Source organism: Aplidium turbinatum, chromosome 2 (genome assembly GCF_918807975.1).
Source record: "Aplidium turbinatum chromosome 2, kaAplTurb1.1, whole genome shotgun sequence".
Lineage (NCBI taxonomy): Eukaryota > Metazoa > Chordata > Ascidiacea > Aplousobranchia > Polyclinidae > Aplidium > Aplidium turbinatum.
In genome coordinates, this window is record NC_137473.1 from 7,813,183 (window position 1) to 8,101,540 (window position 288,358).

General features: G+C 37.8%; 10 protein-coding genes and 1 long non-coding RNA gene across 13 annotated transcripts; 7 read left to right on the forward strand and 4 right to left on the reverse strand.

Moving 5' to 3' along the window:
• Nucleotides 1-9,230: 9,230 nt before the first annotated feature.
• Nucleotides 9,231-19,445, forward strand: LOC145785900 (hippocalcin-like protein 4). Its single transcript, XM_082597600.1, has 3 exons — nt 9,231-9,439; nt 10,866-11,034; nt 19,098-19,445. Exons 1-3 carry the CDS (start codon nt 9,231-9,233, stop codon nt 19,317-19,319), a joined length of 600 nt encoding a protein of 199 aa, XP_082453726.1. The 3' UTR covers nt 19,320-19,445.
• A 4,190-nt stretch (nt 19,446-23,635) lies between these two features.
• On the reverse strand, nt 23,636-25,919 carry LOC145788285 (zinc finger MYM-type protein 1-like). The gene is made up of 3 exons (XM_082600066.1): nt 25,697-25,919; nt 24,513-25,238; nt 23,636-23,808 (listed from the first exon to the last, which is right to left on the reverse strand). The coding sequence occupies exons 1-3, from the start codon at nt 25,917-25,919 to the stop codon at nt 23,636-23,638; spliced, it is 1,122 nt and encodes a 373-aa protein (XP_082456192.1).
• A 2,215-nt stretch (nt 25,920-28,134) lies between these two features.
• LOC145785936 (uncharacterized) lies at nt 28,135-31,318 on the reverse strand. The gene is made up of 3 exons (XM_082597633.1): nt 30,985-31,318; nt 30,531-30,718; nt 28,135-28,730 (listed from the first exon to the last, which is right to left on the reverse strand). Exons 1-3 carry the CDS (start codon nt 31,101-31,103, stop codon nt 28,549-28,551), a joined length of 489 nt encoding a protein of 162 aa, XP_082453759.1. The 5' UTR covers nt 31,104-31,318; the 3' UTR covers nt 28,135-28,548.
• Nucleotides 31,319-52,219: 20,901 nt separating this feature from the next.
• Nucleotides 52,220-53,701, forward strand: LOC145765478 (uncharacterized). The gene has a single exon (XM_082577305.1). It carries the CDS (start codon nt 52,220-52,222, stop codon nt 53,699-53,701), a length of 1,482 nt encoding a protein of 493 aa, XP_082433431.1.
• Nucleotides 53,702-61,635: 7,934 nt separating this feature from the next.
• On the forward strand, nt 61,636-99,876 carry LOC145788286 (phosphatidylinositol 4-kinase alpha-like). The gene is given in 44 exon segments (XM_082600067.1): nt 61,636-61,713; nt 61,996-62,112; nt 63,914-64,001; nt 67,626-67,787; nt 68,222-68,431; nt 69,672-69,826; nt 70,550-70,733; nt 71,504-71,631; nt 71,857-72,018; nt 72,341-72,500; nt 72,920-73,022; nt 73,369-73,464; nt 74,280-74,370; nt 74,754-74,849; nt 75,580-75,686; nt 75,852-75,937; nt 76,601-76,863; nt 77,092-77,200; nt 77,399-77,547; nt 78,141-78,271; nt 78,489-78,639; nt 78,960-79,060; nt 80,073-80,178; nt 80,773-80,946; nt 81,701-81,841; nt 82,083-82,190; nt 83,646-83,746; nt 84,282-84,519; nt 84,775-84,896; nt 88,264-88,404; nt 88,823-89,061; nt 89,544-89,719; nt 90,229-90,387; nt 90,637-90,780; nt 91,155-91,288; nt 91,723-91,830; nt 92,046-92,172; nt 92,890-93,084; nt 93,739-93,900; nt 95,567-95,698; nt 96,231-96,355; nt 96,755-96,875; nt 97,200-97,373; nt 97,560-99,876. Coding segments are annotated over 44 exon segments (6,324 nt in total). The 3' UTR covers nt 97,830-99,876.
• Nucleotides 99,877-111,555: 11,679 nt separating this feature from the next.
• On the forward strand, nt 111,556-127,123 carry LOC145764697 (uncharacterized). Of its 3 annotated transcripts, XR_014288507.1 has the most exons (13): nt 111,556-111,713; nt 114,412-114,668; nt 115,028-115,120; nt 118,992-119,119; nt 119,577-119,662; nt 120,449-120,561; nt 120,859-120,971; nt 121,386-121,450; nt 121,688-121,814; nt 123,943-123,973; nt 124,727-124,808; nt 125,587-125,675; nt 126,472-127,123. XR_014288507.1 is itself a non-coding variant. In XM_082576349.1 (9 exons), the coding sequence occupies exons 1-9, from the start codon at nt 111,605-111,607 to the stop codon at nt 121,804-121,806; spliced, it is 1,083 nt and encodes a 360-aa protein (XP_082432475.1). In that variant the 5' UTR covers nt 111,556-111,604; the 3' UTR covers nt 121,807-122,589. The 3 variants fall into 3 exon arrangements, 1 of the variants encoding a protein (XP_082432475.1); XR_014288508.1 differs by lacking the exons at nt 125,587-125,675; nt 126,472-127,123 and adding an exon at nt 125,271-125,288; XM_082576349.1 differs by lacking the exons at nt 123,943-123,973; nt 124,727-124,808; nt 125,587-125,675; nt 126,472-127,123 and having other exon boundaries at nt 121,688-122,589.
• Nucleotides 127,124-135,049: 7,926 nt separating this feature from the next.
• On the forward strand, nt 135,050-165,040 carry LOC145788287 (cubilin-like). Its single transcript, XM_082600068.1, has 29 exons — nt 135,050-135,077; nt 135,612-135,805; nt 137,113-137,275; nt 138,001-138,179; nt 138,853-138,979; nt 139,722-139,921; nt 140,249-140,411; nt 141,001-141,179; nt 141,756-141,891; nt 142,128-142,306; nt 143,034-143,172; nt 143,715-143,911; nt 144,687-144,852; nt 145,519-145,697; nt 146,601-146,739; nt 146,914-147,110; nt 147,592-147,757; nt 148,469-148,647; nt 151,213-151,351; nt 151,781-151,977; nt 153,264-153,429; nt 154,281-154,459; nt 158,735-158,873; nt 159,356-159,552; nt 160,268-160,433; nt 160,957-161,135; nt 162,953-163,091; nt 164,652-164,844; nt 165,016-165,040. The coding sequence occupies exons 1-29, from the start codon at nt 135,050-135,052 to the stop codon at nt 165,038-165,040; spliced, it is 4,629 nt and encodes a 1,542-aa protein (XP_082456194.1).
• A 974-nt stretch (nt 165,041-166,014) lies between these two features.
• Nucleotides 166,015-195,094, forward strand: LOC145788289 (uncharacterized). The gene is made up of 33 exons (XM_082600071.1): nt 166,015-166,039; nt 166,375-166,571; nt 166,822-166,987; nt 167,445-167,626; nt 168,354-168,492; nt 168,872-169,068; nt 170,219-170,384; nt 170,777-170,958; nt 171,889-172,027; nt 172,435-172,631; nt 173,394-173,559; nt 175,437-175,615; nt 175,970-176,108; nt 176,238-176,434; nt 177,504-177,666; nt 178,216-178,391; nt 178,625-178,760; nt 179,076-179,269; nt 179,959-180,124; nt 180,750-180,941; nt 181,675-181,863; nt 182,185-182,373; nt 183,021-183,209; nt 183,604-183,789; nt 184,060-184,245; nt 184,577-184,765; nt 185,198-185,380; nt 185,992-186,180; nt 186,710-186,901; nt 187,394-187,579; nt 189,966-190,139; nt 190,403-190,600; nt 194,432-195,094. The coding sequence occupies exons 1-33, from the start codon at nt 166,015-166,017 to the stop codon at nt 194,707-194,709; spliced, it is 5,826 nt and encodes a 1,941-aa protein (XP_082456197.1). The 3' UTR covers nt 194,710-195,094.
• Nucleotides 195,095-195,852: 758 nt separating this feature from the next.
• LOC145765451 (uncharacterized) lies at nt 195,853-197,355 on the reverse strand. Its single transcript, XR_014288568.1, has 3 exons — nt 197,228-197,355; nt 196,879-196,997; nt 195,853-195,905 (listed from the first exon to the last, which is right to left on the reverse strand). It is a non-coding gene; the product is annotated as an uncharacterized LOC145765451 (long non-coding RNA).
• Nucleotides 197,356-220,516: 23,161 nt separating this feature from the next.
• LOC145788290 (general transcription factor II-I repeat domain-containing protein 2-like) lies at nt 220,517-221,401 on the reverse strand. The gene has a single exon (XM_082600072.1). The coding sequence runs from the start codon at nt 221,399-221,401 to the stop codon at nt 220,517-220,519; it is 885 nt and encodes a 294-aa protein (XP_082456198.1).
• Nucleotides 221,402-236,072: 14,671 nt separating this feature from the next.
• LOC145788291 (uncharacterized) lies at nt 236,073-275,039 on the forward strand. The gene is made up of 21 exons (XM_082600073.1): nt 236,073-236,172; nt 240,429-240,583; nt 241,686-241,785; nt 241,976-242,153; nt 243,343-243,464; nt 244,583-244,873; nt 248,992-249,198; nt 249,930-250,121; nt 255,885-256,127; nt 257,092-257,261; nt 257,797-257,917; nt 260,130-261,899; nt 262,005-262,090; nt 263,062-263,218; nt 263,744-263,901; nt 264,982-265,123; nt 265,686-266,201; nt 269,320-269,691; nt 271,835-272,074; nt 272,801-272,886; nt 273,695-275,039. Exons 1-21 carry the CDS (start codon nt 236,073-236,075, stop codon nt 273,776-273,778), a joined length of 5,490 nt encoding a protein of 1,829 aa, XP_082456199.1. The 3' UTR covers nt 273,779-275,039.
• The last annotated feature ends 13,319 nt before the right edge of the window (nt 275,040-288,358 follow it).

Genomic DNA, 288,358 nt, shown 5'->3' on the forward strand with positions numbered 1-288,358 from the left:
CAATGACAATAAAAAGTTCTTCAGGGGTTTTAAAAATGGATTTCCATGAGTTCAAGTCGCCTCTGTTCCATTTACCACGACATGGATGCATTAAGTTCAAAGTGAGCAGTGACAACTTTTTGAGCAGATCCGACAAACTTCAACTTTGGGCAGCAAAGAACGGCAATCATTCAGACGCCATTTTGATCTGGACTCGTTATGGGGGAATTGGTCATACAGGGCGTGAGTATTCTATCGACCTAATGCCTGGAACGCAGAAGCTTATTTTTAATGGATCTTGTTACGTAGTACCTGGAACCGGATTTTCGAGAATCTTATTTCCATACGAACTGGATGATATAGATCTCTCTGTGAATGCTTGTAAAGCTTTTGATTTTTGGAAGCGGAAAAGCACCAGCCAATTACAAAGTTTTGGTTCTTATTCTGTTGGAAAGTCACCTCATTCAAACACCAAATGCCGTTGGGTTCGTTATTCGTTTCATAAAGCTCCTTTTGTTACGGCATCTTTGGATAATGCAGGTTCACTAAAAGGATTCCGAATAGCACTTACTTACGTTGCAAAAAATGGATTCAATTGCTGTGTGAAGAAAACAAAAAATAGAAAAATCGGCTGGTTAGAAAACGGTATGCAAGTAAAATGGGTGGCATCCATTGTAAAAAACTCAACAAAGGCAAAATTTGACTTTCTCTCCCCTTCCACAAGATCAAAATACGTCACAGCCAATCTACCAGTTCATTTAATTGCCCGGCCTCCAATAAAAAACAGCACCATCGTTTCAAAGTGCCCCTCCACCCATTTCACGTGCTCTTCCGGCCAGTGCGTGCCCGAAATCCGTGTTTGTGACGCTATCATCGATTGTGTGGATCGTGATGACGAAAGAAACTGTTCTGGATATGGTTCAATGGTTTTTCTTATCTGTTTCGCAGTGGCAGCTCTCTGCTTCGTGTCATTAGCCGTTTACTATTGCGTGTCCACCCGCAAGCGGCGTTGTCGTGGCAACAACGATAACATCCACCTCATTCCGAAGATCGTGTCAATTCCTGTCGAACAAGAAATCGAACTTCAAGATATGATTACGGTTCACAACCCGTTTGCTGTTGAGAACGATGCTGTTACGTAATTATAACGAATGTCATTAAACCTAGTTGCCTTTCTCTCTCTTCCTCTTTGTGTTTTATCAAGCCTGCTGGAGTTACAAATAGTTTAGATCAAATTCTGCATTAAAGTAAAAAAAAAAAAACTTTAAAACAGAAACTTTGTTTTGAAAAAAAAGCTGTGTTGTCACCAATAGAGGTCTGGAAATAAACACTGCTCACATGAACAAGTTAGATGTAATAACTTTGACTGCTCTCCATGTTTGCATGTAACATTATTTTAGTCAAAAGTGTGGCATTTTGTAACGATTTCATCTTATCAATGCTTGCCTTCTTGATAGAAGCTTCTTGATACTAGATAGGTTTCTGAAAAGTCTTTCTTCATGAGCTTGTCCGGCGTCGCAAAATTAAAAATTAAATTATAGTAGTATCCAGCACCGACGCATTCGTCAAGAGCACAGACTCCTAGGACCCACTGGACCCAGCCTTCAGGGGGCCACAAAACGTGCTTTTTAATTTACAGTACTTTTGCTTATCTTGTACTTTGCTTATTCTTGTTCTGTTTTTTTTTTTTTGCTAAAGTTATGCAAACGTTCCTAACATAATTCTTTTGTTGCATTTTGAACTTTAATGTTTTTCTTGAGTTTAAATTAATTATTCATTTGAAGATTGCCTGAGGTTATGAAGTTGAGGCAGAGTACCAGTTTTTCTTTAGTTGCATAAAGGTTATGTAACAATATCTCCAGCGAGATGTGCCCAGTGGTATCATTAACAAGCCTTTAACTAATACAAGTTGAGGGTTTGTAACCGTTAAAAATGCAACTTTGCAAAGATATTCTTTGATGTTTTGAATATTCAATTGTTTTTAAAACTTGGATTCCGGGATGTAAGTGTTCAAAATGAAATAAATTTAAAAATAGATTTAATTTGATTTCTACAGATTACTACAGGTTAATAAAGTAAACAATATCACACCAATTCAAAAAACTCAATTTATTAATATATAGAGCTTTCGCCACACAAGTGTGCGGCTTCTTCAGTAAGTCTATAGTATAGTCTTATTCAAATAAAACCTACTTTACTACTGGATACCTTATCTTTATTGCATTTTGCTTCTTTGTGACGTCACAGGTGTTGGTATCAATCTGTTTGGATGTCTTAATTGAGGCATTTGTGGTAACCGATGGAGGTGGGCCTATAGCCCTTTGTAATTCTGATGTGTTTTTTTTACTGATTACATTAAGGTTAAAATGTTTGATACCTTTTCAGGTAGGCCTATACCGATTATTGCTTTTGCATATTTTTCAGGATCTTTTGGTGATCTCCCTTTTAGTGTGAAACAGGCTGTAGTGTAGAGGTCTTAGAGAGTAATAACTATGATTGATGAAATTTACTTGTTCAATTTCTCATATAGCAGTTGTATACAATTGGCGATGGTTGGAAAAATTCTTTAAGTTAGTCTAATGATAAACCTTTTTTAGGGTGTTGCAACAACAAAACATAAGCAAATGCTGCATTCGCATCCGATAAGACACCAAATCCCAAGATGCATGAACTCGTCCAAGAAAATTTAATCATTCTGTCATACAGCAGCTGGCTCAACATTCAATCAAACAGCAGTTTATGCAGCACTAAAGTAATCTGCTATATCCCTAACGATTTTCTGCCGGGTTTTAAAAGAAACGCCAAACTACGATCAATAAGCGACATTAAGGCTACGTTGCTTTTATCGACTGAAATGACTAAACGATTTTACTGTGGGGTAGCCTAACCTTGAGTAAAAATGCCAGTAGCATTTTTAGGAGGGTCGAGTAGGTAGGCTTACTTTGGGGCCCTGTCCTAAGACCATTTCAAGGGCACCGGAACGAAGGCGTCCGCCCCGATAGCTCAGTTGGATAGCGCGTAACTTTGCAGGCGAAAAAGTTTCAAGATCAAGCGGCGTTGGTTTCTCTCGGTGTGTGCGCTTGAACAACGCATTCTAAAGACTGCTCTCCATTCAGCGGCACCTAATAGATGGAATAATTCCCGGCAATAACATTTCAACAGTAGGAAAACTTCACTCTGACAATCTCGGTAACCGGCCCTGCGTCAAAAGCTTCTACAAGTATGCGAAACTACCAGGAATAACCTATCAAGGCTTTGTCAGTCCGAAAGAGGGTAAAGATTCAAAAACCAAGCAAATAAGATAATCTGCAGTATTTTTTAAAATCCTAATGGTTATTTACAAGTAGGCTATCTTGTGTATGAGAAGCTCGAGCTTCTAAGTATTAATGCTTGTCCTAAATTATTTTCCTAATGACCTTGAAAGAATCCCACCAAAAGAACGTGAATTGGCATGACCCCAAAATTCACATTGTAGCCTACATACAGATGTAGAATTTTACACACACAAAATGTGGGACAAAGAAAATGCCAAGTTTTTGACTTTGTCTTCCAAAGGAAGATTTCCTTTTCTGTCCTACTATTAATTACACCCTTACTAAAATCGACCGATAGAAGAGAATACCTATACCAGAAGTGCAGCTTTACTGAAAGTGCAACAGTAATTCAATTGCTATTGACATTCAATGTGTTCATGGTGCTTTGTGTACGCCTATTCAATGTTCATTTTTTCACCCATTTTTTTAAATTGTAAATACCGCAAAAGCTAAACCTTCAACCACTTAAAGACTTTCCTCCAATCAAGTTGATGTATTGATTTAAAAGGTTTTAAAAAGCTTCTTTTTTTTAATCAAACTTGACAAAAATTTCAAATTACTTTTAATATATCTTAATTAAATTTAACTAGATGTACACATATGGCCAGAACTTACAAGTACGGTAGTATAACTTACTTAACACAAATTAAGAGCACAAACTTTCAGATAAGTATTTTTCACTAAGGGATAGGCTACAATACGTTGTAAAGCATTGGCCTATTGTTCTTCTTTCTTCATCTATGTTTCTCCCAACTTCTCTTGGGGTGAAATTGGATGCAAGTTGACCCACAAGCAATAGCCTATATACAAAGACCTAAAACAAACATTTGCATGCAATGCAAGGCCGGATTTAGCTGATGGGGGGCCGGGGCACTTTTTGATGTGGGGGCCCCCGTGCAAAAAAAAATTTTGCGCCTACGCCGCGAAAAACACCTCTACGTCTATAGTAGCATTAATCCAGCACTGCACTGCACAGCATTTAGCAGAAAATTTAAAATGCTGAAAGAAAAAAAAAATAATAACACAAAATCACATTTTTCCACGTAGGGGGGCCCGGAGCACCTGCACCCTCTGCTCCCCCCCCTAAATCCGGGTCTGATGCAATGGATTTTTGAGGTGCCTATAGCCAGAACTACCTGAGAGAAAAAACCACCTACCTTTTGCATGAGTCTGGCGCTCATTTACAACGGCGGGGAATATGCAACTCTGGACTGCGATGTCTTAGCAAACATATCAACAAGTTAGACATTTGCAGGAGACAATGCGCATTGTTGCTAGGACTAACACAACAGCAATAGGCTATCTACTAACGCTCTCAGGCATCCCACCTGTTCATCCAATGTGCTGATCTAATTCTAATCTAATTGAATGTCACAACAATAAGCCTACCCTTTTTTTAAGGCATACTGCAAACCTACCGCTTATTCATTCTATCTGGCATCTCTCCAGCCTCTTCTCTCACATTTGAATCTAAGTTTTGAGAGATGGGATTGAGCATCACAGAACTGATTAAGAACGAGAAATGCCTGTGTTAATGCTTGCTTGATACTTTTTGACATGGGCGCCGCTGCTGCGTGCTAGTACGGTGAGAAGGAACTGTCAAAAAATCACACCATTGTTGGATGCCCAATCTATCCCCCTCCCAACGAAATAGCTAGCCTCCATACTTGATGGCTTAACAAGCAAAATTGTTTCAGATCCTTCCATTCCACTGACCACAAACTTTCTGCCCCGTTCGAATAACAACCATTCATTCAAGTATTAATACTTTTAATAAACTTTGTATATTTATATAAGTTAAGAAAAAAAACAAATACATCTACATATTTTTGTTTGGTAAGAAAGAGTAAATTTGTCTAAGGATAGTGTTTAAATGAAACTTATACTCTTTTTTCATGTAGACTATGATTATGGCGATCTTGATAGATAAGCCATGACAATGCGCAGCTTCAAATTTGGCTGAAAGCCGATCTGCTAGATAGCCAAAACCGCTAGGATAAGTTGATAGTTTGAGTATTAGTTAATGCATATAGGCCTACTCTTTGGTGTATTTTGTATAATTTTGAGTTACTTTTGTGTTTTAGTTATCGTCACAAATAGTGGACTTAATTTTTGCACTTATGCTGGAAATCCAAAAAGCGTCTGGTAACAATGTTAATGAAAAGAAAATGTCATTTCTACAATGTAAAATTAGAAGTTTTGCAGTAATTTTAGATTCAATGATCACACTTTGTTAATTTGAATTCTCAAAACTATCCTTTTAAAAGGATATGAAGTAAATCTAGCTTAGAATTAAAAATTGAAATTACATCGGCCTTCAGTCAAGCCTCCAGTTCGCATGCTGTCAAGACCTGTGGCTATAGTTTAACTATATTGCGCCAGTTCTTGTAATTAATAGGGACTACTTGCATAAGTACGAAAAACATATTTTTACATTTCACGATTTTTATAACTGAAGTAACGTAGCCTACTAATGTTTTTTGAAATTGAATTCATACTTGACGATAATCTTTTCATGGTTGTCAAATTCTGAGATCACAAATGCCAATCTTTAAGGAAAACAATAATAGCATGATATCGATTTTGCCCTTCGAGTTATTTGATGTCTTGTCTTAGTGATGAAGTGAGCGCCAATATCTTACATTCAAGTTGTGTAGGCCTTGTGTTTCTTGCCCAATCAAGCGACCAGAGAGCACACAGCTACAAGAACAGTACAGATAAACACTTTAGCATCGATTTTCGATCAGTTGAGCTCACAAACTATTCTTTGCTGTGCGTCGTAGACTTATTTAAGTAAATGCATTGAAACAGTCAAGGCAGACAGAAGATAACTATGCTATAAAATACAATCGCCTAATTTACAAGCATATACAGTATATGATGCAATTAAACAGTACGCTACGGTGTGATTGTTACGTCAAAGATATCATAAACATCGGCTCAAGTGCGATTCCAACAATTAGCCTTCAACAAAACAAGACAATAGCTACATTATTCCGACACTTCGGTGTTTCAGGGAAGCAATTGCCCCTACCTTGGATACGCAACTGCGTCGGCTAATAATGCGGTTAGTAGACTATGAACTGTAGAGATTGAATTAGTTCAAAATGATATATATCGTATTTATTAACTTAACTTATATTAACATATTTCATCGAGTAGCCTACCTGAATAGTAGTCCTGTATCGCTAAGAAATTTAGGAACAGAAGTTTCTACATCTTGTGGTAGCTCAGCCTGCAGTTACGAGAATAGCACGATAAAATATTTCCTAATTAAATGCTTGCAGAGCAGTCTCATTTTGTAGCCTACTGTACTGTATAATAAGCCTATACAACTATTAGCCTATACTTTTTGAAGTCAATACCATTTAATCATTTTCTTATCATTATTACAGTATGTTGAGCATCTAGAGTAGTGATCCCAAACATCAATCAATCAATCAATTATCGTAGGCTTAGTTACCCACCACTTTCAAATAATTTTTAAGCTCTTGGACTCCTCAACTTGTAAACTGTAAACCTAAGCAAGTAAAACTTTATGAAATAATATCAAACAGATAACTTTCCGTGCTTAAATTTTTGGTGATTGTTTCTGGCATCAAGGCATTCTCGGACCCACTTAACTGTTCAACTATCCCTTGGGGGTTCGGAGATCTCATCTTGTAGACCAGGGGTCACCAACCTTTTTGCATGCGGGCCACTTTGGCACTTAGGAGAGCTGTGGTGGGCCGCACTAATAAAATTTTAGGTAGGTTGACTCTTGTGCTAGAAAAGAACGCATTTCGTACCCAGTATCCAGCGTTAGGCTACATGTTGTTAATATTTATCTCAGAATACCACAGCAACAAAATTAGTCGAACAAGGCTACTGCCAGGCCAAGCTCCTTTGACAACACTTTTGACTTCTGTAACATTGCCTAATAAACGAGGCCACTTGTTTTGCGCACTTATAGCGAGGCGAGCGGTTTCATCAGAATATTCATCGCCAAGCAAGAGTGGTGTTGTCACTTCGCTTCACAAAATATGTTTTGCCATTACCAGTTTCAATAAACATGGAAATGTTTGACAGATCGCAATACAGGCAACAATAGTGACCTGCAAAGATATCAGCGAAAAATAAGCTCCAATAACAGGGAGAAAGAAACCAGGCACCATGAAACAAACGCTTGTGAAAATCATCGAAAAAACATTTCTATCGTAACTCATGAACAGTGTTCCCTCCAAAAAAGCAATGAGTTAGTTTTTCATCCTTTTTGTGAGAGTCCATAAAACCGTCTTTCCTTGATTATTAGACAAATGTCACTTGCGATGCTTATCAGCATGGCAAGAATAATTGTTGATTAACAACATTTTTGCAGTAGGCTACTAAGCTAAATATTTTCATAATACCAGAAAAAGTCTTTAAATTTATATATAATATTTTTCCAATTATTATAAATTGAGTTGGCACACCGGCCTATTTTGCCAACAAAAACTTGCATAATAGGAACACAGCTCGTGAAACACAATAACGGTGAAACGCACACTAGTGTTTACAGGACATTTACAAACTTAAAATAAGCAACCCCTTGCTCTCAGACATTTTCGAAATTCGAAAACAGACGTTTTAATCAACCACTGGGACAGTGTGGCTGGACATCACGTTGGAATAACTTCAAACGACCCCCCACCTAGAACTACAATGTGATTGGTCGGTCGGTGGAATCGTATGCAAAGCGAAAATATGCTTCCCGGAAAGTATTTTTTGCCTTTATGCTGTTTCACTCCTCAAGAAAAGTATTTTTGGTTATACTCGTGCGCTGATACCTTCCGCGGGCCGCACATAACAGCGTGGCGGGCCGCATGCGGCCCGTGGGCCGCCATTTGGTGACCCCTGTTGTAGACCAACCAGCTTAGTGGCCGAATGGTATCGTCTTCGACTCTAGTGCTGGTTGATCTAGCATCGATTCCAGGTCGGGTCAAACCGAAGACTTTTAAAAGAATAGGTTACCGATTGGGTTCTTTTAATGCAGTGAGCTTAAGTAGGGTAATTATAAGATGACATCGTAAACTTGATTTAAAAAATGAGCCCTGTCGCTAAAAAACCTTTGATATTGTAGAGTAGAGCGACAATACATAAAATCATGATATTATCGTACTGTTATTACTATTATTAACTTTGAAATCATTGCTTTAAAGATTTCAGACTATGTAGCGTTACATTAAGTTTTTTTTTCAACTATAAAAAGTTGTAAAGTCTTGTGATTTTTACTGTGTTTGGAGCTACATGTGCTTGAAAAGTTGCTTGATTTTTGTTCCTGAGGCTCTTTTGCCTTTTGCGCAGAGTGAGGACTATTTGTCGGCTCTTGGCATCAGTGATTCTGCTCATGCATCGCTAATTTTTTATTAGCGCTTTTATGTGTGGGAAAGGCGCCTTCTCTTAGGCAAGGCAACGCTCTTTGTTTCTCGATCAGTTTATTGCGCTGCTTGATGCCGTCCGGACGGCTGTGGCTTTTGTTTAATATATTTGTATTCAAGAACTTTGACGTAAAACTCTATTATTAACTTCGGTTAGGTGGAAAAAAGAAAACAAAAAATCAGACAGCACCAAGATTGATATTCAATCTGATTCTGTATTTACTGTAACTTAGATATCAAGCACTGATTCTCTAAATCTGCTTAGACCTACAAGTAACATAATTCTGTAAAACTGCGAAATATTATGCCAAGCCAATGACAAACCTTGCAATCCTTGTAATACTTTAGACAACAGTTATAAGTAAACATTTTTTTTAATCTTAGTTTTACGGTACAATGGCACAGAGCATTTCACGGACGCCCAAAAAGGTGTCAGACAGCGTTAGGCTTATTTATTGTCTACTGCAATTACATAGTCCACAATTTATATAAGATAGGCAATATTGCTGACTTTTTAGCAGAATTGACAAAAATGTTTTAGATGGGTTCTCACAAGTCTAAGCTAAGTCCAAAAGAACTAACTGAAATTGTAAATAGCACTTTGTTTTCTGAGGATGAGATAAGAACGTGGTACAAATCCTTCCTCAGAGATTGCCCATCTGGTGTTTTGACATTGGACGAATTCAAACGCTACTGTACTGGGTTTTTTCGTACTGACCAAACCAATGATTATGCTGAAAGAGCGTTTAAGTAAGTATATGATACTAAATTTACAGTAGCTTATTCGATAATAGAGTCATGTTAATGATAATTTTCAAGCCGGGCCCTAACTAAATCAGCTTTGTGATTGTGCTTAGTGCTTCCTGCTCTAATGATGGTAGGTCTAAGTTCAATTTCAGATTAGGTCAAAAAGACCGAAAACTTTGTGTAAGAAATGGTTTGTAGCCCAACAGTAAATCAGGGATATTTAAAAAGCAGTAAACTCATGGCTCAAAATGTTTGTTGAATATTAGGCTACTTTGAAGCCGCCGATACCTGCTTCTAGCAAGACAAGTGCTTATCAGTAGCTGGTATTGAAAAGCACTCCTTTCAAGTCTGAACTTTGTTCGAAGAAAATCAATTGTGGCATGGTGCTAATAATGTTCTTATAGCTGACCTTTTACCTGTCATTTTTTTATCGTTTGCTAGGAAGTTCAGTTCAGTATATTTAGGAAATTTACTAAGCCATTCTCCCAGACAGTAATTTTGTCTGATGTAGATCTTTACTAAGTCAGGTCATATGGCTACCGCGTGGCGATCTGATTTACAGTAAGATCTGTGAAGGCGCAGCGGATAAGGCGTTCTTTTTCCAATCATGCAATTAATCCTGGTTCGAGTCCCGGCTCAAGCTGGTTGCTGAAAAACACTACTAAAAACAATCATCTCTACCCAGGGCGTAATAAATTGAGTGGGCATAAATTGCTAAAGGAAAGGCCACCGAGAGAAAAAACTGGCCACCCTACTCATCAGTGCCGATGGCTTAGTAGGCTACTGTATATAGTGAGAACCTTGTCTTGTCCCCAGATGCTTGGATCAAGGATAGAACTCACTTTCACTTTACCAGACAAAATGGTCATTTTGATTGTGTCTGCTTGCTATAAAAATAATTCTTGCATACGATAACTCAAACTGTGTCTATTTATCATTTATTTTGATCTTGCACTTGCAGCGTTCTTGCTTCTGATAAATGAAATTGATTTAATTGATTAGCGGTTTTTGAAACGGAAGCAATCGGCTTTTAAATTAATTTGTCTGGATCAATAAAGTAATTAGCTCGCACTCACCTTAGGTAACATTTTGATCTGTCATTTTGAAAACTTGGAATTCAAGAACTTCACAACTGAATCATTTAATTGCTCCAACACTTTCTACCAAAGCAGCAGGGGTAACTGATAGATAACAAGACCCGAATCTAACTGACTACAAAAGTTAAAATGTGAACTTGGTCCCATCTTAAGTTTTTGTGCATTAACAAAAAGGATCATGGAAACCCTCAGCTTCGAGGTAGGCCATGTGCAATATTCTACTCGCAATTAACGTGTTTAGGATTGGTGTCGAGGTTGTACGAAGTGGCAGCTTAATTTTTGCAGTGGATATTCCCTTGTTTATTGGCTACTATGTGAATGCTGTTTCACAGGAGCTTTGACGACAATCAAAACGGAAGCATCGACTTTCGGGAATTCATGTGCGCGCTTTCAGTGACATCTCGGGGTAGCTTTGATGAAAAGCTTCGATGGGCGTTTCGGATGTACGACACAGACAACGATGGATCGGTTTCACGTGAGGAAATGAAGCTTATGATCCAGGTTGGTCCACAAGAGTAGTTACTATTTGTATCACAAAGGCGAAAGGTGGCAAACTAAAAGTAGTTGTTCCCGACAATTATTCACCAAATCAAACGTCATATAAAACCGTTATGGTCTACTTAACCTAGCTGGCATCTTACGTCATGAAAATTGCTAGAAAATGTCCAAATATTGCACCATCGGTCGTAAGACCTGATGAAATATTGCATCACTACCTTTGAACACCGGTTTGAATTGCGTGACAATGTCTTTCGTTATGACGTCACAGTACTGCGTACGTGAGTTTGAGATATTGAAAATTATTTTCGTCATTCGTAAAATTGTTGCTTGAAAGTGAGTCGCAAATTTAACTGTTTTGCTTATTGCTTGCTAGCTGGACAAATTTTCCGTCTTTTATCTAAGTAGTTTGTTCTGTAGTGACAGGTTTTAGTGGCGTACCGTGTTGCGTCCCATTTTCGATAGCCGCGGGCTAATTTTACAGAAATACAATTTTGAATAGACGTTTCAGAAGAGTGTTTCTCTTTCGGTCATTACATACAGACGAACGGATTCGGGAATCTTATGTTACAATTTTCCCACGAAGAGATTATGGTTTACCGCTGTGACCAGTAGTATATAATTAGAATTGCGTATTGAGCTGACAAATCAGTTGCTGGACAGGGGAAGTCTTTGGTTCATTTTTGACGTTGAACTTCTCTTTATAAACGGTAGAGCCAAAATCCTGAACTCCAAACAAAAATATTGAAATGTTGGTCTACACCAGGGAAAATCAAGAACATATCGTGAAGCGCAACTTACGCCATCTTGGATCTCAGAGTAGGGTGTATTAAGCAAAAGCGTTGCCAGATGTTCTGCAAATTTTCACACAAAAATATATTTTTAATCAAGTAGCTAAAAATCAGCCAATGATTTTTATAGTCAACCCTCGACTAAAATTTGCAGCAACTGTTGTACGCGTATTATCTCAATTTCTAAAGAGAATCCATCGTCAACTTACCAATCAGGTGGAAGCCAGGATATTAAAAATATACCCAGTCAAAGTATTGGTGTTTATGAATTTAAAACAATTATCCCTGTAGAAATAACAATTAAAAAAAAATCATAAATGTGATCAACATTGCTCACTACTTGAATCATCCAATAATGCTATCTTTAGATAAACTGAGAATGGTGAACAACAGTTACGTAGCTTATTTGATAAAATTAAAACTTCTCATGTTGTAGCCTAGTTGCTTTAAACATCTTAAAAATAATTTTCAGCTCTTTTTTCAATGTTAATGATAAATTAAAATTGTAATCTTTGTTGGAATCTTGTGTTTGCAAATTTTAATTTAGGCTACTGGTGATCAAATAAAGAATGGCCTTTATGCTGAAACAAAAACTGACTACACCAGTGGTTCCCAACCTTTTTGTTGTCACGGACACCTTTAGACAAATTATTAATTCTGCGGACCCCTACCTAAATTTTGCCTGAAACTAAATTAACATATTATTGACTATTGTAATATGCTACTCAATTACTGTACTGTGTCATATTGCATTGCCACTATGACTCCTGTGGCAAATATCAGGTTAAACAGTTGCTCAAATAAGAAAATGAATGAATTGTTGAAGAAATGTCAGCAGTATTTGAATATTAAGGTGACTCAAAGTGCCATGCCGAAACTTTTTCAACGTAAGCAAATTTAATGAGAGGGTTGTTGTTGCCTTTCCTGAACTAAACGACTGAACTGTGGTTGAGTTTTTGACAATGCAACACGCATGTCATCTTCAACGTCCAGGCGATTTTGATGTTTAGTTTTTATTGTAACAAGAGCTGAGAATCCTGCCTCGCAAAGGTAAGTGGTTATGAATGGTAACAAAACAATAATCGCTTGCTTTGCCAAGAATGGGTAGGTTTGCAGTTGTGAGCACCAAAATTCTTCCACAGTTTTTGAATGAAATTCAATAAGTAATAACTCTTTTGATCTCAAATCAGTTAGGTCATCTTTACTGAGATCGTCATCGCTAATGTTGTTCAAATCAAAAAGAAAAAAGATTTCGAATCCATGTTTGAACTTCGTTCGGCAGGTGTTCTAAATTAAAATAACGTTGAAATGAGATTTGCAGGGTTTCCAAGTGAGCGCAGAATTTTTCTCTTATAGAGATCAAAAGAGTACATTCTCATTGAGTTTCATCCATCAAGATAAGATCTTCTAACATTGGAAAGTTAGCGTAATTACCTGCTATCAATCTGCGTTTCCAAACCGGCAACTTGGCTAAAAAACGCTTTCAGTTTTACAGCTGCATCAATTATTGTCACACCTGGTCCTTGAATGTCACGATTAACATTGTTAACATGACCGAAAATATCGGCTAAGTAGGCCATGCCGTATAGAAAACTTTTATTCTCAAACAATTTTGAGAGGGGACTTCCTTTTGCTTTCAAAAGAGTTGATACCTCATTTTTTTATTTAAAGAGATAAATGAAAGTAAAAAGATCGCTTTTCGTTTTTTTTTTCCAAAATTTATCAAGGTCACGGACCCCCAAATGCTTTCTCACGGACCCACAAGGGGTCCACGGATCCCAGGTTAGGAACCACTGGACTACACTATCATTTATTGCATCCTACTCTGAGAAGGTAGTTTCTTATCCTGTAGGCCAGGGGTGGGCAAAGTGCGGCCCTTTTCCATTTTTTGTGCGGCCCTTCATCTTCTTCCAGCTATTTTTACCCAAATAAGGCTATTTGAATTAAGGCTATTTTCATCTCGATTTACACAATTTCGAAGCTTAAGAAGTGATATGACCGTCTTTTCACTCCCCTGTACCTGTGAAATAAGTTTTGCGCCTGTAGAAATCCAGCTTGAATTGAATTCACTGCAGGAGAATGGCATTCTTGTACAAAATTTCAATAAGATAGGCTAAACTCCATTGCTGAAAATATGAATTAGTGTTTATTTGATGTGCAGCCCTCCTGTAAGCATTACATTTTCCTAACTGGCCCTTGTGTTAAAAAAGTTGCCCACCCCTGCTGTAGGCCTACTTGTAGAAGTCCCTGGTTTACATTAATTTTCAATTGCCATCATAGGATGCCTAATGATGTCTAAATAATTTAATAGCCGTGTCAAGCACGAAGAGGAAAACCATCAATCAGTGCAAATGAAAAATTAAGTCTTGGTGCTAAATTATAAGCCTTATTTAATCAAACTTAGCCTACGTGAAAAAAAGTATCGATTTTTTCATAATTCTAAATTCAAATCCACATGTTTAATCGGTTCATTGACAAATCATTGTGGATCTAAAAATCCACATCACTAGAAATAGTCACAATCTAATCGCGGCTTTGTTTCCGAATTGTTCCAATCTTGACAAATTTTCTTGACATTATTTTTTAATTTTCTTGACAGAGCGTTTTACAAATACATATCCAATGGTGCTTGAGACTGCAATCTGAAATATTACGCAGGAATTATAAAGCACAGTGTAGGGTAGGCTCAGGCCCGGATTTACCAATAGGCTAGGCAGGCTGAAGCCTAGGGCCTCAACGTCCAGGGGCCTCAAAATTCGGTTTCAAAGTTTGTAATTCTTTAAAAAACTTGACAAGTTTAAACCCTATCTAATGTATATATACGAGTATATCAAGCTTTTCAGAGTAGAAAATTCTATACACAACTGGTTTCAACCACCTTGTAAAGAGTCATTATTACGTCGTTTGCATCATAATAAAGGCAATTATTATACGCATTGTGCTGGAAGCTTCTATGTTAAAGTACCATAGTCTTCTCTGCAAAAATCAGTATCTGTAGTTGACATCAGGGCTGCCACTCCTAGTGGTTTTCCACTAGATCTAGTGGTTTTCTTGGAGAATCTAGTGTTTTTTTTAATTTTGAGAGTGGAAGCATCAAACTTCCTTCTGTTGTTAACGAAGAAGATTTAGATGATTTGCAAGAAGAATAGGGAGCTTTGCCTCAAGCGTGCAATGTTCTCCATGATAGTGATGACCTTAGCCCACCACACCAGAGTTTTGGCTAAAACTGAAAATAGACAACCAACGTTTAAAACTTTTAAAGGAAGCGTATCCGGAAGATGTTAACCCGAAACTTACTAATGAACTTCTACATTTTCATTTGTACGTGAGAAAAACACAAAACCAAGGGCTTACCGGTACAGTAGAGAAGAGCAATCTATTTCCTTGTCTCATGGAGACCTTTATGAAATTTATGTGCAAGGAAAAAATTAACACTGCCTTTCCTAATGTGGAAGCAATAGTAAGACTGTTTCTAAGCTTAATTGTCACTAACTGCTCAAGGGAGAGATCTTTTTCAAGGCTCGAAAGCATCAAAAATAAATTGAGATCGACATTTGACAATGTATCAAGAAAGGTTGTCCGCACTGAGCATTCTGTGCATTGAGAGTGACAAACATAAACAGATAAATTTTAATTAACTTTTGCATAATTTTGCTTTGACGAAAGCTAGAAAATAAAATTGGTAGCCTAGTCTTACTCTGTTTGATGGCTGTAATTATTTCTTATGTCCTGGTAAATAAACTTTACAATTATTGTAAACGGGTGTTTGATTAAAGAAATTAAAATTAAAAGCAAAACTGCCTTAACTAAATTTTTATTCTTTTAATTAAAAATTTGCATTCATGAATGTGGAAAATGAAAAGAACGAAGAGTTTATTGCACTCATATTTTTAACATTAAGCAATGACATGTGATGTTGTTTAGAGAGAAATTCTGAGCTCAAAAATAGGAAGGGGCCTCACAAATGGAATAGCCTAGGGCCTCTCATGGTCTAAATCCGGCCCTGGGTAGGCTATAGGCACATGTATGCAGGCACACACCGCATAAAATGAACAGAACATTACTGGATGTATCCAATTCACTGCAAACTTTTGAAAATTGGCGGCTGTTTAGTGTTTAAAGCACTAGCTTTTACAAAATTCATGACACTTACAACGCTTTTCATTGTATCTTGGAATTCTTGTGGCAAAGTTTCTAAACTAATGAAATTCTAAACTTTTCAGAAGGCCTCAGGTGACCCCAGGCAAATTGTCAGGCGACCCCAGTTGGGGTCGCGACCCACAGGTTGGGAACCACTGCACTAGGTTAATGGCCTTGTTGTAAATTAGGCCCTGGGGTACCGTACAGGTTATCAAAACTTAATAGGCTACTGTAATTCTAAATAAATACAATAAACCATAAAATCAACATTACTTCATTAACTTGGCGTCTTCTATAAGCTGGTCGCCAGGAAGAAGTCAAATGTGATCTTTCAGCTGTTGCACTTAGTTTCTGGTGGAGAAGGAAAGATTGATGGACATGCACCAGGTTTCAAGTCAAGTCTTTTGGCAAGTCTCATTTGGAATTGAAAAAAATTTTTGAAGTCTGCTTCTTGAAAATGCAGGCTACAAATTCTGTGGTCTGGTTTTGGTCCACTCCAATGACAAGTTGTGGTGTTGACAAATTTATTCCATTTCCTTTTTTGCGTTACTGTGTTTGGCCACAGCCAAGCACAACACAAAAGTCAGGCATAGTATTTGCTATGATGCAATATTATTTCTACAATAGTCAAACTATGATGCAATATTGATTTTATGGACGTTTAATTTTTAGCAATGCTACTACATTTATACTACCGTACGGTACCTCACCTTTCTCGTAACATTGCTACTATTGCTCAACGAGATATCCTAGAAACTTAAAAAACGTGTAAAACTATAACTTACTGCAAAACTTCTTGAAACGCAACGCGTCCGAACTTTTGAAGTTTTGATATTGCTGGAACTGGAGCTCTCGTCTTTTGTAACGTTTTCTCGAGCAGTGTTTCCACTTTTTGGTCATTTTGAAAAAAATAAAAAATAAAGGAAACATTGGACTTTGGGCCTTGCCAGCGCCATTGAAAACCTTTTTTTTTTTCGGTAATTTTATTAAAAATGTATTGAGTGTTCAGTTTACGCATTTTAATGCTTAATTTCCGTTTGAAAATTTCCTTTAGTAGGCCTTTAATACTTATCATCAATAAAACCTTTTACAAAAGGAAAGCAAAAAGTGGATTGAATTACTCACAGATAACAACAGTTCAACAATACGAAACTTCACTCTGTCAACCTCGTTAACCGCGATTACGTCAGTGGTTTAAAGCAGGGGTCACCAAACTACGGCCCGCGGGCCGGTACCGGCCCGCGAACTGATTTATCAGGCCCGCCACGTACTGTGGAGATAACAGCTGCACTACAAACTGTTAAGGAAAAAAGTTATCAAACTTTTGTAAAGGACTGACGTTACTGTTTATCATTAGGCCACCACAAATGGTGACAGCCTAGGCTAAATTTGGAAAGATGTAATGTTTTTTCAAGAGCACGATGCCCTGTAGTGTATCACAGCAGGGGATAACTTTTCCAGCAACCTATTGATTTTTATCACAACTTTGTTATTCCACCGCTGACTTTGTTATTTATTGTGCTCAATTCAAGTCAATGGAGATTTTAAATAGTTGTATATCTTTTCGCAATTTTCATCCGGCCCGCAGCTGTTAATCTCGCAGCAATCCGGCCCTCAGAGAAAAAAGTTTGGCGACCCCTGGTTTAAAGCCTTTAGTCTACAAGTATGCGCAACTGCCAGGAATAAGCTCAACGAAGCTTTCTCAGGTCAAGGACAATTTTTTTTCCATCAATTTGTTAAATCAAAATCAAAAGTTCAGGAGTTGTGTTCCCCTATAGCAGTGTTTCCCAAACTTTTTTTTAATAGCGCCCCCAAGGACAACGAACAGAGTATCAAACGCCCCCTTCGACAAAAAAAAGTAAAACCAAAGTTATTTTACATTCTTCACAACTTAAAGTCCAACTCTAATGAGATTGGTGCAATGCCATCAGCCTCTTGATATCGGGTTCAAGTTTGGATAGGTGCAATCTTAAGTCTCATCGTCTAACTATGTCAAGACGTTGTCACGGCACTGAAAACACGCTCCGCCAAGTAAGAGCTGTGAAAGGCAATGATAAAAACTTTGACCCGATTCCACACGTGAGGGTATTTCTATTTGATTTGGTTCTGTAGCTAGAACGATTGATATGAGATATTGAACTTCGGTTTGAGTGCAAAATCGCTTTGCAATGTTATCAGTTCCTCCTCAAGAATTTTATGTTCGGAAATATCACAAAATGGGTCGATTACCCTGTCAGGGATTTCTAACTGGACTACGTCTTGGAATCGAACTCCCATGTCTTTGTGTACTTCTTGAAGATGATTGTTGTACGTCTCTAAATCAACATCAGATATGCCTTTGTCACTGGTATCAAGTTGTTGCAAGCTTGAGAATTGGAAAAATTCTCGTCTAGCTAAATTTCGCTGATACAAAACGAGCTTATTTCGTTACCCTAAAGGGATAATTTCAATTCATTAAAATATGTCTGACAAGTAGGCGATATCATTTCTCACAACCAGGACGTCATTCGCGAGGCCAGTGTCACGACTCTGAAGAAATTCCACGATAGTTTCAAACTGTGAATAAACTCCTGCAACGCCATTTCTCTGGGAAAGTCATCGTACTTTGCTGTGGACTAGTAGCCTAAGCGCTCAAAAGCTTCATCATTCTCATTGCACAATCGTTTGAATAAGCGTGTATTTAGAGCTTGCGCTTTAATTTTATTCACTGCTTTGATGACAGTGTTCAAAGATAGATTAAGACGAACGCTAGATCAAAATACTCTCGGATTGTAAGATCGGATTTGCGTCATCGGCCATCGCAGTGCTTCAAATTGTCATGCGTTACGACCTCAACTAACTTGTAAGGCGCTCCGAAGCGACGTTGCCAGCATAAATGCCACAATATCTGCCACAGAGCTCTTATAGTCACCGTCTTCTTTTGTATTACTTTGAAGCGAAACATGACAAACAATGCTTTGCAATCCTCTTCTTGTAACTGCCCGATTTACCCTCAGCGCCCCCCAATCGCCCACTTTATAGCCAGCGCCCCCTTCATGGTCGCAAACGCCCCCAGGGGGGCGCTGGCGCCCACTTTGGGAACCACTGCCCTATAGTTTCGATCTGGCTGCAAATTAAAGCACAACTTTCTCTCAGGCCATTTACAACCTTGTCGGAGAAGAAACCGTTTTGCTGGCCATGCCCGACAACCTTACCGTGTCCCAAAGAGCGAAGCGAATTTTCGATGTGATGGACAAAGACGGAGATGAGCACATAACTGTGGAAGAATTCACCATGGCAACAAAAAGAGACCCAAGTCTGATCATGATTCTTCAACTTGGAGAAGGCAACCCAAAAGAACCTTTTGTTGCAACATAATGGCATGGCGTTTGATAACGTTCATCGAATTTGCATTGTCAATAGGCGTACGTTTTGTGTCATTGACATAATGATATAGGCTATTTTTTAAATAGCGACAGGTTACAAAATATTTGTAATGAGAAATCGAGTACAATTTAGAGTAAAAATATTGTGTAGCCTAAGTACCACTGATGTAACAAAAAGTTGTAAATAAAATTTATTCGTTAGGTCTACGCTCAATGTTGTACGCGTCAATAAAATAAATTGACGGCGTCAGCGTCAGCGCAAATTGCCTAAAAAAATCACGTCGTAAAGTATTGCGTCAGCTCTTAAAGAAATTGACGGCGTCAGCGCGAATTTCTAGCGCTATTTTAGCCAGGGTCTCACAAAACAGAAGTATTTCAACCAAGTTTAGACTGACAATAGCTATAAAATAAAGAGCAGGTATTACGTTTTGAGACTGTATTGAAATTGGCTGCTTAGCCTATTAGTTAACTTATTACCTTGTAGAAACGCAAGGATTTCAAAATGTTTGTCCGACAATCTTCTGCGTTTGGGACGTATAATGTCCTTTCGAAGTCAGGGGCGGCGCCAGCCAAAAATAAGTGGGGTGGAAAAAATATTTCGAGGTAATACTAGTACCGTAAAGTATGGTCACTAATATTACTGATTACGATGTGATTCATTGCAGCTCGGTTGTGAAATTTATTGAAAAATGAACAAAAGAAATGGCAAGGGGGCGAAAGCTCGTTTTCCATTGAAAGCACTCTGAATTATGAACAATGGAATAGATAAAACGGAAATGATCAGTTTTATAAAGTACGAAGGTATCAAAAATTACCAAAATCTTGGTGACATATCAAAATTCAGTTTTCGCTGGTTATAACCAGTGTTTTAAGGCGTTTTATGAGGCCAAACGCTCCCATACATTTCCTCTGCGGTCCATAGAACTGCCGACTATACGATCTTGATGTTAGCAAGCATGTCGTTATTTCATGTGATGGAGCTGCTGCAATGATAGGCGGCCTCAAAAAAAATTATTGGGTGGCCCCTTAAACAGAATTTCAAAAAGCCTCGCTATTACCCAATAATAGCCTACCTATAGCCATAGGTTAAGAATCACTTCATTAGAGTTTTATTTTGCGCTCGCAGGTCAGTTTAAAAGCTTCCACCAATTTTTGAAGATCAGTGTTATCGGCAATGTCTCGCTCACTGCTGATCTGCACCAGATGTTCAAGTCTTTGTGATGACATGGCAGCTCGCAGATAATTGTTTATTATCTTAACTTTGCTGTGGATACGTTCACAAGATGCCACAGTCACGGGCAAAGTAGCAACAATAGCAATAATTTGAAACAAATCGCTGTACAAATGATTGAGATCGTTTTGTTCAAACAATTTCAAAAGTGAAGGCAAACACAACCACGGGGTCTTGGTCGATCCATTTTGGTGCTTTTCAAATTCTAGTTTCCACTTTTGACAATTAGCTGACCTCAAAAAAAGAAGATATTGCTGCCCAACCTGATTTTCATCGAAATTATAGAATTTGGCTAAATATTCAACTTTAGGCAAATTTGATGGAGACATGTGCGTGGGATAAAATGCAGCTGCATTTGACATTAATTCACAGGCTTGATCTGAGTAACGCTTTTTAAGTTCATTTTGCATTCTGTCAAGAAAAGGATAAAAAAAATCTCTTCTTAACTTTTCTGTAATGGATTCAGATTCACTCCATGGAAGACTGTTGCAACCTGTCAATAATGTTTGACCATCTCGGAAATGGCTTGGTAGGTAGCGGCATCGCTTAGCCGGCGTGGTGGTTTCACTGGTAATTTGATTTCGATCCGCAAACAGCGATGAGTTGAAAACCAACTTGTTAAATTCTTCCTCTGAACGCAGTGAGTCAAATGCTCTTGTCAAGTCGTTGATAGCAGCGACTCCAGTGGTGAGATCCATTTCTTCACTTTGCAAATAATCTGAAGCATGTTTACTTAACGAAAAGCATTTCTGAAGAATAAGACTAGCAGTAACGAATTCAATCTGCTTAATGCGGAACAACAAACCAGTAGCTACACCATTACCTTCGTTTGACATTTGTTGAAACATTGACAGCAGTGCTGGATATACATTAATAATAACATCCAGATTATCTGAACGTGCAGACCATCTAGTATCAGATAGCGAGTGCAATGCAATTTTTCCAGACGTGATTCCTTCCTTTTTCAAATGCTCTTTAGCCTATACAAAAAATGTCTCTTGGGAGAACAGTCCATAAAGCGGTAGATGTCACCAATTGTTTCAAAAATTGTTTTGACTGTCGCCACGTTTTCAACACTGTGCTCAAGCACAAGATTTAAAGTGCAACTGCACGATCGAATTAACATAGGCTAGAATCCATTGCCAAGACATCCGGAACCTGTTGAAAAACTCACTTCCTTACAATTGAGGCCCACTGCCGAGAAACCGACCCTTTTCCCACGCTCTGTAGCGCTTCTCTCTCACGCTACCTGGAAGTAGTAAACTCGTCAACGCCACCTAGCGATATGACGTCAGTTGGAGTCGAGCTTAGTGGAAACCAAACTAGCTGAGATAGGCTTGGTTGCTAGTGAATGCGCAAATTTATAAGGCATTTATAGTGAAAGCGCATCTTTCAGCCAGCATTATACAAATTTAGTTGTTCATGCCTGCCTGCCAGGAGTGGTTTGCGAAGCCTATCTCCGAAGGCTAGTTTCGTAAATTACAACAGCCAAACTTGGTTATATCGAAAATATTTTGTATTGTACGGTATTGTAGGACATAGTACAGTCGACTATCATGCGATAATGCTTTAGCATTCATTGGGACTGTCTTCGGCGGTGTTGACATCTATGTTCTTTAAAAATAATCTAGATGAAGCTAAAAAAAACACCAGAATAAACCAAATTGAAGCAGAAATGAACTAAAAAATAAACCAACATATTGCACAATACTAATGACAAATCGCATTACAAACACATGAAGCTAAACAAAAAAGACCAGAATAAACCAAATTGAAGCAGAAATAAACTAAAAGAATAAACCAACATACAATACTGATGACAAATCGCATTACGACACACAAATCGAAAACAAACCAAACCAAAAAAACACCAAATCGAAAAATAAAAATAAACCAACAAACGGTTGCAAATAAACCGGATTTCGTTTTAAAAAGACTAAAATGTTAACACTGGTCTTCGGAAACCAGCATAGTCTCCATCGTCGCTGGGATACTTTCTGCGGATAAAAGAGACAATGCACGATGGCAGCACGACTCTGTTGGACTTGCCCAGAACTTCTCCATCCAACAGCCACTCCAGCACGTGCCTATAGGCGACCAGCCTGAATTGCCTGGGAGAGGTAACAGCAAGTCGTTTAATAATGAATGGAACAATTACGCAACCAGTTGAAACGCTGTTGAACAGTAAAGAAGTTCAAGTAAACTCACTCATTTGACAACTTTCCATCGCGTCCTCTGGGCTTGCCATCTTTTTCCCAATTCTTCCTGTCAACCCTGAAGAAGGTTTGTAGGACTGCTGGATTCACCATTGCGTGGAAGTCGTCCAACACAGTGATGCAAGAGGTGCTCTCCGCCATGCATCCTCCGTTAAGCATCCTTACACACTGCTCGATTTCGTGGCAGCAAACACATTCCTCCGCACCTAACACAACACAACGGGTACAACGACACCACTCCATCGTTAGGCGGTTTTCCGTAGAGTCTCGTCTTCCAGCATCAACCTGAACAATGTATAAAAAAACATCAATAGGGCCTACTGGTATTTCAAAAATTGGTTAATCTTGCTTGTATACGATGCACTGTATGTTGACATTATTATAGCTTCTTTAATGAGGCTGCTGACTTGATGACCCAGGTCACTTCTTGGGACGCGTGTAGTTCATATACGATATTAATTATATATAGCTCATTGGCATGCACGAGCATTATCGAGTTCACGGTAGCCTACCAGTAAATAATCATTTTCTTACCGCCAATTGTGTTCTTTCAAGTTCTTTTCGTTGTGCAAGCTCACTGTCGGAGTACTCCGGCTCAAAAAGATACGGAGCAGTTTCGCCATCGAAACATTCATCAAAATCCAGAAAGCCATCACTGTCCATTTTAATCACTAAACTATGTACTTAAAACTTAATCCTAACCTGCAGAATAATTAAGAGAGTCTAGCGAAATGGCCGAATAAAAGTGGTGGCAAATTTAATATTCTGCAGTTTGCAGCCACATCCATGCGGTAATCTTTCTCCGGTAACATTCCTAAAACCGGTGCAGCTTGCAGGAACTCTATCACAACATGTGAAAATTCACACATTGAAGCGACGATTAGAGGCACTGCGCTGAATTGAACTCCTTTCAGGTTGGTGAAAATCCGATGTTATGTCAGGGGGGGTGTTAATAGTCCGGAAAGCAGTGCGAAAAACTTCCATTTCCTCATCAGTTGTCAACAACAGTTTGTGTAGGATTTTTTTAACGCATCCTAAATAAACAAGAAATCATGTAACTTTAATGGCACCATTTTAAATGTTTGACTCAGAACTACAATAATCTAAGAAACGAAGTTGCAAGAGAAATGTTTTGTTTTAAAAGTTTTATATATTTGAAAGAAAGACTTGAAGCTTACAAGAATGTCACATAAGATTGGTTAAGATGTACCGTACCTCGCATGGCCTATGACAGCTTTGGTCTGTCCCTTAATCAACAATTTCAATGGATAAGTCAACAGACCTGGCTTATTTTTTTCAAACTCGAGATTGCAAACAGCCTATACTACCTGCCTTGACATAAAAAGCACGTGTAACAAGATCGAAGCAGCGAAAAAACCCTCTTTCCTCTAAGTCAAACACAACTAAAAGACTTGCAAAACCAATTGTCGCTTCGATCTGACTGACTCCAACTGACGTCATAATCCGCGTGTTGCGCAATGCAATCCGCCATTGCAGGAGCGTGGTCAAAAATACAAGCGCGTGGAAAACCATACTTTTGATAATTTTTATTGAGATAAATATAGCCTTAAAAAGTAAGGGCGAGGTTGGTATTTATAGATTGAAACATGCTCTTTCAGATAAAGTGCGGTCAATGTCATCGTGCAGTTGCACTTTAATCGGTGTGCAAAGCAATGAAAATATACCGATAGTTTGGCACCCGCTGCAACTAGGTGTTGCTGTACACCTTCATCCTTGCCTGACATGTTGGCGGCCCCATCAAAACCTTTGCCTATTAGGTCTTTTAAAGGAAGTTTAACATCACTCAAAACTTTTACAATGACATCCGCTAAAGATTTTCCAGTCAAACTGGATATCTGTACAAGCTTCAAACATCGTTCTTGTATTTGAAAATCTGCCACATAACGTATTATAATAGACATGTAGGCATTTTTATGTGATGTCACCTCATCGCATTCAATTGAAAAGTACTTGGCAGCACGCACTTGATTGCAGATAACATCAGTTACAATATTGCTACAAATACTGAGCATTTCATTTTGGCTGACATGAGAAAAGTATGACACATTTTGAGGGTGCTTTTCTATCCATTCTTTTAGAGGCATGTGGTATTTCGACAGAAACTGAAGTTCTTCAAGAAAGTTTCCCTTGTTTTTAGATGAGTTTGATTCGTCATGTCCACGAAAGGCGACATTCTGCTTCGCTAGATGGCGTATAACGTCGAATATTATCTCCACGATATGACGATTTTCGTACCTTTCTCGTTCTTGTCTCCCCCTCAATTCGCGAGCTGCTTCATTTAACTGGATATCAACAGGCGTCACTGACTTAAAGTTTTGCATTCGTTCCAAAGATAGCAAATGCATTCGTGATTTTGCATGTTTTGCAAATTTTCCAGTTCCACCGGAGGCATTTTTCCAGTTTTTGAAACCCGTCTTTGTAAATGTGTCTTCTGAACAGCCAACTGCCAATACAAGAGTGTTAGTTTTGCTTAACTGATGGCAATCCAGGATCTTATGCTTAACTAATGGCAAATTGTTTTTAACTTCTATTTTTTTTTACTTGGGAATTCGCACTTAGGTCTACTACTACTTTATATGTGAATAATAACAGCAACATTAAACCATATTAGGCTAACATGTACAAGGTTTAAATTTTTTCGACGATTAAAATAAAACTTTTCAGCTTCGCTTTCATGACTTTTAAAATGCTAAATGCATTTATACGCTATTCCGATATTATAATGCTTTACAGTTTCCTATCATTAGTTTATTCTATTAAATGTCAGGTAGGAAGGTTGGCCTAGCGATAAATTGAAACTCAAGCAAAAGAATGCTGCTACATAAACTGTAACATTACTGTAAGTGTAGCCTATAACTGTGATAACTCAATGGCATATCGATCAGAAAGCGATAAACTTACCAAGCGTGCCAAAGCATCGGCAAATAAAACAAAATGCAGCATCTTTCGAAGTCGAGTACTCCACCCACCCAAACTCTGAATACCATTTCTTTTGAAATCGGTAATTCTTTTTGCACTGCTCCGACTGCGGAAAAACTATCAGGGGCTGAATCGGGCCAGATTTAACAACAAATTCGCGATTATCGCTGTGTATCACTTCAGACGCCGGATCCCTTTCAGACATTTCGATAAATAACAAGACAGCAATATTCCAAATACCTCTTCGAGCGAAATAAAATTGACCTTCACTTAAACTTCACTCATGAATGATTACTGATTTAAGATTTTGGCTTCTGAGGGTGGTCATCGACTCTTTCCATTAATTCTATATTTTGATTGTTACGTCACAATTACGGAACAAACAAAAAAACGTGGTAAACTAGCAAACACCACAAAAGCTTGTGTCTCAGCTGTGACGTGACAAAAGCCATCACTTCAAAATGGTAAAATTAAACTACAGTCATCAATCAATACAACAGAGCGATAACAATGAAGATTCTTCATTTTTTCGTATAAGTCAATGCTGCAAAGCTAATAGTAATTCATACGTAAGAAGTTGAATTTAATTTATGACGCTGTCACTATAGGCTCCCCTAACCCCCGCATACACCCCCCCAAGTTTTCTCATCGGATCTCGATGAATTACAAAATCGACTCTAAATAGGAGTGGGGTGGACATGTCCACCCCAGTCCACCCCGTGGCGCCGCTACTGTTCGAAGTGAAAACATGCGTTCCACAGCAGCGCTGGATGGTATTGGTGTGTTGTATTTCAAAAACAAGCAATGAAAACGTTTACTCGGAAAGGTATCACTGTTCCAAGCGTGCTGTGATGGTTTAGCATATATAAATCTTTTAACAAGGTCCACTGAACCAACATCGCTCTTTTCAGGGGCGTAGAGCTCTTGAAATAAAGTATCTTCAACCTCCGACATTCATTGATTTTTCGCTTTCTCTCTCTGATCCTTCGTTCTTGATACTGCTCACAATATGAGTGATCACCATTTGGCGAACTTCTTCCGCTTGTATTCCAGGTAGCCATTCCAACCAATGCGAAAGCGGGTAATTCGGATGAGTCTCATACATTTTGAAACTCTCATTGTGAAACGAGATTTTCCATAAAAACAAAAAATGACGCATAGCGCGTGACGCTCAAAATCGGCAAAATAGTTGACGGCGCTATCACTTCCGTCAACTAAAAAATAAATTGACGGCGCTAGCCTCAGCGTCAACAAAAAGTTGACGCCGTCATTTGACTGCGTCAACGTAGGCTACAACACTGCCTACGTTAGACCTATAGTCTACCACCCAGCTAACACAAGTATGCAGGCCCTGTACAGGTAGAGTGTGGGCTGCATTGCAGGCCCTTTGCGGGCGGCCCTTATAGTACCCGTACGGTTTTGGCCGCCGGGGAAACAGTGGTCCCGAGCGGGCTAAACGCAGTTTGAACGCGAGAAAACTGCGGTTTGTGCACGGGCTGAGCGAGGGGGAAGCAGTGGTCTCGAGCGGGCTAAACGCAGTTTGAACGCGAGATACCTGCGGTTAGTGCACGGGCTGAGCGAGGGGGAAGCAGTGGTCCCGAGCGGGCTAAACGCAGTTTGAACGCGAGAAAACTGCGGTTTGTGCACGGGCTGAGCGAGGGGGAAGCAGTGGTCTCGAGCGGGCTAAACGCAGGCTAGATGCAATATGTGTGCAGGCTAAATGCGGTTTATGAAATGCTAACCACTGCGGGTTGGACGTGGTTACGAAAGGGCATGCCACTGTTGACTATAGTATCTGAAGTACAAACTGCTGATTAACTGTACACTGCAACAGCACACAAAGTCAACAAAAATTAGTGAATTTTTTTTTAATTTTACAAATACAATTTAGTGTAACGAGTATCTAAAAGACCAAAAAACAGAACACACACACGGTGATCAGTATTTATCGTTACAACTTTGAAAGGTTATAGTAAGGAAATGAAGCAAATTTTTTGAGTGAAAAAAGTGTAATATTAAAGGAAAAAACATTAAAAAACTAATGTCAAAATTATCATTCAATATGTCCGCCCTTGGCGTCGATCACCAACTGAAAACGTTTAGAAAACGCCTTATACACGAGTCACGAATTACGCTCTCCGGAATTTTGGTCCATTCCTTTCGAAGCTTCATCTTCAGAGCCTTCAAACTTCGGTGACATGACGACGAGACCTTGCTCTCAAGGTAAGACCAGATCACGAAGTGAAGAGGATTCAGATCGGGGGGGGGGGGCACTCCTCCTTGGAAATGAAGTGTGGCACATTGGCTGAAAGCCACTCCTGCGTATCTTTAGCTCCATGAGACGGAGCTGAGTCCTGCTGTAAAGACTAAGCACGCTTCTTGAAATGCTTTTTAGCCCAGGGCAACAATAAACCATCGAGAATATCCTTGCAGTAGTTTTCCTGGTTCAGTTTCACTCCCTGACCCACGTAAAACAAACTACCCGAGTCCGTCACGGCAGGACTTTGCGTCCGAGACGCGACACGAGGTGTTTCGTCCCCCTGACGTGACCAAACACGATCGTTTTGAGGGTTAAAATGATGTTAAACATCGAATTTATTTTCGTCGCTGGAAGCGATATTCGGTAACGTGCCTCCTTGGATGCGAGATTGAATAATTCGAGCTCTCGGAGAGCTCGAATTGATCGATGCCAAGGGCGGACATATTGAATAATATTGACATTAGTTTTTTAATGTTTTTCCTTTAATATTACACGTTTTTTACTCAAAAATTTTGCTTCATTTCCTTACTATAACCTTTCAAAGTTGTAACGATAAATGTTGATGACCCTGAAATCAACAATAATCCACAGGCCCCGAGAGCAACGGATAAGGATCACATATAGATAGAGCAAGAGCTTTTGATCGTTTGGCTCTTCTTCCCCCACGATCCCTGGTTCCTCGCAGCCATTTACTGACACTTCTCTCTGCATCACTTCTTGATGCATGACTTGTTGAAGTGTTTCTTTTGAGTGCTCCTACAAAATAAAAATGATGTAAACTGATTGTCTTTTACTTACCAACTACGTACTGTTGATTACCTGAACAAACATAGCCTAATATTAACATATAGGAATGAAAGAATGGTATTAGTATCATTTTATAGGCTCCTATCAATCCCCTGGCACACATTTTTTACCGAATTTTCTTCATTGCTTGAAATTATTTCAACAAGATGTGATTTGACATTGATTGGTGGTGATGTGAATATTCATTTGGATGCTGTTGATATTAACAAAGTAACTTTCAATGCTCTGCTGGAGTCATGCTCTGCTTGACCCAAATTATCTCTGAACCCACTCATAAATTGGGTCACTTCCTGGATGTTTTACTTAATAATGAACCACAGAAAATATCAGAAATATGTGTGAAAAATGTCTCGCTAAGCGATCATTTTTGATGATGATGGCTTTGACAGCAGAGCACTCCGAGCCATTGCGGGTATCAAATGGCAACAGCATGTCACCAACACTGAGCTTCGCAGGCAAACCCAGCAGCTTCCAGCCTCATGCCTTGCTGCCCGCCACCGCTGGCTCGGACATATGCTTCGTCTCCCTGCCGATCACCCAACACTCGCCTTACTTCATTTTGATCCGAAGGAGGCTGGATGGAAACGCCCACGGTGTCCAGGGACCTCACAGAGATAAACCTGTCATTGGAAGAGGCCTCACTTTTTGCAGAATACCCCAGTAAATGGAGGACCATAACCCACTTGATTGGTTCTACGCATGATGTCAACCCGGACATCGAGCAAGAGGACTGATTGATTGACTTGAACCAGTATGGATATAAAAAAGGTCACAGTAGTGAAACTCTTTTATTAACAATCGTAAATGACATACTTCTGGCATGTGATGAAAAATCTGCGAGTGTACTGTTCTTTTTTAGCTTGTTTTATTTTGCTGTAAATTTTCACTCGCAGGTGGACAGTTGTTGCTAAATCAGCGATTTTGCAAGCCACATGACAACCTCATAAAATTGATCCAGGTTTTCCAGGGTGCCGCAAGGTCAAAAACGTTGCGAATCACTGCCTTAATGGCTTAACCCATTGATTGCACACAACACATGCCAAACATCAACTGAAGTAGGCTACAGTGTTTTGTTTAGTACGCAGTCAAATACTTGGTTTTCATAAAGTTTGAAAACTACAGCGAAATATGTTTTAAATTGTTCTGATTTTTTCTTACAGCAATGTATTAAAACGGTATCTGAAAACAAAGATCGCACCAAATCTCAAGTTAAATAACTAGTGCTCTGTATAAATGCTACATGTACTTACAACGCCATTCATAAAAGTTTCTTTTTTTAGTTTCTCTTCCATCGCCTCCAATTTGTTGCGAGATTTAATGGGAAACGAAGCTCCGTCTGGCAAAATATCTGGTGAAATATTTTTCATCCCTGTCTTCCTCAAAATTGATGACAAGATGCCAGCATGCACCTTTTAGGCTTTAGCGTGTCTTTTATCACTTCTTGGTTTCTTAGAACTTGTATCAACAAATTTTTGTCCGACTCATCAATACTGCGTCTAAATACAAAGTTTTTATAAGCCTCACTATAATGTAACATTGCATACACTTTTCACTTACTTTGAACCCAATATTAGTTTGTAACAACACTTTTTCTGACATGTATGCATTTCAACATGTTTAAGGATTAATTCCGCTCAAAAGCAAAAACGCTCACTACAGGTAACTCTCAAGTAATCAGCTTTGCAAACGAAAAGGATGACTGCTATTTTAAGCAGAGAGTGATAAGGCATTTTCATTGCATTAACGCACCATTCCTGTTTGTGTTGCTGCTCGTTTCTGGATCAATTGGCACTTCATGCTGAGGTTCAGCAACATGCAACCTCTCATCATCACGGGATGACATGAGGCTTGGCGGTACACGCGGCATAACACTTTCGCTTTCGTCATTTGAAGAACTGTCATACCTTTTGAAGTGCTCTTCATACTTTTCAATTTTCCTGAATCATCATGAAATGGTTAAGCTACATGACGTTAAATTTCTCTCAAAACTGAGTTGCTGACAAGTGGAATGGAATATTGTAATCTTGAATTATTATATCAGTACATATTGCACTACTAGCTTCTTAGCTAGGCACCAAACGAAAACAACATAACATGTAAACATTTCTTCCCTTGGTGCTATGCATGACAATCTGAACATATATGCCAGAAGCAATTGTGAAAAACTCCAGCAGTTAATTCCTCTAGTCAACTATAAGCATACCTTCTTTTCCTTCTAGGGAGGGATGCCACTACTCCATTATCAGTGGCAAGATCAGATGTATCCAGTGACAACTGTTGTTTCCTCAACGCTTTTTCATATGTCCCTGAAAGAAATTGCATTTACGTACGGTAGTTAAATATATTAAGCATAAGTTAACGTCATCCAATCATCATAAAAATTAGAGTTTGGAAGAAAAACTACTCCAAGAACATCAAACTGCTTCGAAAACTGAATCAGTACTTTTCCTATCAGTTCCTATTATTTGAACATTAATGCTGCTGCATTGACAGACATCAAAGCAGTTATTCAACTGGGAAAATTAACTTATTTCTGCTATTACATTCAGCACTTGACTAAAAGAAAAGTGAGAGCATGTTAGCAGATACTGTAGTACAAAATACATGCAATCTGCATTATACTGAGTATAATATAATAAATAATGCATAGTTATGGAAGTACAATAATTAGAATATTTGTGTTATTTATTGACAGTTTTTATAAACACCAAGCAATTCTATACTTAAGAGAAAGATAACTCAATAGTTCAGCATTTTAAACAACTTTTGTTTAAGTGCTTCAAACGTTTAGTATTTTCACACCTGCTTTTCCGAGAACATGGATATCATAAACAAACCAGGATGCGCAATAGTCACACTTGTCAATAACAGACTTTTCTCGTTTGGAAGCACTCCATGATCCTGGGGGCCAGTAACATGCAGCTTCTTCATCTCCATGAAACCATCGTAGATGGTATAATTGCTACAGTTGTGGACAAAACAAATTCAACTATTGCATATTGAGCCATTACAGTTTTAGGGTAAATATTAATATACCTACACTGAAAAGACAGGTTTAAGATTAATACACACTGAAAAGTATATTAACGGATATATTTATGAACATGTTTGCCAACAAAGTTGGTAATTAAGCATTGAGGTTACATACACATAGAGGCACATACAGAACATACATAATCTAAAAAATTCATATTATGCATAGTTACATACACATATCACAATGCATTATAGTGTAAATACTGAACACTTACTTGACTATAAAAACTTTCCATGATCATTATGCACAAACGGAATTGCTACAAAATCATCATTAAATGGTAATAAGACAATTTTTTTGGTTAATGCACTTATTGGTACAACCAAAAGATCACAGGCAAGTCTTGATACAACGTATATTCCAAGACTTTTAGAGTTCAATGGGGTGTCAAAAAAACATTGCAAGGTTAAGAAGTGTTGAATTACAACATTAACTTCTCCATTAGGTGCAACAAGTATATTTTTCACCAAAACTATCTGGTTATTAACTTCAAAGCAATTATTACGTTGCGACGTAGATACTAAAAAATCTCCAATGTACTTCTTGTACTGACTACAGTGTCTGTGAGAAAGTGGTATTGGTCCAGCTAAGTGTTGTTGCTTATAACACTTGGTTGTGTCATCTTTAGGGGGCAACAACTTGAGCAACAGGATTCTGAGGCCTACGCACCATAGCTTTTAGCTGTCCTAAAAAGCTTTCAAATGGAAAACAGGAAATATTATTCAAACTTCCATACTTCTTGGCACCTTGTGCTAGATGTATTAAACTATGCATATTATAGTCTAAAGCAGGGGTGGGGAACTTTTTTAGTATTGCGGGCCACATAAAATGAGAAATAACACACGCGGGCCACTAAAAACTTCGAAATTTTGTCCGATCTTTCTGGAACATTCTGCCTTCATCACCAATCTTTCTTTTCTTTCCAGAAGTCATTATACAACGTAAAATTTTGCGAATTTGAGAAAAAGGCTACTCTGCAAAACACTTTTCACGAATGGCATAACTGACCGATTAACAATAACTGGTCACATTGTGACATACACATTGTTGTTACAAATGGCCTTCTATGATGGATTAACTAGTCATAGAAGGCCATTAGCAATATACCGAGAATGCAGACTGCCGAGCCTACTCTTTTTTGAGGTTGAGTTGTTGTTTCAATATATTTTGGGTAAAGAAATTTTGACGCGGGCCACATGGAACAGTCACGCGGGCCGCATTCGGCCCGCGGGCCGCAGGTTCCCCACCCCTGGACTAAAGCTTGGCGACCATATTGCTCAGGAACTTTCTTAAATAGTTTTAACAATTTGCATGCATGCAAATTGTGACTAAGGGGCGAAAGGGGTTATGGCCCCCCCAAATTTTCAAAGTTGGATTCCGAAGTTGAGCCCTTTGTTGAAAATGTAATAAAATTTATAGAAATTTATAATGTTTTCCAAGACATCTGGCTATTAACACCTCCCAGGACTTGTTTTAGACACACAGAAAGACACCAATAAATTTTGCAAATTGTAAAACGCGCAAAGTTTACGAGATTTACGTTTCTTTGAACTAATTTGTAGAAGCAATTTCAGAATGGCTTACTCATCATCATAATCCATTGTCGGTTTGTTCCCCACTAGTGGGGGTGGCAGATTGTTTCCTCTCAGCAATTGTTTTAATTCCTTTTCTCCATTCTCCTCTGTCCCTTATTGTGTTGGATTTTTGTGTACAGTAGTTATTGAGTTTATGTGTAGCTGAGTGACTTGTAGAAAAAAAAAGCAGATACAATATAATTGAGCGCAATAATGTATAAGGTGATTAGTGAAGATTAGCTTATCTGTAATTGATGTAGGCCTACTTTTCATTCAGACAAACTTTAATCATATAATTTCAGTTTAAAACAGTGGTATTAAAACAAGTGAATTAGGTTAAAATGCTACGCAATTAAACATATGCAGCTTTGAAAATAAAAAGTGGTCTGTTGCAGTTAATGGATCAAGTAGCCTAATTAAGACATCAATTACTGTAACATGGGGAAACAAAAATAGAAACAACAACAAAAAAACAAGAGAAGGAACAGCTCGAAAGGTCAAATTTTCAAAAATATTATTGTTGCGTCATAAAATATGAAAATTAGGCAAAAATTATAAAATCAGTCAGACTGAGTTGATTACATTTACATTTTTATAAATTCAAAATTGTGCAGAACTACAAACTATTGGCCAACAAAAAAAAATTAAACAAAAACGGAGTTGTAACATACAGTACCGTACAATCAACAGTCCAGATTCAATTCTTTACAAATTTGATTGGGTAATCATAAACAACATTCTTTAGAGTCGATGATTACAGCACCAAGCCTGGGTAGTGTTTGAACTTGGTTGACTACGGTTAGGTGGAATATAAAAAAGGCCAAAACCATTTCTTGTGACTTCTCTTTACTTTGTCTTCAAAATTCAATAATAAAAGTGGCTATCTACGAGCGACCCAACTCAGAAAATGCAAATAACAAAATGGCTGCCGAATTCACTGGACTGGTAGGCCTAGCTAGTCTGGCTAGGCTAAATCAAGGTTTCTTTGAATTGTCCCTTCTCTGCGAGTTCTTCATCGATTTTGAAAATTTTGCAACTAAAATGACCACAATTACATTCCTTTCTCAATTGGTCTAAATCTAGCTATTCTCCAGGCCTAAATTTTTCTTGATTCCAATTGATATATTTAGACCTGGAGAGCAAAAACTTTGCTGTTCACTTTAAAAAAGCGCGGGAAAACTGATGTAGCTTCAGTGCTTCACACAAGTAAAACAATTCTTTTTGTTTTCGTGGCTACAGCTTACAAACACGCGGGAATTGTTTATTTGGCTATACATAATAATTATAAAGTCAGTTGAGAAGACTTAATACTTGAAAATGACAGAATGAGCAAAATTAATTACAGCTTTACGTTGTAAACCGCGCTGTTCCCTCAAAGTACCGGCATTGGCATCGAAACCTAACAAGCCCGCATAGTAGGCTATAATTCATTCTTATTTATATATCAAGGCAGTTGCTAAAACCAACTCAAAACTGCCAATTTTTAAACATTTATTATGTAAACCAAAAATGAACGAATTTTAATGGCAGCTAAACTCACAGCGACCTGCCTGCACAGTTACTGTACCGCTCCACAACAGTTTATAAAGAGTATTGGAGTTTTCTGCTGAAACTACGCTGACAAGATTATTCGACAGTTAGATAAATTTTAAGGCTACCTAAAGATTTTAATAGTCTCTCAAAATCATTTCCGACAGTTTAAAAAGAAGTTAACGATGTTACACCGCATATAGTTCCTGCAACGGTCCACTACAGTTTATAGCATCATAAAAGTAAAATGATAATTTTTGTTTTCGTGGCTACAAACACGCTGGGATTGCTTATTACATAACACAATAATCATAAAGTCAGTTCTGGAGAATTACAATGCTTTAAAAAAGCAATCAGAGAAAATTTAAATATGTCTACGTCAGCGAAACTGCATGGTGACCGTGCAGTACCCGCACTGGCATCGCAGCCCGCACGGGCCTGCAGAGCCCCTCCCTAAACTCGCACGGGACCTGCATGGCTGTGTTAGCTGGGAAAAAATAAATTGACGGCGCTAGCCTCAGCGTCAACAAAAAGTTGACGCCGTCATTTGACTGCGTCAACGTAGGCTACAACACTGCCTACGTTAGACCTATAGTCTACCAGCAGTCCCAAAAGCTTCGATTTTGTAAATACTGGCTAATAAGCAAGCTATTGGTTAGCGATAGCTAGCTCAATTGGTTAGCGGGTCACTTCTGGAACGAAGAAGCTTCAAGATCAAGCGGCGCTGGTTCGACTCTCGGGTTGTGCGCTTGAGCAACGCACGTTGGACTGCTCTCCATTCAGCGGCATCTAATGGATGGAATAGTTCCCAGGCAACAAGACTTCAACAATCGGAAACTTCAATCTCGGTGACCGGGCCTGCGTCATTGATTCAAAGCCTCTACAAGTATGCGAAACTGCCAGGATTAAGCTCTGCAAGAAGCTTTCCCAGTCCGAGGATAAAGATTCAATCAATCAATCTGATATTGGCAGATACTCTCTGTCAACCAATAAAGCATCAACTAAAAACGATTCCTGTTTTATTTGTTATTGTCGAGCTTCAAGCAAACAGCCTACAGTAGGCTACTAGCCTACATGAAGAAAACACCTGCTGGCTGCTGCTATGTTTGTTATCTCAGCGGGATTTTAAGGTTTGATGGTACAAGAACACCTAATGATGCAGCCACAAGTGGATTGGATACATATTTACTGTAAATATCATTAACACAAAAATCGACTAACACGAACAATTGCCAAGAAATTGTAATGAGAAATGATGATTTTGAATAGTTGGCGCATTACCGGTACAAAAAATAATAATTAAATTAGTTTGTCTGCGTGATAAACTGGTATGATACACAATTAGTTACGAACATAGCCTACGTCCTGAAGCACAGCCTAACAGGCCTAGCTTATGAGCAAGCCAGCCTATAGGGCCTGTGCGTGTTTTGTAAAAACAAATGTTATGCATTTCAGAAAATTTGATTTGTCAAATTTAGGATTGGGTTAGCCTAAATGATTTTGAATACAAAAATATTCAATAGCCTGCGTTACTTTAGACAAGCTTACTGAAATTTTTATCGAATTGAAAACGTATATAAAAATAAAAAAAAACATTATCCAAATAACCAGTAGCCTAAGTCATATTGTCTAAGATTAGCCTAGTCCAGTGGCGTAGCAACGCAATATGCCGACCTTGGATTTTTGCACGAAACGCCGCCCCTACCCCCTCTTGACACCGTCGTTGACACCGTCGACAAAGCTGTTTAAAACTCCACACAACAGAAGAATTAAAGCAATTTTGTTTAATTTTATTGAAAGTTCAAAGTAAACCGCCTCTTGCTCAGACAGCTGAAGGATTCTTTGTCTCCTTTAATTACTCTAATCGCTGGCTTGAATGGCCCTTCCTTACTCTGAAATTTTTCGGGCCCTAGTTTGATCATCTCAACTCTCATGTTATGAGTTAATGTTTCTGGCCAAGCAGCCACATCGTTATGAGAATACTAGATAGCATCTGTTTATTTTTATTTGACAGTGTTTCATTCACAGGCTGACTTCTTTCAATGATCACTTTGTTATTGTTTTACTCGAGGTAGCCTATAGCCTACTTCTTCTTCCATCTCAACGAGGTAGAGATTTACTGTAGCCTACTAATCTCTTCTGGTTTTTTAGCAGAGGTAATTTTTACGAACTTCAAATTGACTCCTTCATTCTTTTTAGTTCCTCTTCTCTAGCTTTTTTTTTTCTTTCTAAAAAAATGTTCATTTCTTTTACTCTCGTTTAGGCAAAAATTAACTTTAAAAAATTGCAGCTTAAATCTTGTTCTGGAATCTGCAGCACATTAGTTAAAAACAATAACCATAATTGCAAATTTGCTGAGTTAAGCTTAATGATCTATTTGAGACCTGAAAATTTAAACCTTTCAGTAACCTAACCCATCTTCAGGGGCGCCGGAAGCGGGGGGGCAGGGGAGGCGGATGCCCCCTGCCCTCAATTTTTTTGCAGATTGAGGGGTAGGGGGGGCAATGGTGCCCTTTTAAAGTCATGTAAGTTACTGCACATTTTGCAATATATAACAATTTCTGCTATTCGCTTTTAGCCTAATTATAATCTTTCATTTTTGCCTCAAAATAATATTTACGGCACAAAATTTTGCAACAAAGGTAACAGGCCTTCAAACTCGTTTTTTTTGGCAGCCATCGTGGCCTACCGGGAGCTCCTTCTTGGCGGCCAAATCTGCGTGCTTGGAGGCCAAAATACAAAATAACGATAGCACAAGTAAATAGAATTAAACTTGCAACAATGCTAAAATGATCACTTAGCGTTGTTGAAGTCTGGGCCTGGGCGACGTCCTACAATAGAATCGTTGCACCACGCAATAGGCCTAACTGCTTTATCGGGGGATTGTAATCCAGTACTCGGGACCATCTAACGACACTCGCACAAGTGTCTCCAATGTGGCTGATTTTAAAGAAGTTCACCACTCCCCTAGAATTCTGTTTAGCAACGAAAAACAACGTTCGACATGTGTTGACGATGACGGCAAGGTAATAAAATAAGTATTTCAATGATGTGAAGGACGTTACCGGTACTAAAAGAAGCATAATTTTTGCAAAATATGATCAAAAAATGTTTTTCCCTCGGATGTCAACTAACCTAGTTCTCCTTTTTAACAACGATTCAATGTCCGACAACATCGAATCGACATAAAAACGACAATATTGCCAGCCGATGTAAATTAGCACTTCGGATTAAGACTTTGTTAAAATAAACGTCGGGAATTACAAACAAGACTTACAGCGCTGGTGACCGCAGATGGATATATTCCATCAATAACAAATATTCCCGCACAATGTAACTGTGGCGATTATGACACGCTGACCTAATTTTGCGTCACTCTTTGATACTACATATTTTCGACAGTTAATCCACGATCGTTCTACTGCGAAATTAAATAATTGGCTAGTAGAAGAGACCGGCGGCCAAACTTGGCCGATTGAGGAGGTAACACCGGCGGTCATTCAAGCACTACTTAGCGACCATGGCCGCCGGCTGCTTTAATGCTTGGCAGTAGGTTACATCATTATAACATGGCATGATGCCCTTCTTTGTATACCGGACACTTGTAGGCTATCATTACTCAATACATAGTGAGCTGATAGATTAGCATTATCGCTATATCTTATAACTTGAAAAAAAAATTGGCCTTTTAGTAAACAAAAGTGCCCTTTTTTCGTAACCTTGACCCCCCAGTCAAAAATCGTTCCAGCGCCCCTGCCCATCTTCACTCATGATGATGGAGGAATCCCGTTTATCTACCACAGACAGATGGTAACGGTGACAGCTTGACTCGATGACCTCACGGACTCACGGTCCATACCCAGGGCCGTTGAGAGGATTTCTCGGGCCCGGTATCAATTTATTTTCGGACCCCCTTCATCGACAAAGTTATGAATATACAAGTTGTGAACAAACTTTCATTGATGTCGTTTAAGCATGGTCATTTAACAAATCTCGCGCAATCTTAAACTTTCTTAAACCGCCAAACTTACTATCTCTACCTAGCGGTTGCTTTTTTGAACTTTTATTTGTCACATGGCGCTATTGTATTACTTCCCGATTCCATTGATATTTCACTGGTCATTCTAGGCTCAACAGAAGAGAATTTACAGCACTGCAGACAGTCAGAAAGGTTTCAATTTGATTTAGGAAAGTTGTTTGGGCCTAGGTCAAACATTTGCTGATTGCTGCAATCTGAAAAGCGATTTTGGTCTAATTTTTAGTGCAGAAATAGGGATAGCAATCTTCTTTCCTGTGCCATTTCAGTTTTTGAGTTTGAACAAATATTAGCCTGTTTATTTTGAAATTTGTGTTTCGGATAATATTCGTGGTTAGGGAAATCACCATAGCCTACTAGACTAAATTCTTATTTTACTGTTTGGTGGCTGAAGTGGCTATTTTACCACCAGAAAGCTGAAGTAGGCCCAGTACCCAGAAGGGGGCCCGGTACTTGACGGCTGAAATGGCTGTTTTAACCTTTGATGGCATTTCTTTTAGATCTGATTATATTAAGATCTTGATAATGTTTGAAAACGCGGTGAATTTTTAAAATCCGGGCCCCTTAAATATTCCGAGCCCCGGTCCAAAAGTACCACCTAGTCCATACCAGTCTCCTCCGGAATTGAAATAAAATAAAAACTAATCTGAACTTAACTACCAAAGCTAAATTGACTGAACGATGCTATAGCTTACAAGTTACAACCGTCATTCTATCATTACTTCATCGGCATGAGTATAGGCCTATCATTAAACCGTCACAAATAGTGCCACATGGTGAGGCACAATCTAAAAAAGTTGCAAACTAGTGTATAGGTATAGGCTAACTTGTTTAATTTTTTGGCTTTACTTAGATCAGTGTTAACTTAGGTCGTTTAAGTCTGAGTCTCTCCGAGAATAAATTAATGTGACTGTCTTTGTTCGTTTAAACTTTAAAACGTTATCACATTTTGCCGCCCTCTAGCAACGTGCCGCCCCTGGGTTTATCTACAAGATCCAATGGGTAGTTACGCCACTGAGCCTACCAAAGCTTGCATTGACGATAACTTTTTAGTTTGTAGCAACTAGTTTACTTAATTGGACAGACTTTGTATTGAAAGCAAAACATGTGACATAACACTCTTGACGTCGCATATAATGCTTTGCGTAGTCGACGTAGTGAGCTTACTCAACCCAATAGGCTAAACCAGGGGTGTGCAACGTGCGGCCCGCGGGCCAAATGCGACCCGCGAAGAAAAACTGTGCGGCCCGCGCAGATGTGCCAACTTTGAATTGTGTCCGGCCCGCGAAACGTGTTTATAATTTAGTTTAGTCTGGTACGTGTAAATAATTCATTGTGGAGCGGATTATTGTAAATTTTGCACCTTTTGTTAACCGTTATGGAAATCTCCTACCGTCAACCGCTAATCCATTGTATTTAATTATTTGAAACGTAAAAATGTATGGTCAGATAAAAGGCATTATGAACATTTTACGACTTTGGAAAGCTCACGTACAGACAGGAAATCTTTTTCACTTTCCAACTTTGAGAGACTATGGAATGCATCCTGAGAAGAAAACTGAATTTGCAAACCAACTTGAAAAATTGTTGAATTTTTGGCTTGTTTCAAGGACTTCAAACCTCATGGACATTTTTTTGGTAGCCTACGTTCTCTTCGCCATTCAATAGAGATTGACAAAGCACCACCAGATAGCCTATAACTTGAGCTCATTGACCTTCAAGAGAAAAACGGATTTGAAAACGAAGTACAGTATTTAAAAATGAATCTTGGCGATTTTTACCGAAAGCATTTCAACTAAGATGACTTTCCACATTTGAAAAAATCCATGGCTTCAAAAATGGCTCGTTTTGGCTCAAAGTATTTGTGCGAACAATTTGGGCGGCATGGCATCTCCCTATCGATCGGTTTTGACAGACGAATACTTGAAAAATGGACTTCGAATTGCGAGCACTTCCATTGCAGTAAATTTGGAAAAAAGCCGTTGGGAAAAGAAGCCAGCTGCAAACTTTTCACTGAACTTGTTTAAAGACAATAAATTTGAATAGGGTAGCAATTTTCTTCAGAAATTTATGCGTCCCCAGCCAGCAAGCCCATATGGGCCCCATATACTATTTTAATGGGCTTGTGGGCATGTGGGTTCTATGCGGGTTTTTGTGTTTTTGCCATATGTGCCCTATGTGTTTTTGCCATATGTTGCGCAAATAAAAAAAACAAAAAAAAAACATATGTGCCCAATATGGGCTTTCTTGCAGAATGTGTTGCTAAATGACAAGGTGGAATATAAAACTTCCAGTCTTCAAATGCGTGATCACATAAATGCATTTTAATAAATTTAGCCACATAAAATTATTGATCATGGGCTAAGCATGAAATATTGATGGGCTTCCAACTTTGTTTATGGGCAGACCATGGGCTTCCCACTTTGTTTATGGGCAGACCATGGGCTGCCCACATTTTTTATGGGCAGAACATGGGCTGCCCACATTTTTTATGGGCAGAACATGGGCTGCCCACATTTTTTATGGGCAGACCATGGGCTGCCCACATTTTTTATGGGCAGACCATGGGCTACCCACATTTTTCATGGGCAGGCCATGGGTTGCCCACATTTTTTATGGGCAGACCATGAACTGCCCACATTTTTTATGGGCAGACCATGGGCTGCCCACATTTTTTATGGGCAGACCATGGGCTACCCACAGAGTGATTCAATAGTTTGTGGGCAACCCATACTAATATGATATACACCTCGATCAGCATTTGTCTAGACTTTGAGATCTTTTAAACAAACACAAAATGAAATTGAACAAGCAAAATTACTGGGGGCACCTTGCTATGCATTGCGCAAAACTCACTGCTTGCAGTTGGAGCACTTTGGCAAAGTTGCCAGTAGTACTATTTTTAGTGCTTACGTACCACAAATAGGAAAATGTCACATGGAGGTATATACCTTCATGGCCATTCCACTGTATAAGTACTAAACGGTGGTCACTGTCTGTTGACGCTCTTGGTTTACGCCGATTGAGCACTTTACTGGGGCACCTTGCTATGCATTGCGCAAAGTTCACTGCTTGCAGTTTGAGCGCTTTAGCATCTGTCTGCAGTTATATATATACCTGATATACATATGGGCAGCCCATATTAGCTTTGTGGGTTGAGTGTGAGCAACCCATAAATGAATATGGGGGCAATGTGATGCCCGCGGACACAATGTGTATGGGTTCCATATGGGCAGCTCACATGGGGCCCGTACATCAGCCCATATGGGACCAATGGAAATGAAGCTCAGCGAAAGTAAATCTGTTACGGCAGCCTTCCATCTCAACAACAAGGAGGCAAAACGTGACCTGAAAGTGACCGTTAACAGCAAAATTTTGCCGCCCTGCCCAGAACCTACATACCTTGGGGTTACACTTGACAGGTCACTCACATACCGTCACCATTTACAGTCACTAGGCTACGCAAAAAGCTGACATCTCGCGTCGCCCTGCTGAGACGTTTGGCAGGCACAACTTGGGGTGCAGGTGCTGACACCTTGCGCACTGCAACCCTGGCGTTGGTCCACTCCACTGCTGAATACTGCGCCCCTGCCTGGTGCCGCAGTGCCCACACCCGTCTCATCGACAGCCCAATCAACGACGCATTGCGAACTGTAACTGGATGCCTGTGCCCAACTCCAACAGAGTATTTACCAATCCTCGCAGGCATCCAACCTGCTGAGCTTCGCCGAAAGGGAGCCCTTATACACCTGGCTCGCCGGGCGGGGGATCCTAAACACTTTGTAATTCCCTGAAACTCATCAAATATTTACCCCCCCCCAAATATTTTTCCGGTTACGCAACTGTAATAATAGTTCGAGTAACAGGCAGTGGCATTTTCCTGAGTTAAAAATATAAATCGAACCTCTTTGTGAAAGTTCAAATATCGAATGCAGTTTATTACGGTACTTTAAAGGAATGCTAAAGGAAAAACCTGATTTGGCGATTGTACACGTTTTTTGTGTTTAACATGCTACCGTAAAACGATTTTCAATAAAATTTTGCCCCATTGCGGTCTGATCAGCATTCCGCGCCTGCTTTTGTCAGAGCTTTCAAAACGGGAATGGGCGTTAGCAGCGAAGCGTGCGACTGTAGCCTACAGTCTACGTCACTAAATCAGCTGATCGAGCAATAGTTGTTGGCTACTGCGAGCGATTTAACTGTAGGCTATGTATGTATGTACCGGTACATCAAAACATCAGACAGTTGGCTCAAAACATCAGATCTGATGTTAAAACATCAGATGTGGTAACGTGGCTTTTGTTATTGCTGTCGATAGTGACGTATTCTCGAGCAGTGTTTCCACTTTTTTGTCATTTTGAAATAAAAATAAATGAAACATTGGACTTTGGGCCTTGCTAGTGCCATTGAAAACAATTTTTTTTCGGTAATTTTGTTTAAAATGTGTTCTTGAATGTTCAGTTTACGCATTTCAATGCTTAATTCCCGATTGAAAGTTTTATTTAGTATGCCTTTAAACAAAAATTATCACACTCTAAATAGGCTATATATATAGGCTATAATGAAAAAGAAGGTCTACTCTTTGTATGGGCGGACACAGAAATCAGCAGCGTCCGCTGCACTCTACATGGCTGTGTGAGCACCATCTTACCCTCTTTCCCCTCACCCTAAAATTCACTAATGGGCGTCTACTTCTGAGTGAAGGTGCCTAAAATGTTTTTCAAACAATCAGTTATGATTGATGAATTCGGATCAAAAACATCAGACGGACTCCATCACTCCATAAATCTGTTGGGACTCCATCTTTGACTACATTACAATGCAAAAGGCTATGGAGTTAAACTAAAAGATTTTACAGGGTTGTTATCAGAGGATATTTGGCAATGAAAAGCCAAGTCTTGTAAATATAGCCTCTGCGATTTGTTTGAAGAGTTGAGCTGTAGGCTACCGCTGTCTAGCGTAGTTGCAGATTTGATTCAGTTATTCAGCAGTTGTTTAAGCTTAACAATATATTCAGCTGTTGTATTTAAGGGGCGTCTTTGAATACCGCAAACCTTGTAGGCTATAGTTGAATTGATAGCTATGAGTTTTTTTTAGAATACAATTATAGAATAAGTGATTGTAAAAGGCTCTTATTGTGGTACCATTATTATTGTGGCACCAAGGCTCTTATTCTGACATGTCTGACAGCTTTTAGGATCTAATTTTTTTTGTTTTTTTTTTGTATTTTTTGTGTTTTGTTTGATTTCTCTGTTTTTGTTTTTTATGTTATGTTCATATACAATCTTCTCATGTTTTGGCTTGCATTTAGGCTACTAACTCCCACATTGCGATTGTAACCTTATTCAACGTTTCATTATTTTCTCTAAGTGTTTTTCAGTATAATTTTCATTGGTAGTATTTATTTGTAAAATACGGTACTGCCGCCGGGGTGGAAGCTGACTTGGTGACCTCATAAGGTCTTTCGCTTCCTTCCTCTCTCACTTCTATATAATGTACCAGTGTATTTGTCGTGATAATTTGAGAAAAAAATAAACCAGTGATAAACCATTGAAGTTTTCTATAGATTGTTATAGGTAATAAAGCTAAGGTTATACGGTACTTGAAAAAACTCGTATTGCTAGGCCTGTATAGGTTTATTAGTCCTGCATAGGATATGCAAGGCTGCAGTTATGATTGTAAAAGGCTCCTATTGGGGCAGATACAATTTTCTATGAATTATTATAAGTAGGCTAATAAAGCGGGTGCAACCTAGTTCGTACCCTGAACAGTTCGTACCATGAAAAGATCGAAAAAAAAATTCAAAAAAGCCGAAGTCGCTGTTTGGAGTTTCCGCAAACAAACAAACTGAAAAGATCAATAGAAAAAAATAGAACAAAGCCGAAGTCGCTGATTGCAGTTTTCGCAAACATTTTAAAATTTCTGGTAATGATCCTAAGAGTTTGCTGAAGTCGCTGATCGCAGTTTCCGCAAACATTTTAAAAGGGTTAGGGATAGGAAAAGATCGAGAGAAAAAATTTAGAAAAGCCGAAGTCGCTGATCTAATAAAGCTAAGGTTATACTTGAAAAAACTTGTAGCTATTTAACTGTATGTACAAGGTTTACTAGGATTGCAAGGTTTGCGACATTTAAAGACATCCCATTTTAAATAAGCATGTGAAGAGGGCTGCATTTTAACGAACTAGCTATTTTTACCCACTTGTTGCCAATCAGGTGTTGCCCCGATAGCTCAATTGGTTAGCGCGTCACTTCTGGAACGAAGAAGCTTCAAGATCAAGGGCCGCTGGTTCGACTCTCGGGGTGTGCGCTTGAGCAACGCACGTTAAGGACTGCTCTCCATTCAGCGGCATCTAATGGATGGAATAATTCCCTGGCAACAAGACTTCAACAATCGGAAACTTCACTCTGTCAATCTCGGTGACCGGGCCTGCGTCAGTGATTCAAAGCCTCTACAAGTATGCGAAACTGCCAGGATTAAGCTCTGCAAGAAGCTTTCCCAGTCCGAGGATAAAGATTCAATCAATCAAAAAGTTAGGAAGGGTTAGAGTTAGAAATAAGGTTTTGATCTTTGCCCAGAACTAAAAAAAATTTTCAAAATACAAGTTTTTGTTTTTAACAGCTTTAAGCTTTTCCCAAATTAGGGCAAAATTCCTTATCTGGCAACGCTATTGGGCTATATTTACACAATATGGTTAGGCTGTGGCTATTTTTCCATAGAAGTACAGTAGCCTATTGCCAAAGAAGGAATTCTGCTCTTATTGGAGAAAAGTGTAAAGTCGTTGAAGACAAAAACTTTTAATTTGGAAAATGTTGCAGTTGTGGGTAGAGAAAAAACTTCTAAGCTTAATCCTAGCCCCAATCTTTACCGTCACCCAAACTTCTACCGTAGCCCTAACTGAAGCAACACATGCCACGAAACTTTTTGATTGCAACCATGGCAACAAGCGGGGAAAAACAGCTATATACTTTGTTCTGATAATGTTCGCTTAACCTATCCAATAGGCCTATGTTTAAATTCCCTTCTTACTGTGCCATGCCATAGCGCTTTTGTATTATATATAGCAGTGCTACTCAAACTTTTTTATGCCGTGTACCGGCTGAGCACCTTCCATCACTTGGCGTCCCGGTCAATTTGCGAAAAAAATACAAGAGCAAACTCATTACTGTATTACTTTTGTATCAAATACACAAAAAAAAAAGTAAAAAAGCACTTTTATTAATTAATAATTGCCTTATTCTCAATGCCTTAATTGCCTTATTCTCATGACACTACCAGGGCGGTAGTTTGTAGTGCTTTAAACATGTGGTTCTTTTTAAAATCGTAGAAAGTTTTGTAGTGCAGCTGGTACAATGAGCTACAGAAGACAGTTTGCAAATGTTACATAGAGCATATTTAAAGAATACATGTTTACAAAGACAGTTGAAATGTTTCCAGTAAGACGTTTTTTTTAACAAAGCCTTTGCAGTAGGCTAGATGTAAAGCAACTATATGGGTAGTTGAATTAACAAGTAACCATGTGCATGCAGTGAGCATCCAGGCCTGATGCTAATAGCGCAATGCAAGTTATCATAACAAGATTTATTAAACTACTATCAGTGCCAATTGTCGTTTTACGATAAACACAGATTATTTACGATAAACAAAAGCCCTTCTATTGTAAGACGTAATAAAAGCCTTTTTTCTTTAGATATCCCTGGCTGCAGGTATAGTCAAGCACGTGGACACAGCACAAACACACAAAAAGGATGATCATTGATCATCTCGCATCGAACATTGCGATAGTTTGTTGAGATAATGGATAACAATTACGAAATAACATTTCTTTGTAACGTAACTGGAAGTCGTCGTAGTAGCGGGCCACCAAACAGTCTATAGCTGGGAAAGCAGATTGAACATTATTGTTGCCTAAAAATTATTATATAGACGTTCTGATCAACATAAAACAAATTATTCAATTTACAATTTCTCCTAACTGACCGCGTACCAGCAGCCAAGTGCTCGCGTACCGGTACGCGTACCGGCGTTTGAGTAGCACTGATATATATATAGGATATCAAACTAAACTTCAACCACTACAATTACTTACATTGAAAAAAGAATAAGCACTTATTCAAATATGCTACCGTACCGGTAATCCGGTATGCTTTAACCGTATCCGGAATGGCCCGATTCGGTGAGTTCCCTATTCAGTGAGAGCCTTTTTCGGTGAGAGCCCTATTCGGTGAGTTTTTTTTTTAATTATTGCACGCCGTAGCCTAATTATCATTGCCGTTATAGGGTTAGGGGTTTGAGAGTTTTGGGCTTTGAGGGGTTTTTGTTTTTGGGTTTTTTGGTGGTTTCTGTGTTTTTTTGGGTTTTTTTTGGGAGTTTTGGGGGTTTGGGGTTTTAGGGTTTGGGGTTAGGGGTTTTAATTAGGCTACAGTACCCGATAATTTTCAAAGAAAAATTTAAAAAAATCACCGAATAGGGCTCTCACCGAAAAAAGGTCTCACCGAAAAAGGCTCTCACCGAATCAGACTCACCGAATAGTAGCAGACCCAACCGTATCTGTCACTGGCGTAGACCTTATGGTCTCGCCCTAGACCTTATGGTCTCGCCCTCTGCTAATTCAGCAATTTCACATAGAAGCAGTGACGCTAGAAACCTGAGATTTCTTGACTTTTACTTTTTTTTCTTGCCCCAAGTTTTAATCCCGAATATGTTGGTATCGGATAATTGTGAAGTTCACAATAGCCTAAACCTTTTGTCACAGCCAGTTATGAAATGCAGGAAAATTTCGGGTTTATTCAATAGCTTGATTGACAGTTTACTATTAGCGTGCGGTTTCATTTTGTGCTTGTCAGTCAAACGCAAAGGCGCTAAAATTCCAAGCAGCAAAATCCGTCTTTTTACATTGATTCAACGTCGATTTTGCTGTCTGAGTAGGGAGTCGGTCTCTGACGCAATATGAGTCATTCTTTGCTGGCAGACAATAATTAGGAAGGTAATTCGTTATTTGCGCAAATTGCTTTGTAGTGCAAAAAGTGCATGGAATACTGTTTGCACAGAAACGGAAAAACAAAATTGATGAAATTCTGTGTTCAATACAAGAAGACTTTCAAAATGAAATGTCAACTGAAAATTTTGACCAAGAAATGGCGAAAATAGGTCTAAAACCGAGTCTTGATCACCTTTTCTACCTAAAATACACAATCACAACTATATTTTGCAAAATAAATTGATTGAAGTGATAGATAAGGCTTTTGACCAACGGCATACTTTTTCCCGTTGGGTAATTCCATGTCAGATCATCCAGAAAATTTTGTAAAGTTTGCTTTGATCATTAATTTTCGTGATTTTTTGTAGTTTTGTAGAGATTTACACACTGATTCTAGAGATTTTTTTGTTTTTTAAATTGGACCACATTTGACGAAGTTATGAGCGTTTGAAACATGGTCTATTTTGTGATCACTCAACCGTGAAATTTCATAAAATATTGCCTTGTCAACTTTAAATCCTGGTATCTCAGTCTTGGTTTAACAAATATCATTTATTTTTGGCAGTTTTATACTTTGACCTGTACTTGACAAGTTAGTATAGTCAAAAATATATTGAACAACATTAAATCACTTAACCGGAACAAAACATAATGAATGTCGTTGAAAATTACTGAAGCGGAACGGTGTGGTTTTTTGCTAATATCACTTTGCTGCCAACCCCGATTTTGACAAATGAGGTGTCATATGAAAGATCTTGGTGAGAGGAATCTGAATCCAAAAGATCTTCTTGTTTATTAATGTTTATCTTACAATTATGCCACCTGGAAAAAATATACACTAAAAAGTAAAAATTGTACTAAAATTATCATTTTTACAATTAACATTGTATAAAAAACACAGTTAATATTATGATGTTACTATTAAATGTAGTAAAATGCAAATCTAAAGCTCAAGAAATTGGTTAGTAGTCTTAACCCTACTCCAGGTTTTATTGAACCCAACCAAAGGCGGGGGGAGGGATTTTTTGCCCTCCCCTTAAGAAAAAACTTAATATCTCGATTTCTACTTAACTTATGGTCATGAAACTTTGTAGAATATTCTCTAGGATATTGTTTCCTTGGAAGAAACTTATCTAGAACCTTATTTCAATACAATAAAGAACATAGGCTTATACAATAAAAAAAAAAATATATATATATACATGTTTTTTGTGCATTTTCAAGAGTAGGCTAGTGACTATTTTTGATGACGTCATTTGATCCCAAGTACAAAATTTAACCCCATTTGAGCCCTAGTACAAGCAATTTTGTTCACAAAAAGTTTCCCAAGTAAAAGTTGGGAAGCTACACGGAGAATCAGACAGAAATATGGACATAAAAGTGCCAAAAAATTGGTTTGTGTACAGGGGGGGGGAGAGGGGCGAAAAGCTTCTCTGCCTGGACTAGGGCTTAAATAATGGTGTTGTATTGTATTATTGATATGCATAACAAACCTGACAAAGTACATGACACAATATATAGCTCAAAAATGAAAATAAGAACAGTAGTACGCCATAAATAAATAAAACATTGAAATGATATTGAATCAGGCCAGACACAGGTAGGCTAATCATTTACACTTCTGTATTAAATTCAAGCCAACTACTTCTTATGTTTTCCATTGATCTTTCACTTGCATGATACTGGCCACGTGATGTTGATAATATTGGTGCATCAGTTACATTCAAAATGTGAGCAAAGGGAACCCATGCTCTGTCAGCAGATTGAGGCCAGTGGAATGAGCGAGATGGGCCATTGAGGGCCATAAAATTAACAAATGCATCCTCCTGATTCTCGTCCATATCTTCAACCATTCCAATATACCATTTATCATCGTATGTTGCTGCAATATATTTTCCAATTGTTACTTTGATTTTTGTTGTTGCTTTTTCTGATATTGTGTGATCAATGTTGAGTCCAACAATTAAGGCATAGCTGTTGTCACTGCTTATTCGCTTCATTCCGATCTTGGAGTCTTCCAGTGGATGGAAACAGTGAAATCCACGGGTACCTTTTATTGTGGTTGATTTTATGTACCTCTCTTCCATTTAATCACGTAAATTATTCATTTCTGTTTCATCTAAGTTCTTGAACAAGACTGAAGGTATCTTTTCATGACAATGTTTAAGCATATCATCGACATTTAATATTTGGTTGACATAAGGTCGTCTAATACTTTCTAATGCAGTTGATCTCTTAACAGATCCGCCAACCCCATCACATGGTGACTTGCCGTGACTGGTTGCGAAGAAAGACCATTTGGCATTAACATTGAAGTCTTTCTTATGGCAGCACAAGTTATAAAAACTCTTTCTGTTCTTATACTGGCCAGCGCAGCCATCCGAAAAGTATTCCACTTGTTTCAAATCTGGGACAAGCTCCTTCAGATAGTTGACAGTTTCCTTCTGAATTGCATAAACCATTGTGACATCGTGAACAAGATCTTCGGATAAAAAACAAAGACTTTTATGGCATAGGGCACCATCATAATTTTTATAATAGCACACAACAGGATGTACCGTGCAGCATAAATGCGTCCAATGGTAGCCCTGTGCTTCATCTTGTATCTTAAAACTGTAATTTTCACTGAAGTCCATAAGAATAATTACAGTCCCAAGTGCCAGTTCCAATTTCCGTTGCTTTAAATAACTTGATTGAGCATGTGCAATAAAGTGGTGTGACACAAGATCAGAAACTTTGTTTGTAAGCAACGAAATAAAAGAGTGGACTGGGAGGCATTGTGTGATCATCATTGTACGATCAACAGATAGCCTACCCACTGTTTAAATTCTATCTGTTCATTCAGGTCTTCAAACTTTTCTTGTAACATCTCGGCAATAGCATTAACACCTGGGCAAATTTTGCATTTGTAGCATGCAGTCACAATTGTCGCTGCTGCATACAGCCATTTCAATCAATTCACGACAATTTTCTTCAATCTGTGCAGCATGACACATTAGCTTTACATTTTGGTGGATAGTGCAAACGCAAACAGAATGAGTTTCTGAAGCTCCAGCACTGACGCACCATTTAGGTCGCAGACTGCAAAATTTCGAAAAGCCAACTTTCATGTCTGGGTAATCTTCTTTGAAACTTCTTTGAAACATGTATAATATATTTTATTGTATAAGCCTATGTTCTTTATTGTATTGAAATAAGGTTCTAGATAAGTTTCTTCCAAGGAAACAATATCCTAGAGAATATTCTACAAAGTTTCATGACCATAAGTTAAGTAGAAATCGAGATATTAAGCTTTTTCTTAAGGGGAGGGCAAAAAATCCCTCCCCCGCCTTTGGTTGGGTTCAATAAAACCTGGAGTAGGGTTAAGACTACTAACCAATTTCTTGAGCTTTAGATTTGCATTTTACTACATTTAATAGTAACATCATAATATTAACTGTGTTTTTTATACAATGTTAATAGTAAAAATGATAATTTTAGTACAATTTTAGCTTTTTAGTGTATATTTTTTCCAGGTGGCATAATTGTAAGATAAACATTAATAAACAAGAAGATCTTTTGGATTCAGATTCCTCTCACCAAGATCTTTCATATGACACCTCATTTGTCAAAATCGGAGTTGGCAGCAAAGTGATATTAGCAAAAAACCACACCGTTCCGCTTCAGTAATTTTCAACGACATTCATTATGTTTTGTTCCGGTTAAGTGATTTAATGTTGTTCAATATATTTTTGACTATACTAACTTGTCAAGTACAGGTCAAAGTATAAAACTGCCAAAAATAAATGATATTTGTTGAATCAAATCTGAGTTACAAAGGCTTAAAGTTAGTTGTGGAATATTTTTATGAAATTTCACGGTTGAGCGAACACCAAATTAGCCATAATTCGAACACCTATAACTTGGTTATATGTGGTCCGATTTCAAAAAAAATTTTACCCTTGAAATCAGAGTGAAGATTTCTTTAAACACACAAAGTAGCAACTTATTTGGCGGCTATGCCAAACTGGCCTGGATGATTTGACATGGAATTACCCCGTTGTTATTTGATATAAGCCGACGGAGTAATTAGCAATAAGAGAGACGTAGACCTGATGGTCTCGGCCAGTAACTCTTGCCGCCAAAAGGAAGCAGTGACAGATACGGTTAACAATATTATATTATATACGGTATATATATAAATTTTACTAAAAAATTACCTTGTTTCAAGTGTCAGATTGTTGTGTAAAACAAAGTAAGATTGGTTTATTGAGTGGTGTCTAATTTGATCCATGGTAGTAACAATGACAAACTGTGAAGATGACATAAAGGATATATTATCAAAGTTTACTCATCTGGATAAGAACAATCAAGATTTTGTTCTGAAACACCTTTTGCTGAAATGCAAACCGAAACAACTTCAGATGTTGTATAGTGACACTCGTCAGTTGTTAGCTGTCGATTTTGTACCATTTATTCCTCGTGAGATTGTTGACAGAATATTTTCCTACCTTACCCCTCAAGAACTATCACGAGCTGCATGTTGCAGCATTGAGTGGCGAGAAAGAACAAATTCAAGTAGTCTTTGGAAAGCTTTATGCCGTAGGCGACAATGGTTGCATTTTGGAGAAGGCTCATCTCAACCTCAAGAACTCTTTACTTCAACACCTCCGACATTAACTCCTCAAACTAACCTTACATCTCCTACATTTTATCCAGCTGTTCATACTTGCAAAGATCTTCCTCCCATTTGTAAGTGGAAAGATATCTTTATACGTGCTTCTCATCTTTATGATAATTGGGCAAAAGGAAGGTATGTAGTTTTGCCTCCCATGCGTGGTCACAAAGATCGAATCACATGTTTAGATTGTTCTGGCAATATCCTTGCATCAGGCAGTGATGACAGATTGGTCGTACTTTGGGATGTTTCAACAGGAAAATTACTCCATGTGTTCAATCATCATTCTGATGCCGTCACTTGCCTCAAAATAAAAAATAACCTTCTTCTTACTGGATGCGCAGATGGGATTATTCGTATCTTTAACATCAGTACTGGAAAATGTTTGGGACAGCTTACTGTAACTGAAGGCGAAGCAACACCTGTGCGATTTCTGCACTTTGACGGCAATAAAGCTGTGTCTGGATATGACAACAAAACATTACGAATTTGGAATGTTATGAACGGAAAGTGCCTGTATGTGCTAATAGGTCACACTGATGAATTAGTAAGTCTTTACTGTCATGGAAAGTATGCGGTTACGACAGCATGGGACGAATCTATTCGGGTATGGGACACCGAACGGGGAATATCAGTTTACACGTTATTGGGTCATACAGAAGTGGTGCACTGCTGTAAAATGAATGATCAGTATGTAGTGAGCGGTGGCGGAGACAAAGTTATCAAAATTTGGCAGATGTCATCTGGTGAATGTACTCAAACTTTAGTGGGCCACAACGATGATGTGTACTGCATTGATTTTAATGAAGAGTTTATTGTATCTGGATCTGCTGACAGTTGTATATGTGTGTGGAACTGGCTCGGAAAATGCATTCATAATCTGCATGAGCATATTGGAGTGGTAAGATGCATTAAGCTGCGCAGAGACATCATGATATCGAGTGGTGACCAGAAAAAGGTGATAGTTTGGGATGTTCAAACTGGAAATTTGTTAAACGCTGTTCATAGAAATCCAAGCTTAGTGAATCTTATGTGGGTTGATGACACACGGCTTGTTGTAGTTTCCCCCGAAGCTCCTGGTCTTGTTACAGTCTTAAGTTATTGGTAAATCATGTGCATTTTGGGTCAAGTAACTTTCATAATTTTTGTACCGTAGTCTAACTGTAAGATGATGTGTGTTTACACACATGTTAAAGTTTTAAGAGAGCTCAGTTGTTTGTCTCACAATTCTAACCGAATCTATTTTATTTTCACAGCAATTGCAACTGCCTGATAATTTCTTCGGGTTAAATAACATGATGCGTTCTACTTGTGCAAATTAAGCTAAACTATCACTAGATTTATATAGTGACAATCTACTTTAGGTAGTGTTTAGTTGATTTCAGCAACATGGTCCTGTGTTTTGCCGTGCTAGACAGGTAACCATTACCTGGTCTAGCCCCCTGAAGAAGTCAGTTGTGTCTGATTGACAAAACGTGGGAATAAAAGTACTTAGATTTATATAATACATCTTGTATGATAATAGTTCAGCTTAATTTGCTCCAGTAGAACGCATCAGTCGCATCATGTTATGTAACTAAATGCCTGGTGAACACTGAACAGCTTGATTCAATTTTCAGCAATGTCTTTAGACTTGCAACAATATTTGGATTGAGGTTTTATTTGGAAATTAGACAGCCATTTTCTATTTAACTTTGCAGTTATCACAACTTGAGTCAAACAAGTTACATGACTTGGTGTAGTTTTCAAGCTATATGAAATTAATTACTAATCCAAAGTCATTTTCTGGCAGTTATATGTCTACACACTCATGATTTTGCCAGTGTATTACTATTCGGAGAATCCAATTCGGAGACAGCATTTTTTCGAGAATACCTTTTTCGGAAATTTGTAAAATCTTACAGCGGCATCTGTTTATTCAATTTCTAAGGAATTTGCTTTTGGTTGGTTGTATTTGAATATTTATCCTGGTTCTGACAAAGCCTTGATAGGTTATTCCTAGTAGTATCACATACTTGCAGAAGCTTTTGACACAGGGCCGGTTACCAAGATTAACATCAGTGAAATTTTTGATTGTTGAAGTGTTGTTGTCGGGGAATTATTCCATCTATTAGGTGCCGCTAAACGAAGAGCAGTACTTAGAGTATGTTGCTCAAGCACACACTCCGAGAGTCGAATCAGTGCCGCTTGATCTTGAAGTTTCTTCAGTTATGGTCACGCTCTAACCCAATGAGCTATCGAGGCGGACAAGGTATTAGAGGTTAAAAAAAATTACGTCTCAGCGAAAAAAATAAAACAGTTGTCAAACATTGTTTTGTGATGATAGTACCGTAAGTGAAAATGTCTCAAGTTCTTAGGATGCTAGATATTGCTATAGTCTATGCGAGCCAGAGATCAGCTAATATACATCTACCTCACTGAAACAATAACTTTCTTGTTTTTATCAGTATATATATACTATAGGAAGGTAAACACAAAAATCATCTACCCAAAAGATCCCTAGAAATTTTGTAAATAAACAGAAGCCGTCAGTGGATTTAAGAAATCATCGAATCGGTTTTCTCTGAAAAAAGCTGTCTCCGAATAGAGATTTCTCCCAATCAGCCTCTTCGAAACAGGTCATTTTGTGATTTAACCAATTGTTTCTGTGTGATTGGTGATATCTTTTAGGACTTTTTCATTAGTTGTATGGATTAGGGATGTTGATTGTTACATCACTTTCATTTTAAACTTCTGTTCAAATTGATTTAAACTCAGCCCATTTAATGCATATTATTTCTACTGTATTTGGATATTAATTAGTGTTTGTGTTGTCCCTTAATATAATCAGTAAAAACATTGAAATTTGGTCTGTTTTTGAAAAAGTTTTTTTTGTTAAACCAACATGGTTTCAGTCATAGTCAATAACAGACTTTGGCTGAAGCATGTAAATATTTGATGCTTATGCTCTATCTACTTCAATTTTCTTGTGTACAGAAAAAATAGGTACAATATCAAAAAAAGCTTTTTGTTATTTTTTTGACCCTGCTACACATTCAATACAAGGGCAATCATGTCAAAAACATATGTACCGATAGCTATTTATGCTGGTTTATAAAACCACCTCATTTTCTATTTTAAGGTTTTTGCAGTTATTTCATTATATGAATCCCTATCCCCTATACTTTTATGATGTGTTGTGTTGGTACCATAGGCGCCTAACCCGTGGGGGCGTGGGGGCCAGGCCCCCACGCATATTTATGCGTGGGAGCAACTTTTTATGCTGCATTGATACATAAAACAATAGATGAACTAGCGATCGGCAGCAGGAAAACATTTTTAAATGCAAACCGCAACAGCTTCGCGCTAAATTATCACTAGAAGGAGTAGCGATGCTACAATCCCACACCAGACAAAAAAATCTGTCATTTTTACATTGATTTAACGTCTGCAGACGTTGAATCAATGTAAAATGACTGATTTTGCTGCCTGAGATATAGCAAAAATCTACCATATTGCGTCGATTCAATGTCATAAGATGTTGAATGCACCCAAAAACAACATAATTTGCTACGTTGACGCAGCGTGCGTTTAGCTTTATGCGCATGCAAACAGACTCGATGTCGCTTTCGAAAGTCGAAACCTCTGCAGAGAATTGTCGCGGCAGTGAATCGCTTGCTGTGAATATGAACTTGAAGTCTCGGCCCGAGGTAACCACTAACCAACGTAACAAGGGCTGGTGCAAACCGCATTGCGCACACGTGGCATAATCAACGCAACAATGGACTCGCGCAAACTGCATGGCGCACACACGACCGTTGCCATAGAAACCTGATCAAAGGCGTGGAATATGCGCATCTTTTGTTTCATCTGCAACACGAAAACGGGCGTATTACAGCGAATTGGAACTTGAAAGCTGGTCAGCCATAAGTTGCGATATTGTAGTGAAAAGGGAGCAATGTCAAGTCGAAAACTTAATCAAACGTCTCTCCGTAACTATTTTTCAAGGGCTGTTTACGGATGTCAGCAACTTTTAAATTTATTCAACGTGACGTGCTGTTGAATTGATGTAAACATGAATGATTTTGCTTGCAACAGGTATATTTTCAAGCGTATGATCAAGTTAGTATTTTCATTCCATTTACAGACAATACCTTTTAGTAAACCTTTTCGTCTCTTGTTTCATGCTAATAAATCTAGTTCGTTGCTAAACTTTATGTTGTGCTTAGCTTAAAGAATCGCAGTCCATCAACCGCTAGCCAACGCAGACGCATGTGTTTTGGTCGAGTTTTGTTTATAATAATTAACAGTAGGTCGAACGTAGCGATAACTCCGAGTGTGGCAATAAAAGCAATTCTAGTGTGACGACATAATTACGTCATCCATCTGCATGACATTTCGCTGAATTTACGTTGCTGCTGGTGAAACACGCTTTCGCCCCCACGGCCAAAAAAATAGTTAGGCGCCTATGGTTGGTACTGTTATGGTATATGTATACTGGATCTACTACTATTCGGTGAGTCCGATTCGGTGAGTTCCTAACCTCTAACCCAGTGGTTCCCAACCTTTTTGGCTTTGCGGCACCTTATCAAAGAGATAAATAGTTTGTGGCAAAACTGGATCAATTTTATGAGGTTTTTGTATTTCAAATAACTGCATAAAACAACACAGAATGAGTTGTACAGTATAATATCTTTAACAAATTGAACATGTTTGATCAGCTGTGATCTCCCATATGAACTGCCTCCATTTTGTTCTGTCTTTTGTTTTTATTAGTGCTTCCAGCATGCTTTTTATTCCCGTAATTTGCTTGATATTGTCAAAATATTTCATTTTTTACCGTCCTTTCGCCTTGCACCATTCCAGTCAAATTTGAATTTTCCAACGAGTTGCTTCGTGCTATGTGTCCGAAATATTTCTGAGGTTAATGTTGTTAATCAGACTCCATTTATCGTATTTTTGTTGGGAAAAAAATTCATTTGTTTTTCTTTCCATCAAGCTGATGCGTAGGCCTAATAGTCTTCTATGACACCACATTTCAAAACTTTTTAACTTTTTATGTCACGTTTTTTTGCATGTCCAAATTTCACATTCATATGTGGCAATTAGGAAAACGAGAGTTCGCAGCAATGGCAACAAAATTAAGAGTTCGCAGCAATCTTAATTTTGTTTATTTACCAATTGACCTCTGTTTCCACACCGTTGTAAGTGATGTCACAGCTGTTTTTGCCATAGCAATTCGCCTTCTAACTGTGCAGTAGGCTAAAGCGCGCGTAAATAAATGTATAATATATATTTATTCAAAAGTCAGTGTGAAATTTGGGCTTGACTTCTTGCACAAAGTCCCCTAATATCTGGGGGCACTATTCGATAAAGCCACCCGCATTTCTTTCTCGACTATAAGCATTCGTTCTCGTTTGTATGTTCGATAATTGGGAAAATCCACTTTCACATAGGTATGACGTGGAAAACTGCAGCAAAAGCACAATTAGCTTTCTTTCTAACGCAAGGATATTCATTTTCAATTTTTATCCAGAACTCGTCGAGAGGCATCTGCTTGTGCATAAGCTTAAAATTTCCATCGTTACGAATGTCAATTAATTCTTCTTTAAGATTCAAAACAATATGAGAGTCCAGAGAAATGGATTTCTCGATTTCTTCGCAAAATAAAATCATGAAACCTGCAATAATGATGAGTTTCAAACGTTTTTATGGAAAGAACAGCAACGCGTTAAAATATCTTTCGCGCTGTTTTTCCTCGGCGAGAAAACAAAGGCATACCGCGGATTATCTACTTACCGCCAGCGACTTTCCCACTAAACGACTCCCCAGAAGGGAGCCGGGAATGACTGGGAGACGCAAAACTTAATACGCACTGAAACTCGGTTAGAAATAAATAAATTACGCACGTAACGGGTTAAAATTAAGATAAAGAATAGGCCGCAGTATTGCAATATCTCAATATCTCGCGGCACCCTTGAGCATTGCAAATGGCACCCCAAGGTGCCGCGGCACCCCGGTTGGGAACCACAGCTCTAACCCCTAACCCTAAAACGGCAATGATAATTAGGCTGCGGTACCCGATAATTTAAAAAAAAATTTTAAAAATCCCCCGTTAAGGGATCGGACTCACCGAAACGGGCCATTCCGATGTACATTATACTACATATAAGATTTGAAGAATGTCTGATTGATGGCTTGTTCTTTTCTAACACAGGCAGATTTGATTAAATGCAAAATTGTTTTGCCATGTTTTTTCTTTTCATGCATTCAAACATTTTTGCCAAATTCATCTGACAAATGAAACCTAACATAACAACCAGACAGCATTTAACATAATAACATGAAAATAAACTAAAAATTACAAAAAAATTTTGGCCATACTCATGTTAGGCCTTTTTAAGTAAACAACTGACTGATGCTTTTCATAAATTGAAATTACGGCACTGCTTTACATACTCAAAAATCAAAAAAAAGAAGCGCATAAGAATGAAACGGCAAGGCAGAGGAAAGGTATAATCACATGACGCTTAATTGCCTAGGAAAAAACACTAGGTTTATTTTTTCGATTTTTGTGTATATAGATCAGTTCTGTAATTTCAATTTATGAAGAACATTGTCAATCAGTTGGTTACTTTAAAAGGGCTAACATGAGTATGGCCGAAAACGTTTTTAATTTTTAGTTTATTTTCATGTTGCTATGTTAAATGCTGTCTGGTTGTTAGGTTTTATTTGTCCATGGTTTAAAAAATCACCTCTCTACCAAAATTGTATTATAAATTCATCTAAGTTGAAAATAAATTGACTTATGCAGATTTTACCATCATTTACCATGCATTTAGCGTGCAGCATTTTAATTCAACGTTTCTAAAATCTCGCAATAAAAATTCGGATTTAGTGTCAACCGTCTAATTGTAACACGATTAAGGAACTATTCACAGTTGCCAAATTGTTTACTAATGTTAATTAATATAAGTTTTGTGAAATAATGTAACGTTTCAGTTACGGTACCTTTACATCAAAAGATCATATTATATAATTCGTCTTATTGCCTGTGGCAAAGTACAGGCTACTCTTAATGTTTTTAGTGAAAGTGAAACAATGTCCGGTTGTTTAACTAAGATAGAAAATCCAGTACCTTCTATATATACAATTTCATTATTAATTGTTGAATAATTTTTCTCTGCTCTTTTGGCTTAGTTAAGGGTGTATACTACCTTCCATAGAAATTGTTTTAAAAAATTTACAGGTTTAATAACTATTGGATTATAGCACTGGCAACAAATGGTTTGATTAAGCAGAATAAACTATGGTTGAATTTGAAGAAATAATTTTTGGCAGGAATTAAATGGTTGTCTTGATTGTTTATTTTATCAATATAGTATCTGATACAATATCTTAAAAATAAAATGTGTTTACTATCTGTTTCATTTATTATTTAATGCCTGTTGTGCAGGATATGATTTTGCTCAGCTTGACCTTGTAGTGGTTTTTAAGACAGCAACAGCTGGCTTATGTATGAAAAGCTTTTTACTCATTTTTTACATTATAACTGTTTGTATAGTCAATCAGTGAAACCATGATGCTTAAATTGCAAACATTCTCTTGTATACAAATTGCAAGCAGCAGCACTACATGTAAGTGTAGACACGTCGGCAGTCGGCACCCTCACTGTGGCACTGGGTATTTATACGCTAATCCGAGTTAGTGTATTTTATTTATGGTTGCTTGGTCAGTGATTGCAATACATTGCTACACGTATAATTTTGTTATAAAGGTTTATTAATTCTAAGCTTATAACAATGGTTATCTCTAAAACTATTATCATGAATTTTTTGTTTTTTAGCTTTGTAGGTCAATACTTTTCATTCGGAAGTGTGTGTTAAACAATTTAAATAAAAAGTTTTTATATGATACAGTATATAATATATACAAATATACATGTATTTAAAATGTACCAATATGCTAGTTGCCAGTAAAAAAAGTACAAGCAAATAAAATTATAAACGTCAGCAATGCTAAGTTAATGTCCCATTTTAAAATTGTGGTTTACTCTGTTAGCAGACTCCCGTTTGGTTTGACTGAAACCACCACCTTGGTCGATGAAACAATTTGGCATTTGCCCAAGTTGACAATAATTTAAAGTACTACCAACTGTATGGTACTATAGATTAGATCCAGTGACATATATACACTAATTAATTATGTTTTCTTGTTGTCACCAAGCAAGTAATCAGTAAAATGCATTTTACTCGAAAAACACTAAAAGTAATATTATACATATATACAATAAATCACCGGTGCCCCGGTGTTGACGTACGTGTCTGTACTTACGAGATGTGGACCCAATAGGCATGCCAAGATAATAAACAATGCTAGTGTCAATGTGCCACTTTACTGCATGGTGGGATTGATTTGTAATACAGTATGAATTTTGTTTTCGGACAACAAAAGCCTCCTTTGAAACTTAATCCTTGTGGTTCTAAGGTACTCACAGAGGCTTGACAGTTAAGGATTTTCCTTGCCGTTGAAATTATGACATTTTGCATATAATTATACGCATTCTCGAAGCATGCAACCCAAATCAGCGCATGAAGTGTTGAGCTATTATAGCTTCATCTTCAACTAAGTTGTTTTGAATACTGAATAGTTTGAGTGTTTATCAGTATAATTAGCGTTTCTAGCACTAGTTTCATCAGAAAAAAATGTTGCAACTGGTGCTAGAAATGATAAGTTGTCTTGGTTGCCAATACAATGAATGGTTGTCTGTAGCTAGTTGTTTAAGTTACTCAAATTGTATTCTAAACTGTAAACTTGTTTTACAATATATGTATATTAGGATGTCAACCTTTCGTCTGATTATGTACTTTTTCAAGAAAAAAATAGTCATTTTTTTAGCAACCAAAATAAACTAGGTCAACATGAGATTAGGGATTATTACAATCTTGTTAGCTTTATAGCTAAAGACTTTTGGAAATATGAAATGTTTTTTTCTTGCTTCAAAATTGTTTCACTGTGTGTTTTGTTTATTGCTGTTTTTAGAAAGTGTTGCCATAAACCAAGATGGATGATTTTTATTTTAAAACAGTGATTAAATTAGCCAGAAATTTGGCCAAGAAGAAAGAAGGAAAAGCCAAAGATGTAGGATTTAAATTAATTCATTATATATATTTACTAATTTGTAATTGTAAGAATGCATATATATATATGTGTTTAAACTGTTTTTTGTTAAAGCTGATAAACCGTTATGTTTCAGTTTTTTACGTAGGGCCATGGGCCAACCAATATTTAATACTTTGGATGCTCGCTTGCAATTAGGGAATTTCTTTGTGTTGATGATAAGGATTAGCGTTGTGTGGATAAACTTATTTTCCGGAATTTCTGCTTGAATCTCAAAACTGATTTGAACTGAAAATTTTCCAGGTCAAGAAGCTTCTGGCAATGGGACCACAAATAGAAGGAACTACTTACTCTTTAAATCCCAGACGATATTATGCAACCATTGCCATAGGAATTTATTTATTAGAGTCGGATATGGAAGTAAGTAAACTAATGATACAGCGGAGGCAATATTATGGCCAGAGGCAGGATGTTCCGGCCAGAGAATCGAAACTCTGGTCTTTAATGATATCTACTTCAAATAATTGACGTTCAAACTGAGTGGTTGTATACCACTCTCACTACGTGACGATGCCTCTTGCCTCAATCCTCATGGTAGTGTTTAGGATTTTTTGAAAGGATCCATTCAGGAATAAACTTTTAGGTATATAGGTTTCAAATTTGGTAATGTTTTCTATCCACCTGGCAAAGTGAAGATTTTTTTATTGACTTCCTTGTTCCCGTTTTCAATCTTACATTCCCCGTAGCTCACTATGCTGCAAGTATATGCAATAAAGATTTTTCGGAAGGACATGACTTTGAGAGAGTAGAATGAATATTTGTGAAGAAAATGAAACAAAAAAATACTTTCAAGTGACCCTTCATAACTCAATGTTGCAAATTTACAACCTGTTGTACTGCTAAATATCTTGTGTTGGTTATGCTTGGTTGCACCTTTTTTTTAAAAAAAAAACAGACAATTGGATTATTTTCTTAGGCGGTACGGGTTGACCAATGGTACAGGCAACATGTGAATGTGTAACCTATTCTTGTATTGCTGCAGTACCGCAATGAACAAAAAAAAATTATCCTCGGTTATAATAGTGACTTCAGCTACACGGCACACACACAGCTTGCACATACACCTCTGACCCGGAGCCGGAGTTAAAAATAGTGGCCAAGGTTTGGCCAGGCCCGGAGGTCGTTCCATCTCTTAAAGTAAACATGCATTGATTGTGTTTGAACATAAAGGAACTGGAACAGAAGTTGAGAGACATCAACGCCCACTTCATCACTTATAATTGAAGAATTAGTTGAGTTCCAAAAGAGGGTTTCTCAAACGTTTTTCTACCAACTACATTTTATTTATGTCCGTTTTTGGAACTCAACCTGTTCACTCTTAACATTTTTTCGACTACGATGCATTCGGCTGGTAACTGACAGTCTATGTTGCTTGAGTATTGGTGCATCGGCAACATGCTCCTTTTGACAAAGCGACCTATAGATTTTAACCGCTCATAAACTAAAACTTCTTATTTTTAATCCTCCAAAAATACTAATTCACGTTCCACAGCTTCTGCGAATCAAGATTTAAATTATAATTACAGTACATTTCAAAACGACATGCCAAACGGTGTATTCACACAGGAATTATAAGTTACTACGAACGAGATCTCATCTCACGGCATGTTGTCAACCTGTGCATGAACAACACTGAACAAGTGATGCAAATAATAATTCTGCGACAGAGTAGAAAGTTTTGACGTATATGATACATTACAACTGAATCCTTAATCTGGAACAGGTTTCTTTGTCTGCAAGGTGTAGTTTCAACAAGAATAAGTGATGCGTCATGTTTTCTGCTTTTTTGTTGTATCCGGGTTACGCCCGGTAGTTGAAGATTTATATTAAGTAGACGGGATGGCAAGGAAGCCAATTTACATGTTCACCTTCAGGGATGCCTTCAAGTGTCTTGTCAAAGACATGGCTATTGGCTACATGCTCCTGAGCGGTGTCGAACCAACGCTTTTTCAAATGTCGAACCAAAGCTCTCACTATTCGTCTATGCAGCCGAATATATCCTGCTACTGTACATTGAACCGAATGTTACGTGGTCCAATGGAATCTTGTTGTGAAGATCATATTTTATGCTAATTTTGTTAGACTCTTGTTTTGCACTGTTAGAGTACACTTGTTCATGCCGAAGGTTTCTTTTCGTAAATGTTTGCATTCGTTTTTTTAGGATCAAAATCTGGTGATTTCATATTTGATCGACTTACTAAAGTTTCTACCAGCGGCCACCTGGCTGAACAGTGGCAGTACAAATAAAGGTAATTTTGCTTTGTTTCTCCGCACATTGCAGTAGAAGTCAACTTTGTAGAGTAAATTAATGAGCCATCATGCGCTTCTCTTCAAAATTTTAATATTTTTGTTTGTGTAAAAAATTGAAATTGCTACACTAGCAGTTTCAATTTTTATTTTTTAGGCAAACAAAAATATAAACAAGAATGTTTTTTTTCAATACGGTAGCCTAGTAATTTCATTTTCCACTGTGGCACTTTTTCGATTTTTACACACACAAAAATATTAAACAAACAAAAATATTAAACATGGCACACCCCTTCATTTTCTTTGAAAAATATTAAAATTGTTTTTTTGCACTTAACAAAATAAAGCTAAGGCTTGGTTAATGGTTATATCTCACTAAAATTAATCACCAAGTGAAAACAATAAGAAATAACTAAGCGGCATCCGGGCCTTGCATCATTCGTATCTTGTGGTCTAGGAATGGCGTCATTCGTGTTTGCGTCGTTCAGACCGCGGCATTGAGTTGTGTACCGAAATAGGGTCTGCTACTATTCGGTGAGTCCGATTCGGTGAGTCCGATTCGGTGAGTCCGATTCGGTGAGTCTGATTCGGTGAGTTCCTAACTTCTAACCCCTAACCTTAACTCCTAACCCCTAACCCTAAAACGGCAATGATAATTAGGCTATGGTACCCCATAATTAAAAAAAAAAATTGAAAAAATCCCCCGTTAAGGGATCGGACTCACCGAATCGGACTAACCGAATCGGACTCACCGAATCGGACTCACCGAAACGGGCCATTCCGACCGAAATAATAGACCCTCAGCCTCAAATCGGAATGGCCCGTTTCGGTGAGTCCGATCCCTATTCAGGGATTTTTTTAATTTTTTTTTTAAGTTATCTGGTACCGTAGCCTAATTATCATTGCCGTTTTAGGGTTAGGGGTTAGAGGTTAGGAACTCACCGAATCGGACTAACCAAATCGGACTCACCGAATAGTAGCAGACTCGTCCCAAACAGCTCAAATAAAAGCGATCAACTCTCGTTTACATCACTCCAACATACCTCATCTGAGAGTTAAAATACACTTAATTATATAATATTTATGGGATACACCAAAAGATTAATATTTTTACTGTGATACTGTGTGATTCTTAGTGGTATTTCTTTTAATATAATTTCTTATAGGTTTGAAAAGAGCTGTATGATTAGCCGAAAACGTTCGTTTTTTGTTTTTATAATGTTAAATGTAGTGTTATTGCTGAGTTATGTCTATTTGCATCAAAAGATTGTTCCATGACATTATGACGAAATGGCCCGTTTCGGTGAGTCCGATTCGGTGAGTCCGATCCCTTAACGGGGGATTTTTTCAATTTTTTTTTTAAATTATTGGGTACCGTAGCCTAATTATCATTGCCGTTTTAGGGTTAGGTTAGGGGTTAGAGGTTAGGAACTCACCGAATCAGACTCACCGAATCGGACTCACCGAATAGTAGCAGACCCCATTATGATGCCATCTTGAAAACGCAATCTGTATGCCGCTGTGGCGTGATGACTTCCACCTAAATGACGCGAGACTTGGTTGTTTGTTTTGTCCGTTGTTGAGGTTGTGCTGTGCAAAGAAATTGCTTACAGTGCTAGTGTAGTTAAATTAAACCTAACTCTTACCGAAGCATAGTTAAATAGATGCCAATATTTGATTGTTTGTTGCTCACCTCTGTGAACACTTGTCTAAAATAACATCTTACTAATAATTAGAACACGTGAAATTTGGACATGCAAAAAACGTGACATGAAAAAGTTAAAAAGTTTTGAAACGTGGTATCACAGAAGACTATTACGCATCAGCTGGATGGAAAGAAAAACAAATGAATTTGTTTCCCAACAAATAAACGATAAATGGAGTCTGATTAATAACATTAACCTCAGAAAATTGAGATATTTCGGACACATAGCAAGAAGCAACTCGTTAGAAAATTCAATGTTGACTGGGATGGTGCAAGGCAAACGAACAAAAGGACGACAAAAAATGAAATATTTTGACAATATCAAGCAAATTACAGGAATAAAAAGCATACCGGAAACACTAATAAAAACAAAGGACAGAACAAAATGGAGGCAGTTCATAAGGGAGATCACAGCTGATCAAACATGATCAATCTGTTGAAGAAGAAGAAGATACTGCACTCCAATGAGTTCTCGCAATTAATGAAAAACACAACAGGCTGTTACATTTGCAACAAGTAAAATAGCGCGTGGGCATAGTCGGTAGTCGCGTATGATGGAACGCGTATCCAATTGTAATAACAGTGTCTAATACTTTTTACAAATCTTAAATAAATATTAGACAATGCTAATTCAATGTCACAGCTGGTGGGGAAACCGATTTATGTCTTCTACTTCTGGACTTAGAGTCAAATGCTTAAAATTTTGTGGAAGCGAAATGTCGCCAATTGTGAAATATTTTCCAAATTCACCTGAAAAGAATCTGTTTCAAATAGTCAAAAAAATAATTGAATTATTTCGCGCACACATTACGGCAAAATGCGCTAGCCTACAAAAGTTATAAAAAGAGAAAAGAAATGAAAAGAGAAGAAAGGCAGACCAGGATATGACTTGTGCATCAAATATTACCTAATAAATGACATTAAATTATAAAAATACTGTAAGAAGTGAGTGAAGGGATGGGCAACATAGAATTTCGAATAGTTGCAATCCGAATATCTAATTATTCGAATTAAAATGACGTTTCGAATCGAATTTTCCAAACCGAAGTTAAAAAATCTCCTTTTCCGACTACCAAAATTTTTTATCGATTTTTCGCTGATCAATTACATTCGGCTCAGCGATAGCTCTTCGCTTTAGCGAAAACGGCTAGCCAGCTCTCTACCAGTGCGGTTTGTGGACGTCGGAAGACCGTTGTGCTGTGGATTTGCATCTATTTTTATCGTACTAAACATGGAACGCAATTCAACTCTGGGTGAGGCTACCGCTACACCTAGCGTCGGAAGTTCCACAACAATGCAGCAATCCACTGAAACGGATGATGCTCCGGTGTTGAAGCGACAAATACTTTAGCATCAAGTAACGACGACAACGAACAGTCAGCTGCCGAGGAAATCCGATCGTACCTTAAGGCAAAAGTGCCAAACAGCGATGCAAGTGAATGGTGGAACAAAAATATAGAAAAGTTCCTGCTGTGGTTTGATCTTGTCAGGAAGTATTCAGCCACTCCCGCATCGCAACAAAGACTTGCTCTTCTAGGCAGTTACTGTTGTTTTTCGTTTTGTCGCCGCTTTTCAATTATGTGTCTTCAATAAAACCACAATAAAAACAAAGCTTTTTGACATTTTCTGAAATTAAAAAAGATTATTCTAGAATAGGTATTCGAAATTCTAAATTCGACAAATTATTCTAGAATAGCTTATTCTTCTATTTTGCCAATCCCTCAAGTGACTGTGAATTTGGGTAAGAAGTCATTACCGCGTCGCAGTGTATGTACCGCGCATTCTGGTTGAAGTTAATCAAGTTTATCGTACCTCGTCATAAACACATTCTCTGGTAAGGTCACCCAATTTTGAGATTGCCGCACATCTATAGTAACTACTATGTTTGTGAATCTTCAAGCACTAATCTGTATGTTTTCAGATCTGCTACCCATTGAAGAACGAAATAGCTTCTGTCTTGCCATTCTCCTTAGTGATGTTGCTTGTCTCTGTGATGAAAGATACCAACAGTTGATCATATCTACCTATCTTGAAACTCTACAGGCTTATACTAAAGCTTGTGCTTCTTCGTCTTTATCAAAAGGTAACTGTTCAGCTTTTTTAACCATACCACATAAATCATTGTATATTTTTTGTTAGATTTGTAGAGTGTAGACGTGCCAACTACTCAGACCTGCGCAGTACCATGCGAGCCGGTAGCTAGTAGATATTCTGCTTTAACTCCGAATGCTTTCTTTTTATGTTGCAGCTAGTAGGCCTATGTTTTTTTTTATGTTAAACATATTAATGACTAAAATGACATGATAAGATATTTGAAAATGTACTTTTAGTGATATACATAAAGCTTTTCTGTATAAGCTTAACTCCTGACAAAAAGCGTATTAATGCCATTTTAAAAGCGTTGAACATCAACCAAGGTGGATCCGAACCTGGACTGCCGAGTGCCGAGCTGCTTTGAGTTTCAGTTCGTTGTTCTCCATTTTGTAATTCCATTTTTATCTTGAGTATTCCTTGCAGCGACTTTCTGTGGGACAGTCGTGCCTACTTTATTTGGGTTGCTACGAGGGTTTGGACGCACGGAGCCTGGAGAACATAGTGTGTTCCTGAAGTTATTTGGCGGAAACAAGCAGAACGGCACAGAGTCGATGATAGATTTTCCATCCCATCAAAGTCTGATGACGGAATCTTTGCGTTCGGTAGCCGGTGTTGGTTCCCATACACATGACCGTAAGTATACAGTTTACAAATGCAATGTAACATTTCTAACCCTTTTTCACAAAGTCCCATTGTGGTGTCTTGGAGCAACATCGCAAGCAATCAAGAGATAGAGGGCATTTAAGGCATGTATTTCTTCTAAATCATATTGCCTATTGATACCAATCCGAACTATCAATTCATTTTGAATTGCTGAAACCAAAATTATTTCTCCTCGAATAGATATATCGGTACATATTTGGGTCTGCTACTATTCGGTGAGTCCGATTCGGTGAGTTCCCAACCTCTAACCCCTATCCCTAACCCCTAATCTTAAAACGGCAATGATAATTAGGCTACGGTACCCGATAATTAAAAAAAAATCACTGAATAGGGATCGGACTCACCGAAACGGGCCATTCCGACATATTTGGTTTCCTTGTGTGCATACTTGGCCTAAATTGTTTAAAATGCCACCACACTTTTTTTCCTTGAATCTCCACCACTGACCACCATCACGTTTCGAACCGACGTTCTTTTGGACGTTACACCGACGCTCTCATGACTCAAAATCAAATCTTTTCTTTGCATTTGGTTTACAGATGTCAAGTCATTTCACTGTGTTTTTGAGCCTTATTTACCACGTTTGTACAGTAAGTTGATTATAGCCTGCTTATCCCCGCATGATTATAAACAAAGCTGTTGAACCGGACGCAATTATCCGACTAACATCACCAGTTGCCAAGATGTTTTGTCCAACTAACAGTTGAAAGTTAAAGCTCAGGTCTTGTCAGCTTTTCGATTGAGCTTTTGGCATGTGACACAGAGATTGTGAATTGCTTGTCAAATTGGCATATAATTATACAAATGAGCGTGTAATTAGAATGTTTCAACATGCACCACGAGGAATCTGCTCCAGGTTTGTTGAGTGCAATCCGGTTGCTGGTTTTCAAAATGCGTTTTCCGCTTGTTAACAATGTTTTGGCTTGCCGCTTCGATAATGGCAACATTTTTAGTCGTAAATGGTTTTTGATATGTTTTCAATCTCAATTTTGTTTCTCAAGGCATTTACGAATGCCTAAGCCAACATTTAAACGCCGGTTTGTTTTCTATGCTTGCTATGAGTCCAGTGAGAATGTTTGCAAGTAATTGACAGATCGTCTGTGTTAGAGGAAGACTTTAAACAGCAATTCTTTAGAATTAGATTCATCTAAATTCATATAACTATGTTTAATTGTTTAAGTTAAGGTGAAAAAAAATAAATCTGTTGCAGCTACTTCATATTCCCGCCTGCTCACGAGGAGTGGAAGTTGTCATTGTGTCCATGAAGAAGAAGAAGATCAGCATCGTACAGAGATCACTTTCATGGATTCCGACAAGTCGTTCAGTTGGTTCACAAATAAACAATCACAAACGGTCTTAGAAATGGTAAGCTTCCTTTTCCTTGTCTTATTTTGCCTTTTCCTTGTTTCTTTTTGCCTTTTCCTTGTCTCTTTTTTGCCTTTTCCTTGTCTTATTTTGCCTTTTCCTTGTCTCTTTTCATGCCGTTTTTCTTTTTAAAACGTTAAGTTGTAAAACTATCTTGATGATAGATTAGTAAATGATAGCAAACGGTTGCAATAGCAGAGCCATAATAATTAAACCCAGAGAATGCGTCTTTCTGCATTGTTATCTTGACGACTGTGGTTGTTGTGCATATTCATTAGATTGTTTCTATCATTGAAACAAAACGATTGACTGTTGTGCGATGGTCAATAAAATTTGGTTTGGCCAAAATTATTATCATCATTATTATTAAAATTGTATTGTAATTAATATTATTATATTGTATTACGCATTTAACTGTCGATATGCATAGCATTATAATCATTGCAATATCCGATTCCAAAACAGCACTTCATGTTGTTTTGCAAACGATGTGTGTGGATGTTATGCTACCAACTATTGAAATTGGCATTGGGCCAAGTATGGCCAAATACAATTTGGGTTGGGTTCAGATTTCTGGTGATATAGTTGTCTGCAATTTAATCCATGATGCAAATTGTGTCCAAATGGCGGTGGCAAAAATCTTCCAAACTTTACATCCTTTTAGTACTGAGTACAGTAACCAGCCTTGAAGTTTGAATAACCGTTTTTTATGCCTGTTTCAAGTTGAGACCGCTGCTGAAGTCAGACAACTTGCATCTCTTCGACGCGCAACTGTCCACTTGGATCAAAGAAAAGACGAGCAGCACGAAGGTTCGCAGTCAACCCTCTTATGCTTCCTTCTCTGAAGTTCTTGCACTTACTGTCGTTGCGTTTTGCCGAGATTTGATCAACTTGAAAACTGTCGATGGTTAGTGATGTGTTTAATTGAAAATGTGTTGCGTCCTTGCTGCAGCTTTCTTTTTTTGTGCTGCATGGTTTTAACTAGTGTTAACTCTTTATTTAATTTTCGAAAACCGATTTTGCATGTCAAAAGTGCGCAGTGGCCGAGGTTCAGCAATGCTGACATAAACCTGTAGTTTTAATGGTTTGCAAAACATCTGCGGTACGGTACCTCAAAAGACACCACGATTCGTATTTAATATCATGTCTTCTGTAAAAACAAACGGGTAGAAAGCTTTCAGACCTTCATAGGACCCAGTCTGGACTCAAAACATTCAAGGTCACTATTGAAAAAAAGCACGTTTTAATGACACTTCCTTATCTGGTAAGCATGGACCACCTCTGGTCATTGTGACAATTGTGACTCATTGTAAAAGCATTGTAAAATTCACTTCATCGTCAGCTGAACATCATCATTAGCAAACATCCATAACTTCGGTGATTTTTTATAGGATTTTGCATTTTATCTGTTGGCGGTATATTTCACTTCTTGTAGAAATACTTTGTAACAGATTTTTTATTTGTATTGTTTGAAGCGGGAGACACATAGCGTTTTATTAATTAAAACCTTGCTTTGTTTTGCCAACTGTTTCAATAAATTGTAAAAACCATTCCTAAAAGGTTTTCATTAATTTTTTACACAAAGAAAATAAATGAAAATGTATCAATAATTAATTATTTGCTAACATCTGCATCAAATCTTATAAAAATTTTAAATACAAATATTTTGTTATATAGAAAGTATCTTCACTGAGTTCCGTTTATTTGCCGAAGCATCGTTTACAACCGGATACTCTCAGATTAGTTTGATGCTGCAAAACAAAGAGAACCTTTTGCAAAATCATTTGCAGAAATTTCTCATGCAGGTTGGCTGATGTGAGATTTTGAACTAATACTCAACCATATGTTTGCTCTTTGTTAGACCGTTTCTTGCATTAACAGAAATTTACTATATTGACAATTTATAAAAAAAAGTTATCAATTGGTTATTGGTTTTAGAAATCTTGTATTTATATGATAATCTTGTTTGATAAAGCAAAAAAATTAGAAAAATAAGTTTTTTTATTAACTCGACCAATTTGTCCGCTTAGTGTCGCGCTTGTGCCGCTTGCCTTGACGTCATATTAAAGACAAACACAGGGGAGCGCTCGCAAACACAGAAGCTGCTTGATAAACTGACTAATCGTCTTCTGGCCAGTGAATCCAGCCTTATTTTCTTGGCTCATGTTCCCCTACTGTACGCTTGCCTCAAGGTAAGGCTAGAAATTAAAATAAGAAGTTTTACTTTTGTTAATTTGTTTTGCTATTTTTACTCGTGTTCTCTTTTCCAACAGTAGCATCTTCGCCTTAGTTAATAACGTTAACAGGTGACAGAAGTAGGCGACATGATAAACTAATAAACTATGGCGAGGTGATATGTGTGTTGTCTGCATACGTGCAATTGCGATATCTTAGCTTTTTACAAACTGTTTCACTTGTTGATATCTTTAACATTGGCGATGCTTTCCGTGCTAACAACGTCCCACAGACGTTGCTGAGATAAGGCCGAGCGTGATGCTGATTTGTTTTACCCAGGGTCTTGGTACTTTGACCAAGTCAAGTCCCAGCCACGTTCAGCAGGTCGTCAACATCCTACGCGACTTTCTACTCACCCCTGCCCAGGCTCTCACGAAGCTGCACAAGTTTCAAGAGAAAAACTTCGTCTTCGATCCCAGAGTTCCCAATAACTCGTCGCGTAATTAATTCAAACTTTTCTTATTGATTTTCTGGAGAATTTTTGTCGTAAAAGACATATCCACAACGATGTTAAGTAAAAACGGCTTGGCTACGTGATCGTGGTCTGGCGACAAAAATAAAAGCTTATTCTCTCAGTAACCTCACTATCTACTGTACTGTGTACGTACATCTGCAGTGAGCAGGGAAGCTTATCTTATTTCTACTTAAAGACCTGTGCAAACTTGTGCAACAAAAATAATTTTATTTAGCTGACGTTAGTGCACAGTATTTGGCTTGCATCAAACTCTGGTGTAACACAAAACCTTAACCACTTTTTTGTATATGTAAAACTGTGCGATATATATGTTTTTTTACTGTTCACGTATGTTGTATTTGCGTGTAACAACAAAAAGCGTCAAGTATTTTTTTTTATTTTAGCTGCAAGAAAGATCTCGCAGACGTCATTGTTGTCTTCCTTTGAAAATAACGAACAACGTTCGTATGTTCATCTGAAGACTGCCGCTATCACAAGTATATGCCAGTAAGTCGCCACAGCGTCATCAATTATGGCCGGCTTGTGTGATCACTGGTCACGCTGTTGATCGCCGCGATAAATGACCATTTTGCACTGTTTGTTGGTGGAAGGAATATGCTTTATTGCATTTAATTCATTGTTGGGCAAATTATGCAATCCACAAGAACACTGTTGTCAGTAAAGATAAAATAAGCAAGCACGAAAACCAGAACAAATCTGTTGAAAAATAGAAGACCTCTTAATGAATGTTAAGTCATAGCACATAAGGGTCTTTTGATAGTATACGTTCACCAAGAAAGGAAGTGTTGTCGTTTCTTCGTAAAAAATCGTTTTCAAATTGTTTATTTTTCAGAGCTTTGAGCGTTGGAAGTCAGAACGACTACGATTGTAGTGCCGCCTTTCTCTCCTCTTTGTCTAATCATCTCTTCTCCAACGCTGAGTGAGTTAGGCGTTTGGTCACAGTAGACAATAATTGCTACACTAACAGGGAAAGAGACTGAATGCTTAAAATTTTCGATATCAAGCTCAAGTTGCTTTTTGTCAGTTCCTTTCAGTAACTCCACCCTCCCACTTTATTATACACTGTGATGGGAGGTGTGGGTGGTACGACAGCCAGCGTTGCCGGGAATTTTTTTGTGGATTTGTATGGTCATGCACCGCATCTATGCTCTGTTACTAACCACATGGACAGACCCTACGTTAAAATGTGTTCCTCCGAAGGATTCCAACAAAATAATTTGAATTAAATTCGGAATGGCAGAGTTACGCGTAGTGCTTTCGCAGACAGCAAAATCCATCATTTTTACATAAAAATTTTAAAGTAAAAATCGTAGAAATGACGGATTTTGCTGCCTGGGTTGTCACTTACTGGTTTATGCCATGTGGTTGAAGATTTAAATTACCGGTACATGTCTGGAAATGCCAAGAAACCAATCCTGTACTTGTAGGCTACATATCGTGTTTTCCCATCACTCTCGGCTTGTGTCGAGCCTTTCGAACATCGTTTGTTCTCTCTAACAACTCCACCACTATTGGACAATTTTGCGGTTAGCCGATGGCGACCTATATTCGTATTCATCGGTTAGTTACCCCACAAACCCTCAAGCATCGGTGGATAAAAACACAAACAACAATATTTTATATCTATTCGAAAGATTCCACTAATTTAGCGCTTGTTTGTTTAAATTCTCTGGAAAAAAAACTACTTGCCTACAACAAGTTTATTTAACTTTCGAAAGTATCAGATGTACTTTGTTGTCGCAGCGCCAACACTATGGTGAAGACGCACTGCATAGAAATAATGGCTCACATTGGCGTAGCGAAAGGTGTCGGTACTTTACAAGTGTCTCGACAGGTAATATCCGAAACGTAACCTTAAAATAACATAGTAGGCTATCTCATCATTACTAAATGAAAACAGGCTTTGAAAATATTTCTTTTCCGAAAGACACCTTACACAAAGTTAATGGATACGTATGCAGCGAATGATAGTCAATGTAATAGGATGAATGTGGCACAAATGATTTGTTATTGTTGCTGTTTTAGACTATTGACACATACTATAGATCTATCGCTTGAAGTACCGGTTTCTCACAAGTTGTAAGGATCAAATGCGGCGTGAAGAGCTGAACAAAGTTTACGCTCATTCCAAGACTTTACAATCAATTTCCAGAACAGTAATTTTTGGAGCACATGCAATCTTAATCTTTGAACAAACTGATTTTAGATTTTTTTCAGGTTGTCGGAACACTGCAGCAAAGATTAAACTCTCCCCCGTCCCCTCTTGATGCGATTATTGTTGAGCACCTATCGTGCATAGCCGTGCTGGGACCGGTAGGTGATCTGTATCTATTCAGGAATATGAGAATTGCATTTTTACCGCATCCAGGCTTACCCCCAGTAGATTTATATTAAGTGGACTGGAAGGCAAGGAAGCCAATCTTCGTGTCCACCTTCAAGCATGTTATTGATTGTCTTGCCAGAGACACAGCCGCATGCTCTTGAGCGGTGTCGAACCGTCGCCCTTTCGATTGCCGTTCCAGGGCTTTCACCACTCGGCCATACAGTCATACTAATGACTTAACTAGCAATAGTGAGATGTAAAATGATTTTGTGACCGCAATTTGGATTTTAACTTGCATTTGTTTTGGAATACATTTATCTTGTTTACTGTTCTGGTGCCCTGACGTTAATAATAGCAGTCTACCTTTAAAATGTTATCGTAATTTACAATGTATGTCAAAACTGGTAAGTGGTAACGTATCTAGGTCGCGTGATTTAATTTATTTATTAAAATAATGTAAGCACAAAGTGAAAAAACAACAAAAGATCCTAATTTTGGTTTCGCCAACTCACAGTTGCTTTGTAGTAAATCTATCTTTACAATTTTCTTTACAATTACAATTATTACAATTACAATCTTTACAATTACCATTTTCTGATTCATAACAAGCTAAAACCCGCTCCTGAAACATTTGCTTAACCCAAAGTGGGTTATGGCTCCACTTGGAGTTATAAACCTCCAGTTTTGGAAATATCAACAATGCATCTGATTGTATTGCAGGAGGACTTGTATCAGGAGATTCTTAACATGTTGATACAGATTTGCGTGAAAGCCAGTACGGCGGTGTACGGCTCGAACAATGACAACACAGACAACGACAGCTTCAGGTGGGATGGTTATTGGTTATGCCACAAACATGTAACAGCGCAAGGTGTGGGTAAGAAACCCAATTGCGATTCTAACCATGCTTAATGTTAATTTTTACTTGTACAATGTGATTTAACGTAAGATTAAAGTAAAATTTACCAAATTTCTATGTGTTTTTGTCACAGATATTGTTCTAAGAGCACGATCAATGCTTTGGCCAATATCTCCCTCAACCTGGAAAGCTCAGAAATTAAAACCCAAACCAGGGTGAGTTTCTTCTATGTTCCGAAAAGTGTCGAATCGCTTCATGTGAAAGGCTAACTACATTGTCAAAGATGAAATTGTTAATGCCAATTCGTTGAAAGTTTTCTGAATTACTGAACCCTGTGGATGCGAAGACTTCTATTCAAAATGTCCTCAATACGGGCAATAGTTATCCAATTGATTGAGTTTCGCTTTTTGCAGCATGATTGTGGCTTACTTTACAATGTAGATTTTAACGACCTGTTTTAGCCTGATGCTGCGAGTTCGCTGTGGTAATAGCGAATTGCACTAGCTTGCAGAGCCGCATTAAAGAACGACTCCCTAACTTCAACACCATGCTTCATGGCACATGACAACTGTGTTCCGAAATCTAGTGCAATTCGTTATTACTACATCGAACTCGCAGCATCAGGCTAAAACAGGTCGTTAATATCTACATTGTGAAATAGTTATCCAGTTCTACGGTTCTTGATATGAAGTCTTTCTTAAGTGTGCCGTTGTTTTGACAAAATTTGTGTTTGTCATTTCATTCTTCTGTGTATAAAAAGGACAGGCATTTTTCAACAACCACTTTTTCAAGTATGAAACGAAGACTGCGCGATATGGTAGACCACACGGATGTCAGGTATCGCATACGAAACTAAACAAAACTTTCACAGAACTATTTTAGCCCAAATTCAACCCGGGCTCTTGTTACAGGACAATAGACCATCACCAATCAGAGTGAAGTCGTCCAGTGACGTCACCCCACGGCTGGAGGCTCTTCTTGTGCGTCTGCTCGAGTTGTTTGTTCAGCTCGGCTTGGAGTGCAAACGGACGACAGAGAGGACGTCAGCATCTTCCCAGAACACATCTGATTCCGATATAAAAGATGTTCTAAAAGCCTCTAATAGTGCCGGAAACCTGGGACTTCTTATCCCAATCATAGCCTTGGTATGTTTTTTTCTGAAAATAAGTAAAATTGCGCAGTGAAATAACATTTGTAGCAGCCAAATTCCATCTCTGACGAAGCATGAATGGAATTCATTTTAGTTTTCCAATGTTTTTGGTCTGACCCGACATCTATCGATCAAGAGACGAGCGGTGCATTTACTCGCGATGTCTTGTGGTAATCTTCTGAATCAATTCATGAATTACGAACGCAACATTTCTTGTCTGTAGCTGGTACGTCGTTTGCCACACATCGGCTCCCCAACTCCACGCCTCCACAAGTTGTTTCGAGACTTCTGGTTCTACTGCGTCGTTTTCGGTTTCGCAACGGAGCAGGATGGTAGGTTGATGACGCAGCAGAAAGCTTTTAGATTTTAACATGACAACTCCAACTTTCGATTGTCCTCGTGTTGTTGTGTCACAAATAAACTTCCGTTTAACCTTTCACCTTCGTCCAAAGTGTATTAATATAAAGTGATTTTAATGAAAATAGCAATCATGCTACGCAATAAGTTTGACATTGTTCACAATTCTTTAGTGAACTCTTATACCTACTGGCTTGAGGAATGGCATGTTGGAACCTGCGAGATTGCCATCAAATCGCCTTTGCTCATATTTCCTGGCGGCGATCCCTTACGCAACGGACTGCGCCATAACTCAGCGCTGAAGAATGACACTGTATCTCCGGTGAGTCGCCTAATACCATGCTGAAAGCTTGATAGTCATTCTTTGTATATATCTGTCTTCAATCATTGATCTTTCAATATAGCTATCTCTATTTTAGTGGAAACTAACCGTAGAAACAACAACTGTGTTAACTTGATAAGTTTCAAGTACAACTGGATATTTTACGCTTACAATCGCAGCGAGTCGCGTTGAGATAGAATTGTTGTCAAAAGTTGGTTCCTACACTTTATTAAGCATCGTATGATGAAGTTAAAACTTTTGTTATGCTTAGGCATTAAGCTTTCTGCACTAACAAGAGTAGGATGACCAGTTCCTTTTTCTGGGGCGCATTTTATTTTCAGTTAGTACCCCTACCCAAATAACCCCCTGGGTAAAAGTGTGCGGTGTTTTTCAACAGCAGCAGATTTATAACTCCGATATCATGCAAAACAGCTAAGATGAAGCTTCAACCTCTTTCTCGGTCCAAGGATGACTCATTGTCCATTTGGGAAAATGTGCCTAAAGTGCTCTTATGAAATCGCTTTCCTGGTTAGGGTTGCCACAGCATTGACCTATTTGATGCACTGACTTTCTATATGATGTTTACGTCACAGACGAAGCTCAACGGCATGCGAGTGGACGTGTCAAGCCTCCTCAACAACGCCGAAGCCACCGCGTTGATCAACCAGATGGACTTCGCTATGTGCACCTATTTGCTCTCTGTTTACCGACTCGAACGCCTTCGGTACAGTAGCCTATAATAACGCAGTTTGAACGTAATTTCTTAGTTCAACGTACTTTCAATCTAAATTACAAATGCTAAACTTGACGCTTTGTTACCATTCGCCAACATCGGTGTACTTTAAAATTATTTTTCATGCAACTGAAGTCAGCAGTAGGTTATTACCCAACATTAAGTGACGTACGGTACGTGTAGACTGATTGTTTGTTTTTCGTTTTAGGGTGTTGAACAGCCCTGAATACTCCCCCGAAGTTCTGTTTGAATACCTCGAAGACCGAGCCATTCAAAAAGACAAATCACAGATTTGGAAGTGCATCAAGGCCGTATATGATGGTGTCTTCTCTCTGTTCCTGGACCGCATTGCCGCAAAGGTATTTTCTGGCATTTTGCACTCGACTTTTATGTGCGTTTACTTTGAACGGAGTTGCCTGGCAACGTTTTGCAACGCAACAGTGATCAAATCTCCAGCAATTTTTAATTGCTACACCGGGTCTCTGTTGTATATTTAATTATTTTTGACCGCACGACGAACGCTCACACCAACCTTCCAACAGACAAAAAAAATAATTCCAGTGCTAAACATTCAAACTACAACATTTAGCATCGTGTATATCGCTTTCTTTGTCTGTTTTTGACTTCTGAGCGTGTGTAATAATGCATGTCATTGATTGCTACGTCATTTCCTGTACAGGAGAAGTCATCCGCGACGGAAACCTTTCTAGCCGAGCAAGCGATCTTCCTCCTTGTCAAGTTCAACAGCGTACAAACCCGTATCCGTCAGGTTGCTGACAGGTTTGTTCTTACAACGTACTACCATTACCCTATCTCCAGCTGGCAAAATCTTCCCTTTCTACATTGATTCAAGTCTCAATCAATGCAAAAATGTCAGCTTTTCGCCATCTCTGACATGGCTGAGAAGCTGCTGCGGAAAAGCACTGGCTGCAATTTTGAATCTGTTAAGTTTCTAAACAAAATCTTGAATTATTAGATTTAGTCAGGTTGATTTTATTCTGTCCATATTACATTTGTGTAACTTGCTATAACTTTTAAAAATATTGTGTCAACAGCGACATAATGAGCCCCACAGTGACGTTTTGAATAAATACCTAAACTACCTATGCACAACTTAGAGCTGAAGCTGACACAAGTTTTAAAACTTTAGCTCGGTTCCTGTATGACAAGAGATATTTGAAGGACTCCAAAATAAAACGTTGGGTCCCAGTGCCACCCAGGCTCTCACCAACTGTCGAGATAACTATTTTAGTTGAAAAAAATTCTTCATATTTTAATCCCGATCATGACAACTGTCTAATTGTTTGTATCAATGTGCACTTGCAGATATGTTTTGCCCTTAACTCAATGAAAGATTAGGTTTGGCTTTTAGTTTGAAGATCAATTCGATTATATAGTTTTGGAGAGAGTTTTCTTACTTATACCAAAGACAAGCAAGACACAACAATACAACAGGGTTGACTCGGTTGAGCATTATGACAATATATTTTACATTATTTACAAATAATTTTAACAGTCGAACGTTTTCGGCTTAACTTAAGCCCTCATCAGGAATCTGAAAATAATTATAAAAACGCAATAAATTTTAACTTCTTGAAGGTAGCCTATCTAGCTAACTGACTGTAAGCATCAAGAAATACGCAGCGATTAAAAGCAATAGTGCAAAACCGAAAGCTAACGATATGCTCGGATTGTTTTCCAATAGTGTTGGAAAACAATCCGATCATATCGTTATTTTTCATTGATCGATTGAGTTCAAGGTTCCTGTGCTATCTCCTTATGTCTTTTCCAGGTCTCTTTCCATGCTTGTGGATCGATTTCCTCACGTCCTCTGGAATGCACGAGTCATCACCACCACTCTTGATCTTCTTCATCTTCTCTCATCCACTCTCACTGACGTAGGTTATCCTCCAGAAGAACTTTATGGAGTAGTAGTTTCGTATGCCAGCTTTATGCGATTACTTTTAAATGAAGATTGGCTTCCTTATTTTCCTGTTCACTTATGCTAAATGTTCAACCACCAGGCGTAAACTTGGATTCGATAAAAAAATGAGTTTAACTCCGCATTTGAAGCCAGTTTAAAGATATTCCCACGTTGTTTTTTCACATTGTATCCACAACGTAGTCCAGTTCAGGGGTAGTCGAAATCAAAACGGTTTTTATTCATTTGTTGTTTTACAATTTGGACAAATTACCGTGTCTCGATAAAAGATTGGGTTAAACCAAGTAATCAACACGAGTTTATATTAAGAGTTCAACAGTTTAAGAGCTAAGTGAGGCTTCCGGTGACAGCACCGGTTATTGAACACGGGCCGGTGGAGTGAGGCACCACTCCACTGACCACTACGCCACTCAATGAGTTTAACTCTTGTTTAGTTTTCGACGACTGTAGAAGAATTGACTTCCACCAGATTTGTTGATTCAGAATTTCCTCATTTGGCACGCCGTTTATTTCTCCTGATTTAGTCAATAAAAAATGTTTATTTCTCCAGGGTCCGTTTGCGGAAACCCCAGCTTTGCAGTTGCCCGGAACGAGGTATACTTTACCCCTGCAAGACTCCAGAGCTCTTCGTCAGAAACTAGTCGAAGATTTCACGAAGCACTGCGAAAGAATCCTCCGCGAAGCGATCACGTGGGCACCGTTGACTACTTCCAGTCACTTACAGGTCAGTACGTCAAGGAATGCTGAACAAAAGTGAAAGTGCTGTAGAATCAGAGAAAGCAAAAAAAATTTGCAGTTTTAATGTAAATTCTGTGACTCAAAGGGCACCCGGTCATTAGGTCGACAGACATTTAGTCCACTGGACATTTGATCGACAATACATTTGGTCGACAGGACGTTAGGTCGACAGCACATTTGGTTGACTGGACATTTGGTCGACAAAACGATTTATTTTAAAGTTAGGATTAACTAACCCTAACTCTAACCCTAACCCAAATGTCCTGTCGACCAAATGTCCTGTCGACCAAATGTCTTGTCGACCAAATGTCCTGTCAACCAAATGTCTTGTCGACCAAACGACCGGCAACGGACTTAAAGATAGCTGGTTAAACAATTAAATGTCCTTATCGTGATTACAACAGTTAAAACGTACCTTTGAAAAATATCAAGTAATCCATTAAGACCAACAGTAAGAAACTGAGCAGATTTCAAATGGGTTTGCTTGATAAAGAGGTTCTTCTAATATCATATGAATCTACTTTTTTGCTTTTTTTATGTGTGGCACCATGAAATATTTGAACACCTTCTATCTAGTTTCTGATGTTGACTGATACTGTTCATTAGAGGATCTCTGCCATCTCAGACACACATCTGTGCTTTGTCTTCTAAAGATGAAGCATCCGAAGATGCATTTTGCTTTCTTGTCAGTTTACGTTTGTTGAAATGATATTTTTGTAAGTAATTATTTTCACTTTCAGGATTACATGATCAACGTCAAGAAGGTGTCAACGAAGCATGTCGGATTAGCTCTAGCGAGTTCGGTGCTTCTTTCAGAAAAGTCGTCAAGTCTTCCAAACTACGTCTCGATCATGAACAGGAGAAACAATTACCTTGGCGAGGTGAGACACAGCTTTACCTCTCAACCTTAAATTCTTATTTTATATTGTGCAGTTAACTAAAATATTGTGTAAACTTTGTAACTAAGCAACACTACATTGTTTAAAGCTTTTGTGGTTTTCCACAAAATACGAAAGAAATATCTAGTTTGAACGTTTTCGGTTTCCATGAAACCTTCGTCAATATTCGAGTGCTTTAATTACGTTTTATCGATTGCATTCCTATGTTTTCGCTTTCCTCCAGATCCGTGGCATGCTCTCTATGGCAGATGTGACCGGCATAGAGCTGAGTGACGTCATATTGGAAGAGTTTAAGATAGCGTTGGACAGTCAGAAGGATGAGAAGATACAGGTTCGTTATATCCCTCTGGCAGAGATGGGCGTGATCTTGATCTTCAAGATCACTTTTTTTTTGGTGATCTTGATCTTGATCTAAGATCACTTTTTTTTGTGTGATCTTGATCTTGAAGAACAATAAGATCAAGATCACTTTAAAATTAAAGTTTACTTCCTAGATAGAGGCATTTTTTTAAAACTTGTACTGTACAAAGTAGTTAGTGGCGACTACTAACATTAAGCCACTGCTAATCTGGTATGTGTCGAACAAAAGACGATTTAAAATCTCCATCTAATCTGGTCAGTGTTGCCATTTCAAAATTGAAAAAGTTTTCGGTGTTGGTCATAATAAATAAGTCAACTTCCGTGTACTTTATGTTGACGTATAATAAAAAATGATTTAACTTTGTTTACAATTTCCATGTGTGAATTTTAAAGAAATGTTTGCTTTCTTTGACCCAATTTTAGATGTTTCAAAAGTGTAGAATGGCGGTGTTAAAAAATCTGGACTCTAGCCGACTTTGGTCATGTAAAGTGGTTTATTGCAGCAAATCAACCAGACCAAGACTTGTTTACGGTCTGAGTATGGAGCGGTTTGTTTGACCGCAAACCTCTGAACTTTTTTGATAGCAGACAACAGTATCAAGGTTGCCAGATGGGTAAATGGTGCAATAAACATTGACATAACACAGTGAAAGTTAAAACAACTTAGTAACACGAATAAAAACTCCAACATAAACCAGACAAAAATTTGGTAAAAAATGATGCAGTTAAACTTTATTATTATTTATTTATTATAAATAAAAAGCATAAAACTAATTGCTTTTTCAGTAGGCTACTATTGTAATTAACCTCGGCCTTGGGGTGACGTTGCGATTCTACGCAAACTACGTCAACAATTGATAGGCCTAATAGCAACAGTCACTAACTCATTACAATTCTTAGGCCAGCGATCGAGTAGTTAAAAGTAATAGTTAGCAATACCAACTATATACCTTTACCCGGGTTGCTTATATACAGTATAGTAACTATTTTTTGCAACATCATTGACCAAAAACTTCATTTTTGAAAGTGATCTTGATCTTCAAGATCACGATCTTGATCTTGATCTTCAAGATCACTTAGTTTGGTGATCTTGATCTTCAAGATCACCTATTCTTGGTGATCTTGATCTTGATCTTCAAGATCACCAATACTGGTGATCTTGCCCATCTCTGCCCTCTGGCATTTCGGCCACTTGTGTCTTTTCCAAATTCAACAAAATATAATTCAAACAGCAAAAGTTTATTTCACATTCATTTTGCTCCAAGGAATTGAAATTTGTTTTTTGTGGAAATTGGCGTTTTCAGCTTTTTGGTTCAACGTTTATCTTGTTATTCGTTAAAGTCTATTCAACATGTTTTCAACGTCTATTTTCAATTAGCTCTCCCATCAGACGTGCTATGCTGACATTGCATCGTTATGTTCACAGGACATGCTTTATAAAGCCACCTCCTTACTAGTTGCTTTGAAGGACAGTTTGTACAAGAACGCCAAGATAATGCACACGATCACGTGGTGTTGTGTAGAAAGGTGAGACAGTTGATCATTTGCAATTTTGGTCACACCCGGACCTATATCTGGAGATTGAAGATTTAGAATTTTAGACTAAGTGGACATGAACGCAAGAAAGCCTGGCTTTGTGTCCAACCTCAGGCATGCCTTGAAGTGTACCAAAGACATAGTCGCTTTCTGTTTAGCGGTGCCAAACCGGCGTCTGTGCTAAGCAACAACCATTGATTTTATGATGTAATAACTACAGTAGTACAAATTATTAAGCAGTTCATATCAACCACAGCAATTGCACTCAAACAAATGTTGCAATAATCGTGTCGTTTTTCTGAAACTGAAAAATACTTGTGCATTTTTTCAATCTAACTGTTGTTTATTTTTATAATTGGAGATTCACTCTCAGTGCTTCTTCAACCATTTTTCATTTGTATTTTGTGTTTTTGTTTTGATAAACACAGTTCGTCTTTATGTTTTTTTGTCCGTGAAACGTGATATGACAATACTGTGATAAGACAATGTCCATTCATCTCCAGCTCGTTTCAACTTCTGTTTCTAGGTTTTCAAGCCCGGTTGTCGAGAGCGCTATCGAATGTTGGCAGTGGTTGCTGTCCGCGCGTCCAGAGCTTGAGGTCGCGTTCATGTCCGTGGTGACGTCAGCGTGGCAGGCCACGGTCGACCGAAAGCTCGGCTTGTTCACTCCTGACGCTGACGAAGGGGACCCACTGGCCGTGTCCGAAGACCATGTACCCCACCCCTGCCCCCCAGACGCCAAACCCCACTTGACCTGGATCAAGGTGACTAACTCGGTGCAATGTGTAAAATAAAAATCAAATCTATTTGAATCAGTTGCCGAGCAAGCCGGTTTACATTGGCAAAAGCTTTGTCGATGGACTTTACAAGATACTGAGCCTAGATGATTTTATTTGGTTTCTTTTGCTTTATAAAATAAACCAGTAACATTTTAGCACTTTTTAAGAATGTTTTCATGCAAAAGTTACAGTTTGATTCCAGCAGTGTTGCCAAATCATTTTTTGATATTTTTGCTTCAGTTTCTTCAACAACGATTTGACGTCGTTCGTTATAGCTGCATGGAGCAATCGCGAATGCTGGTATCGCTCATCCATCGGACTCTCCCCCTCACCCAACCAGGGAAGGAGCAACATATGTCCCGGTGAGTACCCTGCTTTTGCAAGAGAGAACATGTTCTTCCCATAATTGTCATATAAATGCACCCTAGAGTGCATCAGTTGCCCCTTTATTTTTAAAAAATTGGAAATTCAACTCGGCCCTTGGTAGTTTTGTTCCTATTCACCAAAAAACGTCATAGCCAAAATTTTATTGAATTTGAACTTCATTAAAGGGGTCAACAGTGAACTCGAAATTTTGGAAAATTAACGCATCCGTTATCACAGTATGTACAGCAAGGTAAGGAAAGAAAAGTGGAATAAATACACAGTTACACTGTAACTTCCATATTATGGTTATGTGTAAGAGCAGCTTCTCAGGCTGTTTAAATCGTAAATCAGTGTGTACATAAAACAAAATATAAGAGGTGGAAATGTTGAAGTGATGTCATTAAAATTAGAGAATTGGACGTCAGTGAAGCACTTGACTACTGACTATGCTCCAGGCCTGTGAATGCGTTACATAGACCAAATTAAGTTTTAGTAAAGTCGTTAACTAAGCTCAGACATGCACATATTTCAAAGCAAACTTAAAAGTTCACACCAACGTAGTTATATACCAAATTCATCATTTATACAACGATTCAACATTGTCGAACGTTGAATTTGTGCAACTATGGTCACTTCTCTCAACTGAATCGATGTAAAAGTTAAGTTTGTCTCATAAAAGTTAATTTACGTTGCTGTTATCTATCCTCAAGCTTCTAGCTTCTATCTATCTTCTATCTAGCTAGCTTCGACAAACCATTAAGCAAGCATAACTCTAACTAAACAGCAAACGAATCAAATTATCAAACAACGTTTATTTCCAAAAATAATGAAAAAGGCAATATAACGCAAGAGAACAACTGCACGCCCAGCAAGCTGATGCAAGAGAGAGGCCCAATTACGGATCCATAGGATGCACTGCCAAATAATTATAAATTCAAGACAAATGTACGACTAGTCCAATTGATGTCAAGTTATCTTGTTGTGTATCGCGATTTCGAATAATAAATTCTCTTCAGCACAACTTTATAACAGGCATAGTAAAATCTTCAGTCGGTCAGTTTAAGTTTAGAAAGAAATCAACAATAGTGTTTTTCGGTTGCTAAGAAACAAATAAATTTAGTCTGCGAGCAGTAGTGACAATATTATGTAAATTATGAAGGGAATTAAGTCATACATTAGTAAAACGGAGTGACAACGCCAGGGAGGGATTCTGGGGAGGCAAGCCATCCTCGCACAAAAGTGACACAAAATTGCCCTATAACGGATCAAATTGATACAGTCACTATCAATTAAATGCAAAAATAATGAAAAAGGCAATATAACGCAAGAGAACAACTGCACGCCCAGCAAGCTGATGCAAGAGAGAGGCCCAATTACGGATCCATAGGATGCACTGCCAAATAATTATAAATTCAAGACAAATGTACGACTAGTCCAATTGATGTCAAGTTATCTTGTTGTGTATCGCGATTTCGAATAATAAATTCTCTTCAGCACAACTTTATAACAGGCATAGTAAAATCTTCAGTCGGTCAGTTTAAGAATGCAGCAGTTAAGTTTAGAAAGAAATCAACAATAGTGTTTTTCGGTTGCTAAGAAACAAATAAATTTAGTCTGCGAGCAGTAGTGACAATATTATGTAAATTATGAAGGGAATTAAGTCATACATTAGTAAAACGGAGTGACAACGCCAGGGAGGGATTCTGGGGAGGCAAGCCATCCTCGCACAAAAGTGACACAAAATTGCCCTATAACGGATCAAATTGATACAGTCACTATCAATTAAATGCAAAAATAATGAAAAAGGCAATATAACGCAAGAGAACAACTGCACGCCCAGCAAGCTGATGCAAGAGAGAGGCCCAATTACGGATCCATAGGATGCACTGCCAAATAATTATAAATTCAAGACAAATGTACGACTAGTCCAATTGATGTCAAGTTATCTTGTTGTGTATCGCGATTTCGAATAATAAATTCTCTTCAGCACAACTTTATAACAGGCATAGTAAAATCTTCAGTCGGTCAGTTTAAGTTTAGAAAGAAATCAACAATAGTGTTTTTCGGTTGCTAAGAAACAAATAAATTTAGTCTGCGAGCAGTAGTGACAATATTATGTAAATTATGAAGGGAATTAAGTCATACATTAGTAAAACGGAGTGACAACGCCAGGGAGGGATTCTGGGGAGGCAAGCCATCCTCGCACAAAAGTGACACGAAATTGCCCTATAACGGATCAAATTGATACAGTCACTATCAATTAAATGCAAAAATAATGAAAAAGGCAATATAACGCAAGAGAACAACTGCACGCCCAGCAAGCTGATGCAAGAGAGAGGCCCAATTACGGATCCATAGGATGCACTGCCAAATAATTATAAATTCAAGACAAATGTACGACTAGTCCAATTGATGTCAAGTTATCTTGTTGTGTTAAACTTGACATCAATTGGACTAGTCGTACATTTGTCTTGAATTTATAATTATTTGGCAGTGCATCCTATGGATCCGTAATTGGGCCTCTCTCTTGCATCAGCTTGCTGGGCGTGCAGTTGTTCTCTTGCGTTATATTGCCCTTTTCATTATTTTTGCATTTAATTGATAGTGACTGTATCAATTTGATCCGTTATAGGGCAATTTTGTGTCACTTTTGTGCGAGGATGGCTTGCCTCCCCAGAATCCCTCCCTGGCGTTGTCACTCCGTTTTACTAATGTATGACTTAATTCCCTTCATAATTTACATAATATTGTCACTACTGCTCGCAGACTAAATTTATTTGTTTCTTAGCAACCGAAAAACACTATTGTTGATTTCTTTCTAAACTTAACTGCTGCATTCTTAAACTGACCTACTGAAGATTTTACTATGCCTGTTATAAAGTTGTGCTGAAGAGAATTTATTATTCGAAATCGCGATACACAACAAGATAACTTGACATCAATTGGACTAGTCGTACATTTGTCTTGAATTTATAACGTTTATTTCAACTGCATATTATACAACGACTAGTTTGTTGATTGTTCAAAGACAATAAACCATTGTGACGTACAATGGCCAGATTGCAGGGAAACTCCACAACGTGACCGACGGATATTCACAAAATAGCTTTAAACATCAAACTGTGACTTGGATGTTGACCCCCTTCACCAACTCCGATTGACAAAATATTTCACATCCTGTGTTTTTTCATTATTTGGAACAAAATTACCAAGGGCCGATCAAAAATTCCAACATCGGGGCAACTGATGCACTCTAATGCACCCGTATAAGTTTTTAATTTCTTGCTTTGGAATTGGCAATGGTGATAACATCAATCTTTATTGATCTTCCATCAATCTTCATTGATAACATTGATCTTCCAGGCATATCTCAGCATGCGGGGCAAGGTTCTCTTTCTTATCTCTCGCCTTCTCCACATTACATAGCGGTGCAGTTCAAGCCACCCAACTGGAATGCAACTTCTTGAGAGAGAGGATCTACTTCGCAATTTTGGATTACTTTTGGTTGGTGTTTTGCATCTTTTTTACGTTGTTAAAACACTTGCAAATCTATTGAACATGATCTAGGCTGTAATTGGTTTGTTTTGTTCCTACTAAGGCAAAATAGTTTTTTGTGACCGTATAGAGCAAAGAAAGTAGCAGCTACTATATTTTGTATAAAATCGCAAATCGATATCTTCGTTCTTCTATACATTAACTCTATGAAGCAAGAATAGAAAAGCTTTGCATCGCTGTTTTAAGCTGCAAATGTTCGAAAAGATGTTTTATGTATGAATTGATTATGAAATTACCTTACTAGCAAGCTACCCTTCGCATAGATTTAACATTTGTAAACGTACAATTACTGTAAAAAAGAGGTGATTTTCTTGTTGGAAACGTTTTCATATGAACAATGTCGTTATTTAATTTTTTTTGTGTTTAGCTGCCAAAGACGTTTCCCCACACAATCCAGCGAAGATCTTCGTGCTGATATTGACTGCGTGCTCAAGTTGTGGCATTGCGTCCATGCTGACCGCAAACAACTGACATCCAATCAAGCCTCCCCTTTACCCCCCAACCCCGGCCCTACATCATTCACCCGAACATCTTCACACATGGGGATGTCTTCTTTGGGAAGCGGTGGAGGTACACTCCCCCGGAACACAGCGAAAACAACCCCAGGTAAAGTTGTGAAATTACACAAGCATTTTTCTAAAGCAGTGACTGAAAATGAAAAGCTGAACATAAGTACAAGACGAAGCATAACAATAATATCAACAACAATATTTGGTTTCATCATCTAAGACACGCAGACCTTTCTTCCCGTTAGGTGGGTCGGTACTCGGTAGTATTCTAGCCCTGGTAGCGCAAGGTAAGGAAGCCGATCTTTGCACCCACCAAGACACAACTGCGTGCTTCTTGTAGGAGTCAAACCGATGTCCTTTTGAACATGGAGCACTCGTTTTCGCGCAGCCAGCACGGTCGTTTTTTCTATTCGACACTAATTGGAAAAATTTAACATTTTTCTTTGTGATCATCATCATTAAGTTTCTTCCTGTTGTCGAGGGTTGGAGGCAATGAAGCGCCAAGTTTCTCTGTTGTGAGATTTTTCTACTGCAGTTTTGAAATGTTAAATATCTTTGTGGTCACGCTTATTCAAATAGAATATGATTACTTCAACGTTTTGCTTGCAGCGTTATCGGACAGCATTGGTCTGGATAGGGTTTCACTCTCAAATTTATCGGTTGGAGTTTCAAGTTCAGCCTGGGGCAACACTCTACCCACCTCGTCCCGCCGTTCCGTCTACGCGGCCAGCAAGAGGAGCTACAAGAAAGGAAAGGTAGGCTCAAGTCTAACTTGGGCTTCCTGGGACGCATGTCCTTGTAGTTGACGGTTTGCATTTGTGAATTTGAAGTGTAATTTTTTAATTTGAAGTGAATTTCGTGTCTAATTTCAAGTATGTGATTAAGTGTCGTAGACGACGAACTATCGTTGTCAGCGTTTTCAATGAAGGAATTTATTTTCACACGAGTCAGTTCAATCATATATAGCTCAAAATCGATTTCGATCAGCTAGAAGCTAGATCAATAAGATCTTCAGTTAAGCTTGATACCAAACAAAAAAAAAGTCAGAAGATATTTCTTTTTCTTAAGCGTCTTCACCACTCTCCCGCTAGTCATCGAAGTGAACAATATAGACATCCCTCTTTTAGTTGTGGTTGCCTGAAATTGCTGTATCATAAAGCTGTTCGTGAAGTGCACTGATAAGGCTAAAGGCGGAAATGGTGTGCCACTGTCTGCAGTTATTATATCAAATGATTGTTAGACAATAATTCATATAATTGTCCAGCCGGAGTCACGATTGGCCCGGGAATGCATGAAGCGCCGTGGACTTCTTATGTACCTGATAACCTCCGAACTGGAGCATCTCATCACGTGGTACAATCCCACTTCCAAGATCGAGCTTGCCATCGATGCTGAGGCTACTATTGCCGCCTGGAGGTCTCAAGTACGTCATGTTTGCGTCATTAAGTCATGCGACCATTGCGTCATTTCGTACGTCATGTTTGCGTGATTAAGTCATTTCGTACGTCATTTTTGCACAGTTTATATGTCATATTTGATTTAAACAATATGGTTGTGATTAAAAGTGAACTCTACCCAGAGATGTGAATTTTTTTTTTGGTGCACTACAAGGCGCTTTCTCGCGTACTCCTCCACCCAAAGCACCGAACAACATTTTTATTTTGTTTTTTAGGAAATGACCGACAGACAACTGAAGGAAATGGTCCGGTTGGCGTGGGGGATTTCCCCCATTCTAGCCATCTTCTTGGCCGACCGGTTACGTAATGCCGAGGTTCTCGTTCGCGAGGTGACCAGGTTGCTAAGGAACAACCCCGAAGTGAGAATTGTAGTTTCTTATAAAGTGTCGTCGTATGATGCTTTCTGCTTTATCGGTCGTTGGATTCAATCTGAAGCATTCACAATGTCTTCTTTTGGTTTAAGCAGTTTTGTTTAAAATAAAATGCTTAAAAATGTTTTTTTTTATTGAAGCTTGAAAATTCTTGAGTTATACAGAAGTCTCATTTCAATGTAGTTATTCACTTAAAATCATTTTGATGACTTACCTTTGACTAAGTTAATTTTTTGATTGTATGAGTGCCGTGATGGCCTACTTGCTTTTGTAAAAAAGATATTTTTTCATTGGCAACACTGCTGGTTTGAAAGATTTCGTTGCACCTTCACCCATAGTATAACTTTCTTTAAATTCCTCAGGCAGCGAACCGATGCCCGGAGGCTATTAAATATCTGGTAACCGCTCAAACCGTAGGCTCTGATTCGCCAGAACTGAACCACGTGATCACTTGGGCACTTGGCACACCAAGTACAGCGCTGTCTTACTTTTCAAGGTTTGTGCTTCAAGGTATTGATTGAAACGAAAATGGACAAAACACAAATTTTTTAAATAACTCGTTTTCCATTGCACTTAGACCTCAACAACGTATTGAAACCATATAGGAAGCCGACCCTTCCGGTCATGTTGGTTTCAGCTCTCCAGGTCTTAAGGCCAAAATTCCAAAAAATTTCTTGGTGTCCGCTCAAAATGACGTCATAATCAAAAATAACATCATTTTTGAATTTTGCGTTGAAAATCCAGTCATAATATGACCCAAGCTTATTTTTACTGAAAACTGGGGGGATAAATATGTAGGCTATGCCTGTTTTTGCTGTGAATGCATTTTGTATTACCATTTTCTTAAAGCCATTTTATGTGCTGCATAGTCAACGTTAACTGAAGATATATGTTTTCAAATGCATGACATTACTTTTACGTCGTTTACAGGTTATTCAGCCCGCACCCCCTCACTGCTCAGTATGCTGTCAAGGTGCTGAGGAGGTTTCCCCCTGAAGCAATTCTCTTCTACATTCCCCAACTTGTTCAGTCAGTTAGGTGGGTCGGATTGGGAGTGTTCATTGTGGGTATTTGCTGATATTCGCATGTGTTTTAGTGTTCACCTCATGGTAGATCATTTGGTTGTGTGGTGCAATTATGGAAAGCTGAAGTCTTTTTTACTTTGCGTTTGACATTTTTACGTTTGATTGTGCATTTTCAAGACATAATTTCTTCATTTCATCAGATAAAGAAACAAAGCATCTTATTTCTAGATATGACAAGATGGGTTACGTGGAGGATTACCTCGTTTGGGCTGCAGAAAAGTCACAGCTATTAGCTCATCAGATCATGTGGAATATGAAGACTAACATCTACACTGATGAGGATGCTACAAATAAAGCAAGTACTTTTTGTTGGCGGCACCAGAGGTGTTCATGAAAACCGAAATTAAGCCAAATCGAACTTGCCCTGTCAGATAGTTTGTTAATCCAAGCGATGTACAATCAATTTTTGGAATTAACGCTTTTCTGACGCCCGATGATGCCGTACTGCATTATCGGTAGGCAATTCCAGTACACTTGGGTTCGATATTCCATTTGTTAATAAAAGCATTTCACTAAAATAATATCAATTAATTGTCATTCATCTGATATACATTCAGCATTGAAAGAATAGGTTCAGGTTAATAATGTACTGAGCTGCGCCTGCTGTTCTGAAACTATCTGTATTGTAAATTGTTCAAAGTAACGCCGCTTATCTGCGGTATAGCAGTTTAGCAGGCCATAGCCCTAAGAAGGTCCGTAGGTATTTCTCTCTAGAACCGCGTACTGTTCATACATGAGAGAAATCAAAGGCTATAGTCGAAGGGGCGCCACTCCGCAATCGACGGCATTTCTTTAAATGCCTTGCCAAAGACACAGCCACGTGCTCTTGACCGGTGTCGAACCGGCGGCCTTTTAAACGTCGACCCATGGCTTTCACCACTCGGTTATGTAGCGGTATATATAGTACTGTATAAAACCCCACATTGTCATTAGATTGCCGAAGTTTCATTGTGTTGCCTTGTTTGACTTGTTTTAACCTATCGGCATTGTGACGTCATGCTATTGTCGCTAGGATCCCGAGATTGGCGCCAAACTGGAGCGCATCATCGAAACAATCGTCTCCAACCTGAGTGGCCCCGCCCAAGAGTTTTACCAGAGAGAGTTCGAATTTTTTGCTGACGTCACAAACGTGTCGGGAACAATCAAGCCGTTCCCGAAAGGCCCGGAAAGAGAGGCAGCTTGCCTGAAAGCGCTCGGCGAGATCAAGGTAAAGAGCTTGTTCTTTTAAGAGATGTGTTTTTTGAAAGCGCTTCCATCCAGTGTTTTACATTCCAATATTGTAATTCAACTGTCAATGTAGTTTCGCCATTTTGCTTCTCGCTTGGAGTTTGCATCATCTCGTGCTCTGGCTGATACATTTGGCTTTTACACGCGTTGTTGGAAATTTTTTTCCTTTTTCCTTTTTTTTTTGCGTCATTCAGGCTTACACCCAGTAGTGAAATGATTCAGTTAAGCTAACAAGAAGGCGAGGAAGCCATTCCTAACCGTTTTTAAGCACATCTTTTAGTGTCTTACCAAGGCGCATTTGTGTGCTCTCAAAGGGTCAGACCGGCGAACATCTTATACTCGATCTCACCGCTCAACCAACTTGCCGGCATTATTTGGTAGATGTAGTAGTGGTTTCGTTTGGCGTTTTTCACACTTGAAGTCCGTTGTCTTTTAGCTAGCTTTTAAATATATTTCCGCATTGGTAAACTGTTGAAACCACCGGGTAGTGCAGTCCATGGACAGTCTAAAATCAAATGATCAACAGCTTGCCTGCTTTTTTTGCAATTTGAACAAATTAGTGTGTTTTGCTAGCCCCATCTATGAAGAGTGGTGGTAGCAGTTTATTATTTGGCTAAACTTGTCTTTCACTCAGGTACGAAGCGGCTGCTACCTTCCCAGCAGTCCTGAAGCCCTGGTGACCGACATCGACCGAGAGAGCGGCACCCCCTTGCAGAGCGCGGCCAAGGCGCCATACCTGGCAAAGTTTCGCGTTCAGACCTGTGGCATTGCCGAAGTGGAGCGCCTCGGTTCGATGGTAAGTCGCTCAATTGTTTATTTAAAAATGGCTGATGTGTGACTGAAGTTTACTTTTGGTTGTGGCCTAAATACATCTTCATTTAAGCGTCGAAGGCCAAAAGCTGCTATATTTTATAACAAATTCAGGTTGTTCATGTTTGTTGCCTAGAAGCAATCATTTCTTAATCTCACTATCATCTTAATACTTATAGCGGTGGTATGGTAGTCCTTTGTAGTAATAACTGGATAATTCCGGTTCAATCGTGCAATCACGTGGTCCGTGTTTTGAACTGGTTTGTGGTTCTAGATGACGTGCATATGATTTTAGTTAACTCCATCGTGAAGCAATAAGTTGAGTTTCGCTTTTAGCAGCATGATCGTTGTTTACTTCATAATGTAGATCAGGGGTGACGAACCTTTTTGCGGTCGCGGGCCACTTTGTCAATTACACATGAGTTATCGGGCCACACAACTTTCTAATCGTAACCTTCTATGAAATGTTTTAGAAGCGACTCAAGATATTATTCATGAAAAGTAACAAACGGCAAATGAAAGTAATAAAACCCACACAGTTGAAATTATCTTACGCAGAATCGAAACATACAACAGTAAAAATAAAAACAAATCAACTTGAGCAGAAAGGATAGAGCAACAGTACTTGCACTGAAGACAGTTTAATTTTCCAGTTTAAGCGTTTGCTTTCATATGAGTATGATTTCTTCTTTTTTTGGCTCTATCCTATTTGCTCAAGTTGACGAAATGCTTCGACCATTATGCTCCTAAACAACAAATCATTTAATGCAATTTCTTTTTCAAACAACAAACAAAAGCCCATGCGAATCATACAGCTGAAGCTATCTAATGCAGCATTGAAGCATTGAATTTTTTTTGCTTAGTGGGATTTTTGGAAAGTTTTTTGCTTGACTAAGCGTTCAATATTAGGTCGACCAGACAATGTGGCAACTCTCAACTGCACACTAAGATTTTCGGTAGGCACTTTTACGTAGTACACTGTCCGAATTCCATAACGCAATCATGCGTGACCTATATGACATCACTGACATTTCAGTCACAATTTTCCTTATTAACTCCATTGATTGCAGTCATTAAGATTCTTCTTGCATTCACTTCAGTTGCAGAAGAAAAAATAGTATTAGCAGAAATAGTATTTGCCCTAACCCATTCGGCCACGCAGGTTGTGGGGATGCATTCAGTTAAAGTTCTTTGTATCAAAATCTTTCGATAAAGACGATCAGATAATCACGTGTTGAGTCACATGACTGAAGTCAGCTGATTTGCGTGTACGTTTTTCGATGGTCACGCATAGTTGCAGTTACCTTTTCGGGCAGTGTAATACGTTAAAGTGCCTACCAAGATTTTCATCTATCAGCCTCGACCTGTAGCAAAGAAAAGGTATACCAGTGAAGGCATAAAACAGCTTTGAGATGTCTTTTGTCTTTAATGCATGAGCGATTGTCAAATTGTTTTGCGGGCCGCACAAAATTCTTTGACGGGCCACATGCGGGCCGCAGGTTCGTCACCTCTGATGTAGATATTAACAACTAGTTCAAGCCTGATGCTAAAACAAGCTAAAACAGGTTGTTAATATCTACATTGTGAAGTCTATCATGATTGTTTATCTCTGTTCCATGACCAGCAATCATGATTTTATTTCCTGTTTGTAGACCACTCCCAATGAAATGATCAGTGCAGAGGCTTTGGTGTGGCAGGCTGTTATATTCAAAGTCGGGGATGACTGCAGGCAAGATATGCTTGCGTTGCAGATTATTCAGTTATTTCAAAACATCTTCAAACAGGTAAAAAATAAGATCATTAAATTGAGTAAATTTTCAATACATGATTTTTTGTTTAACAGTATGAAATAAGAAATTATTTCTTATTTCTTATTTTGCCTCAAAAGTTTACAATTTGGAAGATTCTTTATTTTTAACACATGCTTCATATCCTTTCCACTAATTAAGAGGAAAAATGCTTATTTTCTTATATATACGCTGTTTTGTCTGATGTGGATTTGCATGTGAGTGCTGTGAACACACAAAGGCGAACAAATGTAAATTCAGTCTGGTTAGCGCGATTTTGTTGATTGCTCATCACGTAATGGACGTATAATTATCCACACAAGGACGTCGGTTCGACATTTACCCAAACAACATTATTATAACTTTTCAAGACACTTCATGGCACGATTGAAGAAGAACACAAATTGTGGCAAGAACACAATCTGTGGCTTCCTTTTAGATTCTGCCTTTCCTGCACTTTCACCAAATCTTCCTCTTTCTGGTACAAACCTACATACCATTCAAAGCGTTTCATTTTCTTTCACCTCAGGTCGGTTTGGACTTGTACTTGTTTCCCTATCGTGTCGTCGCTACGTCACCTGGTTGTGGCGTCATCGAATGCATCCCCAACTGCAAGTCACGTGACCAGCTGGGAAGGCAAACCGACATCGGAATGTGAGTCGTTTTCAGTGACTCATTTTTAAATGTTTGTTTTCACCAGTGGTACAAACCGAGACACAAGGACAACGGGGTGTACAACTCCATGACCAGAATAGCTTAATCAGAGCTAGCGAATGTTCCCACTGTTTATGTATCTCCCTTTTGTGTAGCAGTTTTTATCTCAATAAAACACTGCGTAGACAAGATGCATACTGCGCTGATTTTTGTATTCACAGCATTGGTACAAAGCGGCCATCCGACCAGCAATTTTTCTCACTAACAATTGCCTGGATCTTTTTGAATATTGTGTAATGTTCGGTCTGGAGAAAGTGCCTTCAACACCTATTAACCAGGCAGATAGTAGCTACTGAGTGGTGCCGAAAAGATTAATCTCCGTATAACTTTACGTTTCAGGTACGAATATTTCCGGAACCAGTACGGCGATGAGAACTCCCCGGCCTTCCAAACAGCGAGGCGGAACTTTATACGCAGCATGGCTGCTTACAGTCTAGTTCTCCATATCCTTCAAATCAAGGTATGCTAATAATTACGTCAACGGAGGAAGACTAGCCAATCTAACATCGGGAGAAGTCCCTGGGCCATCACTGAGCCAACAAAACTGGTCATTTCACTTATCGTTTAGCGACGTTGAAGCAATGTAAAAATTCGACTATTGTTAGTTGGGATGTGTCTCTCCACAACTGCAACAAAATTATTTTGTCAAAAACAACGAAAAGGTTTCTTTTGGTTACCGAGTCTTTCCTATTGGTTGAAGATTAGTGACAAGACCTGCTGTATCCATTCTGTTCGCTTTTTATATGATGAAATGATATGTTTATATTTGAAGATGACTTTACAGGACCGACATAATGGAAATATCATGTTGGATAAGGAGGGACATCTTCTTCACATCGATTTCGGTTTCATGTTTGAAAGCAGTCCTGGAGGAAATCTTGGATGGGAGCCGGACATAAAATTGACTCCAGAGATGGTCCTCATTATGGGAGGGAAGATTGATGCCCCTCCATTCCAGGTGGGAAGGATTTATTTAGTTCTACCACTAAACTGTTTAATCATTTACTTCTACATACTGCATAATATGTACACAAAAAATTAAATTATAAGGAAGATGATCTTCCAGATATAATCACTATTTTGTTAGTCAGTTATTTTATACTCAGGAATATTTCTTCTTGAAACTGTCTATTTCTCCCTCTAGTGGTTCATGGAGCTGTGTGTCCAAGCTTACCTCGCGATCCGTCCATACCGTGAGGACATAGTCGCTCTCGTGGCCCTGATGCTCGACACTGGACTCCCTTGTTTCCGGGGGAACACTATCAAGCTCCTCCGAGCCAGATTTCAGCCAGCCTCCTCATCCAAGGAAGCAGCCCAGTACATGGTCCGCGTCATCCGCGATTGCTTCCTGAGCAAGTGGAGTCGGACCTACGACATGATCCAGTATTACCAAAACCAGATCCCGTACTATTAGTCTTGTCGTTGTGACGTGAGAGGACAACTGACATCGTCGTGACGTCATTATTTATTTCATCATTGTAGTTTCGGAGTAGTTACCGAATTCAGAAACTTGTCAAACATTAGAAATACCGCAAGGCCCGAGTCGTGAATAAGAACCCCCAGTCAGACATCATTCTCATTATTATTATTTTTATTATTATTAGTCAGACATTATTTTCTCGTGTTCATCATGCAGCAAGCAGCTTCACCGCACAGATAGGCCTCACTAACACTGTTCCCTCTAGAAAAAATTACACTGCGCAAAATATTTTTGTACGCATTCTGATTTTCAGGTTGCGTTTTCAGAGTGGCGAATGACTTTTTTTTAATTTATAGTGTTGCAATTGCGTAGGGGTAAAGTTTCACTGCGCAAATGACCCAGTCTTACTGTTGCATCTTGGAGGGAATACTTCGCACCCATGCTAGCTAACCACATTATCAGGCCTGGTTTAGACTCTTCCGCCATGTTTGTACACAAAGTGCGGACATAATCATCGTTTTTCTTGTGATATTACGAGCTGCAAACAAAAAGTTTAAGTTTCCCATTTTTTTCTGAGCTCTGTATCGTGTTCAAAAATAGTGATAGATTTTTTTTTTTTACTTTTTACAAAGTTGGCACCTGGTAACAGCTTCATTTATACTCTACACTGTTGAACACATTGATAAGATCTAGCCGCTTCACTGTAGATTTGAAATTTTAAATGCAACCAACAACAATAGTTTGCTGACTCTTAAATCTGTTTTCTTGCGCTTTTGGCAATGATGCAACTTTTGTGTTAATGTTTTGAAAGACAAGACATTGTCTAAAATCGAGAAGCTGCAAAAAAACAAAATTATATATTCCTGTCACTTTAGACCATATAAAAACAACTACTTAATCCAAGCCAAAACTAAGAACAGCTCTTTTTGAGTATTACTATTTCTGAAATTTTAAAAGAGTTGTGTTCCAATATTTAAGTTCTTGTTATCGTGCAATGACGCGTAGGCTATTTTATTTTTTAATTTGAAAATGTTTTGCCGATTTATTGGTGTAACGTAAGCTATGTGTTCACTTTTGTCAAGTTGTCTCTGTGGGTGATTTTCAGACCCTCTGTTACATAAAGTGAAAAAAAGTGTTTTTGTTTGCTCTGGTCCTGCTACAAAATTTGTAAATGTGTGACTTTATAGACTTCAGAATAATATCAGTTTGCATCTGGATCAACTGCCATAACTCGTCACAGAGAGTTAAATCTTACATCTTCCTTCGAGCAATATTTCTGCCTATCACCAAAGTATTTCCAACAAATTAAAGCAAATTTTGTTCCAGCGAGGCGACACCACCATAGCTTATATCTTACTTTGCTTGTGATTAAAGTTTTTGTGCGTGAGTTGTTTTTGTTTAACAAAAATCTAGATGTGATTGCTATACTGTAGCCGTCGGAACGGTATTGTCGTCTTATTTATTGATCGTGTCATGTGTTAAGAATACCACCGACTAGCTCGAGAGGACTTCACTTTATGCAGTAAGGTTCCATCATCAAATTCTCTACTCGCCATTCCCATTTATTTCTGAAAAAGTTGCTACTGTATTTTCTTTGAGCACATTTAGGCCTACTAATTAAATCTTGAGCCCTGATTTCAAAGCACTGTTTTCACGTTACTCATTGCCGTCAAAGTATGGTTACCGTATAGAGCACAAAATGAATGCTGAAATGTACAGCAGCTTTTGAGTGATCACACCGTTTTTCTTTTCACTTAAAGTTTTTAAACGTGTTTTCTTATTGCTTACTGACTGTAAACTGACTCATTTCACTAACTTGTCATTTTAGATCAGTAAATATTGTATCAGAGTTTAATGTAGGCCTATCTAATCTTTTTTTTTTATGTAGCCCTACCTTCTTTTACTATGTTTTTGCTAATATGCATTATAAACATATGGCAAAGATGTTTTTTTTTTTTCATTTTAATTCATGCGAAATGTTGTGATTATGATGGTAACAACTTATCTTATGTGCTTGGAAAAATTATTTCAACATACAAATCACACGTGTGAATGTTTCATACGAGGAAAGGTTAGTTAGTAGTTAGCCTGTTTTGATGACTATCTGTACGGACCCGTGATGAAGATCCATTGTTTTCAACCTTGTGCAAAGTGTTTTTCTCTTATATTTGCGTTCTCTGAAAAACTCACTTGTTGTGAGCGGATTGATGCATCGTTCTTCCGCAGCGTTCACCATTGATTCTTTTTGCGTTCTTTGGGGAACTCACTTGTTGTGAACAAAAATAATTGATAAATCGTTTTCCATCCAATAACCTTGCCACCTGCCGCTGTCCCCAGTGATTTTGTTCGATAGCGATTGATCGCTTTCAATTTTCTTCGTTTTAACAAAACGTTACATTATGATGTCAAATCAGTGCTTTTCTCAACATCAAAGTAACAACCATTCAGTATCTCCGCAGTTCACCTCTGCGACGAAAGCTTACCATGAATTCACCCTTGTTCTACAATTGTAAACATATTGTTGAAATTTTAAATTACATAATCACTTGCCTTTTTCTTTGAATATAAAAGTGCTTTAGCCTATATAGTCTGGGAGCCTACGACAGAAGATTTCACCCCATAAGGTACAAAAGGTTTGACCCCTTGAAGTTACTGGGGTCAACCATGTCACTCACAAAAAGTATGGAAGATTGACCGCACCGGGTGGATCTGGACCCTAGAGCCCCCTAAAAAGCCCAAAAAGGGGGTTAATTTCACCCCATAAGGTACATGGACCAAACTTGGTGAAAACGAAGTTCTATGTCAGGACATCACAAAAATATCAAATCTAACAATATTTTCGAGTGGAAAGGTGATGTAAGACTCCCCCCAAAGTGACCCCCCAGGGGGTTAATTTCACCCCATAAGGTACATGGACCAAAGTTGGTCAAAACGAAGTCTTATGTCAGGACATCACAAAAATATCAAATCTAACAATATTTTCGGGTGGAAAGGTGATGTAAGATGCCTTCAAAGTGACTTCCCTTAATGTGACCCCCTCGGAAGGTTTGGAAAGGTGGTGTAAGATGTCCTCGAGACCCTAAGACCCCCTCGGACCCTTGGAAAGGTGATGTAAGATGCCTTCAAAGTGACTTCCCTTAATGTGACCCCCTCGGAAGTTTGGTCCATGTACCCCATAAGGTACATGGACCAAACTTGGTCAAAATGAAGTCTTATGTCAGGACATCACAAAAATATCAAATCTAACAATATTTTCGGGTGGAAAGGTGGTGTAAGATGACTTCAAAGTGACTTTCCTTAATGTGACCCCCTCGGAAGGTGTATTTCACCCCATAAAGTACATGGACCAAACTTGGTCAAAACGAAGTCTTATGTCAGGACATCACAAAAATATCAAATCTAACAATATTTTCGGGTGGAAAGGTGATGTAAGATGTCATCAAAGTGACCCCCAGAGGGTTTATTTCACCATAGAGTACATGGACCAAACGTGGTCAAAACGAAGTCTTCTAGGGCACCACAAAATATCAAATCTAACAATACTTTCAGTTGGAAAGGTGATAAAAGACCTACCCAAAAGTGAATCTCCTCCTATAGTTTAATTTACTTCATCCCTTTCTCGAACCAACCTTGGTGTAACGAAAGTGCTATGCCAGGACAGTACGAATGGATTAAATTTAAAAATATTTTTATATAGGTTTTGATGAAATACATTCACAAGCTGTCCCATGATGCATGAAATGGAACTATAGCCTACTTTACAAAAAGTTTTTGTATAAATCATATTAAGTCAATCGAAAAAAGGCAACAGGACATGACAATACATGGCTTTGTAACACCAAAAACAGAAAGTACACAAGAAGCATATAGGCTACAGTAGCCAGAAAATTGATCCAAGATCTTGATACCACCACTAAATGTGGACTTAATCGAACAACTGACTATCCAAATCAAAACGTTTCGAAATGAATCATTTGGAACGTTAATTTAGGCAGTAATGAACATTTTCCAGCTGCTACAATAAATAACTTAATAAACCCAATGCAGTAAATTTTTATTTAATGCCATTTGCTTCATGTCTCCAATCAGTTATCGTAACTGTTCATTCATAAACAGAGATTGTTCGTGTAAATGTAAACGGTCGTTTCTTTATTCTTCATTGTCACTGCTGTCGCTTTCACTTTCTTCATCTTATTCTTCAGATTCATACAATTCTCCTGTTATATACAGAGATAAAGCAAGCTGTCTGCGATGTACCAGCCCCAAGCAATGTGGTTATCCGCACGTCTGACACTGACTGTCTTGTAATTGGCTTAGGTTGCTATGGAACTTTTGATCCTTCATTAAAGATATGGATAGAAGCTGGCTTGCAAAGCAATAACACGCAGCGGTACATCAACATCAACCAGCTGCATAGGCCTACCGCACTTGGAGTGACGATTTGCAAGTGTTTACCTGCATATCATGCCTTTACAGATTCTGATTACACCTCGTCATTTAGCAGAAAAAGGGAAAGTGCGGCCGCTGAAATTACTCCAAGGAAACCACAAAGCGCAGGCAGCTTTTAGCCAACTCGGACACGACAAAGAAATTAGTGAAGACACTATCATCGCCATAGAGAACTTTGTGTGTAACATGTACAAAAACAAGAAAATTAATTATGTCAACGAAGTCCGTTTACAAATGTTTTTAGACGGCTACAAACCAAAAAAAGAAAATGAAAGGATATCATGCATACCAGAAGCTACTGTAGATAGTAGTACTCTACCACTTTGTTTACGAGTACTTCTCCAGAAGACAAGGCGCACACATCTCATCACAAGATGGTGGTTATCTTCAACTAGAAGTGAACAAGCAGCAACGTTGCTGCTAGAGTATGGCTGGAAAGAAGAAGGAGGTTCTTATAAAGTGGTGTGGTTTGAAGGTAAAGGTATAAAGCATCTTTAGATGTCTCTGCGTGGAATCTGATCTCATCCAGGAAAGTCAAGAAGAAGGTAAACAGCATTGGATGTCGCTTGGGTTACCCTTTATAAATATAAAACTTTCTCCTGGTCTATCAGTCGTTTACTTTCTTACTGTAAACATTAGCCAATAACTGGCTGTAAAGTTTCGTTTTAGGAACCTATAACCAATAGTTTCTGCAATCTTGAGAAAAATGCCTGGGTGCACTAAATAACAAATAAATGTTGAACTTTTTCCAGTTAATAGTAAGTTGCAATGTTGCATTATTCGAAGAAAAATAGACGTCTGTAAAAGATAATAAAATTACTATTGTATGTTACGCATATCTGTAGTGCATAATAGCAATTGTTTCGTACAGTCTTTATTTCTCTGTATATAACAGGAGAATTGTATGAATCTGAAGAATAAGACGAAGAAAGTAAAAGCGACACCAGTGATTGATTGATTGATTGAATCTTTATCCTCGGACTGGGAAAGCTTCTTGCAGAGCTTAATCCTGGCAGTTTCGCATACTTGTAGAGGCTTTGAATCACTGGCGCAGGCCCGGTCACCGAGATTGACAGAGTGAAGTTTCCGATTGTTGAAGGCTTGTTGTCGGGGAATTATTCCATCCATTAGATGCCGCTGAATGGAGAGCAGCCCTTAACGTGCGTTGCTCAAGCGCACACCCCGAGAGTCGAACCAGCGCCGCTATTGATCTTGAAGCTTCTTCGTTCCAGAAGTGACGCGCTAACCAATTGAGTTACCGTTTACATTTACACAAACAATCTCTGTTTATGAATGAACAGTTACAATAACTGATTGGAGACATGAAGCAAACGGCATTAAACAAAAATTTACTACATTGGGTTTATTGGGTTATTTATTGTAGCAGCTGGAAAATGTTCATTACTGCCTAAATTAACGTTCCAAATGATTCATTTCGAAACGTTTTGATTTGGATAGTCAGTTGTTCGATTAAGTCCACATTTAGTGGTGGTATCAAGATCTTGGATCAATTTTCTGGCTACTGTAGCCTATATGCTTCTTGTGTACTTTCTGTTTTTGGTGTTACAAAGCCATGTATTGTCATGTCCTGTTGCCTTTTTTCGATTGACTTAATATGATTTATACAAAAACTTTTTGTAAAGTAGGCTATAGTTCCATTTCATGCATCATGGGACAGCTTGTGAATGTATTTCATCAAAACCTATATAAAAATATTTTTAAATTTAATCCATTCGTACTGTCCTGGCATAGCACTTTCGTTACACCAAGGTTGGTTCGAGAAAGGGATGAAGTAAATTAAACTATAGGAGGAGATTCACTTTTGGGTAGGTCTTTTATCACCTTTCCAACTGAGAGTATTGTTAGATTTGATATTTTGTGGTGCCCTAGAAGACTTCGTTTTGACCACGTTTGGTCCATGTACTCTATGGTGAAATAAACCCTCTGGGGGTCACTTTGATGACATCTTACATCACCTTTCCACCCGAAAATATTGTTAGATTTGATATTTTTGTGATGTCCTGACATAAGACTTCGTTTTGACCAAGTTTGGTCCATGTACTTTACGGGGTGAAATACACCTTCCGAGGGGGTCACATTAAGGAAAGTCACTTTGAAGGCATCTTACACCACCTTTCCACCCGAAAATATTGTTAGATTTGATATTTTTGTGATGTCCTGACATAAGACTTCATTTTGACCAAGTTTGGTCCATGTACCTTATGGGGTGGAATAAACCTTCCGAGGGGGTCACATTAAGGGAAGTCACTTTGAAGGCATCTTACATCACCTTTCCACCCGAAAATATTGTTAGATTTGATATTTTTGTGATGTCCTGACATAAGACTTCATTTTGACCAAGTTTGGTCCATGTACCTTATGGGGTGGAATAAACCTTCCGAGGGGGTCACATTAAGGGAAGTCACTTTGAAGGCATCTTACATCACCTTTCCACCCGAAAATATTGTTAGATTTGATATTTTTGTGATGTCCTGACATAAGACTTCGTTTTGACCAACTTTGGTCCATGTACCTTATGGGGTGAAATTAACCCCTTGGGGGGTCACTTTGGGGGGAGTCTTACATCACCTTTCCACTCGAAAATATTGTTAGATTTGATATTTTTGTGATGTCCTGACATAGAACTTCGTTTTCACCAAGTTTGGTCCATGTACCTTATGGGGTGAAATTAACCCCCTTTTTGGGCTTTTTAGGGGGCTCTAGGGTCCAGATCCACCCGGTGCGGTCAATCTTCCATACTTTTTGTGAGTGACATGGTTGACCCCAGTAACTTCAAGGGCTCAAACCTTTTGTACCTTATGGGGTGAAATCTTCTGTCGTAGGCTCTCGGTCTAATATACATCCGCATAAATAAGTTTTGCTGCATATCATAACACATAATTCTTATTTCCAAATTCAAAACTCTATTCATTCTAAAAAACACTTGGTGTTCTAAATTCTGCAATTCGAACTCAAAAGAAATTGCTTGAGACTCGTTTTGTTACCTCGGTGTCATCAAAGCTTAGTTATCTGCTGTCATCAGGGGATAATAATTATTTAATTAAAACAAAACTAAGAACCCATATCGATATGATAAAACGTAGCCTATATAAGTATATAACGAATAACCGTTGGGAAAGCAACTTGGAAATATGCTGCAGCAATATAGTAGGCACGAAGGGCGTAACCGTCGGGCGAAGCCCGAAGGTGTGTTGCCGAAGGCAACACATCCAGCGGGGGGCCTCCCCCAGAAATTTTTGAAAAACACTTCCAATTTGGTGCGCTCTGAGAGCATTTCCAAAACAAATTAAAAACAAAAATCTGTCAAATTGTGCTTCGCCTATGTCGTGATCATACATCCATTTAATGTTTAGAAGTCACGAACAATCTTAATTTTAACGTTGCAGGACCAAAATCCAGTGTTAGACATGGAATAATAGTTGTTTAAATATTTAATTCGTCATGAATGTTCATTCTCAGGTATTCAGTTAGGCCTACACTACAAAAACTAACACTTAGGCCTAAACATTACAACCGCAAGCAATTTGTACAAAAAGCTGGATAAGTTTGCCTCCTGCGTATAGAAGCTTAACGCACTAAATATTGCATCCGCACATGAACGTTCATTGGCGAAGTAACGTTATATCAACGCTGTAAAAATGGCAAAGTCATGACTATGAAAGCTAGTAGGCTAAAGTACATGGCGAGGAGACATCAAAAAACAGCAACAATCTTTTCGCCTTTATGATGCTGTGCTGTGTACCGTGACGAGAGACCATTCTGTGCTTATGACGAGATAGTCTAGCGATTGTGGGCTACGCATTGACGTCACTGGGAAAGCAACTCTAACCATAACACATCTGATTGGCTAAGCAGCTGGTGACGTTTAGCACAATGAGTGAGGATTGGATAAAACGAAGACGTTTTTTTGAACCTGGGGAAAGCAACTTTGCAAGTTGCTTTCCGGGAGCCTCAGTGGTTGTTTCTGACAGGAGCGTTTGCGTTAATTGGCATTTATAGGCAAGACATGTGGTTTGGTGAGGACTTAGACTACTCACTAGCGTTACGAGTAATTCTAGTCACGAACACAGTAATTTTCAAGTTAAAATAGACGTGATAAAAATAAGAAGTTAAACCTAGAATTCAGTCATTATATTTTGCATAGTTTTCGCTCGGGTAAGCACTGCTTTCCCTCACCGATCGTCACTGTAATATACGTAGGCCTATATAACGAACCCATGTAAGCATATCGATTCCAGTCAGAAAATCTGTTCTGTTAACATCAGGGACGTGCAGTCAGGTGAGGCAGTGCCTCACCTGCCAACATCTGGCAAAGCAAAATTTATATCAAAGATATGGTTAGGCCTATCACAGAATAAATATTAGTTGTTAAAAAGTAGTAAATATTGCACGTTTTTAGGTGCTTTTATTTGTATGAATTGCTGTAGTCGTGCCCCCTTTCCCTCAAATTTTACGTTTCTACACCTAAACTGTGCTTTAATTTTTTCTGTTTCTGTGGCGATATTCTTATCGAGCGTTCACGTGGTCAAAATCATTGAAATACGCGAGGAGAGGCAACGCCAAGCTGTGCCTCACTTCAGATCAGAAAACTTCTATAGGTACACTGCAATATGCGTGCCTTTTTCTTTCGCAAAGTCGCCCAGAAATCATCATGAACGATTTAGCTACGATTTGAGGCTTGCCTCAAGTGTGACGTCACAGCTATGAAACCTTTTTCGTCAAGCTGGAATGCGCGCATAGTAGGCCTACGTGGTATGTGACTTCTTGCGGTAGGCACTTTAACATCACCCACTCGTCGAAGAGGGCCTGCTTTTCAATGTGAAATTGCTTTGTGTTTTAGTCACAATTTTCCTTATAAACTCCATTGATTGCAGTCATTAACATCCTTCTTGCACTCAGTTCAGTTGCAGAAGAAAAAATAGTATTAGCAGAGGGTGGGAATCGAACCCACGAAATCGAAATTATTACTCCTCTGCCCTAACCATTAGGCAACGCTAGTTGTAGCGAAGCATTCAGTTAAATTTCTTTGTACGTATCAAAATTTTTCAATCAGAATATCACGTGTCGAGTCACATGACTGAAATCAGCTGAATCGCGAGTACGCTTTTCGACGAGTGGGTAATGTTAAAGTGCCTACCACTTCTTGCAGTGTAAAGGATTGTTTCTTATAAAATTTAACTAAAAAATGGAGGAAGATTTAGTATCAAATCTGATAGATTTATAAAAAATAAACTTTCAATCCAAAGTTGAAGTCATAAATAAAGGAAGACCGGTTCTAAATTTATAAGGTTTGCATCAGACGACTGAACAAAAAAAAATAACTTGCAACTTTCAAAGAGATTGCTGCTCAAAAAAGAAGTGGCTATGCTTTAAAAATCGCCTTTTCTGCTTTTCCTGTCTCTTGTTTTCAATAACTAGCAGTGACGATCGGTGAGGGAAAACAAGGAAAGCAGTGCTTACCTTAGCAAAAACTATGCAAAATATAATGACTGAATTCTAGGTTTAGCTTATTATTTTTATCACGTCTATTTTAACTTGAAAATTACTGTATTCGTGACTAGAATTACTCGTAACGCTTGTGAGTAGTCTAAGTCCTCACCAAACCGCATGTCTTGCCTATAAATGCCAATTGACGCAAACGCTTCTGTCAGAAACAATCACTGAGGCTCCAGGTAAGCAACTATCAAAGTTACTTTCCCAGATTCAAAAATGTCAAAAAACGCCTTCGTTTTATCCAATCCTCACCCGTTTAGCAAAACGTCACGAGCTGCTTAGCCAATCAGATGTGTTATGGTAGGTTAGTTGTGCTTTCCCAGTGACGTCAATGCGTACATTCGCTAGAGCAACTAGACTAACTCGTCAGAATGGTATCTCGTCACGGTACACGCACGGCATCATAATGCCGAAAAGCTTGTTGCTGTTTTTTGATGTCTTCTCGCCATGTACTTTAGCCTACAGTAGGCCTACTAACTTTCATAGTCATGCCTTTGCCCTTTTTACAGCGTTGATATAACGTTACTTCGCCAATGAACGTTCAGGTGCGGATGCAATATTTAGTTTGTTATAAGCTTCTATACGCAGGAGGCAAACTTATATCCAGCTTTTTGTACAAATTGCTTGCGGTTGTAATGTTTAGGCCTAAGTGTTAGTTTTTGTAGTGTAGGCTTAACTGAATATCTGAGAATGAACATTCATGACGAATTAAACATTTAGACAACTATTATTCCATGTCTAACACTGGATTTTGGTCCTGCAACGTTAAAATTAAGATTGTTCATGACTTCTAAACATTAAATGAATGTATGATCACGACATAGGCGAAGTACAAGTTGACAGATTTTTATTTTTAATTTGTTTTGGAAATGCTCTCAGAGCGCACCAAATTGGAAGTGTTTTTCAAAAATTTCTGGGGGAGGTCCCCCAGACCCCCCGCTGGAAGTGTTGCCTTCGGCAACACGCCTTCGGGTTTCGCCCGACGGTTACGCCCTTCGTGCCTACTACCTTGCTGCAGCATATTTCCAAGTTGTTTTCCCAACGGTTTAAGCCACCGAACGTCACTGATATCTAGTGATAATGTTAGGACTAAAGAAGGGTCTATACAACAAAGTCACAAATGTTTTAGTCCAAAAGAATAGGCGCCTGGATTTTATTTTTAATAAATGTGAAAGCATGCTGCTGATTTTTTTGATTAAGTTAGTATGATACCATTTTTGTTGTTAAAAATTTTTATTGTAAAAGTGACTTGAAAAAATTAGTGCCTCACTATCTAGGAACCTCACCGCACGTCACTGGTTAACATTGGTTCACTGTTTGAATTTAAACATTACATAATAGTGAAACGATATTAGGTTACGAATTATTAAGTTGCATTTTAGTTTTTACCAGTCATGCAAATTGTTAGGCTACGTAGGCTACAAGATGGCCAATACGTTCTATTTTTTATTCTCGTGTCTATTGTTTATCTCAAAGACGAATGCAAATCGTTTTATTCTCTGCTTTCTTTTTCATATTTGTCTCTGGAGCAGCGGTAGCCTACATAAAATTTACAAAATTTTAAGGAAATGAAAGGAAAACTTATTTCAAGTAGTCTAGCCTAAGCTTATAAATGGATCTCTAAAGCGCTACTGGCTTCGAAGACGTCCGCCCCGATAGCTCAGTTGGTTAGCGCGTGACTTCGTGAACGAAAAAACTTCATGATGAAGCGGCGCTTGAGCAACGCATTTTGAGGACGGCTCTCCATTCAGCGGCAACTAGTGGATGAAATAATTCTGCGGCAACAACAATCGAAAAAATTCACTTTGTCAATCTCGGTGCGTGGCCTTGTGTCAAAAGCATCTACAAGTAGTCGAAACTACCAGGAATAACCTATTAAGACTTTGTCAGTCCGAGGATTCAAAAACCAAACCATCTTCGCCGTTTCACGATCTATTAGCCTAATGTTGGACAAGTCTTAGTATTTTAATGTTATTAACACTTGAAAATCATTTTTCAAGAAAACGAGAGGATGATATTATTTCTTTAAACTCTCACAAATTAACATAGCCTAACTTAGATTTAGGCCTATAGCCTACTGATTTCGCTGGTTCTTTCTGGAATCCAACGGATTCTTTCTGGAAGCATTGGTCAATCATTATTACTTCGACAAGCATAAATCAGTACCGTATGATGGATAGTTTATCCTGCAGAAATTGGCCGAGTTTTTTGAGTTTCCTATGATTGATTGATTGAATCTTTATCCTCGGACTGGGAAAGTTTCTTGCAGAGCTTAATCCTGGCAGTTTCGTTTGCATAGGCCTACTTGTAGAGGCTTTGAATCACTGACGCAGGCCCGGTCGCGAATTTTTTTTCCCACGAAATTTCTGTCTCATTTACAGTACATATTTTGGCAATAGTTCGTATTAAAACCGTGTGAATGCAACATTTTCTCGTTGGCACGGTTAGTTCAGTGGTTTCATCCTCTGCCTAGTGATCGTGAGAACGAGGGTTCGACGCCCGTCGAAGTCAAACTTTTTTTTTCTTTAATATTTGCGATGCACAAGAGCTTTTCACAAAAGTAGGGTTAGGGAAAGCTTATATTTTATTATCATTGCAGAATTTGATTGGCAAATAGTTATTTCGCAATCTGAATCAACCAATCTCTCAAAACACTTTCGGAAAATCTTACTTTTAGAGTCACTAGAATCAATGAGACAGAAATCTCGTGGGAAAAAAATTTCGCGGCCCGGTCACCGAGATTGACAGAGTGAAGTTTCCGATCGTTGAAGTCTTGTTGCCAAGGAATTATTCATTATTCCATCCAATATATTCCGCTGAATGGAGAGCAGTCCTTAATGTGCGTTGCTCAAGCGCACACCCCGAGAGTCGAACCAGCGCCGCTTGATCTTGAAGCTTCTTCGTTTTAAAAGTCACGCGCTAACCAACTGACTTCTTGAAAGATTTTAAAAAAATAACGAAATTGGTAGTTAGGTCTTAAGATTTTACCCACAGTGTAAAAAGGTTTATAGCATCAGCAAAAACTGTAGATTTATTGATTTTAGAACATTTCGGCTGAGAAGAGCTTCTCAGTCATTTTCTTCAGAAAAAAACCCTGACTGAGAAGCGATCAATTTAAAAAAAAAAAAGAATGTGGTAAGAGAAGATTTTATGTTTTTTTAAATTTGCAAGTAGACTTGGATAAAACGGTAATGAAAGGAATATAAAATGCAAAAATGCAAAACAATTTTAGTGAGAAGATATTATTTAATAAATTCTGATAAAAAATGTGAGAAATAAAAGGGCTACTTTTCAAATTCAAACACCATGTGATTTCTCTTTTAGTTCATGCAATAAATTAAACTCATCCGCCTTATTTTTCTTTTTCCCGCCCAACATGGATGAAAATATTTTGTAAATTTGCTTTGTTGGCTCAAAAAAAGTAACAATTTTATCATTAACGAAACTGAATATTACGGTTATATTTTTAAAGAACCATGTTGATGTGTGTGAAGCAAAATAAATAATGAATTTGAAAATTAAAAGCATATTTGGTTGTGGCGGATGAATATTCTCTTATTCTAATTGTAAAAAGGGAAGAAAAAATTCTTGCGATATGGCGACCGCATGGTTTTGCTTTCATCCTTTCTGTTTGTACTTTGGCTGTGTGGTTTGGTTGTAGAAAAGAGTTTGAAATCGCCGAGTAACTTACGCATGTCAAAATTTTTATTTTAAGGCACGTTAATTAGTTGTAGTATTTTTTTCATTCCACAGATAATTGTAGTCTAAACTTTTGTGCTGTCTAGTAATCTAATCAAAGAAAAATCATGGCTGAAGAACAAGCAACTGTTGATTCAAAATATTTGCCAGAGCTCATGGCTGAAAAAGACAGCATTGATCCTTCATTTGTGCATGCTTTGCAATTAATTTCAAACGGTAAGCATTTTTAGTGTAATTAATTCAATATTGTAGAAATTATTCAGGACTGTGTGTCACAATTAAAAAGGTTTCCACCCAAAAATAACAGGTTTTTTCATCTGTATTTCTAAACATCTGGTCGGAAACTAGACCGTTTTCTAGATGTAAAAAGCTTTCGTAACAGGTATCCAACGAATGCAACCTAATTCATACTATGAACAATTTGTACCGTCAGTTCGTACCTTGAAAAGATCGAGAGAAAAAATTAAAAAAAGCCGAAGTCGCTGATTGCAGTTTCTGCGAACAAACAAAACCTCTTGGGATCATTACCACAAATTTAAAAATGTTTGCTGAAACTCCGATCAACCCTAATCGGAGCTAACCCTTGTCCGCAGCCGTGGCCGAGTGGTTAGCGCGTTGGGCTCGCAGTCGAGAGCCTGCATGTTCGACTCCAGCCACCCGCACTTGCTGTTGTTTCTCTGGGCAAGAAACTTAACGATAATTGCCTCTACCTAGTGATCGATTTCGAGTAATGGGTAGTACCAAATTTAAGTCATAAGTAAAGTAGACAACCGGAAAACAGACATTGCCGTCGGCTGCAGCGTGGGTCAGGTGTATGTCGGAAAGCGTACACCGATGCATAGCGCTCAAGTCCGCTTTCCCGCAATGCAGGACAAACAAACAAACCTAACCCTTTTAAAATGTTTGCGGAAACTGCGGAAAAATAAAAACTGCGATCAGCAATATTCTATTTTTTTCTCTCGATCTTTTCAGTTTGTTTGTTTGCGGATACCGATACCCTAACCCTTTTAAAATGTTTGCGGAAACTGCGATCAGCGAGGGTTAGAGCATAGATTACTCTATAGTCAGGGTAAAGGTTAGCGGAAACTGCGGAAAAATGTTTGTGGAAACTGTGATCAGCGAGGGTTAGAGCATACCGTAGATTACCGTACTCTATGGTTAGAATTAGGGTTAGCGGAAACTGTGGAAAAATGTTTGCAGAAACTGCGATCAGCGGACTTCGGTTTTGAGCTATTTTTTCTCTCGATCTTTTCAGGTGGAAAATTTTAAAATGATTGCGGACACTGCGATCAGCGACTTCGTTTTTTTTTAATTTTTTTCTCGATCTTTTCAAGGTAGGCTACAAACTGACAGTCCAAATTGTTCATAGTACAAACTGGGTTGCATCCCAATAAATCAGCGTAACAAAGGCAAATTCTTCGCTAAGAATCGATGGGAGTACTGGTACGGTACTTCTTCACGCACAACTTAGTTCAAGTTTTACGTCACAATGTCTGGCTTTAATCTCCTAGTGATTATGATAAGGCAAGGCTGGTTACAAAATTAAATTATACGAGTAGGCTATATTACAGCAAGATGCAGCAAAATTTGTTAAGTTTTGATACTACAGTAAGAAAGAAAATGCCCAGGGAAAATTCACTTTTGCTCACTGCTCCTAGCTTCAAAGTTTCGGATGAGATGGTGATTTTCAAGGATGATTGACAAGCCCAATGAGCTTTGACACTTAGTTTTAACACTGTTTGACATTTAACTGATAAAACTATCGTAGTATTGTGTATACCGTATGTTTCAAAACATTTTGTGTCTAATTTTCAAATTTTTCCACCTTTTTCGAATGGATTTTTGTCAAAATATGACGCCAGGCCAAATTTTCAATTTTTACATTCTTGCAGAAAATTAACTTTTGATAGTTTAGTGATGTTCTCCATAAAATTCTGATTAAAATGATACCCAACATGGTGTGGTTATGATGTAAAATGTAGAAATTGCTTGCGTTTGAAAATATGTTCATTTGCGGCAAAACGCAAAATTTTCGGGGTGAGCGTGGGACACCTAAATCTTGAAATTTTTCGAAAAATTTTTTTGGTGTCGTTTCACGCCATTTCCGGTCAGAAAATCATATTTTCAACATAGGTTGTAAAATTTGCAACACCCTAATGTAACAATGGCAATAGTTGACGAGAAAACTAATCGCTTAATTAGTAGGTTTAGTAGGGCCTATCATATGGCGACAAAACCTTGCGAATAAGGTAAGTAGGCTAGTATTAGAAGGTGGCAGCTGGTTACAGAAATTTTGGGACTTGAAATTGCATTGAATTTTTTTTTTAATTCCTAAAATGTCCGGCAAGCGCAGCTCGCCCGCCTGGGACTCGGCGCCAGTGGTTTGATGAAAGCCTTTCAGAGTGACTTCTGACTTCGCTGAAATTTTAAAAAGCCTTCTAAACTGTACAGGTAGCTATAGTTTTCGAATGGCAAAGAATTATCAACATAAAGTAATTAAACATGACGATCGACGCTAAAACTGGTGTGTCTGCCGTAAAACTAAATTTGTTTGCCGAAATAGCAGCTCAGACCGGACAACGCCGTCAACAAAAACGAATTTCGAGATTATGACTAATTCTGCGTCACTCTTTGATACTACATATTTTCGACAGTTAATCCACGATCATTCTATTGCGAAATTAAATAATTATCCAGAAGAATCCTGCGGCCAAATTGGCCGACTAAGGAGGTAGCGCCGGTGGTCATTTAAGCACTACTTAGCGGCCATGGCCGCCGGCTGCTTTAAGGCTTGATTAGTATGTGTGATGAACTTATTTGTGTACGAGAAGTGTAACCCAGTCCATTTCTCTTTCTTTTTTTGTAATATGTTGGCTTATTTATCTGTAAACATGCTCTTCATGACTATTTTCAGAAATCAAAAGAATTCAAAATCCTAAAAGTAACAAGGAAGATCAAGACGTTTCAAACGATGCAGACTTAGTTGATATTCATGATTCTAAACTACCCAAAGCATCTTGCTGTATAAAAGTTCCGACACATCTTTATCCAAGTGTAAATTTTGTTGGGCGCCTAATCGGCCCAGGAGGTTCTACTTTAAAAGGCATACAAGATGTCACATCAACGAGAATTGGAATTCTTGGAAGAGGCTCAATGAGAGACAAAGCAAAGGTTGTCAAACATAGTTTATTTTCATAAAGAATTGAAGCTCTGTTTGGAATGTAATAACGTTCATTTTAAAGTAGATTTAGGTTGTAATGTCATCGTAGTGTTAGAGTTCTAAGTTCTGCATTATTCAGCAAATTGAAATCTCAACATACGGTACGGTACCTTCATGAGGTCGTAAATATTTTCAAATTTTACAAGTTTTTACAATCCATCTTAAATATGTGAATGTTCCACAACATTTTGTTGTGTTTGTTAAAAGTGCTGCTACACTATGATTTTATGAATGTGAGATTATTTGCAATTGCTGAAATTCTTTCTAACTGAGCGGTATTTCTTTATGGTAATTTTATTATTTGTGTTAGGCCGATGAGCTATTAAAAGGTGGAGAAGCAAAGTACCAACACCTTAAACTTCCTCTTCATGTTAGAATCTCTGGGATGGGACCATTAGACCAGGTAAAATTCACATGTAGGCTTTTGCAGTGTTATTGCACAATATTTAAAGCAGTGGTTTCCAACACATATTATAATGCTAATCCAGTTTTGGTGTGTGTGTGTGAAAACGGCACTCTGGCTTTTGCGAAAATTTAAAACAACTAACGAATATTATACAATTATACATAATCATATGATACTTCTAACCTGTGTCACAGTATCATAGTCTAAGCATGTGCACAGGCCAGTACTCAGTAGTAGGCACCTTTGTTGAAATTTTTTTAAATTGGCTCTTCTGTTTTGGGACATGGAAACTAAACAAGTAAACAATAATGGTACCGTGATTGTAAAGAACTATTGTATGTGATAGTGGAGGTTTACATTTGTACCATTCCAACCATAGGCGCCGACTTTTCAAAAAACCTTGGGGGGCGAGAAAGGTGATGACGTCATAACCATATTACTCAATTAAAATAGTCTTTGTTTAAGCTTACTGTCTTGTCTATATTGACACCTAGGTCGCAAACCGAATGTATTAGAGCCGCTGCTTGAAACGATTCAAAGTTTTACGCATGCATTGTTAGCTCATAATTGGAACAGTTGGAAAACAAGCCGATTCATTTCTTTTTCGTGCGAGTAAATAACAACGATCAAGACAGTGAAGTTATCGAAATAAAACGCAAAAAATCATGATTTCAAGCAGAGTGGAAACCCGCTATCGGTTTTATTTACCTCGTTTGCTCGTTCTGCTAATTACTTACCTTCAAAGCGTTAACAACGGCGAACTGTTTTCTCTTCTGTTTTTTTATCGTATGTCTCAATAGTCTATTATTGAATACCGGTAGTACAGTTCTCTCATAGTTGTTGATGTATATGAAAATATATACCGTGAAACCTTACAACTTTGCCCGGGTGGACAACTTTGCCCAAAATTTGTGACTTGTATATCCGACCACAATACGGATTTCATGATTTAGTGGTTTTGTTTAATGGATGATATTGTTAAATATGAATATTTTATCAATTGTTTCAGCAGAAAAAAATAACTTTTTAAGTTTATTTTCATTAAGTTAATTCCAAATGAAAATACAAAAGGAAAAAATGCAAAAACTATGTGTCGGAAATTTCACATGGGGGTCAAAGGTCATTTACCCATGCAGAGTGTTTTCCATATGGAAAGCTTCTATATTTATTCATGAGTATGTGCAAATGAGTTTTTATTCAATTTAAAGAAGTTTGATATTTTTTTGGGCATTTTAGTGGTTGTGACCCCTTATTTTGTGCTTTGGGTACAACTTTGCCCACTCCTCATGATCACTCCAGCGAACACAAACTGCCTATTTCTTGCATATAACTTTTACAAAGTTTGTACGTAAGGTCATGAACTTGATTACAGGTCACTAAGAGACACATTGCTGTGATTGATTAAAATAGCATCATGAATATGAGCCATGAGGTGATACCTCATTCAGCTAAATCTCTAATTGCTAGCAGTTTTTAAATCAGCAGAAACAAGCTGGATTGATGGCTATGATTTTTTCTCTGTTGTTTAGTTATAATTTTTAGGATAAGCTTGCACACAGCTCTGGCTCCAGGGCTACAGCTTGCTCCATCACTAGTGCTGTCTACCAGGTTGACGTTCCAAATCACCACATTTTGGCACTACTGTATATGACATCTGACGACGTTGTGCAGAAAAAATATGGGAATCTATATCAATGCCGACATGGAAACAACAGCAGCTCTTTCAAAACCAAACAAAGATGAATTAATGGTGTCTAATTGGGTAGTGGTGGAACTTAATATTGGTTCAACCTCCCAAAACACAACGGGTGACAATAGCAAATTGTATATTGATTTCCATTAAGGATAGGCTAGGGGATCTCCTGACTAAGAAGCAGCAGGCCAGCGATTCTCCATCAAGTATCAATTAATCATTCTTTATTGCAAAAATACATGGAAAATCAGCACTCAGCAGAGCCCTATTGGCATATGCATTTCGCTCTAACTATAGAGCATCATTAGTGCCTTATTCTAATAGAAACTTTTATTTAAACAAATAGATTCTATTTGAATAAGGCACTAATGATGCTCCATAGTTAGAGCGAAATGCATATGCCAATAGGGCTCTGCTGATTTTCCATGTATTTTTGTAATAAAGAATGATTAGCAAATTGTATGCGGGCCAAATCACAAGAAAAGTTTCCAATTCAGTTTATGAAGTCAAATTCTTAAGGCCCCCATACAATTTGTCTTGTGACAAGTACTCATGGCCCTTGAATGAGGATCAGACCTTTGTGGACTTTGATGCAATATCTCGCGTTCTTCCAGAACCAATCGTTGATCGACAAAACAATATTTTCTTTTCTGTGTAATTTGTCACAAACTGTAAAACATGTATTGTAATCGTTCTGCTGTTGGTATCCAAAAATTCATTTTTGTAACATCCACTGTTGCCGCTGTGTCACAGAAAGGTGCATGATTGATGATACTGTCGTTCAGTAGTTGTTCATATTTCTTTGCTGTTTATATTAGGAATTTCTAATCAATAAACAAGTTGATTTCAATATATAATCGTTAAGCCTGGTGTGGCTAATTGCGACCATGAGGGTAACCAATTGTATAAAGTCCCTACCAATTGGGCAGAAAGTTATTTTTCTACTGTAAGTTATTTTTAAAAACACTGTTTGTGGGCAAAGTTGAATGATACCATGTTAAAATTGCTTGATTCACAACTAAATGTGTAAAATATAGCCAAAAAAACTAGCTGTGGGCAAAGTTGCCACTTTGGGGACAACTTTGCTCAGCAAAATAAAACAAAAAAAAAATTATGAAAAAGATTACTTCTGATAATTTAAGTTGTTGCATGCTTTAGCACATGTCTTTGCAAACCAGATAAGCCATTGCAACAAGAATTACCTCCTTTACAACAAAATTTACAACAAATAATTGTCAGCTAACTCATGATATCTGGGCAAAGTTGTAAGGTTTCACGGTACATCAATACAGTGCTTATTGAAGCAAAACACGGATGACAGTTTTGAAAAATGCATTTTTTCTTCAAGCTGTATTCACGTAATTGTTCGTTGTGTCGTAGTTTCAACTCGATAAAGTTTGCTAACATCGATTTCATGTTTGAAGTCACAGAAAATCTCACGGACGTTTGGATAACTCGTGAAATGAGAATGAACATTCCACCTCGCATTCGTTTTTTCGCTACCACGCATTTTGACTTTAAAGTTGCTCCTCACGCGCGGGAAGATAAGCACTGTGACTGTGAGCATTGAGCATGCGCAATTTGCGCATCTCAGTAGTAATTCACGTTCCAGAGAAAGCCATGCGATCAGCTGCTGTTTTGCGGGCAAGAGCAACGTAGGCTGTTTTTCGCTTTAGGCATTCTTTTGTCCGTTTAAAATAAATGATGTAAATCTACTTCGCCAAGTATTTTATCTTTGAAATACCACTTGTAATAGCCATTTTTGTTGCCCCTCGACCATAAATTTACGGGGGGCGCGTATGATTCCAACGGACACTTAAATGCAGTTATACACATTGCCACTACGCTGTTAAATTTCACTGTTTCTAGTTTGGTTGAAAACAAACATTTAGAAAGAAGCATTTTTTTGTTAATGATTTGCATAATTTAATAAATAAATGTTTTTGATGTGTTAGTAAAAGTTGTACTTGTTAATAAAAAAAACTCTTTATTAATATTAGTGAGAATTAGTTAAACATAAGTCACCAAATGTTGGCACAACAGCGTGTTGAGTTGGACACCCCTGATTTAATAGTTTGTTTGTATGAGCTAATTTCTTTTAAACCAGAGGAAACTCAGCCTTCACATTTATCGGTCTTGTCAGCATTTTTATCTTGCTGTCCCTGTGTTTGTCAGGTTTACATGAACATTGGTCGAGCTGTAAACGAAATAAGCAAGCTGCTGCATGTTGATGAAGAAGAACTTGCAATGGATACTGGACGTGGAAGAGGCATGGGTCGTGGCGGTGCAAGGGGCGGCATGAGGTATGGTATATATTTGTGTGGGATGTCACTGGCGTTATGAGGGAAGTGTTATTTGTAATAATGTTCAGAGTAAGAAAATTCTTCCAGGGACTAAAAGTTAAGCTAAAATTTGGCAATGTGCATCTTTAAATTATTTAAATGCAACCACAAAACATGTTCTAGTTCAGTAGCTTTAACCTTTTTTCATGTTAAAATCACCAACCAGTTCTTGCACCCATTTCTAAAACGACTGAAAAGTAGTAGTAATTCTTAATGTGGGTCAGAATGCGGTAAACAAAGATAGCTTTTTACGACATATTATAACTAGCCTTTATTATTCAGCATCCAGAAACCCCTGGTTAAACATTCGTTCTGTAACAATGTGTTAAAATCAAATTAATTGAAACTGTGGTGATAAAAATTGAGATGACAGTCTGAACGGTTGCTTGCTGTTTGAGTGAACGTTTGATGCTTTTAGGGGACGAGGTGGAAGAGGAGGTGCATCCATGAGAGGCAGTGGGGGAGGTAGAGGTGCTGGAGGCCGTGGTGGGAGAGGCTCAAGAGGTAACAATATTTGTATAATATAGTTAGTTAGAGGTCATAGTCCTGCTATTACGCTCAAATGGTACATTGGACATGCTGAAGATCATGGAGCTGTGTCTTTCATGAGGGCTCTAGAATATTGATAGTACATGAAGACTTGGCTTTCTTGTTTTTTTTTTACATTTAATCTAAACCTTCAATCACTTAACATTACTCTAGATATGACGAAAAATGATTTCATCTATGAGTCTTTGTTTTGTGAACATTGCGTTAACAGCTGGGCTTTTTTTCGCTGAGACTTTTCGATCATTTGTCCAAAATGACTTGAAAACATTCGGTCAATTTTATTTATTTCAGTCATTTTTAGTCATTTTGGTCATATATAGTCAATTGACTATATATATTTTCGGAGATTTTGCTAAAAAATTGGTAAATGACCGAAAAAAAAACCAGGTTAACAGCTTAAGGTCTTAGTTATTCCGATCACATCTGTTGTAGTTTTTCATTTTTTTAACCTACTGTGTTGTAAGCCCTGGCAACAGCTTGACAATTATTTGATAAAAACAAAACCTGCGTTATTGTTCTAGCTTAAAAATTCATCAATTAGTTCGGCCACAAATAAAAACAATTAGTCGAAATTCTAAAGTGGTTATGCAACTCTTTGAAACTGTCTTACTATCCCTGTCTTAGCAATTCTACATATCCAAAACTTTCTACTTTAATGCCTTCAATCAATAGGTAGAACTTGAAACCATGGCGACTTTTATGGCTTGAATGTTGGAACTTAATTATGTTTGCGTGTTATAGGAGGTTCAACAGCAAGGGGTGGAAATTCAACAAGTCGTGGCCGAGGAGCCAGCACACGAGGTGGCGGTTTCGGAGCAAAACCTCAGGCCACTGATCTTTATGCTACTGCACAGGTTGGGCGATTATATTGTTTACTTGTATGCCTCTGCTTTGTCTTGCGGCGTAATCACTCACATTTGCCTATCACATAGGTTTTACAATTTACATATTGCATGTGTTTTTCCATGTTGTAGTCTATACACTATTAAATAAGTTACATATTTTGTGTCTGAAAGTTGGAAGGAAAAGTATTTTTATTATTACTTTTATTAAAAGTCTTTTAGTTTAGGCCGTTTTATTAGAAAATTTAGTTGCTTGTCAATATTGTTATAGAAATAATCTGAATCAACCCAAAACAATATTTCATTCAGGGCTACGACTACTCGGCTGATAGCTATGAAGGATACGAGGGCTATGGTGCCGAGGCGTCATATGACGCATACGGGACCGAAGCTTACGGTGCGGATGCCTACGCTGCGCAAGGGTATGTTGTGAAATGTGTTGTTTTTGTTCATAGCGTTTTCTAAGATTTGCCTGTGACTAGTGAAATTGTGCGAATATCCTTGTGGCAACTCGCTCCACCTTCTTTCGTATGAGATGTTCCATTAGTTTCCATAAAGCCAACAACACTCCTTTCAAAAACCAGTGAAAGAGGATTATGTTTGTTTCATTTTCATCGACTACAACTGATTTTGAAGTGACTCAACATCGAAAAATAGAGAGAAATGGCGGAGCCACTGCAGACATCCGGTCGACCCTGATGTTTCAGAGTAAAGACCACGCTTCTTTATAGCAAAATGAAGAGATGTCCTATGTAGACGATGCATCTGCTTGTTACTTATGATCAACTTTTTTGTGAACAGTTATGTAAACAGTTATAGAAACTTTGCTTTTGTAGAGCGTACGGGGCCGATGCTTCATACGGTGCGGATGCTTATGGCTATGGCGAAGCAGCCTCTTATGGTGAGTGGGTTGTGCAACTTTAAATTCAGCAAGATAATTTATATCATGTTCTATTAACTCATTGTGTAAGCTTTTAAGTATCAACTTCTTCGACTTATAATATCCTGCATTGTCAGAAATAGCGATGTATAAAGTTTCTTACAAAGCTCATTTTGACAGTTTTGTGAATTACTTTCACTGGACATTGCCAAATCACTACTCTAGTTAATGATTTTAAAGTAGTGTCTTCTATTTCAGAGGCATACGGGAATGGCTCTGCTGACGTATCCGGTGGCCAGCAGTATGGGAGCAAACCCTTTCATGGCAAAATGAGAGGGGGAGCTGGCCGATCCCGTGGCACCGGAAAACCTTATTGATCAACAAGGCAAGGTTTTGCAAATACACTTAAACCCCGAGACTAATGCTTAAAACATCAACAAACAATGGGATGTAAATAATAACACTGAACAAACGAAAAGACACGAAACTTATCTTGATAAGCTGATGTTGACCCAATCAAGTGTCAATAACATCATGAAACACAGACCAAGCTTAGCTACCATTGCCATGTTGGTAATTGCTCGAAAACTTCAGGAGAAAAAGACAAGGCAGTTAATTTTACATCATGACCTTCGGTTTACGAAGAAAACCGCCATTAAAAACTGTTCTTAAAAGCTCTATGTTTTCAATTTATGTCTTATAATTTCTGGCCCAGTCAAGTGCAGCAAAACCACAGGCACATTTCTACATACAACTTTTATTGCAAAAATGCCAGCGTAATTTTTACGGTTAAAATGAATTTGTTAATACTATGGTGTTTTTCAGACGATAGTGAAAGAAAATACCAAGGGTAAATTTTAAACAGCTTTCACCCTAAAATGCGTTATTACTAATGGATATAATGGTAGCTGAAAAACAAGTAATTATGTCGTCAATACAATTACTAGAATATCATTGTGCTTCGTTTTAAAATGTATTTTGCCACACATGATTTGTGAAGACATTGCCAGCATGTAATCGTCTGAGGTAATTTTATTCATCTTTGTGCAAATTGCCAATGAACGAAACAAAAAGCGCATGTGCTTCGCCGGTTTTAAAACCTCTGTAAGTCGGTGTCTACTTTTTCTGAACTGTTTTTATAATAAAAACTTTTGATTGTACTCTTTTAGTAATGTCTAATATTTTTTCCAAGTTGGTTGAGAAAAAATTTTAATCTTAAAAGAAATCACTCAGAAATAAAGTAACTGGTTGTACAAAAATTGAAATAATTGTTAGATTTTAAACTTTACAGCAGCCATGAGTGAATCAATTCAAGAGGCTTGAACGCTGAACTACAGTTGTGTATGAATGAGTTGTAAAAAATGTTCACCAAATAAAAAAAAAACTTGTGTCATTAAAAAGCCTGCAGAAGAATCATTGCAAATGACTCCTGGAGTAAAACTAGGACACAGCAAACTACATTTAATTGAGGATTCTGAGCTAGATCAAGTAAAAAACTGGTGTAGACGACAAATCAAAGTACTTGGCGGCAAAGTAACGTGACTAAACCGGCTCCTTCTAATAGACGAAAGATCAGGTTTTGTGTTAACCAAGGTAACGTACTTGTGCTTTTTCATTGAAAAGTAAAAACAAAAATCGTTTTACCCAATAAAAGCTAGCTAATACAGGGTGTTGGTAGTTGAATATGATACTCAAATCATCGACAACTTCTGTTGTGACAATACAAGATGTGTTCTAAAGTACAGTACTGTAAATGCATTAAATCCTAAATCAATCAAGCACCCTGTATTTCTCTTTCAAATAACCTTGATAAAACTGAGGTAAACCATAGAATTGTCTACCATACTAAAAAAAACTAGTTTAGGCTACATTATGCAATAAATTTTATGCTAAAGTAGCTAAAACTTTGAACTCCCTGCAGTATCGTAGTTGTTTAAAACTTAGACCTAATGTGTTTAGAAAACATTTTATACAGTAGTGTACAATGTTGCGACTGACATCACAGAAACCGGTATACTTTGTTTAGTTTTGGAGGTGTACATGTAGGTTGATGTAGCATAATCGAACATACTTTTATACGCTTGTTGATATTGTGCTGTTGTAGGTAAACCCTCAGAGACTGCATCGCTTAGATAAACTTACTCGGCTTATATTAACCGATTAGTTTCAAGCGGAAAGTGGCCAACTTGAATTGAAGACACTTTTGACTGCAATTCGCTGAAGTTTTTTTTTTCTTGTAACCAAATAGGAGTTAATTGACAACCACCTGTTATTTTCTGTTTTTTAATTTAACCAAATGATCCGTGTAAAGGTTAGATTTTCCGTGTGTGTTCGTTTTTTGTTGACTTTGAAAAGGCTTCCCACTCCTGTCTGAAAGACAATAGTATCAACGTATCGCTTGATAATTAAAAAGCGTAGTTACAAATTCATCAACCTACTTTTGCACTACCCCCAGTATCTAGTTGAGTGAAAATTGCATGTCATGCAACTAACTGGTGTTATTGTCGTTTTAGATGGAGCTGGAAACAGGAACGACATTTTTGTGTGAGTATAACTTTGGTAAAAGCTCGTCTAGGATGTTATTAGCGTTGTTGTGGTTTTTTCACAGGACACAAAAGTGATCAACCTGTTCATAAGACAAGCAAGTCTATCTAGACATCTTATGTCAAATATAAAAAAGACAATTTTTTTCAAAATAACATCAGAAAAGAAAACTAATTGCACGCTATATAAATTAAACGAAACCCTAAAACAGGGGTCGGGAACCTATGGCTATTTTGACAACGACATCTGGTTGGCAATAAATTCTAATCTTCTAAAGTGCAAACCGCGAAAGTGTTATCTTAATTTTTTACTACAATTTTTAGAGCTGAAAATACGCTCAGAATGCACTAAATTAAAAGTAACTTTTGTGGAAGAGACCCCCCTTTAAACCCCTCGCTATATTTCTCATCTTGCGAAGACGCGTTCCCACTTTCACAACTCACCAGTGTTAAAACATTTTAACCTATTGCTCTCACTGAAATGTATTTAAAAAATGTAGCATTAATGGCTCTTTTACCTAAAACGATTCCCGTCCACTGCCCTAAAAGAAAGGAACACCTGCGCTAAGCCTAAACGTTATTTTAAAGCTTGAATGAATAGACAATTTCTGACTGACAACTGGAGAAACTACCTTTCAACCAGCGCGTTCTGCTTTTTATTGCAAAACAAGTAGCTTCGTGTGGCTATAGTTTTTAATAATTTTTTTGCTATTTGTGACAAAGCCAAGTGTACATGGACTTGATGTGTTTGCAGACCTGGTGGAAATGAGCTGGAGATTAAAATCAAAAAGTGGTCAGACTCAGAAGTAATCACTTTCATGCAAACCTGCCATGAGGTAATTGTTGCGATGTTACCCTTATGACTAATCTAACTTTTGTGATCTGGAAAAACCTAGTCAAGATTGTATTCGAAAAACAACGCAAAAGAACTATTCTGTCCTTACCATTAACCAATATATAATATGTCTCACGAATTTAGAATTACATTACATGAGTGTGGGTATTGCTGCCCTAGCAATATACAGTTCCTTCAGATATGACAAACATAAATATATCTGTTTTCTCTTTACTTAGTTAGTAGCCTACTGCTATTTGCATTCACCAAATGCTGATATTCGCAAAATAACCTAACCTTTGAGCGTACTTTGTTTCAAATCGATTTCGCTATAATAAGATTTTCAGCTTATATTCTAATAAAAAGTGACATTTCACCATTGGTAGAAAGGTGCTTTTGTTGAATTTGCAGTTAGTGAATATTTTACATGTGTAGTGACCATCTTTATCTTACCACTTTCCAGCATGTCTTAAGTGCCTTGTCAAAGACGCAGCAACGTGCCCTCTTTGGGTGTCGAACCGCTTATCGCTATCACGATTTACTGGAGTCACATAGTCGACACAGTCTGTATTTTAACTGATGCTGTAAGTTAACCTCAGTGCGCTCAAATATAGACTGTGTTATTATTAATAAAGTGCGTAGCACACGCACATAGTTAAACTACGCTTTGTCATCTTCATGTGAAGAATTGAGAGTTTTTATGCTCGAGTCATGTCGCCTAAATTGTATTGTAATCAGAATTAACTGTGTTTAACCACAGTACGATACATGATTGTTAGGTGCAGGTGATGATGAAGGAAATCTGCACAGAATTTTCGGGACTACAAACTTTACAGGAATCTCATTCAAACTGAAGTACTTTTGATAAGTGAGTTGCATTTCTTTATATCGATTATTAACAAATCTCTCCTATGGCAGCGAATAGAGTTATTTCCTTCGAGCATATTTGATGATATTGCGATTGCATCAGTTCAGTACGCCATAACTCTTATGAGGGCCGGAAGTATTTATCTTTAGAGCAGCGTACTGATCATAATCATGCGAAAAATCAAGGGCTGCAGTCGAAGGGACGCCATTTCGCAATTGACGGCATGCCTGTAGGTGTCATCAAAGACGCAGCCACAAGCTCTAGGGCGGTGCCGAACGGGTGCCTTTTCAAACCAGGGCTCTCAGCGACGCAGCCGAACGTTGTGTCTGTTGCAGTCGATCATCAATGATTTTTTTAAACGTGCAAGTTTTGCGGAGCAGTTCTACGCTAGTCCAGATGACTGACTGGCTATATTATGATCTGCTGAGTTTTTATTACGTAGCTGACATTGTCACGTCCGCGGGTGTGAGGAGCGTTTTGGAGGATAGAGTGTTGCCACCGTTCTATCGTGTTAGTTGGCAACATACGAAAACTGATGTCATGTTTTTAAATAGCCCTCAACAACGAGTGGATCGCTTGTATAGGTCTTGGTACATTCATTGTGCGCAATAGGTGCAACTTGAATCGCGAGCTAGTTCATTTTGAGTTAACATCTTTGTGTTGAGTCAACCTGTGTTGCAACAACCTCAAGATTGAGCATTGGAGAACATTATGTTTATTGTTTAGGGTTGCGATGCCGTTTATTCCATTCAGGCACTTCTATTCTACTCGATCTCTGAATGTCATTTTATTTCAGGGTTCCAGCAATGTCCTGAGAATAATTCAATTTTCCTTAAATCTTGTCCATGCTTCAAATCCGTTCATGCAGAAGATTACAGACTGGATGGCGACTTGCTAATTGTTTGAATGACGCAACGATCAAAATCATCGACTGGTCACAAATGTCAAGTCCTCGTGATTTTTCAAAAGAATTTTCCTAATCCGCCACATCAAGAGGATTAACAAGACTGACAAATTTTCGACTTTTGTAAACGGGTTAAAACTATACTGCTCTTTGCCGCGACCAACAAAAATATGACGAATAAGGCGAACTGGCGAATGAGATGAATTCTACTGTAAGACTCTTTTTTACGCCTTCCACAATCTGCCTCAAATACAGTGGAATCTTTGATGAAAAATAACACAGTTTGTGGAGTCGACTCATTTTATTTGTAATAAACTACAGTAGTTATAATATACCACCTACCCTGGTGAACGTGAAGAGTTGAGGTCGGATGTGAAGTCTGGGGCATTCCTACAGCCAGCGTCATCTAGGGTGGGGTCTACAAGACCCCACCCAAGTTAACTGCCTTGCAAATCCTGGACGTTGAAAAACAAAACTCGATAATGTAATGATAAATAATCATAAAAAACCTCCCACTATTGTGTACAGCTGTTTAGGCTATTTTACTGAAAGGGCTCCTTCAAAGAGGCTGTAATATGTTCCAGTACTGTCGAATATTTATCAGAACGAAAATGTTTCTTCAATCAAAGTGACCGTGTTGCAGTGAAAAGCAGGCTAGAAAAAAAAAACTTGATTACGAGACATGTAAATCAGTGCTTAGAGTACTACTTCCAACCCTTTACACCGAAACAGGTGGAAAAGAAATTAAAAAGTGTTCGCCGACTGGCAACAACAGGGCGTCGTGAGTAGAACAGATACAGTACGGTATTTGTAATCTTTTGTTAGGCACATACTGGTAATTGAAGTTGTCGTTGGTTACCGTAATGCAAGATTTTGGCTACTCCTGACAGGAATGCAAGAACGACAATATATTCACGTACGGTACCGTACATGTAAAATAAATGAAAATTTTCTGCTAGGAATAAAGAAGTACTGTACTGAAACACGCAAGCTCTACTTTGGCGTCTAATTGGTCTTAATTAACACTAGAGTAACGATTTTTCATTAGTACCGTAACTGGTTTAGACACCAATAATTCAGATTTGACACGAATATCCGTTTCAAAGATATATTATACAGGTCGTCATGATTGTCACGTTCATTTGTGTCTAAACTGCTAAGTACAGTAGAACTCGGTTAATCCGAATTCGATTTGACCGGCGATTCCATCCGGATTAGGCGAAGATCCGGATTAACCGATGACGGTTCTATCAAGTCTGACGTTACCTAGACAGAAGGGTATCGATAAAAATCACCGAAATTGAACGCATTAGTGCGGTCATCTGCCAATTCCGAGACGCGCGATCACCACATTAGCGACCCTGTGATAAGAGTTCTTTTGAAATGCATGTATTTGTAGACTCTGCGTCTAACGCAAGAACACACTGGCAAAAGTTGTATCTTCAGACATGCGTGTCGGAATCATCTGCAGTCACTCAAAACAGTTACCGACGACAAATTTCTATGGAAAACTTACAAAAAATCACGGTCAAACAAGGTAATCACGGGCAAATCCGGAGAAAGCGCAACTTTTGTCCTGAATAGGCGAAGATCTGGATTAAATAATCCAAAGCTGTTTCTCAAGAAAAAGATTACAAATCATTTGTACTTCCAGTTTTATCCGGATTAACCGAGTTCTGCAGTTTAAACTGTATCTAAACTGATAACTTTATTGAGGAGATTAAAGAGGCATATGGCCATATGTTGACATCTTCAATGAATGGGTTGTTGATCCAACAGTTCCCATTTTGAGGATCTTTATGATCCGAAAAATAATGGTTAAAATTATTAGCCAGCTCAAAGGTTTTGACTTTCAATGCTCCGTAACTTTAATGTGAGAATCAGCGCTGGTCAAATGCTCATTTAAAAATTTGGAAACAATTGACTAGCTACGTGAAGTCAAAAAGGGCCCAACTTTTTTCAAATTTCACTTTTTGTACTTTTCCGATTCCTGGCAGAGGTCTAGAAAAAGCTAGAAGCTACAACCGATCACGTGCTTGATACCGAAACAGGGCATTCAGTTTAAAATATGGCACGGTTGCAATGTTTTATTGGAGATAACTTCGTCATAATGGCTTAGAGGTCTTTTAAAAAGTAGGCTATCTGACGGTCACGAACCTCAACGCCACGCGTATCCGTTCATTTGTGCAAACCACAATGCTACGTTGATTAAACATTATGTTGCAATCTTCCAACGCTTGGTAGCTGAGGTTCTAACGCTTTGTTTTCTTCGATATGTTCAATACCGTACAGAGGCTGCTGTTTACACGAGTGGGTACTAAAACGAATTAATTTGATAATACAGACTTGGTCAAACCCAAGGCGGATCCTGCAAGTATTTTTACAGAGAGGGAGGCGATTTCAACAAACACAATGATGTGTAGATCTATAAAAATCTGACCTTGCAAAATGCACCGTGAATCCAGTTAGCTCAGTGGTTACGCGCCCGGCTCAAGATCAAGCGGCGCTGGTTCGACTCTCGGGGTGTGCGCTTGAGCAACGCATTTCAGGACTGCTCTCCATTCAGCGGCACCTAGTGAATGGAATAATTTCTCGGCAACAACACTTCAACAATCGGAAAATCTCACTCTACCAATCTCGGTAACCGGCCCTGCGTCAAAAGCCTCTACAAGAATGCGAAACTACCAGGAATAACCTATCAAGGCTTTGTCAATCCGAGGATAAAGATTCAAAAACCAAACCAAGTTACTTTTCTGTGTTTCAGAGGGCGATCCTCTCCTCCTGGATCTTCCACTGGCTCAATCTGAAATGGCCTCTGTTGACGAGGTTATCGATGTGTTTGTTCCATTCCTTTTCGTCTCTAAAATTTTTTAATGTTTCTCTTCAACACCAATACGACGTCAACCACCGTTGTAATGCACGACCATAAGTTTATAACCAACATTTTTTATGTAAGAAGTTATCACTGCCGTCATCTTCAAGTATTGTTGAAAGCTTCTTCGCTCGTAATTGCAGACAGTTTCAAAAGATGACGTCATCAATCACGTGCCGTGCGCCCATCTTACGTCATTAAAAAAGGAGAAACTGGTTTGAAATTAGGTTTATAACAAATAAATATTATAGCCTATCTGTTTTTTATAGAAATCACGAAGATTAGATGTTGACAATGTAAATTTACTTGAAGGAAGTGAAAAACATCTTCCGTTTTTTAGTCGCCGGTTGGTAACACGTTTCACGATCTTCTCACATAACAATACCGTCGTGACCTCACTGATTGTGACTAATAGATCGAATGCATAGTTGTCGCGTTTGGTGGAGTGGATTAGCTGTTGCATGAATTCCTTCCACCACATTGAGCTTTTAAGCCATGTCTGTTCAAACTTGAAGCGGTGTTGTTTTTTTAGAATGGTGTTTAGAGCTGCCACCGTATTTATTATCAAATTTATGTTTCAATTAACTTAGGCTTGTTTGTATAGAAATAAATTCTCTCAGAATCTCTCAAATAAAACTAAGTAAGCAGTTTCCCTCTCGTTCTAACGTCGGTTTTTCACGCGTAATATAAACATGCAGTGGCGTACGCAGGGGGGGCATTGGGCCATGCCCCCCCCCTCCTTTAAAAATGTTTTAGTAGTTAACGACGTAGATTAAGGCATTTAATATGTTTTGCATTGCTCTGTCAAAGCAATTACTGCAACAATGTTGTTTTATAGACTAAGCCAATACGAAATGCATGGCCCAATCCACCTACCCCACCCTAGGTAGGCTATGCCAATGTAGCATAGTGTTCTGTAAGCCTATTATAGTGATTAGTGAGAGAGAAATGGATAAAGTCTGAACTAAAACCATACTGGGATATCATGAAAACGTCTGGGATATCAATGGCCAATGGCGTAGCCAGAGGGGGGGGGAAGTTGGGGGTTACAACCCCACTTTGGCACGCGTGCGACGTCACGATATTGAGAATGATGCTTTCAGTCTCTTTATGCTTGGGAATGATGCTTTCAGTCTAAAAAAACTTGCCTAATTTTAAACAAAACTGCATTAAAAGAGCGAGTTTTGCCAATACCAAACATTCAAACATCTCAGCCAGGAATTAACAACAAGAAAACATAGAGACTTAGCTTTATTTCCGAAAAATGCCGAAGAAAACATGATCTTTTGCTATGCCACCGGACAGCACCATTTTACAGGAATATTCATATTCACATTTTTGTTGAAAATGCTCTCAGAATGCACCAAATTCAAAGTAATTTTTCAAAATTTTTTGGGGGAGGCCCCCCAGACCCCCCGCCGCTGGGTGTCGTCTTAAGCGAAAACGCCGTCGGGCTTCGCACGCCTTCAAAAATTCCTGGCTACGCTACTCTCAATGCCCCCCCTCCCCTTGAGAAAATCCTGCGTACGCCACTGTAAACATGTTAGTTATATTTCGACACAATCCGAAACAAAAAAAATTAAATAACGTTCCTATTGAACATAAATAAATACTTTTTATTTGCCTCAGATTCTTATAATATATCATCGATGAAAAAAGAATTTAGGAACATGCATTCAGTCTGCTAACGATGATCTGGTGAAGCTTAGCAGGGCCAGTCACCCGCTAGTAGAAAACCACTGCTTACGAACCGTCAAACGAAACACGTCCATTGGTGGTCTGCCTTCGTCGTAACCATACTATTATGACGTCTGTGTATGAAAGCCGTCAAGGAAGTGCACACTACACAGGCCGAATCGAGACAACGGAAACAACTACCCACTTTTCACAATTCTGATGACAAGTTAGGTCAAACGTTAAACCTTGATTGGTTGCTACAATGATGTGCACTATGTCTGATAAAAAGCAGCAGGAAAAACGATCGTTAAGCAATTTCTTGTCTACGTGACAGATCATCAATTCGTTTAATGTGTAACAAGCTTTTCATGAGGTTATAACCTCAACATCACTGCACAAATTACGTTTCAAGAAGAAAAACGACAATCTGCTGGCCAAAAAGCAAATGTTGACTAAGATATCAGAATATAAATTTTTGGATAAGTTATAAATTTTTGCCAAGATTTTTAAACACGTGTTATCGTAAGATGGAAGTCATAAAGTAACGAACGATATGGAAGCAGGCTGAATGATGTTGTTTGTTTGCAAATAGGCCTACTGTTGTGAAAATCGTGTGGACGCAAAAATTTGTTGTCCTCTTTATGTGACGACAGTGCGGAATGTGTGGATTATACTCTCCATGTCGTTTTTTACCGAATATTCGTACCGGTTTGTCATTTTAGAACACTAAGAAAATCCTTGTCGTTTGAAAGATGTTTGCTTTCGAAAGCATGATTTTGTAGGCCTACGAGTGTCACCGTTGCAATGCTTGAGGAACCACAGTAGTCCGTGCAAAGGGCATAACAATAAAATTGAAGAGATGAGAACGAAAAGTATGCTTATTTGAGTCACATCTGAAAAAAAAAAATTCAGTGCTCAGCAAACCATGATAGCATAAACCTTAAATACTCTGGCAAGATATCTACACCAGTAAAAGTGCCTTTGAAAACTAGGTACCATTTTTATGTGCAAACTTAGACATCTTGGCGATGTGTTCTTGGTACAGATGCTTGAAGTGCTCTGCATTCACTTTATTCAAATATGACTTATCCTACGTACTTTTCGTTTTCACTTCTTCAATTGTATGCTTGCAATTAGAATCGAAAAAAGTACCTACTTCACTTTCTCAGACAATAAAATCCCGTTCGTCGACAATAAAATTTAGATCCACAAAAATGCTTCAGATTACTTTGAAGATCTTTCGTAAAATTTCCCGCAGTTTCGAGTGATATAAATAGGCCGCAAAACTTGATTCTACGAAAGAATAAACAAAGGCTTTGAGGGGGCATCAAATAAAGTGTTCATTTTATTTGCTTCCAGTTGGTCCAAATATTTGAGTAGAGGATAGACAAGAAAATTCGAACAATAACTGATCTTTTCAATTTCACTTTATGATTCTATCACTTGGTTGAGCAATGGAAGCTGTAATCAAAGTCACGTGACTTGAATAAAAACGACAAATCCGTGGCAAAAGCGACTCATTTCAGGAAAGGCAGCCACGACGCGTTCAAATGCAGTTGCAGGCGTTGCTACTATATAATGGGGTAAGGCTTACCGTCAAATGTTACCTGATCTGTTCTAGGGAACAAATCAAGGGTTAGTGGTAACATATTTATTTTGACAATTTAAGGCTTGAAAAATAAATAATGCAGCTGTAGACCTCATGCAATATAGTTGCACTTTCTTTAGGTTACATTTGTTGTAACGGAAGAGGTTGAAGATGAGATGAAAATTCTACCAGTTTGTTTTGTGAAAAATATTTTTTAATCGTTTTGCGATGTCAATGCATGGGATTGTACTTGCAATTGGAAATTAACTTTTTGTTTTGTAAATAAATAGCCAATGGCGAAGTGCTTTACAACACAAAAAGCATTTGCTAGTTTTGTGAAGATCTTAAGATTCTCCAAACAGGTGTCATTAAACGGGAAAATGTCAACGTGCTGTATTATAAATGCGTCAGATAGGAAAACAACACTCAACTTCAATAACTACCAGTAAAAATGAACAAGCCCCTCCAAAAAAAATTAGTTTGAATCAAACCAAGTGTTCGTAGAAAGCGCATGGTGTTGTTATATTTTTCGGTCGAACGACAACGAAAGCAAGTCCCACCCAAAGTTGGTAAAACTTAACTCTTTCACGACCACGGACGTACAACCTGGTACGTCTTGGGAATTTTGCCATGATGACCAAGGACGTGTCCATACGTCCAAGGTAAAAAGGTGTTTTAAGCAAAAAAATGTAAATGATGGGAGATTCATGGTCTTTACCTGTCCTTTTTAGCAATTTAAAAAAATAGTTTATTTTGGCGGTGCATGCATCAGATGAGGACTTCTTGAAGATGGCAGAAAATGTATGCTTTCATTTGATGCCAAGATTGTGCGTCTCGATCGATCATTGCGGCGTAAATACTACCGATTTTGTAAAAAATGTCTGTTTTTTTAGATAAAACCTCGCGCCGCGTGGTTGCGAAAGAGCCAGAACAACGGAGTTATCTATGGGTTTGTTTGTTTTCACTTTAACAGGGAAATCTTCGAAATTTGGTCATTGGAAACCTTGTACATGGTTAAATTTATTGACCAAAACAATGTTTAACAATGAATCAAGGTTTTGAATTTAGTCTTAAACGATTCGAAAGCAAATTAAAATAGTCGGTTGTAGGCTACAGCGTGCGTGCGACAACCAATCGTATTATAGCAAGAGAATTCCGCCTTGCAAAAAATACACCGTGGTTATAGGAGCTGATCATGTTATAATACAAATGCACCATCTTTCTACTCAGAAGATACATACGAAGGTAACCTACCTATAATGTGCGCAGTTAGCTTGCCTGAATGGGTGACTTCTCGCTTGATTTCAGCGTGAGCAAGGCGGATTCTTATTTGTCAGATTGTGTAGCACAAAGCAGCTTCATCCGCTTTCGGGATTTTGCTCTATATCGGTACCACAGATCTAAGTTGTTGCTAACAGAACACAAGGGTCGACTTGCCTTCACTTAGCAACCCAACATCGGGAGCTTTCACCTTCGCATGTAAGGCAACGTCGACCAATCGGTGTGAGGACTAGTCATCCTCTCCCGCAACTGCATTAGAGAAAAACATTTTTCCTGATTATTGTCACAAAAGTCAGTCAACTTGCTAGCATTTATGATTAGCACTCTTAAGATTTGTCGGACCGATACCACTGCTTCCGCTATTATTGTTGCTACAGGCGACTGCTGATTGCACATGATTTCCTGAGTTATGTACGCCTACGCTTTAATCGTATTAAATTTCATGGCACTATTATTAAAAGCTTAAATATTCAATATTATAAAAAAAAAAACAGCTAAATGAAATAGTTTTTGTTGAGATAAATCAATATCACTTTTATCATGCATTAATTTTAGTTCCAAAGTTACAGTAGGCATATACTACAATTCGTCATCATCATCGGCTATGCCGGAATAAGGCGTCGGCTACCGTGAGTCTACACAACGATCGTTGTCCATAGTTCTTATTAAGTTTACAAAATATTGGTTTGTCCATGTTGAAAGATTTTTGAAGATTTCCAAACGTGGACGCTCGGTGCTCCATACCAGGAAGTTGCCCCATCATTGCCGAATATTCAATTAGCCGAATGCTACTGTTGCACTGCCGACGTTGCCGATGCGTTACATTGCCGAAGTGCTACATTGCCGAATGTTAATGTTATATTGCCGAATGTTACAATTGGCATTGCTTAAATTCAATAAAATAAGTTTAGTAGACTACTGTATTTCTTTATAAGCTTTCCTTGGAAAATTCATGACATTTTTACTCATGTTTCAGAACTTTCTTTATGCAATGTTAGCACTATAGCTTGGCCAATCAACATTGAACCATGTGGTTTCTTCTGCTTTTATTGATGACTAGTTTACAGGTTGGACATGGAGGTAAGAAAAGGACCTGGTGGCAATAATTTACTTTGACATTATACAAAAACTTGCTGCCTAATTATACAAGCCTACCCTATAGGTAGGCTTGTATAATAAAACAACACCTTATAACCAAAGAAAGAAATGACTTGGTCAAAATCTTTATTGAGCATTATGAGATAACATTAAATTTTCTTCCGTCGGTTGGTTAACGGAATTTTTGTTGCCAGATTGAGAGAACAAGTTTCCTCTTAATAATAATCCTGGAGATTTCGCATATTACTTGTAAAGGATTCGAACTAACAAAACTGCCACTTAAGCATGCGAATGAATCCGAAGAACTATAGAAAATTTAATTTACTTGCATAGATACAATGTTCAGTAAGTCTCAGCACAAGCTCTTTTTGACGCTTGGCAAACTAAAAATCGTTTTTATAGATATCTGTTCTCGGTCTAGTGATGTGTGAAGTTGTGTAGGCCTTAACTGAAGTGTGATGGCATGTCTGTAGCCTACAGTCAACCAACCTATTAATTAGTATTGTCGATTTTTAGACAAAAACTGCGGTCAGCAAGAGTTATTTGCCGAGCTGGACAACGAATTATTCGTAAAGCAACCGCCTTACCCAGAAGACTATCCTCCTAACCTTGACTGCGAGTACACGATTAGAGCACCGAACAACACTAGAATAAGGTTTAGGATATCCGACTTTGGAGTGCAAAGATATGGGACTTCCTTTTACATTTGGGTGCTTATAATATTATTTACTCACCGTATCAATACTTGCTGAAACAACCTCTTGTAATTATACTTCATAAAATTATTGACTATTTAAAGTTAAACCGCAACTGAGTCGAAATGCCTAGGCAAACTTATAGCTTTGTAGTGACAACGGCTTCCTCAATACCAACCTGGAAATTTTCTTGAGTTGTGCAATTCACTCACAACCTACATACGGTAACAAGAAAGTCATGTTGCAGATAAATTCAGCAAAGACTCAACTTTTGTAGTATTTAATCGTCGAATAAATCACGTTGGTCACTTTACCACCATGCAGTTCTCCATGATACGTAGACCTGTGCCGTGTGCTTGTGTGGTGCAATGGATCAAACGACCAGTGAGATATATACTGCATTCCGATTTATTTCCAATAATTAAGACATAACAAGTCTTCACGTACCACGACTTGAATAGAAAATGCTTTGATCGTGATCTTTCACCCTTCTCGTAATATATTGATTTATAATCAACGACACACCAGGATCGTACCGACACATAAGGATCGTACCGACACACCAGGATCGTACCGAACACCGTCATTTTTCCTCTCCATGACCTTGTAGTAGGGGATAAGGAAATGCTGGAGCAATGTTCTAGTACTCCAAAGCATCTCTGGAACCAGCAATGGCCTGTAATGACCAAATCATGGCTCAAAACATCTAGTTAATATTTTGAAGAAATGAATATCAAAATCAAGCGATCTGAATTTGCTGGCAACGATACAAGTACAAACTGGAACATCTTTCTTTAATTGGTAAAATTGATGGAAAGCGGACAATTGGCAACAAAGGCCAACATATTGGAAACAATTTAATGACAAGACAATTATTCATGACTCATCCAAAGGAAAAACGTGAACTAAATATATATCTAAGGTCATATCAAATAGAGTTATTACTTTCTAAAACCTCTAGTCTACAGCCTGTTTCACCATAAAATGGGAATTATCAGAAGGTCTTTATTCTATTTGAATAATTTCCCCATAGACCATGCCCCACAGACTGGTAAAAAAAGGTCTACACGGAAAAATATTGTTTAAGTCAACGAAAACTGAGGGGACGTAAACTTTAGTAGTGTGATTTTATCTATGATAAGAATAGAAAACTTTTTTAAGAACTTCAATACAAGAAAAAGGTTTGATAGGCCTATATTTTAGCCCATAACGATTTCTCTTCTCAACGTGCCATTTTCAACTAATCACTTCTGCCTGAAGTGATAAAGGTCATTTTAATTTGTTTCTAAGCCAACAAAGTTCTATGGTTCAAATGTTTTCAGTGTTACAATGGGGATTCTACTTCGTCCGACCGATTTCTGATTCTGTCAAGAGCGGATCAAACTGACGAGACGCAATATTCTGGGAGCAACGTCATGACGATGAAGCTTCGAGTGCCGCGATCTTACATCTACGCCGGGTTCAGAATAGCCTTCATGGCAGTCGGTAAATAATAATATAAATGATAATAACGATAAAAATAATAATAAAATGATAATAACGATAAAAATAATAATGGTAATAGTAATCATAAAAATACTAATGATAACAACAATAGTAATATTACTTACTAATATGTTTATTTAGTGTCGCTCTACGACAGCTATGGTAGACACTAGACAATTTAACATAACAACTTTTGTAAGAGCCAGAAAAGCTATGAAGCAATCAGCCAATCAGAAGTACAGGTAGAACAGTGTTTCAACCAATCAGAAGTTAGAGGGAGAACAGAGAAAAACGCTAACTATTCCACCACTAAGCTGATGTTTGGTCAATACAAATGCAACTTTGTAGGCTAGCAGCAATTTAAAATAAATTGCTACTTTCTTTACTAGTGCAACTAAAATAGTTTTTTTGTTTGTTTTTTCTGACTATTTTCTTTGCAGTGAATGTAGATTTTTGGATCAACCGAGCTACAGTTTTGCTGGTAGATGAAGATCATAACTTCTCAGCATCTATTGGAACTCAACTTTCAGCTGATTTCATTCTTGAAACTGATATTTGGTTTTATTAATGTACTTGTAGATGGAAATATATTGTACATTGCACACTGCACAGTATAAAAATAATAACACCAAAAAAAAATAATTTATATTTGTATATTAGTGGAAATATATTTATGTAAAAATAACGCCATATGTAAAAATAACACTATATATATATGTACGCAGCGTCCTGTGGTAACAGGCTAGAGGCTTATGACGAATCACAATCATTGACATCGCCTGGATTTCCTTTCAAGCACTTAGCCAATCAAATTTGCTTATGGACAATAATTGCTCCAAGCGATCACGTGATTGAGATATCAGCCAATCAGATTAGCGAAGAAACGTGTTGTGACCGAGTTCAGGTATTTTTTGTACGATTTAAACATAAAAATTTGTAACTAAGGTGTCTCTTTAGTTAGATTGCTAAAAAACCTTTAAAATCACAACTGTTAGGAATTAGGAAGGACTGTAACGCTAAGATAATAAGACGCAAATGTGAAACTATCTAAAGTGTCAACTTTCTGTTTTTTGGGGATCAAATTAATAGAAAACATGACAAGAAACTGGAAGCACCAATGGTTGAAAAATTCCATCTTCACAAGCAACCTGCGTTGTCGTGCTGTCAAGTGTTTAATTTTGCAAGTATCGTTTGAATGAAAACATAAACACAATCAAGTTTGATTTGTTATTTTACGATTTCCTTTTTATTTTTGTGCAGTCTGTGTTTTAAAGTTACAAAATTGCCAACGCTACAAATTTCTACAAAGAGCCGCGTCACCAATAATAGAACAATCTGTCCCAACAATTCACGCGGTTTAAGTAGTTCCATGACATCATAGTTACCGCTCGGTTATAGGGTCTGCCAATTGCAAATCTTACCCACTGCCCCAAGGGTGGTGATGAGACCAGAAAAGTTGGACTAAGAAAGAAAGAGCTTTGTAGATTGAAAGATTACAATTTGCATTGTAAAGTGTATGTCATAGTCGATTGCACGTGACAGTTATTAACAACGCTTTGAAATCTTAAATTGTTTAGATTCCAAATTCTGAGACGATTTTTTCCGAGGGCTTGTTGTACACTTCAACTGGCAACACTGTTCAGATAGAGTTTGTCGCAACCAACAGTGTGGCGAGAAACGGCTTTGAATTGTCTTATCGCGCAGGTAATTTTGTAGAATGTTGAGCGTATAGGCTAACATACGACGTGGTAGGAATGAAGATTTTTCTTTAATGAAAACATGAAAAATTGAAACATTCTTTTTCATCATCATCATCATCATCCGTTTGGTCAGTTCCGACTCTCGTTCACTCTATAAAACGTCTCCCTCCACAGCTCTTAATTCCTCACAGCTTCCTTCACCTCTTCCATTCCCATCCCGCTGTCATTTGTCACACTATCCAGCCATCTTGTTTTGGAACGATCCTTTCCACTTCCGCCGCTAACCAACCCACGCATGACGTCTTTTTTTCTCTTTAAAAATACAAAATCATGTACGGAACACTGTTTCTAAATACAATTCAGACTGAAACTTTCCTTCCGACTAAACTGTCTCTAGCGTCGCTAGACAGATGATGACAAAAATGCTAAACGTGAATTAGTGAAGTAGCCAGTTCAGGTTTAAATGTACCAATAGCTTGTGTAAACGTATGACAATGCAAGTGCTTATTGCATATTTTTGCATTTGCCTTATTGTATATGACGCTAGTTTTCAGCCACCTGTTATTCGCTTGCTGGATTGGTATGATTTCATCTTTATGAATTGATCTAATTTGCTGAGTAAAATTAAACATTCTTTGACTCGTCTAGCAAAAAAAATAATTGAGACGAGTTTGACATTTTCTGACGTTGAGTCAATGTACAAGTTGTATTTATTATTAATTGCGTTAAAAATAAAAAATTTGCAGATCACTTTTGCGGGAAGAGGACATTGACCGCTGGTACTGATGTTGATCAAATTTTCAAAGCTCCTCCTTTTCGAGGCCTCCCCTCTTCTTCTGTGCTCTCCTGTTGGTACACTATGACGTCACCAGAAGGAACTCGCATCCGTTTTACGATCGATGATTTCGGAACAGAAAGTTTCTCAAGTTCAAATTTTTACCTCTGGGTGTGTTTTTACTATTTTAAGAAACAATCGTACCACTGAGTAAATGACGGGCAATATTGTTGATGTAATTTTAAGCTAATCACCTGAACTGAGTTTTAAAAAATGATTTACGAGTTAAAAATAATTGTAAATTATAATTAAAGCTCTCTTCTACAGCAGAGTAGGCAATTTAAACACTTGCAATTAGGCATTTTAACATTACAAGCATTTAACTTCAACTAAGCTACTTGTATTTTGAGAAAGACCTATCCAACTTGCATAAAAGACTCGTTTGTCGAAAAACGAATGTCAAAAATATTAAAATGAACTTCATCTTTTTTGTTTTAGTTTTACGACGGGTTTTGCAGCAGCAATGAACGGTTTTTAGTTTTGGACAAAGCAAGTCAAGCTTCCACTACTTACTACTCTAAAACCAACATAATGAGCGTTCAGTTGAGAGCATACAAGCCTTACATCTACACTGGATTCCAAATCACGTACAGAGCGATAGGTAACGCGTTTATGGAAGACGAAATCAGGCTTTAGCATTTTATACGTTAAAAGTTATTATTGGTGGTAACTGCAGTGCAATCTTCGAATTGTAGGGCTGCCATGCGTAGCGTACCCTTGAACAAGCATTCAGTTGCGCCATCAGTGACGATCGTTGTTGGTGTTTTTAGTGCTTTGTTGTGTTTAGCCATTTTATTATTTGTTTTGTCTTTTAATCTATTTCCAATAATGGTAACAATAAAAGGTTAATGATACACTTAGAATTATTGGTAACACTCAAAACAATTGGTAGGATAAAATTCTTATTGTATCAGCCTTCGGCGTGAACGAAAGTAGGTTAGTAAGCATCTTTTCTCAACCGCATTTTCTTCAGCATTTACGCTCTACGCCCACCCAATTTATTACACTCTGGGAAGAGATGAGCGTATTTTTTAAACAACCAGTTAGGGTTAGGTTGAGGCTCGAACCAGGGTCGTTTGAGTGGAAAGCAAACGCTTCTGCTTGGCTGTTCTGCGGGTGCATTTACGCCTGAGGCTACAACAAAACCAACCATTTGTCTACCAAATCTTTAAACTATGTTCTTTTTTCAGCTGCTTGTGGATCCAGATTACTGGCAACTGAAGAAACTCAAAATATTTCCACGCCCGGTTACCCGTTACGTCATCATGGAAATCAAGCGTGCACGTGGCTCATTACTGCCCCTAGAGGTCAACGTATTGAATTGATTGTCCACCATGTCAGCAAAGAGTTGTGCTGCCAAATGCTGGAGGTAATGAAAAAACGTGGTTTCTTTTTTCTTATTATTCCGTTTCATTTTGTGGTTGTTTGAACAAGTTTGAATTCCTCGAAAGCGGTCCTTCTGAGCAAACAAAATAGGAATCAAAGCATTTAATTGTCACAAATCACTAAACTAGTTTTCAAGACATTATCATTATATATTTATTTTCATCAGACAACCATGTCCATATTCAAATCACACAAAAAAATACAAAATAAAATGCATGGACTACAGTAGTAGGCTATACAAACAGCTGCGTCGCAAAAGTATTTGAAATGAAATTACGAGTTGATTTTGTTCATACAACCAACCAGTAAGATTTAAACTTTTCAGCACTAACTTGCTCCAAAATCATGATAGCTTTGGTTTAGAAGAGGCACGTAACTACCAGGAAAAGCCCTCCCTTGCAAACTTAATACAAAACATAGCCACTTTATTAAAATTGCAACAAAAACCTAATTACACGACACTTGGCAGTGACCAGCATGCTCCCTCAATACACTGTAAGCTTACCATGGGCACAAAGCAGTGTGCACGTCGCTCTTAGTTGCTTGCATTGTTTCAAAGGTTTCCGAGCCAGATGCGGGAGTTACGCGATTCACGATGAATCGAGAATATTATTCGTTCGGCGAAACAATTGAAATCATGTTCACATCCGATGGAAGTCTTGAAAGGGATGGATTCCTGATGTCATATAGGATCGGTACACAAATCATTTGCTTGGGTTTGAAAAGAAGCTGGTTTCTTACTTGGAAACTCTTCCTGAAACAGAATCGAAAACAATAAGTTTGAAATTTTTTTTTTTGTACACCTAACGTGTAATCGTGTCACGAGGACGAACCATTGTGTAAAAAATATCATTATAAAAAGATAGAAGTTACGTAGTCTCATATCTTTATCATTTCTTTTGTGCTGCAAGAGTTAATTCCCTCCTTTTAGCTCCATGCGGTGGTGTACTGAAAGCAATAGACCTTCCCCGTAACCTCACCTCTCCTGGGTATCCCATGCTGCATCCTTCTCATCAGACTTGCACATGGACAATTACAGCTCTGGCGAACTACCTTGTAGAGGTGACTGGCCTCTATGCGAGCAAAGAAGCCTGTTGTGATCGCGTTCAGGTACGTGCAGAATAGAAAGTGCTTATGAAAAGGTGTTTCACAATATTTTTTTCTGCAATTCAAGCACTAAGAAAGCATTATACAAGAAGGCCGATGTGTGTTGTTAGAAATATCTATATCCGTTAATTGCTGCCACCTCAGCCGCAAAGCTGCACACCAGAGCACTTTAGAAACAACATTAAGAAGCTATAAAGAAAATAAATTGCTGCGTTTAGCATTAAACAACTGTAAAATTTTGTAAATCTTATTTAATGACTGATTACATGGAAATTTCAGTTTTTGGAGCAGATTGAATTAAACGCAAAGAAAAAATGATTTTTAGTTAGAATCTGCTCTATAAAACTCAAATGATGATGTAATCAATTAATTGCAACTACGTATTATTGCTAACTGGGTGAGACATTACGTCGCTTGGCGTTGAAAACCCCAAGCAGCATAAAAAACAGTCAACAAAATTTTCTACTTTCGATGGGGTTTCAACGTCTTATGACACGGAAATAATGTAAAAAGGGACACTTTTGATAACATTAATCTTCACTGTTTCTTCGTCTTCAGAATAATGCGCATTGCGCATGCGTTGTGCCATTTCATGCAAATCAAGAAGATATCACCTTTATAAAGCTTGCTATGCTAACTGACAAATGTCGGAAATCAAGTTGTAGAATTACATCTCTTTCAGGATCTTTTGTTAGCCTAGGAAGGTTATCACAATTTACGATTTTTTTAGATTCAAGTTCCCACTCCGAAGAACACCATCCAAGTGCGCACTGGATTAGCGTACACCACTCCAGGCAACAACCTAAAAGTTGAGTTTGTTTCAAACAACAGCGTCGAGAGGTCTGGGTTTGTGATGCAATATAAAGCAGGTTTGCCACTTTTTTTTGTATATTCTATATTGTTGATACACATTGGCATGTTTTCTGTAAAAATTTTGTACAACAATATTAAATAGGTGTTTTGCAGGTATCCACTTGTTATACGTACATTTCACCTTCTTTCGAATCTACTAAACGATCTGGTTGTATTTCTGGATTTAAAACATTTAGCGAGAAAATACGATAATCATATATTAAAATCTTGGATTTAAAGATATAAAGAATTCATGTTTCGGTTTTACTTTATTTTCTATTTATAACTTCGCTTTGACGCAAATTTAAGTAATTTGCAAGACAACAGTCGCTGATCCAAAATTAATTATTTTGTCATTTTAACAACGTTATGACGTCATTGCTAATGACGTGTGACCAAACGAGTCTTTTGTAAATTATTGTGCAAAGCCTTCGGCACAAAAAATTAAAGGTCAATTGACTCGAGATGATTATCCGCGTTCTCTTGATAGGAAGGTTTTTCAACAAGCAGCTTCATATTTTCAGTATTTTCTCTTCAACATCTTTGTTGTTATGTTCAGTTCACGTTTGCGGGATACAAGAGTTTAGTGCAGAGACTGGCATTGAAAAGCAAATTGTCGCCCCTGGAATACCTGGAGCTTATGGAAATGACTTCATCTGCTGGTACACGATTACGTCACCAGATGACACAAGGATCCGATTCTGGATCGACGACTTTGGAGCTGGTCGATTCCATAGCTCGTATTTCTATATGTGGGTGAGTAACTGTGGTACGCTGCACAACACCCACAGTGGACTGTTAAAACAAACCTTTTGAAACCAATAATGCTTTTGCTGTAGTACACAGATTGTATCCATCTGAGGTTACAAAGTTTATTTTCATTAATGAGTGATGAGTTGCCTAATCATTCACCAAATAAAGTTAGTCTAATAATCTCCAAGGCAGCAATTGCCAAATATCTTCAATCAAAATTCCTTCGGAGATTCAACTATTTTCTATGCGCAGCATCTAACCAGAATTTTTTGTTATGAGTTGAATTTGATTAATGTCAAATTAGTGTCACTATATGGAGGAATTCGAATATCTAGCCTAATTAAACTTTTGTTAAAACATGTATAGATGAGAAGGATGTTACTTATGATTGTCATGTCATTCGTGGCTTGATATAATTAATCTATTGATCCGTTCGTGCCATTAATTGACACCTAGTTTTGGCCGACATAGATTCAATAGTGGGACTCGGCAAGTCGGCATAATCGCAAAAACCACTTCCTAAAAATAGAAAAAGTTTGCTGGCCAAGTTTTTCGAGTCTAATATAATTACAGAACGCAGGGTTGCCAGATGTGGATAATTTTATTCAAAGCGAACTGGTTGCTAAGTAGATTGAATCTCAGCACTGCGTAGGCTATATTGTGTTACCACACAACAATCTTGTTGGGATAGTAACACATTGACCACAAGTAGGTCTAATGTTTTTAGTGTGCTAATAATAGAGCCTTGTAGTTAATATGATTTATTTCATTTCTTCAGTTCTACAATGGTTTGCGGGAAGTGAGCAACGATAGATTTCTGGTATTAGATCAATCAGCACAAGCTGGAGTGATGCAGCATTCCCAATCCAACCTCCTTGGAATCAAGTTAAGAGCATACAAGCCTTACGTGTATACTGGATTCACTATGAGATATATTGCAGTTGGTAAGCAACTTACCAAAATCGAAATTTTAACGCATTTTAGTCATTTTACATTGCAGAAACTCACTCAGCACACATTGCATTGACTTTTAAAGCAAAATAAAAACCAACTACCTTCTTTATGAAAAGGAGGTGGTCTTACTTTTTTTCCGTACAAATACCGACCGTTGTCTACTACTGTGAATTATTTAAAATCAACCTGTCGTCATGAACACGTTCTCTTCGTCAATCCAAGGTACGAGAGCATTGCTTCTTAACATTTTTGAAAAAGAAGTGGTGTATCGGGTAAGATGTCAGCTTGGATGTCAAGCAGCCATTTTATTAAGCGATGATGCTCTTTCAGTAGACCACGCACATCGTTTGGCGTGCGAAGGATGGCGCAGTTGATGATGTGGTCTAAACCCTGTGGTATTCTGTTTGTTTGTATGAGTTTTATAGTGGAACTATATTTGATGAAAAGTTGTAGAGTTTGTTTTGTGGGCAATCCTAACCTAAAACATGGCTTATACGTTTATTAAAAAAGTTGTAGGCCTACTCTGTAAGACTCGAATACACAGTAGTGAAGAATTTCCGTCCGCCACTTTTCTCACGATGTACTTCAACTTTTGATGGGTTGTTTCTTCATAACATGATTTTGAATCATCTCCAAAACCAACCATTTATTTTTAGATTCTTGTGGGGAAGCCCTTTTCGCCATAGACAAGCAACAAACCATCACCTCCCCTGGTTACCCTGCAAAGCATTCACCCAATTTAATATGCTCATGGACCATCACGTCATCTACGAACTTCCTGGTGGAGATTACAAGTCGTTACGTCAGCAATGAAACCTGCTGTGATGACGTCAAGGTATTCTTTAAAGAATAACATAGCTGAAACTTATCAAACTACTCCAACTTTCTTGTTTACCACAAGCTGATAAAACGTCCAAATTTGTCAAGATAACCTATCTTTTAATCTTTACTCTTTGATCATTAACGTTTGACTGTGTCTGTAGATATATCCACGATAGTGACATTTTATGAATATAGTTACTTTTACCATCTAAGTTTCGTGACTGACTTTGAAAGCAATGGTGGTAGTTTAACCTTAGTAATAGAACACGTTTACCTGAACCCATTACACTCTTGTCCAATGTATTTAGTCAGTCTTAACAAAATCGTACTGACATCGGTACTAACCATGTTATTACAGACTGAAAAATCATTCCAAATAACCGCCAATTTTATCTGGACAAACATTTAACATCAGTACACTGTAAGCAAAAAATGCAGAGTATGTTTAATGTTTATACTTCGTTGTGATTTTGGAAAATTTCCTAAGTCGAAGGGTCTGACAAAGTCTAAGGTAGGCTTCTGTATATTGCTGCACAGTTACTGGTTTCTTTTTCATACTCTAAACTTTAATTTTAATTTCGTCATAAAAAAAACGTTTATTCAACTAACATCCGGGTATATGCACATTGCACAATGACGGTTTACCGACGTGGGCAACGAATCAGAGTCCTCAGCGTTTTTAGTATAAGAGAGCGTTAACAGCGGCGTCAGGGGTGCAGAGATGGAACACAATTTTCAACTTGAGACGCTTTCGGTCAGGAGCTTAAAATGGTTACCACTTAGTTTGGTGCTTAGACTCTAATGAGCTACATATTTGCACTGCACTTCACTATCTTATTGTTTAACAAGTAATAATTTTGCAACAACTGCATACTTAATGCACTTGCTGATATCATTACTTTTGTTCTTGGCTCAGGTGAACGTGCCTTCACCGAAGAGAGTTATCCAGCTCCACACAGGCGACGTGTACAAATCACCTGGAACTTCAATGACGATTGATTTTAGTGCCAGAAATAGCGTCGTACGATCAGGATTTGACTTAAGAATTCGTGCAGGTATATTTTAATACCTTTTGGTGTTTCAACATACAGGGCATAGTTAAACAACAACACATAGGTTACATTCGAATACGGTACGCTACTTTGATTTGATAATATTAATGCTTTTTTAAAGATAAAAATAAATCAACAAAATAAGCAATTGTTTTATCACAAAATACACTATTTTAGTTCACGTTTGCGGGATACAAGAGTTCAGTGCAGAAACTGGCATTGAAAAGCAAATTATCGCCCCTGGAATACCTGGAGCTTATGGAAATGACTTCATCTGCTGGTATACGATTACGTCACCAGATGACACAAGGATCCGATTCTGGGTTGACGACTTTGGAGCTGGTCGATTTCACAGCTCGTACTTCTATATGTGGGTGAGTGACTGTGGTACGCTGCACAACACCCACAGTGGACTGTTAAAACAAACCTTTTGAAACCAATAATGCTTTTGCTGAACTTCTAAACTTCTTCTGAACTTCTTCTTGGAAACTTCTAAACGTGGTATGAGACTAAATTTGCATTATATTTCAAACTGTTGACAATGTAACCTTTTCAAGGAATTCATCATTGCCAAATTGTCATACGTTTTCTGGGAGGTGGTTTCTACGTAATCTTCCAAACCACTTGCGTTTTTTACTTTTTATTCCAAATAGCCTAGAATTAGCCTGGAGACAGCAAAAAATCCCAATATCACCAATCTGTTGTTCAATATCGTCCCGCCATCTTTTTTGTTGGCACTCTAGTCAACATCACTATTTTCATTACGTTGTTCAGTAGTAGTCATATTTTATCCATTAATTTCTATTCTTGATTTTCAAGTAATTGAAATCTTTACAAAATCTTGAATCTCTTCAGTTCTACAATGGATTGCGAGAAGTGAGCAACGATAGATTCCTGATATTAGATCAATCAGCACAAGCTGGAGTGATGCAGCATTCCCAATCCAACCTCCTTGGAATCAAGTTAAGAGCATACAAGCCTTACGTGTATACTGGATTCACTATGAGATATATTGCAGTTGGTGAGTATTCAAGCTGTATAAGGTACAATTCGTGAATCTTGGGTGGTAAGGGGGTAGACCCTTGTCCCCAGAGGCTCACACGACGACGACGATAAGATGGATGGATGGTCATTTTATTTTTGTTTGGATGCGAAACGCCAAAACGTACATAAAACAAAAACGTACAGTGTGCATCCAATGAGAGAGTGCGAAAGACCGTAGCTCTGGAGGCGTAGGAGGTCGTCGAGTCTGCACTCTCTTATTCAAATAGATATACGAAAGAAAGTATTGCGTTTTTAAATACTGTATCAAATTGACACAAAAAAGAAGAAGGACGGAAGAAGAGAAAAAAAATACAAATACAGACGCAAAGAGATAATGCAATAATGTTTGCAGAAACGTTTTTCTCATACTTTACAACTAAAAGCATTCTCCATCCGTATAATTTACTTCTACTTATGTTTAAGAGGAATTTTGAACAATTTTTAAAGCTAAATGCTAGTTAAGTTAACTTGGTACGTTTATTTCTAGAAGTGATGCCGAACCTCTTGAAAAACAAATAGGCTAATGTGCCTTTTACATTCTTGTGGGAAAATCACTCAACCAAATGTCGACACGTTTTTATTAAACTTTTCATTTCCCTTTTTGTCTCACAATATATTTCAACGTTTGATGGGTTGTTTTTCCTGAAACGATTTTAAACCACTTGAAAAACAAACACTGTGTTTGTAGACTCTTGTGGGGAAACCCTTCTCGCCATAAACAAACAACAAACCATCACCTCCCCTGGTTACCCTGCAAAGCATTCACCCAATTTAATATGCTCATGGACCATCACGTCATCTACGAACTTCCTGGTGGAGGTTACAAGTCGTTACGTCAGCAACGAAACCTGTTGTGATGACGTCCACGTGAGTAGTATCAAAACATAATGACGATGATAATGACGATTTTTTTGTCGTATCCAGGTTTATGCCTGGTGGTTGAACATTTCAATGTCAAGGGGAAGGCAAGGAAGCCAATCTTCATGTCCACCTTCAGGCATGCCTTTAAGTGTCCTGCCAAAGACACAGCCGCATACTCTTGAGCGGTGTTGAACCGGTGCCCTTTCGACTGCCGCACCAAGGCTCTCGCCACGCTGCTATGCAACCATCATAATGATGATTTGCAGACGTTGGCAATCAATATCTTCAAAATCTCTTGTCATTTGACTTTTCTAAATTCTAAACCGTGAATGTTTTCACAAAACTAATTCAAACACAATCCTTGTTTTCGCTTAGTGCAAAGCAACATTTTGTCAGATGTTGCAGCTTTTCTCATTTAATCTCTTCTCGTCAGCTGCCTTATGGACTGGTAAAAGCGTTTACACTTGAGACTACGTTAGTTCGACACTTAGCTAAAGCATGCGGTTGTGTAATTCTTAAAAGTGGAAACAAAGATTGGCTCCATTGTCTTCCTATTTATTTCATTCTGCCTCTACGTGGCCTTTTTAATAAGTAACTTTGACCACAACTGACCAGCACCAAAAGTGAAACCAATGTCTCCACTACGTCACACGGCAACCGTGCCTACTCTAGCGCCGAGTTCAACGATAGAGAAAGAGCATACGTGATTGTCTAGGCCAGAGGTTCTCAACCTTTTGAGATTTAAGGACCACTTAAAAAAATTGTGTCTCAGTCACGGACCACTACTCCCCTTCCTCCTTCCCCTGTAACAAACAAATGTCACTTATTGCTTGCTAAGTCATAAACAGCAGTTGGTTTCAGAAAGAATGCTACTTTTAGAGCTAGCCTTGAGCTTGCACAATGCACATTTGAGCACAGCATATCCAAACGAGGTGTGGGCTAATACTTGAAAGACTCAATCGGAATTCATCTTCGACTTCAAGTGGGGAACTATACTTTGTTTTTATTGTAACCAGTGCAGAAAATTCACATTCACAAAGATAAGATGTTGCAAAAAGTAAAATAATTTTCAAAGCTTTCTGAGACAGCTGTGGATACTCGTGTGAAGCCTGTATCCAAAATTTCACCAAGCTCACTCTCGGATGCAACATATTCAAAGTACCGTAGTGTCACTGGTCAGTTCAATGAATTGGTTTAATTCCGATGTTGGTAATCACTAATTTTAATGAATCAATCTGTGCAAGAAACGGACTGGGAAGCCACGAAAAACTCTAAACGTTCAAATCACCAAAGTAGAAGTTAAATTGATCCTGCACCGAATGAGTATGATCAGAAATAAAATTCATCAACAGTTGCTTATTGATTTCAGCATTTTCTGGTTTCTCAGTGAATTCGTGCAATTGATCAAACATAACAAAGTTACCTCACAATAATCTTGTCTTCCAAAGAACAAGTTATTTCGTAAAAGCAGACACTTTATCACTGAGGGTAAACAAATTTGTCTGATTTCCTTGCAGCGATGAATTAAGTTTATTCAGTTGTTCAAAAATGTCAGCCAAGTCGCCTAAGCCAGAACAGCAACTCAAGAGCTATCGTTGAAATGAGCAACAGGTTGGATTTTTTTTTCTTCAAGAAACTCTGTCACAGCATCACGTAACTCAAACAGTCTGGCACTTTTCCCCTTTATAACTAACGAACTTGAGTAGGCTGTAGCCTATGCATCAGTAGCTGTTCATGATCAAGATCCTTATTCGAAAATAATGAAGCAAAGAGTCGACAATTTAGTGGATAAGGCTTGATAAACTTAACAACTTTTATGCAAAGTGTTGAAAAACGACGATTTCAGACTTTGCTCGCGGACCACCAAGCAAATATCGGCGGACCACTAGTGGTCCGCGGACCACAGGTTGAGAACCACTGGTCTAGGCTACAACAGTGTGACACATGACGAAGAAGTGAAATGCTCGAATAACCATGCGGTTGCTATTAAACGGACTGCAATGCAGGGATTTATCACAGACAAGTTTTGCATATTGCGAAAATTTGTTGAAATGTTTTGTTCGCGTGTAGCCTATATGGAGTTTGCAAAGTGTCAATATAGGCGAAGCGTTTTGTTTTGTTACATTAAAAAGTACATGTGGTCTTCGTGGCCCAGTGTGCCACTGCGTTGTTGAACTGTTCCAGTAATTAAATTTTAGTGATTACTTTTCATGCGATTAAATATCTGATGCTTGATGTGACGTATTAATAGTGACGTAGTACCGGATAAAGCTTAGCCATTGCACTTACTAATCTAAACTTGTGGCTATCAAGCCAATCCAAATAGCGATTTTTCAACGGACACCACTGTACTTTTTTCGTACAGTTTCGGAAAGCTTTTAAAAATGTTCATTATCAACATAAATGAGTTTTTTTTATTGTCTTTTGTAAGTAGTCTAACATGAAAACAATTGTACAAATGAATATATCCTATATATTGTTGTTTCATTAATAGTGTACAAAATGCAAGCTATGTACAATGTGTAAAATGTGTATCTGCAAGCAGGTATACATGCAGCATCTTTAAAACAGGTGGACGTGCCATCCCCTAAAAGAGTTACCAAATTGGAAACAGGTCAGCTCTACATATCACCAGGCACTACAATGACAATCAACTTTATTGCAACAGACAGTGTCGAAAGATCAGGATTTGACTTGGGAATTCGTGCAGGTATTGTACCCTACGTAAAAGCATGATTTCAGCTTGAGGAATAACCAGACAATTGTGGTAGCTGAAAATAAAGACTCGTGCAAGTAGCTCGCAAGCCTTTTTGGTGCAATTGCCGTGGTTTTGAAGTAATAAAGACGTACTGTACCAAGAGAAAAGAAAGGGCCCATTTTAAGCTAAGATTTTCAAGGAGGTGAGGTTTAGTACCTATCTTTTTCAGGTTTCTCCTGCCATAAACCTGTAATTGACTGATTTTAATAAATCTGGAAGACATTGGAACATGGTCTTTTTTCAAAGTAAATGACATTATGCCGCACAATGTTGTTTTAAAAGAACGCTAATTTTTGGTGTCACGTTTCCGCAGTGGTCTCTGTCAGTAATTTGCTCAAACATAAAACCATGCCAAACAAGTAAAAATAAAATCACTTTTAGTTCACGTTTGCGGGATAAAGGAGTTCAGTGCAGAGGTTGATATTGAAAAGCAAATTATTGCCCCTGGAATACCTGGAGCTTATGGAAATGACATCATCTGCTGGTACACGATTACGTCACCAGATGACACAAGGATCCGATTCTGGGTCGACGACTTTGGAGCTGGTCGATTTCATAGCTCGTACTTCTATATGTGGGTGAGTGTAAAATAAGGTGGAATTAAAGAGAAATGTTTATTTATTGGTTTATGTGTATTGCACTGGTATTACACTAAGAAAAAGCTAAGTCGTTTTTTTAAGAAACATATCAGTAGTATACACAAAAATGTCTGAAAATGTAAATTTATAGAAGCGTTTCGGTTTGTTAATTGCTGAAAGCACAAAAAAGATTCTTTAATTCGTACCAAACGTATTTTCCTATCCCTTAACCTATATGCAGAGGTTACGATCGACAAGAACCCCAAAATAAGGACAACCAAAAAATTAAATTTTTACTCGAAACGAAACAAACGTTTTTGAACATTCATTTTTATTTATATAAACCATGACATATCACATGCCATATTTTTTTGCCAAAAACAAGCTGTTCCAGCAACTCCTTGTTTGTAGAAAGTACTTCGTGCATCTCACGGCAGCTCAGGTCTAGGATTATCTTTACTTGTAGCAGGGATTTGACTGTCATTTCACTAACTCTGTTCCTTTCCTTGCTCCACTGAACCAAAACGAGAGAAAACTCGCTCCACAAACGCATTGCTGACCGGAAAGGAGAAAATGATGCTAATCAGCTTGTAGATCAACGGAAAAAGTCGTCTCCATTAAAGATGTTCATCCACTTGTCCTTAGGTTCGTCCTTGCGGAACACATCATCTGAACTCATCGAACAACTCATCTTTCATTGCCATAGGAAGATCAATTTATTTGCCAACCCCTTATCTTCTTCGTATTCAACTGTTTGATCTCTTAGCAAGGTCCAGTTGATGTGCGTTGGTTGCTTCTCAAATCGATACCACTTATGGATACAATGTATTCCAAAAAAATAGAAGTTTTGTGACTGTTAAAAATAAGACAAAATAAGGACTCAAGTAAAAAGCAAAGACATTTCTTAGAAATAAGGTCAATAAATTTGTCTAAGCTATTTCCCTTCAAAATAAGGACAAATCTTAGAAATAAGGGCGATATGGCAACCCTGAGTAAATACAATGAAGTTTAGTAAATAAAATAAAAACGCTTGCAAGTCATAATTGTTTCATCACGTGATCATTACGAACCCGATGAATGTCAGTCAGCAAAATGAATATTTTTTACATTGATTAAGCATCTATGAACATTAAAACAACGCAAAAAATACTAATTTCGTTATCTAAACAAGAGAGTATGGACCAAAACAGTTGCGTCCCACTTATAGTCCATTGACAGTGTGCATTTAAAATTAAGACTCTTTTTGTGCTATTTACAAACTATATAACAAAAATGAATCTCTTCAGTTCTACAATGGATTGCGGGAAGTGAGCAACGATAGATTCCTGGTATTAGATCAATCAGCACAAGCTGGAGTGATGCAGCATTCCCAATCCAACCTCCTTGGAATCAAGTTAAGAGCATACAAGCCTTATGTATATACTGGATTCACTATGAGATATATTGCAGTTGGTAAGCAACTTACCATTACGCATTACTAATGCCCGGGTGTTGAATTACATACAACGAGTTTTTGAAACCAACTCAACCATCAAGATAATTTAGAAAATTATTTTATATTTTTATTATATATTATATTTATACATCATTATATATTACAAATTTATTTTCTTATGGTATCAACTTATAGTTATGGTATCAATGGTATCAACTTATGGTATCAAGTTATATCAACTTATATAAATACTTTCAACTATCTGGGTTCTATGGTCACTTCGAATGGTCGATGCTGGAGCGACGTAAAATCAAGAATTGCCCAATCCAAACAAACTTTCATCAAAATGGACAAAATACTGAAATCTAATTCAATCTCTCTAAACACTAGAATAAGAATTTTACATGTGTACATTTGGTCAGTTCTGCTATATGGCTGTGAGTCCTGGACTGTATGCCCGAAGATAGAGAAAAAGATCAACAGTGCTGAAATTTGGTTCATTCGTAGAATGATGGGAATTAACTGGATGGATAAAATCACTAACGAAGAAGTGTGGAGACGCTCTGGGTGCACCCCTGGCGTCCTCATCACAACTATCAAAAAAAGGCAAATGACATTTATCAGGCATGTCTACCGCAAACGCGGAATTGAACACTCGGCAATGATGGGGCGATTTCCTGGTCAGAGGCACCGGGGACGTCCACGTTTGGAAATCTTCAAAAATCTTTCAACATGGACAAACCAAAATTTTGAAAACCTAATTAGAAGTATGGACAATCGATCGTTGTGGAGACTCACGGTAGCCGACGCCTTATTCAGGCATGGCCGATGATGATGATGATGATCAACTTATTGTTGTTTTTTTTAGATTCTTGTGGGGAAACCCTTCTCGCCATAGACAAGCAACAAACCATCACCTCTCCTGGTTACCCTGCAAAGCATTCAGCCAATTTAATATGCTCATGGACCATCACGTCATCTACGGACTTCTTGGTGGAGGTTACAAGTCGTTACGTCAGCAACGAAACCTGTTGTGATGACGTCAAGGTAGAGAGTTACTACGATTTTTTGTTTTGTTATTATGTTCTTCTTTCCGAATACATGACATAATTGTTAGGAGGTTTACTGTTTAAACCAACTGGACAGCATTTTAAAAGCAGGATTTATCTAGTTAAGATCCTTCTAATTGCCTACACTTCTGTATGCATGAACAATGAACAACACTGTTAAACAGCATCGCCCCACCCGTCATGCCATAATCAACAAGAGGTGTAAATCCCCCGTCTTCTATCATCCACGTTTCACCTCTGACATTCCAGCTATAACCATTTGGAGGAAGCCATACTGTCGAGGCGTGACCTCACAGACCTCTTTTTTCCCAATATGGCCACCATCCTGCTGTATGAAGATGACATTTGACAGGGAACAGTGAGGAAAATCGATGACGGTTGTATGATGAGAAAGAAGAAACCGCAGAACAGCTCTGGCTTTGGTACCCACCATTGATAACGAAGAAGTATTATTATAAGTGATATTGTCAATCCTTCGAAGAACCGTATAGCCTCCAGAAAGCAAACCTAACGATTATGACGATCGCCTAATTGATAAGCCACAATTGAAAAAAAAATAATTCAGAGCTCTGGAAACAATTATACCATGAACCTATAATAAAGCTTTGGTAGAGAGTGTGCTTTGTTGAACCATAGAGAAATAAAACATAGTAACTTTAGCGGGTTTAGCATACTTTATTTCACACAAAATATAACATAATTAAATAAAATAAACTCAAACGTTTTCGACACGTACGTGTGTCCTCATCAGGAATTAAATCTGCAATACATAAAATGAAAAATCGTAAGATAAATTTGACTATGCACTGTAACTGTAACGACACTCTGGACTGAAAGCACAAACTGAACAAATGATACGAGAATGATTGCGAGTAAATTATTCCATGATTGGCACTCCGGAATACAAATTGGCTAAATTTTTAGACAAAATTATAAAACCGTACATACCCAAGAACTACATGCTTAATTCAACTAATCAATTTATGGAAAAGTTAAAAGATTTTAAGTGTCCACCCAATAGTCGCATGGTGAGTTTTGATGTTGTGTCTCTGTTCACTAACGTCACAACGTGCCTCTGAAAGAAACTATTACTATAATTGTTGACCATATTTTTAGTGAAAACCAACCAAATCGACCGCCCATCGCGAAAAAATACTTTATAAAATTATTACATTTAGCCACAGAAGGCATGTTCCTGTACAACAATAGTTTGTTTCAACAGATAGATGGCGTCACCATGGGTTCCCCATTGGGCCCAACACTGGCAAACTTTTTCTTGGCACACATCGAAACCAAAATATTTGAATTTTATCGTGATTTTTATCCCAAACTGTATTTACGTTATGTTGATGATATTTTCGCCATTTTTGATGATGATGAATCGTGCTCAAAATTTTTGAACCTTTTAAATTCGCAACATAAAAATATCAAATTTGCACTTGAAAAATCCAATGATACCATCGCTTTTTTAGATGTTGAAATTGAAATTAAAGGCAATTCTTTTGACACCTGGATTTGGCGAAAACCTACCAACACTGGCTTGCTTTTAAATTATAACGCTCTATGCCCTAGGAAATGGAAATCTGGTTTAATCTTGTGTTTGTTATCTCGTGCTCGTTTGGTGTGTTCTGATGATCAGTTGTTTCAGAAAGAAATCAAGAGACTAAAAAACATGTTTTATTTAAATGGATATCCTTTTCACTTTTTCAATAAAGTCTTAAACACCTTCATGGCTGATGAACCAAAAGACACGCCTGAAGAAGTAGATTTTAGTTATTTCATTAATATACCCTACCTAGGAAAAGATTCAACAATTTTTGCGAAAAACCTAGCTAAACTTATAAAAAAGAAATTTTCATGTGACATTCATCCTGTGTATAAAACATTTAAAGTGCACCAATATTTTCAATTGAAGTCGCCTACCTCCTTTGCTCTTTCTTCAAATGTTGTGTATAAATTTAATTGTTTGCGTGACGCAAACCAGACATACATTGGTATGTCAACCAGACGTTTGTTGACAAGGGCCGGGGAGCACTTAAACCCAAACCTAACAACTAAAAGTGCAATTAAAGAGCACATCGCCTCTTGTGAAACGTGCACTAACAATGTCTCGATCGACCAATTTAAAATCATCTCTCGAGGCAGATCTGATTTTCAGACTAAGATCATGGAAGCCTTAAGAATCAAACGTAACAATCCATCTTTTAACCGGCAGTTATTCGCCTGTGGCTCATCGTTCCTTTTGTGTGTGTTCTAATTGTTTTGTCCAATGCCTGTAGTCTACACCTCACGTGATCTGTTTCCCACCGCATAATTTACTCGCAATCATTCTCGTATCATTTGTTCAGTTTGTGCTTTCAGTCCAGAGTGTTGCTACAGTTACAGTGCATAGTCAAATTTATCTTACGATTTTTCATTTTATGCAGGCCTCGAAATTCACGGCGGACACCGCGGACATGTCCGCCGTCACAGCATGTGATGTCCGCGGGAAGTACCATCTAGATCGGTCATATTTGTCCGCCGAAAAATAACACAGAAACTAATACAAATCGTCATTGCATAGCACGAACAATTGTTGCGAGAATACAATTTCCCTCGCATCTAGAAAATGTGAATACTGCATCCCTTATAATCCCTTAGCTTTCATTCAAGTCAGAAAACTTTTGATTTTTACGTTGTTTCAACGATTGATGACATTGAATCATCGTAACATTACGTGAATTCTTCGCAAAGAATCGATGGGAGTAGGCCTACGGGTACTTCTACACTAATCACGCGCAACTTAGTTCATGTCTTATGTCACAATGTCTGGCTTTGATCTCCGAGTAATATTGATAAAGAAAGGTTGGTTACAAAATTAGAAATGCGAGTGGGCTATTACAGCAAGATACAGCAACAGTTGTTAAGTTTTGGTTTTACAGTAAGAAAAAGTCCAGGGAAAATTCACTTTCGCTCACATGACACGCAAAAATAAACCTTAAAAATGCCTAGTGATTAGTGATGCTTTGCACAGCAGAAAATAGTAGCGTTAGTGTAGAAGTTTTCCGACTTGTGCCCAGAGCATTGTGACCTGGGTTTTTTTTTGCTGAGACTTTTCGGTTATTTGTCCGAAATGACTTGAAAAAATTCGGTCATTTCTTATTCATTTCGGTCATTTTTTCTGATGAAAATATTTCCTTTCAAGTAGCTGAGTGATACAACCCAAAATTTGCACTTTCTGACTAGCCACAACATTAAGTTTCGCTGAGAAACGTTGTCGTGTTTTATCTAAGAAAAGTTAAAGCAGACAAACGTTTCTTCAATGTTCATCAGCGAAACTCAACCTTGCAACACCCGGCCGCAGACATTGACTATGACTATATATTTTTTCGAACTTTTTGACCGAATTGACTAAGTTATATTTTTTTCGGACATTTTGACCGAATTGACTACATATTTTTTCGGACATTTTAACCAAATTGACTATATTTTTTTCAGACGTTTTGCTAAAAAATTGGTCAATCACCGATAAACAACAGAAACCCAGATTGTGACGCAAGAAGCCACACGACCTCGTTCGGTGGAAGTTAACCAGTTATGCTGCGTAATAAGCAGCTACACGGCGCTTTTACTCTTCAAGTGCACGTCGTTGGTCTGATGAAAGCCTTTCAGAGTGACTTCACTGAAATTTAAAGTCTTCTAAACCATATAGTTATAGTTCTCAAATGGCGAAGAAATATCATGTTAAAGTGATTAAGCATGACGATCGACGTCAAAACTGGTGTGTCCGCCGTGAGACTTAATTTGTCCGCCGAGATAGCTGCTCAGACCGGACACGTATGTCCGCCGTCAACAAAAACGAATTTCGAGGCCTGTTATGTATTGCAGATTTAATTCCTGATGAGGACACACGTACGTGTCGAAAACGTTTGAGTTTATTTTATTTAATTATGTTATATTTTGTGTGAAATAAAGTATGCTAAACCCGCTAAAGTTACTATGTTTTATTTCTCTATGAACCTTAAATACTCTGGCAAGATATCTATACCAGAAAAAGTGCCTTCGAGGCATAGGTATCAATTTTAGGTGCAGATATCTTGGCAATCTTTTCAGCGGTTATGGTACATACGCTTGAAGTGCTTTGAATTTATTTTATTCAAATGTGACTTTAAGTATTTTTATTTTTGCCTTTTCCATTACTTTATGATAATGTAATTACTTGATGATCGCAAAAGTTAATAACCATGATTTTGACATTGCTTTCTCTACTTAGGTGAACGTGCCATCCCCAAAAACAGTGATACAACTTCACACGGGGGACGTTTACACGTCACCAGGCACAACAATGACCATTGATTTCATTGCAAAAGACAGCGTCAAGAGATCAGGGTTCGATTTGGATGTCCGAGCTGGTATTTATAGCTTTATCATATAAAGCACAAAGTCTTCCGTCAACCTTTGATTGCAAAATCGAACGCGAAATTTGCAACAAGAAAATTAACGACTTATTTCGTATCTTTCTGATCAATCGAAAGGCCGAGTGGTGAGAACGTCTGCGTGACGTTCGATAGGACGTGGGTTCGGCACCGCTCCAGAGCACGCGGCTGTGTCTTGGCAAAGACACTTAATAGCATGCCGAAATACAGTAAGGGGAGCAGCTGAACCGAAAATTAATATGTCCCTTCACTGCTTCCTGTTGTCTGTTGTATCGCATCTGTGATTGCAGCGTATGATTATTATTTATTTATTTTATTATTGCATGATTATCATTGGTTAGCATCTCAATAAAAGTCCGACTTGATCACTTACCCTAAACTACAGCGAGGAATTAAAAATTTACAAAATATGGTAGTTTGTCTAGAGTTTAAAATGCAGATTTTTTTGATTTGTTTAGTTCACGTTTGCGGAATACAAGAGTTTAGTGCAGAGATTGACATTGAAAAGCAAATTATTGCCCCTGGAATACCTGGAGCTTATGGCAATAACTTCAACTGCTGGTACACGATTACGTCACCAGATGAAACAAGGATCCGATTTTGGGTCGATGACTTTGGAGCTGGTCGATTTCATAGCTCGTATTTCTATATGTGGGTGAGTTGCCCTATACAATTTTGCAAGGGAAAGTATTAGGCTACTCTTCCATCAGTCACATGGAGAGCATGCCAAGGAACTGAACAGATAGTTTCACTGAACTAGGTACAGCTGGAAGATCTTAACTAAATTTTCTGTTCTAACATTACAAACTCTTTAAACTGTTGCGAACTTGTCTTTTGATTTATCTTTTGATCATTAATAAAAAAAAAAGGCAATTAAAGCAAACAGGATGGAACTGATAAAAAAGAATCTTTAAAACAATGTTTTTACTCTGGGTAGAAAAAAAAGCAAAAAAGATTGCGATGGCAGTATCAAAATTAGTCTATGACGATGTTATCGTGTATAACCAACTTTTTTTGTCGTTTATTTTTCAATTCATGTTTCTTGATGCAAAAGATGTTTGCATTTGTTTAGATCAAGCAGCACCTTACAATAAAACGTAGCCTAATGCTATCGTTTGTTCAGTTAGTACTTTTCAATTTCAAGCTCACTGCATGCAAAAGCTCAATGCAGTTAATTTTTTACACCTTAGTTTTCTATCATCATCATCATCCGTTTGTCCCTTCTTTAGTAGATGAGACCTGACGTTAGTCTCCGCTAGCAGGGGTGGCCAGTTTTGTGGCCCTTTTGCCATGCTTCCCGGTTGCTGGGGATGATTCTATGAGGAACAAATCTTGACAAACCATTTTTTTCAATTTTTTTATTTCTTTAGTTCTACAATGGATTGCGAGAAGTGAGCAACGACAGATTCCTGATATTAGATAAATCAGCACAAGCTGGAGTGATGCAGCATTCCAAATCCAACCTCCTTGGAATCAAGTTAAGAGCATACAAGCCTTACGTGTATACTGGATTCACTATGAGATATATTGCAGTTGGTAAGAAAGTATGCGATGGGTTAATGTTTCTTCTTCAGCAATTTGTAAATATCGTTATCTCAAACCTCTATATGTCATATAGGCAGGACGCATGTATTTGAAACTGGCGCCATGAGATACAATATGCAGTGGATGCAAAGAACAATACTTGTATTTTCGTTTATAATTTAAAAGTTTTGTATTTATCTTAATTGAACTTCTACTATAATGAGCCCATGTGCTTCACAGGATTTTAGGTTTTGCAGCAACTTTCAGTTTGCAATAGAACCCACTTGAAAGCTAAGAACTCTTGCTTTTATGATTTTGAAAATCTTGGTATTATATCATATCATTTTTTTGTCATAAAAGTTTCTTGAACGAAATCACAAGCACCAGCTCAAATTTCCTAAAAGCGGCATACTTATTCGTACGCCAACACAAAAAAGATAAAAAAAAATGTGTTTTAAAACGAGCAGTTACTCAGTTACTTATGTGCCTAACATGGCCACAAAACCAAAACTTCATACTCATATTTGATTGACAGACTCGTGCGGTGGAACACTGCTCGCTATAGACGAACCACAAACTATCACTTCACCCGGTTATCCTGAAAGGCATTCGTCTGACGAAATCTGTACATGGACCATCACGTCATCTTCTAATTACGTCATGGAAGTTACGAGTCGCTACGTCAGCAACGAAACTTGTTGTGACGTCCTCCAGGTGATGTCACGCTAAGTAAAGTTGACTTAAGTTGCACTCGCCTCAAAAGCTTTCATAGATCATAAGGTTTCATATACTGTAAGCCCAGAAACCTTTCATTGGACACTCAGCTCAGAGAATATATCTAAGAAAGTCTAGATTGGTTCTTAGACTACATCTAAAGTCTAGATCTGAATTGAATTGTCTAGATCAGCTATGGCCAACCGCTGCCCTTTTGAAGGGTTAGTACGGCCACCCTATTGTTCAGTATTATTGCAGATAGGCTCATAATGTTAAATAATAATAGATGTTAAACTGTTTGGTTAAAACTGATGAGCGGCCTTCTTCCTCTTTATGTACCATGCCTTTTCCAGGCATAGGTGTTCATGCACAGCTCCTTCCAGTTATCCCGGTGTTTGACTGTGTTAAGAATTGTTGCGATTGAAACGTGAAGATGATCCTTGAGGTTATTGAGAAAAGTGAGACGCTGTTTTCCACGAACTCGTTTTCCTTTGATCTGTCTACAAAAAGCAACATGTTCTAATTGTTCTTTCCTCATAACATGGCCAAAAAAACTTTATTTTCGCTTGGTGATGTTTTTCAAGAGGTTCTGGTTTGATTGGTTTGAGTTAGTAGCCTACGTCTTCATTCGTTTTGTGGCTGATGTATGATATTCGTTGCATTTTTCGAAAGAACAACATTTCAGCGGTGTTTAAATATTTCTGTGTTTCTTTGTTTAACGTCCAGGTTTTACATCCATACAGAAAAATAGGAAAGATATACTCAGGTTAACACACGATTCCTTGTTGTAAATTTTTGTTTCGAGGAATGTATGCAGTGTTTTGGAAAGCCTGTTTCGCTTGAGAAATTCTTGTTTTAACTCTTTTTTTGCGTTCACCATCATTCGTAATGAACGATCCAAGGTATTTAAAGGAGTTGACTTGTTTAATTGGTTTGTTTGAAATCAATATATTGCAAATTAGAGAACGCTTTGTTTTCTTGGTAACGATCATTCTTTCAATCTTTTTGGTGTTTATAGTCATGCAAAAATTTTCGCTGTCTTTCAGGTGGCAGCCTGGCAGCGCTATAGGCGCATTCTGACGAGTTCAGTTCAGCAAGCCATAGCCCTAAGAAGGGCCGTAGGCATTTCTCTCTAGAGCAGCGTACTGATCTTACACGAAAGAAATCAAGGGCTATAATTGAAGGAGCATCACTCCGCAATCGACGGATTCTGATGAAACTTCCGTAAAACATCGTAATATAAAGGGCAGGCCTAAAAGGAGTGGTTAATGATTACTAATTTCAAACTCAATCAATTTGACTGTGATTTGGGTGACTGTGAATTGCAGTACGGCCCATCTTAAAAAAACAACATAAATTTGGGACCAGTGACGGATTTTGGTTGAAAATGGCCGATATAGCTTCTAGACAAATCAAACTACAAATTATAATACTGATAAATGCAAAAACTCTTTCATAGAGTTGTGTTTAAGGCTTACAGTATGACTAAGAGTAAGGATTAAAAGTTAATTTGTTAAATTTAAAATATCGCATTTGCAGTGTGCGTGCTTTACTTACTTACAGTCATGTTGGTGATTAGTAACATTTACTGACTTTTTCTTATAGAAGCTAGACTGCACTTTTTTATTGCATTGTTTCTAAAGCTGTCTTTCTCTTTGCAAAATAAAACTATTTTCCTTTTCAAATAATTTAATATTAAACAGCTACTTTATGAGTGCCGATCTTCAGTAGATTGCATCAAATTTCCGATTTTTTTTCACTGAAAATCTATAGCAGATTAGGTGACTCCCTGGGGTGAAGTTGTTTTCCAATCACAGGTTGATGTTGCTTCTCCGAAGAGAGTCACCAGACTGAACACAGGACAAGAATACACATCGCCTGGCACTGGCATGATAATCAATTTCTTTTCAACGAACAGCATCGAAAAACGTGGATTTGATTTGACATTTCGAGCAGGTGCTTAAGTAGAGACTAAAAAACTGTCAATAGCATTTGATTTTGTTAGAAGTTATGTTTTGACTGTTGCTTTTGGTTCCCCTACTTGCACATACCACATTTGGAGATTTACTTACAAGGCCGTAGCCAGACCGCAGAGCAAGGGGAGGGCCAACTTTTTGTTAGAGGGGACCGAAAAAATTTAAATGATTTTGGCATTTTAATCTCTTAAATACCGGTATCCACAAAAATTGCAATATATCAGATTAGTGCTAAGACCAACGCTGGTCTCTCATTTTATCCGCTAGTTAAATCACGGCAACCATATTACAATGACCAACATAAAACAGCAATTGTTGACTTGTTGTATAAATAGCGGTACTTGTTATGAGCGAAAACTTTAACTGGCTCGAAGAAGCCAGTGCCGAGGATTTTGATGTATATGATTACATTCCGCCTATACACCCGTTAGCTAGTCTATTGCAATTGCAGTCGCGGATGTTTGGATGCAAACCGTCTCACAAACAAGTCTAAATCGATAGATTTCGATACAGAATGTTCAAAGGCCATAAGCCCCAAGTTAGCCTGTCTTGGTTGTAACATGCTCCGTCTAGTGGGAGCGTCAACCCTTGTTAATACTGGGAATCCACACTCACAAACGGCAGTGCTAGATCCAAATGTAGCAATATCTGCTGCAAGGTTGAACACTTCACAGATCAGAAAACTAGAAACAAAATTTATTTACACTGATTGGATTGAAGAGAAAAAATAAACACTGCTTAAAAGATTACGGGTTTACATTTTGTATGCGTTGTCTTCAAAAACCACTTGCTTTACCACTGCACATTTTGCGATTTATCACTGCACAAATTGGTTATCACTGACCCTTAGAATTAGATATGGTACCGAGAATAGCGACAGCTGATATCAAATAACCTAATTTGTACCGGTTTGTAGGCCTGCTGGAAAACCATTCCCTCTTTGTTAGGTTATCATTCTTTCCCGAAACGTTTTCATTTTGCACAGTTTCTGACAATTTTTCTACCAACCTAACACGTGTTTGCCTTGGTTAAATTGAACAGGTTGAGGTTGCCAAAGGAAGGGGTAGGGAGGGTGAAATTGTTTAATCATCTTAGCTATTAACTAAACAACACAATTGTAGTTAATTGGGCCTAGGTTGGAGCTCTGCAACGGGAAAGATGGGCAAAATCATTATAATTGTAGCTGTTGCTCGAGAATGTTGGGATTTTGCCTGGGAGAGCGAAATTTTTTTCAGGGGGGGGGGTGGGCGAGGCTCCCGGCTGGATACGGGCCTATTTACTTATGACGTAACCACCATATGTTTGGCGCTTTACACTGCCAAAAACAATTAATATAATAGGCCTACTCAAAAAATTGACCAGCCTCAGATAACGGCATGAATGGAGATCGAATGAAATGAAGCCATTAACAAACTACATTCACATAAGTAATGGATGCTTTTGAGACAATACAGGGTTTTCAGAATTTATATTATTTCAAAAATCAGAAGTCAAACTTCTTGTTACAACAACAAGCGAAAACAACGACGTACATTTTCAGTTCACGTTTGCGGAATACAAGAGTTCAGTGCAGAGATTGACATTGAAAAGCAAATTATTGCCCCTGGAATACCTGGAGCTTATGGCAATAACTTCAACTGCTGGTACACGATTACGTCACCAGATGACACAAGGATCCGATTTTGGGTTGACGACTTTGGAGCTGGTCGATTTCATAGCTCGTATTTCTATATGTGGGTGAGTTTGAGTGTAAAACAAATAAATTACCCCTTTTTGTAAATTTAATCAAAACTTATCATTTTGTGTTTCCGCAAGGTAAATTTACCACTCGGAGGAAAACTGCATTTTTCATAAACTTCAGTGCGCTGAATCAAGAAAAGTTTACGGTATTTTTGTTCTTTCAGTTCTACAATGGATTGCGAGAAGTGAGCAACGACAGATTCCTGGTATTAGATAAATCAGCACAAGCTGGAGTGATGCAGCATTCCCAATCCAACCTTCTTGGAATCAAGTTAAGAGCATACAAGCCTTACGTGTATACTGGATTCACAATGAGATATATTGCAGTTCGTGAGTGAATCATCGATGTTAAATTTGTTCATCTCAATGCGTTGTTTATAGCTGGGATATAAATATAAGCAAAGAAAACTAATTTTACATTGAATAAGAAGTAGTGTTGTTATTTTTATTCTGTATGCTTCTCTGGTATTTCTTATTCAATGTAATAATAATTCTCCTTTAAGCACTTGATTAGGGCTAGATGCATAGCCGAAAACGTTTGCTACTGTGTCTTTTTTATAATGTTAATTGCTGTGTTGTTGCTCAGTTATATCTGTTTATAGTTAAAAAAAAAGTAACCTTTTTAGTTTCCATCCAAACTGTATTTACCATTTTTTACTACGAATAAATTGTAGGTTCGTGTGGAGCCACATTACGTGCCATTGAGGAAGAACAAATTATTGCATCGCCTGATTATCCAAACCAGCATGCTTCCAACGAAATCTGCACTTGGACAGTGACGTCGTCTGCCAATTACGTCATGGAAATTACGAGCCGTTATGTCAGCAACGAATCCTGCTGCGATAATGTTCAAGTAAAAATAACATTTTACAGAATTTCCAACATTACACGAGTTATTATCTATCATTAAACAATTGACATTGTTGTGACGGTCATCAGGCTAAAGGAAGATGTAATAATACCAACAGATATACAGACAAAAAAACGTGAATATAAGGCCAATGCAAATGATGGTGTGTGATCGTTTTTCCTGAGCAGACGAAGAATTCCTAGGCAAATAAACCTTGAATTATATAACGGTTATGTCATCAATGCTTTCACTTGTTCTTTTCCCCGTCCACCTGTAGTGCCGACATTAACTGCAGTTGCATGAACATAACGCGATGACAGTCACAGCTTTACAAAATTGTACCTATTTTAAATCAAATTTAATGACTACATATTATAATACCTGTTAATAGGTAGACGTGCCAACTCCTAAACGAGTAACTCGACTACAAACTGGAAAAGTCTTCAGATCACCAGGAAGAACAATAACTATTGATTTCATTTCCAAGGATAGCGTCCTGAGATCTGGATTCAATCTTCTTTTTAAAGCTGGTCCGTACCTGAATTGTTTAAACCTATTTAATCTTCAACCAAATCACTTTCATTTTTACTTTGCATTGCATATTTGCAGATGTCATTTCATAATAAGCTTCTTATAATTGGCTTTATATTATCATAAATATTTTATCCTGTAGTTCATATTTGCGGTGTGCAAGAGTATGATGCTGAGATTGACTTGGAAAAGCTCATATCGCCTCCTGCATTTCCCGGAGATTATGGTGAATACCTCTCTTGCTGGTACACTGTCACTTCTCCTGAAGACACAAGGATACGATTCTGGGTTGACGACTTTGGAACCGTTTCATTCCACAGTTCCTATTATTACCTTTGGGTAAGTTTATAGATAACCAGACGAAAATTTATTTTGAGAATTTAAATTTTGTCTGTCAAGGTTAGCATTTAGTTTCGTGCCTCTAAAAATAAGTTTGAATTCATGGCGTGTTAATCCGATTTTAGAGAAGCTTTGTAGATAAATGTTTGAACAAAAGTTTAACACGTTTGTTTGTTAAAAGAATTTAACTAGCACTAAGTGGTTTGTATATAATCCATATTAATCGCATTGATGGTGATAACACTTTCAGTTTTACGATGGATTGCGTGAAATCGCCAACGACAGATTCCTGATTCTAAACCAAGCCAGCCAAGCTGGACAAATGCAGCATTCCAAATCCAATCTGTTGGGAATCAAGTTACGAGCACGCAAGGCTTATACTTACACAGGATTCAGAATGAGATACATGGCAGTTCGTGAGTGATTGGAAGTCTTCTTTAATACAATTTTTGTCACCGATTTATGATAACTGCTAATTATTAAAAGAATTAATGTGTAAATTGCTGCATTGATTACTCTATTTCTTGATGTAGTGATGCTTGGCTAATCAAGTTGTTACCCATGCAAACACCCCAATTCGTTATTATTCTATCTACAATGCTGAATCTGCAGTTTATGATTCGGATGTTATTCAATACTTCTCAAAATTATGCAATAACAATGCAGAGCAAAAGAAAGGTATATACTGTAATTCAAATTATCAATTGATATAATTTGTCTTTGATCCTCTAATAAACTTTTAAAGGCTAAAACCAAATGATCAGAGACCATATTCTATCTGAATGAAACAATGTAACTCATGATCCACCAACTGTGCTGCACTTCATGTTTTTTAGAAATTTATGAATTTTTAGTGTTGAATTTGAATTTCAGGTTCATGTGGAAAAGACGACTTGCGAGCTATAAATCTGGAACAACGCATAACTTCTCCTGGATACCCGATGGAACATCTTTCAAATGAAATTTGTACTTGGAGCATCACGTCAGCATCGAATTACGTCATTGAAACAAGAGCTGATTTTGTCAGCAATGAGACATGTTGTGACATAGTGCAGGTGATAATGCAGCAATATTACAATTATGATGCAACAGTTGATAATATTTTCAACAACTGACAATGGGTGGAAATCAACAATAGACAATTGATGTAAATCAGTCATATATATTTTATATAAACAATGAAAACTGTTAATACTACAAAAAGTGCTCAATGCCAAGCAAAAAGCAAAGCAGAGCGAATTAAATCAAATATAGTTATTATTACTATCTAAACCCTTGACAGCTTGTTTCACCTAAAAGGAGGATCATCAGAAGGTTCTTATTCAAATAGAATCTATTTTCAACCTAATAGAACCTATTAGAACCTATTTGAATAAGGACCTTCTGATGATCCTCCTTTTAGGTGAAACAGGCTGTCAAGGGTTTAGATAGTAATAACTATATTTGATATACTTTATACACATTTTTTCTTCCAGAAAATACACCGTATAACTTCTGCCCTATGTTTGATCACGAATTGAAATTTTTGATCGGAAGTCTGCTTGCTAAATTTTCTTTTATTTGTTGTAATGGAGCCTCTGTTTCTAAGATGGCGTTATAGATTAAGTTTTTAGCCTGCTTTACTCTATAAGCTCAGATTTAGCTTTGTATGAGACATATTGTATTTACTAAAAAACAATGTAAACAATTGTAAAACGAGGCTGGCCTGCTTCTGTTAGTTAGGCACATCTTGGCAACCACTCATTTTTATCGCAACACTTTATCATGATACTCTGTCAATAGGCTACAGTTCCAACTCCAAGTAAAGTCACTCGCCTTCGTTCGGACCAAGTCTACAGATCTCCTGGAACTACTTTAAAAATTGATTTCATTTCGATCAACAGCGCTCAAAAGTCCGGTTTTAATCTTCAATTTAAAGCGGGTAAGTCGTTTATTTACAAGTCTAAAACTTTTGTCAACAGATCAAGTATGCAAATACTTATTTGCTGTAACTGCTTGTGGAGGTCTTGCTCTTGTTAAAATGGAACTTTAAAAGCGGGTTGACATCATTCTGGGGCTTTTTGCTTTTGATTTGAACTGACTGACTTTTAAAGTCAAGAGATTTAGGAAAAACCAGCTGTGTACCAGCAGTATTAGTGTCTGTAAATAACCACAGCAAACATCGTTTTAGGAACTATGCGGAGATACCACATTGTTTCGAAAATCAATAAGCTTCCAATAATAATGCATTTAAGTAACGTTTAGGAGTAATAACGAACCGTAAATCTGACATTGTTATAAAGTTATTACTATTCCTTTAGCTCATGTTTGCGGTGTGCAAGAGTATGATGCTGAGACTGACTTGGAAAAGCTCATAACACCTCCTGCATTTCCTGGAGATTATGGAGAATATCTCTCCTGCTGGTACACTGTCACTTCTCCTGAAGACACAAGGATACGATTCTGGGTTGACGACTTTGGAACCGTTTCATTCCACAGTTCCTATTATTATTTGTGGGTAAGGAATGCTATGGAGTAAACATCTTGCTTTTTCGTCAATTTTTGTTTGGTGTTATCTGGTGTAGGCTATTGCATAGTATATAACTTGGATCCGTTGCTGTTCGAGGTTCAAGCTTTTAGCGAGCTGGTTCGCTAAGTGGCTTGGGAAATACTTGTATTTGAAATTTTTAATGTCTTTCAGCATTTTAGTCTAATTCTAGAAAATTTTAGCGCAAATTTACTTACTTCTGTAGCTGTTTCATTGCTTTACTAACGTTTTGTGCACCATACCAATGCACAATTGCACATGCTTGGCAGAAGGTACAAAATAAAAACTTCGTACTTACATACTGTGCACTGGTGTTACACTGCAATATAAGGTGTTACACTATAACCTGTTACACTGCATTATAGAGTGCTATACCACAATATGAGGTCTCATAGCCTACTGCAATATAGAGTGTTATACTGCAATATAGGGTGTCATAATGCAATCTGGGGTGTCAATGCCATCTAGGGTGTCATACTGCAATATAGGGTGCTATACTGCAGTATATGGTGTTACTGTTACACTGCAATGTGGGGTGTTACACTGCAATATAGGAAGTCATAATGCAATCTAGGGTGTTATAGGCCTACTGCAATATAGAGTATTGTACTGCAATACGCATAGGGTGATATACAGCATATAAGTTTGTAGATTTTGTCTCCAGTAGTACAGAACCTTTATTCGGAGTAATTCAATCCGATTTTTGTATAATTATTTGGCAACATTAACATCTTAATATTTTTAGAAAACTATATACAGATGACTGACAATAACTAAACAGGATTGAATAGCATTATTCAAAACAATTACAATGCACTTGCATTTTTTTAATTTTTTAGATGTATTAGGTATTCTTGATGAGAGCAAAGAGTCTTGCCGAAAACGTTTGAATTAACATGTTGTTATTTTGTTAGAGTATTGTATTTGTTTTGAATAATGCTATTCAGTCCTATTAAGTTATTGCCAGTCATCTGTTTACAGTTTTCTAAAATTACTTCTTTATGAAAGCTATACTATTCCTATTTTAGTTGTAGCCTACAACAGATTGCATGGTATACTAATAAGCGGGTATGCTATCTCTACCACAAACATGACATTATTTGTTAAACTAATATTTCAGTTTTATGATGGATTGCGTGAAATTGCCAACGACAGATTCCTGATTCTAAATCGAGCCAACCAAGCTGGACAAATGCAGCATTCCAAGTCCAATCTGTTGGGAATCAAGTTACGAGCACGCAAGGCTTACACTTACATAGGATTCAGAATGAGATACATGGCAGTCCGTGAGTTATGTACTGTGCAAAAGTGCTCAACGAAGTAATAATACAGCAGTTGGTATGCGTATTTTTAAATAGCTTTGTATTCATCGCAGAAGGCGTTGCTCCTCAGGGGTTTACAAAGCAGACGCTGTCAGTACAGCCGTACAGAGCGCAGCTTACCATATAATCCTGAAGCTGCTCCTTTTGCTGAGTTCTTATCAAAAGCAAGATTTTATACAACTTTTAAAAGTCTTTGGTATGACCCCATAGGGCATCAAACCTATGCCTTCTAATTCAGAGGCGGACATTTTCCGCTAAGTCATTAACCCGGTAGAATGAATCGCAACGATAAAAAAGCTTGCTATTTTAATTCCTTGCAAACAGTGCAAATTTTTATGCCTTTCGAACGATTCCAGGTTCATGTGGAAAAGACGATTTGCGAGCTATCAATCTTGAACAACGCATAACTTCTCCTGGGTTCCCAATGGAACATCTTTCAAATGAAATTTGTACTTGGAGCATCACGTCAGCATCGAATTACGTCATTGAAACAAGAGCTGATTATGTCAGCAATGAGACATGTTGTGACATAGTGCAGGTGATAATGCAGCAATATTGGAATTGGGGTGCATCCCTTCATGATTATTTACGATAAATGATAATGGATAGAGACAACCGGTATCCCTAAATTAAGGTTGATTTTAAAGACGGACATTGATTTATGTAACTCTGTTTTTACTTTTTGTTCAGTCCAACTAGACGCTTTTGGTGACACCTCAAAGTTTAGTAAGTTCAAAAGGAATAACCACAGTGTTTCTTCATCACTCAAGAGAACCACATTGCCTTAACTGACACTGAATGTTTAAATTTGCGATGTTTTACCACAAACAACTTCCAACAAATTCTTCGGAGTCAGACTCTTGCAACAAGAAACTGCATTAAAAAAATATGACAATTTGATCAACGACAGTTATCAAGATGATCAAATCAACTTTCAAAATAATACAAAAGTTGAACATAAATCGCTTCTGTTACTAATCAAGGTCATCAAGGATTTTTTTAGCTTAAAGTCATTAAAACAAAAAAATCGCTGAATGGCTTGTTTTAAGGAAAAGGTAGTCCTGCCAACACATGCGTTGAGTGCATGACAGTGTTGAATGCATGACTTTTATCCCAGCTAATACAAGTCCATCCCTTTTGATTTTTGAAGTGGTTACACTTACAAAAGCATCTGCCAATTTTCTGTAATTTTGCTTAGGCTAAAATACTTCCACTAAAGAGAACATAGTTTGTTTGTTTTTCATATATTTATCTTGCATTGCGGGAAAGCGGACTTGATCGCTATGCATAGGTGTTACACCTGACCCACGCTGCAGCCGACGGCAATGTCTGTTTCCGGTTGTCTGCTCTGCTTATGACTTAAATTTGGTACTACTCATTACTCGAAATCGATCACTGGGTAGAGGCAATTATGGTAAAGTTTCTTGCCTTTAATAGCTGAACATTGAACAATGATCTTTACTCGTAGGCTACAGTTCCAACTCCTAGTAAAGTCACTCGCCTCCGTTCGGACCAAGTCTACAGATCTCCTGGAACTAGTTTAAAAATTCATTTCATTGCGATCAACAGCGTTCAAAAGTCCGGTTTTAATCTTGAATTTAAAGCGGGTAAATTGGTTATTCAGAAGCCTAACAGTCTATTCACATGAAGAACTGAGCAAGGAAAATTTACATAGCTACAGTATGTTTATGGCACCAATTTGTAAGTCTACTACATTTAAAAACGTTAATGAAGTAAAAATGAAATGTTCTTAAATTTTGATAAAAAATATTGAGATTTTAAATCATTCTCTTAGAATACCGTCTCTTAAATTCAATATGAAGTTTTCATGCATTAGCCTACGTAATATTAACCATTTTCTATCTAGCTTTCTTTGATTGAGAACCTGCTTGAAGCTATTCTGTATGACTATATTGTGTGGTAAAAATTCCTGACTTCGAAAATTAATGTTCGAACATATCTTTAAAATAAGAAACATTGACATTAGTTATGAAACCATCTTTACAAACTTTAGTTCATATTTGCGGTGTGCAAGAGTATGATGCTGAGATTGACTTGGAAAAGCTCATATCGCCTCCTGCATTTCCCGGAGATTATAGTGAATACCTCTCCTGCTGGTACACTGTCACTTCTCCTGAAGACACAAGAATACGATTCTGGGTTGACGACTTTGGAACCGTTTCATTCCACAGTTCCTATTATTATTTGTGGGTAAGTAAACGTTGAACTTATGCCCACGTTTAGCTTTTTTACCGCTTTCATTGCTACCTTCTAGAAATTGCGTAATGAATTTATACAAGAAATATTAATGTTAAGCATTTTCAAGCAAGAAATAACTTATAAACAAAACTGTGCGTGAACAAAACTTTAGGCACAAAATAATGATATTTTCAAGCGTTGCTATACCAGCTTATGTTTACAGAAAGTTGATTTTGGGCAACCACGTGTTGATGAACTACATTTCAAAACAAGGGGCCTCCTTGATCATACTGTATGCTGCATCAAAGTTACAACATTTTCATCAAAAGAGCCTAAATACCTCATTTTACTATATTTTTTTCTGATCCAATATGTGCTTAAACCAAAGGTTATCAACCAGTTATTTACCTCTTTCGGTAAATTTACTAAATAAGAAAATCCAAACGACATGATAAATGCCCAAAATCTGAACATAAAAAATGATCGGAGTAAACTTATCTTCAGAGAATCGACAAATTGTCCTCGAGAGAATGGTAAAGTATTCCCATACTCAGTTACAGAAGTCTAGGAAATGAGAAGATAAGATTCTCATCACCAGGCTTTCATTACTCACGACATCAGGGTTGCCAGTTTCTTTAAGTTCCTTCAACGAGAGTGAACAAGTTGATAACCTAAAAGTCGAACAGTGATCCCAATATCTTTGACATACAGTATATACGAGTGGACTGGACATGGTAGTGGATACTACTTTTTACATTGCATTAACATTTTTAGTTTTATGATGGATTGCGTGAAATCGCCAACGACAGATTCCTGATTCTAAACCAAGCCAGCCAAGCTGGACAGATGCAGCATTCCAAGTCCAACCTGTTGGGAATCAAGTTACGAGCACGCAAGGCTTATACTTACACAGGATTCAGAATGAGATACATGGCAGTTGGTAAGTAGCAGCGATAATACTTTTTTCAATATTATTATTATCTTCACAAAGTGGTATTTATTATGACTATGCAAGTCTCATAATGAAAGCATGGGGCTGAGGGCTCACCTCTATGTAATGACGTCATTTTTTTTAATTGGCCTGAAGAAGTTCTCACTAACTTCAATGCCAGTACTCTCCTAACCTAATACAAAATACTTGTCTGAGTTATTGCTACTACACTGTTATTTACGGTACAAAACACCACCATGCCCAGAGATGGGCGTGATCTTGATCTTGAAGATCACAAGTGATCTTGAAGATCAAGATCGTGATCTTGATCTTGATCTTCATGATCACTTTTTTCTTGGTAATCTTGATCTTGATCTAAGATCACTTTTTTTTATGTGATCTTGATCTTGAACAACAATAAGATCAAGATCACTTTAAATTGAAGTTTACTTACTAGATAGAGGCATTTGTTTAGAACTCGTACTGTACAAAGTAGTTAGTGGCAACTACTAACATTAAGCCACTGTTAATGTGATATGTGTCCAACAAAAGACGATTTAAAGTCTCCATCTGATCTGGTCCGTGTTGCCATTTCAAAATTGAAAAAGTTTTCTGTGTTGGTCATAATAAAGAAGTCAATTTCCGTGTAGGCTACTACTTTGTGTTGACGTATAATAAATATGATTTAACTTTGTTCACAATTTCCATGTGTGATTTTTAAAGAAATGTTTGCTTTCTTTGACCCAGTTTTAGATGTTTCAAAAGTCTAGAATGGCGGTGTTAAAAAATTTGGAGTCTAGCCGATTTTAGTCATGTAAAGTGGTTTATTGCAGCAAATCAAGCAGATCAAGACTTGTTTAGGGTCTGAGTATGGAGCGGTTTGTCTGACCGCAAACCTCTGAACTTTTTTGATGGTAGACAACAGTATCAACGTTGCCAGATGGATAAATGGTGCAATAAACTTTAACATAGGTAATACAGTGAAAGTTAAAACTACTTAGTAACACGTATAAAAACTCCTACATGAATCAGACAAAAAATTGGTAAAAAATGATGCAGTTCAAAGTTTATTTTTATTTATTTATTATAAATAAAAAGTATAAAACTAATTGCAAATTTTGCGACTTTTTCAGTACTGCTGTAATTAATCTCGGCCTTGGGTGTGACGTTGCGATTCTACGCAAACTACGTCAACAATTGATAGGCCTAATAGCAACAGTCACTAACTTATTACAATTTTTAGGCCAGCGATCGAGTAGTTAAAAGAAAAGTTAGCAATACCAACTATATACCTTTACCTAGGTTGCTTAGGCTATAGTAGGCTAATTATTTTTTGCAACATCATTGATCAAAAACTTCATTTTTTTTCAAGTACACAAAAAGTGATCTTGAAAGTGATCTTGATCTTCAAGATCACGATCTTGATCTTGATCTTCAAGATCACATAGTTTGTTGATCTTGATCTTCAAGATCACCAATACTGGTGATCTTGCCCATCTCTGACTATGCCATTATACAGTACTAGATGTCTATAGCCTAATGTATACCCCCCAATACCCCTGATAGTTTAAATGATTGAGCAAACATTCGATTCTGAATGAAATTTCAAGACATACAACAGTGGTCCAACTCTTGTGGTGGACGGTGTAGCAACCGCTTTAATAACAGACATCTATTTAGTCAATTGCGTAATCTAGTACTTGTATCATTTCAACAATAACTGAGAGGTTGGTGCTGTTCACCTCCATGACCGACCTACATCAATAAGGTCAGACCACTACAGGTATGTGCAACTGCGCGGATTGAACTCTGAAGAGTGTTTTTTTATTCGAGAAAAAATGTCCTCACGCTTTTAATTAATTCATAAACTTCCACATCATTTTCAGAGTCTTGTGGCAAAACTTATCGGGCAATACCTCTCCACCAAACCATTACCTCCCCCAAATATCCTTTGCAACACCCTTCAAATGGAATTTGTACATGGGAAATTTCGTCATCGACTAATCACGTCATAGAAGTGACTCCTCGCTACGTCAGCAACGAAACCTGTTGTGACATTGTCCAGGTCAGTTCACAGTGCTTCATATACATTATTTGTCACCTGTGATTTCAAGTTATGTGACTTTTAAGGTTAGCAGCGTTAGTGTAGCACATGCACTATGCAGTCGACAATTAAAAGAAACGTTTTGGTTTTTGTCATTTCTGTTCCAAGTATTTTTTCCTAACTCCAGGCTGCAGTGCTTTTATCACAAATATGTTTCTACTGACAATGTTGTCTTGGTGATGTAACTTTTCGATTGGTTTAAGGCAATGCTCATGTTTTCTAAATGTATGCTACAATTAAACTGCATACAACTTGCTAAAAAGGTAGGTATAAAGCTACAAGTTACCTACTACATTATTAAACTGATTGCAATAGGTGGAAGTACCATCTCCAAAACGAATAACTCGATTACGAGGAGTTCAAGCCTACACTACTCCTGGAACCAGTGCAAGGATTGATTTCATTTCCATCAACAGTGTCCAAAGAACTGGATTCGCTTTTCAATTTAAAGAAGGTTTCACGCATTTATTTCGTATTTTCTAATTGCAAGCAATAAAAAAAGTTACAAAGTCTTCACCCTGCCCCATCCAACAACGTCAAGTTTGCTGTAGATTATAACAAAATACATTTTTACTTACTTTAGTTCACGTTTGTGGGGAGTTAGAATCCAGTGCAGAGATTAACGTCGAAAAGCGACTCCTTTCCCCCGGGTACCCAGGGGACTATGGAAACACCCTGTATTGTTCCTACGTCATTACGTCGCCACGGGACACAAGAATTCGATTTTGGATCGACGACTTTGGAACTTCTACGTTTTCCAGCACATATTATTATCTATATGTAAGTTCAATATTTTTATTTGTTAAGCATCTCTAGCTTGTAAATGAACTTGTACGTAATATCATTGATAAGGGTCCACTGGGTATTTTTGGACCCGGTAGAGAGATATTTTAGGAGGCAGAGATTTTTTCAGCGGGGCCCTAAAACCACCAACACCGCGTATTCTTTAGATTCACATTGTTCCTCTTTGAAGATGTCTTGATTAGGGTTTTTGCGCTTGTCATTGGTTCCAATGCAAATTATCTTCAACGGCCTTGTTTGTAAGCCTTCGTGTGTAACTCTTAAGTAAAAAGTTCTTTTCATTTGAAAGGAAAGTCGTCAGGGTCGTCAATTCTATCAACTTTTACTCGAATTCTGGTTTACAACCAAGAAACACTCACTTTAATGCCGATTTTCAAGAGATATAGTACAGACCTGATCTGATCTGGTGAATATCTGCATCAGATCAATTGCTGATGTGAAAAGTATTTGCAAATCTTCGTTCAAGCTCGCCATTTTTTAACACAATACTAATGCGAGTTAATGTTTTTTGATTGATCTCAACTTTATGTTCGGGAAAACATTTTTCACTTTTCGGATCAATCTTGATAATAAATGAAAATTGAAGAAAGTCAATTTTTGAAAAACTGCAAATTTCTCGATTTTTTGGGCAATGACAAGAATGTTCATTTTTTTAACACAGTACTGGGTATTGTACCAGTTAGTCTTGGCCAGTATCTTAGTTAGGCAACTGCAGATTCTTTTATTTATTTATTCAGTAATAGTTTTAGGTAATGCTTTCGTATGTTTGCTTTTTAGGCACTAATGATGCTCTACGCAGTAGTAGAGCGAAATGCATATGCCATAGTCTAATTAGGGCTCTGCTGATTCTCCATGCATTTTTAATAATAAAAAAATACTGAATTGATACTTGAAGGAGAATCGCTGGCCTGCTGCTTCTTAGTCAGGATATCCCCTATCCTTATATTCCTTAATGGAACTCAATAAATGTATTTTTTAAACTGACGTGCTTGTAATCATAATAAGTATTAATCTTCATTTGAAGTCGTTCATAACTGTATTTCTGTAGTTCTATGACGGATGGCCAGCCAATGGTGTTCGATTTTTGTACCTAAACCGACCCAGTCAAGTTGGAACGACGCAGCATTCGAGGAGCAATGTCATGACTATCCAGCTAAAGGCATCGAAACGTTTCACATACACAGGATTCTCCATGAAATACTTGGCAGTGTGTAAGTATAGGAAATGTAAATATTGATAGTCTATATATGCTTGAGAACTAGTTGCCTACCGCAATTTTTGGTATTCATCTTGCTTCTTTTGCAATGCTTAGTCGCTTGAATACAATGTACCACTTAGCCTACTAACTAAAGCCTATTGCTTTACTAATGTTTCGCGTACCTTGATAAATGCGCATTCTTAGAGTAAATAAATTGAAGAACGCAGTTGCATGCATAGGCTACACAAGTCCGATAAAAAGATTTTGACAATACAATAAACAAATGCTTATTTAGTATCTATACTGCAATGACAGAACATAATAAACAAAATTTCACAGAATCAATCGCTTATATTAATTCAATGTAGTGACGTCATTATCTATATTAGATTTCAACACAGTGCGCATGGCACTAAGTGGGAAAGTTATTCACGACTCAATAGCCAAATAGCGACTAGTGGACTGAAATAACAACAACTGTCTAAATAAAAGCTTAAATTTCAATCAACGTTTTTGCCTGTTGAACTAGAGTCCCTTTCATAAAAATATAAAAATATTTTAGCCTCATGTGGAGAAGTCCTTGAAGCAACGAAAGAACCTCAGATTGTAATGTCACCTGGCTACCCTCTGGCACACCCATCCAACTTAATCTGTAATTGGACGATAAATGCACCGTGCGATTACGTGGTCGAGCTCACCGTTGTGACGTTTGATGAGTCAAACAGAGACAAATTGTTGGTAAGTTTATAATAATATCGAGTGCCGTTACGTGACGTATGGTCACGTGACTTGAGTTTTCAATAGAGTTAGGTTAATGAATTCACTTGTATATTATATGCCTTTCAGGTTTGCGTTTGCCTCTTTCTTGATGTTTTTTCAGTAGTTGCGTGAGCTGCAATTTATTCTGTTGGTCAAGTTGTAACAGACCCTGAATCGCTTAATTTTCATTACGGAAACTCTGCTTTCAACAGGTCATTGAAAGCGCAAGTACTCAAGCTCCATTGACCACCGGCCAGGTTTACAGGTCTCCGGGAAAAGTCATCGAGATGGATTTTATTTCCAATGGAAGTCTTGGCAAAAATGGCTTTCAAGTTCAATACAGAGCAGGTAATATTTCTAAACTTTCTTTGCTTCATTCTTGTTTTATTTTATTCTTGTTTCAATGTATAGCTTTATTTGTCCATGTGACACGCCACCTTTGTTGGTGCTTATGTACTGTATATAGTGTATATTGTCCCATAATTATTATGGCATAATAGAAAAGCAAGGTTGACGTAATAATTACCCACAAGAGAACATAAGAAGCTAAGCTATGAGCAGTAATCTCTCTTTTAGTACACTATCTTGTTACTAGCTTGATAAAGGAATTCTTTTTGTATAAGATGTAATCAAATGTCACATAAATTGAAATGCTAATCACAGCTGATAAGTGCGGGACAACCGATCTCGTCGCTGAAATAGGAAAAGAAGAACAAATCATTCAACCAGGCTTTCCTCGAAGTCATGGCTATTCATTGACTTGCTGGTACACTGTACGCTCCCCTGAAGGGACAAACATACGATTTTCTTTCCCTGATTTTGGAACAAACACCTACTCCGCACACTTCACATTAACCGTAAGTGTCTGCTCTTACTCATCTATTTACTTACGTACTCACTCACTCTCTATACTTTCCCCTTTTTACTTACTCATTTTCTTCTTACTTACTTAACTTACTTACTTTTTACCTACTTACGTACGTATCTACTTATTTACTTACTTACGTATTTACTTACTTACGTATTTACTTACTTACGTATTTACTTACTTACTTACTTACTTAGGTACTTACGTACTTACAGTACTTATTTATGGACTTACTTACTTATTCTCTTACACTTTTTTAATAATGTGATTTGTTAAAAAATACTCAACCTAGTGCTGACACACAGATAAAGCTTTCTTTTTGTACAGCTACTCCTAATTTTAAGTTTGTTATGAACCTACTACTAAAGTTAAGCCGAATAGAGAGAACTGGCTGAAAATCGTTAAATGCGAAAGCTGAGAGCTGACGCCATAAGAACAAATGTCGATAACGAAACGCATGTCAAATTATTATACGGTACTTTCTATTCTTGTTATTATTACTAACGGTAGCCTACTGCAATAGATTGAGCTTCGCTTTTTGCAGCGTGTTCGTTCAATTACACTTGTGAAATAATACAGTAGGCTACTATTATTATTGTTATTTTTATTTATATTGTTGCTTTCATCATGATTATTAATTAATGGAAGGGAAGTAAACAACAACATTTTTAAACTTAGTTTTATGACGGTTTGGATGATAAAAGTCCTGTCTTCCTGACCCTGCGGAGCAGCAACGACGAAAATACGATTCGGTTTTCAAGAGATAACGTTCTGGGTATTAAGATGACCGTGGACCGCCGCTATATCGGATACTCCGGTTTTGTTCTCCGGTTTTCCGCTTTTGGTAAGTATCCCAGGCTGTTGTAGGAAATTGCACAAAGCTTATGTTTACTACGTTCTCTGTATCGTCGAACCGAAGTTTGAAAGCTTCTTTCAAGGCTCAACTCTGTCAGTTTTGTACTTATAGAGGCTTTGGACCACTGACGCATGCCAGGTCCCCGAGATTGGCAGAGTGAAGTTCCGCTTGTTGCTGAATTGTTGTCAGTGCATTACTTTATCCATTAAGCGCTGCTGAATGGAGAGCTGTTCTTGAAAATGCTTTGCTCAAGCGCACACCCCGAGAGTCGAACCAGCACCGCTTGATCTTGACGTTTCTTTGCTTATAAAGTGACGCACTTTAACCAACTGAGCTATCAGGCGAACATGCAAGGAAGGCAGTGTATTACTATTGTTGAGTTTCATTATAGTGTAAGCTACTAACTGGTTGTTTGCTGTTGTCTCGGCGTAGTTTAAAGTTGTATCAACTCAAATCAGTGTCCAATGACATATACAATTTATTTTTCAATCATTTACTGCATTTTATGTCTAAAATTACTGACAACATTATTCCTCAATTGCTTTATTTCCTTTTGTCTGTTTTTCGTTGCTCACAAAACCGCTTCCTCATTAAATAGAACTCATTGTTACAGAGTCTGATAACCGCCACTTGATAAAGGTCAGAGTGGAATTTGAAAATACTTACCAGATGTCAGGGTCGGAAGAAATGGTCAAAAGATATCTACTTAGTGAATATGAAACTGTGGATATCTCTGATGAAATATACCAACAAATACAGCAAGATTACAATGTGGAACCAAAGCTGGTGCAAGGAGGGCTTCCACGTGAGTTACTATAGAATTGTTGGTTGTCACTTTGCGACTACCCCGATCTTATTAGTTAAATAGTAATCAAATCAAGGTACACCCTAACGCTTCCCAAACTGTCGTACTTTTCTCCATGCTAAACTACTTCTGTCAGATCCAACAAAGCAATGCTTGATGAACTTATTTAACTTCTCTGTATGCAAGACCTAAGATCGTGCAAAATTTATTGCTTAAAGTATTAAAGAGTTGTAAAGAGTAGTCTATTTACGACTGATTTTGGCAACAGTAACACTAATATCGGGCCTACCTATTTACTAAGAGCGAGAATACAACCTAGTCTTTTCCTAGCCTTTGTAGGCCATACATAGTTTATGTACATTAAGTGCATGGATTATATGTACAATACATGCGTTTGGTGTATGCACTCAACTACAATAGCAGTGCATAATTTTCATAACCTTTGTAGATGATATTCGTGAATATGGTCAGAAGTCTTCATGTCTAATCCCGATGCCATACGATATGAATAGCCAAATATAAGTGCTGTTCTAATTATAGTCACGTCTTGAACTCGTAGCTGAGTAAAAGTTTCTTTTTGGTAAAAGCGAAAATTCATTCCTAAAAATTCACAAAATACAACACAATAAAAAAAATTCAAAAATTAAAAAATACAACAAAACTAAATAAGCTTATTTTGCCAACGCTTTATTCAACTACGTTGTTTTTGCATTAAGTTTCATTGAATTTTCAGCGATCCTCAGTGGTACAGAGGCAAGAATACGAGTTGACCGTCGGTGGAGCTTTGTCATCTATATGCAAGCGAACTTGTTTGCAAAGTACTACTTCAGGGAAGCGTCAACGAACGACGTTACTCTGTCTATCTTTTCTCTAATTCGTCGCGAATCTGATGCGATTCAATTGGTTAATGTAACCGAAACAGGTAAGTAAAGAATGTCTTAACAAATCTAAACAAAATTTTAAACAGGCATCTTAACCACGTTGTACTTAATGAGATAAAGGTGTAAAAATTGGCTCTTGCTTACTAGTTCCAAGTCAAGTCAATTTATTCTGTTTCTACAGCGCCATATATAAACAGACAAGCAGAGTAAATGTAATTGTCAAAACAATGCGTTGTACAACTATTGATTAGATTTTCCAATTTCTATTTGTTATATTTTTGTCATCATTATCATTCGTGTGCAATCGAATACTATCATCATAGTTTTTCCAAATATGTCATAACCTACTACTACGATTTCAGCTCTACAGAACTTCACAATGTTTTTGGTACGAGTTGATTTCATCCGAACCTACAGGGTTGCGGTATCTTCTTCCACACAAAAGGAATATCAACTCACTTTGTCTGGTATTAACGATGTGACTTTGGCCACGTTCCAGCAAATTAGAGACAATGTTTATTTTGTTCAACTCTTCAGCTTGGACTCAGCCGGTAAGCATCACATCTACTGTATGTTCGTTTGCAATAACAATCCCTTAGCAAAGCTTTCACAGTGATATCTCGTATTACTTGAAATTTCTCAATAAAATCTACTTGCTCATTTAATTGCAAGCTTGAGAAAGAATTGACATTTTTTTATTGCATGTGATGTCGCCTTGAATACTATGTAATTACTTTTTAAGCGTTTTTGTTGCTCTTCAAAAACTATGACGCTGTTAAAAGGAATAAAGTTATCAGACGTCTAAATTGAAAACCTTGATGTTTTCTCTGATTGCAAAAAAGTAGGCTATTCAGTATAGTTTTTCACATTGAGTCATATGTGAAATATGCGTCATAAGCAACAACCAATTACTTTCAGTTTCAGCTACAAAAATGATGGTACATATTAATTAAGAACCCATACAATTGAAAATCCGTGTTATTGGGTGCAAATGTCCAGTATAAAAGTCTTTGAAACCGACAAAATCAGTCAGAAAAGCATCGCTGCTCTCAGTGAATAGCTTGATAACTCCATAGCTTAGTCTTATAAAATCACAACGTCTAGCCTACATTTGCTTATTGCTATTATAAATTAACATTGACACAACGTTTACATTTGTATAATTTGTGGAAATGGCAACTTCAGTTGACTTTTCTAGCGCCATCTACCGGCGTTTCGGTCGTCGTTTGGGTGGATTTTCGTCAAGTGTACAACGTCTCTCTCAGTGACGTCATACTGGCTAGATACGGCTTCCAGGCGAACGTCGCCAACGATATATCGTCAGACATCTTTCCTTTGATAAGAAGAGAAGCTAACTCAGTGCTACTTGTTAGCGTTGCCACACGTGGTAAGGCGTCAGAAATAATTATAATAACTAAATAACAAACAATAATATTAATAGTAATAATACAATAATACTACGTATAATATTGATGACAAGCACAAATTTTTGATTGAAGAATTAGATTTATAATTCTGTAAATTCAAAAAACATCAAGGTAAGGCTTTTAGTAAAGTTTTGCCTTCGTTCACCGCATAATTAGTTGTTATACAAGAAGGGTTGTTTAAATTGTGGGTTGTTTGTTTTCATAATGTATACTTTTAAATATATACAAGATATTTTTTCTATCACTGTTACGTGTTGTATATAGTATATACTCTACATTCAAACAATAAATACAATACAGGAAACAAACAATGTAACAAACAACAGTCTAAGCAATGAATTCGGTTTATTTTAGACGAACCATCAACGTATCTCACTGTCCGAGTCGACTATGCGCGAATTTACAAAGCGGCTTTGTCGGCAGAATTAATCAATTATTATGATTTTGATCCAACTGGAACGAATGACGTGACAGCCGCCATCTTTAATGAGTTTCGAAGAAGAGCCACTTACACGCAACTTTTTGCCTACGAGCCATCAGGTGTCCTATCCTAGCATGTTATTGTTCGGTGCCCGCGTTATGGTCATACAGTTTCATCATACACTTTGCATTGTAGCTCTAATGTTATTATTTGCATGGTTATGTCATTGTTGCCATTGTTATAATCTTTAAATTAATCATCACACTGGCTGACTACAAGACAATGTGGGCATTTACAAATGTCAACTCTCACATGGACAATGGCGCTGCCGCTGATTGATTTTTATTCATAATATTTTCTTTATCTTACAATTTCATATCTCTTTTCAGTACCAAGCACAACACCAGTTACAATAAGAATCGGCTACAGTCGGACTTACCGCGCGTCGCTTCCTAGCGATGTCAGACGCCAATATATGCTCTCTGACAGGACAATTAACGATGTGTCTGAAGACATCTTCCTATCTATAAGGCCAACGGTGTTTTCACTTCAGCTGTACAACGTAGAAGCACCAGGTACAATACAATTAGATAAAATTACCTAATTCGTCACCTCAAAGCGATTAGAAAAAGTAACGAATTAAGCGAACTCACGCATCATGCAAACTGGTCCAAACTATAGGACTTGTGTCAGGGCCGACAAAAAATGTAACAAATAAGGCGAACTGACGAATTAGACAAACTGGTCCAAACTATAGAACTTGTGCCAGGGCCGACAAAACATGTAACGAATAAAGCGAACTGAAATTTTACTGTTGTAATAACTTTTCTAGCGTTTTTGTTGCACAAGTTTTATTTGTTGATAAACAAGCAGAAACTGACTGGCTGCTCATTTTGCGTGTTACAGTCACACCTGTTGGCACTCTCATGACGGTTCGTGTGGACTTCAATGGTGTTTATCAACTGTACGTGTCGAAAGAAGTGAAAGCAAAATATTCTCTTCTTGTCAACATCACCAACGAACTTGCGCCAGACTTGTTTGTGGAACTCAGAAAAGAAATCACTTCGGTGCAGCTGGTTCGCCTTGACCGTACAAGTAAGCGTAGGCAAAACAAATTGTTAGAAATTCTAGAAATAAATTGGCTGAAAACCTTTTTCCATGTAGGTACCACTTTGAAATCAGCATCCACTTCTCGCACCTCTTTCTAAAATAGCTAAAAATCAATAGTCACCTGCAATACAAAATACAGATTAAAACGGCAAAAAACAAGTTTCGACCTTTCAATGCCATTTTATAACTTATCGCAATGATTCACTGTACACCTTCTAGAAACAAGTCTCTATCCCCTTAGTGGTGCGAGCAATCCTGGTTAAGAACCCTTGGACTACACGCAGCTTACCTGGATTTAAAGATATGACAAATTGACGGGAGAATAAACGTCCTTTCGCCAAGTTATCAATAGGCTTTTTCTACCAGAGAAAAAACTGTTCAATTGTCTTTTGTTTGATTTTTTCTTTTACCTTGAAGCTCCGGTCGGAACCATCATCACTGTCCGAGTGGATCTTAATCACGTGTATCACGTGTACCTGCCTGATCACGTGATCAAGCAATACCACTTGATTCCTTCCGTCAACAACGATGTTACGTCATCAATCTTTGTGCAACTAACTGGAGTGGCAAACATTTACCAAATATTTAGATTGGACTCATGTAAGTATATCTTAAAGTAACTTACACCAGACCCGTAATACACGTGATACGATGTGTACAAAACTACATATACAAAACTGTACCTGTACCAAACACGATATAGGGATTATAGGCTGTTCAAAATTAAACGTATAGTGTATTTGTTACTATAGTCTATACGCGAGGTGTGATATACCACACAAGTGGTTTATATTTCACCCGACACAACTTCAATCCACACAACTTTAATCTACGAAGTGGTTTATATGAAGTGTGATTATGCAAAAGGAGACAGATATATCTTGCTGCATACAATCATTGGTTACCGGTATTCTAACTTTTTTATAATGTGGCTTTTTACCTTTCCTAACAATGTGAGAAGGTCAGCAGCGAAGTAGATGTGAGCCCACCTGCTATGAAAGAATCTAGAGATTTATTTAATTATTGAGTATATTCTGCGAGAGTTCTGCTATGAACATTGAACAGATGCAAGTACATTGCTTTCCGGTCGTTCTTTTTTTGATAAAAGCATACTCAGACAACCACTTTGTTTCTAGTCCAGATGTTTACCAAATCTGCGCCTGATTGATGAAAAAAGCTCTTTTTCTTTAACTTGGTTATTTTTTCGCCAGTGTCTCCAAGTGGAGTGAAAATAACAGTCCGTGTCGATTACATGACGTCTTATGACGTGTACGTGACGCAAGAGGTGAGGCGTAATTACAAGTTCATTATTGGAAGAACAAACGAAATTTCATCAACGACTTTTGTAACTCTACGCACGAAAGCCAGCATTGTCCAATTGATCAGAGTACTAACTTCAGGTATCAGCATTACCACTACATTTTGTTTGCACCACAATAAAATCTCCTTTTGGTGTTTCTTTAAACTAAAGTGTAAACGTAAAACATTTTGAAGTTAACTTGTAAGTTATGTTGTATTTTTGAGCGCAATCATTTAGATTTTTTTTACTGTGATCCAAAAGTGCTGCAAACCTAGCAATTGTACGAAGCAAGAGCCTACTCTTGGAATTGAAAGAGACTGTTCACCAGGCATTTAATTAACGCCTCATGTTATTCGGCCTACTCTAGTGTTTGAGAACTTGTAGTCTATGAATAACTCGTACTCTCTCATACAGCAAAATCCGTCACTTTGTAAAAAATCACATGTAAAAAGGCTGTAAAAATGCATGTCGTTTGTTACTCCAGTCCGTGCAACCTCAGACAGCAAATCAACTGATTTTTTACATTGGTTCAACGTCTGCAGGTGTTGAATCTATAAAAGAGTGATTGATTGCTGTCTGGACTATACAAATCATTAGAAATGATAATAATTAAATGTTTTTCAATTCAGCGACAGCGCCCAGAGGAACTTTAGTGAATATTCGAGTCGACCACAATTTCATATATGACGTCTACCTCACCAATGACGTCATTGCTCAATACTTTCTTCAAGCGAACGTCACCAATGATGTGTCCACCGAGGTGTTTTCAAAGTTGCAAGGCAAAGCAAGCTCTTTCCGGCTGGTCAGCATGGGAGGCCAGGGTAAGTTGAAACACCTATGTCTTACTGAGATGTTGCAGACAAGATGCCACTGTTTCGATTTTAAATTATCATCAGTGCAGTAAACGTACCGTAAACTTGAACGCCTTATTACTTAATTCAGCGTGGTGATTTTTCCATTTGTGGTAAAATGTCTAATTCAACACTACAAAAGCGTGTTCAATGCCACGATAAAAGCCAAGCAGTGCGAATGCAAGCAAACATACTCGGCTAGTAATTGTATATTAGATTTTATAAATCATTATACAGGCAAAATTTATAGGCTACGTAATTTTATCGTTTAGGCTGTTTTATGTTATTATTTAGCTCTACTGTCAATTGATCAAACTGGAACATCATTGTACATCGAGGGCTGTATCAGCCATGATACCTACAGAGAGAGACTGTCAATTGCATAATCTTTTATTAACGTTCGTATTGTATTTTAGAAAAATAATTTGTGATTGTATTCACGCTATTCCATTGTCGTTTCAGCACCCACAGGAGACGAATTCACCATCCGTGTCGACTTCAATCAAGTTTATCGCGTCACATTCAAAGATGGCGATGCGTCTAAATATCCTCTCGTGGCCGGCGAGACAAATGACGTCACTTCCGCCTTGTTTGCTCAAATTCGTGGTGACGTCACAAGGGTCCAACTTCTCAAACTGAACAGGCCAGGTAAAATGACAGTTCTTTCATCTTTAAACAAATGTTAGACGGAGAAGGCAGTTTAACTAGTTGGCCTGTCGTTAGTTAGGGCCGTCTAACTTGAGGCCTTCTTCTCAACACAAGCCACCACTGGGCCCATTGCTATTTTCTGTTCATGGGTGCCTAAACTAAAAGATATAGCTATCTCTCTTTTGGTGGTGAAGCTTGTATAAAATACCACATGAAACTTCATGATTAATGGATCAGCATTTGCAATGAGCAAGCTGAGGATAATCTTCATGGCGCCTAAAGCTTGCAAAAACCTTTACTTCTGCAATACAAACGACTAAGCGTAAACAAACGGCCCGTTAGTATAATTGTAATTTATAAAATAAAGAACTTTGTGTCAACAAACAATATTTGGCAACCCTTATTGTTTGCGGCGACCTTTTAACCATTCCGTTTGCCCAAGCTAATTAGAGTAAGATGGCTCAAAGCTGGATAGAGTGCGTTAGTGGTGACCAATTAGGAGGCATCAGGGGCGCCGGAAGCGGGGGGGCAGGGGGGGCGAATGCCCCCCCTGCCCTCAATTTTCTGCAGATGGAGGGGCAGGGGGGGCAATGGTGCTCTTTTAAAGTCATGTAAGCTACTGCACATTTCGCAATATAACAATTTCTGCTATTCCCTTTTAGCCTAATAATGATATTTCATTTTTGCCTCAAAATAATATTTACGGCACAAAATTTTGCAACACAGTACAGGCCTTCAAACTCGTTTTTTTCGGCAGCCATCGTGGCTTACCGGGAGCTCCTTCTCGGCGGCCAAATCTGCGTGCTTGGAGGCCAAAATACAAATAATAACGATAGCACAAGTAAATAGAATTAAACTTGCAACAATGCTAAAATGATCACTTAGCGTTGTTGAACGCTGGGCCTGGGCGACGTCCTACAACAGAATCGTTACACCACGCAATAACTGCTTTATCGGGATTGTAATCTAGTACTGCGGGACCATCTAACGACACTCGCACGAGTGTCTCCAATGTGGCTGATTTTAAAGAAGTTGGCCACTCCCCTAGACTTCTTTTTAGCAACGAAAAACAACGTTCGACATGATTGAGTTGACGATGACCGCAAGGTAATAAAATAAGTATTTCAATGACGTGAAGGACATTACTAAAAAGAAGCATAATTTTTGCAAAATATGACCAAAAAATGTTTTCCCCTCGGATGTCAACTAACTTAGTTCTCCTTTTTAACAACGAATCAATGTCCGACAACATCGAATCGACATAAAAACGACAATATTACCAGCCGATGTAAATTAGCACTTCGGATTATGACTTTGTTAAAATAAACGTCGGGAATTACAAACAAGACTTACAGCGCTTGTGATCGCAGATGGATATCTTCCATCAATAACAAAAATCTTCCCGCACAATGCAACAGTGGCGATTATGACGCGCTAACGTAATTTTGCGTCACTCTTTGATACTACATATTTTCGACAGTTAATCCACGATCATTCTATTGCGAAATTAAATAATTGGCTAGAAGACCAAACTTGGCCGATTGAGGAGGTAGCACCGACGGTCATTCAAGCACTACTTAGCGGCCATGGCCGCAGGTTGCTTTAAGGCTTGACAGTAAGTTACATCATTATAACATAGCATGATGCCCTTCTTTGTATACCGGACACTTGTAGGCTATCATTACTCAATACATAGTGAGCTGATAGATTAGCATTATCGCTATATCTTATCTTGAAACTTGAAAAAAAATTGGCCTTTTAGTAAACAAAAGTGCCCTATTTTCGTAATCTTGCCCCCCCAGTCAAAAATCGTTCCGGCGCCCCTGGGAGGCATGCAATAAAAATACATCTGATATGGTCATCGAGGCTAACACTACCTTTGTTTGCCAGAGAAATAATTGTAGTTCCCGTAGCCACAAGCAATGTAACCAACTTCAAAGTCAATGAGTTCTTTTCACAAGGATACTTCAGCCACAGCTCATGGAAAACAGATTTTTCCTTTTCGACATTTTGCTTAACCTTATTTACAGTAGCTTTCGCCCAAAAGTCACATAAAAAAATATTTTCAAAATATAAACAAGAAAATTAAAAATGCAAAAACGAGGGCATTTCAGCATTTTTAAGTGTCCTCCGAGGACAATTCGTTTTTCTTGAGAAAAGAGAATAAATCCTCTAAAAAGAGGACATACGGTAGCCTTAGTTCTAAGGGTTTTAATGATGACAGAGTCACGTTAATTCCAAACTACATTTGCTTAATATTATAGTTTCTCTTTTTGCATGTTTTTCAAAACTTTCTGATCTCTCCAAAGGTGAAACAGGCTGTTTAGGTTACTTTAATAGTAGTCATTTCATTATTTCATTTTATGGTTTCTTACATTTTTTCCAGTAACTTTGATTGTTCGAGTGGACTCCATGTGGGTGTACCGTTTAATAATCACCGACCAGTTGAGGGAGCAATACAATCTAGTGCCAAACGTTACCAATGACATTACAACCACCGTATTTTCGTCATTAAAAGAAGAATCAAATTCTGTTCAATTGATATCCGAAGATTCTGTTGGTAAGGATTTTAATAAAATTAATGATACCAGATTTGCTGTTAAACATTTCATCTAAATTTATGCACCTTTAACTTCACGACTTGAACTTCATGAGCTGAACAAACAGCTTTATCAAGTGCTGGAGTTCTTTAGATTTGTTTAACTTAGAATCCGAAAAATACCTCATACACCTATCTAACCGATCCTCAGATATATCAAGTTTAAAGTTGCAGTTTATGTTAAAATATTCGTGCATCAGCTGGAGGTTACTTTTTCATTTTAGTTTCTGGAAGTGGAAATGGAGCTATTGTTGTTACTGTGCGAGTGAATTCATCCTGGGTCTACAAGGCCGCATTATCACAATCAGCCATTCACGACTACAAATTGTCTACAAATGAAACCAATGACATCACAATGACCGTTTTCTTACGCATGCGTGATGACGTAGACATGCTTCAGTTAGTTGATGTGGAGAAGCTTGGTACGTGATTATCCATAAAACAGCTAAAATTTATATTCTAAAAAAGTCTAAATTTTATTGGTTAGGCAAAGTGGGATGATAAAGTCAATAGGCTATTATCTTCGTTTAGACGGCTTGTAGCCTAAACATAAAATTAGGCCTAGCCTACATCATTTTTATAAATAAACAAGAAGGCCGCCAACAACACTTCAAGCCTTCAACAATCGGAAAACTTCTCTCTGCCAATCTCGGTAACCAGTCCTGCGTCAAAAGCCTCTCTAAAAGTATGCGAAACTACCAGGAATATCCTATCAAGGTTTTGTCAGTCCGAGGATAAATGATTCAAAATCAACCAACCAAGGCCAAAGGTTAGTTAGCTATATAAAGTTAGTTCGTTTTATTGTTTAACTGTGAGAGTTTTGTCGCAGTTTTGAAACATTTCGTTTAACACTTTGCTCCTCAAAGGGAGGCCGGATTTGGCCCCCCCCTCATATTTCCTTTAATTATTTGAAGCACAGTAACGCCATGCACTTGGTTTTTCTTGACTTTTCCTAAAATTGCCAGGCGGATCTGATGATATTAAATTTGATGCTAAAAGTTGTGTAGTTTTCTTGTAAATTCAAGATTTTGGTGAATTTTTGCTATTTCTAGCTAACTTCCAGCAAAGCGTGAAATGGATTACATTGCGATGACAAGCCATAAGCTCATAATTGCTTCGTGCATCGATATGCGCGAGCAGAGAGAAGCATTCTCTTGCTTTCTTTTGTTTGGTTTGACCTCAATAATACAAAGCGCGTTATTTCTTATGCTACAAAGAAAAGCCAGTGATCGCAAAGCTGTTAATTAGAAACAATAATAGCAAACGTTTTTTGCGTTATCAGCTCTACAAAGAAGAATAGCAATCCACGATCAAAATAGTAGACTATGGAGGCCACAAACTATTCAAAACAGTTGTTTCAAGCAGATAATATTCATTGACGAATAAAAAACGTTACAATAAGAAATCTTCTCTTGGATAAAGACACGAAAACTTGGTTTCGAAATAAACGTTCTATGGAAATGCTCTCATTGACAAAACTTGCAATTGAGGAAATGTATCACTGCAAATGCTTTTGGGAGAAGCCGGAGAAATAGCGTTTTTGCAAACAGTAATTGTGAGATACTCAAAATTATGAGATAGGCTTCATTTACACGTAGCAGCTAACTCGATGGCGTCCCTTCACTGATTTATGTCGCCTACTTGTTGTTATGTCCTGTATTTTTGTTTCACAGTGCACTGTGTTTTGTTCCAAAGAGCGCAAAATAAAGATGATAATGCTTCATCTACATTACAAAATATTTTGTAATGTAGGCCTACAAACAAAATGTACAATGTACACAATGTACATTACAAAATATTTTGTACTGTAGACGAGGCATAAAGTTAGGCGTCACATAAGACAAACAACAAATCAGCTTTCTTCATCATTGATTCAACATCTGAATACGTTGCGCCAATGTATAAGAGGCCGGCTATTGTGAAGACCCGCCATTTAGGCTATAAACGATCCGATTATACCAAAAGTGGGACAAACTAGTGGATCAAAGAATGAATAAACAATGCTGAGAAAACTAAATCTAAGTGACGAACAATACCGATGTCTTCATTTATCTTGGAAAAATGCTGCCCAAACTTATCAACAAAAAATACCGTAAATAACGGCAAGGATCCCGAAAGCAGAATTTGCTCAACTTTGGCATGAATTTAGTCAGACATCTACAGTAATAATTCCACACATACAATAACGGGCTCTCAACTGCTGTAAGATAACACGATGGTTCTGGTTCTGGGCGATTTGTGTAACAGTTTAGGGGAAGACACTACTTGAAATGATGCACCACACAAAAGATTTTCAATGAAGACTGAGTCTAAAAACCGATGTGGATTGTGCTGCACAATGACTTCAAGTTCAGGACAGACAAGGCACAAAAATATCACGATAAAAATAAAGACCTTGTGGGAGATTTTCGAGAATCATAACACGATGCAAATACCAAAAACGCATGGTTTGCATGCTGCTCTAAGCTGGCCGGCAACCACAAAGGTAGACAATACAGGCAGTTTATAATTCGATAACAGCGCAATAAACATTATAAATACGTAAACCGACAATTTTCTTTTACAAACGTTTTACGTCTAATAGTAAATTTTCCCTCAACAATTTTTTGTGAAGCACTTGCAAACCACGGTTTTATAAAATAATTCATCATTATTATTTTTTACTTCTCGGATATTGTAAAACGTCATCAGCAAAATCACAAAAAAAATTTCATTACTTCAATGTAGTAGGCCTAAGAATTTCTTATAGAATTGTAGCCACGTTGTTTCAACAAAGAAGCCATTTTTTAGCAATATAGAGTTATAGAAAATAATTTGCAATCATGCAAATGGTTGGAAAGAATCTAGGAAGTCTTCTCACAATCTGGCACAAAATGATTATGTTTATTGTATCTCTGTAAAATGTTTTACGACAAACTTTGAAGCTTCGTTATAATCATTTTTATCTTTGAAGTCAAAAGTTATTTTTTTTTTTTTGGCCAGAAACATAATCACTGCCTTGCTGATGTTGTCGATATTACGCGTATTTTTAGTGCTTCAAACAATAAGGACCCAGTCAGCAATCCAGTCCTTTTACATTGATTCAACATTTGTAAACGTTAAATTTATGTAGATTTGCTGACTGTGGGTTATTTCACATTTCCTTTGTTTACGCACGTTCCTCAATTCGCTGTTGCATTATTTCGACGCTGGCGGCAATTCGCTGTTGCATTATTTCGAATTGATTGACACAATCTTCAATAAAAAGTGAGCTTCGAACTTAGCTTTGTTGATATAAATGCTGTATTTTTTGTGGATGTAATTTATGAGTCATGTTTATAAACACCCGTAAGCGAAATGACTTATGATGTGGCCTGCATGATATTTGTGATGCGACTTGACACAAATCCACAATTTCAAAAGCACCTAATTTGAACTTAGAAATTTCAGATAATTTCAACAACTTGTTCAACTGTCTTCTCTCTACTAAAAATATTCATACTACAAACTCAATTGTAGACCTAAATACACAAACGAAGATGTAAACAGCTATTCAAGCAGGCTAAGGTGTTACTTATGAGAAATTTGGTTCCATAAAACTAGAAGCTAGCCATGAGTTTGGGAATGCATTAGTTTAGGATAAAAATGTAAGACAACAAACGCAGTTTTGTTTTTTTTTCAAATTCGTGTAACAATGTTACTTTGATTGTAACTATTTTAGAATCAGTGAGTAGCTTACAATAAGATTTGCTCGCAAGTCGTAAATTCTAATCAATGCAATGATTCGGCACACCGCACACACACTTCGTGCGTTCGATCGAGCTCTTTGTTATTCAGAAGTTTGCATGAAATCGGATTAGCACGGTAATTAAATAGCGGCAAGTTAAATCAAAATTGTCGTTTTTGGGTACCTTTGCAAAAATTGAAATATCAAGTTTAACATATAAAATTTTAAAATAATGACTTTTCAAACTTATATACAAATGATTTGCTTTCACACCAGTGCAACTTCTGTTCAAATAGCATCAGCGGATAACACGTAACAGCTGATTGAATTTGATCCAAAAACGGCCCCCCCTTGAGCAGTTAACTTCCAAAAAAACGTTGAAAAGCAAAGGGTTAAGATAATTAATTTTTGAATAAACATTTTAGTTTGCATAGCCTAGCCTTCATTTTTGATTAGCAGATGTGCAATGTTAATAACTTATAGGCCTACTTCTGATCAAGTATGGTGATGCTAATTTAAAAGTTGAGCAATGACTTGTTTCCTGCAGAAGATTACAACTGTCCCTCCAACAACTGGACAGTCTGGTTCAACAGAGATGACCCTTCAGGACCATGTGATTGTGAAACTTTGCCCGAGTTGAGAGAAGAAAATCCAGGAATGATTTGCGCTTATCCAAATGCATTGGAAGTGCGTCTTGAGAACTGCATGACTCCGTATGATTCTACTCTTCCAAATGTTGAAGCAAGTCCAGAAACTGGTTTCAGATGCAATAACGAAGATGGTCTGACATGCTTAGACTACGAAGTTAGATTTTGTTGCCCTTGAAAAGGCAAACCCAAACAATGATAGGCTATCCGCCAATGGGAATTTGGAAGAAAACTTTGCTTGTAGCTTAAAAGCTTATTTGTACTGTTTTCTTTTTAAATAGCCTAGTGAGACAAGAACAGGGCTTCTCAAACCTCAAACGAAGTTTCAAAGGGTAGTTGTGAGGCTGCTAAACAAATTGAAAGTGGGCCTATCAAGTTAGTTTATAGTTTGAGTCAGACTGCCCAATTAGACTGTTCCATAGATAATTATTTTTTGACACAGGTTTGCACAACAATATCTTTGGGAAGCCTTGGCCTTGAGTAGCCTAAAAAGTAAGCTACCCAGTAAACATTGATTGTTGGGGCAACATTGGCAAGAAGTTGGCCGCAACATTGGCAAGATGCAGACGCCAACATTGGCAAGATGTTTTATGCACCATTTGGATGCATCTGGCCAGCGTTGGCGTCTGCATCTTGCCACCGTTGGCTTCTGCATCTTGCCAACATTGGATTATGCATCTTGCCAACGCTGGCTTCTGCATCTTGCCAACATTGGCTTCTGCATCTTGCCAACGGTGGCAAAATGTTTTATGCACCATTTGGATGCATCTGGCCAGCGTTGGCATCTGCATCTTGCCAACGCTGGCTTCTGCATCTTGCCAACGTTGGCTTCTGCATCTAGCCAACATTGGCTTCTGCATCTTGCCAACGTTGGCAAAATGTTTTATGCACCATTTTGCTTCATCTTGCCAACGTTGGCATCTGTATCTGGCCAACGTTGGCAAGATGGCTTGTGCACCATTTTGCTTCATCTGGCGCCTAAATTCTGGTTGACTTTTATGCACCATGATGCTGCTTCATCTGATCTATTGACTATTGTGATGCCCGCGCTTTGACCAAGGTTGGCCATGCGAAGCAAGCTGGTGCATAAAACATCTGAACAGCATTGGCATCTACATTTGCCAAACGTCTCTGTACTTAAACCTCGCTCATCACCAAAAGTTTATTGTTGAACCTAGCTAATCCTTGGGCGAAAGAACAGCAGCAACACGGATTTATAAGCAACACTTCTCCCTTTGTGACAAAGCAAAGTAACAGCCGAGCTTCGTATATTTTCACATTTATTAGAAACAAGCCACATCAAATCGTATTGATAGATGGAGATTCATTGCACATCAGCAGCTTTTTCTTGTGTATCTTTATCATTGTGAATTCCTGCGAATGACACAAAAATATTTAATTCAAGAGGGCTGTTTGGCAACAGTGTAGGAATCATAGGCGTAGCCAGGGGGCAAAAGGGGCCATGCCCCCCCAAATTTTCAAACTTTGGATTCCGAAGTTGAGCCCTTTGTTGAAAATGCAATAAAGTTTGTAGAAATTTATATCGTTTTCCAAGACATCTGGCTATTAACACCCCCAAAGACTTGTTTTAGACACACAGAAAGACACCAATAAATTTTCCAAATCGTAAATCGCCCAAAATTTACGCGATTTACATTTCTTTGAACTAATTTGTGGAAGCAATTTCAGAATGGCTTACTCTGTTGGGCTTTTGTGTAGTTATTGAGTTTTTGTTTAGCTGTGTTTTTGGTGTTCTCTAATTTAACTGCAGTTTTTGCCAGTTCGTGTGTAAGAGCTATCTTTAATAAGTGAATAGCTGTTTATCTGCTAATAAATTTCATACAAATATTACCCTAAAAGTGTTTTCAGAAAGCGCTATAATCCATTATTTGAGTGTAATTTTTCAAAAATTTTCCGGGAGAGCATGCCCCCGGACCCCCTTAGAATACGCGTGCCTTCGGCACGCTCTAACCCCGCTACCAGTTTTATTGCTTCAACCCACCAGGATACGCCACTGCACATCAAGTGGCGATGGCTTTAAATCAAACACTTTGTTGTTCTCTTCAATTCATCAAATATTTGCTCCCCCCCAAAACATTTTTCTGGCTACGCCACTGTGTAGGATTTTGATCAGTTGTCGTTCAGGATACTACGAAGTTAATTGACAATCTGCAATATTAATGTAATATCCCTCTCTCCAACGTGCGTGACAAAAAACTTATCATTCGATTCTGCGCCACGCAGAGCAATAATCAAGTTCCAATACATTCTAATTGCGTGTACAGTAGTTATTCAACAACTAAAGCAACACATGCGCTGTTGTCTTTCAAACATACAACAAGCTCACCAAAAGTTAGTTTTTGCCGTTTTCAGCCACCTTGCCTGTCTTTCCAATTTCGAAATCACTCTGAAACTCTTCATCAATTTGCTGCACGGCAGCAGCTTTGCCGTGCGCCATCACCATGTCTAATCATGAAAGTAAAAAAAGAAGTGTTAAATCAGTATATAAATGCCGACATAGCCTACTAACCACCATGTTCTTTTTCACATCAATGCGAATACACCACTAAAACATTTTCATACATTACTCAATACTCTTCACAATTACATCATACATTAATCAAAAGAACAAAATGGCATAGTTATGAGTATGACATAATCATTTAGTCGTAGTAAAAACATTTATCCGTACTCACCAAGAACAATCTTTTTCAGATTCTTTTTTAAACAATCAAACGAGTGCTTAGACTTCACGATGTTTTTTTTTTCTTTCTTTTTTCTCGACATGACTTGAACTGTGTTGTGTTCGATAATAATAGTTGGTAATAAGTCCACTGATACAATCGCTTGCATTTTTGCCAACAGCTTGACTTAAATTTGCCACCTGCAAAATGTAAATCGAATGTAATGACAGGGGTTTCATCCATCATATTAAAAAGCTTCAGCACTTGTTACAGAAATTTTCGACTGTTACAAATGACAGCCAACGTTTAAAGTTTACTTTGGGATTCCAGTCGTCTGTTTTGTTGCGTAAGTAGGTCGCAGTGTAGGCTACTGTAGGCTATGTTGTCGAAATGGGCGCAAAATAAAACATGTTATTATTATTATTATTCAGTTGACGGCAATGAAAGCTACATTTGCAAATACTCTACAACCATCACAGACCTATCCACATGACATAAAAATACAAACACATTCAAGCAGTCAGGCAAACACTGCCGGAGCAGCAAAATCAAAGATTGAGCAGAACCCTACACATGTTGTGGGATATCACAAGCTCTGCTACTTTGCTGATATCTTCTTAGCACTCATCTAGAAGCACTGGCACTAAATTTGTCACGAGAATATTCCATATGAAAGTTTTCCATTGGTCATTGAGTTTTATAACTTTCTCTAAATTGAGTTTTATAACTTTCTTTAAATTGTGTAAACGTAGCCTAGTGACAAAAACGACTTTACACAATTATTTCAGGTTCAATGAATAAAAGACATTCACTTACCAGGTTTTCATAAACATTGTCGTAAGTCATTCCTATAGTTTCATTTTGATCATTTCTAAAACTTCTTTCCGCCGTAATAGGCCTATCTCAATTGAATTCGATTTTTTATATTTTCGATGCAAGAAGCGAAAATTCCTCTTAGCGCTGTTCACATAAGCATTGTGCTTTCGGCTCTCCACGTAATTGTGTATTGAGCACAACCGCCATGCTTGAACAGTCGAAGTGAATCGAGTGACGTCATAATCCCTTTAGCAAAGGATTACGTCATGGCCTTTGTCTTCCTTCATAAAAAAAACAAGTTCTTCTGCTAAATTGCATCTCCTCACGTTGATATAACACATCGCCGCATTCTAAAGCTTTGTTGCCTATTTCACTTCAACGCGTCATATTGCCCAGTCAAAGTTTAAGTAGTGACGTCATAATGGAGTTTTCACAACAATTATTGTGCCTGCAGTATTGTTCTATGCACCACGAGAGGAGAAAAAACGATTCGCCGGATCGTTGAAAGTAAAAGTAGCGATCGTTTTGTGAAATCTCGCTTCAAGAAATTGAGGAGAGATTTCGACGCAACATGACTGCTCTTGAAGCTGGCCTATTGTGCAAGCTTTGCTACATTTAAAGTAAAGACGCCCCTTTGTTGGCGACACGAGAATCTCACCCACGTGGTCAAAATCAGACAGTGAGCGAGACTGCTCTCAGAACAAAATCAACAAGTGATACTGCATCAATCGATTTTTTTTTACATTGATTCAGCGTCTGCAGACAGGTCAGCAGCGCGGCGGCAGTGCAGCCGCAACTCAATGATTACATGATCACCACAATCATGCTGCTGTGTCGAGCGCTACCAAACATCAACAATTGAATTCGATTAAGCTTACAAGTTGTTTTAAATTTTCTTGAACTGCACGCAAATTTTGAGGTTAGTCCTGAAAAAATGTTTTCAAAAATATTACAACACATTTTAGTATAGTTAAACTTGAAAATTAAAAAAGCTTTTGTTAAACACAAGAAAAAAATGAAGACCTGGCAACTTGAATTAGCAACCACGTTTTTAAGTTTATCGCTTGTTAGTTACCTTACCAACGTCTGCAGACGTTGAATCAATGTAAAAAGAACGGATTATGCTAGTTGGGTATTGGAGGCGCCAAAGCCTAAACTTTCTGGAAGTGTTCTCTGAATCACAAGACATTTATTGCACTAAATTATCTGAAGCAATTGAATATGAACAAACGATTTTTATCATGACGTTGTTGGTACAAGAATACGGTACGGTATGCGAAAGAAACTGTGTTTTTCCACTAAACCACATGAGTCATTTAGTTAAAGAGTCATTTTATTGTTGGCTATTAATATTTTCAAAGAATAAATCCAGTGAAGCTGAAATGAAGTAGCCAACGTTGCAATTGTTTATTTTGTAGAAACGCGTAGGGCGAATGGAAACTTTAAACTGGTTCGGTATCAAGCACGTTATCGCGTTCGCGTTTTGTTGCTCCTACCTTTTTCTAGACCTCTGCTCCGTTTGGCATAAACAAACTTGGCAAACTGTTGGCTACACTTCTGACCAACGCTGGTCTTAAATATTCATAGTATACTTGTACGGTATCAGAAAATAATAACAGCATTGATAGCCTATTATAAAAATGTAAAATTGTAGCAAAATCATGGTATACATTTGCATAATTTTAAAGAAAACACCGAAATTGTTATGAATTGGCACAACGCTGGCAATGCTTCTGACCGATGTTAGCCAACCACACAACTGTGTTTTGAAGCAATACCACATGAAAAGAGGTTTGTGTTAGTAATTTTAAAGATTAAAACAAATAAACCTGAAATAAAATCTTTGAGACCTTTTTGAACGCATGATAAGAAATAAGTTATTGAAATTGATGGCGTATTGTTGGCAACATGTTGGACATAATTGCCAATCTTGTGCCCTCACATCCAGCATATAGCCGACATTGCAATTGTTTATTTTGTGGAAACGTGTAGGGCAAATAGAAACTTAAACTGTTTCAGTATCAAGCACGGAATCACGTTCGCGTTTCTGTTGCTCCTACCTTTTTCTAGACCTCTGCTCCGTTTGGCATAAACAAACTTGGCAAACTGTTGGCTACACTTCTGACCAACGCTGGTCTTAAGTATTCATAGTATACTTGTACGGTATCAGAAAATAATAACAGCATTGATAGCCTATTATTAAAATGTAAAATTGTCGCAAAATCATGGTATACATTTGCATAATTTTAAAGAAAACACCGAAATTGTTATGAATTGGCACAACGCTGGCAATGCTTCTGACCGATGTTAGCCAACCACACAACTGTGTTTTGAAGCAATACCACATGAAAAGAGGTTTGTGTTAGTAATTTTAAAGATTAAAACAAATAAACCTGAAATAAAATCTTTGAGACCTTTTTGAACGCATGATAAGAAATAAGTTATTGAAATTGATGGCGTATTGTTGGCAACATGTTGGACATAATTGCCAATCTTGTGCCCTCACATCCAGCATATAGCCGACATTGCAATTGTTTATTTTGTGGAAACGCGTAGGGCAAATAGAAACTTAAACTGTTTCAGTATCAAGCACGGAATCACGTTCGCGTTTCTGTTGCTCCTACCTTTTTCTAGACCTCTGCTCCGTTTGGCATAAACAAACTTGGCAAACTGTTGGCTACACTTCTGACCAACGCTAGTCTTAAGTATTCATAGTATACTTGTACGGTATCAGAAAATAATAACAGCATTGATAGCCTATTATTAAAATGTAAAATTGTCGCAAAATCATGGTATACCGTACATTTGCATAATTTTAAAGAAAACACCGAAATTGTTATGAATTGGCACAACGCTGGCAATGCTTCTGACCGATGTCAGCCAATCACACAACTGTGTTTTGAAGCAATACCACATGAAAAAAGGTTTGTGTTAGTATTTTTACAGTTTAAAACAAATAAACCTGAAACAAAAACTTTAAGACCTTTTTGAACGCATAATAAGAAGTATTGAAATTGTTGGCGTAATGTTGGCAATGTTGGCAAAATGTTGGACAAAATTGCCAGCCTTGTGCCAACATACCCAGCATATAGCCGACGCTGGCCCAGCAATCAATGTTTGCTGGGTATTTGTAGGCCTACATGTAATTGATTGATAATATTTTTAAACGTTAATAAACGCGTGTTGTATGCGGTAAGGTCAGTTATTGAAGGTCGTCACAATCTGACTTATTTTATTCCGTGTCAATTTCTAGTTGCTATTGTTTTACCTTGTTTGATGCAAACATAAGTTCAAACATTTGGGAGCTCTAAAGCTCGCATGTATAAAAAGCAACGTCGACCATCCGGGGGTAAGCTATATATCTAGTTGTCTTCAACAAAATAATGTTTTGTAACTGCAGTAGTTTTTCATGTTTCAACACACAAAATAAGACTTTGTAGCTACAACAACGAAGCCTATTTTATACTGCAATGAATATTTGCTGGATAAAAATATTTATTAATAGTTTGTTTACGCTATTATCATTAACAGACTGCGTAGCTAATTGCATAAAGAGAACGCGTTAGTTGATGCTTTTATTGAGTAACTTTGTGTTCCCTGGCTTGTAGATTATAAAATAACACAATGGCTTGATGACTATGACTATAAAATGGCTTGTAGACTATAAAATAGCACAAGAAATCAATGCACTTTTGTGTTTTGAGGCAAATTAAGCAACTAATGGGAAACTGGCGATGTGCTTCTCTTTGTGCTGCTTGATGCACATAGCTATAATTAGCTGATATTGCTTGTCAGGGTAATGGAATTAATTTCACGTCTAACTGAAAGTCGGCAGGCAACAAACAAAAGATTAAATTTTGAACTTACAAAAAACTTGCACAACTTTTAGGATTAAACTTCACACCATCAAATCCACTTCGTAATATTTGAAAAAGTAAAAAGAAAATGCATGACATTACTGCATCTCCAGTAAATCAAAAAATAGCCTATATGAAAAGAGAGCCTTAACTTCACTTCCCTTCACTTTGAAAATTAAAAGATCAAACAATAGACTCTTCCAGGAAAGATCTCTTTCAGAGGCACATAGCCAAGTGGGTGGAGTAATTTGCAGACAGCAACCAAAGCAATAAGCTACTTGTATGTGTTTGTTTGTTTTTCATATTTTTATCCTGCATTGCGGGAAAGCGGACTTGAGCGCTATGCATCGGTGTGCGCCTTCCGACGTACACCTGACCCACGCTGCAGCCGACGGCAATGTAGCCTATGTTTTAGGTTGTCTACTCTATTTATGACTTAAAGTTGGTACTACCCATTACTCGAAATCGATCACTGGGTAGAGGCAATTATCGTAAAGTTTCTTGCCCAGAGAAACAACAGCATGTGCGGGTGGCTGGAATCGAACATGCAGGCTCTCGACTGCGAGCCAAACGCGCTAATCACTCGGCCACTGCTGTGGCTGCGTAAGCAGTTCAAAGTCTATTTGAGTATGCGAAACTGTCATGATTGAACTTCCAAAAATTTGTTTTTGGCCCAAAGACAAACATTTTTGCAATCGTTAAGAGTAGGCTACTAACAAATCCTTTCCCTTACGGTACAAAGAAATTAATAAACAGGCTACAATGAAAAATGGTTTGCAACTTTGTTAATATCTGAATGTAAGAGATATTTGAATCCACCTTCAACTTTTAAGATCGTGATTCAACAAGAAAAAATCTGATGCGGTCCTCAACCGATGGCTTTGCCAATTTACAAGATCTACAACGAAGCCAATTTTTATCAAAATTCTACAGCTAAATATTACGACACTTGGCAACTTTGATACACAATGTTTTGAAACAAACTACTATCTGGCAACTCTATTTGACCAATGATTGACAACAAACACTACTAGTTTGGTTTTGGTTTGTGCTGGATGTAATCTACAGACGGTACATTTCAAAAGCCAGGGCAGTTTGTTTTATTTCATATTTTTTTAAAGTTTGTAGCAGGTGATAAAAGGTCAAATCATAATGGCTTAACGTCTAGTGCTGTTATACCATGTATTCCGTTTGGTGCTTTGAAGATAGGGCACTCAAGAGTGACATGGTCTACAGCAGGGATGGCGAACCACTGACCCGCGGGTCACGAAGTGACCCATCACAGATTTTCAGTGACCCACTTGTTTCTTTTAAAATAATGAAATTTTAACAAATATTTCAGCAAAGAACAAATGTTTCACTAAATATTTGTAATAAGGCCCCACCCTATTTTAATCTAGTACCGTACCGAATTGCCATATAGCAGTCTGACACAACTTAAGTTGTGGTAATGTTTTACAGCAATTTGTTGAATTGTTGGAAGAAGTAGCCTACAACTTTTTTTAGCTGAAAAAAATCAAAAATATCCACAGTTAAGCGAAAGTACGTGGTTGAATGATTTACATTTTTTTGCTGATTTCACAATGCATTACAATAAGTTAAACACTAAATTGCAAGGCTGTGAAAATATTGTATTATCCATGTTTGGGCATATTAAAGCATTTGAGAAGAAACTCGCTATTTTTTCTGTAGACCTTGAACAAGGTCAGCTGAAATATTTTCCTCAGTTGTTGAAGCACTTTACCAGCACCAATTAAACTTATGAACAAAAGCAAACTGCACTCAACAAGTATGTTTTACTGACGAAAGAGGCCAAAAATGTAATGTCGGAAAGGTTTGCCCAGTTCCGAAAGCTAGATACTACATTGCAGTTCATTCTTTTCCCGCATGCAATTCAATTTGAAAATCTTGAATTATCAAACTTCGAATGGCTTCGTCTTTACAACATGGAAATTATAGACTTTCAAGAAAGCGCAGTTTGGAAAACAAAACTTGTAGACTTAAATCATCTCCTACAAAAAATTGAAATGAAAACGGATATGGATGGTTGTGACTTTCCTGCTGTTAAAAACCATGCTGAAAATATAATTCTTACAAAGTGGAACTCCCTGCCAAATTCTTTTGAAACTACGAAAAGATTTGCGGTAGCTCTGTTTGGTTCTTGTTTGGTTCTTCATCTTCGTGCGAATCTTTATTTTCGCACACGAATTCTATACAATCAAGCACACGGAATCGTCTCAGCTCAGATATGAGTGCTGCATGTGTGAAGCTAAAAACTACGGATTACCAACCAAGGATAATAAGACTTGCAGAGAAGATGCAGCAGCAAGTTTCGCATTAACATGTAATTAAATGTATGACCCACTTTTGCTTTTTCAAGGATTAAGGTCTCTTTTGTGACCCATGCACTAAAAAAGGTTCGCCATCCCTGGTCTACAGTTTCACATTCTTGAAGCTGTCAATTCAGCTAGGATAAATTCCAAGTGGATCATAAGCGGTTGAGATGCAAAACTGTGCAGTCTGATGCTGGTTGGTGGTATACCAATATGTATTCCAGGTTTCTTTCATCTAGTGTGTTGCATTAGCAATATTACTACCTGATAAATGCACCGGCAACAAGGCTTCAACAGTCGGAAACTTCACTCTGTCAGTCTCGGTGACCGGGCCTGCGTCAGTGAGTCAAAACCTCTACAAGTATGCGAAACTGCCAGGATTAAGCTCTGCAAGAAGCTTACCTAGTCCGAGGATTTAGTCAATCAGTTTGAGTACAGCTAGGCTATGTACCACAAACGGATGCAACCTACCATAGTTCATACCATGAACAGTTCGGACCGTCAGTTCGTACCTTGAAAAGATCAAAAAAAAAAATTAAAAAAAGCCGATGTTGCTGATCGCAGTTTCTGCAATCATTTTAAAATGGCAGTGGCTATTTGACCGGCTCCGGTCTTTGAATCTGAAACACTATTTGACCTGTCATGACGTCACTGCATAAGCACTTTTTTCTTTTTCTCTTTCAAAGCAAAAGACGAGAAGCGCCGACATAGGTTCTAAATTCACCACGTATTCTTCAACTCAGTTCGTGGCACGTAGGGTTCGTCTCTGGCTGCCAATCTAGAGGGGTGAGTTCGATACTATCCAGGAGCATTCTTTTTTTTTTCTAAATTTTGACCCAAGCGCATTTATGTGGTCAATTTTCAATTTGAGTAGCCTACAGTCCAAGTTAGTTAATAGTTCTCAAGTTAGTTATATACAATACTTCTTTTAAAAGAAATGATAATGGTAAAACCATTTTTTAAAGAAGTATTGTATATAACTAACTTGAGAGAAAAATGTAGGGTCGTTCGGCAACACACGTTCACTTATGACGATCGGAAAATTACCAAGAGAAATTCTCAAATTCCAGCAAATTAAAAAAACTCCAACATTATTACTCACATTTGAAAAGACATAAAAAATGGGCTGTAGGCTACTCAAATTAAAAATTGACCACAAAAATGCGCTTCGGGTCAAAATTTAGATAAAAAAAAAATGAAAAAAAAGAATGCTTCCGGATAGTATCGAACTCATCCCCTCTAGATTGGCAGCCGGAGACGTATCGCACGTGCCACGGACTGAGTTGAAGAATACGTGTAGAAGTTAGAACTTATATCGGCGATTCTCGTCTGTTGCTTTGAAAGAGAAAAAGAAAAAAGCGCTTATGTAGTGACGTCATGACCGGTCAAATAGTGTTTCAGATTCAAAGACCGGAGCCGGTCAAATAGCCACTGCCTTTTAAAATTTTCCCCCTGAAAAGATCGAGAGAAAAAAAATAGCTCAAAACCGTAGTCCGCTGATCGCAGTTTCCGCAAAAATTTTTCCGCAGTTTCTGTTAACTCTTACCCTAATTCTAACCATAGAGTAATCTATGCTCTAACCCTAACCCTCACTGATCGCAGTTTCCGCAAACATTTTTCCGCAGTTTCCGTTAACCTTTACCCTAACCATAGAGTAATCTGTGCTCTAACCCTCGCTGATCGCAGTTTCTGCAAACACTTTTCCGCAGTTTCCGCTAAGGGAACGTTCAAATATTACGTAACGCCTTCGAGGGGGAGGGGGGGTTCATGCAAAGCGTTACGTTAGCGTCACATCGGGGGGGAGGGGGTTCAAGCAAAACGTTACGTAACGCTTTCGAGAACGGAATGGTAGTTTTTTGTGCTGAATTCGTAGTAAAAAAGCGTTACATGGGGGGGAGGAGATTGAAAAAAGCGTTACGTTGGCGTGACATGGGGTGGGCTCCTATCAGCGACTTCGGCTTTGTGCTATTAAACTGCGGTCAGTGACTTCAGCTTTTTTTAATTTTTTTTTCTCGATCTTTTCAGGGTACAAACTGACTGTGTGAATGGTTCAAGGTACGAACTAGGTTGCACCTACCACAAACAGGTAGATAGGCTAGACTCTTGAGTGGCATTTAAATTATGTGCAATGTAAGTGGCTACTATCTCTTTTCCCAGCAGGCTAAATGCTTGCTAAATATTGCTAAGCCCTGTGTATGCGCCTATAGCTCAGTTAGTTAAGTGCCCAACGTCTTGCATGGAGAATTTGTAAGCTTAAGCACTTAAGCAGCACTCGTTCAGGTCTTGAGATGAAGGATGTCAATCGAATTTTAAGAACAGCTGTATTCAGTTTCAACTACTGGATGAAACACTTTATAGACAATTACAATTGAATATGCAAAAACTTAATGCCTATCTCCATGATTCAATTCAATTCAATTTATTTTTCTTTGTCAGAATGCAAAAGAAATGATATTGAGAAAAAGAAATACAGTAACAAAACTAACAAAAGGAAAAGGTGGCAAAACCTTAATGGTTTAAGACATGCGTGAAAGGATCTAATATTGCGGTATATGCATCAATAAATATAGTCAAGCACGGCCACCAAACCTGATACTTTAAAATAAGTTGATGAATTAGTTAAGAATCAGTCGCCTCCTCGTTCCTGGAACAACTGGAGCGCCAATTCTTAAAGCAATGAGAACACGACTGAACCCAACATCACAAAAACAAACTAATATACACAGTTACACACACATATTGAAATTACATAACGGACTATCAAAACAAGGACTATTTACAGATTTCATATAGAAATAAAGTGTTCGCAGCAACGATATTAAGTAGCCTATATATTGTAGAACAAATACATAATATGGCAGCTCATTATCAAGATAAAATAGTTAAAAAAGCTTTGTTTTTTAAATTAATTTCCTGCGCATGTAAGAGCATAACAAGCATGATGATATAGCAGCGTGTTTTTGGTATTTCTAATAAGAGTTGAATCATCTTTGATAGCGTCAGTGAGGGATGGAGTGTTTTTGGTATCGCTAATGAGAGGTGGAGACTCTTTGGTAGCGCCGATGAAGGATGTAGTGTCTGAGTTGTTTCATCCTCAAATGATCCTCAAATTCACCTCAACCAACATAACATGTGTCAGTGGATAAAGATCGCTACAAGTATGCGAAACTGCCAGGATTAAACTTTCAACAAAGCTTTTTTCGGTTCAAGGATAGAAGATTTTCACAATCAATTTGTCTAGTCTGTTTAAACTAGGTACAGGCATGCATTAGACTTGCAAAATATCATCATGAGAAAAATATAGGCACTTCAGCATTGCACTCTGCAAAAGTGCAGTAAAGACGAAATCGGTTAAATGTATCATCTATTTGTCAGACGTTTTGTTATACTACAAAAAAGGTTTATTGTAAATGAGTGGTATTGCTGGGAATGTGCGTGTGCTAACTATAGGCTGCAATGTACAAGTGATACAATTCAATCAACTGTTTACAATTCTGGTTGAACTTGAGAGAGTGTAGTAACACAACACAGCACTGTCAGCGATCGTCCCAGAGCGTGTACAATCAAAGCATTTTTATGCAAAAGGCGGTGGTTAGACTTTTATTTTACCAATCTTTATGACGTCATGCGAACTTTGATCATTGACTTTTTTGTTTCAACCGTGTGCTGTTTTGGGTGCAACCTAGTTCGTACCTTCAACCATTCGTACAGTCAGTTCGTACCCTGAAAAGATCGAGAAAAAAAAATTAAAAAAAGCCGAAGTCGCTGATCGAAGTTTAATGGAAGTGGCTGCGTTTACGGCGCCGTAAATACAGACGTTCCATGCCTTTTTTCTAGTCTTTACGTCGCTTTTAGTGCGCATGCGCGTTGTTGCTGAAAAAAGCTGGATATATAACTAAATTTAACCGGTTTCACCAAGTGATTCAGTGGCGCATGCGGTCTGCGTCAGATTCGTACTCCCAAGGATATGAGTTCGATACTTCCAAGAGGTGTGCTTTTTTTTTAAGCTAAATTCTCACCTGAAGTGACTCAATCGTTAGGCTGCGCATCACAACGAAAAAACAGTATATGACAAACATAGCAGAGATCTAGAAAAAGGTAGAAGCGACAAAACGCGGACGTTATACCGTGCATGATACCAGATAGCCGAGTGGTGAGAACGTCTGCGCGGCGTTTGAAAGGACGCGGCTGTGTCTCGGTAAAGACACTTATAGACCGGGAGCCCGCGACGTCCACCCTAGGTGAAAAAGTTACCAATTTCTATTCATACAGCGATGTCCGGTGGTATGTGGGTACTCATAATCTGGAAGTCTGCCGGGCCGCCGGTGGTGGGTATGGGAATGGGGGCCATTTTTCATGGCCCAAAAAATGCGCTAGGTCAGCTGAAATAGTTACCGCTTGAAACTTAGTTGGTTGTAAAGTAAATTGTTTCTAGATGATTGTCTGGTATGTGACAGACATTTTTTGTGGTGGAGGGGCTCTGACAGACAAGTTTTATACCCCCCAAAACTTGCGTTAGGTCAGCTAAAAAAGTTACCAGATAAAACCAACTGATTATTAATCTGTGAGTGTTAAGCTTCACAAAAATATATGTGACAGACAAATTTGGTGGTGGGTGTCCCCTGACAGACGACCTGAAGTAGGTGACCCACCTAACTTGAGCTAGGTCAGCTGAAATAGTTACCGGATGAAACCAATTAAAAATTAATGTGTGAGTGTTAAGCTTCACAAAAATGTATGTGACAGACAAATTTGGTGGTGGATGTCCCCTGACAGACGACCTGAAATAGGTCTAGGTAGCCTAACCCCTTCCCTTTTTGCACTAAATCAATGACAGGAGTTCCCGCTAAAAAAAAATTGAAGAAGTGTTTTGTTTTATGTGTGCACAACAGAAAATAAGTATATATTAGTTATACGTATAACAGGCCATTTAACTACTAATGGAATACCGGAATAAAAATGATGCAAATTGAGCAATCACCCAACTTGGGTTAGGGTTAGTTAGATCTATAATAACAATCACTGTTAAGGATAGCCTATTAATACTTGAAAAGTTTTTGTCTGAATTTTTCGTCAACACTGAACAGTCTAGCCTATATAAGAAAAATGTTTGGCAATGGTGGTGAGTCATTGACTAAAAAAATAATTTCAAGTCAGATTCATCTTCCGAGTAGGAATCTCCGCTCCACTGTTCATCACAACTCTCAATGTCATCCTCATCACTTCTTTTCTCCGATTTACTAAATAGCTCAGATGGTATAGCTGCGCCTTCAAACTAGCCTGGAATGATAACTTCATTTGTTTTTGACCAGCCATAATAGTGACATTTGCTCGTTTTCTTTAACAATTCTGTGATTGCGTAATTGCTTCGCGGCATGCTGGCATCTTCGACTTGTTCTAAGCCTGCAAGATATCTTAACTCTGTTACAGAAGCAGGTCTCTGTGTAACTGTGACACAACCTCGTTTTATGGCACTTTTTGAGTTCCGAAAGCCAATTATTCCTTTTACCTGCGACGCAGCGTCCCTATTCGCAGTTTGCTCTAAATAAAGACAAATGGACTGCCGTCCTAGAGTAATCCTTTTTGGTACGCCTAACTGAGAAAGCACCATTATCCAGTATAGCTCTCAGTTTTGGATCCGCGTTTTTTAGTTTGTTGTAGAACAACGATCACCATCTTGCGTAATTTAGACAATTCAGAGCGAAATATATTTCTAGAAGTATTGGTACAATAACCATGTAACCACTTGCGTCGTTCATCCTGACACATCTCTGCACTTCTCGATAGAGTCGGTTTATTAAGAACACGTAGGATCAATCACGTAGAACCTATAGTGTCCAGCACTGATAGGTTTCACTAAACACTTCATTCATGGACCTGTTAAGACATTCTTCATACTTTTCCCGATGTTCGGTGACGACTGGATTGGCCAAGCATACTTCTACTTTATCAGGGTCAGTTGGAATAGTGGACATGACTTGCTGGAAGTTGTCGATTTCATCTGCATCTAAAGTTGTCAAGAATCGATCGTATAGCTTTCTTTCCATGACGTTGGCTGTAATTTCGTGCACACGAGTACAGTAGCCTACACCTGTTGCAAAATTTTCTGTAATGAACCCTTGTAATGATCCCTCGGCAAGGATCTTTGACTCCGACAATATGGACTCTATCCCGCAATCATTTATGAAGGTTCCTTCTGCTCCGAAAAATGCAAGATCCATGTGGAAATTCCCAAGCATAATGAGGAGATTGTCAAAAAGAGGGGCTTGAATGGAGTAGGCTTTTTGTGTAACCAGGGGTGTGCATTGTGCAAGAGCTACGTCATGCGTCACCACGGCGTATTGGTGAGTTTCAGTTGTAACCTTCATGGTTCTAACCAGTAACCAATCTTTCTTTAACAACGTTATTGTTGGTTGGTAATCTTGTTATTGGGTCCATGTAACATATTCGCTGTAGCGGTAGACAATCTACTCTATTATTGCTCATGAAACCAGCTTAGAGTGGAGTTGCAACATCTCTACTTTTGCTAAACCAATACATATCTAGCGGCTTCATTTTGCATGTCAAGATGGACTCTTTCTCCATTATTTCCTGAATATAATCAGATGCTTCTCCCACGGAACGTGATTTTTACTTTCTTCCTGTGCTAAAGCGGAGTATGCAAATTCCGGCTCTAAACTTTTCACATCATTGTAGTTAATTGTGTGGCCTTCCCTGTTAGGTATCTGCAAAGTTAACTTGGAACCTGTCATTGCTTCTAAACCAAGTATTGTGTGCTTCCATGGCTTTACATGACCTCGACTGACGTTATACACAGCATCTGACTACATTGATTCAACTTTTCTTTCCATTGTGTCTGTGTGAGAATCACTGAATTTGGATTTCAACCCACATAATCGTGTGGTAGGCTATAGAAGAGTTGCAATCATTCAGGAAGTTTTGGGGCCATATCCTTCAAGCTCTCTACGATTGTTGGATTTGGGGTTTTCGTTTTAAGTAGCTCGTAAGCAAGTCAATATTTCACCTCGTAAGAGAAGTGCCACTGCACGAATCTGATCATCTTGATTGGCACTATAATCACCTATCAGAGCATATTTTTCTTCTTGGGCGGAGAGAAGTGAGGTGTAAATAAAATTGCCTGCTTATTGTTAGTGCTTTACCAAACTTATGAGAAATTTTCCTCACAAGGTTCTGTGTGGTGTTAGACCATAGCTCAACATCATTTCCTCCATTTACCAAATACTCATCTTTGTAAAGATCAAATAATATTGAAAATAGCATTGGCCTTTGCTTTTGCATCTCTTCCTCAACAAATTCGCATATTATTAGGAAAGGAAGGTTGTGAGTTTGGCAAAATGAAATATTCCAGTTTGTGGTGGTTTGGGGATTGCTTTTAGTCTCTCTATCAAAATGAACCCTGCAAGACTTGTGATACTCTGCTTCTTTGGCAATTAAGTCCACACCACTACGAATTAATGATTTAATCCTTTCGTTTTTAGAAAACACTGCTCTTGACTTAAGTGATTCGCATCCATCCATCGTTGAGACCTTAACGGTATTTTCTTCTTTATTTTTGTATTTCTTTTGCTTGGGACAGCAAAATATGCAGGATCATTTAATAAACCTATTTTGTCCGACTAAGGGAGCGAGCTTCTGCATCTTGTTAGGGAGCGAGCTTCTGCATCTCGACTTTAGCAGAAAATAAAGCAACTGCCTTAGGTTGAAATGTTCTTTTAACTGCTGTACAGGTAAACGTTTTGTGACATGACTGATGAAAGACACCTATGGGTAATGCAGAGGAACTTGTCTGGATGATTTTACGTGTGGTGACAGAAAAGCAATCGGATGATAATAATTGTAGTCGAATGCTTGCAATGTTTTTCCATGACCGTTTTTTTTTCATTGATTCAACGTCTGCAGACGTTGAATTAATGTAAAAAATGGTTGATTTGCTGTCAATGTTTTTTCGAAAGGTTGCTTTTTACACTGTTTTATATCATATTCTTCAACTTAGCCTACTAATATTTATCCATACTCGTTAGATTGCCAATTTGTTGCGTAGCTTAAACTGAATTGTCACTGGCTGCCTGTTTGAAAAGTCTTGTTCATAGAATAACGGTTTGGAGGAATAAAAAACGTAGAGTACTTAATTATTTATTTTTGTGATGTCATATAGTAGCTTATTGTAGGGAGTTTCGAAAAAAGTGTTCATTCATGTTAAAAGTGTATCACATAGCTAAATGGTTAGGGTATAGTGCTATGGTCAGATGATCAAGGGCTTTAAGGAGTGAATTGTTAGTAATGTGTCTTTGCCCACTGTAACACAAAAGCAAATAATCCCTTTCAAACTAATTTAACAGCTTGCACTAGGACTGTAAAATTCCAATCACCAAACTCGCTAAAAGTAAGACAACCGGATCTCAGACAGCAAATCAACCATTTTTTAAATTGATTCAACGTCTGCAGACGTTAAACCAATGTAGAAAACAGTTGATTTACTGGCTGAGATTGTAGTGAGCCAAGCACATGCAAAAACGCTTGCCATAGTTCTTTGCACTGAAACTATTTTTATTTGTGTAGACAAATGAAGTAGAATAGTTGGTAAATCACGTTCTGTTACTTAGTATACCGTACTTCAAAAGCACAGCTAACAAATCCCTCCTATCTGGAAAGCTTTATTAATTTGATAAAATCATTCAAACCTAAACAGAAGTATCTGATCCTAGGTGATTTCAACATCGACTTTGGAAAGTATAAAGAAAACAATAAATTAAAATTTTACTTTGATGAAGTTACCGCTGCGGGTGCGTTACAACTAATAAACATACCAACTAGAATAACTACAACTACTAGCACAATTATTGATCACATTTACACCAACTGTTTACACGCCCATAAAATGAAACCCTTTGTAATTTCAAGTGACGTATCGGATCACTTGCCCATTATGGTCAAAACAAACTTTACGGCATCACATAAAGAGCAGTCGAGGCCATTGATTAGAAAAATCACCGCACAAAGGCTTGAAAAATATCTAGCTGATCTTGACTCTAACCTTCAAACTTCAACCGCAATAAGCAGTAATAGTATTGAATGGCTTATTGCTAAAATGATCTTCTTAACAAACCTACATTTTCCTAAAGTTAAACAAACACGTAAACAACATTCCTCATCAGGTAAACCTTGGATTTCTAATCGTATGTTGAAGCTTATCAAAAAACAAAATAAACTTTTTCGAAAATTTCTCAAAAATAAGGATCCCACAATACACAATGAATATAAGCAATTTCGTAACAAACTAACTCGCATAAAAACCAAAGCGAAAAAGGCTTATTACAAAGAAATATTCAAATTAGGTAGAAGTTCCTCAGATACTTGGAAGACTATCAACAAGATAATACGTAAACAAAACAAAACTAATGAATTACCATCCAAAATCTCGCTTAACAATCACACAACTACAGAAAAACCAGAAGAAATCTGCGAGGAAATGAATAACTATTTTGTGAATATTGGTCATAAACTAGCCAAAGGTAAACAAATAAGCACAAATTACAGAAATACTTTAAAAAATGGACGGTCTAGCCCTGTTACTTCCGTCAGCCTGCAACCAACAGATAATAACGAAGTAATAAATATAATTGATGACCTCAAGCATAACAAGTCCCCAGGATACGACGACATTCCCTTGACCATTATAAAGAGCTCCAAGTTCTTAATAGCTCCTTATCTTACCCGAGTCTTTAATAACTGTATGATTAGTGCACTATCCTGAAGCTTTGAAAATAGCCAAAGTCATACCTATCTATAAATCAGGCTCCAAGCAGGAACCTCAGAATTACAGACCGATATCGATTTTATCGCCTTTCAACAAAATATTTGAGACAATCATTCACAAACGCTTGGCTAATTTCTGGGACAAATATAAACTCTTCTCCCCTTTGCAATTTGGATTTCGCAAAAACTACTCAACCAATTTAGCAATTACTCACTTCCATGAAGATATCATAAATGAACTAAACAACAATCACATTGTGTGCTCAGTATTTATAGATCTCAAAAAAGCATTTGATACAGTTAATCACGAAATCTTAATCGACAAGTTGAATCATTATGGCGTAAGGGGAAACGTTAAAAACCTTATTCATTCCTATCTAACCAATAGGCAGCAATATGTACATGGCGGGGAAATCAACTCTTCTCGCTCAAATATTACTATTGGAGTTCCTCAGGGCAGTGTACTTGGCCCCTTTTTGTTTTCAGTTTACATAAACGATCTTCCCGATGCAACTAATTTGAAAACTCTACTCTATGCTGATGACACAGTTCTCTATTTGGCTCAAAGAACTACCAGCAACCTCCAACCGATAATGAATAAAGAATTATGTAAACTCTACACTTGGCTTGATAACAATCAGTTGACACTCAACTTGAGTAAAACTAACTACATACTCTTTAACAATAAAAAGACTACACTCTCCGATATGCAAATAAAATTAAATGATACAATAATTAAAGAAGTTGACCACACGCGCTACTTAGGAATCACAATAGATAACAAACTCAACTGGAATAAACACATTGATAGCCTCTCCAAAAAACTATCCTCTTCTTCAGGCGTACTCAGCAAACTTAGAAAATTCACTACTAGAAAAGTTCTAATCAATATTTATTATAGCATTGTACACTCGCACCTACAATATGGAATTATCAACTGGGGATGCGCACCCACAAAATACTTGAATAGAATTCAGGTTAGACAAAATAAGATAATTAAAATCGTTACAGGAGCATTTGAAATGAAAACTAAATTACTGCCACTCTATCAAGAAAATAAAATACTAACTGTTAATTCTACTTATAAACTAGAAATAAGCAAATTTATGTACAAATTTTATAATAATAAACTACCGGAAAACTTCAAAACTTTCTTTACACATGTATCATCTATTCATTCTTATAACACCCGACGTTCAAGTTCCAATTCACTTTATACTAAACTGGCAAATACCCAATTATTTCAAAAAAGTTTAAAATGCATGGGAATCAAGGTATGGGACAATTTACCTCAAAATATGAAAAAAAACATGAACAAAGGCTTCAAATATTTCAGTAAAATGTGCAAAATACACTTCTTCAATAATCAAGAGCTATAAAAACGACATCCACTACCTGACTATGTTAATTGTTATTATTGTTTGTAGTATCTGTATTTGTTTTGTTTTTTCTGTTCTTCCTTCCTTCTTCTTTTTTGTGTCAATTTGCAACAATATTAACAACGCAATACTTTCTTTTGTGTAACTATTTGAATGAGAGAGTGCAGACTCGACGACCTCCTACGCCTTCAGGGCTACGGTCTTTCGCACTCTCTCATTGGATGCACACTGTCAGTTTTTGTTTTATGTGTGTTTCGGCGTTTCGCATCCAAACAAAAATAAAATGACCATCCATCCTATCAATTGACTTAGTGCAAACCTGGGGGTTACCTAGGCCTATTTCAGGTCGTCTGTCAGGGAACACCCACCACCAAATTTGTCTGTCACATACATTTTTGTGAAGCTCAACACTCACACATTAATTTTCAATTGGTTTTATCCGGTAACTATTTCAGCTGACCTAGCTCAAGTTAGGGGGGTCACCTACTTTAGGTCGTCTGTCAGGGACACCCACCACCAAATTTGTCTGTCACATATATTTTTGTGAAGCTTAACACTCACACATTAATTTTCAATTGATTTTATCCGGTAACTATTTTAGCTGACCTAGCTCAGTTAGGGGGGTCACCTACTTTAGGTCGTCTGTCAGGGGACACCCACCACCAAATTTATCTGTCACATATATTTTTGTGAAGCTTAACACACACAGATTAATAATCAGTTGGTTTTATCCGGTAACTTTTTCAGCTGACCTAGCGCAAATTTTGGGGGGTATAAAACTTGTCTGTCAGAGCCCCCCACCACAAAAAATGTCTGTCACATACCAGACAATCATCTAAAAACAATTTACTTTACAACCAACTAAGTTTCAAGCGGTAACTATTTCAGCTGACCTAGCGCATTTTTTGGGCCATGAAAAATGCCCCCCATTCCCATACCCACCACCGGCGGCCCGGCAGACTTCCAGATTATGAGTACCCACATACCACCGGACATCGCTGTATGAATAGAAATTGGTAACTTTTTCACCTAGGGTGGACGTCGCGGGCTCCCGGTCTATTAATGGCAAGCCAAAATAAGGGGAACAGCTGACTCGAAGACTAAATGTCACTTCGCTGCTTCCTGTTGCCTGTTGTATCGCATCTGTGATCGCAGTGTAGGCTACTGTATGTTATCGCAATGGGCGCAAATGAAAACACGATTATTATTATAAAGCAGGACAATCAGTTTATAATATGGTGTCGTCGTCGTGTGAGCCTCTGGGGCCGAGGGTCTATCCTTTTACCACCCCAGATTTACGATGTTCCCGGACTACACTGGAAGGCTACTAGAGAGCAGCCAGTCTTTGGTTTCGTCATCCATGACACGCAGACCTTAGTTCAACTCTCCGTTAGGTGGCTTGAAGATGGAACAGTCATTGATGATGTGGTCTGCGGTCTGTTCCTCGGTACCACATTCACAGAAGGAGGAAGAGGCCATTCCCCATTGGTGCATGGTTGAGCGGAAAAGCCCGACGTCCTGTCCTGGTATAGTGTTAGGCCGATTGGGCGTGTGTCAGCGTCGGGGATGAACGAATAGAGTTTGGCGGCGCTTGACTTCCATTCAGAACTCCATTTATGGTCCGCCCAAGCAGCCGCAGAGACGTCTTGTTCTCAAACCTTTAGTTAGGCTACGCTACGATTCAATCGTTAGGCTACCGGTACGCATTTTTATGGCCGTTTAGTTTGTTTTTAGTTCTGACCATCACAACGAAAAATCAGTTTAAAATATGGCACGGTCGTAAACACCTAAAAATTTTATGAATAAGTTATAGAATTTTAAAGAAAAAAAAACTCACTAGCCTTTTTTTTCTTTCTAAATTTATAAAAAAAATTATTAAGGTGTTCGACCGTGCCATATTTTAAACTGATTTTTCGTTGTGATGGTCAGAACTAAAAACAAACTAAACTGTTTCTGTTTTATTTTTTTGCTATTTGTTTTTTGGGTTTTGTGGCCGTGCTAACTACTGATATAGCCTACTACATAATTTTTCATTCAGGCACTTTTTAAACCTTTCAAGGTTTTGCCACCTTTTCCCGTTCGTTAACGTGCTGGTAGGTTTATATCGATTTTTGTAGTTATTAGTATCATTTTCGTCCCGGACGCGTTAATGACGAAAAATAAAATGATTGATTGATTGAACGGCCACAAAAATGCGTAGCCTAACGATTGAATCGTAAAGTAGCCTAACTAAAGGTTTGAGAACAAGACGTCTCTGCGGCTGCTTGGGCGGACCATAAATGGAGTTCTGAATGGAAGTCAAGCGCCACCAAACTCTATTCGTTCATCCCCGACGCCGACACACGCCCAATCGGCCTAACACTACCAAGACAGGACGCCGGGCTTTTCCGCTCAACCATGCACCAATGGGGAATGGCCTCTTCCTCCTTCTGTGAATGTGGTGCCGAGGAACAGACCGCAGACCACATCATCAATGACTGTTCCATCTTCAAGCCACCTAACGGAGAGTTGAACTAAGGTCTGCGTGTCATGGATGACGAAACCAAAGACTGGCTGCTCTCTAGCCTTCCAGTGTAGTCCGGGAACATCGTGAATCTGGGGTGGTAAAAGGATAGACACTCGGCCCCAGAGGCTCACACGACGACGACGTCATATTTTAAACTGATTGTCCTGCTTTATAATAATAATCGTGTTTTCATTTGCGCCCATTGCGATAACATACAGTGGCCTACACTGCGATCACAGATGCGATACAACAGGAAGCAGCGATGTGACATTTAGTCTTCGAGTCAGCTGTTCCCCTTATTTTGGCTTGCCATTAAGTGTCCTTACCGAGACACAGCCGCGTCCTTTCAAACGCCGCGCAGACGTTCTCACCACTCGGCTATCTGGTATCATGCACGGTATAACGTCCGCGTTTTGTCGCTTCTACCTTTTTCTAGATCTCTGCTATGTTTGTCATATACTGTTTTTTCGTTGTGATGTTCAGAATTAAAAACAAACTAAACGGCCACAAAAATGCGCAGCCTAACGATTGAGTCACTTCAGGTGAGAATTTAGCTTAAAAAAAGCACACCTCTTGGAAGTATCGAACTCATATCCTTGTGAGTAAGAATCAGACGCAGACCGCATGCCACTGAATCACTTGGTGAAAACAGTTGAATTTAGTTATGTATCCAGCTTTTTTCAGCAACAGCGCGCATGCGCACTAAAAGCGACGTAAAGACTAGAAAAAAGGCATGGAACGGCTGTATTTACGGTGCCGTAAACGCAGCCACTTCCAAGTTTAATAGCACAAAGCCGAAGTTGCTGATCGGAGTTTTTCCAAACAATTTGAAACAAACTCGAAGGTTAGGGTTAGCGGAAACTGCAAAACTGTGGAAAAATGTTTGCGGAAACTGCGATCAGCGAAGGTTAGGGTTAGAGCAGGGGTGGGCACACTTTTTGAATTAGGGGCCAAAATTATTTTGTTCTTAGACTGGCGGGCCAAGTGATCGAGCCGCCACTTACATATAGTTTGTCACACGAATAACAAAGGGACAAAAAAAACGGAAGATTAAATTAACAAATAACTGAAAAATACAACCAAAAAACAAAATCGAATTTAAATACGACGTCTGACAGGATTGTCAAGCTTTATTTTTTGCCAAAGCATCAAAATTTGGCATCATTTTGGTTGTGGCGATAGTCAGGATAGATTTGAGGTGCGCATCACTCAGCTGAGACCTGTGGCTAGATTTGTTAAAATTCATCAAGCTGAACGTCTGTTCACAAATATATGTGGAACCAAACAATACCAGCATTTTTTGTGCCACCTTTCGAATTTCTGGAAATCTGGTGTTGCTTAGCGATGCGTAAAACTCATTTAGCTTCAGGGCTTCGAATTTCTCCTTTAAAACGTAGTCACTCTGAAGATCGATCAATTCCAACTGCAGTTCTTGTGGTGCTGTTGCAGCGACTTGTGAAAGTGGAGCCGAAATAATCTGAAATGGTTTTTGGAGTTTTTCGAAATCAAGAAATCTACGGCAAAATTCGTGGTGCAAATCATTTAGTGATTTGCTGTATTTATTTGCATGTTTAGGGGCTTCTTTCATCGTCAGTAATGTGGGGAAATGAACAAAAGAATTGTTGGACATTTGTGCTGAGAATAAAGCCAATTTTGATTTGAAAGCCGTAACGCTTGTGTACATATCGTGAGCGAAGAGTTCTTTCCCTTGCAGCTTTGCATTCAGCTCATTCATATGTGTTAATATATCGACAGAAAAAGCAAAATCACAGAGCCAATCTCTGTCCTCCAGCTCAGGAAATTCATCAGCTTTCCCGATTGACTTCAAAAATGAGGTAATTGCCTCTTTAACCCTTTGAAGGTTGGGGGGGGGGCTGTCAATTCAACTTTTTTGTATCAACATTTGTATCTCTAAAACCACTGAGTCTGCGACTATGAGACTTCTTGACTTTTCCTAACTTTTATTCACCTCTATTGAGCTGAAATTTTGAGCGAATAAAGGTTATAAATTGAGAGATATAAGGCATTTCTCAGCACATCCTCTGAAATATTTCATATTCTATTGATCAAAATTTTCCCACCAACTGGATGAAAGTAATTAATTTGGCCTCGTTAATCAAATGATTCGTTAATCAAATGATTCAAATTAAGATTATGTAAAAAAAATTTAATCACAACATTGCAATGCATGTTTTTCATTACTCTATCAAAAAATACCAAATAACCCAAACGTCATAAGTCACATCAACGTTTCAACGTATATGAGCAGTTCTAAAACTCACATAGTTTTAATTTTAGGATATGCTCAGCGTGAATAATTTTACAAAGTGAATCCCAAGTTTTGAAACCGTGCTTTAAAAAATAACAGAGATATCACTCCTAAAGCATAAGAAGAATCGACAGCCCCCCCCCAAACTGAGCAAGACTCCAGAAAGCCCAACCTTCTAAGGGTTAAGGTTCCAGACTCGTTTACATGCTTTACCCAAGCTTAACCAGCGCACATGAGAATGATAAAGCAAGTCCTGGTGATCAGAATCAATTTCCTCAAGAAACTTGATAAATTGGCGATGGTGAAGTCCTCTCCCTTTTATGTAGTTGATCAGTTTTACTACTGCCTTCACTACATGATTGAGCTACAGTACAGATTTACACAGGGCTTCCTGATGGATAATGCAGTGCAAAAAAGTTATATCCACCCCAGCATTTTCCTCATTCATCTTATCTTGAAGTCTTTTTAGCAGTCCAACATTTTTTCCTGTCAAATTTGGTGATCCATCAGTGGTGACATTCGTAAGTTTGTTCCATGGTAATTTAAACCTGTCGATCACACTAGTGACTTTAAGAAAAAGGTCCTCTCCTCGAGTAGTCCCTTTTAACGACTCCATTGCTAAAAGTTCTTCTATTATCTCAAACTTGTCATTAATTCCTCTGACGAAAATCAAAAGCTGTGCCGTGTCTCTTACGTCATTACTTTCGTCCAGCGCTAACGAATAAAATACAAAAGAATCTGCTTTTCCTTTCAACTCGTTAGCTAAGTGCTCATCAATTTGTTCTATACGGCGAGTTACAGTTCTGCGTGATAAACTGATTTGTTCATATTTGCTTTTTGCATCTGGACACAAGAGACTTGCTGTCTCTACCATGCACTGCTTGATAAATTCTCCATCGGAAAATGGTTTGCTTGCTTGTGCTATTTTGAAAGCCAGTAAAAAACTTGCCTTGGTGATTGACTCAGAAACTGCACTCTGCTGAAAAAGAGTGCTTTGCTGAATCCGAAAATTTGCCACTAATCTCTGAGAAACGTCCTTTCTTTGCTGAGTTGACAGGCTGCTATGATGGTTTGCATGATTGGTGTCAAAATGGCGGCGGATGTTGTATTCTTTCAAAACAGCAACGTTTTTTTGGCAAATAAGGCATACCGCAGTTGATCCCACTTCGGTAAAAAAGTATTTCGTCGTCCACTCCTTTTTGAACACTCTGCGCTCACTATCGACTTTACGCTTCTTCGCTGCACTCATTTTAACAATATAATTTATTAACAACTTAGCAATGTCTATTTCGCTTAGCATTCCACACTGACGAAACTGTTGATAAAAACACTAAACTAAGAAATATGGTACATTACTGGTTAAATTGACTAATAAAACTTTCTGTTTTTAGTGAACCTCCCAGCAAACTGTCCACTTGAAGCGGTTGACTGTCTCTTATCTATAGTCTCGTTCTGTTGCTCAACACAACAAACAGTTTACCAGCCTAAAAAAATGAGGCTGGTAAACTGTTTGTTGTGTTGAGCAACAGAACGAGACATTACTGGTTAAAAGCAGAAAGCACTGTTGCGTCAAGCGACGCACAAATGTACCTGTGACATCATAATGCTCTACATTCTACATTGTATCGCTATTTAGAGACAAGAGGTATCTAATCCTCCTATTGAAACTTCACAATAATAAAACTTGCAACATGTCGATAACATCCGGCGGGCCAGAATACAAGAGCCGGCGGGCCGGATTTGGCCCGCGGGCCGTAGTTTGCCCATGTCTGGGTTAGAGCATAGATTACTGTATGGTTAGAGTTGGTAACGCCTAGAACATCACACAACTAAGACGAAAGAGCCATGTCCATTGAGTCCTGTTTTTGTCATGATTTACCAAGGAGGGTGGGGGAAGACTTATATACCAGTCCCAGGTATACAAGTCCCCCCACCCCCCTTGGTAACTCATGACAAAGACAGGACTCAAGCTGCGTGGCTCTTTCGTCTTAGTTGTGTGATGTTGTAGTCGTTAGAGTTAGGGTAAGCGGAAACTGCGGAAAAGTGTTTGCGGAAACTGCGATCAGCGAGAGTTAGAGCATAGATTACTCTATGGTTAGCAGGCCTCGAAATTCCGGCGGTCATGGCGGACATGACCTCCGGAATGACCTCGAATGTCTGCCGAAGCCGACTCATTGGTCGGTCATAAATGACCGCCGCAAAATTCTTGACAAAAATAGAGCTAATGCAGCAAAAATATATTTTAAATTTGAATTGTTACAATTGTTTGTTTAACGCGAACAAATACGGAGCTGAAGCAATAATAGTAGGCTACAGGCAATTGCTTTAAAGATCACATTAGAGTGTGGTTAACGAGCGTGGTTAACGAGCTGATGGCAAAAGTAGCGATTTTTACATCATTTCAACGCCTTGCAATGTTGCCTTGAAGGGTCTGCTGCTATTCGGTGAGTCCGATTCGGTGAGTTCCTAACCTCTAACCCTAAAACGGCAATGATAATTAGGCTACGGTACCCGATAATTAAAAAAAAAATTGAAAAAATCCCCCGTTGAGGGATCGGACTCACCGAAACGGGCCATTCCGTGCCTTGAAATACAGTTGTTCGAACTTTTCGGCAGGATATGTATTCTAATTTTAACAATGAAGATTATTGCGTTACATTGATCGTTTGTTAAAAAGAAACGTCACAGAGAAGCAAGTCTCAGCTGGGTTCCGCACGTGCTCAGGCGAATGTGGCGACCTTATTCACGCTGAGACTGATAGAAATAGAATTTCTGCACAGAAGGGAGGGTGTTAGACTAACACTATTGTGTTAGTTAGTTAACACTAACACTATTGAGTCACTAATGCGCATTTGTCTGAATGGTCCTGAGCTGGAGATTTACGACCCCGCGCTGGCAGTAATCGCTTGGCACAACGATTCTATAACGCGAAAACCACGGAATAAGTGATCGTAGTTGCTTTTGTAATAAGGAAATTTGGATTGTTGTTTTCAATTGTGTTTATTGCGTCATTACACGACTGTCATTAACGCACTGATTTATTTGCAAGCAATCTGCTCCAGTATACTTCAGGGTCGGTTAATTAAGCCATGAACCATTGCAGAGTTATTCTGTTGTAGAAAATCTTCTACAAACACGACTACACAATACTGTAGTGTGATTTTGTGCAAAATCTTCATGCAAAAAATATGTCCGGTTGAGATATTAAATGTCCGCTGAAAGGGCCAGTCCGGTAGGACATGCTTGACCGCCGGAAAAAGTACAAATTTCGAGGCCTGGTTAGGGTGAAGGTTAGCGGAAACTGCGGAAAAATGTTTGCGGAAACTGCGATCAGCGAGGGTTAGGATTAGAGCATAGATTACTCTATGGTTAGAGTTAGCGGAAACTGCGGAAAAATGTTTGCGGAAACTGCAATCAGCGGACTTCGGTTTTGAGCTAATTTTTCTCTCGATTTTTTCAGGGGGAAAATTTTAAAATGATTGCGAAAACTGCGATCAGCGACTTCGGCTTTTTTAAATTTTTTTTCTCGATCTTTTCAAGGTGCGAACTGACGGTCCGAACTGTTCATGGTACGAACTAGGTTGTATCCTGCTGTTTTTAGCTACGCAGCAGCTGTGTAGTTATGCATATGGAATTTTGCCTGAAAAAAAAGTCTCTGACTGGTTTATTTTGAAGTTGCAACTAGGTTTTTTTTTTAAGTCTTTTGAGCTTTGTTGTATAATATTTTATTTGCCATGTTCTTTAACTAAACAAAACTTCATGAATGATACCATGCACTACATTTCGCTAGTACAGTAATGTTATCAAGTAATTCTAATAAAAAATTTCACACTTTTAGGGTGTAAATAAACTTTAAGACATGCTTTCAAGCACTTTCTTAGCCAAAATAATTTGTCCCATGTCCGCTCCTTGAAAAGTCAGTCGCCGACGAATGACATCAAAAGCATTTAAAACTTCTTTAAATCAAATATAGTTATTACTATATTTGATTTAATTCGCTCTGCTTTGCCTTTTTGCTTGGCATTGAGCACTTTTTGTAGTATTAATAGTTTTCCTTGTTTTAAAACTTCTTTATGTACGGTATTGTTCGGAGGAAATACTTTATCCATTTTCTTTCAGACTTTATTGTATTTACTTGTAAGTGTGATTATTCTTTTTGTCTGCTCTTTTGCTCTACGCTTCCCAGCTGTGCAAAAGTTGTATGTTTGAAGTGCCATGTCTTGCACGTAACATTCAGCATAGAATTATAGACACTTGTCTTTGTTTTGTCTGCACCCGATGATTTGCCAGAGTGTGCAACAAAGTATGCTAACTAGAAGCAAATCCTGACACTTTCATCCAACTTATTCTTTAAAGCGAGATACGCTTAATCGTTTTACTTAACATTACATAGGAGTTGGTTTGGGATTTCAGTTTCTGATCCTAATAAACAATTGATACGATTAAGCGGTATGCACTTAATCGATTCATCTGTATTCAAAAAAAAACAAAACAGTGAAGTGCATTAACTTTTGGTTGCCTTGCGCAAGGTGTGAGTGTTTGTGTCCAAACGTGTGCCTGCTAAACACTTCAATGAGGTCATGTAAATAAGATGTTTGCATACTATATTACTATATACTACTTTGTTATTTATTAACTCCTAGATCATTGCTAATACCACCATTTCGACTTCCAATTGAAAAGCTGGCCTACTGCTCTCGTGTTAGGATGATATGTTACTGATGGATGCAACCTAATTCGTACCCTGAACAATTCGTACTCTCATTTCGTACTCTGAAAAAATCGTGAAAAAAATTAAAAAATGCAAAATAGCACACGGATCGGAGTTACCGCTTAACCCTAACTTTAAAATTTTGTGGAAACTCCGATTAGCGACTCCAGCTTTGTTGCGATCAGCGACTTCTGCTTTGTGCTATTTTTTCTCTCAATCTTTTCAGGGTACGAATTAGGTTGCACCCGTTACCGATCACTGTAAAGTTTACTGGGAGCAGTTTAAATCTGTCATAGGTCTTGTCTACTACAACGTGCTCAGTGCTCACCCTAATCATAAAAATATATTATCTTCTGCAGATTTTATTAGAGCAAGCCACAACTTATGGTGGTATGAAATCGAACATGAGTGAAGCTGTCTTGCATTCATCAACATATTTCAAGTGTGCAAATCCCTATGTTGCAGTGACTATCATATCTGGAATGATGTTGTGTCATTTTGGCTGCTACAGCCCATCTACTGTTTCCCACGAATATTTGGGGCCTATAGGATCATTATATCAGTTTCTAGTCTACACGCATCCATGGGCCATTCGGGTAATCTACCATTCAGCAGTTTTTGTTCATGTTCTGGAAGCTCTGTATTCCATAAAGCTGATGAGAGAAAAAGGAATCACAGACTCTGTTGCAAAACTGAAGTGGTTTCTACAAAGTCTTGTATTGGGTATTGGCTCATTATACTTTTTGATTCATTATAATCCAAATAAATCTGAGAAGCGTAAAAGTCGAGGATTGAAGCTGTGAAAGCTGCAAAAATACAATGAAAACCGGTTTGTGATTTTTTTGTTGGTTGCAATCATGGGATTTCAAGTTTGTTTGAATGATTTTTGTTAGATTATGATATATCACTGAGCAAAACTATTAGAACAGTAGTTCCCCACCAATTTTAAAGCATTCCACCCTTTGTTAATTTTACAACTTTTAAATTGTTTTGACACACACGTTCATGAATATATTTATGTTCATCTCAATGAAAATCAACTGAAAAATGCTTGATAAGTATCCAACTCGTAAATTTTTGTTGAATGTTCTCAAACACTGTGTATTCTGGAACAACATGCATGATACAAAGTGGTGATTTTTTGTATCATTTTACTTCTTTTTGTTCATTTGTTTCACGATTATAGCTCTGCTTTTTAAAGTTGCAAATAATCTTTACATTGATTCAGTAGCTTATTATTATAGCTTGGTTTAAATGAGTTACACCAAAGTTAATTACGCACTGTCTAACATCAACGTAGAACTGGGCTCACCAGTAGGCGGGTAGGCCTACAATATTGGTGTGCATTTCTGAGAAGAGAGGATGCATGCGATGTTTTGGGACGCCCATGAATCTCGACTGGGCTCAATGATGAACGTAACTTTTACAATACCAATTTTTTAAATGGAATAAATCTGAATTCTGTACCTTATGTGTGTAAGAAAAACTGATTTGTAGGTATTGTATGATATTTAGCGCTGGATTCAAGTTAGTAATTACTTATTTGAAAACCTTTACTTGTTATATAGCCTACTTAAGTAATTCCTAATTACTTGAAATTTTAATGTGGGCTTAAACTTATAGTAATATACAAAAGCTGGAAAATAAAAGCACATTTTTTTAAACTGCCCCTTGCACTTTTTGACATGGATTTAAAGGGTCTGAATGAACAAAAGATCAGAGTTCCTTAAGATTTGGCAGAGAGTCTTAACATAATTGCAGTAAAAGGGCAAACCATTTGTCAGGGAGATGTTTCAATACTAAAGAGAAAAGTTGTTTGAATACATTTTTACAAAATTCATGAAAAAGAAAGGGTTCAGTAGTCCATATCAATGGAATTGCTCGCTAAAGTAACAAAGAAGATCAAAGCAAGGAAAAATGAAAGGGTTTGCCTAGGGACAGTAGAATACCGGGACGACTCACTTTACTGATTTTTCTTGCGAAAATGGACTGCTGGAGGGTCACTAAGAAGTTCGAATATTAGCAGAACTGCACAACGTTTCCTTTGCTTGTAGGTAGGCCTACATTTATTCTCATCAAATGAATTGCTATGTTTGGTTAAAATTTTAGGAGCTAGAAAATCTGCAAAATGTTACTGCAGCAGTCTGAGGCTAACTACCGTTATCGCTGTTGCGTAAAATCTACCCCTGCATTATCACGACTTGAATACTATTAATAAACATGATATCCCATATTTCCAAACATTTATTTTGGCGATAGGCTACACACTTTGTACAAACGTGGACAGGTCATATAAACTGCACCTGAGTATGCGACTTATGGCAGTAGACCTCCAGCTGTAGTTGCATCAAATTTTGTCATAGCATTATGACCCTCCAGTTATCCACCTTGATGTCAACGAGGAACACTCAGAGAGAAAAAAAGCCAAAGTAGAAATATTGAATAAAATTCTATCTGCAGGCTACAAATTCCCTTTGCATTCAGTCCAAGAAAACGTCTTGGCTCACATAAAAAATAAGATCACTTTTTACGAAGCCCCCGAAGAGTGTCCCAAATATCTTAAAAATCTAAAACCTATTGCATTGCCTCTCTCGCACCATTTTCGGTTGAGACTAAAAGATGCTTCAGTGTAGGTGGACTATTTGACCATCTAAACTCAGTCTTTTCTTTGTGACGGTACGGTTGATTCTTTGTGCTTTATGAGAAGTCACTTCCAGAGCCAGTAAGAGAGGTAGGCCTACAACTGTAATCAAACTGGGTGACTGAAGCAACCAGCTTGATTGTTTTCCACGTCACGCTTTATTGCATAGAGATACCGAAAAGGTTTACTTAGAAAGAAAAAAAAATTGTGACAGAACGAATTTAAATCTCGTAGGACAAGCCCACGAGCTGAGCAATTATTATTATCTAAAAATAAACTGCGGTGCGCTGAACTTTCTGTAAGTCCGTGGCAGGCGAAAGACCGCAGTGCTTAAGCTTATAACTTAGTTTAAATGTTTTCATATTGAGCCAGAAAATATTCATCTATTAATTAGCCTACATTTTGCAAGACAGTGCAAATACGAACCGAAGCTGTTCGAATATTGTAAGTCGCTATCTGCATTTGTTTATGTAGGCTACCGTAGGCTACATGTTGCTGATGAATGTTAACTTTGAGCTATAGGCTACTATAAAATGCTTTTAACTGTAAGGGCTTCGTATGAAATTTGAATGGCAATAGCCCAACCTGAAACCTACCAATAAAGTGCTTTTTTTATGTTTTGTTAATGTACCGTATTTCTTGAATAAACCACACTCGTAAGTCGTAACTGTATTGTTTGTTGGTTTTGAATTTCTATCCTCGAACTGAAAAAAATCTTGATAGGTTATTCCTGGTAGTTTCGCACTCTTGTAGATGCACTTGATGCAGGGCCGGTTACCGAGATTGGCTGAGTGAAGATTCCGATTGTTAAAGTGTTGTTACCGGGAAATTATTCCATTCATTCCCGGTTTCTAATCCATTCTCGGGTCCCCGAGAGTCGAACCAGTACCGCTTGATCTTGAAGCTTCTTCGCTCACGAAGTCACGCGCTAGCCATCGGAGCTATTGGAACGTTGGTTAACCTGCCAGTTCATAGTTTTATTCATGCAGAGTCCGGCAGAAAAACGTTACAGATTGCATAACGCAGTGAGGATAAGTCGGGTAGCCTAATAATGTGATGACATCGATACGAAATAGAACACAAGCGCTGTCGCTGAAACACATTAGCAGTTGTAGAGTGACAATAATTAAACCATTACATTATGATTGTTTAATTTGGTTTTATTAACTGACTGAGCCATCGAGGCGGATTACTGTTGTGGTGTTATGAACGATATGCTACAATTTTTTGCTTTTATCCTTCTTCCTAATGTAATATCGGCTGTCGCTATAATAATATTTCCGATAAAACACTTTCCACCTCATTATGACATGTTACAATTTCTAGGGGCATCGCGCATTTTTATGAAGGTTGATGCAGATTCACATCGGTTTGAAAAGACAAACCGGACCATCTTACCAAAAGTCCAAAAAAGTTTCATGTAGCCTATCGGTTTTGTAAAGTTAATTTTTCGTCACGCCACCTATCACTGAACTGTAACTTCAACTAAAATAGACTGAACAAAACGCATACAAACGAAAAAATATATTTAAAAACTAAAATTTTGATAGAAAACATTTTCAACTTGAAAGTTTTTGTAATATTTTACCGTTTCTTCTATTCGTGTGACAAAACAATGGTGGGTTATTCAACCATGAAAGCTGTCAAATGACGACTAGTAAACTATTCCATGCATTTGACATTTTCGCAGTTCACGGATGAAGTATTCATGTCCATTCTTTTGCATTGTGCAAGTCCGGATTCCGGATGAACCTCTTGAAATAAAAGGAAACTATTTTGAAGCTTTTTAGTATATACACTATACCAGAAGAGGAAGAATCCTTTTTTCGTGAAGCAGTAAATAAACGCTCGACTGAGCTGGTCTTGTACGTTGTACACATGGGTTGTTTTGATGCGGTTTAATTCTATCAATTTTGTAGGGGAGACCGGGGCTAGTTGTAACATTTTTTGAATTATTTATTATATGTCTGTAAAAACAAGTCTGAGCGAATTTTTTGGAGATTAGTTGTATAGGTAGACTATTTACGCATATTATTCCACCTAAAGCCCTGTGATATATATGAAGGATTTTGAGAAAATTGGCCTAGAAAAACTTTAATCGGGCGTTACAACTTGCCCCGGATCTGGGGCAAGTTGTAATACAGGCAGAGGCAAGTTGTAACAGAATATTTTTCCTGCGAATAAATAGCAAACACTTTACTAAACATTCACTTTTCTTCAAGAAAGGTTTATTCACTCCTCAAGGTCAGAAAATTTTCACCAGAAGGTACACACTGAAGCAAAACTGCACACAATATAACAGGCATTTCAAAAATTCACATTTTTCCTTTACTCCTCACAAAGGTGACAATAATACTTTGGCAATCCCTCGGTACATTGAGAATGCGACCAACCATGGCACTTTTCACACCTGACCCAATTTTCTCCCGGTCTACTGTTCGAATACGCTCGAAAGACATAGGCCTACAGGTGTTCAATGTTTTTTCTTACAATCAGTAAGCTATCTTAGGTAGGCTAGTTAAGTTTACCTTTAACTTTCTTAACCAGTCTGTACAAAGTCACATGGCATATGTTGTAATCTTTGGCAATTTTTCGAATAGACTCATTTCCAGTGATGGCTTCCTCAGCAGCACGTTTTAATACAGCAGGTGGAATCTTCCCACGTTCACTTTTTCTTTTATAATTACGCATAATTGTAACAGTTACCAAGTAATCTAGCTCATTTACTGCCAAAGAACATACTGTAACACAGCTCTTGTTACATCTTGCCCCAATAGCAGTTAGCCATGAACTGTTCGATATTTCACCAATAAAATGCCACATATTTTTGGTCACCTTTAATTTTTTAAATACCTAAGTAAATGGTTATATCAAAAAAAAAAGACCAGCCCTTTAGCTTACTTTTTCTTGTCGTAGTAACTACAAGTTTATTTTTCTAAAATTTTACTTTCAGTAGGCAAAAAATGCTTTTCGTTATAACTCAACTGTACGGAGAGATATTGAAACGAGGGTTTATCTGTAACTTAGCTACAATACACTTGATAGAGGGCGCAATAGAAAAATACATTTTTCTGTTTAGTTGGGGAGAAAATGATAGTGTTACAACTTACCCCTGTTACTTTTAGCCCCGGTCTCCCCTATTACCTATTGGCATCTCGATAGCCACTTTAACAAGTCGAAATTCTGCCACTAAACTTGACTAGAATGAAACCGCCAACCAATCATAAGCTACGGTTTAAGTGACGTAAAAAATGGCGAAAAGAAGATGATAAAAAGCAAATTAAGTGATGGATTTTTTGTCAGCTGGTTGGCTTAAGGGTTAGGGCTAGAAAGTAGTCATTGCATTGACGTGGGTTCGATTCCCACCACTGCTATTGCTCTTTTTCTTCTGTAATTACCAAATAAAGTTCAAAACAAGCATTAACTCTCTGGATGAGTGCTAGAAGGGTCACAATTGGACGGTAGCCTCTTATAACATGTTCTGATTGGTTGGCGGTTTCATTCTAGTCAAGTTTAGTGGCAGAATTTCGACTTGTTAAAGTGGCTACCTGGCATCTCTCGGTAACCCAGGGCTTCCGATATCAATGAAATTAATGCTTTAAAAGTCTTACTTATAGGTACGTATGAACAATGGTTAAAGATTTGTTTAAATGGAAGAAAAGCGATTGACTTGTTTTTGAATCCTGAAAAGACTGAGTGTTCATTAGGACAATTATCGTTTCTAACACTTGTTGCAACGATCATGTGATGAAAGTGAAAGTAAAGAAATGACTAGCAATGACTTGTTTTTGTTAATCGCAATCTGACTATCTATTTACAAACATACCACCACGTTTCCTGCCGAAACAAATCTACGTGCGCTGAACGGGAATCGAACTGACACCATGTCAAAGTCGCTCGGCGGATGCTCTGCACTTTGTGCCACGCAGTCGACGATAATTTTGGAGCGAATCGTAATCAATATGTCAGTTGTGGGATATGCTGTACAAAAAGGCCAAAAGGTGAGTTCCTTATTTTATTCCAGGTGTTGGGAATGAGAAGACAAGGTTCACAATATATTAAGCTTTCGGCACTAACGAGAGTAGAGTGGCCAGTGGCCAATTCCATTTTCTCGGCCGTCTATCCTTCAGCAATTATGCCCATGCAACTTAATACACCCTGGGTAGAGGTGAGTGGTGATTTTCAACAACCAGCTTAAGCCGGGAGTTGAACCAGGATTGCACGATTGGAAAGCGAGCGCATCCCTTGTGTCACCTTACCGCCGTACAGAAAATATAGCTTAAAAATAACATTAAACCTGTTTAACTGATTTTTGATGCTACCTCTTGTGGCATGATAAAAAGTAACTACTAAATTAATCAGTAATCTATTACATAATTCAAAGCTTTAGTCAAGCTTTTAATACGATTCTAAAAATTCACGATTTGAAGTAAGATTTTTTTTGAATCAATATAAGGTAAATGAAGTCTAATTTAACCTTTTTTTGAAGGCTGTATAATGTATATGGCATTATAAGTGGCCTTGAACTAATTGCGCCAAGAATAATCAAATGATTTTCTGGATTCAGATTGTTATCATAATAACCTATAAAGCGGATCGATTTAAGCGATGTTTGGTAAAGTATACCTGCTTACCGTATTTATATGAAAAGTGTTTGAAGCTTTGGCTTATAATAAAAATGCCGTTCTTTTGTTGTATTTGTTTACTTATGATATATTTTATAAAATTATATGCGTAATAAATTTAATCACCCATTTTAAGGTATGATGCATACAAGCCGTTTTCGGCTGAAACGCATTTTGATGTGTTTCCATTTGGTTTGTCCTCATTTTGATCTCCATGAAATATTTTCAGACTACATTTATTTTTATTGCTCGATTTTTACATTTCATTAAAACATGAGAATTTTTCCTATGCTCTTTTTGTTTGTCGCATCCAGGCTTACGCCGGTAGTTGAAGATTTAGATTAAGTGGACGGGAAGGCAAGGAAGCCAATCATCGTGTCCACCTTTAGGCATGCTTTTAAGTGTCCTGTCAGAGACACAGCCGCATGCTCTCGAGGTGTCGAACCGCCGCCCTTTCGACTGACGTTCCAGGGCTCTCACCACTTGGCTATGCAGTCGACCGCTCTTGAGATGATCGCTCGGTTGCGTCGGCAGACTGCTGTAAATTGGCTTAACACAAGATTTAGATTGAACGAAAATGGAGCCGAAAATTGGTCAACTCTGCTTCTCATAATGTTTAGTTTTGTTATAAAAGTACAACCATTGAAGGGTCCACCATGATAGCTTATGAAAGTAGATGAAAACCCGTTCTGCAAAGAAAAAAGACGCAAAGTCAAGAAAAGACAGAAAAGTATTATATTAAATTGGAAAATCGAATTGCATAACCTGGTGTTGCTATTTATTTAACTTACATTGATAGTTAAAAGTTTGGAAATACTGGAAAGATTTGTCGCCCCTTCAAAACAAGGATAAACTGGTAAACTTTCACACATCAACGCAGCTAAAAAAACTTATTCGGTGCAATAAGCCTCCAGTTAGAAACTTCATCAGGTTTTACGTTGTTTCAACGTCTACAGACGTTAAATCAACAAGAAAGGGTTAGTTTGCTGACTGGGATCCTCGCATTTTTTGATGTCTGGTCATAATCAATAGAGCGAGGAAGACTTTAAGAAACAAAGAGTTCAGGAGATTTCTTTCTTGCATCTATTGTATGCAACATGTTCATGCGAGACTCCAGGTAACAAGGCGGCCAAGTGCTTCGTGCAACCACGGCTTAACTTTAGAACAAGAAAAATTTAGATTGCGTCATAGACAGGTGTGACAGTTTTGAATAAGTTTTTATGCTTTTTAATTTAAACCAACCCAATAAAATCTGTTAAAAAATATGAAAACCAGACAATACAAATTTCTCGGCCATGTAATAGGAAAGCTAAAACTGAAACATCTCTTTTTAACTGGTAAAATTTTTGAAAAGCGGGCACCTGGCAGACAAAGACAAACTCATCTGAAACAATTTAACGTCAAGACAGAAACAATCATCCATGCAACATATAATAGGAAATTATTTATCTGAGGCTGTTGATGCCTGGTTCAGGCCAGGCAATTCAAGAAAAAAAACCCAATAAGTGTTTTTTTTTTTGAGAAATAAAAACATACCCATCAAAGTTCGTTTTGAATTGACATTTTGCCAAGATCTGTTCCAAGTGTTTTTCTTTAACTGCAGAGTAGGCCTAGAGTTGTAGATATTAGTTTTGTAAAGTTTCAAACACAATCAAATTTCATAATGTGTTAGCTATAGCTAAAGTTCATGATTCCGTTTGAAATTAAATATTTTAACAAACAATGTGATTCGTACTATAGCCTACAGTAGATTATTAGTTCCCTACAGGAACAATTTTTTAAGACGTTTAAATAGTAATGTAAGTAGCCTGTGATGTGAATGTTTGTTTTAATCCAATCTAAGTTCAAGGATATTTATATTTTATATCAATACTTTTAGTTAGAGGAAGTATATTTTGGCAAGAAAATGAAATATCTTCTTACTGGTGTCAAACCCACAACAATGCTTGATATGAACGACTCGGTTACATGTCTTGTAATACAAACGAATTTATTTTCACACGAGTAAGTTCAATCATAAACAGCTAAAAATCGATTTCGATCAGCTAGCAGCTAGAATGCTTGATCATCATCAGTTAAGCTTATTCAAATAGAATCTATTTGTGAAAATAATTTCGTTTCTATATTTTAGCAATCAACTCAAGGCTAAGAACTCTTTGGTAGAGCGAGCATATTGGCCAAATACAGTAGATTAAAAATTGCTGTGAATCACTGCATTAGTCACTCATGGTTGTACTCCAACATTGACCAGACTGAACGCAATTTGAAATGCTACGTTTAAAATACATCGTACAACAGTCTTAGTTGAAAAGTTTCAAAAACAAGTGCTCTGCTTGCGTATGCAGCTAGAGTTAGACAAAGAAGATAAAATCAACTGGCCAGAAATACAAATTTAAACATCAGAAACCAATTCTATAAACGCATCACAGCAGACAGATATCACATCGATATTTCATGTTTCATTTCAGTGTTTCCCATACAATCAAACAACTTTTTCACTAAACTTAAGTAAATTATCATGATGCCTCTTTTCACACTCACTTTTATCAAGTTCAAAACATTTATCTTTAATTGATTTTCATGCTGTGAGCAGCCAAAGTCTCTACAAGTAACCAACTCATAAAAATAATCTATTGATTTATAACAGGGGTGGGGAACCTTTTTAGTATTGCGGGCCACATAAAATGAGAAATAACACAGGCGGGCCACTAAAATTTCGAAATTTTATTTACAGATTAAAAATGCAGCGAAGTAGACAATGATTTATTTCACTTTCACAGCTAGTGGGATGGCTGAAAGTTTTTATTTTTGGTGAGTCGTGTGATGTCTGCTGACACGGAAGATGTTGCAACTCTTAACTACATCTCCACGTTTTTATCAGTCAGTCTGGAGCGAAGCCGACTTTTTGTTAGATTCAATTTGGAAAAAAAACTGCTCGCAACGGTAGGTGCTTCCAAACAGAGACACATATTTCAAAGCATGTTTCCGCATGACTGGAAAATCATCAGCATTTATGTAGCGTTGATAAAAGTTGAGCATTGGAATGTTTTGGTACATCGCTTTCAGCGTACCGTCACTCTGGAGCTCTACTATTTCATGTTGGAAGTTACTAGGAACATCAGTTGCAACCACATTGAAAGGAGAGGCAAAAATATCTAACTCCATTTCTTTACTCTTTATGTCCAAAAATCTTGCATTAAATGTCTCCATAAGATTGACACATACATAGGCAATGGGTAGCCTATATTTGGCTGTTGTAGAAAGCTTTTGCTCTTGCAAGGTAGGAAAATGTGCGGTGTTATTGTTTTCAAGTTGTACTTTCCACAGGTAATTTAGCTTCAAATGATTTCACTTTTGCAAAAGAAAAAAAAAAATTTTTTACGAAATTTTGACGCGGGCCACATAGAACAGTTACGCGGGCCGCATTCGGCCCGCGGGCCGCAGGTTCCCCACCCCTGATTTATAATATCAGAGGCTTTGTCAGCCCGAGGATAACGATTCAAAACCAACCAACCTGTAAGTGTTTTTAAAAAAATTGTTTTGAACAAATTTTACTGGTGATTACGGTGATTCCGAACTCAAATAGCCTCAGTCGTACTTTTACGACAATTTAAGAAAATTTGGATCACCATGCGCTAGCCACAAAACTAAACTCACTGAAACCCAAACCGCAGTAAGGTCTGTACAATTCAAATGGTGTGTGATTGCGCTATGTTATTTGAAGACTTGCGAATATTAGTTACTTAGGCGTGCTCGGAGCAAAAACATGCAGGGCTGCAGCCCCATGGCACGAGCCGCCACTGCTAAGTTGTATCTTTTTGCAGATGACTGCTTTTGGTTTGCAGACAAATTTTTCACGTTTTCTGCACCTGCATATTAATCTTTCAAGGTCGTTTAATAATTCTGTCAATTGTGCATGACCGTGAGCTTTTATCACGACACAATGGTGAAATCAAGATGCCACGTGAAGAATCTCCCAAAAGTTTTTACTGTTTTAGCAATGGTGCTATGTTGGATGCCTACGTTTTCTTCATGTTTGACAGGTGAGTTTGTGACTTATAACGTTTTAGGCTTGATAGCGCTTGAATGAACTTGATCAGCAAGCGAGTAACGTCATTTCTTTCTGTAGACTCCGTTGGCGAGTTTCTGAAAACAGAAATTAGACTGTGAGCTCATATCGCTTTACCTGTAGCACGTGTTGTACAAATCACAAATGTATACGCCATGTATTACAAGAAGCCATTCTTTTTGTTTTTTGAATTTGTGTAGCCTACAAGTTAATGTTTGCTTAATTGTGAGAAGTACTGTCATACATTAGCAGCTAAATATGCTGTTAATATCACGAATTCGATTCTGACCTGATCCATAATGTTAAGAGATAAAATTGTTTTGCGTGTGCGTCCATTGAGAACCAGTGTTGTTGATATTACATCATAGAAACTCCAAAATGTCTTGGGAGCTGCCCACAAAAGTCGTCCTTATGAAATTACAAAAGAAAAATTAATCCCCTTTTACATTTCCGCAAAATATCCGCACTGTGTCAACCCCCCTTGTATGTGCGGACGATATCTCTGAAGTGTGAGTAGCAATGGCCATTTTATAAGTTGTATTGCTTGCGTGAAACTACAAATATACTACTTCTACTGGAGTGGCGGTTTAGAAACCCTCTATAGCAGCAGGGGTGCCTAAAGTTTTGTTGCCACGGGCGCATTTCGCTAATCGCATGTCTTGGTCGGCCGCATTAAATTATTCGCTCATATTTGTCCTTGAACTTCGGCCTCAGTTTCAAAAGATTGGGCTATATTGTGGGGAAGGCAGTCACGAAACGTTTTTAGTTATATAATCAACACTGCTTAATCGGCCCACGTTTAATCGGGCTACTCGCTTAATGGGACCGTTTTTCGCTGGTCCCAAATCTAATTTGATTTTTATGTGCAGTCTTTTTCACTTAATCGGACCACTACCTTCTTGTCCGTAATCGGCGCCGCGGCAGCGCGCCCTCGCCCTCGCTTTGACGATCGAAGCGCACCACTTTTCCACCAAAAATAGACTTTGTGTTCAACGTGTTTTTATTCCACATGTGTTTAGCGCGATTACACGTTAAGAGTTGATGGGCATTTATGCTATTTTCTCGAAAGCTATAAATAGCACTTTTTATATCTAAGACAGGCAAGAAGCAACAATACAACAGGGTTGAGCATTATAACAATATATTTTATGTATTTACAAATAGTTTTAACAGTCGAACGTTTTCGGCTTAACTTCAGCCCTCATTAGGTATCTGAAAATATTTATAAAGATCCAATAAATTTCGACTTCTTAAAAATGGTTGTTGATAAACATCGCTCACTTCTACCCAGGGTGACATAAATTGGGCGGGTGTAGTTGCTGAAGCAAAGGTAGCCGAGATAAAACAGCTGGCCACCATACTCTTGTTAGTGCCGAAAGCCGAGTACTATATAATGAAAATCTTACGTTGGTATCACTCGAGGTTCAGTAACTGATTCACTATTAGCTTGAAAGTCAATAAAATATTTTGACAACATCAAGCAACTTATGAGAATGAAAAGCATGTTGAAAGTACCAGTAAAATCAACAGACAGAACTAAATTCAGGGAGTTCATATGGGAGGTCGCTGCTGATCAAGCACGATCAATCTATTGAAAAATATTAACTTAGAGGGGAATTTGAAACAAGTATCACCTGAATCGATTTTTGTCAAAAAAATCATCACTCCGTCATCATTATCACTTTAGATTTAAGGACAATTGCCTATTTTCATTTATTTTCCATTATCATCGAGGCAATAATGCAGCAGCGATTTTACGCATGACAGAACATCACTCGAATTAGATTTGAGTCGCGCGGTAACGACACGAGTGAAACATTACCCATACGCATTTAAAACGAAAAATATAGTCAAGATTATTAGGCTACTGTTTTCTAACATTGCTCTGTATTTACCACAATGATGTGGTGCAAACTTTGAATAGGTTACCTCACTTCAAAGTTTCGGTTACTTCAATTCTTTACTTTAAAGCAGTGATTCTCAACCTTTTTTGGCCCATAGACCATATTTAAAAAAAATATATCCGATGGACCACTTTGCAATGTTGACGCCTCATGAACGCCACTGGTCGAAACTGTATTGCACATAGGTCAGAAAACTCAAGGGCGTGTTCAATCTTAGTCCTTAATAAAATAATACTTAATAAACTATTTAAGCAAACCCTCTTAATTTGCACACTTAAGCTTAACTACTTGAATACACATAACTTTAATTTCAAATTTTATTCTAACAAAACATCATGCACAATTGCACATATTCTTTCAATAAAATGGTAATGTCTGGTAATGTCTCAGTTGTCAGTTTTGCCTTCTTAGCAACATTTTGTTAATTTGAAAGCACTACAGAATACAACTTAATTTAGCGTTTGAAAATATATAACATGTGACATTCATAACATAATTTAATTAACATTCAATGAAACAATGAATAGCTCTACTCTCCCTATAGAAACTTTGTACAATGAAGAAGCGCAATCTTCGTGCACCGACAACACCACAACAATTATAGCAACATATGATTTATTGATTAGGCCTGCCAGCACATCGTTTATGCCTTAAACAGTATTTCTAATATGGTGTCCGACAAATTGTTCGTAAGCAATTGTTCGTAAAGCAATTATTCGTAAGCAATTGTTCGTAAAACAATTGTTCGTAAAATTAATTCTTCGTAAAACAATTCTTCCTAAAGCATTTTTTTGTGCATGCAGTTAAAATTTGATGTATACGAAGAAATGCTTTACGAAGAATTGTTTTACGGATTTCATTTTACGAAAAACAGTTTACGAACTATTGTTTTACGAACAATTGCTTACGAACAATTGCTTACGAACAATTTGCCTATAACCATTTTTTACACCTGTAATCCTGTATGCAGTCCTTACATAATTTACTGTAGTAAATGATATAATTTTGAAGAATGTTTTATGAAGGATTTATAGAACTCTCTGTGGACCAACAGAAATTCCTGGTGGACCACCAGTAGTCCACCTGGACCACGTTGAGAATCACTGCTTTAAAGCACATGCATTTTTACAATGAGGTGGTTGGTACATTAAATATTACTTTGAAAAACGGTCATGGCTTGTGTGTTATTCCAAAATAAATTCCAGCTGTTGTTCAAAAACTGGCTGGCATTCAGGCCCAGTTTCTTGAATAAGAGTTTAATTGAAATGCTTTGAAGTTAAGTAGTGATACTATAATTGCAAAAGTATTAAGCATCACAAATTGTTTGGTAAAGCTTGAATGCTTAAATTGGCATCAAGGCAAGAAACAAAAGTTTTAAATTAATAAAACAGCTTTTGCTGGTTTTAAGCATTTCAAACATTTGAGCTTCTTGTTTCTAATTTTTTAGATTGATTGGTAGCATTGTGTATTCAAACCAAATCTAAATCCGTATCCTCTATGCTTAACCAGAATAGAATTTAGTTAAATTTCATCAAATATAGTTATTACTCTCTAAAACCTCTACAGCAGTGGTTCCCAACCTGGGGTCCGTGAGAAAGCATTTGGGTGTCGGTGATTACCTTGATGAATTTTTGAAAAAAAAGCGAAAAGCGATTTTTTTACTTTCATTTCTCTCTTGAAATGTAAATGAAACTACATCTACCACAGCGCATGTCGATTACAGTCAAATCAGGATTGGCTCGTCTATTACGTAATAGAAAGCATGCGGTGCAACCAAAGTTTACCTCAGAAGTTTCGGCATGGCACTTTGGGTCACCTTAATATTCAAATACTGCTGACATTTCTTCAACAATTCATTCATTTCCTTATTTGAGCAACTGTTTAACCTGATATTTGCCGCAGGAGTCATAGCGGCAATGCAATATGACACATTACAGTAGTTGAGTAGCATAATTATTACAAGAGTCAATAGTATGTTAATTGAGCTTCAGGCAAAATTTAGGTAGGGGTCCGCAAAATTAATAATTTGTCTAAAGGGGTCCGTGACAACAAAAAGGTTGGAAACCACAGCTCTACAGCTTGTTTCACCCTATATGGGAGATCATCAGAAGGTTCTGAAAATATGCAAAAGCAATAAATCGGTAATACCTGAAAAGATATTAAATATTATAACCTTAAAACATTATAACACTGAACTTATTAAAATTATTTTTTGTTTAGTTCAGTTTCATATTTTTTTATTGAGCTAATGTCAAACCCATTCGATTTGAGACATACTCTTTGTTCACCAAATTATCATTTTTAATTGCTTCCTTTTAACTTGCAGCTCCAACTTCAGTCACCATCAGCACAGTGACATCGTCGGGATTCACTGTGTCATTTGACTCGGTTTCTGATGCTGATGAATACAACATCACTGTAACTGCACAGCATGACCCTACAGATGCTGCAATATACATAACAACTGAAACGACGTTACTTGTGAGTTTCGTTTCTGTTATTTATTTGTTTGTATCAGAATACCTCAACTTAGACACCACAAATTTGTAGGGGTGTATTTAAATTTATTTGTTTGTATCAGAATACTTCAACTCAGACATCACAAATTTGTAAGGGGTGTATTTAAATTTATTTGTTTGGAACATAAACAACAGTATTACTTGTATGTTGTATCATGCACTATATCAGCACTGGCAGATTAGAAAATGACACTAAGAGATTGACCAGTTCTTCTTCGTGTGAACCTTTTCTTCATCGCCACTCCAAGATTTTGTTGATACAGGAATACAATATTATATAAAGATTATGTAAAAAAGAAGTAGGAAGTCGCTTTTCGTGCAGTAACGGTGAAGTGTAGGCTGCTTCTAGTTTTGTCACTTTTTGCAGAATATGTTGAGGATTATGACTCACGACAAGAGACTTTTAATTTTTCAAGACAAAACACTTGATATGGCATTATTCTTGATATTGTCATTTCCCGCCACGAATAGCCTATATGGCTTTGTTGCGAAGGCAAAGTAGCAATGTGTTTGACTTCGCCATGTGTCTCCAAGATTTATTGAACAAAATAGTGTGCTGGTCAATCGTTAAGTATATTGTAAAATTGTATGCAGAAGATAGCCGTGCGTTCAGCCTCCACTTTTGATTGAGTGAGATGGATACATATAGTTGTATTTATTTCAGGAGATCTTTTCTGTACCTACATTAACTTTTGTAAAACTGAAACTCGCGTCCCTATTTTTTGACTAAATGTAAAAGTGCGATACAATTTATTTCTCCAAGAAACGTAATGTACAATATCAATTTATTTACATCAACAAGAAAAGCTGTTTGTAGGAAATCAAAGGTCTGGTAAGACTCATTGTTGAAAAAGATACATCATGGTACAATACACAACACACATGACATATCGCCTTCACAGTGCAACTGAGTTTAACAAGCATTCGGTTGATAAACAGGGACGTGATATGGCCTATCTATGACATATATATCTTTTTTTACTACAATAGCAAAACGTTATTTTTTATGGCTGAGCATAACAACAAAAAGAAAAACAAGTTGAAAAAAAATTTTTAATTTGCAGGTAACAAACCGAAGAAGCAACATAAATTATGACGTAACAGTGGCAGCGTTTGATTCGAGCGAGAACAGCGAGTCATCGAGCAGCAGCAGAGCAAGAACTGGTGAGGAATTAAATTTCAAGTTTTAGTTATTTTGTGCTTTTGCGTTTGAAATTTCCATTTTATATCATATTTTTCAATTTGATAGTTTCTTGAACAGTAGCCTACAGTGGTGAGTTATAGCAAGGCCAACCAACTAAAACTAATGAAGCGTGTTAACAATGACCCCTCTTCACTATTTTTTACATTTCAGCTCCTTTTGGGTCAAGCATTCTTCAAGCAATTTCTACTCCAACCTTCATTACAATTTTCCTTGAAGAAACACCAGGAGCAACAGCTTGGCAAGTCGAATACATAAACACCAACACTGGTGACGTAAATTCCATTCGTGCGCCTGAAGACACTCCATCAAACACGCGATACGTTGCAATGTGAGATTGTTTCTTGTGTGATGTCATGTTGAAAATGGCATTGTAAAAAATTATTTAAAGGTATAACTTTGTAACTTATAATGTTGGCGAGGAAATAAGATTTGATTCTGAAACGCTCCATCACCATTATTCGAACTTTCAAGCTGTCATTGACATTCATCTGTATTTTTGCGTTTATGACCAGAAACAATCACATGTGCCTTGCTTGCTGTTGCTATGACTTACTCCAGCGCAAATATCGAGGAGCAAAATTTAAGAATAGAGTTGATACCGCTTTGTCTCTCTACCATCCTTTTCTTATGAAAACAAAGCATTCAGGCAAAGGAGTAACTAATAATCTATTAAACCTAAACAAAGTGCTACTAAATCAAAACAAAAATACTACAGAGTCATTTTGATTCCATTAATTTGACTTCACATTTTTTTGGAGTAATCTCTAAATAGCACTAAAGTAAAGATGAGTCCCATCCTTGAATCAAAGCTTAAGAGAAAGAGAAGATAAGGTTCTCATTGTACTATAACCCTTTGGCATTAACCGGAGTAGGGTGGCCAGTTTCTTTCTTTCGGCCGCCCTTCCTTCAGCAATTATGCCCACTCAATTTAATGCACCCTGGGTAGAGGTGAGCAGTGATTTTCAACAACCAGCTTAAGCCGGGAGTCGAGCCAGGATTGCATGATTGGAAAGCGAGCGCCTTTTATGTTGCGCCATCTCACTGCCTGAATACCATTAAATTATTGATAAAAATTAAGGTTGATTTATTGTTGCTTTACACAGGAGCGGGTTTAACTGATGGGGAACCCGGGGCACTTTTAGATCGGGGGGCCGCAGTCCAAAAAAAATTTTTGCACCTTCCGCGCGAAAAACTTTACAAGAACTTGAAAGTCACCCACACCGTTGCTAATGCATTTACGTCAAGCTCAGTCACCACCTTGTGACTAAAAATTCACCTTGAAAGAAAAAAGAGGCATTTTGCAGAAACTTTAAAGGCTGAGAGAAAATAATAATAATAATAACACAAAATCGTCGTCGAGGGGCCCTTCAAAAAAGGGGTCTGGGGCAACTGCACCCTCTGCTCCCCTTAAATCCGGGCCTGGCTCTATAACTGCCACGATTTGTTTGAAACTATCATTTCACCTAATTTGACTCCTTTAGACAAGAAATAATCAATTAATTATTTGTTGAATCCAGAATCCGCTCGCTTGCTCCAAACACACAGTACTCACTGAGGGCGAGAGTGACTCAAATCAATGGCGTCACAAGTTACACAGTGGAGCAAAGCCCGTATGGAGCCAGTTATAACGTAACGACAGGTAAAAATAGTTTTCACATGTTTTTGCGCTAGTAGAACATTAAATGCTGTTTTTTTCTGTATATAAGTTTAAATTTGTTTTTACTGCTTTTCTCCATTTCTTCAAAGAATTGCACTTCATGACACTTAGGGCTGTTTTGAAGTAGAAATAATGGCATTTCACAGAATTGACACTTTGTAGTTTTGTTAGCATGACGTTTTAGTTAAAGCACCATCTGGTCTCTAATCCGTCTGGAGTCAGTAACTATAAATTATCATCTGTATTCCTTGCTTTTAAATGGTTAACTAAACCAGCTCTCTTGCATATTTTGTTTAAAATCACTTAGCACAAAATCACCATGAGGCACAGACCATGAGGCACAGACCATGAGGCACAGACCAAATGAGATCCATTGAATTTACTTATTGCTGCAGTTACAGCGCAAAGCGTAACTTTCTAGCTTGCTTGTGAGTTTTGTGTTAGACGTTTTGTTACAATTACAACCGCATGGCCAAATGGTGAACAATGGAATCAGTCTGATGGTCCAATAATCGCCAGTTGTGCATGTTTATTATGACAAAGTCATTAAGAAGTTAACTGTACCACTTCCCGACCTGAGTTATTTGGGTGGATATGGAGAAAGCAAACACGAAACACACCAGAAAAATTTTCTGAAAAAATTTAAACAATTGGTACCAGTTTAAAAGTCTTTGGCGTGACTGTACCTGGAATCGAACCAAAACCGAAGGGGTTCAATTCAAGGAAGTCCGAATAGCCAATACCTGATCTGGTGATAGAGCAAATGTGTTTTTTTTTAATGAAATGATTTTAATGTCAAGCTTTATGATCAGCAGAGTGTGGAATAAGGCATAACTTTGTTTCTGGCCTTTTGTGTTGTATATTTTTATGTTCCTTGCTGATAAGCAAACCGTAAACCTCAAAATTTCTCAAATCAAAATCCTAAGCTTGAGTATGATGAGCTTTGTATTTACTTCTTGCTATCTTTCAAAGTGCTGGCACAGTAGCCTACCAACAAACTGGAAAGTGTTTTTGGATATGACTCTTGTTAAGATTTCTTCAGCATGGAATGGCCTCATTATGACTTTGATTTTTATTTAAATTATATCATTGTTTTGCAGAGAAACTATCTGCATTCGGTCGTGTTGAAGTCGCTGGAAGTTACGATGCAAACGTCGACAACAACGAGACCCTGAAAAGCGAAATTGCTGATGAATTGTTATCAGCCTACCAAGCAGTTTCGGAAAACGTTTCCAGTGTTTCTGTTGTGGAATTGGAAGAATACCCAGAATCTGAGAATATTCTTTGTCACTACGAAATTGAATTGAACAATCAGGAAGTAAATGTTGATGAGGATGCACTAACGTTGGACAATTTTGCAGAATACTCCAACTTTCAAGTTCGCTACTTTGGTAAGTCGTCACTTACTATTGTTTATTACATATCTGTATCAGAATTAGGTTGTAGTTCAGTTCAGCAGGCCATAGCCCTACGAAGGGCAGTAGGTATTTCTCAAGGGACGCCACTCAGCAATCGAGGACATGCTTTTATTCTTATTATTTATTTTCCTCAGACCAATAGGTCCATCTTTACTACCAAACATTCAAAAAACAAAGCAAGAACAAACAATACAAGTAATAATCACAATATCCCAGTTAACAGATAATGCTGTTGCGGTAAATTGTCAACGAATAAACTGCCAATCGCAGTATTGAGATACGACGATTTGACAAGAGTGTCAGAATTGCAGAGAGCATTCATGTAACATTTTCTTGAAGATTGACATATACAGTACATAAAAATTTGTAAAGATATTTGCGCAGTACTGCATCAAAGGTCAAGATATTTTGTTCAATTTGAATAGTGAAGGCACTGGCATAACGAGGTAAGCCATGCAACATACGAAAAGCAACGTTGTGTATGCAACAGGTACATGGTTGATGGAGGCAAGTGAGAAGATTCACCAAAGTTGACATGCATAAAAAGAAACACGATGCGCCTGAAATAACATGTTTTTCATAGAAATTGTGCACTTCAAGCAGCCAGCCCTTAACATGTTTCCAACACAATAAAGATGTCTTCTTTGTGTGTTTATGTCATTGTCATCTTTTAATTTCGAGTTAATATGAACACCCAGGTATTTAATATTATCTGTAAAAGCAACAGGTTATTTTGAAATCATGAGTTTAGAACAAGTTGATTTGAAATCGTGAGTTTAGGTGGAGATGCTAACTTGAAATTGCAAGAAGAGAAAAGCATTCCAGCTGGCTTTGAAGCGGTAAACACGATTTTATGCTTGCCAGCAAAATTTTCACACACATTTATAAGGTCATTTAGGCTAAGCGAAAAACAGTAAATGTCATCAGCAAAAAGAATGTGATTTTAAAAAATTATGACCAACTGTAGGCTACTATACAATACATCCAGCCACGGCCTACTGTTCTAGTAGGTCATGATCCAGCATTGACTTTATTTAACTGAATTGATAAATAGAGAAATAAAACAAAGTAACTTCAGCGGGTTTAACATGATGTATTACATAAACAAATATAATATAATTAAAATAAACTCAAACGTTTTCGACACGTACATGTGTCCTCAACAGGAATTACATATCTGCAATGTAAATAAAATGAAAATTGTAAGGTAAATTTTACTTTGCATTATAACTGTATCTGTATACTAACGACACTCCAGACTGAAAAGCACAAACTGAACGAGTGACACAGGAATGATTACAAGTAAATTATACGGTGGAAGCAGATCACATGAGGTGTAAACTACAGGCATTTGACAAACAATTAGAACACACACAAGAGAAACGATGAGCCACAGGCGAATAACTGCCGGTTGAGAGACGGATTATTACGTTTGATTCTTAAGGCTTCCATGATCTTCCATGGCCGGGGAGCACTTAAACCCAAACTTGACAACCAAAAGTGCAATTAAAGAGCACATCGCCTCTTGTGAAACGTGCACTGACAATAGCTCGATCGACCAATTTAAAATCATCTCTCGAGGCAGATTTGAATTTCAGACTAAGATCATGGAAGCCTTAAGAATCAAACGTAATAATCCGTCTCTCAACCGGCAGTTATTCGCCTGTGGCTCATCGTTTCTCTTGTGTGTGTTCTAATTGTTTGTCAAATGCCTGTAGTTTACACCTCATGTGATCTGTTTCCACCGTATAATTTACTGGTAATCATTCCTGTGTAACTCGTTCAGTTTATGCTTTTCAGTCTGGAGTGTCGTTAGTGCAATTAAAGAGCACTACTCACAAATGCACTACTTTAATTGCAGAGCACTACTTTAATTGCACTACTCACAAAATAGATAGGCTATAACTTGACATGAAAACAATGACAAAAACAAATAAAACAAACTAGCAAAAACAACATCATCATCTTGCGGAAATTCAATTATACCCGGGGAAGATATGTCTTGAAGATATCAAGCGTGCTTTGATATAAAGTTGCGTAGATAAAGCAATGATTTTAGACCCCAGTCAGCTAAACTAAAATTGTATCCAAGACCGTCGATGCATCTAAAAAGGCAACAAAAACTGGAGTGTAGTGATTGACATCTGAAAAGATAACTTGTTTAAAGAAAAAGGTGGACGACAAGTGACTCCTCGTGCTCCATCCTGTGATTAACATCTGCACCCAAGCAAATACCAAACGAAGCTTGTCAACTAAGAGCCTCCACCCGGACGGCACAGCTGCAGGGGACAATGGACAAGTTCAGACACCCCACCATCCTGTAGCTCAACATAGAAGATTTCACAAAAAGCAACATCTAAGTTGTAGAGCAGCTTGCCCATACCAACCGGGCACTCGTCATTCTCCTCCAGGAGACCCACTGCATCTCTGCAGATAGGCTATTTATCCCCAATTACACGCTAGTCGGGTCTACTCTAAGCAGCAAGCACGGCATTGCCACGTTTGTGCATAAGAGCCTGAAATGGACCTTTGTCGCCAATCTCTGACCGATGCTGAGATTGAGTGCGTGTGCATTTGTATCTCAGACTAAAACATCGTCAATATCTACAAGCCCCCACCCTCGCAAATTTTGCCATCATGCCTCTCAATGTTCCCCTCACACAGTCTCTACGCTGGCGACTTCTAACTGCCAGCATATCCACTGGGTCTACAATAGCACAAGCCGAGACGGAGAATCGCTGGCTGACTGAGCTTCTACAAACCATCTTGCCCTCCTTTTCAACCCAAAGGAACCAACCAGTTTTCACTCTGGTCGCTGGGGAACAGGGAGAAACCCTGACTTGGCCTTCGCGACTGTCGACAGCTCTCTTCCAGACAGACGTGTGCTTGAGAAGTTTCGAACATCGACCGTCTCTTATTATCGCCCCAAAGCTCGTGGCACTTGTCCTGAGTGCACCAATGAAGCGATGGGACTTCAGAAAAGCCGATTGGAATCAATACAGTTTCCTGACCAACAAGTCCCGAGTTTAAATAATGTGTGGCACGTTAGACGATTTTCATTTATGTCTCAAGCTTATAATGTTTATTAAACATTATTTTTTGTTTGGCAACACGGCAAGTTCAACCAGTGTGACATCAAGCAAACAAATTTTTACCGACATCCGTTGTAGTTATAGCTTTTGATTACAGTGACGTTTTATCTGTGGTAGCCTAATTTTATTCGCTCCACGACGAAAGTCATCCCCACGACGAAAAAACAGAAAATCTGCTACTGTTTTGCGGTTGAATAGCCTTCTCGCGTGCTGTGTAAGAACAAGGAGTGAACATCCATCCGCTGAGCATTCATCCGCTGAGCATCCCGCTACGGATACATCCCGCTATCCGCAATCTGTCTGAAGGCGCCTTTAGGCTAGCTAGGCTTGAGGTACCTGTGTGGTCATTTATTGCATGCACCTTTGTCATAACTCTTAATATAGTGAACAATAGATGTTTCCAGTTGTGGCCCGAGGACCAAGGCAGTTATGTGTATTTGGCCCAACAGTGCTGCAAGTTTTCACACCCCTGGTCCAAACTATAACTTGTTATTGAATTAAAAGAAAATAACATTACAGTTGAAGTGCTGTTCTAGACATTCTGGAGTGGCCTGTCTGGTCAAACGTAAAGAGTGCATTTTGTCAAAGAGACGTTTACAATTATACTGTAGCCTACCATGTAGCCTAATGTTATTGACATGTATGTTTACATTTGACAAACTTCACAATTTTTTTCTTAAATAGAGATCACCAAACTACGCCCGCAAGCCAGTGCCGGGCCGCGAGTTTGGCTGCTGGTCAAATAAAATAAAATTTCTCTGACTAAAAAATTCGTTTTCTCAAAAGCTGAGGCTAATTCAAAGAAGAGCATGTGATTATTAGACTCAGCATTCCGAAGCTATTCAGAAACAATTACAATTCTTTGTTGGCCTACTCGAAAAGATTTTTTTGGCTGAGCATTTATTTCTTCATACTTCACTAAAGTACTGCACTGTCATTGTTCTATTATCGCATTTGGAAATAGTCTGTATTTATATCGATCTTATTTACATTTTTAAGTATCATCACGGCTGAGTGGTTATAAGGTGGCTTCTGGCATACTTTTCTGGGATGAAATGGGAGGTCAGCACTGCCAAACTAGTTCCACAGCTTCAAATAAACGCTATTGGACGTTGTTTAATAAAAATGGAGATCTTGGCACAAAACAACTAAACGCCGATCGATCAGTCCCAGGTGGATTTTCCACTTTTGTTTTTTCCAACTCAGGTTAGTAATTTGATAAAAAAAAAACTATTTACTGCTAACCGATAAATAGATAAACTGGCCCAGGACAATGACCGGTCGAACAGACAGACTACCTTTCATGAGTCAATTGACGTAGGTTCGGTACCCTGTCTGAAACATATCATTTGTGTTGATATTTTTCAACAACTTACTTTACTGGTTAAAGAAATATATTCTGGTGTCTCTCAACTTCTGTTCTGGTTCCTTGATGTTATTAGATGAAAAGTTATACAAGGATCATTCACTTAGGAGGCAACCGAACAATTAAGCATAATAAGTAAACAAAATCAGTCAGGTTTGAAAAGGTTAAAACTGACTGACATAATACTTTACCTGTATTTGATTTTATAAGAGGGCACTCATTTGCTGAAGTATAACGATAAAAATATCATAGTTATGAGAAAGAAAATATTAACACAAAGCCCAAGAAGCTATCTTACATACGAGTACTTGTGTGCTAAGAAGCCAAAAGACAATTCCTGATGCAATTGTTATATCTTTAACGTGAACGTGAATAAAAACATGCTTTAACGTGAATAAAACATGCAACATTATTGAGTTTGAAAATAAAAACGTAAACCATTTTGCTACTTGAAGAAGCATGTTATTTGCATACGACTTGAATTTTTTGCTGAGTGTTATCATGTTTTTAGCTGTACTAAAACTACACCAGGTGCTGAAGAACTCATCTTCTCTTTTTTCTTTTTCTTCAGCTGTAACAGAGGATGATGGAAGCAGCATTTTCCCTTTATCTCCAAACACAATTTACGGAATCAAGCAAAATTATTTGCTAAAAACTTGCATTTACGATGATGATGACGTCACAATCTACGACAGGCTGTACGGAGCTTTCAGCGATGACACCGATATTGATTCAAATGAATATACAATTTTTCATACAACAGGTGAGAAAGAAATGCATTTTAATAGTTTTGAGAAAATGGTGGGAAGAGGGAAAAGCTAAGTTTTGTTTTGGGAAGAGTGGGAAGAGGGAAAAGCTTATATTTTGTTTGAAAAGCTAAGTTCAGATTACTTTTGACATTCATGTATATGCAGAAATTGCAAATAAAGTGTTTGATGCAGCAAGCAGAGCCAATATATTAACAACAAAAACTGACAAGAAAACAGTTTTTTTTTTTCATATAAAACAATCGATAAGCAAAAACTTAGTTAAATGGAAATTCTAATTTAAACTTTCTGTATCCTGTTTGAAACAGTTTCCTGCTTGAATATAAACTCTGGCACATACAAATGAAAGGAGAAAAATTTAAGACAAGGAGACAGTTTTAAATCCAAATGATTCGGGTATTGTTATATGCTCAGAGTAGGCTCCAATATGTGCATTTAATTATCTAATTTCTGTAGTGATTTAAATGTGTATGAGTTTATCAGTTACAGTGAGTATTTTATATTGAATAGATAATAAAATTTCAAATTTTATGAAAAATATATCATATGTGAGCTATGGTACTTATAAACCACATAAAACCTTACGTTTGAGAACTATTTAGGCTATAAGGTGCAAAAGAGAGTTTTTCAGTAAAAAAATGGTAAAGCTTTCCAAATCTATAACAAATCATGTGTTGAATTATACTGTATTGTACGAGTGGGTGTAAAAAATTAATTTGGTATTGAAATAATATGAAATACCTTCGATTCTAGCACTAGTTGCAACGTTCATATGAAAGTGAAAGTAAAAAGCAACAGCAAACAGGTTGATTTATTGCTTCACTGACGTTTCGCACACCATGACGATGTGCATCCTCAGAGCGAATAACATATAAAATACAATTTATAAAGTTATATATCGCAGTGCGGTTGAAGGCAAGAAAAAGCCTTGTAATGTGAGTTTCATTTTTTGCTTGCCTTCAACCGCACTGCAGCATTTTACAATAACGTGCAATTGCATGGTTTATGTTGAAAAATCCAACTTTTTTTGGTTGGAAAACATTGAATACTTTTATTGCTGCAATATATGAATCAAATTTATTGTTTTGCTTTGGTAGGTATAATAGTTACGGATATTCAATGAAAAGCTTAGATTAGTTAGTTTTGTGGTTTATAAATATTTTCATTTTGTCAGAAAACTCAAGATTGAGTAAAATGTGAAATTGAAGTATAGGTACGTTGGAGCAGTTGATTACCCCAAAAGAAATAGCTTTGTAGGCTACTTAACCTTTGAACCGTTGAATTTGTGATTTGAGCTTCATTCGATAAAATAAAACGTGTAGTATTACATTTTAAGCAATGCCTCACAGTTATGAAAATAGCAGACAGGGGAATGCTTCAACGTAATGGAGTTGCTCAATTTACCCTATAAACTTTTGTCGTTGTAAGTTGAGCAATCCCCATATCAATATTAATAAATAAAAACAATATAATAAAAATAAATAAAAATATGTATGTCAAAATGTGATCTTCTTCTTTCGTATGAGACAAGATTGTTCAAATTTTAGGGCAGGTGATGGAAAGCCAGGTGAGTGTAGCTTTGTCCAGTGCTGCTATACCATGCATCACACGGTGATCAAACTCAATCTGAATTGTAGTTAATTTACTTGTGCTTCAAGTATACCCTTTTAAAATTTCCAAAATCGTATTGTTTTTATGCAAAACCAACTTAAGCAAAATAGTGCTCATCTTACCCCATCCTCCCCTAAGGAAAATCAGGTTCCTTATGGACTCGTTAACAGATGGTCTGAGGAGGATAAATTTACCCCTGTGATGTGCCACTACTGCATTTCACACCAAGAAAATGTCATTGTTAATTCACTGAAAATGTCTAACGAGATAAAAATCGTAACATCAACAGTAAGTCGGATTCGTGTGAATGCATTTGATCATCGCAAGTTAAGCGATTTCTGGTAGATATTGATGCAGACTATGGAGACGTGCTCATGTTCACTGCCTTTCGGTGGTTAATCCATGCTATGATTATGCCAGAGCACCAAGTCAACGGATCATTCCAAAGTACACTAGGCTTATCAGCGACATGATTGATAAATTTGAAAGTCCTATCACTTCATTACCCCTCGTTTTTAGAAACTTACTAAAAGTCAAAGCCAATGCAATACAAGCAATAACAGCCAATACAACAAGCCAATGCTAAACGTACAATGCAATACAACCAATTGGTACCAACTAGCACATAATCATGCAAATTGGCATGAAAAGGGGAAGGCTTACGCTCTGCAGTGGGCTCTCACAGGCTGAAAATGATGATGATGACTAAAAGTCAAAGCCAACATCAACTTTCACATTAAATTGCATTTTTGTGTTGCGGCACTTTACAAAATTTAGATTTTAAATTTGGCCCCGGTGCTAATAAAGGTTGAGAACCGCTGGTTTAGCTTATTATAGTAAAGAAAAGCGAAATGCCGCAGTATATTTAGCGCTAAAAAACCTTTAGCAGTTGTAGAGCGACGACATATACCTGAAGTCGTTAAAATAAGTCAGCAGTACTCCTTTATTTTGCGTTTCTGCTTTTAAATCTTTGTAAAATTTTATTCGTATCTTTGTATCAACATGTAACTAATTTTTCCCTTAAAAAATGTTCTTGTAATTTAAAAAATCTCTATACGAGATTAAATGCAACAGGTTATGTCTGCATGAACATACGGAAGTGTAATTGAGTAGGCTATGTGAAGAGAGGGGCGTTCTTCCCGGCTATCAGCACAAGGCTGAGCACTCGCTAGTACAGCGAGCAGCTGCGATTCGCTAACCATAACGGTGTAGCTTCCACGCAAGCCATTCAGACTTTCCAATCAACGATATGTTTCTCGGCAGCCGATTTGTAGCAAGAATTGACAGCGATAGACACCGTGTTTTGCCCATGAGGCTGGGCTCGTCAGTATCGCACCACTAATTCTGCCACAATGATATTCGACCACCGCTTTACCAGTCAGTTTAACTCTTATCTTTGTGGAAACAAAGAAAGAGCCAACAAAACCAGCAAGCGCCAGGGCAGAGGACATGTGAAGAGAGGGGCGTTCTTCCCGGCTATCAGCACAAGGCTGAGCACTCGCTAGTACAGCGAGCAGCTGCGATTCGCTAACCATAACGGTGTAGCTTCCACGCAAGTCATTCAGACTTTCCAATCAACGATATGTTTCTCGGCAGCCGATTTGTAGGAAGAATTGACAGCGATAGACACCGTGTTTCGCCCATGAGGCTGGGCTCGTCAGTATCGCACCACTAATTCTGCCACAATGATATTCGACCACCGCTTTACCAGTCAGTTTAACTCTTATCTTTGTGGAAACAAAGAAAGAGCCAACAAAACCAGCAGGCGCCAGGGCAGAGGACATGTGAAGAGAGGGGCGTTCTTCCCGGCTATCAGCACAAGGCTGAGCACTCGCTAGTACAGCGAGCAGCTGCGATTCGCTAACCATAACGGTGTAGCTTCCACGCAAGCCATTCAGACTTTCCAATCAACGATATGTTTCTCGGCAGCCGATTTGTAGCAAGAATTGACAGCGATAGACACCGTGTTTCGCCCATGAGGCTGTGCTGATAGCCGGGAAGAACGCCCCTCTCTTCACATGTCCTCTGCCCTGGCGCCTGCTGGTTTTGTTGGCTCTTTCTTTGTTTCCACAAAGATAAGAGTTAAACTGACTGGTAAAGCGGTGGTCGAATATCATTGTGGGTATTAATTACACTCCCACCTATATATATATATATATATATATTTTTTTTTTTGATTACAGTATATTGACTCATCGAGCCTCTGCTCCACATTTTTATTGAATATTCGTCTGCCACGAGAGCCAAATTATCCTTAAATGGTTCGACTCTCTTCCTCGTGGGAGACCCCAATTTTATCCGCTCTGCCTACTGGCAGACCGGGTATAAGAGTCAAAGTACCTGCGCGAGGACGCGTGAAGGAGACGTGGGCGCTGCCCGGCGGTCAATTACTGCCGGTTCCAGCGTCCACACACGACGGGTCGCCCGGTTCGTCGCAGGGCTTCTTTCTGGGCTATGCAGAAAGAGCCTGTCTCCCTGGCCCGCTCCGCCATTCTAAATTTGCGGACGGGCCATATAGTTTTTCGATCCACACTCTCCCTCCACAGGTACCTCGACTCCCCAGCCTGGCCCTCGCGACCTAAGCTGGTGGACTTAACCCTCCGGGTGCATCGTCACCCCATAAATCACGCCGCTCCCCGCCGCCGCGGGGTGTGGCAGGCCGGTTTCTGAAAGTCTTCGACCTGGCTATGTTTGTTTGTGCTCTCTCGCCGTGTCAATTATTTGTACCCGTGCGCTGTTGATGCAAATAAAACAGTTTAACACTAGTGGTGCGATACTGACGAGCCCAGCCTCATGGGCGAAACACGGTGTCTATCGCTGTCAATTCTTGCTACAAATCGGCTGCCGAGAAACATATCGTTGATTGGAAAGTCTGAATGGCTTGCGTGGAAGCTACACCGTTATGGTTAGCGAATCGCAGCTGCTCGCTGTACTAGCGAGTGCTCAGCCTTGTGCTGATAGCCGGGAAGAACGCCCCTCTCTTCACATGTCCTCTGCCCTGGCGCCTGCTGGTTTTGTTGGCTCTTTCTTTGTTTCCACAAAGATAAGAGTTAAACTGACTGGTAAAGCGGTGGTCGAATATCATTGTGGCAGAATTAGTGGTGCGATACTGACGAGCCCAGCCTCATGGGCGAAACACGGTGTCTATCGCTGTCAATTCTTGCTACAAATCGGCTGCCGAGAAACATGAGTAGGCTATGTCATTGTTTTTAAAAGTTAAGAAAGAATTTTATTGCTGCAATCTATTGCATGGCTTATGTATACGTCATAGCTATATACAGGGTTGCCATACCGTCCTTATTTCTAAGATTTATCCTTATTTTGAAGGGCAGGTCTTAGAAAACTTAAATGTCCTTATTTCTAAGAAATGTCCTTATTTTCGACTTACGTCCTTATTTTGTCTTATTTTCAACAATTATAGAACTTTGATCGTTTTCCTCTGGTGTTCGGTGTTGCATAATATTCTAAAATTAGTCTAATTAGCTTCCTCTAGTCGTCAGATTCTTCAACGCCTAAGTTGGAGTGCGAGTGCGTCTTCTTGACTTGCGATCGATGCCAGGCGAGACCTCGGCACAGATAACGAACTTTATTCTCTCCTCTATTCAAGAGAATGGCTTAGACATGAAACAGCTGTCATCCTTTTGTGCCGATAATGCACCAGTGAATTTTGAAAGATCACAGCATAGTGAAAAAAAAAACAACGTCTTCTCTCGTCTCAAAGAGCAAACATTGCATATAATCCCAGTCGGCTGCCCTGCTCATATTTTGCATAATGCAGCAGAGAAGGGATCAGAGCGCCTCACACTTGACATAGAAACAATCGTACTGAAGATTGGTAGCCACTTCAAAAGTCAAACTGGTAGAACGATGAGGCTCAAGCATTTCTGTGAGGAGCTTGATAGCAACTACTCGACTATCCACACACACGCCAACTCGATAGACCACATTTAATGCTGTACTCGAGCGAATGATCGATCTTTGGGAACCACTCAAAGCGCATTTTCTTTCGCTGAAACATCCACCAAGAACATTGGAGGATTTCTTTAAATCAGAAAAGTCACTGATCATCGTATCATTCCTCCACAGTGCTTTATTGCTCTTCAATAAACCACTGTTACTCCTGCAAAAGTCAACTGCATTGATTCCAGAACTGGCAGAGATAATTGAATTTTTCAAGATCAAAATATTGCAACGCCAGTGTTCAGGGTTTTTCGGAGCAACAACAGACGAACTACTAAGAACAGTCGATGAAGAGCATGCTAATGTTCTCAAAGCGAGCGTCCAGGAGTTCTACACCATTACTTTGGAATATATCAGCAAATGGTATCGATTTGAGAAGCATCTAACGCACATCAGCTGGACCCTGCTGAAAGATCAAGCAATCGAGTACGGTACGAGGAAGTCAAGGGTTTGGCGAAGCAGGTTGATCTACCAATGGCAATAAAGAATGAGCTGTTCGGTGAAGTCTCGGCTATTTACACTCTGCTCAAGAACATTCCAGATGATCTGTTCAACAAGGATTAACCTGAGGTCAAGTGGATGCAGATCTTTACCGGAAACAACTCTTTTCCGCTGCTCTACATGCTGGTTTTCCAGTCAGCAATGCGTTTGTGGAAAGAGTGTTCTCTCTTGTTTCGGCGCAGTGGACCAAGGAAAGGAACAGACTTAGTGCAACGACAGTCAAATCCCAGCTACAAGTAAAGATAAACCTATACCTGAGCTACCGTGAGATCCATGAAGCAATTTGACAATTTCTAACAACAAGGAGTTGCTGGAGCAGATTGTTTCTGGCAAAAAGTATGGAATGTGATATGACACGGCTCGTATAAATACAAAGTATGTCCAAAAATGTTTTTTAAATGCTAATCTAATTTTTCGGTTGTCCTTATTTTTGGGTCCATGTCGATGGCAACCCTGGCTATATATAAGCCATAAAATCAAACGTAGTTATTACTTTCTAAAACCTTTACAGCCTGTTCCCCCAAAAAGGGGGATCATCGAAAGGTTCTGAAAAATATGCAAAAACAATAAATCGGTAACACTTGAAAATATATTAAACATTTTAACCTTGAAATTTGTAAAATTACCATTAAAATGGTTTAATATAACACAACGGTGAAGGGGCTTGTCTTCATTGCTGGAGGCTAGCCTCGATATGCATGCATATCAACCGCCGCTTGGTTTACTCGGTCTGGTAGTTGCATATTGAGCTGTTTATTAAAAAGAAGCAAAAGTCACATGAAAGATACCTGGTCAGTGGTCACCCTATAATGAAATGTCGTAAACCGAATCAATTTTCTTTGTTAAGCACAAACGTGACATACTACATCATTAAAAAGTATTTTTTTCCAACAGATCCTGCTCTTGTTTCTTCCTCCTCCCTCAACTACGTCTCCTCCATTGACGGAACAGCTGTTACCTTGAATCTTACTTCAGATGCAGTGTCTCGAGCTACTCGATTTGACTTCGATGTAACAGACGATACTTTGCTGGAAACAGACTTGGACAGTTCAACTGCGTATAAGGCAAGGAGAGAACTTTTTTAAAAAGGAAACCAATTTTCTTATTACTTTATTACGTCACTATTCCAGACTTGTTCAAATAAATCACTGAAGAGGATTACAGGTGAAGGATCGCGTAAATCTTTCAAACTTGTTTGAGTATTAAAATGCAAAGAAAATGAAAGGGTGTACCAGCAAACATATAATTAATTAGCCCATGGTACAAAAGATGAATCCACGAAAAATACAAACTGATATGCATACATCAACAAATGAATAAAAAAATATCAGTGATCACTCATGTACATGTAAATCCACACAAAGTAAAAATTACATGACTTTTGACTCTTTTTTTATTTATTCAAAGATAATTTCTAAAAAGGCATTGTTAACGAAGGACATAGGCGAATGTTTCGATCTTAGGGGTCTCTTCAGCGTAGTGAAATGAAAGTAGAGTTGACTTGAGGTTTCGGATGAGACGATGGTTTTCTCTATCTGTAGTTAACAATGTCTGTTTAGACGTTGTTTTTAAAGAAATAAAAATTGCATTTACTTACAGGTCCGAATAAATAATTTAACGCCGAATGATCCAATACCAGTGATCATTGAAGCAACTACAAGAAAGCACGACGGCAGTCTGACACCCGTAACTACAGTGCTATCTGTTGATGTTGAGTCAGGTGATTAACAAAATGTAATGTGATTGATTATATAGTGAAGTGATTATATAGATATAATGAATACTATTAATACTACAAAAAATGCTCAATGCTAAACAAAAAAGCAAAGCAGAGCGAATTAAATCAAATATATATAGTTATTACTATCTGAACCCTCAACAGCCTGTTTCATCTAAATAAGTATCATCAGAAGGACCTTATTCAAATAGAATCTATATGAATACGGTCCTTCTGATGATCCTTATTCTGTTTGAACAAGGTCCTTCTGATGATCCTTATTTAGGTGAAACAGGCTGTTAAGGTTGAGATAGTAATAACTACATGTGATATAATGTTGATGTTCTTTACCTAAGTTTGAGAGTTAGTTTTGGTGTTACACCATAGATGTAATTTTGGCGTGATATTTAGGCATAATACAACAGTTTATTCGGACGGAGAGAATGGATTTAAAGTAAGCTAAGTGCAAAACAGCAAATATCTCATTTTAGGAAGGTTTTCGGAAAATGTTTTGAATATTTTGTAAATGCCTGTTATTTGACATTTCTATTATGGAAATCTAGTACATGCCTAAGACTTAACAAAATGTCTTTTCGCAATACCTGACAATTACAACATAAATGTAATGGGGCATATTCATTTCTTTCTATAATGGGTAATTTACTGTATAACAATACATACGGTATTTGACAAAAAACGTAGCCTAGTCAGAATAAGCGCGGTACTAATCAGGCAAAGAGACGGAAACAGCTGAATTCCGCTTCACATTTTTTCACGATCAACTGCGTATATGCATATCCATTCGTTATAACATAGCCTAGTCTTTACAGAGCCTCATTATTCTTTGAGGGTATTTAGGGGTGGATCACGTGGTCAAATACATCTAAAACACTGAAAAAATAATGCAATTTCTGAAAGTAAAATAAAATTTTCCCAGTTGAAGACATGAAATTAAGTTACAAAAATATGTTTTAGTGAGTGGCGTATGATATTTTGGTGAACTAATTATTTCATTTATTTTTGTAAAAAAGCAATTAAAAACTTTCAAATTAGGTAGAAAGGTGTATGTTTACGATAATAGTATAGTACGAGTGTACAGCCGAGCAATCATGTGTAAAGTAACAGAAAAAAGTGTGAAACAGAAAAGCGCAGTAATTCATCACAATGTTGACTGTTGCAACGCTTTTTGAGTTTAGCAAGTGGTTGACAATAATTTCAAATCAAATAAGAAAGTCATAGTCCACGAGATCGTACAGCTTGACAACAATAAGAGCTTCAACTTGTCAAAGAGTTAAAGTTATTTGAGGTATTTGATTGGTCCGGATCCACTTGCGGACAAATGTAAATAGAGATTTATGAACAACCTGTTTCGATTTGAACAACGAACAACGCGAATTGAATGCAAAAATGTAAAAACAAATCCTTTCTTTGATTTTTTAAATCAAAGACAGGCCAAACACAACATTACAACAGGGTTGTAATTGGTGTAATGCTCAACTGTGTTGCATTGTTGTGTCTTGCCTGTCTTTGGTACAAAAAATCATGTTGTAGGTTTGGTATTTTTTCCTCATAACGCTTTGGTAGAGAGTTTGTCTTGTTCAACCACTGGCACACGAAGCCCAGCAACGTAATCAAGTTTAACATATTTAAGTTTTATTACTATAATATTTACAGAAATCCAAAAAAAAATACATCGAAACAAATTGCGAACGTTTTCGACATCCCAAGATGTCCTCTTCAGGAGTAACAGTGTTTTTACATCTAAACAAAATACAAGGGTTAAATAATACGTTCTCCTTATAGGATTAAAAAATCCGTACAAAATATATTTATTGAGTATCCATGCCCTAAAATTAACACTGCGATTTCAAATGTAGCTTCTACAAATTTAAGATTTTGAATCATTTATTGGTAAGTTGACCTCTAGGAGAGAATGGGGTAAGATGAGCACTTTTTTGGTCAAATAATTTTTACAAACAACCGTTTGGTTAGGACAATTTTAAAAGTGTTAATTTGAAGTATAAATTAATCAGCTATATTTGGATTAAATGTGACCCCCATGTGATTTAAAATTTTTTTGTATGTCAACATTTATATCTTCATTCCTCTAATTGTCCGACAAAATTTTGATTTAAAATTACATTACTTAAAAACTTGAGTAGCTGCAAGAACGATTCAGAAGCAACATCTAAATACACCAATACATTACTTCTAGATGTTGACGAATGTGAAAATAAAGCAGATTCTTGTAATACAACAAATCAAAACTGCATAAACACCATTGGAAGCTACAATTGCACTTGCAAGGATGGTTTTTCCATCGTTGGAACGGAATGCGTTGATGACAATGAATGTGATGATGAAACAGACTCTTGTAATAGAACAAATGAAAACTGCATAAACACAATGGGAAGCTACAATTGCACTTGCAAAAATGGTTTTTCCATCGTTGGAACGGAATGCGTTGATGTCAATGAATGTGATGATGAAACAGATTCTTGTAATAGAGCAAATCAAATCTGCATAAACACCATGGGAAGCTACAATTGCCCTTGCAAAAGTGGTTTTTCCATCGTTGGAACGGAATGCGTTGACGTCAATGAATGTGATGATGAAACAGATTCTTGTAATAGAGCAAATCAAATCTGCATAAACACCATGGGAAGCTACAATTGCCCTTGCAAAAATGGTTTTTCCATCGTTGGAACGGAATGCGTTGATGTCAATGAATGTGATGATGAAACAGATTCTTGTAATAGAGCAAATGAAAACTGCATAAACACCATGGGAAGCTACAATTGCCCTTGCAAAAATGGTTTTTCCATCGTTGGAACGGAATGCGTTGATGTCAATGAATGTGATGATGAAACAGATTCTTGTAATAGAGCAAATGAAAACTGCATAAACACCATGGGAAGCTACAATTGCCCTTGCAAAAATGGTTTTTCCATCGTTGGAACGGAATGCGTTGATGTCAATGAATGTGATGATGAAACAGATTCTTGTAATAGAGCAAATCAAATCTGCATAAACACCATGGGAAGCTACAATTGTACTTGCAAAAATGTTTTTTCCTTCGTTGGAACGGAATGCGTTGATGTCAATGAATGTGATGATGAAACAGATTCTTGTAATAGAGCAAATCAAATGTGCATAAACACCATGGGAAGCTACAATTGCCCTTGCAAAAATGGTTTTTCCGTCGTTGGAACGGAATGCGTTGATGTCAATGAATGTGATGATGAAACAGATTCTTGTAATAGAGCAAATGAAAACTGCATAAACACCATGGGAAGCTACAATTGCCCTTGTAAAAATGGTTTTTCCATCGTTGGAACGGAATGCGTTGATGTCAATGAATGTGATGATGAAACAGATTCTTGTAATAGAGCAAATCAAATCTGCATAAACACCATGGGAAGCTACAATTGTCCTTGCAAAAATGGTTTTTCCATCGTTGGAACGGAATGCGTTGATGACAATGAATGTGATTATGAAACAGACTCTTGTAACAGAACAAATGAAAACTGCATAAACACCATGGGAGGCTACAATTGCATTTGCAAAGATGGTTATTTGTTGATTGGAGCAGAATGCGTTGATTTCAGTGGCTGTGGTGATGAAACTAACTCTTGTAATAGAACAAATGAAAACTGCATAGTCACCATGGGAGGCTACAATTGCATTTGCAAGGATGGTTATTCCACCGATGGAACGGAATGCGTTGATGTCAATGAATGTGATGATGAAACAGACACTTGTAATAGAACAAATGAAAACTGCATAAACACCATGGGAGGCTACAATTGCCCTTGCAAAAATGGTTATTTGTTAAATGGAGCGGGATGTGTTGATATTGATGAATGCAAGGATGAAACAGACTCTTGTGATAAAAAGAATGGAAACTGCATAAACACCTTCGGTCACTTCTTGTGTTATTGCAATGACGGATACACTAAGATTGATGACATCAGTTTTTGCGTAGGTTAGTACTTTTTTATATTGGGTTTTGATTGTTTTTCTGGTTGAGAATCCGCATTGTCTTTTGAAAACAAATCCTGCTAATAATAATACAGCTGTTTGTGTTCAGAAATTCCCATTATTGTCGTGGAAGCTGTAACAAATAGTTCGTTTAATGTGTTCTTGAACACCTTGCATCCGGAATTTTCTTACGAGGTAAGTGCACTTTTTGACAAATTTAACAATTTTTATAAGGATGATACGCAAGATGGGGAAGTGGCTTGTACCCAAATGCAAAAATTTGTTGGAAAATTTTATATATGTTTTCCTGTGTGGTATATATAACAAAATACGAACGTGCTATGAAGCAGAGAAACAACTTATTGATATCTTATTGCAAATAGTGATGGGGTAATTGATATTTCCTCGACTTGAATTTTAAATAAAATTACTTTCCTTGTTGAAGCTTATAGCCATGATTGCCTAGGCTTTATTTTTTATAAATTTTAGTCAACTCTTGGCATGCTGATGTTCAGAATATGTTTATGGCGCTAGTCTCTGCATTACTGCTTCAATTTTTTTCTATGTGTTCTGCATTTATTTAGTGACACTAAGCATAAAATCTGTTCTCCTGACATATAATTATAAAGTTTGTTGCTTTATGAAGTTTTTGCGACCACAGGTTTTATGATGCCTCAATGTGATAAAAACTATAACCGACCTTGTTTCTGACGTGCTTCACTCAGCACAACTGTCTTTATTGAGAAGTAAAGACCGTTAAATGATGTTTGCTTAGCAGAAAATGATGTAGTGTACTATTTATTGCTAACATGTTGTTGCCACACATTGCCCAACATTTTTACTTCCAATTTTATCAATTTTCAACCCCTTACGCTTCAAACTAAAATCACTGTTGGTAGTGCAAAAAGCTCACCTGATTTTATGGATAAGCTTTTATTTGTTTACATTTTTATTTATTTATTATTATTTTATTTTTATTTATTTGTTTACTGCTTTATACAAAACATATCTCGATATTTTTGGTTATAACAAAATTATGGTTAACTTACTTCAGCATCCTGTATTTATATACAAAAATCTTTGAGAAGAAATCCGTATTTTATCAGCCTAAATTTAATCTTATTAAATTATAAATTTTCTCCATTTACTGTTTACATTTGTCTTAGATTGTTGTTGAAGAAATTCAAGATATAAAAATTTACACTTATCCAATCACTTCCAACGAAGCAACAATTGACGGGTTGAAACCAGGCACAAGTTACAGCGCCCGTGCTCTAATTGAGGAACATGGAATTGAATCCAACATGGAATACTTTGTTACTGGTAAAAAAAAATTGAAATTTTTAAGAAACTTTTGAATAAAATAAAGCTGTTTTTAAACGGTAAAACTTTGACAATTTTAAAGTACTATTACAAATACAATAAAAAGAACTTATTTTTCTAAGCTAGGTGCCGAATCTAGTTAAAGTGTGTATTCATAACTTACTGTAGTTTAAAAGCTCCATTTGTGTTTATTTCATAAAAATTACAGTTACAAAAATGCAGATGAATGCTTGAAGTGTCGTAGTACCGTTCAAACCAGCTAAGTAGCCACTGTAAGTTATTTTATTTTGTTCCGGCTGATCTGCGTTCGATTTCTCGAATAGGTAAAAGTTTTAAAAGTGGTACTGATGGTGTCCCTTTTTGCATTTGGCGCATCAACAAAGGTCGAAGACGTGTAGGTACTAAGTAATCTAACCGTCTTGAAACAACACTCACCACAGTTCTAAACAGTATTGTAGAATTATGTTGGCTGAACAATTTCTATTTGTGCATGCGGAAGTATGACAATGACTACTTATTTTTCAGTTCCCGAGTTGCCATCCACATTTTCCATTGATGAAATTACTCAAACCTCCATCCAGTGCAGCTGGTTACCTGTTTCCGGAGCAATTTTTTATGAGCTGACGGCAACACCGTTGTCTTCGGCAGCTTCTGAAAGAGTTAAACGAGAAGCGGAAGAAAATGTAATGGCTTTAGATAGGACGTACAATATAATCGCTTGTTCATAATGTGTAAGGAATTACGTGTGGCACAGAAAACAAAATATATACGAAGGCTTTTATTACGTCTGACAATAGAAGGGCTTTTGTTTATCGTAAATAATCTGTGTTTATCGTAAAATGACAATTGGCACCGATAGTAGTTTAATAAATCTTGTTATGATAACTTGCATTGCGCTATTAGCATCAGGCCTGGATATTCACAGCATGCTCATGGTTACTTGTTAATTCAACTACCCATATACTTGCTTTACATCTAGCCTTCTGCAAAGGCTTTGTTGAAAAAACAGCTTACTGGTAACTTTTCAACTGTCTTTGTAAACAAGTATTCTTTAAATATGCTCTACGTAACATTTGCTAACTGTCTTCTGTAGCTCATTGTACCAGCTGCACTACAAAACTTTCTAAATTTTAAAAAGAACCACATGTTTAAAGCCCTACAAACTACCGCCCTGGTAGTGTCATGAGAATAAGGCAATCGCTGCGAGCCTTCATATCCCCTTCTCTAGATATCCCTGGTCCAGCCTAATGCACGGTGCTTTAAGATTTAAATGAACAGGCAGGCAAGGAATCCACTCTTTGGGTCCATCTTCAAACATGCCATTTAGTACCTTACTAAAAATAGTTCTATGCTTTCTAATCTATACATGTCGAACTGACGCACTTTCTAACGTCATGCATAGACTCTCACTCCTCGGCTACGCAGCCGACGTGGTGTTCTTCAGTAAGAGTGATAACACCTTATCACTAAACCGGCCATGGATCTAATAATATCCATCAGTATGGCTTGTAACAATGAATAGTTACATACTCTCAATTTAAACTGTCTTGTTGAACACCAAACATTAAGTGGTATGAAGATTGTGGAAGAATTTGATCGGGCGCTTATCAAAAATACACTGATTTTTCTTGCAAGACACATAAGATATGCATGAATGTAGTAACAAAAATAGGCGGCTTCCTTGCTTTCCTCTCCCAATAATCCAAATTTTTGCACGCTAAACACAAACCTGGGTGTTGCAAAACGAGACAAGTTTGTTTCAGATTGTTGTGAACATCATTAATTTTGGTCAAAACTTTACTGGAATCATCAATGGGCTTCGTCCTGGTTCACCTTACATGATTTACTTGACTCCTGGGAATGATGCTGGTAGTGGAACGGCGAAAACTCTTCAAATTTACACAAGTATGCTGATGCTCCGTATGAAGAGCAAAAACATTATAAAATAAATTAATCAATTAGTTTCGAAGCTTGCTTTAAAATGTTCCGAGCAGTAGCCTAAGCTATTACCAGTACTTAGAGTAGGCCTAATTGTTTACAACTCTTTTATAACTGCGTACAACTTAGAGCATACTGTCATGGCATACCGGCTTTACTTTAGGAAATCTCGCTTGCTTCTATTTGCAACTAGAATACGTAGTATAGTGAGGTGCCATATTACTGAAAAACCTTGCAATAATGTAATTAGGCTAATCAGGTAAAAAAGCTTATGCAACTAACAATTAAAACAAACAAGAAACCGATCATAGCTAACAACCCCAAAGGATTTAACCGATTCTTGAGAAAGTAGATTTTATTTAATTTGGGTGATTTTGGTTTGTGTTTGTGAAATAAGTTGATTTGAATAAGTGTGCTGTGCGTATGAGGGCAAACAGTAGGTCGCCAGCACGGATAAAAGAACATTATAGCATGTATAACAGTATAGTAACATAGCAATATTGAATTAAAAGGTTTGGTTTCTTTTTAGATTGTGAAGATGGTTTCCACCGGAATACAACGATATGTAACGACACCGATGAATGCTTTCAAGGAATAGACAATTGTGACAGAAAGGCATACTGCTATAATGAAATTGGAAGTTACACTTGTGTTTGTAAGCCTGGATACACAGGAAATGGATTCGCAGGATTTTGTAATGGCATTAACGAGTGCGCCATCAACACACACAAGTGCCATGAAAACGCTAACTGCATAAACACACCTGGAAATTACACTTGTGCGTGCAACCCTGGATACACAGGAGATGGATTCATGTGTGTCGACATTGACGAGTGTACGGAAGGGTTAGATTCTTGTGATCGGACAATGTTCACATGTCTAAACAATCCCGGAAGTTATTCGTGTCTGTGTAATGAAACTGGATTTAAGGAGATTGATTCGGTTTGCCAGCCTTGCAATTATATAACAGACTACGAACTATGCAGTTCATCAATGAAGCGTGAGAATTGCCAGCCTGATCGTGTCTGTAACGTGACGCAAACAGGTAGGTATTGTTTATTTCAGTTTGCAAAGAATTTACAAAATTAAGTAGCTTGCGAAAGTATTAAGATTTATTGGAAAATGACTATGCGAGTGTTCAATAACAAACCATTACTTTTAAAATTTTGAAAACTGTTTGAAAAGAAAAATCATCAATTTACGTCCGACTTTTACCAACTATTTAGTACTAATGAAAGTGTAGCGGCACGTTGCTGGTTAACATTCCCGCTCATACACAGTCGTCGGTGGGACAACAAGACTTTTCGCCTTTGGGCATGATTAGGCGAAAAGTGATCGGAACACGATGGTCTTTGCTATTGCTTCGTTTATTGACAAAATCCAGGCAACAAAAGAAAAACAGCAGAGCGATTCACAGTTCCACCACCAGAAATTAACACAACTAAGACTTGAATTCAACTAGAAAACTGAGTCAGAAATCATGGTTGTAGTTACTTAAAAAGGTCTCTAGTCTTGATTGAAAAAAAAAAACTCTACTGTAATCATTATAATCGCTGTGCACAACCACACAATGTAACACGACGGCAAATCTCCGTGTGTATGCAACACTAGCCAGAATGCGATCAGGCATTCTTACAAAAATTTATTGCTTACAATCGCTCATGTTGATATATTGGTTGTTACCCCTTTGCATCTGCAACACACGAACTGGTGTGCGTATTATCACGTGACCTTCAAGTTGTCCTTGTTGCGCAATCTGTGTTATCTTTTGTTCTGGCAGTTCAGTTGCTATTCGTCTCGCCAGGTGAACGTTGTATTAGCCCGCATCAAACCCAATAAATCCCTGATTGTGTCTTTCGTTAAATAGAGACGACAGCAATCAACATGGTGGCAGCGGTGGGATTCGAACCCACACCATCGAAATGACTGGTGTCTAAAACCAGGAGACCCAATAGAGTACGCTTCTCGAGCCTTAAGGAAATCTGAGAGAAACTGGGTTCAGATTCAAAAAGAAATGCTTGCTGTAGTATTTGGTCTTGAAAGATTTGATCAGTACACGTATGGTCCAGGTGTCATAGTGCACAACGATCATAGCTCTCTTGGAAACATTCTCAAGAAACCGTTAAGTCAAGCTCCGAAACGACTTCAAGCACTAATCATGAGATTAAATCGATACGACATCGAATTTCACTATGTACCAGGAAACACCATTGTCATAGCAGATACACTAAGTTGTGCCTATCTAGAATTGAGAAATCCTGATGATCGAATAACTAGGATAATGTCCGTGAACGCATTAGAAGAAATTCCAGACGAAAGACTAACATCGGTACGTCAAGCCATGCACATTGTACAACGATGACGAAGCGAAGAACTTGCTTGAGATGATACAACACGGATGGCCCATTGATAAAATTAAAGTACCTTGTAATGTTAAACCGTATTTTTCCTTTCGTGAAACTTTAAGCCATGACAATGACATAATTCTAAAAGGTGAAAAAATTGTTATTCCTAAATCTTTACGTGGTGACATAAAAAACAATTGCATTGCGCTCATCTTGGTTACGATAGCATGATGCGACGAGCTCGAGAAACCATTTTTTTTGGCTGGGCATGTCTAAAGACATTAAACGACTCGCTGAAAGTTGTGACATTTGTAACCACCTAAAACCTTGCAACACAGAAGAACCTTTAAAACAACACAACGAAGGAACTTTTCCTTTTGAAAAATGTGGTGTTGATTTGTGTGAATTCAATGGTAAATCTTATCTGGTCACTGTTGACTATTACTCTACTTTTATAGAAGCCGATTTGTTGACATCCACAACTCAATGTCTGTTGTAGCCTACACTGTTTAAAAAAAACATTTTGCCCGATATGGTATTCCAACATGTTTGAATTCTGATTCTGCTGCTATTTTTATGGCTACTGCGTTTAAAAACTTTTGTAGTAGCTGGAATTATTACGCACACTGTCTCCAGTCCTGATCATCAACGAGAAAATGGTAAAGCGGAATCCGCAGTAAAGACTTTAAAAAACATGTTCAAACGTACTTCTAAAAACCATGACGATCAGTATTTAACTTTACTTGAAATCCGTAACACTCCCCGTCAGGATGTTGGTGTTAGTCCTACTGAAATTGTATTTGGACGACAAACTCGCTCTGTTCTACCTGTGATTACCAAGCACTGCAAATCTGTGGAACACTGTAAACGGCTAAAACGGAAAAAGAGCATTAAGATATACTATGGCAAAACTGCCAAACGCTTGCCTGCATTGTTCGTTAACCAAAAGATATTTTATCAAAACCCAGAAAAGAAAGAATGGCACAGTGGTACAATTGTGAGAAAACTATAGTCACGCACTTACATCATTAAATCTATGAATGGTGTCACAACGAAACCGTGTTCAACTGTTCATGTTCGTATTTATCGCAGTGAAAACCAAAGCCAAAGTGATGATAATGAATCAAATGCACCGTATTTCAATTCAAAAGCCAACAACAATAATTACGTACCTCCATGTAACAATGTATTACCCAATGCTGATAGGTCTACCCCTACCCCTGATGCAAGACCGCAAAGAAATCGTAGATCTCCAGTAAAACTATGTGATTATTTTTGGTGAAAATTTTGTGAGTGGTGTTATATTATTTATGTTTTATATTATAACTGTTACTTTATACTGTACAAACACTCATGCAAACCAGAGGGGATGTTGATATATTGGATGTTACCCCTTTGCATCTGCAACACCCGAACTGGTGTGCGTATTATCACGTGACTTTCAAGTTGTCCTTGTTTCGCAATTTTGTTACCTTTCGTTCTGTCAGTTCAGTTGCTTTTGTCTCGCCAGGTGAACGTTGTATTATCCCGAATCAAACACAATAAATCTCTGATTGTGTCTTTCATTAAATAGAGACGACAACAATCAACATCCTAGATTTCCAAGCGAGATTACACTAAAAGCTCGCGGTATTGTACAAATCAAATGTATTCCAGGATGACGCGCGCCAGTGAAGCAAAGCGCGTGACGTCAGAGAGAGCTCTCGGGCACTATAAAACCAATGTTTTCGTTGGAACAACAGAACACAAGCTATCGTAGCCGGAATTTTTTAAATTATGATCAGTTAGATGATGTTCTAAACTGTATATTTGTTCTAGATCTTGGCGGCTACAGCTCCAACTGTTCCTGCATTATTTCGAGAGAGAATCCTTGCGTCGGTTACAAGTCCTACGTCACATGTGATGACGTAGATTATTGCACTTACAACAACTCTTGCACTGAGCGGTCATCTTGCAGTCTACACAGCGATGGGTATCGATGTGACTGTGCCAGCGGATTCATGCTATCAGGAAATTCAAATTTTACTTGCATGGAAGTTATTACTTGCGACGAGCCTGGATTCAAGCAAGAAGGGTCAAGATGTGTTCGATGCAATAACGAAACAAGGCAGGAATTGTGTGATTTATCAACGAACAATGCAACTAGAACAATTTGTCATCCTGATAATTCGTGCCGATTGATGGAAACAGGTAAGTTTTTGTGTCATAATTGGATTGTTTTATTTCATACTTGCAGGTCAATTCAATTTTATTATTTGCTGCTTTAAAATTACAGGTCAACGGTTTTAATCTGCTAGCACAGTGGTTCCGAAACTGGGCGCCGCGAGACTTTGCCAAGGGCGCCGTGAAAGCTTATGAAAAAAACGCACACATCTAGCCTGCTACTATATTAGCAAGTTTACACGATTCATGTGTTTGAAAAACAAACATGTATATATTTTCTTTCTATTATCGCTGTCTTTTTATTGAGTAATAGAACCTCAAAACAATGTCACAATGGTAGATTTACTCAGATAAAGTCAGACGCACTTTTTAGGTCCATTGTGCAAAGCAAAAAAGTTTTTGCGCAATAGCAAATGGTGTTCTGCGGATTTCTGTGTGGATGAAAATTGAAAAAGCTAAAAAGTAAAAGTTTGCAAAATTTTGAATTTATTACAGCGTAGCGAGTGTTCATAAATTTCCAAAGGGCGCCGTCAACAAAAAAATTTGGGAACCACTAAACTAGCCTATATCATCTTCACTCGAGCATTTTCAACTAGAACAGGGAAGTCCAACCTTTTATTATAGTGGGCCGCATTGTCACTTGAAATAAACCAATGGGCCGCAGGACCTATTATATTTCAAGAAAAATAGGTACATAAAGAAACAATTAAAAACCATTAATTTCACCTTTGAAAATAGGAACAAATGACACACACATAGAAAGAAACGAACATTTATTTCTACAATACAAAGTCAATGAGATTTTTGACATTGTTTTCCAGCTAAGAGGATATCAACATTTGCATTAAAGGACGTTGTCTTGATTCTTAGGATGTTTGCTAAGTGTTTGTTGGTCAGTCTGTTTCTTTCTGCAGTTTTGATGTTTTTCATGGATAAAAATAACTGCTCGCAACAATATGTGCTGCCCCACATAAAGAATAATTTTCTGGACAAATTAACTAATTTATTACATGAATGAAATTCTTTATAAAGTAAAGGAAGAGTGTGCTCTCTGTGGAAAGTTTTCAAACTTTCTCGACTTCGCAGTTCAATTAGTTCAAGTTGAAATTCGGATGGAGCTTTATCACACTGAAATGAAAATGGGTCACTGAATAGTTTTAATTCAATTTCAATCTTTTTGAAGTCAGAAAATCTGACTGTAAATTCTTCGAGCAAATCTTCACATAACTTAACATACTTTTCAGACCTGTCTTGAGCTCTTTCAGATAGACTACAAAAATGTGCAATTTCGCCAGCTTTCAATTGTGCTATGAAAAGTTTTAATTTCCTGGTAAAGCTACTTATTCGCTCGAACATTAAACTACACAGCTGACCTTTCCCTTGTAAATGCAAATTGAGCTCAGCTAGCACTTCTGTGAAGTCAACTAAGAAAGACAAATCATTCAACCATTCTTTATTTTCTATAAAGTTCTTATTCTGTTCCTTTTTCGCCATGAAGTTAAAAATTCTACTTGGAGTGAAAATGACTTGCGGGCCGCACAAAAATCTCAGGTGGGCCGCAGTGCCAGGTTGGACATCCCAGAACTGGGATATAAATAAGTTTATTGAAAAAGTTACGTTTCGACTACTAGCTTTCATAAAAGAGAAGCTAATACATACTATAGGTTTATACAGACTTCGACACGAACTAATTGGTAATAGGACTTTCTTTTAGTCTGAGGCCGACTAAAAGAGTGTCCTGACCTGGATTCTCTTTTTACCAAAACGGACTTTTCCGTTGACGACAGTACAGTTCCGGAAATCTTTTTGAATTATTGTAGGCCTACTGTTTGATAAACAAAGCATGCAGAATATTTTCTATTGGTTGACTGAATAACTTATTATAATATTATATATTATATAATAATATATAATATAATAATACTAATATAATATATAATATAAGATTCTATTTGAATAAGACCTTCTGATGATCCGTTAGGTGAAACAATTTGTAAAGGCTTCAGATAGTAATAACTATATTTAATTTAATTTGCTCTGCTTTGCTTTTTTGCTTAGCATTGAGCACTTTTTTGTAGTATTGATAGTTTTCATTGGTTTAATATAATAATATATATAATATATATATATTATAATATTGCACTTTGCTGATCTTGTTTTTTGTTTTCAGACCCCAACGGATACAGTTTTAAATGCTCTTGCGACATCCAGCGGGAAAAACCATGTGACGGATTTTCATCTAACGTCACATGTGATGACGTAGATTATTGCACTTACAACAACTCTTGTACTGACCTGTCATCTTGCAGCCTGCACAGCGATGGGTATCGCTGTGATTGTGATGAGGGGTTGTTTTTCTATTCCGGCTCACCAGATGGTCAACCGAAATGCCTTCTGCCACGTTCGACAGGTAGGCTATGAAGCTGTATCTTAATTAAGTAATCGAGTCATATGTCAATTTTATTTCGTTTGTTTTGTTGAGAGACGCATTTTAGCAAAGTTACTTTTATTGTCGGTATTGAAGGAAAATAGTTCTACAGATTTGCGTAAGAGCACTTGCAACTATGAATATTGAATAGCCTATTATTAGTGGAGTTAAGATTTTGCTAAAAAGATTTTTTGTCAATTCACGAATATATAGTTGTTTACAGTTTTAAATCGAAATGTCAATTGGGATCTTTCTAAATGAGACATACACCCAAGCTATGAATCTTACAACACACTACACAATACTTCTCAGGTGCGAGGCAAAAATATCAAACCAAGCCACACCACAAGATTTAGACGTAATATTTAATTCTCAAGAAATATTGTAAATAAAATAGTAAATAAAATAATAATAAATCAACATTGTTTTTTTGTCTTCGCAACTCTCACCTTCAGGTACCAATGAAAGCCGAAAACGTTTGAATTATTACGTCTTTTTTTTAGTATGTTTAAGTTAAAATACAAATTATGTTAACCTTTTCTTGGGTTTTGATGCTTAATTAATACTCTTAATAATGCATCAAAGTAGCTTCTCATCAAAGCTAAATCTGGTACGATGACAGTGACACACAAACCGATCATGATACCTGGTTTTTTAAAGCATTCATTAAGCGTTAATTTTCATCCAATTATACCTTGTACTTTGTAGGTCTTTCCATATGGGTATGGCTTAGTGCTTTACTTGTCATTATTGTGACATTGCTTTGGCTATTCGGAATACTCGTGGGACTTCGGGTAAGTTTATTGATGGAGTGGGGGGAGGGTTGGAATCATGGGTCTGCTACTATTCGGTGAGTCCGATTCGGTGAGAGCCTTTTCGGTGAGAGCCCTATTCGGTGAGTTTTTTGAAAGTTTTTTTTGAAAATTATTGGGTACCGTGGCCTAATTATCATTGCCGCTTTTACATCGTTTTAACGTCGCTAAACGTTGAAATAAGACCATAACCCGCAACCCCTATCCCTAACCCTATAACGGTAATGATAATTAGGCTACGGTACCCAATAATTTAAAAAAAAATCACCGAATAGGGCTCTCACCGAATAGGGAACTCACCGAAACGGGCCATTCCGTAGAATCATATTAGTAGTAGTCCAGTTTTAATCCGGTGAAATTAAGCCAAAAGTAATTAGCATCTCTCATAAATTAATCCGAATGTGATTTCAACGTGAATTATGCAGTAGCCTAATGGTGCTAAAGTAGAGTTCGTCTAATTCGTCACCTCAAAGGGATTAGAAAAAACTGATGATTTATGCAAACTGGTAAAAACTATAGGAATTGTGCCAGGTCCGACAAAAATGTGACGAATAAGACGAACTGACAGGTTTAACGATGACAACCTAGCTGTTTTAGATGAAATTGTATCAACTTAGTTTAGCTTTATACAACCTTCGACTTAATCCTGAAGGGTTGTTTCTGAGTAGGCTAGTTTAGAAAAAAAAGTGAAACACGTGAACAAGTCTGGAGTTACTTTTATTTTTTAGTTGAAACGCCAAGTCTACTTTTGCATTATTTGTTAGCTCAAGAATTGTGTTGTGTATTTTAGAAATACCAGTCCTACACAGCATCACGTCGAAAGCCACAAGAAAAACCTCAGAACTTTTTTGCATTATATGAATATATACTATAATGTATCCATTGGAGGAACAAACACCACTGACACCAGTTCAAACACAAGCGCCGCAAAACGTACCTCAACAGAACAAAATACATCCAGCTCTGGAGACACTGAGAATCCATTGTCTTACACTTGAGGAACTTACATCAACTTGTTCCTTTTTACATTTTTAAGGCGTTGATATCTTTGCGTCAAGTTATTTGCATTGTTATGGCGTACATCGCTGACCAGTCACCAATATGAGCAGAACCATTATCAAAAGAGGTGTAGCCCATGTCATGTATTTCACTATGTTCCATTGTTCGTTGCCAAACAATCAAACTTTACTTTCCAAGTATGAGGTTTTCTTTTTGCAGTCTATCGTATTGAAACCAATGTCCGTGTTTATTTAAGCCTATAATAGGCTACTGATTTACTGAAGCACAGATAAAATCTAATTTGTCAGTTTCATTGTTAAAGCGCACGTTGGACGAAGTTAAATTATGGTGAAGCCCAAGCATGTCATGAAGCCCATACGTTACCGTCTTTTAGACATTTTTTTAAAATCTCTGAATTTATTCAAGGAGCCAACCATTGCCCCGTGTTGTAGCCTAAACTTACTATGGCAACGTTGTTTTTGAACTATGCATTATGCAACCACATAATTAAAATAATGTTAATCTCGCGCGAAGACGGTTATTGAAAGTGAAATAGCTAGGCTATCGTAATGTAGCAGATCCAAGGGAGGCAACTGCCCCTTAAAACTTGAAAGTAATTTTATTCACAACTAGTACATGGTGGCCTAAGTATATCGTCTTTTTTAACTTTGGTTCTGAAATGTTTATGTATAGGCTACCAGTTGGCAGCTGGATTCGCTTCTGGCCGTGTTTTATTTGTATGTAGCCCACTATACAGTCTTCTTTTTTTGAAAAAATTTTTTTATCGTAACTTACATGCATTTGTAGTATTGCGCAAAAAAAATTTGCAGAAAATTTGCCAACGAAACCAGATGAAGGCTAAAGGTAGTAGTGGTACCTATATTTGAATGCAAGCATCGGGGTAAGAGGAGATAATGCTCCCACTGTGGCCTACTACACCTTCTGTACCGTAACATGGGGTGACTTTGTACACTTTTTGCAAATTTCTTTTTACCTTAAAAAATTCTTAAGTGATGAGAATAAAAGTTGGCATTAAAAATACCTCTCAGGTATGGGTCTTTCCAATACAAATGTGATTACTTTGAAAAATCAAATTGAAAAGTACCTTTTTTTCATTTAAATGGTCTGTTCAAAGTCACCCGGCAATGGGGAGTCTTTGAACGAACCTAGAAAACGACTGAATTTCAAAGTTTAACTGGCAAGGGGTGACTTTAAAGTACTGAATACAGTGAAGTTGTTCTCCTGTAACAATTGCTCTGTTCAAGTACATTATTTGAATGCAATTCTTTGATTTATTTTTACTATTAGGATACGGTGTATCGAAAATAACGAAGAACAAACCTATCAGGCACACAACGTTGATATTTAGTTAAATAAGGTAGAAACCTTGAGCAACTAAATATCAACCTTGATTCAATATTTAACTTCTGACGTTGTGCAATGTACAGCGTTGACAGAACGTAGCGACTATAACAACCTAATATCAATGTTAAGTCAACGTCACCAAAATAGAAAGTTTTCTCAATTTTCAAATATACCGGTATGCTAAGAAAATTTCAACGTCAGAGTCAACCCGTTTTAATGAAATTTAAACGATAATTCCTTGCCGTGTGCATGCTGAGAAAGCAATAGGACCACACACAAAAAAAAATAAGAAGACGATGCATCTTGCAGTACCTATCGTAATCGATATTTGTAAAGAAATTGTTCAACAAAAAGTTTTTGTTTATCAATAGTCTTTGCTCTCTGTTTGTCTACCATTCATGTGAATCGACAGCAAACTTCAAAACTCCTCTTTGTAAAATTTCGGGAGCTTCTACTTTTCCAATCACTTTGCTTTAGGAAAACGCACAGATTTCTTTTCATCCGGAAACACAAAGAGGTCTTTGTCACATACTCGTTGAGTCTTGCTTCGCACAAAGAAGGCTTCATATTCTTTGCAGCTCGTTGTACAGTAGTGATGGATTCTGTTTGTCCTAGATAGGCTTTCATGTTGAATGTTCGAGGAGCAAAGTTCACCAATAACCAATGTTCTGCTCTTATGCAGTCTTCACTGACCGGGAAAACTCCAGTAAAGTTAGGAGTTTCCTGTAGTACTGTTGGTGTAATGATCAATGTAGATTTAGACTCCTCTTCAGAGTCGCTGCTGTTTTGTGGCGACGGTTCCACACGACTAGGACCAGCAATCTCAACTCCGCTTCTTGAATCAAAGCCACTCTCAGCAAAATCGTCGGTACTGGCCGATTTTCCTGGCTGTACAAAAACCCTAATTCTCTTCCTTCTGAAGGTCGATACAGTATTCCTCTCTTTTAGCAGATCCATAACACTTTCATTCAGGACTGCATTGGAAAGATTTTCTGTTCTCCAGCGTGGCAGTTTTCTTAGCACTATATTTCTACCAACAGGAATGATGCCACAAGCATGAAATCCTAAAATTAAATTTTCAGCACTTCTGATGTGGATTCTATCCTCCAATTTTTTTAAGAGCTGTAGAAATTCGTCTTTGGGAAGAGATGTTGCAGACATTCCTCCTTGTTTTTCTTTCCATTCTGACAGAATTGCTCTCCAGGCAGATTTAAATGGCCGAAAATAAGCAACATCGAGTGGTTGGGTGAGATGCGTTGTATTGGGTGGGAGAAACAAAAAACGAATGTTCTCTTTTGCACTAATCTCGATGATGGTCTTATCTAAATGAGAAGACAAATTGTCTCCAATAATAACTTTCGGGCCAGGTTGTTTCTTTGCTGCAGGAAGGAAAAAAGATTTGAACCAGAATCCTGAAACGTGTGGGAGTCGAACTACCCACTTTTCGTTTTGTTAAATCGAGTTCCTTTGGGCCCTCCTTGACACCACCGTTCCCATAAATGTTCAGACTTATAAACCACGTACGCGGATAACATATTTCCTATCCCATTACCACAGAACATCAGTGAAATAAAAGACCTCGTTCCATTTATTGCCCTTTCGGGATATTTCACGCCACGTTTAACCACAGCCTTTTTTCTCCCAGGATCATCCGTGCAGTTCGTTTCATCGTAATTCCAGATATTTGTCGCTGGAACTCCATGAGCACTTTCTTCTAGATTGTTAAAATAATCATTTATCACTTCTTCATTTACTTCGGCTCGAGAGAGCTCTATATTTTGAGTGAACCTATGAGTGAGATCAGTGTGCCGGGAAAGATAACTTCTCACCCAGTCATCTCCAGGCATATTGTTTTTGAACATGTAGGCTACCATGTAACCATAAGATTTTCCAGCTTTTTCAAGCATTGTCTTAATTAGCATGCGTATTTCCATCAAAGACATAGGTGCTCTCCAAATGGACAAAGTCATGAGAACTGTTTTTAGGTCTTCTTTTTCCGCACTCGACAAAATAAGTTGGCCCCCACATTTTTTGCTATGCTTATTATGGCATTTGTTGGCTTGTTGCTTAGTGTCGCAATGGGTATACTACATTTATTAGCAGCTTGTCTTATGGAGAGGGTTTCATTTAGAATTTCATCCAATGCAGCTTGCAGAGTTTCTTCTGAGTAATTTTTATAAGGCCGACTACCAGGTTTTCGTTTATGTTTTCGAGGCATTCCAAAGCAACAAAGTTTGTTTAAATACGATGCGGTAGGCTACCACTACAATAGGCTGTACCGTAATTCAATCTTTTAAGCTGAAATGCAACTATATATGATACTGTAAGTTAAAAAAGAGGGAAGCCTACAATTTGGCCTTAATAACCAGTCGGCAGTCGCAACAAGCCTTTTTCAATGAAATGATCTTACTTTCTTACTAAAATGATCTTACTTTCTCTAGCTAGGGCTGCATAGCTTTTGCAGCATGTTGGAAAAAAAATGTCGAGAATTTCCCGCCATGGCAACCAGATGCTTCCAACAAAAAATATAAATTTGTGAAAAGATACTCTGTCAAATGTACGTATGCGACCCGCGTCCCGAAGTGGTGGCAATAAAACGCTTAAGCTTGCCTTTGGATTAATCCAGGTGTCTGTTCAAACTCACCCCAGGGTATGTTCAAAGTCACCCCAGGGTATGTTTAAACTCACCCCGGAGTATGTTCAAAGTTACCCCATCAAAGTTTTTCGCTGCCATACAAAAATGTGACTTGCAACAAAAGTTTCAATTGTGGCTTCATAATAGTGACTAAAAACGTGATGCAGGATTTTAATATAAACGGTGTTTCTCAATCGTATTCACAACAAAAATATAGATTTTTTGATGTAGGCTACAAATTACAGCTCAATTGATGTCTTTGCGTTTACATCAATTGGTGAAAACCGAAATAAATTGGACCATGGCTACCTACAGATATGGCCTGATTTGTCACATTTTGCAGAAATTTCCAGATTTTTTTAACTTTGGGCAAATGTTTAAATAAATTTTTCTAAAAATTATATTTTTACGCTTTCTTTACTGTTTTCCTCAGATGACACAATAGGTTTTAACATTCTCAGATGTTGAAAAAAAAAATTGATTTCGAAGATTTTAGTCAGACTATTAATTTTTCAATAACAGTCTGATTCAGCGTTTTTCAACTTACTTTTTCTCATTTGCTACTGCTTCCCCAAGGCAACAAAAAGCTTTTATATCATTAGGAGACAGCAAAAAGTGAAAAAATCTCAGAAAATGTCAGTTAAACACTAGCAGAAGCTGTGATCAAAATCTGCAAAATGTGATAAATCAGGCCGCATCTCCAGGTGGCCATGGTTGGACACCTCTTACATTTTCTCAAGACAGTAGACAACCTAATTGATGTGTACCTCATTCGTATTACAACGAGTAACAAAAGTTAAAAAATTTTAAAAAGGAAAAAAGTGCAACATAGTTAGTTGAAGGTATAAAAGCTTTTGAAGTCATCCCGGATTTCAAATTCACCCCATGTTACGGTAGGCTACTAATGAGACTAACGGTACCAACTTAGAGTGGCTAGTTTCTTTCTCCTGACCGTCTTTTTTTTTCAGCAACTGTGTAGAAGTGTTGAGCTTTCATTGTTGATTTTGTACTCACATATATGATGGATAACAGGACAGAGGCCCGGTACCCTGTCACCAGGGTAACTGTGCTTGTCGGGACTTGGCTGGTTTGAAAAAAGCAAAATTATGAACTGGTATTGAAAGTAGCCTACAGGGTCCGGTGAAAAAATTACCACATTTGAAATTGTTACTGTTGCAAAGCTGTTACAGTTAGACGGGTGGTTGAAATGATATGTTACAGCTAATGACTTGCCATTTGTGTTTTCAGATACAGTTTTTATAAATAAGTAGGCTAATTTGTAGCGACAGTTTTTTTAATTTTCAGAGTGAATAAAATGGCCGACACCGGTGAACACCGTGCATTTATTGTAAAAGATTTGATCAAAAATAGGGAATCTGTGACTAAAACCCAAGAAATCTCAAACAAAACCTGATCAATCCTAAATCAAATGTGGTAGGTTTTTCTGCTGGACTTTGTATGAATAAAACTATGAACTGGTAGGCTAACCAACGTCCCAATAGCTCCGATGGTTAGCTCGTGACTTCGTAAACGAAGAAACTTCAAGATCAAGCGGCACTGGTTCGACTCTCGGAGACCCGAGTATGGGTTAAAACCCGAGAATGGATGGAATAATTCCCCGGCAACAACACTTCAACAATCGGGAAACTTCACTCTGCCAATCTCGGTAACCGGCCCTGCATCAAGTGCATCTACAAGTATGCGAAACTACCAGGAATAACCTATTAAGATTTTGTCAGTTCGAGGATAAAGATTCAAAACCAACAAAAACATATATAGTTACGAGTGTGCTTTATTCATGAAATACATTAACAAAGCATAAAAAATATTTTATTGGTGGGTTTCAGGTTGGGCTATTGCCATTCAAATCTCATGCGAAGCCCTCAAACAGTTAAAAGCATTTTATAGCTCAAAGTTTCCTAAAGTTGTTAACATTCCGCAACGCCAACATATACTCAAGCAAATGTAGACAGCGACTTACAATATTCGAACAGCAGTTCGTATTTGCACTCTCTTGCAAAATGTAGGCTAATTAATAGATGAATATTTGCTGGCTCACTATAAGCAATAGCACAGCGGTCCTTGGCCAGCCAGAGACTTACAGAAAGTTTAGGGCACTGCAGTTTTTTTGATACTAACTATTGCTCAGCCCGAGGTTCGTGGGCTTGTCCTACGAGATTTAAATTTGTTTTGTCACAAAAAATTAGTTTTTTTCTTTCTAAGTAAACCTTTTCGAGAATTCTGTGCAATGAAGCGTGACGTGGAAAACAATCACGCTGGCTGCTTCAATCATCCAGTTTGATTACAGTTGTACCTCTCAGAAAGCACAAAAAATCAACTATAGCCTACTGTCACTAAGAAAAGACTGAGTTTAGAGACAAATAGTCCATCTACACTGAAGCATCTTTTAGTCTCAACTGAAGATGGTGCGAGAGAGGCAATGTAAGGTTTTAGATTTTTAAGGTATTCGGAGGCTTCGTAAAAAATGATCTCCTTTTTATGTGAGCCAAGGCGTTTTCTTGGACAGGATGCAAAGGGAATTTGTAGCCTGCAGATAGAATTTTATTCAATATTTCTGCTTTGGATTTTTTTCTCTGAGTGTTCCTCGTTGACATCGTGGTAACTTTTACAACTCCAATGTCCTCCTTAAGAAAAAGTATGATGTAACCTTGACCAGATCATTTTTCTCAGAATAAATCAAGGAAAAAGAATCCACCATCTGATCATAATGATCTGGAGCCTCCAAGTACATGGCAAGCCCATAAATTCTTTCACTTTTCCTTGCTTTGATCTTCTTTGTTACTTCAGCGAGCAATTCCATTAATATGGGTCCTTACTTTTACATGAATTTTTTGAGAGCGTACAAACTACTTTTCTTTTTCACATCTCTCTGACTAATGGTTTTCTCTTACTTCAATTATATCAAAGCTCTCTGCTAAATTACAGAAACTCTGACCTTTTGTTCATTCAGACTCTCTAAATCCTTGTCAAAAGTGCAAGGGGCAGTTTATAAATATTTGCTTTTATTTTCCCGCTTTTGTATATTACTCTAAGCCCACTCTAAAATTCCAAGTAATTGAGAATTACTTAAATAACAAGTAAAGTTTTACTTGAATCCAGCCCTAAATATCATATAACAACTACAAAACAGTTTTGCTTCCACACATAAGGTATAGAATTCAGATTTATTTCATTAAAAAAAATGGTATTGTAAAAGTTGCGTTCATCATGGGCCCTAGTCGAGATTCGTGGGCGTCCAAACAACATCGCATGCATCCTCTCTCCTCAGAAATGCACACGAATATTGTAGGCCTACTGGTGAGCCCAGTTCTACGTTGATGTTAGACGGTACGTAATTAGCTTTGGTATAACTCATTTAAACCAAGCAATAATAAGCTACTGAATCAATGTAAAGATTATTTGCAACTTTAAAAAGCAGAGCTATTATCAAGAAACAAATGAACAAAAAGAAATAAAATGATACAAAAAATCACCACTTTGTATCATGCATGTTGTTCCAGAATACACAGTGTCTGAGAACATTCAACAAAAATTAACCACGTGCATACTTATCAAGCATTTTTCAGTTGATTTTCATTGAGAAAATCAACATAAATATATTCATGAACATGTGTGTCAAAACAATTTAAAAGTTGTAAAATTAACAAAGGGTGGAGTGCATGAAAATTGGTGGGGAACTACTGTCCTAATAGCTTTGCTCAGTGATATAATCTTACAAAAATCATTCAAACAAACTTGAAATCCCATGATTGCAAAAACATAAAATCACAAGCAGGTTTTCATTGTATTTTGCAGCTTTCACAGCTTCAATCCTCGACTTTTACGCTTCTCAGATTTCTTTGGATTGTAATGAATCAAAAAGTATAATGATCCAATACCCAATACAAGACTTTGTAGAAACCACTTCAGTTTTGCAGCAGTGTCTGTGATTCCTTTTTCTCTCATCAGCTTTACGGAATACAGAGCTTCCAGAACATGAACAAAAACTGCTGAATGGTAGATTACCTGAATGGCCCATGGATGCGTATAGACTAGAAACTGATATAATGATCCTATAGGCCCCAAATATTCGTGGGAAACAGTAGATGGGCTGTAGCAGCCAAAATGACTCAGCATCATTCCAGATATGATAGCCACTGCAGCATAGGGATTTGCGCACTTGAAATATGTTGATGAATGCAAGACATAGCTTCACTCATGTCGATTTAATACCATCTTAAGTTGTGGCTTGCTCCAATGAAATCTGCAAAAGACAATATATTTTGTATGATTAGGGTGAGCCTAGTAGACAAGACCTATGACTAAATTGACTATGTTTGCAGATTTAAATTGCTTCCAGTAAACTCGACAGTGATCAGTAACATATCATCCTAACAGGAGAGCAGTAGGCCAACTTTTCAATTGGAAGTTGAAATGCTGGTATTAGCAATAAGCTAGGAGTTACTAAATAACAAAGTAGTAGTATGCAAACATCTTATTAAGTTACCTTATTGAGGTGTTTAGCAGGCACACGTTTGGACACAAAAACTCACACCTTGCGCAAAGCAACCCAAAAGTTAATGCACTTCACTGGTGAATACTGGAAAATCCATTAAGCGCATACCGCTTAAACTTATCAATTGTTTATTAGGATCAGAATCTGAAATCCCAGCATGTACGGTAGTTGAATACTGAAAAGTTTGGGTGTTCATCAGGACAATTATCGTTTCTAGCACTAGTTGCAACGTTCATCTGATGAAATTGAAAGTAAAATTAACAACAAACAAGATGGTTTATTGCTTCACTGACGTTTCGCGCACCGTGACAATGCGCATCCTCAGAGCGAATAACATACAAAATAAAATTTCACCAGGTTTTATACTAGGGTGGCTCATTTTCCTTGATGTTCTTTAAATTTTTTGTCAGTTTGGAATAATGTTCCATTTTGCTTACTGATATTTACAAACCAAAAATTTTTGTTGGGTTTTGACCTTTGACCCTGGTTCACCCAAGGAGAAGTTCTGAATTTTTCCAAAATATTAGTCAATTTCGAAGTGATTTAGCAGTATCTGATCAGGGGATTTCCCAAAATTTGACCACGTGATTTTGACGTCACTTCCTCTGTTAACTTCCACGTGGAACATCTTCACCCTGCTCCAAGTTTGAGAGTCACTAACAGTGCATGGTTTTAGTGTCATTTTAGTTGATTTTCCAGCCTTTTCACTGCCAGTGAAGTATTGTGGTTTTGTATGAAGAGTTAGTAGCTAGTCACAAGGTAGTGGACAGTGGTTCTGCGGGTTAGGTGAATAAGAAATTTGTGGACTTAGTTGATCTGTCTTGAGGCAAATGCACATTATATTTAGGCTAACTGTTGGGAATTTTTGTCCAGAAAATGACACAAGACAGTCGTTTTATCTTTAAATACAAAACTGGAAAAAGATTTCAATAATTATAAGTAGACCTATTGAAAAGCTTGAAGTGTGTCTGCACTGTCTCAGCACCAAGATTCACAAGGATTGGACAGCTTTGTTCAAGCAACGGTTGAAAACAACACAGCAACAAGTGGACAAAAGAGGAGCTTATTTAAAAGAAATGGAGAAAACGTTTTGGGCCCCTCAACCAAATTGTGAAAATGGATTAAACCAAGAAGATAGAATGTTCTTGCAAAATATGAAAAGCAACAGAGAAGGTGCAATTTCATCGCTGGACAGAGTGTCATTGGCTAAAAACAAGCGAAAAATGGAAAAGATTTTGCAGGTGAAAAAAAGAAAACACAAAGAAACGCAACGGAAGATGGTTCACGCAATAGTTTCTGAACAGGAAGAAGACAGTGAATCTAGTCTGCTAAGTGACACTGGTGAAAAAGATAACGACTTCCATCTACCTGGCACATCAAATAAACGAAAGAAACAACTGAAAGAAAAGCGACATGCAGTTAGTCTTCATCTTGATTCAACACAATGGAGTGAAACTGTAAGCCTTGTGGCAGACAAACACCATATCAGCCACAGAGGCCTAACAGAAGTAATGTCTGCTGTTGTTAGCTCTGGCGGTGGCAACATCAATGACTTATCATTGTCAAAAGACACAGTACGAAGACATCGCAATAGCGTACGAGAGCGAAGGGCTAAATCTATAATCGATAAACATCATCAAACGATTCAAGAAACTGAAAGCAGTAGATATTTACTACACTGGGATGGAAAAATGCTACAGAGCATACAGCATGTAGGCACACCCCAAGAAGTCATTGCCATTCTCTTGACTGCAACACATGAAAACGGCGAAATTTTGCTTAACATTCAAAAGGTAGATAATGGTCATAGCACAGCTGCGAGGTAACTGAGATAATTCTGGACACTTTGGACACGTTTAATATTGATAGACATGTAATCATCGGTTTGGTGTTTGATACAACATCAGTTAACACAGGAATTCATAAAGGAGTAACTGTGTGCCTGGAAAAAGCATTTGGAAGTAGTCTATTGCAACTAGCTTGTCGACATCATGTGCTGGAAATTTTGTGTGGAGCGGCTGTTGCTTTGGTGTATAACGCCACAAAATCACCAAATGAGGCAGCATTTAAAGTTCTTCTCGACCGCTGGCCTTCCCTTGGCAAACAGGACTTCCAAGTGTGTGAAGTAAAATGCAGGAAGGAAAAAACTACAGGTGAAAACACCATTTCTTTTTGTCAAGCTGCATTACTTGATCATACGTCTAGAAAAGATTATCAAGAAATTTTGGAGCTGACTCTCATCTTTCTTGGTAAGTATCCTGTTTTTGCTTTGTAGCCTCTACATTATTGCAAAAGATCACGCTTCTGTGGTAATTAGCTTACGGATGATAAATTGATATTGCAGGAGGAGTGTTGCCAGAAGGAAAGGTATTTAGAATGAGGGCACCTGGTGCAAGGCATTATGCACGCTGGATGGCGAAGGTAATCTACACCATTAAGATTGCCATGCTGCAGCACCAGTTGAAAGAAGATATTCCACAGTCTCAACTGATGAAAATTGTGGACCTTGCTAAGTTTCTATGCCTGTTCTATGTCAAGGCATGGTCAAGAGCAGCTTTACCCTTTCAAGCTCCTGTCGAGGATTCGAATTTATACAAAATGTTGCTCACCAATGTAAAAGAACATAAATCTGAGAGATTTCGACAATTCAGCCAAGCCATGGCTAGCAAATTCAAAAACCACTTTTGGTATCTGACAGAGCGTTTGGTTGTCCTTTCTCTTTTCAGTGACGCTAGTGTGCAACAAAAGCAAAGTATGGCTAGGGCTATGAAGAGATACACTAAAGATGCTTCTTTGAAAAGTGCTGAGCAGCATATGCCTGCCATTACATTTTCCACGCAGCTGAAAGACTTGTTTGACCCACAGTCTTGGTTGCTTTTCAACGTTATTAATGAAGAGCCTATCTTTTTGTCCAAACGGGCTTCTCTCTGGGAAAAAGATGAGGACTATAACCGCATCAAAGGACGACTTTCTTATCTCAAGGTTGTGAATGACTCTTCAGAACGAGCTCTCGGGCTTGTCACAGACTACCATCAGTCTGCGGTAACGAAATCACAAGATCAAAAACAATTTCTCTATCAGGTGGTAAAAGACCTCCGTGAAAAACAAAACAGCCTCTTGCCGAAACCGAATTCAGAACGGTGCACAAAGAAAATCATGTCTGAACTGTGGTAGAATTCGACATTTTGAGAGTAGTACTCGTGTTAGTGTTCATGAAGTTGCTAATTAAACCACTTTGCTTGCTACAAGTTTGTGTTACTACCTCTTATTGTATCCATTAAGATGCTAGAGTGCATTAGAAGAAAGCGAGTGAGCAGTTTCAGGAATAAGCAAAAATTCCATATTTTGAAAAATTTCAAACTAGGTGAACCAGGGTCAAACGTTAATATTTTTTTGTGAAATTTGGTGTAGGAGATACATTTACCAAAAGGAACATTATTACAAACTGACGAAAGATTTAAAAGAAAAAAAAAATTTTTTCGAGATTTTGAGCCAGCCTATTATATACTGCAGTGCGATTGAAGGCAAGAAAAAATAAAACACGCAATATTTTAAAAATTGACCAATGATGTGTGAGCGGTTACTTTCCACGTTAAATTACGTAAAAACTTCCAACAATAAACATAAAAATTCGCAGCAGTGACGACCAACAGAAAAAAAAGTGCGATTGAAGGCAAGAGAAATAGAACACAATGTTTTAAAGATTGGCTAATATTAGTAATAATGTGTGGTTATTTTTGACGTTAAATTACGTAAAAAACTTCCAACAATAAACATAAATTCGAAGCACTGAAAACCACTAGAAATTCGAGACAAAATTAGATTGCAATAACTTTTAGACAATAATGATTTATAAGGTTTTGGTAAAAGGTTTCCGTCGTTCCGATTAAGTACATTGCAATGTTTGGATGTAGGCCTAATGTTGATGAAGCAACTTTCTGCGGTGGTGCGTTGATAATAATTACTTTTGGGTTGTGTTTGGGTTAACTTTTGGGTTGCCTTGCGCAAGGTGTGGGTGTTTGTGTCCAAACGTGTGCCTGCTTAACACCTCAATAAGGTAACATAAAGATGTTTGCATACTACTACTTTGTCATTCAGTAACTCCTAAATTATTGCTAATACCAGCATTCCAACTTCCAATTGAAAAGTTGGCCTACTGCTCTCCTGTTAGGATGATGTTACTGATCACTGTAGAGTTTACTGGGAGCAATTTAAATCTGCAAACATAGTCATAGGTCTTGTCTACTACAACGTGCTCACCCTAATCATACAAAATATATTGTCTTTTGCAGATTTCATTAGAGCAAGCCACAACTTAAGGTGGTATCAAATCGAACATGAGTGAAGCTATGTCTTGCATTCATCAACACATTTCAAGTGTGCAAATCCCTATGCTGCAGTGGCTATCATATCTGGAATGATGCTGTGTCATTTTGGCTGCTGCACTGGGGGGCTAATTCAGATATGTCTGCCGAGTGATCTGCGATAATAGTGACAATGAAAATAGACCAATGTCCATCCTTTGATTTTGATTAATATTTAAAGGCACTCATAGCCCACAATCCACTAATTGCCGATACATCAGGATTTGTTCTCTCAATCAGATTAGAAGTTGGCCTAGTGAGCTCCATGCTACTAGCACTATCAGCATCCTCATCCCTACGTTTACTCTTGCAATCTTCTATAGATTTCGACTTTTTCGTCATGTATGAAAAAATAGATATAGCTTTCTGTTTGCCAACACAAATAAGTGCAAAAACAACAACTAGCACGAAAACAGTTTGAAACAAAACACTAATTTTGTTACAAAACATTTAAAGTAGTTTTATTTTCAACTAAAGTCCCAGACGCCTTTGTCTCTCTGCTCAAATGTCGTATGCAGTTTTACATGTCCGTGTGATTCGGCATTGACGTACGTTAGGCTACAGCGGTACGTATGTCCACCAGATATTTGACCACGAGAGTGCAGGGGCGCATCTGAACTTTATAGAGTTAAAGAAAAGTGCCATTAAAGACCATATCATGAAGTGTACTTTCTGATCTGATCGAAAATTCTCTGCTGACTCATTTAAAATTTTATGCAAAGGCAAATCCCAATTTGACACCAAAATTTAGGAAGCGCTGTTCATCAAACGCAATGACGCAAATTTAAACAAACAATTATTTGCTGGAGGCGCGTCCATTCTCTTGAACATTTGCTTGATGTATCACGTTCTCTGTGGTGCAACTTTTTTCGTGGTTATTTATGTAATTACCTTTTCCTAATGTAATTTTACTTTCAAAAAGTTGAAATTCATTGCATTTTATAAATATTTTCAGATTCCTGATGAGGGCTTAAGTTAAACCGAAAATGTTCGACTGTTAAAACTATTTGTAAATATGAAAAATATATTGTTATAATGCTAAGCCCTGTTGTATCGTTTATTCATACCTAACCTGTAAGCAAAATGTATAAATGAAGAACATACAAAAACTTTATTTTTAGTGGCGGGTTTGGGGGGGGCTTGATCCCCCTTAGCCCCATGCTGGGTGCGCTACAGTCAATGGAATTGCTCGCTGAAGTAACAAAGAAGATCAAAGCAAGGAAAAATGAAAGAATTTATGGGCTTGCCATGTACTTGGAGGCTCCAGATCATTATGATCAGATGGTGGATTTTTTTTCCTTGATTTATCCTAAGAAAAATGATCTGGTCAAGGTTACATCATACTTTGTCTTAAGGAAAACATTGGAGTTGTAAAAGTGACCACGATGTCAATGAGGAACACTCAGAGATAAAAATCCAAAGCAGAAATATTGAATGAAATTCTATCTGCAGGCTACAAATTCCCTTTGCATCCTGTCCAAGAAAACGCCTTGACTCACATAAAAAGGAAATCACTTTTTACAAAGCCCCCGAAGAGTGTCCCAAATAGCCTACCTTAAAAATCTAAAATCTTGC

Bases quoted from the DNA above. Each gene is read 5' to 3' on its own strand.
- LOC145788287 (XM_082600068.1), top strand. From the start codon at position 135,050: ATGACTAGTTTACAGGTTGGACATGGAG. The intron at 154,460-158,734 runs GTAGAGAGTTAC...TTCTCTACTTAG, and splicing joins CCTGTTGTGATGACGTCAAG to GTGAACGTGCCATCCCCAAA. The intron at 161,136-162,952 runs GTGATGTCACGC...TTCCAATCACAG, and splicing joins CTTGTTGTGACGTCCTCCAG to GTTGATGTTGCTTCTCCGAA.
- LOC145765478 (XM_082577305.1), top strand. From the start codon at position 52,220: ATGACAAACTGTGAAGATGACATAAAGGATATATTATCAAAGTTTACT.
- LOC145788291 (XM_082600073.1), top strand. From the start codon at position 236,073: ATGGTGAAATCAAGATGCCACGTGAAGAATCTCCCAAAAGTTTTTACT. The intron at 249,199-249,929 runs GTTAGTAATTTG...CTTTTTCTTCAG, and splicing joins TTTTGTTTTTTCCAACTCAG to CTGTAACAGAGGATGATGGA. The intron at 257,918-260,129 runs GTGATTAACAAA...CATTACTTCTAG, and splicing joins ATCTGTTGATGTTGAGTCAG to ATGTTGACGAATGTGAAAAT.
- LOC145785900 (XM_082597600.1), top strand. From the start codon at position 9,231: ATGGGTTCTCACAAGTCTAAGCTAAGTCCAAAAGAACTAACTGAAATT. The intron at 9,440-10,865 runs GTAAGTATATGA...GCTGTTTCACAG, and splicing joins TATGCTGAAAGAGCGTTTAA to GAGCTTTGACGACAATCAAA. The intron at 11,035-19,097 runs GTTGGTCCACAA...ACTTTCTCTCAG, and splicing joins AAATGAAGCTTATGATCCAG to GCCATTTACAACCTTGTCGG.
- LOC145785936 (XM_082597633.1), bottom strand. From the start codon at position 31,103: ATGCAATTTCTTTCAGGGACATATGAAAAAGCGTTGAGGAAACAACAG. The intron at 30,719-30,984 runs GTATGCTTATAG...ATGATGATTCAG, and splicing joins CTCCCTAGAAGGAAAAGAAG to GAAAATTGAAAAGTATGAAG. The intron at 28,731-30,530 runs GTGCGTTAATGC...TTTATTTTGTAG, and splicing joins CAGCAACACAAACAGGAATG to GAGCACTCAAAAGAAACACT.
- LOC145788290 (XM_082600072.1), bottom strand. From the start codon at position 221,401: ATGAGTGCAGCGAAGAAGCGTAAAGTCGATAGTGAGCGCAGAGTGTTC.
- LOC145788289 (XM_082600071.1), top strand. From the start codon at position 166,015: ATGACAGTCACAGCTTTACAAAATT. The intron at 166,040-166,374 runs GTACCTATTTTA...TTTATCCTGTAG, and splicing joins AGTCACAGCTTTACAAAATT to TTCATATTTGCGGTGTGCAA. The intron at 177,667-178,215 runs GTAAGTATAGGA...AAAATATTTTAG, and splicing joins CATGAAATACTTGGCAGTGT to CCTCATGTGGAGAAGTCCTT.
- LOC145788285 (XM_082600066.1), bottom strand. From the start codon at position 25,919: ATGTCTGAAAGGGATCCGGCGTCTGAAGTGATACACAGCGATAATCGC. The intron at 25,239-25,696 runs GTAAGTTTATCG...TTGTATTGGCAG, and splicing joins CCGATGCTTTGGCACGCTTG to TTGGCTGTTCAGAAGACACA. The intron at 23,809-24,512 runs GCAAGGATGAAG...TTGTTTATTTAG, and splicing joins TGGGGCCGCCAACATGTCAG to GATGCGTTAAAAAAATCCTA.
- LOC145764697 (XM_082576349.1), top strand. From the start codon at position 111,605: ATGGCTGAAGAACAAGCAACTGTTGATTCAAAATATTTGCCAGAGCTC. The intron at 114,669-115,027 runs GTTGTCAAACAT...TATTTGTGTTAG, and splicing joins CAATGAGAGACAAAGCAAAG to GCCGATGAGCTATTAAAAGG. The intron at 115,121-118,991 runs GTAAAATTCACA...TGTGTTTGTCAG, and splicing joins GGATGGGACCATTAGACCAG to GTTTACATGAACATTGGTCG.